Here is a 275,978-nt window from a genome sequence, read left to right as displayed (position 1 = left end):
CAGGGCTATTACATAAAGCTCTGCAATCTATCATTCCCATTAAAATACATTTCATTAAGATTCCTGAAATTGATGTGAAGATACAGTTTGAAAGACCAATTCAAGATTTCCCAATTACTGAATGAGATGTGAAAATACCAGCCAGATCTTGAAATAACAGTACAGTGTGCCAATAAATAACTCTAAAAGCACATGACATTTGTCATAATTATGATCAAACTCTCTCCAAAACTTCAAGAGAAAACTTTTCTGTCCCTCCCGATCGCTGAATGGTTACTGTGACTTGTCCATGAGGTGTAGGTCCACACTCTCCATTAGTTACACACACTCACACTCATGGAACCCAGGTGAAACCTCAACTGCCCAAAAGTAATTGCTTCGACTAATGAAGTGCTGCCGCTCGAAGGTGCCAGCACGGTGGAGTACACCTGCTGTTCCCAGGTCAGTAAACCCTGTATTAGTCTAGCCATACTAATGAAAAACAAGGCGCACATTTGCAACAGCACTACGTCGTAATTTGTTTCTTGCATACCTTAAGGAACAAATGATAATGGGAACACAAGCTGGACCTGGCGAGAAGAAATGAGCAGGGGCCACAAAACTGAGGAGCTGGATGAGCCTATGGTAAAGTAAAGCAAAAAGCAAATATTCAGTGAAGCAAATAGTTAATTTAATAGTTGCAATCTCTGACTAGCTCCACATCAGTACATTATTTACTGTCTTTGGGATGTCTGCGTAGAATGATGGGCAAATGATCTATTATTCTAAAGAGGAAAGCGAAAAACTGATATAATTCACAAGCTCCCGATACTGGATCAAGTGATCGTGCGGAATAGATGCACATTAAAATGATACAGGGCACCTGGATTAAACTCCTCATCCACTAAAAAAAAAAAAAGTGAGATTTGTAAAGTAAAGCATGGAGAAAAGCTGTCTCAACCAGCTTATTCTACATTGTACTATACTTACTTTAATCACACAGCTACAAGAGTAGCCACTGGTGCTCCACCTTTAACACCCTCCCCACCATCCCACCACTCAAATCATTATAGAGCTCTAATGTTTGCTGTGATCTGCAGAAGTAAAAATATTCCTGACCACACAAGCTAGTGGAAGTAGTAACAAGCTTATTTGCAATCCTTGCTGATTTTTATTGCCTGCTCAGGGGAACTCAAGTACAGAAAAGTTCACTGACTGACTTATTTATGTGCATCAGAGTTCAAGCTGGCACTATTACTTGGCTAGACCCTTGTATGCTTTCATTTCAATCAATTTCAAAACAAGAAAAATGATTCACGGATGAATACCCAAGCAAGGGTAGTCAATATCAAGGGCTGCTCACTGAGAACAAGCCATATCAAACGTCACAGAGATCTCTCAGAGAGTCTGAGCTAGATAGCTAGATGGTGTTCTTCTGCCCTCACTTTCTACAATTTCTCCATCCCCGTTGATGAGGTGAGAAGTAAACACACAGGTGCTTGTTAACCATGTTCATCTGGACAGCTGATGGACACTGGCCAGAGATAAACATTCAACAGCCCTATAGGGTCGCAGCTGGCATTTTTGGTTTGCCATTCTGTGTTATGTCTCTGCCTCTGAGCAGGTTGGAGTTGTCCTGGGGAAAAGAAAACCAGAAAAGTTGAGGAAAACAAATAACAGCCTTCCTCGACAGATGCTGTTGCCTCTTCCTGACTGCCGGCCATGGGTACAATTGTGTTTGTTTTGACTTCAGCCAGCACAGCCCACACAGACTGTGCAGAGGCAGAACACTTTTTTTCTTTTTAAAACTTATGTAGTCTATTTTGACATCACAATTGCATGGGCTGCAGTGAGAACACGGTGTGAAGAAAAACAACACCTTGAAATTTGGACTCGCAAGGCCATCCAGATTAAAGCAGAAGATCTGTTACATTACTTCAAAGCCAATTCTATAAAAAATAGTTTGGATATGAAAAATAAAAAGCCTGATATTCAACATTCAAGGTTGATCGAGATGGAAAAAAAAGGACTTGACCACCACCGGAGAAATCTAGTTTCAATCCATGGTAGTGCTGCATCCAGCTACATTTAACAACAAATGCCATATACACTCACATCACAACGACCGGTATAGCTGCTGTGAATAGGTAAAACTGCAATAATGAGAGGGAAATAAAGAAATCTCTTGAAAAAGTAAACGCAATTTGGATTGACAATAGTGGCTTGTGGACGTTGAAATCTTGCAAAGAATTGATGTTGTTTTGTTCTTCCACCACCTCATTTGACAGGTGAGATCTGATTTGTTGTGGTAACACTGCTGGAAGGAAGTTGCATTCTTTAAGTCTGCAAAGAGCCATACAATTTCCCATCTATAGTGACAAATCCAAAATGCTTCCACACATTGCTTTTTCAGACAGCTCAGTGTCATGATTATCCATTCATCACGGCTCGCTGGTTTACTTCATTTTGCATTAACGTAGCGAACAGCAATAGCCTAGTTTACTGAGGGTAGCAGGGCATGCAGTAGATTAAAGTAACAGTGCAATTTAAGAATGCTCCTCACTGAACCAATAGCCTGTTGCACTTACACACTGCCATTGGATTTTGAGCATGGAAGTTCATTATTGACTGTGAGAGATGCGGTTTAAAGTTCCAAAAAAGCTAGGAAGTGAGTGGGGATTATTTTGTCACACATACTGTGAATTTTGAATTTGACCAGATCATTACAGATATTCACTCGTTTCAAACGGTAGTTCAAATTGTCAAATGAAAAGTGACAGCCCTGCTTGGCATATCATTACAGGATCACATCCTTGTCACTGCACTAGTTGCTCTTGCCGGTTAAGTCTGGTCATCTACACAATGGGGTCATGACCGGCGGGGCTAGCGTCAACTTCAGCACATATTGCGCTGACAACTGAAAATAATCAGCTGAGGACTCCATGTGTATCGGAAGAAGCACGCGGTTGCCTGCACCCCCTCCGGGCCAACAGTGGGTGTTAGCAGCGACACGGAATGCAGTGTTTGGGAAATTGGCCCTACCAAATTAGAAAGGTAAAAATATGATTTTCCTCCTTTGTGCATGTGGACAGCCCGTGAAAAATGGGCTAATAGTCCTCCAGGCCACAGCCAGGTGTGACACCTGCTGCCACACTGGCATACAGCACCACGGAAACAACGGTGCCAGCACAGCTATTTGCCAGCATATTGATGGGGCCAAAGTCAGCAATGGAATCATCTGCAGTGGTTGGTGCTGCTCCATCAGCTTGGACGGCTGGAGCACTCACTTGTATTGGTGAAGATTTTCATCTGACTGAAAGGTTGTTAACAACTAATTTGGAGCCCTGGGTGCAATTTGGACTAAATCTGAGTGTGTTATCAGTGGCTGCGTTGGATGATATTGACATGTGTTACACAGATGGCCTTGATGCCAACCTTGACTTAAGCAAGAGGCGCTGCTGTATGTTTTAGCATTCATTTTACATTGATTAAGCACATTGCAGTTTCTCTTTATTGCCCTAAGTTTAAAACAAAATGCTCAGTAACCCTACATGTTACCCTTTTGGTGGAATATGAATCTGTTTTATGTTTTTCCAAGGATAACTGATTTACAAATCATCCGGGATGGTTTGTAACCATAGGGTAACTCACTCCCTTTTTGTGTTCTTCAATACAGGTCAGACAATGATAATGTTCCAAACTTTTAACTCTTAAGAAATATCTTTCCCAAATGTAACACATCATGCTGTTTTACAGTCTCCATTTTCAAAGCAGGGAAAAGACGGTTGAACATTTGCAACAAAGATAAAAGCAGCACTAATGAGAATTTCTGCTTTTTTTATCTGTATCCCTCATGGAAATATAAACTATGCTTCACTGTGGAAATGCATGTCTGTGTTATCTATAAATACCTATTTTTCAGTCTCAAAAGCTAAGTTTAAACAAAACAGGTAACTCAACAAGAAGAACCGCGATAAATACAACAAGGTTAAATACAAACGACAAACAGGTTTCATAGAGTTAGTGAGAACATTTGACAGGGCATATCAAGCTCTCATTTTCACCAGAATGAAAACTGCATGTGGTTGCTAATCTCTCACTCGTTCACCTAACAGTCAGTCGCCAGAAAGCAAACACGCATACTGTTTATTGATGTTATATGTGCTGATGTATTATCACTCTTTATTGTGCTTACAAGTTTTACACCATATACACATAAAGATAATATGATGACTCCGTGCATTAATACTAACACTGCAAACTTTTTAAAAGCCAATTTACTTTTGTACACTCATCCTTGAACTTTGAACCTAACCTTGAGGCTTATCTGAATTGTCCACACAGTGTCTCACTATGATGTAACCAATAGATGCAGGTGTTTATACATCTGTGCGTGTTTCTCTATCCCAGATTCTGTTTTCAAAACACTAATAATAAAGAGCTTCCCTTAACAAGCCTTGTATGCTCCCAGCAGGTGAGATCTCAGGCCTGTAAGACTTGCTCCACACAAAAAATTCTCTTTCCATTTATAGGCTCAGCTTGACCGTTCCACAAGTCATTATCTGGGAGAGTCACACAGATTCTGGCATCATCTTGACTGATGGATGGCCCTGGAAATCTTTTCCTGTGAATAAGTTTAAGCCTCAATCTGTTGGAGAGCAGCTGCAGAGTGGCCAATTTCTTTTCTTCAAATATGCGTGGCAAAAAAATAAGCAGATATGTAAAAAGTATCTGCCAACTGGGGCGAAATCAAGTGACCTGAGCCCTAAATTTGCCCTAGCATGATCGAGCATTCTGATTCCGCACTGGCAATGTGGGTGGTTTATTGGTTGTAAGCAGATTTTTTCTTGCTTGCACTGATGCAGTACATTGACTTTTGGTTCAGAAAAAGTTAGAAAAGAAATGGATCAATTTGTAACATATTTGCAAGAAATACTTTAAGAGATAAATAAATTTGTAAAAAGTTTTTTTGTTGTTTTTAGTTTGGCATTCATATTTCGAGTTGTTTGGTGGTTAAGAGACCGCAGTGGGAGTGCTTAGCCTCCCTTTGAATTCTGAAAAGACAGATGGGGTTTGTCTGCTGATCTGAGATCAAATGGATAAACAGAAGAACCCAATATATAAACTTGGGTAGCTGTTTGCTTTAGAGGTGATTAATAAAAGTTAAACTTTTCAAAAGCCTGGTTGCTGCATTCTGAACTAGCTGCAGGGAATGAACAGTTTAGAATACAAAGATCTTCAACACTCAATCCAACTTTTAATATAAGAAAAGTTACTTTTTCCCTGTCAAAACTGAGCAAATATAGTTATTTTTTATAAATATGTCACTATATTGAGACCCAAAAAGTTGGAGCACACCCTCCCGTCCCCCTCCACGCGACACTGAAGAGCCAAGACAGCCCAACAATGTCCAGAGCCTTCACTATCTCAGGGCAAACCTCATCCACCCCCGGCACCTTGCCGCTGACGCACTTTTTGATTACCTCAATGACCTCTGCAAAGGATATGAACAAGCCTTCCCCCGAGTCTTCAAACTCTGCCTCCTCTACGGAGGACGTGTTGGTCAGGTTCAGGAGTTCCTCAAAGTGCTCTTTCCACCACTGGACGATATCCCCAGTCCGGGTCTGCAGTTCTCCTCCCCTGCTGAACGCAGCCTGAGTCCAGCCCTGCTTTCTTTGTGAGTTGTCTAACGGCTTGCCAGAATTTCCTTGAGGCCAACCGAAAGTCCTTTTCCATGGTCTCCCCAATTCCTCCCACACCCGGGTTCTTGCTTTAGCGACTGCCACAGTTGCTGCCCTTCTGCCCAACTGGTACATGTCTACTGTTTCCAGGCACCCCCGGGCCAACCAAGCCCAAAAGCCCTCCTTCATCTTGACAGCCTCTTTTACCGCTGGCGTCCACCATCAAGTTCTTGGGTTGCTGCCACGACCGGCACCGATGACCTTCCGATCACAACTCCTAGCAGCCGCTTCCACAATGGAAGCTTTGAACACGGCCCACTCAGATTTCCTGTCCCCAGCCACAGCCAGACGTTCCCAGTTCATCCTCACTACATGTTTGGGTTTTCCAGGTCTGTCCGGCAGCCTCCCCCTCCATCTGATCCAACTCACCATCAGGTGGTGATCAGTTGACAGCTCTGCTCTTCACCAGAGTGTCCAAGACATACGGCCCCAGATCTGATGATACGACCATAAAGACAATCATCGATCGTTGGCCTAGGGTGTTCTGGTACCAAGTAAACCTATGAACCACACTATGCTCAAACATGGTGTTTGTTATGGCCAATCCATGACTAGCACAGGAGTTCAACAACAACAACGCACCACTCGGGTTCAGATCAGGCATGCCGTTCCTCTTAGTCACCCCCCTCCAGGTTTCCCGATTGTTGCCCACTTCAGCGTTGAAGTCCCTCAGCAGAACTACAGAGTACCCAGCCGGCGCCCTTTCCAGGATGCCAGCCAGAGAGAGGGATATAGTGACAGTTTTATAAAAATACATTTTCATCATATTTGCTCAAGGTTACCAGCTGAAGCTTTAAAGATTTAGTCTTGATGAAAACAAGACAAACATTCAAACCGGAATCAAAGACAACATCCAAGTTCTTGGCAGTTAGTTTGACATTTCTAGCAAAATGTTGAGAATTTGATGGATAATAGAGAACGCAGTTAGTGGGACAAAGAAAAAAAATACACTGTAAAAAGTTTTGAGACTTCAAAATTTCCAGCTTTCATTTGTAAATAGACTTGACTAGCAAGTGCAAAAGTATGTTACGGTGAACATATTGTTGCCGCGAACGTACACATCTTTAACAGATCAAATCAACAACTCTATTGCTGCAATCTGTTAAATCTATTACTCTAGTGTGTGGCCAGTTTGAGTTAGGGCCCAGACAATTCTGGCTCTGCTGTGGAAGACATAATCATTTTGACAGCAATGTCTAGCCTGTTGATATCCTGTTCATCAGCCTCTGGAATCATTCCTTCGGCTCCACAGAAGTTGTACATAACGGGAAATATATCTTGATTTACTTAAACCGCTAAACACACCGTGTCTGTATGCTATATATTGGTGGGAAGCTGCGTCTTCATTGCTGTCATGATTTTTATATAGCACATTTAGGTGATTATTATTGTTATGATCATCATCAAATATCAGTCAAGCCATATGTATTATTATTATTATATGTAACAAAGCATATAGTATAGAACAGACAGTACCACTGAAAGGTGGAGGCGCACAACACCTTTTTAATCTAGTGCTAATGATGTTCTAATATTGTGACTGTGTTAGAAAGGTGTTAATTTAAATCTATGTAATGTTGAGGCTGTTATTCAAGGTTTTCAAATCAGATCAAGGTAGAAGATCGTTCATCATCAACCCCTATACACAACATTAGGCCTCAAGAAAGCCACACACAGAGGTGATTCAACACCTTCCAGTGTTCTATACATTATAAGCTTCACAGGGGTAGCACTTATTGCATGGCTGTTATATTGGATTGCATTATTTTGTGCTGATGTTCCAGTAATGTCCGCCCCCCTGCACGTCTACCTCCAGTGACAACAATATGAAAGTGCTTGCAAATCATTTCTTTACAAGGCAAAATAAAAATAACAACTGATTGCGTATTAATTACTGCCAACTGAAACAATTAGAGGAAGGCATCTTGTCCCTGATCTCTCTGCAATGTGCTCGGATCTCTTTGTGACTTGTAGAGATAACTGAATCCTTTGAGCGTGTTTTCAAAAGGATCATATGAATTTGAAAAGGAGGATGAGGTCACTAGCCTTTTTGCAATCCAGACCCTTATTAAATGTATGAATGGTGTTAGGCATGCATTGAAGCATGCCTTAACAGAGGAAACTGACAAGTTTTCCACATCACATCAGCACATAAAGGCATGTCTTGGTCTTTGGAAGTAATTATTTGCAGTGAATGGCCACACGTCTGAAGGTTTGAAGAAGAATGGCCTGAGTGATGCTTATATCTGGTGTCTCAAAGAGATCAACCAGTGTTTTGTTCAAATAAATCTCACCTGGATAATGAAAAAAACTGTCTTTGACATATTGTCAGCTGTCACTGTTAGTCGATGAGGGAAGACATGTAGCTTATAAGATACAAAACCAAAAAGCGCTCAAATATTGCAAATATCAAAAGGTGCACACTGAGGAATAGAAGGTAATGGAATTTCAGTCTTCTATCGGTTAGGGACACATCACACATCGACTCGTTTGTAGCTACTATCTTTCTTCCAGTTTGTTCCCATCTATTGTGTGAGTGCCTTTGTTCAATATCTAATTATGTTATCAAAACTGATATAAATAGGAGTACTGGGCTTGGAATATGGGACACCATGTTGAGAGCAGAAAAAGGGATAGTCTGATTATTGACACAAAAATACATTTAGGTTTTCCCGTTATTCAGCATAAAAGTACTCACAAGTGGACGATTCACAAGACTCTATTCTGATGATATTGAATCGGGATGCATTTTAAGGGCAAAATCTATTAAGGGGCTTATTTATCTACACTGTACACAACTTTGAAATTGATATTATTTATCATACTGTAAAGCCTTCAAAGTGAATTAGTGTTTTAATTTGGTGAGTAGTGCGCTATGCCCACTGTTTATGGTTCCATGTCAAAGAAAATGGCAGAGTGCTAATGGTAGGCCATGTTCCCAGAGTAAGCACTCCACCAACTCAGACACAAATGGACATGTATTAATGTCAATTAGTACAACCGCCAAAATCTGCTGTCAACCTGCTTCTTATTGCTTTCAGAAGTGAGGTGGTGCTCTTCATTAAGCAAATTATTTAACATTTCAGTGGGCATGTTTTATTTTAATGCTGTCAAAGAAAAGAAAATTAGTTAAAAAAAAAAAAAGGTGTGGTGGTGGGAAGAGGAAAAATACAGTTAACATCTAGAGCGATTACAATGAAGGCTTATGAGCCAGGTTTATTATACTTTCATGCATTTTGTTGTATTAGCTGCTTACACTGAGAGAAAAATGTGAAAAAAATGTGAGGACACCTTTAAAGAAGCTTCAGTCATGTTTAAGACCTACACTTTCAATTAGCCACACAAAACAAGTACAGGACAGTTAACTATTTGTAAAAATCTCTACAACAAATACTGTAGCAATTTTACATGTTGGCGCCATGTGTGCTAATTTGTACAAACATTGTTCTACATATTGTTGGATAATGCACCTCAACTAACATGAATTTTAAAGCTGAAGTTGGCGAGATTGGAGCAAATATGATTAAAGAAAGTTATTTTTATATAACAGTCGCTATATCGTGACAGTAATACATGAAACAGGTAACCTGAAAAAAATCATGTGCCTTTGTGTCCTCCGGTGCGCCTAACAAAATCTGCAAGATTTCACAGACCGGAGGAAAACAAGCAGTAAGAGCTGATCTGATGTCTGCTGTCCAGCCTGCTGTCAATCACTCGCGAACTCTGACCAAACGGTCAAACTAGGCAGCGCTGTTCAAATATGAATCAATATTATGTTACGTTAATGCCTATTTCTTGCCTCAAACGTTTGCAGAATCATCTTGTAGTGTACTGTTTAGCTGTAAAATTAGAAAGTTTGTGACGCCGCCGCCATGGGAAATCTGGTGAAGGAACACATGACGGAGCACAGCCAATAGGAACGCTTTCTCTCTGAAATGACCTGCGATTGGTCAAAGTCTCCCGTTACGGGCTCGATTTTTTAAAGCCTGAAAACAGAGCCATGATGAGGTGCAGAAGTCTAGTTTTCTCTCAGAACACTTGAATTACAATATGCTGAAAGGTTATTATGGAATTTTTGCCAAATGATGCCAAAAATATACTGCCTACTGCCACTTTCTCTAAGCACATCCAGTGCATTATAGAAGGCATCTTGTGCCACATTCACATGACAGCAGTGTAATAATCTATGGCATTTAATTATATTTTCTTGTGCATAAGGAAATGAAATGTGTTCTTAAGTGTCATAAATACTGTGAGTGAACCAATTTCAAGTTGTAGCAAAGAAGCGATTCTAAAAGAAGATGATATCCAGAGTTTTCTTTCCTCACAGCAGCAGCTGAAGTTGTTGTAGTTTATTCTTTTGGAGGCTGCTTGGGCTATTAAGTTTAGCCTTGATAAGGGTCACATGATAAAGACTATCAAAAGGAGGAATTCAGTGATCTGGTGATTGGGATAAAATATGTTTTTTATTTGATTTCTTTTACATTCATTCCATTCCTTGCCGGGCATGAACTTCGCAATGTGTCAGAAAAGGAAACACAACAAAGGTGTTAAAAATTCAATTTCTGCTCAGAGCCAAGCGATTTAAAAATCATTTCATTTTCAAGCCTTTTTGGCCGTTGGACTGTTACAGCGTTATCAGCCTTATTTTTGTGAGGTTTACGAGAGATTCATTCCTTCATAAATCTCTGTGAGATAATAATCCCCACCATTCCCCTTGGAAGATCACACCCTACATGCTCACTACAAACAAACAAATCCCAGTCATTTTTATTAGTCACCCTAAAGTTTCAACTTTAAGTCAAGCCAAATGCTTACAGGATAAAAAATAAACCAAAACAGGTGTAGCATGTGAGTAAAATAGGAATTAAATGAGCAGTAAAAAACCTGATGTTTCCATTACTTGGCCATTTGTCTTTGGCACCCTCAGACTTTAAGCAGAATGTCATCTCAAGTCAGATTAATGTCATGTCATTTTGGGCGTTTCATGGGGTTAGTGAAGAAGTGTTGTCAACTTGCAGCATTTTTAGCAGTGCTGCTGTTATGGTGGGTAGAAAAAAGCCTTATTTATCCTGAACACGTTATTTTTAGTGCGTATAGACATGGCATGTTTCCATACAGGAAACTGCTGTCTTACTCCGATATGTGAACCAAGATTTGTTAAGGTTCACTGTGTAAAATGGGACTAGGGAAGCAGTGCAAGAGAGCTGGAATTCAAATAAGCTGTTAACTCATCACAAAATGCAACCATCCTATATGTGGCCCAACCTATTCTTTACACAACAGGGCAAGGGTAACTCAAACACAGATGTTATAAATTGATCTCAGTGTGATGTTACAGCCTTGAGCTCTAGCTGGGAATATAGGAAATTGACTTGTATCTCTTCATGCTGTATTTGAGAACAAGAGGTTGCTCCGATTCACCTCACTGCATGAGGGAAAAAAGAGTCGATAAAAGGTGGATAAACTGGCTGCAGGATATTTGCACTAGCTGCATCCGTCTCTTAATAAAGACCAACACTGGAACACACTGTTTGCAGTAGCAGCATCTGCATGCATGGCACTTTCCCTAAGTTTCACAGTACAGTACTTTCCTAGCCGTGTACTAGTGACTTCAAAAGGTAAAGATAAGTCATTCCCTGTCATGTAAATATATGGTATATCTGCAATGCACCACAGCTCTACACTGCACCAGACAAAGAAAAGATAAAGCTTTACACCATCTAGAAGAGGGGCTTTTCACTAATTTACTTTAAATAGTTGTTACAGAACAGCATCACTCTATTCATGTAGATGATTGTATTGTCTAATGCTAAGCTACAAAATATCTTTGACAGGTTGGTAAACTACCATAAAGTATAAAGCAAAAGGTCATCACAATCTATTGTTATCTTCCATTAGACACTCTTACAAAGCTTCTTTCTTGACATATTTTTATCTGGTCTTTCAAACTGTAAAGCTCTGGGTGACAATGGATTTCTAAAAAGGTTTGACCTTGGATTTACACCTTCGAGTGCAGACGGCTCTGGCAGATCCAAATTGCTCTCTGTTCAAAGTCTGATTGGCATTTCAAAAAACAGTCCATCGATTTGCCCAGGTTATTTCCTCCACTGTGACACTCTCCTCAGGCTGTTATCCCAGCAGGAAGTTGACTAGCGGCTCAGTGTAAGAGCAGGCAGCATGAGCTGGCTAAAACCACCGCGTTTACAAGCCATGGTTGAACTAAAACAGCAGTAGTGGACAGACGCTGAACAAGACATAAAGCTGTATACAAACACACAGGCTGAACAGCACATCTTTATCCGCAATGATCAAGGGGCTTTTCAAAAAAAAAAAAAGAAAATCAGGAAGTGCCAGAATGCCAAAGTCACATAATGTCAATAAATGCAATGTGTTGAAACTCTTTAGACACCAATGTTGCCCAGCCTGTGTATCTTCAGGAATCCCTGACTGATAATATATCTGTTGTGGCAGTATGGCCTTGGTATACACGAGGGTTTCCAACAATGAGTAATGATGCTGTCGCATCTCCCACAGGATATGGACAGCACTTTATCTATGAAGCCTGGAATCGGTCTTGTCTACCCTCGATTTTAGCAATATGGTCATCTTTGTCTACTGGCTGTCTTACAAAAAGGGTTATAACTTGGTATGAGTCATTATGCAACAATGTGCATGCTACACTATACAAAAACTTTTTTTTTTGTATCAGCGGTATGACTGTAAAGATCACAGACACCTAAAACATAGTAGTAAACATTAGTAGTGCTATCAGTGATGTCAACAGTTAACTGTTAATCGGTTAACTAGAGAATATTTTTGACTGGTTACGCATGTTAATTAACATGGGCGACAAAAGGAAGCTTCAGCGTCCATGTTAACCAACTGGGCTCTGAGGAGCCAGGCCAGGTGTGTCCAGCTATGTCGCTCTCAGAGCGATTCAAGAGCAGGCAAGAAAGCAGACAAATGAGTATAGAAAACATTTCAATCCAGAATCGATGCGTAATCTGATCAGCTCTTCTAATTCTGATTGGCTTTTATAGAAACCGGCAATCAAGGCTGCACCCAACGGTACCTTTTTTTGGTACTTTGTTCCTTCTGTTATAACAAAAATATAATTTCAGATGTAAAAATAAGTCATGACTTTTCAATTACAACATTGATATTTATTTAAAACATTTTGTTAGTTATTTAGAACATTTTAAACACCACACAAAATAAAATCCCTCCCTCTTCTCCCCTCCCAAACCTGTCAACTAACCTGTCAAAAATATTCTCTGTGGTTAACCGATTAACAGTTAACTGTTGACATCACTACTAGTGGTCAAAAACTCAACAGCGTAACTTCAACCTCACATTAAGACTGACCAGCTGTCAGTCTTAATGTGAATTGGTACTCAGCAGTACCGACGTAATTCTGTAGATACCCTTAAAAGTACAGACTTCGGTACCCAACCCTACTACCGATCAAACTATATAGGCCGATAACGATCGGTGGCTGATCCATCAGAGCAGCCTTAACGATAACCTGATCAAAATGAGGCAAAGAACTTCAGCAAAGCCAACAAAATAAAATAAATAGCAAAACATTTTTCAACACAAAACATTAAAATGTCAGCACGTCTAAATGGAATAGCGCTTCAAAATGCGGCGCCAAAGCTCAATGACTGAATGGAGCGCCGGACTTAAAGGAAAGTGCCTCTTGTGTTTCATGGAAATTTGCGTTTTGTCTTAAAAATATACTGGTTAGTTACCGGTCAATGGGTGTCAGGTTATTGAAAGCAAAATTAACCAAAACTGACATCCCTAAATGCTATGGAGCAATGTGTCATTTAACATTTAATTTAAGTGACACACTTTTTTGGAAGCCATAATGGATTTCTAATTGATAGTACATATAAATTTGTATATACCCATTCATAACTGTACCCTGTTATAACTGACTAATCTAAAGCAATAGCCATTGCTGTTGTGTTTTGGAAACTAAAGAGCCTCCACATTTGTCCTCCTGTTGCCGTGTTATTGCCTACAACAAGGGCAGACCAAAGAGAAGCATTTACCTGGAGTTTGAGTTTCCAGAATGCTGTGTTCAAATCCAGACCAAAATGAACCCTTCATCCACATCTCTTCACAGTAAAGCCGCTGGCCTGACAAAAATATTTAGCCCTGCCACTCTCTCGATATTGGATATGTCACCCTCCATTGCCTGCACCATGGACCAATGTCAAACTCATTTTGCCTGTGGTGATTTTCTGTACCATGAACAGCACAATAGCTTTCTAGGAGATGATGGTGTCATTGAGAAGAATTTAAAAAAAGGTAAATACATAGTTGGCTCAAAGGGTGCAATCTCTGAAACTGCAATGCCATAGAGATGTAAAGTGGCTTGTGACTATAATCCAAATATATGTATTGCTTTACAAACAACCAGACAACTTTTATTGTCATTGTTGGTTCTATATTGAGTTTGGCGACCTCACGTAATTCCCAGCACAGCTTCACTTAAATTCAACCTGTGCAGAGGTCTAATCAGCAAGAATAGTTGAAAGCACCCGTGTGTCAAAAGCAATTTAACATGCACTAAAACATATTTTCATCTTCATTACCAATTACCCATTTTCTGTTTGCATACACTGTTATCCTTTCAGCATTACCAGAGCAAAAAAAATAAAAAAATCAAGGACTCTGTAGCCAAGCTGGCAAGATTCAAGGACTGACAGGCAGAAGAAGGAGGGAATTATACCGCCAACACAGTGACAACCAATTTGGCAAAACAACCACTGCCTGGCTGCAGCAATATGATATTTTACCAGGGGAAGGGAACTTTACATGAAATGTCAGGGCAAACATTGAGTGTGACAGGCTGACCATTGAGGTAATCCATTACTGGGCTCTGATAATGGTGCCACTCATGGAGCCTCCAGAATCTATCTGCAAGCCTCCCTCAACACCCTTGGGGTTCGGGGGTGGTGGTATGACTGTGAATGATGCGAGTGATGACTGTGAAGATGAATGACTGTTAGCGGAGCCAAGCTTGAGCCGCGGGGAGCACGCTGAGACTTAATACACCACCTTCAAATATGTCTCCCAAGTCCAAGAGCCAAGATCAACCCATCTGCTTCGGTTATTGTGCCATCGGGTGCAGCATTGTTGTAAAGGCTTCTGCAGAGGGATGTGCAAATTGACTGTAATTTCATTGTGATAATACCTAGTTAAATAAAGATATATAAAGAGAAGCAGCCTGGCAACACTGTCATGAGGAATTCATCGAGCACTGTTTTGGAGCATTCATTAAACTTAAGCCAATTTATTTAAATGAAATTAAATAAACTGAGATAGTGGATTGAAATTAGGTCATCCATAGAGTATAGCACCAGAAGTATGATGTCGCTTCTCTCGCCATTATGCGTTCATACAGAGCGTCTCTGTCATTTCAAGAGATGAAACAAATCAAGAACAAATTAAGCATGAAGCTTTTTAAAGCCATCGGTTACATTACTGCAAGGACTGCAGCTTCAGAGGTGGCCAAGCAATCTATTACAACAGCTCTGCCCCACACCGACTTAATCAAATATACTGTATATGAAATCCAGCTCCCAACTGCACTCGGTTAAAAATTAAATGGGATGTCCATTATACCCAAAATTTATGAGGATGCAATGTCTTAAGTCCACACAAGTGTCAGCCTCCCTCTTTCTGTCATTCAAACATCCACTTCTATACCAGATTTAATCATACACAAAAAGGATCCTGTTGCTGTGTGATGAATAAAAGGTCAAACCACAGAGAATAATCTATTGCCATGTTGCAACTCAAAGTGAAATGACAATTATAGCCACAGGTAGCTCTGTGGGCAGTAAAGAGGAACATGGATATGTTTGATAACTGAATATTCAACTGAGGCTGAAATCTGTATTTGAGGTACTGTCAGATGACTAAGACTGAGCTTAAAAATGTTACATATATTTAAACTCTTTAAAGCTAACAGTTGCCTTTATCTGTTAGAAAAGCATATTCATTCTTTTAAACTAGGCAACAATTCAATACCTGTGTCAAAAAGCCCTGCACCTTGAACTCTAATATCTATCAATGTTATATATGCTATTATATAACTCATTGCTTTTCTCGTTTACAGAACAGGCTCATAGGCTGATGAGGCTAAGGAGCCCCGGTGGGCACCAACTATGCAGTTGCAACATTCGGGTCTGGTTGGGAACCTCTTTTGCATGTCATCATGCTTTCTACTATCACACTCTGAGAATGGTATAACATCTATCAATAATTGGACAGGTTACAGCGGTGGTGAATAGTAACTAAGTAAATTGAATTAGTTAAATCAAAGCAATTGAGGTAAAATTAGAGGTACATATACTTTAATTTCCATTTCATGCTACTTTACACTCCTGCTACACTACATTTCAAAGGGAATTATTGCACTTTTTACTCCACTACATTCATTTGACAGCTATAGTTACTAGTTACTCAGCAAAATGTTATGATTAGTTTATAAAATAAGAGGCATTTTTACATGTTAAACTACATCTTAACTACCTACAATATTAAATGCTGTTCAGACATTAATGCAACCTTTATAATGATCAACGAATAATGATATACGTATAATATCACTCAAGGGCCATTTTTGCTTTTAGTTTTGATCCTTTATGTACATTTAGTTGATAATATTAATGGTAATTAAGATTCGGAATGCACAACTTTTGCATGGACTATTTACAATAGACTATGGACTATTCTTACACTGTAGTACTCCTACTTTTACTTAAATTAAAGATCTGAATACTTTTGCCACCACAGTTTCAGTATTTTCAAAAATTGCCTCATCTCATATACAAGTATAGGGATCATTTATTAAGCAATCATTGCTGGGCAATTCAATACTAATACCATACAAATATCAATAAAATGAACATGGAACAAAGCATTGAGTTATGAAGGGATAACAACACACATCCATGTGCCACAATCAACTCAAAAAACTATTGCAATTCATTAGTTATAGATGACACTAGCCGTCTGGTTGGTTACTCTGTCCCTCAGTTAAACAAAAATACATTACACCCAATCATCTCTGATGCTACCTTGGGCTTACATATAACGACATATGCATTTCTTCTTTGTGGAGGTAATTGCTGAGGCAAAAATAGGCCTTAAAAATCCATACACAAGGCAGAGACAAGTGGCTGAACTTATCGGTGATCTACAAGCATTCACAACTCATCGTCCACAATTTATTGTTTCCCTAGAGCTCTTCTACGTAGTTAGAGCTGATTAGCAAGCTACATTAAGGATTAAGGATATATAGTATACTCATACTGACGTGAATAAATACACTTTAATTTGTCTTCACCACAGGTTTGCAGCTGGACGAGACCATTACACGGATACTATCAGAGCCTCTTCAGAGCTGCCCACAGGCAGCTAGACTGGTTGCAACTCATCAATCCATTCACTCCTAGTATATAAACAAGTCAATTTCCTTCTCCACAGAGCAAGTTGAGCTGTCACGATGCTCCCGAAACGATGATCTACATCCCTGCACTATGGGAGACCCCGCACACATGCAGGTGCTCCTCCCTTTCCTTTTAACAAGCTTCATTCGGTCTGTGGATAATATCTGTGAATATTTTAGCACATTCGAGTAAGCAGGCTGAAAGTGCCTTGACTGACAACAAAGAGGACCAAGGGAGAGAAGAGGGAACGTGTTTGAGTTGAAATGCAAAGTTGCCCACCACTGTGGTTCCTGTCATCAGTATTCTGGGTCACTCTGAGATACTCATTTATTTATTTTATTCTGTCTCTCACTTCCCATTCACAAGGTCTGGGGCTTTTCATATCACTCTGTGTGATGGAATGTACCCATTGTTCCCCCCTGGAGATTAAACTCCATGAAATGTCAATTTGAAATAAACTGTGAAAAAAGCCATTCAAAATCCAACCCAAGCGTTTGGGAGGGGAGGCAGAGTGGTGGTGGTGAGAGAGACAGAGGGGAGGGGACAGGGAGAAACTGGGGAGGGAGGACAGGATGAGGAAAGACAAGAGGAGTGTTCCAAGATGTCTTCTGATGCGTCTCCAATAAGGGAAGAAGTAGAGAGCGTTAAAGTGCCAAAACTTACAATGTATTTTTTTTTTTTACTTATTATTTTAGAACCTGTGTTGTCGGCTGCGGATGTTTTTCCTGTGTCTTTTAATTGCACTGATCAGGAGTGGCGCTCCTAATTTTGTTGCATTCTGTACAATGATAATAATTTCCATCTATAAAAGTGTCTAAAAATGTTGGACCGAGCCGCCAAGCAAATCATTTTTATTCCTCGAGCAAAACAGCCATCTTTGAAAAAAAAAAAAAATGTTTCATTCCTGCCCATTTTCTGCTACGGGAGATTGGACGAACCAGCAACCAATACATCGTAAAAGTGCCACAGGAAGCTTGGGTGAGGAAGGTTAATGAACCCACCTTTTCCATCATCCCAGTGGGCGTTTTTATGAGAGAAAAATTAATTACTTGTGACAAATACATCGGCGCTTGGACTGCCATTTCTGCCAGGCGGCCTGTGAACAAAAACATTTTTCCAATGCGGGTTATTATATTAGCCATGGACTTGCCTAATCAGTGCCCTATGCAGAAACGCGTGTCAACACACACAAAAGACACATACCCAAAGCTACATCCCTAGACTCGCTGACAAAACATGACAGCCCATAAAAAATGCAAAGTTCACAAGCTCTGACACCGGTGGCACGCTGTTTCCGGAATAAAACACTGTACACTCACTGCCATTATGCCTGTACTCTCTGGAGGAACAGCCATGTGAAATGACAGACATTTGTCCTTTTGAGCTCACGGCTCAACCGTCTTCCGTCTCTGGCATCCTTACATAGAGGGAACTGCAGGGCTTCATTTTTTTTTTACGCAGTGCAGCAAGATGCTCGAAAACGGTAATGGAATAATTTGCTCCCGTCTCCCCCACAAGCATTGCCATGATTAAAATGACATGTTTTAGTATCCCCCGTTAGCAGCATATTGACCCCATTAATCACGCTGCTAAACGCCGTTTCCTTTTCCGGATTGGTCAGTTTGATGAACTGTTCGTTGGTTTCATGTGTTGAAGTGCCAGTGTCTGAACCAGAATTATTAAGCTAATAAAGAATATGGAGTTTTAATAATTAAGATCATGCTGGCTTATGATTGCATTCATTGTTCCTCGCACCACGGAGACATGATATTGCATATAAATGAAGCATTAGCTGTATGACTAAACACATATAAAACAAAACGTTTAAAGATCACCTGACACCCAAGGAAACAGCTATAAACTATGTGGAGTGCTGCCTACAAAATAAGGTGTCTTTATTGTCTTTGATGATCAGCCCACTGACTGTCAATACACTTGTGTTTTAGTATATGCACATAGCCCAGCTCCCCCTAAATCCTTTGAGCTGGCCAAAGAGAAGTGTCCCTGAAGGAGTGCATTAATCCTCACATGTGATTCATACCTTTGTATAATCCTAGGAGACAAAAACAGGAAGAGGAGAGATATGAGCCAAGAAAGAGAGGTACGAAAAGGTGAAGAATTTAATGTAGATGTCAAATCAAAATAAAGCAGAGGAGGTAATTCAGCAAGGCTTTAGACACTACTGTCATTGAAAGCGCTGAAGTATAGCCACAGCAAGACAATTAAATAGCCATCAATTTCCTCTAATGGTCGCATTTGGTGGAGGAATGACAAATTAGAATCCAATGAAGTTGTACTTATTATAGCTGTATGCTTGCCTTTTAATGTCTGCGCGCTGCCACCCTGAACTCACAGACAAATTACCCAGAACACCACAGCGATGAATTATTTATAATGTGATACTGGATGACGCACAACTTTAGTTGAAACTTCCCCAAGAAAAAAAAGGTAAAACTTTGAAAATGAAAAGTGACTCAAAGCCTCAATTCTTCTGTTTTGTTTGGTTAAGTAAAAACAAAACGCCCATTCTGACATTAATACCCAACATATACAGAAATGAACACATAAATCATGTGTCAATTGTTTTACCATTGCTTAGTTAGAGCTGTAGACCTGCTGACTACACAACTATCAGTGGAGGAGAACTTTCACCAGTGAAAACATTCAAATTTTCCAAAGACGGCAACTGAGCGCAGATTTCTCCGTGTTATTTCATTTTCAGCATCACTGCAGCTTCCACGCTTGACCATAAAGCACAAAGATATTGTTGTTGGAATCATCATGCCATATGGTGCGGCATCATCACAATATACTGTAAAGGCATTTTGCATTAGTGTTCATGGGTGTATAGAAAGGAACTAGCATATCTGATCTCCTCCAAATATCAAGGTGCCGACACTATAAGAAGACAGTTGCATTTGTCTTCCCAAACTCTAGAAGAGATGTCAAAATTAGCCAACTAAATTAGCCCATAATTTCATTGCCAGTGCATAAAACAAAGAATCAAAAAATGCATTTGAATGTACAATTTAATCAATCCACTTACTGTCTAGGTGGCCTGTTGGGAGCCGCACTTAATTGACACTATTTGTGCAGGAATACTCCATAAGCAGTGGCATAGATTGCCTTTAAAGCTCTCTTAGTGGGACATGCATAATTATGGAAACACAGACACAGATGCTCTGGGTGATATGATGGCATCAGAAGGCTCACTTAATTTAATGCAGGCACATCATTTGTCCTATGGGAGCTTTATCCTAATACAGGAGCTTATTGCAGATTTAGTTAAATACTAATTTCAGTCATCACTCACATAAAGGACGCTGCCAGAATTGCTACTGCATAAAATGGATGGGACATTTACGAAGGTTCTGAGCTGTATATTCAATTTGTTCCAAAAATGATGGCCTGACAGGAAGATAAAGACTGACATGTTTTTATTTAGTTTTTTTATATATATATAAAATTCCCTTTCCTATATTCATTTTTGATTAAATATGTTTAGGAACTTTGTCAGTAAAGAAGAATCTGAACACTCAGAGGTTTAGCTGGTTACTTCTGATGACTCACAGCCCGCTCGTCAGTCTGCAGAGTAGAGCTGGGTTACGATCCACGGGCGCTGTCTGCTGCTTTCACAGGGCGGCTGTAGCTCAGTTGGTAGAGCGGGTCGTCCTTTAACCGGCGTTGCGATCCCCGATTCCTACAGTCTGCGTGTCGTCCTTGGGCGAGACACTGAACCCCAAGTTGCTCCCCAGGCGCTATACAGCAGCCCGCTGCTCCTAAGGTTGGGTTAAATGCAGAGGTCAAATTTCATGTATGTACCTGTATGTATGTTACGAATATAATAAAGTTTAAGTTTTAACATGCAATTAGTATATACTGTAGTTTAACCCCTCTGAAAAAAAAAGTCTAAAAATCAGTCAATGGCAACTATATTTTTATAAAGTATATTTATTTCGCCCTAAAACTGTGTATATTTTATAGTGGGTACTTTTAAAATGAGGTACCAGACATACAGCTGTATTTTCCTCTAAGGTATGATAATACCTGGAAAGGCTGAAGTCGACTTTCTATCCAGTAGGCCATTTGTTGCCTTAAATTGCTCCCAAGACAAGCCATTTGGTTCACTCATGTATGATCTACTTGAAATGGTGTATTGTCAAAGGCTCAGGAGACTTGTCTTGGTTAGCCTCTCCAGGGGAAGAGAATACCACAACTGTCTGTGATATCAGATATAAATGAATAGCTGCAGTTCGGAATTGAAATAGGTCTTGGTAAGCTTTGGGGTCATTACTTTAAGTTAGATGGAAAGAAAGGGGATTTTGACTGAAACTCATATCTCAATGTAAGGTCATGGCAGTAACATTGTAAGATCATGGATCATGTGTTGAAGGAGCACCATCTGTAACGTTGACTGATTTACACAACTGTATTATATGTTTTGATGACAGAGTCGAACAGCAGGTTGCCTGAGAAAAAGAAGGTCATGCTTCCAACTGGACAAAATTTAATACAAACAGGATGTCCGGCAGTGAAAAATAAAACAAACAATAGACTAGAATTGGAGTCTGACACATTTTGTATCTTTGTTATTCGTTTGTGATTGATACCATACCTAGGGACGACAGTATTACATCTTCTCTAAATCAAGGAAACAAACTAAGAAATCTGTCAACACAGGACAGACAAGGATGGATCCCATCTTGCCAAATACGAAAATATTGAGGATGCATAAAAAGGAGGGATGAAAAGGAAAAGGAAGCCCCAAGATACACTATGAGAAAGACATCATATCCAAACTGTCTGGTAAGCAGCCAGCATTATTATCAATGTACTTCAGCAAAGATGGGGAGACTTGTGTGGCAACGTGCTGTTTATTTGAATCAGCCGTTCCGAAACTTGACAAGTGGCTTGGCTTTTGATTTCAATGCGTGAAAATACAAACATGGCGTGAAGAGTGTCACTGGCAGTTTACATGCTCGGTTTTGAACATACTTTATTGGCACTGTCAAACGGGATTGGTGTGACCTGACAAGCTTACAAACCACGAAAACAGGAAAGCTGTGAGTGTGAATCAGGGAGCTGACGGAAAAGGGTATGCTTGTTCAATGCAATGGCCTGAATAAATACGGATAGGCTGAGGAAAGAATGTAGTGCAGTGGGTAGCAAAATTACCCCTTAAGCAGCAAAAACCTGAGTTTCTACAAGCTCCAATTCTGTATCTGGGCCTATACCGGAGGATCATTGCATTATATTGAAATTTTTTTGCAATTATTTCTATCACTTTAAATAGCAACTTAAAGGTGCTCTATTCGATATCCAGAGCAACTATTTGCTATGTAAAGATATAGTGATTGTCTACCAGAGCAGAGAATGAAGTCGCTCTCCCTCTGTGTGCTAGCTTCAAGCCGACACACAGTTCTGTATTTACCACCTTTAATGTTATGTTACTTATGTTTTAGCTTGAGCACGGCCCCTTCACATATTGCAAAATCTATTCAAACGTAAACAGGACAATAACTACAGTTTTAATTGTTATTAACTTACCCACAATAATAAGATACTTTTAAAAAATTCCATTACTGTTGTAATATGTCTGTGATGTAATTCGCCAACTAAAGAGTTACACAATGTGCCAACACAGCCGGCATAGCGAAATCTGCATGTTAGCAGAGGAGCAGGAGCAGCAGCATCTTCAGTGCTTTAAATGCGTCTACAAAGGATAAGTTAGGGCACAGTAATGAGTGTGGGTCAGCCGCGTTTTGGCAGCACTGAGAGCCGAGCACAGAATCACTGTCGTTATGCACGGAATACAGAAGGAAATAGAGTTGAGAGGCGTAAAAATACGTTTCTGGTCACAGTTGCATGCATATAGCAAAAGTGAACCGAAAGCAGAAACCTGGGACAAGCCCTTAGCCTTTAAGCAAAACAATCATTATTGTTTTTACCTAGAATCTTAATGTATTCATTATGGATTGATACTTGACTATCTCAATACTTTATTTAATAGTTGCAAGCTTAGGATAAAAAAGAATATTAAGGAAAGCTGAAAGCTGAAGGGTCTTTCTCTACAGCAGTAGAATGCAGAACATGAAGGAATACAGTACAACATTTCAGTAGACTAAATAAACATCAACCATAATTGCAAAAATCATGCTGACATCACTTCTAAATGAACAGTAAATGCATCCGTCATGCCACCATTAAATTTCCTCTTGCTCCCTCATATGTATACTTTTCCATTGTCTCTGCACTGCAGATCATGTATTATTCAAATCAGCATTGAAGTCAGTGTACTCTGACATATCTTATCTTCTACAGTATAAACAGTATACAACTGCAGCTCCCAACAATGAATCACCTTGCTAATGGCTTGCCAGTTACACAAAAATGTATTAGCCTCTCTTCCAAATACAGTATTTCATTAAGAATAGCTGCCATTAAGTCTGACATTTGCACAAGCAGACCCTCAGTATAAGAATCAACTATATTACAAACTGGCTTTTTCTCCCTCTCCATCTGTGTGACAGTTCAATTTCCTGTGCAAAGCTTTAATTTGGAGCATCCTCTCTATACAGTATCTGGAATTTCGATCTTACAAGGTCATCCAGGCATATAGAAGAAAGGGCCATTGTGCAGATATTCATCTGCAATGTGATTTCTTATTTTACCCCTGTGCCACTGCAAACGCAAAGGAGAACAAAGCTTATTTGCAGGGGGTCACTTTTATCTGTATTCTCTTAAAACAGCCAATGGGCATTTAGTTTTGACAGCTGCTGGTCAGAGCTGACAGAATGATTACATAAAACACTTACACAAAAAATATCAAACAACTACGGGCCAGAAACCTCATTCTAAAAAGCTGGCAGTCCCATTGGACCACTTCTTATCCACTACAGTGACTGCAGAGGTAGGCACTGACAACTAAAGAACAACCTGTTTTGCAGTGCTTATCAAACTGAATACTTCAACATTATTGAGATGCAAGAACGTGAAGGTCAATTATTGCAAAAAAGCAACATATATATATATCACAATAGAATCTGTAGCGTTAAATCAACCAAAGCTGGAAAACACATCGCTGTGCACCACACACACACACAGAAACAGAACTAGTGTTTTATTGATTGAGGAACGCGCTTAAAGTAATTGCCTAAGGTCAATCTAGCCAGATAAACTGTTTTCTTGCTTCATTAAATGAAACCACAACTTCTCCCTCAGTCATTAAATGTGAGTTATTGACTCCCAGTCCCATGACATTTTGATACAAAAGAAAAGTCCCACAGATTTTAGATAAACTGATTGTGTTTGCTGCCCTTTGTCTTGTAAAAAAAATGTCTTTATCGGACTTACTCCCATTTGGTTTTGCCACTGGGCGTCTATAAATGCGTTTATTTTCAAAGAGGATGGATGGATATGACTCCAGTTTGATTGTATATCCTTTAGACGAGTAATGAGTAGCAGCTGCACAGGTATTTATTTTTTGTGTCCCAAAATCCCCCAAAAATATATGATATATGTATACATACTATATACAGTAAATAGTGTATGTATATTTACATACATACAGTATATATATATATACATACTATATACAGTATATAGTGTATATATATACACACACACACACATACATACATATATATATACACACATGTATACATATATACATATATAGTATGTATTATATATATATATACACTATATATATATATACATATATTCATATATATATATCTATATATATAGATATATATATATAGTATATATACTATATCTATATATATATATAGATATAGTATATAGTATATATACACATATCTATATATATATATCGATAGATAGATAGATAGATAGATAGATAGATAGATAAAGTATCAACGGCATTACTGGCAACAAGTGATTTCCATTCATTGAATGAAAATCAATTTGGAGACCTGACACGCTTGAGTTTGTTCGATCACAGTGAACATCATGTCTGCCTTTGATTTCATCAAAGTTTCAGTACTGTTACAGAGTATTGCAGTTCTGTGCTCTGCTGTTCATTTGAGGAAAAAAGCACTACTGCATTACTGATAAACCATTATATTATTTTAAGAACAATAAAGACAGGCATGGTGTTCATCGCTGTAATGAATTACCAAACTCAAGCACGTTTCAAGTCTCAAGTTGATTTTGACAGGTTACAGAAATGAATGGAAATCAATGGCTGCCCTGAAGGCAAGAGAAACACATAAAATAATTTAAACCACTAACATATGCCGTGGGAAATGGTCAGAAATAATATAAAGGATGTCATTTGTAGTAAAACTGGTGAATACATACCAGGATGGTCAATCATGCGGACTGGGTGGTGCAGGCCTGTGAAAACAATGATAAGAGAGGCAAGGGTTAAGAATAAACTAATACATTTGCACATTGTCTACATAATTAAAACATTCAGCATTACATACAGTATATGCTACACACTACAGTATATATATATATGACAACTTGATCTCAATCAAAGTTGTATTCCTATATTCTCCAAGGGCTGAAACATTTTTCTTCAATGATACACCACAGCAGTCTCCCACTCCCTTTAAAGTGCATGAAATTATAATAACGCAATATCAGTGAATAGCACCACTAGCATCAGCAGCTCATCTGTGTGCTCTCTGGACTTGGATTCACTGCATTATAAATCTGTTTTCTTCACATGTGCACAGACTAGTTTTGTTACTAAACAGATACCAGTTGTAACTTCAAAGCCTCTCTTCGACGCATCAGCTCCAGACACTGTGACGTGATTACAAATAAGGCTGAAGAAGTGTGTCCCTTTGTATCACAATATGGGGCCTTGTGCCAACTACTGCCTGAGAGAATGTTTAATGAAATTAGAGGATATGTTCTTTTGTTGACCGTCCTATAGTTTATAGTTAAATACTAAGTCATACTAAATCTTTGGAATAAAACTAAATTGTGTTTTAATTACATCCTTGTGATTATTCAGAAAGTTTGTTTAAAACTTGCATTCGCTGTGGTGATACGTAGGAGGCTAATATAACCACAATATGCAACTCGAACAGTCTAGGTTAAACTTCAAACCACTAATTGGTCTCAAAAAAATAACAAGCCAGGAATAAAAGTTTTGCTAAAATAGGAGGCAAACATTTTATCTCTGCAAATAATTGAATGAAGCCATTAAATAAATGTACATTAGTGCTAATTCAGTTAAGTTGTTTCGTCACAGAGCCACCAAAAGTTACAGCAACTAAAAGCATCCAAACATTATAACTTACTGTATAATAATTAGAGTAGGTATGTAATTAGAAATATTAGGCATGTAATTATACTAAACTTTAAGAAGATGTTACTAGTGCTACTGTGAACAGTATATTATATTCTCATGATATTCCCCTTTGTGTCCATTATATCTCTTAATCCTCTGTGCAACTTGTATCCACAGTTGTTGACATTCTGCAAATGCTCACTCAGCATGCAAACCGATGTTAGCTGGCCAACATACAGTATATTGGGCACACACTTTGCAATGCTGAACACATCGAGAACCTTAAGCATGCATACGGATCTCTGTTATCAAAACTCACAACCCAGCTTATGCTAGTTTCCTGTAACGTAAACATTGGATTCAGCTGCTACACTGGCAAAGTAGGTCTAAATCTTTCCGGCTAAAAGTACCGTGGCAGTGGCGAGGCTAAAAGCATACAACAGCAGCTCTGAAAATACACAGGAAGCAGGAAATAATGGAAAATGTGACACAAAGGCTTAAGATTACTAAAAAAGCCTCTCTCTGCACTGGAATAGTTGTACCTAAAAGAGATCCAGAGATCAGCTCGGCTCTGTTGGCTTACGTTAGAAGCTGCATGGCTTGTCAGCACCTCAGTCAAATACAGCTATATATTCATTACTGACCCTTACATCAGTATAAAAATAACTAGAAAATGCCAGTGGAAGTCAGAAAATAATATTCATTTTTGCAATTTAAATAGGCTCTTACACACATTCACCATGTATTTTTCTAAGATAAACAACATACTATAAATGGTGTCCATTTTCTGACTTTACATAATTCATCTTCATATTTGTACACTAACAGAAATTCACACTAAACAAACCTGCCTGGAATTTACAATATTTGACTCACCGTGTTGTTTCAGGGAGTCATTGATTGAAATTAAGCCAATTAGGAATGTACAAGGAGAGCCAGGCAATTAGTGATTTGAATGCTTTGTTCAAAGCCTGAAATCAAACAACTTAATCATTGCACAAATCCTCAGACTCTCAGAAACAGTCCTCTAGTGTGTAGCATGCCATTGCAGTGTTAGACCAAAATGCCTACTCCTGTGATAGCAGTGAAAACTGAGCCCATTTCCACTTTGTAATAAAAATGTAATTTATGTTTAATACAATTATGCCCTGAATATGAGAATGTAATTCCACAAAAATAATATTCTGCCATGGTTACAAATGTCAACTAGTTTGACGGCAGGTTATTCGAGGTTTCTGTTTCAGTTGATTTTAACGCAACTTGCGCCTCTAGTTTCCAGAGAGCATCTCTGCCTCTCCGACAAATCCAGACTGAACCCAGCTGCTCAGCGACCCAATTAGAAAACATGGCACTTTACAACTTCATCATTTACATCTAACTGTGTGTGTACCGCTACGTGCTAGCTTCCATGATATAACCCGTGTTGGTATTAGCATCCAGCCATATCCGGCCCCTGTGATGAAAGCAGATGTGTACACATTAGTGAGCGCATCCCTTTAGGAGCTCTCATTAAATTGCTGGATCACAGCAGTGTCCAATCAACAGTATCCACAGAGAATCCAGAGGAATATATATTTTTATTATCTTAGCGGGGGCTGCATATAGAGCTTAGTTTGGGGTTTCACGCTCTAAATGTTTCCATGCCTGTTGAAACACAGGCCTATCACAATAGAAAAGCCTTATCTTGGGTCTCAATAGCATATTTTGAAGGAACACTGATTATAATCAAGCAAGGTTAAGAGATTAATGGATCAGTGAGCTCATTAGAACCACACACAGTGATCTTGTGATCAAGACACTGTACACTTTCTTCTTAGTAATCAAAAAGGAAAATAGCTGCAGTTTGGACATGTGAAGAAAAACAGACATAGCCTGTATGTTTGAAGGTTTTACGATGCGGGTGGTGGTGCATCTGGGACCAGCGCACCTACCATGCCGTGACACTATCGTCAGAGTCAATCTACAATATGCTGATTCTATCATAATAAAGAAAATTGGCTCGATCCCCGAGGAGAGGGGCCCTAATAGAAAATAATTCTGCCCTTGAAACACTCTGGGCCTGGCTTTGATTAGATGATGCTATCTTTGTTTAGACTTGAGCATCTGGGGCAAGACCGTGTGTTCATATATTTAATTAAAATACCATTGCCTGCACTGACAAAGGGTACTTATCTCATCAAAGTGTTCACCCTGGATTTTTTCTCTTAATTCAAAAGATTATCTTTGTTGATTGGCCATAGAGGTGGGATGGATGGGGGCGATGGTATGGAATCTATTTGCTTGTCAGAATACTGGCTCGTCCGCTGTCCACCTTGACTGCAAGCCAGACATCGTCACTGCACGCCATCTGGCTCCGAGACAGAACTATTTTACCTTTATCGCCGCATCTTTATCATTCATCTAGAGGTGTGTGAGAGCATAATTACAGTGTCATTAGGGTTGTCACAACCTCGCAACAACAACATTTGTATCGTTGACCCTCCAAAAATGACCTTTGCATGCTTCTATAACAAGCCTCAGTTACTACTGATACAAATACAAACTGTGGGCCAAAAATAAAGTACTCTCATATTAATTTCTAAGTGGGGCTGCAACTATTGATTCTTTTATTTTGAGATTTGCCTATTGTTATTTTCTAAATTTATTGACTGATCAATTAGTCTATAAAATGTCAGAGAATAGTAGATAATGCCTGTTATAATTTCCCACAGCCCAAGGAGATGTATTCAAAAGTCATGCTTTATTCAACCAACAGTCCAAAGTCAAAGAAAAGCATCAAATCCTCACATGTGAGAGGCTGGATGCAGGCATTTTTGCTTTAAGAATTACTAAAACAAATTATCGATTATCAAAATAGTTGACATTAGTCTTGTCACGATACTGGAATTTCTAATTACGATACAACACCTTAAAAAAAATATTGATGGTCGATACCACGGAGAAAATTTGACTCAACATTGAGGGGATACAATTTGTTATTGTGATTGTTATTAAAATATAAATAGCAGTGTGTGTGTGTGTGTGTGTGTGTGTGTGTGTGTGTGTGTCGGAAATGAAGAAAGAACAGAAAGCACAGCTGGTACCTGTGTATCCATACTGCAAAAAATTAACTGTTAACATAAACTGTTTCAAATATTTAGTATCAATATTTTAATATTTTTGACAACACTAGTTGCCACTTCTTTTTTTATCAACAGACAAATCGATTAATCAACTAATAATTAATTAATTAATTAATCATTGCAGCTCTATCTTAAAAGCACGATGGGTTTTTACATGAACTGGTTTAAGAAAAATGTGAGCTTCGTTCAAGATTGCACACTATGCAGGACATACCCAATATGTGTACTATCGTTCGACATACTTGTGTGTGAATAAACAGTAATGTGTATCTTTTCGGATGCACTGAGCAGTAATTTACATTGTCACTTCCTGAGAGCCTCCTTGCCAGTTGGAGACGCATAACCATGGTAACCCATGCTAACCTCATGTGACCAAACGATGATTTTTAAGAATTATAAAGTCTGAACTAATTAAAAAAATATATACTACGCCTAGCAAAATGAAATATACCATCACTTATTGATGTTGCAGAGCTGTCCGTCAACATCTGTTATCAACGTTACTACCGCAGTGCATTGTGGGATATTTATGCCGCCGTAGTGTCCAGTGTTACTTAAATTCCCATGCAATACAATTCATTCAATATTTACATATACTGAACCTATGTAGGTTCAAGGTTAAGATGCTGTAACATCTCAATTCATGTCCTGACTGACTGTAAACAAGACGTGACATAAGAGCTTTCAGGCCGCTGAGACCATACAGAGAATTAAGTAACAGGTGAACTACATCATGCTGCAGTAGTCTCTCTGCTTATGTATACAGTAGCACACTCCGTCCTGTGACCTGCAGTAACACACACACACAAATTCCCTGGACAGCCATTACCGCTTTCCCAGGTAGCATGCCCCTTTCTCCTCCTGTGGCCTGTGCACTGAAAATTATCCTCTAAATTAACTCACAGAGGATCCTTGTGAATGTCACGTAACCTGTTTGCCCGTGGCATGAGGGGCCTGTTTGCTTCTCCCAGGTGACTAAGTGTTGTGATACTGTCAGACATTAAAGGGGTACGAGAGCCTTTGCTGCTTGTCCCTTCTGTCATAAAACAAGGTTGTGATAAGACGTGATGAAGTGTAGCCTATTTATGAGGGAGCGAAAGTGACAAGGGAAACTGGGAGTGAGTTTAAGATACAGAGCGGTGCATGAGGGGCATGCAAAAAGAAATTGTACGGATGACATTCATGTGATTTACAATACACAACTACACGGGATAGACAAAATAACAACCACTTCATGAAACAAACTTTGAAGTGACTAAACCACCATTGAAAACTCTGCTAAAAGCTTATATTAGGTGGCACGATAACAGGCAGTCATTGTCGATTTATCAATTAGTCGATCGCCAAAAAACTAAGCAACAAAAAGTGTTTACAATCAATTAATCATTTTTCGTTGTTCAAAGCAAAAATGCCAAAAAAAAAAACACTTCATTGCAGCTTCTCAAATGTGAATATTTTCTGCTTTCTTTCAGTCTTCTATGACAGTGAACTGAATATATTTTGGTTTTGGACTGCTGGTTGAACAAAGCAAGACATTTAAGGATGTCAGCTTGGTTTCTTGGAAATTGTGTTAGACAAATTTCACTATTTTCTGACATGTTACAGACCAAAATTATCAATGAAAAAACATTATAATTGAAAACAATTGTGGTTTGAAGCCCCCACAATTTCAAAAGAGCATAATAGTGCTGCTAGGTGGATTCAAATTGTAAACCGCTGTGTCTGCTTTTCACAGCAGTTTGTTTTGATTTTGTCCCATTTGTTTTTGGATTGTGTCCTGTAATGGCAAAAAAAAATCATTTAACAGTTGTTTTGATAGAGGCACCTGCCAATGCTTTAATGTTTTTCAACCTAACCAAGGTGTGGTATTCATAATTGTAATGAACTTCAGAATTCTAACACAACCCCTGCACCACATATATCATCCATCCATCATCTGCAACTGCTTATCCCGTTAGGGGTCGTGGAGGGGCTGGAGCCGATAACAGCTGACATTGGGCGAAGTCGAGGTACATCCTGGACAGGTCACCAGCCTATAGCAGGGCTGACACCCAATGTTTTTAGCCCCCTTGTTGTACAGCTGACTTCCAGAAAAGTTCCTTTTTGTCCCCCCATTTGTCTTTAGATAGTTCTCTTTTAATGCAAATTTTAGTGCTTTTTAGTGTTTGTGAATTGTATTTTATCTCTATTTGTGTCTATGTCTGCAACTTTGTGTTCTTGCTGTTGACCGTCTTGGCCAGGTCTCCCTTGGAAAAGAGGTTCTTAATCTCAATGGGACTAACCTGGTTAAATAAAGGTTAAATAAGAAAAATAAAAAACACATAGAGACAGACAACCATTCACACTCACGGGCATTTTAGTGTCAATAATTAACCTAACTTGCATGTCTTTGGACTGTGGGAGGAAGCACAGGGAGAACATGCAAACTCCACACAGAAGAGCCCCAAGCTGGATTCGAACCTACGACCCTCTTGCTGTGGGGCTCCAGTGCTAACCACTGCGACTTGCACATTTAACAGTATTTTAATAATATAACTAATGTAAATAAACCATATTTGACATATTGTGTTGTGATATCTGAATAAACTGACATTAATTCAGTAAAGCAAAAATAACCAACAAAAACAAGAAATCTATTTATGAATTTAGTCAATTACAAGCAAATAAAAACACTGTAAACCTGACAAACTAGAGGCTACTATAGGTACTGCTTCTAATAAGACATCAGATGAATAACCAGTCTGGTAAATAGATAACGTTAGACTCGCCCTTTCTAGTACTGATGCTTAGCTAACAGACTCATTTGGGATATATGGCAGATAAAGCCGTTTCTCCTGCTCTTCATTGCAGGTGAGGATGTGTACTTACTTCTCATTTTGACCAAACTCAGCAGTCTCCTCAACCTTGAAGACGTTTTCCACTTCAGATATTTCCTCCGCAGCAAAAACACGTTAACTAACATCACTTTTGTTGGTGAAACGTGCAACTTTTGGAGCTGACTAACTAAAGTTTGACAGGTTAAAAGCAAAACGTCAAAACTCGTTAGCAACACACGTGGGAGTAGTTTGTCTAATTAGGCTAAAAACAACCCATAATGCAACACTTTCGATGCTATACAGGCTCGTAGTTTCTCGGAAACATTCGGATTCCCGAAATAATTGCAAAATAAAGAAGCAATAAAGACCAGATTGTATATCTTATTAATATTTCATTACATTTTCTTATTTATTTATTTTTTAATTTATAAGAATATTGATTTAATTACTTGCATTTTACCTTTTCATTTTTCCTCTCAAATTGTTTTTAGCACTATTATCCCTCTGACATTATATAGCCTAATATAGCCTGCTATAGCCTACATGTATAAACTATATTATACTGTACTTTGTGTTTGACTTTTCCATTAAGATGATAACCCTGTCATGTATTGATATGCTATACAGTCTCGTAGTCCTTTCGGAAACTTTCGTATTCCCAAAATAATTGCAAAATAAGGAAGCAATAAAGACCAAATTGTATATCTTATTAATATCATTACATTTTCTTATTTATTTTTTAATTTATAAGAATAGTGACTTAATTACTTGCATTTTTATCTTTTTTTTAATTTTTCCTCTCAAATTGTTTTCAGCATTATTATTTTTCTCTGACATTAGGCTATAATTATAATTATTAATTATAGCTTATTTTGTAAATTGTAAATTGTACATTTTTATTCTTATTTTATTCTAACGTTTTATCTATTTCTTTATTATTATACTGTCTGACTTGCACCAACAAAAAACAAAGAAAATTCCTAGTGTATACCTCTTACACCTGGCAATAAACACCATTCTGATTCTGATTCTGATTCTGATTCTGATAATATAGCCTAATATAGCCTACATGTGTAACGGTGCAAATAAGAGTGTTTTGTTAATATAGTTAAATTCATGTTTAATTTGGGACAACCAACCATTGTTCCTGAAGAGCTTTTATTTTATAAACAGTGCATCTAGCATTGCGGACAGCCAGGGCTTTTATTTTGAATTGCATGCTGGTGCACTGTGGGTAACCTAAAGCAGAAAGAGACTGTCATGCTGTGGTTGGAGCGAGCTGTGCCGACCACCTTAACAATATTCCTGTCTGGTTGTGTGTGTCCCATTAACACAGAGGAATAAATACCGAAGTGCTCCATCCACCTCCACTCCCGTGCCATAAATGGGTGAACATGCAGAACAGAAACAGAGTGGTCACACATGTATAGACTACTGTACTTTGTGTTTGACTTTTCCATTAGGATGATAACCCTGTCATGTATTGATGTGCTTAATAATAATGTAAGTTTCACAAAGTTCTGTGACCTTCCTGTTTTATGAGGATCATTAAGTTGCAGTACTGACCAATCTTTAATATCTCAAGTACGACCGCAACCGAAAGTCTCGAACACTTTAGGCCCCAAAGTGGCAAACATTGACAAAATCCTCCCCTCTATCTTAAATCAATGTTATCTTGGCTAAAAAAGCCAGAGAGGTATTTTCTTTTATGTGCTAAGGCTGTCAAGTTGTCCCAATACACAAAGCTGGAGATGACATTGATTCACCTTTCATTTGGAATTCTGCCAGGCATTCGGCCATTGATTTTTCACTAGGGGGCGAGATATGAAAAATGTGCCATTTTTTAGTATCACATCCGAGCCAGTCGTACGCTGTTGTTCACATGGCATGCAGGTGTTTCTCTGGCCACTCATTCACTCATGTATGTGTACATGCATTCATACTCACGTCCTCACACACGGCATACGTGGACACACATATTCACAGCTGCTCACAGCCACGTGTGCAGACACGAATGGCAGACATCACTTTTCCAATACCATCTCCTCAACCAGACAGCTCACAAATGGACAATCGTCCTTATCAGCACATCCAGTGTCTCTACTCCATTTTCCCTCCTGTGCTAAACTGTTCAACAGACCTTTCTCGTGTAATTGGATGTGAGTCACATCAACGACGGCATATTGAAGGTCCCAAAAATGTAAAAAATTGTGTGATTTTGAATGCTATGTGCCATTGTAAACATATCCAATTACCTTGATTTTACAAAGAAAAGTACATCAGATGACTTTAATATTCAGTTACATTAAAGATAAAGTCCAATAAATCAGTCGTGGATTAGGAGATGGTAGGATTTGAGATTGGTTAAGAGCTGGAGGTAGATAGGATGAAGGGACATCGTCCTTAACTGTCAGCAACAAGGATATCTCCAGTCATTGTGGAATGAAACAGCTTGCCAGCTTCCTCAGGGACTTTATAAGCATGTGCTCTGTTAAAAGGTGCAAATAAGGGTATGCTTTTATTTTATTATTTTGATAAACTGTGAAATAAGACTGTTGTGAGTTCATATAATACTATTTGAATCAACTTAAGACCAAAAAAATAGCACAAATACCGCATATTGATTATTTCTTTGGGATCTCCAAAGTGCTCCACTTTAAGAGCATTGAGAACATGTCAACACTTACTTTGTGGTTAGGGAGGTAAGCAGAAAACCTCTAGCAATTGAGGCTTTCAGTCTAAAGCCTGATGGCCTAGCCAGTAAAAATCAATACAGCCTACACTTGTGCTAGTCAGAAAATATTCTCACTCGAGTAAACAGTGTGAATTAAGGATAAAATATCATATACTGACTGCAAAGTGTCTTTTTTTTTATGTACCAGTAAACATATGGTATTATAAGTCTGCAAAAGCCAGTGGGAAGTGAGCCGCAGCACTGCTTTACTGTGGCATTTTGTGCCGCGCAAGCATGTTCTTGGGCAGCGTCGGGGGCCGGGGTGGCTTATGAGCTTGCGTAACAACTCATTAATAAAGTGGATACGGGGCCAGAGTCACATCTTCAGCACATTTCATGAACTCGCCCCAGTTTGCAAATGCCATTCAAAATGATGCAGCGCTGACGGCCAGAGCTCTTTCTGTCCACCCAAGTCATATCTCTAAGTGGAGATCCATGCTTAAGCATATGGGCCAGAGAAAGAACCCCCCCCCCCTGCAAGATCCAGGCTGTAATAAGAGGAGCCAAACATCTCTGGCAATTTTTCACAATGACTCAGCCATCAATCACAGCAACCAGCTCTGTGAAAATGGGCTGAATTCTTGCTTTCTCCCTGCAATATGTTACAGCAGGATATTGTGAAATCCAATAGGCAAACATGGTGAGAGATAAGTATTACAATTAATTTATTAGTCCACTGGGAAAGTCTAGAAGTATATGATGAATTTGGTAAACTAGGTTTATAGCTGTCATGTAGTGATATACTTTTTTTAGGTGTAATATTCACTTATTATATTGTGCAAATCATCCAGGCCTTGAATTAAGTTTATGTATGTATTCATTTGCATTTCAATTCAGTCCCTTATCTGTGTGTGGTTGAACTATTCTACTTAGAAAATTTACCTGTTCATCCTTTAATTTGTTCATTTAATTTTCACAATGTACTGTCAAATGCCAGACCCTGTCTGTAAATAGTTCCCTCCAATAAAACAGCTGACCAGCACAAAACAACAGTGAACATTTAGAAAGCTAAAGACCCTGACAGTTCTCTCAGGAGTTGGCTGACTAGGCAAGTAAATATTGAGCTTACCTTCATCAGGCAGGTATAGGATGCTCAAGTTGCTCCGTGTCTGCTGGAAGCTTAAGTCGGCAGGTTTGCTAACGCTGGCTATAAAAAATTGATAAGCAAATAGTTTCTGTGGGATTTGTCCTTCTGTCCCCGTCTCAAGCTCTCAAACCAAAATCATTTGGGCAACAACAGCTTGAATAAGCATCGATGCAGAGCATTGATAGAGTTTGCTATATATAAATGTGCACTGAGTTTTGCTAAGATACCTAAAAATTAGAATTAAGATGACTATATACATGTACAAACTGCATTTTCAATTGATCATAGTTATGTGTTTTTAATATTTAAAGCTTTTGTTGACCACTTGGGGGCAGCAGAACAAGCTCTAAACACCATATTGATCTATCATCACCTTAAAAAGTTGTTGTGGTGAACATGTTGCCTATTTACACATCCAGCAGACACGGTGCAACATAAGCATTTATTTGGTCATTTGATGCGATATTAAAGGTGCAGTGCGTAGGATTTGGCGGATTTCGCAACCAAAAGAAACTTTTCCCGTGTGTCAAGCGAGAACTACGGTGGCTGACGCGAAAAGTGAATGGCCAGCGTTTGTTTTGTCTGTTCTGGGCTACTGTAGAAACATGGCGACCAGCTCCGTATGAAGATATAAACGGCTCATTCTAAGCTAAGGAAAACACAACTCTTATTTTCAGGTGATTATACACTAAAAAAACAAAACATAGTTATTAATATTATAATCCATTTTTGCCAATAGATCCCTCTAAATTCTACACACTGTTCCTTTAAAATAAAAAAATATTTATTAGTAAAGTCAAATATTGAATATAATAATATCCCCAATTACATTTGTTCTCTATTGCTGAATAATGTGCAGATTACCAGTTGCTACGGCGTGAAACACTACAATATTTTGACTTAATAGTGACTTTATATGACAGGGCATACTTACCTCTCTTCATGTCCTCTGCCAGGATGAATGGTCCGGGTGACTTTCACTCGTCTCCTGCTTAGCTTATCAAACTCATGTGAAACATACAGTATCTGTAAAGAATTCATTGGTTACACCAGCAATGATATTGAAATATTTATTACAGCTTATGAAATCACTGCTTCTATTGTAAAGCAGACCAGAGCATACAGAGCACATCCACTGTTGCTGGGCCAAAATTTATTTGGCACTAAAATGGACAGAGGGCTAATGAGGGGTATTAACTGATAATTAAAAAAAAATGAATTGATCGTTCCATCATTTGGAGGTCCTTTCGCTGATATCCATATAAAAGAGTTCCACGACCGGGACAAAACTTTTGTCGTAGCTAAGTGATAAATCTTAGTCAGTAATTTATTTGTTGGCAAACAAGTTTCACTGTTACAACAAATATTAGTTATGAGGTCATTCAACTTGGAAACCATTACAAAAAGGAATAAATAAGAAGCCATAATCATAGCCAATAATAAAAACTTATCTGTGCCACTAAACTTACTTCCATCCTCCATGTTATTACTGTTTATTTAAACAAATAAATAAATATATTTCTCCTCGAGGAAGAAAAACAAAAAACACTTCCAGTTTTTCTCACTCCAAAAGCTCTTTCTTTAATAAGTAAAACAACCATCTTTCTTTTTTTTTGTACAAGTGCCTAGTGCTCATCAATGTTCAATTTGTTCTCTTTCCGAGAAGCACAAGCGTTTTCTGAATGCCAATAGAGATGCAGAATGCACTATGAACCTTTCCGAGGGACACCTCATGATTAACTTGGACTTATTCTGTCTCCTTCACGATCTGTGAATCAGAGCTCTGCTATCTACACAGTAAAAAAAAAGAAAAAAAAAAGGGAAAAGAAATCAAACTGAAACAGAAAATGGACCTGAAAACAAAGATGAATATGTAGCACGGAAATGCCTGCACGATAAGTGTTTTGTTGTGATATTTTTTGTGTTATTTTGCTTCTATTTAGATGGTCATTTCTTGGAAAGTGATAAAAGAGGAAAACATAATAAACAGACTGGTACCAGAAACCCAGAGAGGCCAGCACAACAGAACAAAATTGCTCCTAACCACTACATTTACAGAGACAAAGGGTTTGCTCGGAACAAAAAAAGCTTACTATTGTGTGCAATGCTAGTTATCTGTACAATTACATAGAAATATCTCATAATTATCTTATTAGTTTTTTTTCTCCCTCTTTTAACAACTGTTATTACAGTAAAATGAAAGAAAAAAAGAACAGCTATGCTTGAAAGCATATGATCAATAATTCCTTCATGGCAATTGTTCAAAATGTGTGTGTTTGTGTTGTTGTTGTTTTTTGTCTTTTTTTCATTGAAGGGACACTTCAGCAAACAAAATGTGCTGCAACTCACCAAAGAGGAAGAAAATCTTTCAAAAAGTCAATATAGATACAGAAGTATAATAAAATAGTCCTTTTTTTAAATTTCCCATTTATTCTGGTGAAGTCTATAGTTTAGACTTGTATAGTTTGGGGGCTATGCAGTTCATTTCGACTGTCAGACTATAGCTCTGAGACCTAAAAATCCTGTGTGAGTAATTGTCTCTTTTCACACAGACAAAACACGCCAAACCACACAGGGTTGGAGGAGGGGGGGAACACAACATCAACAGATTCCCGCAATGTTTAACCAAATATAGTCACATATTAGCCCCCATACCAAGCAATTATTATCCTGTCCGTGGCCAGTAACAGCGAGAGTACAGTCATTTGCTCTCTCTCTCTCAGTCTTCGGGACACGGAATAAAAAGAAAGGCTACCACTGCCAACGACTGATGGTACAAGGGGACACGGGGAAGAGGACTACGGTAATAGGAGGGACACTGGAGGAGTGGGGAGGGGGAACGTTGGGCCTATAGGCTGGTGACCAGGTGCGAGGGCTCCGGCTGGGCCTCTTCTGGAGATAGATCCTCTTTGTTTGGGGGCACGATGAAGCCATCGCTGCTGCCCCGCCCCAGGTGGTAGTAGGAGTGCAGCTGATGGAGGTGGTTACGCGAGCCCAAGTTGGGCATGCTCTTGTAGTAAACGTCGTCCGAGCTGGCCTCTGGGCTCTTGGCGTCCCCGCCGTCCTTGGAGCCGTCGGCAGATTCTGCGGACACGTCGGGCAGGCCGGGCAGCATGGGCATGCTGGTATAGAGGGAGTCTCTCTGGTGGTTGTGGCCGGGTGACGAGCCCTCGTCCTCGGTGTGCTCGTTAGTGAGTAAGGGAAAGAAGCTTTCGCTGTTCTCCTGGGGGATCCGCCTCCGAGACGAGGAGGAAGCGGTGGCGGACGAGAAGGGGTGGTGGGGCAGCGGGAGGGGTGGCGGCGCTGACTGGTGGAGGTGATTGTTAAGGTTGTCCACCGCCTGCAGTGCCGGGAGCGGTCTTTGAGGCAACAGCGGGGCATTGGACTCCTCGCGGATTAACTCCAGGCCCAGGCCTTCGTCGTGATGCGGACCAAAGGTGGAATGGTCGTCCAGGCTCAGCGCCACGTTCATGCCCATCCCCACTCCCAAGCCCATCCCGTAGCCGCTGTCTTTGCCACCATTGCTAACGTTATTGACCAGCTTATTCATAAGGTTCCGGTTGTGCTCGGTCGAGCGCTCGTGGGAATTGTTGAGGTAGGAGGGGATATAATTGGAGGTGAGCTCTTTCAGGATCTTCTTTTCCAGGGTGGTCTCCTTGTGGTTGTAACCCCGATCAATGATCTGGACGCAGTCACTCATGTACTCGGCGCTGGCGATGCTGTAGCTGTTGCCATGGTTACCATTCAGTGGTAGAGTATCCATGACACTTGTATCCCGGGCATTGTTCAGGATTCCCTCTGGAATGACAAACATGGGTTGGGTTGGGGGGTAGAGTGGGCGAATGAGAAGGGTGAAGTCTGATGGGATGTAATTGCCACAGCTAAATGTCAGCCATTTTTAACAAACACAAATTACAGCCATCAAATACTGTAGCCCTTTTATTCTGAAATACGTCCTGACCTCTCGGCACGTAATGTCAGCCACAATTCTACAAAGTGCACTTTGTGGAAACAAAGACCCTACAGTATTTGGATTAGGTAAGATAAGGATAAAATATACTGCAAATATGATCATCATACACACTTACCTTGTTACAAAAATAACATTTTATAAGACCCAATTTCACTCTTCATTAAATTTTACAGATTATTCCATGGCAGTGGTGAAAACACTGATATATGTACGACACGCATTAACACAAAGCACAAGCACAACACAGAAACACAAAGCTTAGATGCAAGCAAGCAGAGACAGAAATAGCCATGCATTTAACACTTAACACAAAGCAGAGCAACAGCTGTAAATTTGGACCCCAGCCATATTGTCCCATGTGAGCAATGTTAACATTGTAATACTGGAAAAAATATAATTTATTAATGTCTGCTTTGTCCGTGTGAACATCACTTGCCCTCTCTCTAGACATGAATTAGTTAAAACAGTTCAGTATCAACCCACACTGGAAGGAATAAGACTTTCTGTTCTCTCTGTTGCGTGAACATGTAGAGTTCATATTTTATCAGTTTGACCAAGTCCATCCCATCAGCATCAAAGCCAGACTTTTTGACGATAATTCAAAACTACATCAGACAAGGCCATCCGGCTTGTTAAAAGTGTCAAGCCCACAAGTTTTGTCCTCTTGAAAATTTGACACGACTCATTTCTGAGACCTTCAAAAAGTGTATTGGCTTGATCAAAGTGAATAGTTAAAAAAAAAAGTGTATGAACAAAGGCACAGATGTTCAATATCCACTGAAAAGAGTACAGATCAATTTATATCGATGTGCCTTATGAAATGTTGAGGTGAGTCTGAATGTTGACTGTAATTGGATTAGCTTATTCAGAGGGTGATACCAAACAGGCCGATGAATATTCGCCTGTAAGAAGCAGCAAATGCCTGAAGTCTTTTTTATTTTTTTTTACATCACGTAGTGCACACTACAATAAGCAGCGGAATCCAGGATGTGATTTAAACTGATTTTTACAGGTCTATTTGAAATGGTGAGGGCCTTTGTCATAAAAGAATGCTATTACTTCCAAAGGGAATGACATTTTGTTTTCATTACGCCTTTGTCAGCATCGAGTGAAAAGAAAGTAAAGCCAAAGTCAATTACATTTGATAAGCAATGTTTAGTTTGACTCCCATACTTGTCTCTCTGTAGGGCTCTTTTTTAGGGACAGCATGAGGGGAAGGAAAGAAGAAAAAGAAAACACAATAAGCATAACAGTGACAGGTAGAAGAGAAATGTGCACATACAGTATGCCGATGACGCATCAAGAAAATGTTTCTGGAATGCAATCGCTTCATGTCACCATGCAAATTTTTTGCGTACCGACAGAAAGAACAACAACATGTTTATTAACAAATGTAGAAGAAAAGACGTTTTGCAGAATCCTTGGGGTAAAACATGGCAACGGTACTTGAGCGTCAAATGCACCAGTAAATCTTTTGAGGCATTAGCATTTTCATCCTTACGGATATTTCTTTTACATCTACGGCAATGTAAGTGAATTATAGCCCTCTGTCACGAGCTGCGATGCAGCACTTGTATTGCATACATAAATTATCCCCTGATCAAAGCTCCCTGTGAGTTTTATCTCAGTTTTACACGAGTTTCTCAGTTTTACAGACTCACAAAGTTACAGCGATCTCGTATTGAGTGCCGAGCGTTGGAATAAAATAATAACAGCTCTGCACAGAGCAAAAATAGCATTTCAATAGTCAGACTGATCCCAGATTAAAGTGGATTTCTTGTCTCTTGCTGATCAGAGATGGTTTCTGTAACTCAGATCTAATATTTGTATTAGTGTTATAGTCAAAGATCAATATATTGAAAAACCATCTTCCCAAAAAAGCAAAATATTTTTTTAGATCAACTCGACTTAATAATACGTATTTTAAATATACGAAGTGGCAATTATTACAATTAAAAGTGTCAAATAAGATGGCAATTTATTCTTTGAAGGAGGCGGAAAACTATTTATGCTGAAAATATTAAACACTAGGAGAATCAAATTAATGGCAATCGTCATGTTTGCTCTTCAGACTATTCTTTTCGGTGCAATACAAATTAATTGCATTTAAATTTAAATATCAGATCCAATTGCAAACAATGTTTGACAATCCAACAGCAGCATAAAGAGAAAGAAATGCTCAAACTAAAAACGGAGAGACAGAAGACATGGCACACAAGCTTCACTGACGACATTAGAGCACATTTAAAATAAATGACTGGGGATGTATCTGGCTCACTAAGGGCACCCGTTCTTCATCATTTTTTTACAATGTCTATGTCGGCTAAACAGCCATGTCTGGGTGTGACTTGCATGTCCTCACCAGAAGCCGAGATACACCCCCAATGAAAAACCCCACAGCAGAACAAACCTGTAGGGTTTTTGTGACAAAGTTTGTTCAATGCTAACACACAACATCTAGAGCAGTGTTTTCTTAATCAAAGCCCTGTAAAAACCCTCAAGGGTGAACACTGGCATTTTCAGCTTAGTGCAAGTCCGTTACTTTTAACTCCCCAATCATAAAGTTGCTTCCTGGAACAAAGATGTGCAACCTCACAGTTTCTCCAGGACTAGACATGAAGAAAACACTGCCCTAGCCACAATGTTAAAGAATGAAAAGAAGCTAGCACACCTTGTGTGTTGTACATGCCCAGAGGGTTGTTATAGACTGCCGATTCCCCAAGCAATGTATTATAGGGATTGTTAGTGCCATGAGGACGTAGGAGTGCATTAGGTATAAGATGGTTAGCCATAGCCCCTGGAGCAGCCAGAAAGAGACAGAGTGAGACAGAAAAAAAAAAACAGAAGAGCGTAGAGACAGAAAAAAAGGTAGGTGGGTAGATAAATTGAGATATAGACAGAGAGAAAGAGAGAGAACATACATATCAGTTGGGCAGATGCAGCTGAGCAATGACAGCCATTAACATCCAAATGATCACATGATCATTAATGTGAGGGGATTTGCTACATGAAAGTGGCAGAGCTGAACTGACATGGCTAATGGGGCCGATGGAAAGTGTGTTAATTGTATTGTTAATGCCGGCCATTAGTGTTAAGCCTGTTTTTTTGTGCTCCACATTCAGGCGGCATATTCGTGTTAAGAGACATAAATTACAAAGAAGCACCGACATGGCCAACACAACACATGTACTGTTACATTTCTACACTCAAACGGGACAGAATACAATAATCACTCGGGGACACGGTTTTGGTCTTTGAGGCTGAAGTAATAACATGAAAAAGAAAGTGCTCTAAATTCTTTTAATTGACTGTTTGCTAAACACCTTCCCGGAACAGAGATTGCAGTGATTAGCAATGGCAGACCTGTCAAGCTTTGGATTTCTCCACATGATGAAGCGGTGCGTGGGGCTACTCAGCCTTTATCCTGATACAATACATTTTGGGGTTTTGGTGTCTTTTTTTTTCAACCTTTCAAAGACCAAGAACACAAGAGCAAAAAATGGTTGCAAAAGAAGGGTGTTGGTCTGCTTTGTAGGATGCAGTTGTTAGCATGTACTAACTAGCTTACTACCTACAGTAGTGTTATTTACAAAGCCAAGGAGAACATTTTTGATCTATATTAGTATAGGGGGTTACCGGTTACGTAAAAAAAAAAACACAGTTCTCGACATATATATCCACTGTGTAGTATTTCCCCATAGACTGTATATAAAGATGAACGACATGAAGCTCCTCAAAAGTGAAGCCAAAACATTGTGATTGTTCCCTGGTGGCTGGTTGCAGTATAGGTACTAAATCCTGCCCCCTCCATGTTAGCGGATGGGGCACGGGCCAAACTAAAAAGTGGGGGTGAGACGTCATTGATTGACAGCTGCTCTGAGTGAAGTAGTCGTGCAGCCGGAGGCTCGGGAACTGTACGAGAGGAGATAGAACTTTACCGTTCCATAAACCGTCAGCAGTCTGTGTAATAGAACATGTGTCAATTTGATCATAAATGTAGTTATAGAGGTATTATGGTTAGTTGTTGTGTCTTTCTAACCGTGGTGCTAATGTAGCAGCGAGGTGGCTCACGCTAACAAGTTGCAGCCCTGCTCGGCTTCTGATTGGCTCAGGCTTGTGTGTGTGGGCGGGATCTCGATACCGCGGCTCCAGCCCCTTCGATCACGATGATAAAATGTCAACTCCCGAAACCAGGATATTTTGACTTCACTTTTGTACAGTTGGAGGAAGTGGAGACGCGTTGTCCATCTATATATACAGTCTATGTATTTCCCCAATATGTGGACGCAGGTCCTGGATGCTATTAGAGTTTAGGCTAACATTAGCGGTTCCTTATTGAATAACTCCACGAGATGGCTTTACATCTGAAGATGACGTTCAAGTGCAAACATTATGTTTGAAATATGAAAAGGTATGTAAGCTAAGAAGTAAAACTGGGGTTATGTTAGAAGAAAAATAACTGTCAGCCAACAGGCTATTTTCCCTATACTTACTATACTATACTATACTATACTATACTATTATACTATACTCCTACAACTGATAAAACATGCCAGTGAAAGCAGTCCTTTCAACCTGCAAAACTGTCTAGAAGTGAGAAGCCTGCTTTCATATACCTCTTTGTGAAATCAAGGTTGAAATTAAAAATGAACTTAGAATTCTGAGTGGTAAATCTGCCACCATTGTGTCTTCTCTATTATAACTGCTTGTGGTATTTTCTTATGAACTAAAGTAGTATAATAGTTTCTCCAAAGAGCAAAGTTCAGATTTTTTCTGATTTTCCTAAGTGCCATGGCTGAAATAACCTCCCAAGTAACATGTCCTCTCTTTTGGTGAAGATCGTCATTACTTTGCTTCGACCTCGCCTCCTCCGCACAAACAGAACAGAAGCTCATTTTCTATTTATGCGATACTTGTCCTCAGATACTTGCTGCCAGGATCTTGCCCGAGTGACTCATCAGTTTCCCAACCACATAGCAGCACACCAAAGCAACCTTCACAGCCTGAGCCCTGTGATTAGCTGCAGATTTTGAGGGCTGCAATCTTAAACATGAATGGTGCAGATTCCCTGATGTTTGTTTTTCTTTGCTGCTGATAAAAATAATTTATTTTCAAGTGTTTGAATACATTATGCGGAATATCAAGTATGCTGGAAACGCTCACATTCATTTCCTGTTTACATGATTTCCCCCCAGTCGACATGATATGATGCTATTATTTTTAAATCTCAAGACTTATGAGGGGCGATACATGCGTGTGCTTCCAGTATGCGCTATGCCACAGCGGGGAAACATCTTTTATCTGAGGTACGAGTACACAGCAATTAGATCCTCTGGCAGAGTGCACTGTTCTTTTCTAATGCTCTGAATCTGTCAAACCAATGGAGAAAGATTCTTATATTACCTTGTGAATCTCCCCATCTTTTCAAAAGTTGGTTCAATACTTTTTGAGGGTGGTCTTATTGCAGAAATGTTTTCTATATTGGGACTCTTTAATGTAATTTCACTGCTGATTTAGGCTCATCGTTCAGCATTAATCAAATGTTTTGTCTGATTTTAGTATTAATTAGGCGTATTATACTTTTGCTTAGAAATCTGAATTTTCTTTTGATTTTTAAAAAACAGTAATTTGCTGTTGCATGCCCTAATTACAGTGCCTTCCATAAACACCAGCCCCTTTTGAATTCCCCCAATGACAGATCCCCCACTTATTGTGTCTGTGTTTGATAAATTGGACAATTTCCCAAAAACGCTCTGATTGTGTGGTGCAATAACCCAGAATGCCGGGGAGAAATTGAACATGCAATGCTATCAAGATGATTGCATGACTCCGCTCTCGAGAGGAGCGCAGCAAGAGTGTCAGCTGCGAGCTCGCTCTCAGGTGTCGAAGGGAGGAGGGAGAATCAAAAGGACAAATCAGCGAGAAATATTCGCTCCTCAACTCATAATTCCTTAATAACAACACGGGGAGCTGGCTAGGATAAGTGCAATTGTATTTGCATCTGTTCCTCGTGACACTTGTGATGGCGGAACTCACTTCCCAGCACACTCTTGAGCTCTTGTGAGTGTTGTTTCTATCAAACCCAGCACAGTGAGAAGCCAGGGGACTAAAATTAATAATTTCTAGCTCCGCTTTTTGCCTTTATGGAAGTTCCTTGTATGCTTTTCTTCAACTCCCGACCTACAGCCCCACTTCCCGCCCCAATTTAGCCGCTCCACAATGGATAAAGGCTGTGTCTGTTGATGGTGCTAAGCTGAGTGCCTAATTATTGAGATCTTGACACTTCCTCCCTGTGTCGAACATTAATCCATCATTGTAACTATGCATTAGTGTCGACGCAAGCAGGCGCCCAGAGCGAATTTAGAGAGCAAGCAGTGTGGAACTGGAGCCCTCCATCACGAGATGCGATGAGTGGGGAAAGTGTTAGGGATGGATGCCAGCCAGGGCGGTATTTGCCACTTGATGTCAGATGTAGTCTGGTATCTATTTTCTGTATAACCTGAGAGACTCCGAAGTTAACTCTATTCACTGCGCCGCTGTCAAATGCATTATGGTAAAATACTTTTTATTAACGCGTTCCTGAGAGGGGAATTCTGCTGAATTGATTTTCAGGTTGTTTTTCTGCACTTTTCCTGAGAGTAAGCCCAGTTTCCCTTTCAAGGTTTTTGCAGTCGAAGTTGTATTGCTTGACAGGGGGAAAAAAATAAAGAGGTAATTTTATCAACTTTATCAAATGGCCAAAAAATTTAATTTTCATAAACAATTTGATTTGATTACATTCACTCAATTGTATTTTTTTTAAGATTAAATGAAATTAAATCCTTTCCGTAGACTTTTCTTCTTTAAATTACTAGACGGTAGAAATGATTTGTTGATGCTTCAAAATAAAAGACGTGATAAACAATTTTCTGAAGCAGCATGACACCAAAGAAGGATTCTATCCTTTCAATATCTGCCTCGTATTCACAATCACGTTCTCTTTCATCCAGGCAAAACTGTTGACAAACGCGCCGAGCAATTTGAGTAGTTGCTTCGCTATTGACGGCAGTTCCGGTACGTTTAATTTCTCATATTTAAGAACTCGCTTTAATATTTTGGTGATAAGTAACAGTTGCGTAGGAAATGTGTCTCTTACTTGGACTTTTAATCATTTGGAGTATCTGAAGGCAAACTATTGTGTAATGACTGATTTACCTTGACTCGAGGTTTGTGGTTGAAAGCTTTGATGGGTTTTGATTCTCTAAAGTCTTATTAAATGAAAAGGGACTGTACATACAATTTGTGAAATTAGAGAAGCTTTTGTGAAAAATTGTATTTTGCAGTGGTTATAAAGTCTAAGGCGAAGGCCGGTGTATTGTGGAGAGATTCAAGTAAATATTTTCAGCGTGACCAAGTACCTCTGTTGAGTGATGCGGAGCTGTTGATGTCGCCGGTCATAAAAGAGGACTCTGACTGTTTTCTGACTGTGTCGTTCCACATTCGACGGATGCGGCTCTGCAGAGACAAACAACATGTCATAACACATCAGAAAATATTCACTCTGGACACTGTCAGTAATACAGCTGAAAAGTAAAAGCATGCACATGGAGGATAAATGAATTTAAATGGAAGTCATATACAGCATTATTGAATATTTCTGAGGTTCTATTACAAACATACACTCTGAGATATGAAGCAAAAAGAGACTTTTTAATCTTTTTGAAGCCATGAAACATGTCAGCTGTGGGGATAAGTAGCATCCAATTAAAGATGAGCACTAGTACTGGGATAGGTGGAGTCAATAATAAAGTCATCAGTCAAGCTCTTCCGAAAAGGCTCAATCCAAGAGGGTTCATCCTGGTTAATTATGATATGAGTCCCACGGGCTGTTGCACAAGCTAAGGGTCTGGGTATCCAACCACGGAGCGGACTACTTTCTGTCCTGTGCCAGAGGGGCTTGGCAGAGGATTTCAGATTGATACATAACAGATTTGGTGATGTCGAAAAGAAAATAATGTGTGAAATGTTTCGTGATGAATTGCTGTACTGAAAGGATAATTCCAGTTGATTACAACCAAGGTTTTGTGGTTTTGGTTATCATTCCTATCATTAATACCACTGCACTGAAGTATCATCTTTACACTGCAGCAATTTATTGTGAACCACATGCAAAAAAAAAAAAAAAAAAAATCACATTATAGCAGGATCCAAGCTAAACATTATTGGACAGGTTTAAAGCAGCAGTAGGCAGAATGGTTTTGGCATCATTTGGCAAAAATTCCATAATAACCTTTCATCATATTGTAATTCAAGAGAGAGATAACTAAACTTCTGCACCTCCTCATGGCTCTGTTTTCAGGCTTTAAAGAATCTAGCCCGTGAGGGGAGACTTTGGCCAATCACAGGTCATTTCAGAGAGTTTTCCTATTGAGCGTTCCTATTGGCTGTGCTCCTGCTGGTGGCCGGTGCTTGGTATTTCCTCAACTGATCTCAACATGGCGGCCGGCTCTCATTTTACAGCTAAACAGTTTACTAAGAGATGTTTCTGAAAACATTTGAGGTGAGAAATAGGCATTACAGTAACAGAATATTAATTCATATTTGATCAGCGCTGCCTAGTTTGACTGTTTGATCGGAGTTTGTGATTGACATCTGCTCAGAGCCGTTAAGGCTCCAGCTCGGCTCTCATTGGTTGTTTTCCTCCGGTCTGCGAAATCTTGCAGATGCCATTAGAAGCACCGGAGGACACCAGAGGACACAGAGGCACATTTTTTTTCTCAGATTACCTGTCTCATGCACTACCGTCAGGATATAGTGACCGTTTTATAAAAATAACTATTATTAATCATTTTTGCTCCAATTCTACCTACTGTTGCTTTAAGAGCAAAGTGACGCAATGAAGCATTTAAGTTTTTCTGTAATTGCCGTCAACACCACAGACAGGTTCCAGCTTAACTAAGTCATTGCCACTGCCATCATCATTAACTAAATTGGGAGCAACTGTCACAGCACCTCACCTCCAAATCCTCCATTAAGGGGTGACATTCAGACCGCGAGCATGTTTTTTATTCATAAAAGCTTAATCATCGTATCATAAATGATGTGGGAAAAAAAATAAAAAATGCCCACGCAGAGGTGCTATGATCACTCAGACGAATATGTCGTTTTTAGGCACTTCTGTGTCAACCCCAGGTGACACGCTGCTCATATATCCTAACGGGAACATACAGTGACACAGACGATCCCATTAACATATTGTACGTCATGTTGTCCCCGGCGCTGGAGACACAGATGGGTTGGAAATGACACCGCTGACTTCTTCTTCTTGTTTTTTTGGACAGATAAAAACTTGAACCGTTCACAGCCAGCGGGTTGGAGTGTACTTTGCTGATTACACATTCATTTAGAAGCCTCGAAGTAAGCAATAAACAAGCACGTCTTTCTGAGTGTTGCCATTCCTGTCTTGCTCACATAAAGCGACTGAGCGTGAGGTTAAAGCCATCTTGTCAAAGCCCTGTGTATAATTAAACGCTTTGATCTGTGTGCAGAATCCAGCTTGTATCGTGGGCTGCCACTGCATGTTTGACTCCGAGGACTATTTATATAACGGAACACTGGGAGGAAATCACAATCTTTAGAATATGGATATGATGTTCAATTACAGCGTAACATGGTAATTCATCCTATACTTCGTGTCAATGTGGGAGGAATCCATTAACAATTTACAAGGAGACAGAATTCACATATTTTGGCAGAGAAAGTCCAATCTGCATCTGTCAGAATGAACAAATTCCTCGCAAGGCTCGAGCCAATACTTTAGTCAGCGTCGCCGTACCGATGTTCAGCCTGCTGCAGTGAAAATGAATTGCAGACTGACATTATGTACTTAGAAAATGTTTAGCTCAACAGGCACTATGTTTCCCTGCTATCACTTCCAAAGTAGGACATATGCTATACTTCTTTGCTATCCATCATGCATAGTTACAAGGTTACCTTTCAAATATTTTCTCATTGATTCTAACTAACTTAAGTTGTGTTAGGGCGACGTGCAACATGGGGTCGGGAGGATGTTATGTCAACTCAGACTGGGGGGGCGTGCAATACATAAGGAGGTGAAAAATAAGTCTTATTTATTGATAGATCATGATCATTTGTTGTTGTCTCTGTTGTTCTGTGTTTAAAGGGATAGTTCAGGTGTTTCTGAAGTGGGGTTGTATGAGGAACATATCCATAGTCAGTGTATTACCTACAGTAGATGATGGTCGCCACGCTCCCAGTTTGGAGAAGCAGACAGCAGTACCGGCACGGAAGCAAAGCAATGTACGGCTGTGGACGGGGGCGGCAGCAAAACATATTTTAAAGAAAGGCTCATTTAAAAAAAATCAATAACCGTTTAAGTGTACACTATATTTAGAATATTTTTTGTCAGTTTACCTTGCCCTGAGACAGATACACAGTCTGTTTCTGATGGGGAACTGAAACAGTTATGTCTCGCCAAAGCAACCAGACTCCATTGGAAAAAGCAGTAATTTCATCTCGCGGAACACTGGGGTTGCTGGTATTGCTCGGATTCACCACAGCACAGCACAAACAAATTAACCTATCGAGGCAGCAGAAGACCAGCAATCCCTGTGTTCTGCAAAGTAAAGGTTTTTTCAATGGAGTCTGGTGTCTTTGGCGAGAGCATAGATTGATACAATGGCTTTAGTTTTTTTTTAAGGGGCTGTCTGACAGCAAGGTAAAGTGGTGAAAATATTCTTAATATAGCGTACACTTAAAACTGATAACTGATGATTATCAGATGATTTTAGGTGAGCCTTTTTTTAGGTAGCTAAAATTAGTTTTTTTGTTCACTTCCCCGTCCACAGCACTATATTGCTTTGCTCCTGTGCCGTAACTCCCATCTGCTTCTCCAAGCTGAGGGCGTGCTGACCGTCACTTCTACTACTGTAGGTTATACACCAACTATGGATAGGTACCTCATACAACACCACTTCAAAACACCCTAACTATCCCTTTAAATTGTGTCTACATATTGTTTATTATTTACTGTGCTGTACCACAAACTGCCCCTTTTGGGGACATTAAAGTTTTTTTAGTCTAAAGTCTGTAAGAAGGTGCATATCTGTGTAATGTCACAGATAACTATTTAGGAATAAGTCGCCCTCGGTTCCAGCTACGCAGACCAACTGCTTAAAGATAAAATTCAGTGGAACTCCAAAAAAACAAATGAGAGTTCATTTGTCCTACTAAAAACAAATACTGTCAAGTTCAGTAAATCAAGAATGAAAAGGGGATCATGGAAAGTGGTTCTACCTGTGACCCAGTAGAGTAACGTCCCGGAGCACGAGAGGCGGTGCCTTTTCCAGAGCCGATGGAGCTGTCCACACTTTTGCCACTGCAGCAGTGAGTACGCAGGCATTTCCCATACTCCTTACGCACCTGCGGGATATAAAAGCACGGACACAGCACATGCACGCTGACCGTTAGACCACATCCAAGGGTAACAATTTCATACTTTTGGAGATGCTTTTCTGGCATATTTGCTGAAGCATGAAATTAACTTAATGATGTCATATTATGCAATTTCACACAGCACAACTTAAGAATGAAGCCGTACCTTTTTCTGCAGCACACAGTGGAAGATGAAGATGAACATTCCCTGCAGGGAGTTGAAGATGGTGAACAGGTAGGCCATGACCACCGTGCTCTCGTTGACGTACATCAGGCCAAAGGCCCAGGTCAGGCCCAGCAGACACAGCAAGGCAATGGCCCCAATTACCCAGGATCTGGAATATAACAAACAAACAGCCATCTCACAAACCATTTCACAAAGTTAGTATGTTCAAAATGCTTTAAAACTGGTTTTGAACTTACGAAAAGCAGTGTACCAATACAATATTTTGTGATAATAAATGGAGGTTAAAAGCCACAACTTTAACTGAGGTGTGTGCTACCACTGAATTAAAAAGAAATATACACAGAATAATCAGTTCAAGGCATCATTTATTCCACAGTTATCAAGGTTTTTCCTGTGAGAGGGAGAAAAGGCACACCGATGAAGAGGGGAAAGAAATGGATGAGAAATGACAATGGATTTAATCTTCATTTTCTGATTCTGTCCTTGTATTTGCTACCTTTTCCTTTCCTTATTTGCGTAATTTCACACGATGTCATTGACTATTTGAAAAGCCATAGATGACCATAAAACTACAGATTCATAGGTACGATTATAGAAGTCTGTATAAATGGGAGCGTAACAAATATGGCATTTTCATTAGAAGACTATTTACATGAGCGCATTACATATTGGATTTTATTACCTAAGGGTCGGGATGAGTGTCTAGTAAACTCTTACTCAAACTGAAAGGCTGAACTCAGATAAATGAGAACACAGAGTCGATTAAGAACGAAAGGCTCTATCTTCATGTGGCGCACACTGCGCAGAGGAAGTGGCACTTTTTCTTCACCTGCACCCTTTTGGTATTTTGGCGACTCCCTGTAGACGAGGCGGAGTTAAGATTGATATCTGGTTCTCGCCAGCATCTGTCATGAGCAGCAGCCTGCATGTATGAAGATCTTTCTCTTTGAATTGATTAAGTCATTTCACAGCCGTCTGAAGGAGGCGGTTGTGTTTTCCCTCTGCAGCCTCTAATTTGAGTGGCACGCGTTGTCAAAGCACAATTACGCACATAATCAGGTAACCTTGATGGAGTATTGCACACACATCACCTGACTGTCTATAAAAGTGGTCTCTGCTGTTGTGTACATCAGTGGATGGTAAATCTCATTATGCTAGCTTCCATGTTTATGCGATCCTAATCAGCAGAGATGTTGAGAGGTGGAGGCATTCTTAGGATGTCAACCCTACAGCTGTTAATGCACAACACAATGTGGTAGATCAGAATCATGGCTGGTCATATAACTGTTAATTACACAGTATTCTGATCGTGCATGCTGTAAGTGTGAAAACTCTTGCATACCACTCGTTAATTTCATGCAAGGTTTCAGTCTAAAGCTGATGTCGTCCTTTTTAAAGGAACGGTGTGTAGTATTTCAGGTTTTCATTAGTGTATATAATCACCTGAAACTAAGAATCGTTGTGTTTTCGTTAGTTTAGAATGAGCCCTTCATATCTACATAGGGAGCGGGTTCTCTTTACGGAGTCCGCCATGTTTCTACAGTAGCCCAGAATGGACAAACCAAACACTGGCTCGAGAGAGAGCCTTTCATGTTTTTACTTTTCCTGAAGGCCACTCCCACACACTTGTGAAACTGTGGTAACGTGAGCTGCAGAGTGCAAAACCGCGATACCGCCAGCTGCCGTCTGACTTCCGACTTCCGTTGCTCCTAAAAGTAGTGTTATTATGGTAAGGATGGCTTCTGAGTGAGTGGAGGGGTACTCAGTTGGTTGCAATCTGCAACCACACCACTAGATGCCGCTAAATCCTACACACTGTACCTTTAAGGTACTTAAGGTACTGCACCTTATTTGTTCTTTGTGGGTGTTATTTAGAAATGCAAGTGTGGTTATTCTAAGGCTAATTGTAATACCTAAAAATTGTGCATCATTAAAAAAGTACAGAAATATTAATTTATCTAGAAATTTAACATATTATTTACGTAAAACCGGATATTATGATAATTTCAAATGTTTATTCATTACTTTTAGCTGACTGCTTCAAGCATTTATCTATTAATTTCAACTATTTAAAAAATGTATCCATTACTTGCTAACTATGTCAACCATTTTTTCCAGATTGGATGCAGATAGGGGAAAAAAAAAAAGACTGACAACTGAGAAATGTGAACACTGTATCTACATTACAGTGCTAATATATATCTATAGACTGCACCGCAAAGATACAGGTGCCATTTAAAACTAATCTGGCTTGTCACATCTGTAGGCTATGTATATCTAAGGCGGGAGGGCTGTGTGCACACTAATGTGGCCTTCAACATGACTGAGTACACCACAATAAATCATGTTAATGACTCAGAGAGGCACCTAGATGGATTCGGGTGCGGATTTGTTCATATATGGAGGAGTAAATGAAAGATGGCAATATGGGAAAATGGCGCTTCCAATTTTGTCTTACTTGATCTCAGGTTCGTAATCCTGATAGCTGAGCGATATGACGAGAGCAAAACAACACGAGAAAAACAAGGCAGAAATAAATCAAATCACAAGACAAAGAGATGGAAAGTAATCCGAAATGTGTGCCCATAAATACAATGTACAAATTTAGACATTGAGAGGGAAACAATACAACAAAAAAGGAAGATTTGGGCAGTGGAGATTAGAGCTACGTTCACAGCATCCAAACATCAAGGCCAGACATTCATACATTTTGAGAAGGGATTTGTTAGCGATTAACAGCTGATAACCACAATTATCCTGGTTCACTGAAGTATCCAACTTCCCTCATAAATGCTGGCAGACCTTCACATTTAAGCTTTTATAAATGGGCCAGGTGTGCGGCAAAATAAATGATTTATGAATTCACCGGGGCAACCATTAAACATAATTTTCCCAGGGCTGTCTTAATGACCTGGTGGGAGAGGTACTTCATCAAGGCGACTGCCCCCGGAATGGACACAGAAACACAAGCGGTGGGCACAAAGAGAACAAAAATATTGTCCTCTAACTAGTGGCGGCTTGGTCGGATGAATGGTTTATGATAGAGACACGAGAGGTCATAGGAAATACATCCGAGAGGACAGGATATGAAGAGGCTACAACTCATATCGCACATGGCTTATCTTCGTCTGGAGTTATCAGATAAAAATATGGGGGATGAATTTGAGAGCTGCATGGAAGGAGCCTTGAGGCAGAACTTCAGAGACCGCATAGCAGTCACTGAAAACCATAACAGCTCACTTAGAATTGGAGAGGGTGCATTTCAGTTGAGTTTTATCCTGTCAGGACTGTTACAACAGGTACAGAACCTCTCAGTTCATATTTTTGGCATCATTAAAGCAGCAGTATAGACAAGATTGGAGCAAATATGATTAAAAAAAAGTTATTTTTATAAATCGGTCACTATATCCTGACAGGTTATCTGAACAAAAAATCATCTGCATCTTTGTCCTCCCAGTTTACTGCCCATTGCTCGCATAAATTGTTTTCAGAAACATCTTATAGTGTACTGTTTAGCATTGCCCACCAGCCGGAGAACACTTTCTCATTTTACAGCTAAAGAGTACACTACAAGATGTTTCTGAAAACATTTGAGGCGAGAAATAGGTAATACAGTAACAAAATATGAATGCATATTTGATCAGCGCTCCCTAATTTGACCATTTGATTGGAGTTAGCGAGTGATTTACAACTGCCTCCACTGAATGAACAGCCAATAGGAATGCTTTTTCTCTTAAATGACCTGTGATTGGCCAAAGTCTCCTACATTTTTTTACGCCTAAAAACAGAGCCATGAGGACGTGCAAAAGTCTAGTTATCTCTCAGAGCACTTGAATTACAATATGTTGAAAGGTTATTGTGGAATCTTTGTCCAATGATGCCAAAAACATTCTGCCTACCCCCGCTTTAGGTGTAGCATTTAGCAAGGCAAATCAAGTTATTGATTTCATTAATTGTGTATTTTAGTCTAATTTTAGAATGCTGAATATAGCGTACTTTAGCTCAGCTTTGTGTCAGTGAACCATAGAGTCATTTGAATGATTGTACAATATATAGATATGCTATCCACCGCTGAGGGCTGCAGCAGAGCACTTCTAGGCTTTCCAAGCACAAAAAAGAGAGAGAAGCTTTATTGTGCTAATCGTCGAGAAGAAACACCAAAAATGAGCAATTTTAAGCAGAGAACCTCTTCAGACCGTGACATCAAATTACCACCAATTTCCTTCGAAATGACTTAATTTGCAGAGGTGCCATTCACTGCAATGTCACAGATCATTTATGTATGAGATTGCAATTGGTCAATTCAACCTGTTTCAGTCATTTTATAGGCTGTTTCTGGGAGGAAAAGAGGAAGTGCTGTGATCAACCCGACAGGGTGTTAATTATTTAACCAAAGGTATACTTAAAATGCTAATCACCTCAAAGTGTTTAAGACATCAATAGCGCAAAAAGTTTTTGATGTCGGCGTAGACGTTTTGTGTCTTTGAAATCATCCTCGTTAGCATATTTCATTTGAAGTTTCTTATCTGCACGGAGAGGAAGCTACGCGAGTCAAAAGTCGCAACTTTCTCGATAAAAATGTTCAGTCCGTCATGTCCTTAATATGCTGCATTCAGAGCAAGTGGTGCAAAAGTCATGTTGTAATCCATGAATCACAGGGCAGCGGCAGCTGCTGTCTCCATTATGGGGCGAGGAGGGAAAAAACACATCAAACACAATATCAATTCTACATCCTCTACTGAGAAATGTTGCATCTTACCAGTGCCATTCTACAATAACACATCCATCATAATAACGGTAGCTAAAATGAAGAGGAAAAAGAAAAATGGAAGATGAGAAACAGAAAAGATGTTAAAGATAAACACAGGCAGAGATAAAAAAAAAAAAGGCAGGATGCTAATCAAAAGAAGAAAAGAAAGGGAGGGAGGAAGAGATACACAGCGAAGGAGATGAAACATTCATGTTAAAACAAGGCAGCATGATGAAATCTGAACAAAAAACGTGACATCAAACCATAAAGAGGAGTCAAATGGCAAAAAAAAGATAACACAAAAGAAGACACACCTCATTAAACGGAGCTAAATTGACTTAATTAACCCGTGGCATCATCATCAAACCAGTTCACCTTGATAACTCAACGAAAACCTATAAGGAAATTAAGGCAATAACTGACTATGACACCAAATTGGACACTAAATGCTATTTCAATCCATGTTAAAAAACTGAAATACTTAATTGTTTCATCATACCCACCTATTACTACATGTTTATGATGAAACAGAAGCAACAGCTAAAGGCTATGATGTGTTTGGCTGAGCAGTACTGTTACTAAAAGCCAGCCTGAATGTGCAGTCGTGTGTTGAGAAATGGGTCTCGACTTAAAAAACGGTGTCAGATGAATGAGGGCTGACAAAAGCAGCGCTGCTTCATACCATTTTCCAATGGTCATCTGAAACATTGCCGACTGTTTGGAAGTCTCAGGGGTCAGGAGGTCAGTTGTGTGGTACATTATGGGAGGCAAGTGTAATAAATCATATGACACTGAGAACTCCAGCGGTCAATAATTTTCTGCAGAACAAACTACGCAATGTATCTTGCGGTACCAAAGGAGGGTTAACATACAGAAAATGGACTTGGAAAATGTTCTCTACAACAGTATTTTGGATCAGTGCTTTGCTCAGTGTACCTGCTGTTTTGGTCCAGTCGTGGTCTGGAGCTGTATCAAAGCTAAGCAATCTATTTCCACACCATGCCTCAGTATAGAAGCTAGAGAGCCAATCAAGGGGTTGCAGGTGGTCCGCCTGTATGTCTGCCAGTGTTTGAACCACGGTACATGTGTAGCTCACAGTGGATGTATCAGACCGGGGCTGTGTGTAACAGTTTGTGCGTATATGTCTGTGTGTAAACGTGCACATATATCTGAGACTCAGTTGTGTTGGTTTCTAATGCCAGATCTGCTGCTGATGATCAGAATTCACACTGTGAGCAGAGTACAAACAGTGTTTTCATAGGATAGGAATGGCATGGGAAAAAGATGTGCTTCAATATTTAAAGAGGACCTATTATGCTTTTGAGCTTTTTCCCTTAGCTTCAGTGTGTTATATAGTTTGTTTGTTTTTTGTAAAAAGGTCTGCAAAGTTACAAAGCCCAAAGTCCACGCCAAAGGGAGTAATGGAACGTGTCCACGTGAGGGATCACCTCACTTCAGAGCATTGGACCGTTGGTGGGCTGCCACTAGGCACCTGATTGGACCAACGCTTTCACTCGTGGGCTCGTTTGGAAACTTTTTTCTCTTATTTTATGAAAATAGTTCACCGAAATATGTAAAATTTTAGGCAAGAAGAAAGCCATGCAGTTGCTCAATCCGTCTTTTGTTTTAGATCAACAACGGTTAGTTTAAAAGTTTTTCGGGAGTTTCCAGAGGCAGCGATTCGCACCGGAAACCCCTGATTTGCATAAAGTAGCTTTGACCTCAACTTTATGCAAATGAGGAGCGGCCAACGTGACGATGTTCTAGTAGAAACCCCAAAAAGTATGCACCTGAAATGAGCATAACAGGTCCTCTTTAAAAGTTGTCTGTCGAAAAAAGAAAACAAAAAAAAAAGCACAGAGAACACCCAAACATATATTCTGATCATTTCCAAGTCTTGATGGCTAACATTGATGGCTGTGTCAACACTCCCAGCATCTGCTTCCCAATTCCCTAGCCATACCTAATTGCTGTTCTTTCATTGCTGCAAAGTGCATACAAATGATCTACATTTTCTGTGCTACACACTAGAATCAAATAGGAGCAAAACACACAGCCTGTTATTTCACAGAATCTGATAAAAATGTGGACAAAAGAAGCGACACTGAGTGGCTTTCACCATTCAGCCACTTCACAAGGTGTCAAGTTTGGATTAACCTATTATTAACATTACAGGAAAGTATAGGAGCTGATTATAGCTTTGACAAAGCATGGTGGAAAGAGCGGAAGAGGAAATGGCTAGACTTCTATCAGATAGATGAACAGTAGAACAAAGATTGGGTTGCACCAGCTATTAGTAAATCCTAAAGTTCTAGCTAGTTTCAAACCAGTGATTTACTTCATTTGGTTGCACCATTTGAATTTAAGAATGCCTTAGCTGGTCAAGACGTACAGTATGTATAGAAGATGTATAAACTGGTCGGGAGGAAACATTTGTAGCAAGAATTTGTGGGAAGTCACTGTAGTATCCAGAGCTGTACCCTACTGTAACAACGACATATTACACTTTGTTACTTTAGGTATTGCCTTGTTTTATTTAAACTAATGCATAGATGGAAAATTGAGAGTTAGAAGTATTCATAATGTTTAGAATGAGTGGGATATACACAATTGTGCTGAGCTAGCTGATTTTATTTGGTCATTTAGTTTAATGCATTAGGCTACCTCCGATTCTGAGAAGTGAAGCCGATGCGGAAGTGCCTTAAACTTGCATTCTTTCTAATAGCCAGCAGGGGGCGACTCCTCTGGTTGCAAAAAAGAAGTCTGATTGTATAGAAGTCTATGAAAAATGAGCCTACTTCTCACTTGATTTATTACCTCAGTAAACATTGTAAACATGAGTTTATGGTCTCAATCGGTAGTTTCAAGTCATCTTCAATACAGCATGATGTTCATTTAGTAAATTATGGTCCCATTTAGAGTCCAATAGACCATAAAGCAGGGGATGCTTTAGGGCGTGGCTACCATGTGATTGACAGGTCGCTACCACGGCGCTGTCCGGTCTGGGAGTTGTCTGTGTGTTCATCTTATAACTTTAACCCTTTCACAGTGTTTTTTCAGTTCATGACAGTTAATTATATATTTTTTTGTTATATTTCAATATATATATAACTTAGCTACCCCCTAAATGCTGAACTCGAGGCTTCAAAAGGCAGTCCACAAACCAGTGGGTGACTCCATGGTGCCTTCGTCCACTTCTTACTGTATATACAGTCTATGGTTGTTCTAAGGTTGTTATTTTGACGAAATGTAATTCAAAACTTTTTCAGTTTACATCACCATTAAACAGCCTTCAGGTCAGATGTTTTACCTTATTACATCCACCAAAGGCCAAAGGCCTCGGAAGGAGGTTATGTTTTCACCGGCGTTTGTTGGTTTGTCTATTTGGAGGATAACTCCGAAAGTCCGTGATGGATTTGAATGAAATTTTTTGGAGGGGTGGGGTGTGGCACAATGAACAATCCATTAGATTTTACGACATACATGAAACCTGCCTTGGCGGAGGTCTGCGCCCCCCCGAGTGCACTTCTAAGCTATATTTATTCTGCTCTTCCATGGGTCATATATCAGCAAGATAACATTAGCTTTATCAGTTAGCTACACAACAGTTACACCTGGCAGTTACTGGGTGTAAACCTTTAGTAAAAACTCATCTCTATGTAGAAATAGTCTGTGTGGTGCAACCATTTTTAATTCAGTAATGCATAAATCTCCACTTCACAGTAAACACTTACATTCTAGCTGAGTATATTCAAACTTACGGGGAGCTGATGCAGTCGGCCACCCGGTTGCCTCAGTTCACAGGAGGAAAACAAAACTTCACAATATGGCAACTTCTGTGTTTCTCGGAACATCGTTAAACGTTGACCTTCTGCTACATGTCATCGTGAGGTGACTGGAATGTCAGTACGGGTCATACTTTGGCCCCGCTCAAAAGCGGCACTTAAAAACCAAGAGCATCCTGCAGTGAATCTGTGATGGAAAAACACAGTGCAGTCTGACACGGTGCAGCTTAAGCACGCTATATCACGCTCGCAGGAGATTGTTTTTTTATGTGTGTATCACTGTGCTGAGAGGAGCAGGGCAGACAGGGCCACTGTGCTGCTGAGACACAACCAGTGATGTGATGCCGCAAAAAAAAACAGCCAGAGCGCCCGGCCATAAAGTAGACTAATGTGTCCAGAGTGGCTTAAAAAAAAGCGAGGAAGACAGCAAAAACAGAGCAGAGACCCTTATCCATCATAGCAAACGGGCGGCAAAACAACTTTACACCATCTGTGGAAGGAGTGTGCCCTGACACCAGGTAGCTGGAGCTTACGTCAAAAACAATGACCGAAAACGCTGTGTCATTCTACAAGGTAAGGGGACCTTAAAAACAACTTTTAAAACTCCTTATTCACATCTAGCCAAACTTCTGGATGAAACTTTTAAAAGTGTAAAAGAACCAGGGAGGCCTTTACGGCAGCTTTTTTTTCGTGCGTCAACATATTTTTCGGAACTTATTTTTGTCATGCATACCACCTTACACAAAACGCGAATATTACGCTGCGAAAAAGCGACACTTTTTATCGGAATGAAGTTGATTTTTCTGAGCTTTTGCACTGCGAAAAAAGGCATCAACCAATCATGTTGTGCAGAATGGGTTGAGTTGCGCCTATATTTACGAAAGAACAATACGGAAGCTCCCGTAGTCCAAACCAGGACGGCAAACTTTATGACTCCTTTCAACCTTGACAAAGGCAGCAGGCAGCGCAGACCAGATCCACTTTCCATCCTTTATTCCCTTTCACAATAAAAGCCCATGACATATAATATTGGCAGGCGAGTATTTTGCATTTTCATGTTGTTTATTCGCCACGCCCTCAGTGTGTAAAGGCCTTAAGTCCGCACTTATTATCTCACAACACTAATCTTACTTTGTAACTATGATGGATCAGACAACTAAAGCTAATTGGCTTTTGTATCATATGGATATGAATGAACTTCTTGAGCAGTATACAACATACATATAAATTACAAAAAAACAAAAACAAGCAGCATCGTTTGTAATATATCAGCTAAAAAAATGCAAAACCACAAACAGACCAATTTTGTCTCTCATTATTAGACAAGGGTATATACATTTTTACTACATATTGCACTTCCAGATGTCTTGCCTCAAGTAAAGCTATTTTATCTGAAACTTTAATAGGAACGTTTTACTAGCTGAAACTTACTTTAGCAAAACTGAAATACATTTCACCCATGCGGTAAATGTATAGCAAAGTATTGGAACTTTTACTAGCAAGCCTGTAAACACCAAAAGAAAGTTTGTATCTGAGTTTTATAATCATCATTGTCCCTCAAGCTTTCATACTATCTGAAAGCAGGCAGATAAACAGACTCGGAACACACATACGACATGAATATTCATTGGCAGCATGTTGACACCAAGATAACACCAGGTCAGGTCTGTCAGATTGTCTCCTGGCCTTTTGCCATGCAGACAACAGTGTCCGTCAGATAATGATGGAGACGCACCTGTTTGATTTTAACCCTGCCTGACACAACCTTTCGGCATAACAGGAGGTGCTCACCTGGCAGGCTCAGACTCACGGACCCTTAGGTTGGGTGTTCACAACCTTAAGTGCTTTTAATGAGGTTTCAAAATATCAAACGGGGAGGCGAGAAAACGTGAATTTCTCGGGAACACCGGCTTGAATATAGAGTAAAATAAAAACATTGCTCTTTAAACCAGAGGTTCATTAAACTGAAGGAAAAAGGAGGAAAAGTCGGCTCAAACGGAGTCGTGCTTGATACAATTCAGCTGTCGGAGTGCGTTTGGTGGAAGCGAGCTTGTCACACTCGTATTGAAACATTCTTTCCATCTGTAACAAAATGCCACAAGGAGTGCTATTTCTGGACGACTTTAATGGATGGATGGGAGTGCTCTTACTTGATGTTGTCCAGGCAACCGGAGTCTGGTTTCAAGATGGCTGTGTGATGGAACATCTTGTAGAGAGCGATGCCCAGGAAGATCACATTGAGCTGAGAGACAGACACAGAGAGAAAGAGAGAAAAAAGAGAGGTTGTATGTTTCCTGTTTCAGTTCCATTCATTTTAAATCAGAGCACTTTGTAGCGCAGATCTGGACCGCTGCAGCCAGACTCGGTTTCCCACTCTGCCAAACAGAGCACAAAATCCTGTGAAACCTCTACAGTGGTACAACAGGCTAAACAAGGAACGGTGAGACAAGACAGCTGCATACTTGTATGAGGGAGCCTTTCCATCTGACTTATTTACACTTGTCTCATCATATTCACACTTAGAGACAACCACAGGGAATAACTGCCACCGCTGCTGCGTTCGTTTGCTTTTACAGTTTCTACATCTGGAAAAAAAAAACGGTAACACTTTATTTGACGCCCATGTTTATAATTCATTATGAACATACTTATGAGTTATAATCGGCTTAAAGCACTGTATAATTATAGCAATTTATAACAATAATCATAACACATTTTATAATGACATATACGGTCAAGACATTTTCTTTTTTTTGCAAGGATCATAGTGTATTATAATTCCCATAGTTGTAATACATTATCATCTTTTTTTTAATAATGCATTATACTGTGATTATAAGTAAGGGATAATGTACAGCGAGCTGGTCATTGTTGTGAAATAAACCCCGACAGCGCGATGTGGTGGATCACAACGCGAAGCGAAGGAGTCTTGCGTCGCCCTGAAGGGGTTTATTTCACAACAATGACCCGCTAGCTGTACATTATCCCGCTTATTACATGGCTGCTTACTTAAAAAATCCATAATTTGAAACAAAAAACAGTCCGCCAGAGTCCGACATTAGAACTACACCCATAGTAGCGGTCTGTTATACATAGCAAGACCGTAGAACGCTGTGATTGACTAATGAGAATCGCGTATTCAACAAAGTTGTGCAAAAAGTCACTATAAGTGGTCATTGTTTGCTTTAAGTAAAGTAAAAATTAATTTTACAGTGTGTTTGTGGGTTGTTTTTGCAGAGATTTAATGATATATTCTTCACTTTACTTAAAGCAAACAATGACCACTTAAGAATAATTTAAAATCACATTATAATGCTAATTATAACTAAGTGATTATAATGCACTTTTTAATGTAGCTTTAAGTGGAGTACTGTGTTTTCTTTATGTACCAGATTTCTTATTAAAAAAAAAAAACTTAAAAAAGGAACACAGAAGTGAGTTGGACTTCTGCAGCTACGTTTGCCAAACACACTGTAATTAGTCAGAAAAAATATTTTTTAACAACTCTTATGTTTGACTGCTGGATATCAAAAAGACCCACTCTGGTGTATCTCATTATTTTCTCTTTTTATTTCTGAGTCAGTAATCACAAAAATAGATAATGAGTCAAATCTGGTCGCGGCATGGGGGTCTTTTCAGAATGACTGAGCAATTAGTAAGCTTTCACTTTACTGCTGTTTACAGTTGACATTAAGCTAATATGAGTTGAGTATTAAAAAAATGGCCTTTTTAACTGCTTCAAACGCATCTTTTCCCAAACCCTCACCAAATTCCCAGGGTTAAAATTGGATCTGAGCTCTAGCCTTCTTTCCAACAGAGATATTGTTTGTTTGTAAATGTAAGAGAGAAAGGAGTGAGTCATGAGGCACACAGAGATGCATTGTGAATGACTTAACCAAACTGGAGCGTGAAAGTGCATTATGCATGTTTGGATTTAGCGTCCAGCGAGGCAGCAACAGTTCACAGTTCACATTTTTGGGTCCTGTGGTACAAGAAAGCTGTCCCATTTATAAGTTGTTGGGGGATATTTATTAGTTGATTTACTGATTCGGAGTATTTATTATGATGGCTGACTGGTGTCTCGGAAAATTAGGAGCACATCTCTTGTGGCGCGGCAATATTTACAGCCTGGCATTGGCTTAAATACTTAGATGAACATCACTCTGACATCAGATTTAAAGCAGCTGGATCAATAAATGAGATATTTCATTAGAAAATTGGGGCTGTCCTAGTTGGGAAAGACACGGAACGTGTGTGTGTGTGTGTGTGTGTGTGTGTCGTCCTTTGCATAATGCTTGTGTATCTGCACCCAGAGCTGTCTGCGTGCCTGCGAGGAGGAAAAAAAAGAAGGTAGCGGAGTTGGAACGGGAACAAAATCAATCATAATCGCAGTGCGGATTACTCCAACACTGCATACTGAGCAGAGTTCACTCTCTTTCTCTCCGTCTTTCTCACTCCCCCACCTCTACCCCACCTCCCCTCCCCCAAAAAAATTGTCTCAGCCGGTGACTGCAGAGGGGTGACAAACTGCAATATATTCTCTACACCCCTCATTCGTTTTTCTGGACGGCACCGTGCCCGGCGGTGGCATATATGCTCAACAGGGCAGAGAAAAGAGGAGCTAGAAAAAGGGATCTCGGTGGACCATTTAAGCGACGACCCGCAGGCTAAGTAGGGTTAATGAGCAGAAGGGTGGTGGTGGTGGTAGTGGTGGTGGAGGGGGGGGGAAGGCGCTTACCATAATTATCAAGGTTGCTGGTCCTATGAAACTCCAAATGAAGTAGGTGTCCAGGCGAAGCCAGCAACTGCAATGAAAGAGATAGAGTGAGAGGAGAGGGGGTTATGAAGAGAGAGAGAGAGAGGATGAGGGAGTGAGAAGGGGGGGAAGAGAGACAAAGATTTGAGGTTATAGCTTTATACTCCTGCTCAGAGGATATACATCAAGTAGGAGGCTGGACTGACACAGAGGAATAGGCACTTCAAAACACAGATTGCCGCAAGGGGGCTCGAAGAATTATGGCCATCAGTAAGAATTTGGAGGAGAGGGGGCTTTCAGTGTCAATGACAGCAATAATGATGGGCTTTCATAGCCAAACAGGTGTACTATCAAAGTAAAAGAGAAAAAGTTAAAAGGGTGGGATGTAGCTAAAACTGTAAAGGATGTGCCCTAAAGGCTGGGAGCGACCAGACTTTAGTTTGATTCTGTCTCAATTTGTCGGGTCATAGTAGGAAATTACCAGTACAGATGATAATTTATGGATGATTCAATTAGCTCGCAATTGAATCCTAGCTGTATCACTCCAAAAGGAATTGGATTGGCCTTGACCCTGACAGACGTGGCCACACACAGTCCCTTTAGCACTCAACAAAGTGTCTTACGTGTTCATGTTAACAGCGATGACTCTCTAGGACTGCTGTAATTATGTCAAGAATTAAATAACATGCTCTCTTGACCTCACACTTCATATCAAAACTGCACAGATCGTCTTCTTTGCTGAGGAAAACTAGATACAGACCAGAAAGGCCGGTGGAAGGTGGCAGTGCTCCTTTGAAATGGCAAAAAAAAAAAAAAAAAACTTGATTCATGACCTGTGGTTGAATTATTAATCTTTTAATCTCCGCTGCTGCGGCAGATAGACGCCTCCATTTTTGGCCACTGGAAAATTACAGTTCGCACAGGCGTGTTGTCATTCAGGCTGACAGAGGGGGAAAATGGGAAGTGGCAGAGTATTAGCTGTAATTCAATAGCATTTTAAGGCAAGTTGAAGCGCATGGGGCACTGAAGGAAAAAACAGTATTTACAACAATACAGCCTACAAATTGAAAAATTCAGACTAAAACCCTCAACTGCAATAGGCATGTTTGTACATGTTTCACTTTTTTTGCCACCAAAGAAGTGGCAGACAAACGAGAGAGAATACAGTATAAGAAGTGACAGGATAGAAATTGACTGGTCCTTTGTTGTTCCTGGGACTTGATATGTCTCCCCCTCGCTGATATCAATGGATGAGAGGAGGCAACACAGAAAAACACATATGGATGCATACAGAAGTGAACAAGCGCAAACAAAAATATGCACAACATGCACAGAACTCTGGCAGCTCATCAAAGCACATGCTCCGAACGTCGCGGCTCTAAATTATGCTGAAGGTCCCATTGTTCATTTTTGCCTTCTTCTTCTTCAGATCATAGACAGATTTAAAGACGTGGTGGGCGGTGGGAGCTGCGGGCTGTTATTTCTTTTCTGCCTCCTCTACCTCCCCTTCTCCACTTGTGTCATGGATTGGCTTTTGGAGCACATCTAGTTTCATCTCCCCTCCTGGTATGCTACTTTGTGCACTTTTTCCATTAGCAACCGAGCAATAAAAACCATAAACGTGTGCCAGTCAAAACACAAGCCGCACTCGTGCCAACAGTATTCTGGCGTTCTGCAGCGATCTGAGACAGGCTGTCCTTTGAGCCGTGGCAGCTTAATCTGCAAAGGCGTCTTTGCAACAGAGATAGTCATTTCATTGGCGTGATAGTGAGCTGATGACCAAGTGAGTGAGTGAAGTAATGTGAAATAATTGAGCCAAAGAGACCACTCGCAGCCTTTTGATTCAGTCTGAAGTCCTGAAGCACATTTTTCCTTAAACTGTGCCTTTTAAAGGGGACCTATCGTGCTCATTTTCAGGTTCACACTTGGATTTTTGGTTTCTACAAGAACATATTTCCACACTTTAATGTTCAAAAAACATTATTATTTTTCTCATACTGTCTGTCTAAGTATACCTGTATTCACCCTCTGTCTGAAACACTCCGTTTTAGTGCCTGTTTCTTTAAGTCTCCCTCCCAAAAAAGCCCAGTCTGCTCTGATTGGCCTGCGAGAAAAATATGGTGCACTTAGGTGGCACTTTAAGACTTGGACACGGTGTTTGGTAACATTTATTAAAGGTACCCTATGAAGGTTATTTTTTTTTTTTTAGATATGGTTGAGAGAAATCTACTGTAAATAAAGACATGCTCATCACCTTCCAAAATATGACATTTTTGTTGAATATTTTCTTGAATTTTTGCATTACAGTTGTATTCTCAAATTCTTTAATGCATTGGTCTGTTGACAAGCAAAATTCATAAATAAAAACTACAAAGTCAAACCCACAACTAGTGTTGTCTTAAGATAACAATACCTAACACAGCCAATAGTGGCTAGCAGATTAGCTTGCTAGCTTAGCTTCCTCGGCCCATCAAATGCCTCCTGCCTTGCAGTTCCCTTGATTGTGTTCTGACTGCCAGCTATTGTCAAAATACAAGTGAACGGAACAGTTTTCAATATATTCCCAAAAAATAAATCAATAAAACTGGCCTTGCAAATGTTTTATAAGAAAGGAAATGCATTCAGCGTGTTTGTTAGGCCTCGAGGATGCAATGGTTTTGTTGAGAGTCCCTAAATGTAAACATAAGTGGATTTATTTACAAGATAACTCCACAGGGGATCTTCGAAAAATACCCAACACTATTCTGCATGCTCAATGGAACAGTCTGTTACACCGACTAGATTACTGAAACAAAAAGGTAATGCTATCTCCTGAGTTTACAGGTGGTTTGATGTATTGCTTTCATTAAAGTGGAGAGATTACACAGGACCGCATCCTTGTTTTGCTGACCAGTAGGCACCTTCGCTGTACTCAAGAAGAGCAAAGTGCCTTGCTCGAGGGCACATTTAGAGTTATCACTTAAACGTAATTGAATAGAAGTCCTACTTTACTTTCCTGGGTTGAGAGATTTCTATTTGATCTCGGACTTTGAACAGGTGACTTCACAAGCTTGCCGACCTTCAGGCTGCTGCGGCCTTTTTTTTAATGTGCTCAGTTATTATGATCATCTACTAAACCTGGGTCACTTTTGACAGCAACTTGTTGGATATTTCTGCTCAAAGTGAGACCGCCCATGATAGCGCCGCTATGGTCCCAAAATCAATTTGCGGCGGGACTACGTGCCCTCCCCCACCTTTTGCTATTCACCACGTATCACGCCTTGTCCCTTCCCTCATCCTTCACTGGCTGCGTATAATTGTTCCACCGGTGGCAGGCTTTAATTATTCACATGATGCCAAGGCTCAGGCGGTGGCAGCTATCACCTCATCCATCACAAAGAACTATGGCTCCGCCAATCTACAAATGCACTGTCTATCAGTTGCGTTGTGTGTGGCAGTGTGTGAGCGCGTGCCATATATGATAAACATCTTGGAAGCAAACTGCTGATGCTGGTCTTCATTATTTTCAGATGGGTTTGAGATTAACGGAGAGGAATGAAAGGCGATCCTCAGCTTGGCATTACACTGCTTTATAGACCACTTTGTATTTCAGAGGAAAGAGCTTATGTAGCTTCTGTAGGAAATACAAAAAGGCAGTCTCTGTCGCTGCCCGTCTTTTTGTTAATCTCCTGTCTCTTTCTCTCTCTTTCACTCTCCATCTCCCTGTTCATGCTCACTCTCCCTCCTCCCGTCCTCTAAATCTCTCCAATGCCCGTGCTGTAATTTGCGCATCCTAAAATGCTGAAGACATTAACCGCAACAGCCCGCCATTCATCCAGCAATACAATCTCCTGAAGTTAGCATTTTTCACTGTCAAAGCCATGTCAGATCAGCAGTGGGGAAACGTGAGCAGCTTGAGTAACCGTTCGGCTTCATTAGAAGTTGATGATGAGCTATAGCTATATTGGAGCGTCGTGTGCGAGATTGTTAAAGCCCTTCAAACCAACACAAACAGTTGACAAGTTGTTAGCAGGGTTTTCTGCGGCTGTAGATACGGTAAACACAGAATGGTGGGGTTAAGCAAGGAAAGCCTGTTGTTTTTTTTGGCCTCCTGGTTTCAGCACTAAACCCACCAGATCAGGGTGTAGACTCATTCTACATTGTCTTCCAAAACTGTGGAAGTATCATTTTCTTGTCATGAAGCGAAAAATCAACACTAAGTTGCTTTCTTTGGTATCCATGTCAACTTAACATATTTGACAAATTTCATTGCAGTAACACTAACAGGAAGAAATGGTAGAGGCGACTGTATCTCAGTCGGTAGATCGGGTTGGTTACGGTAGGGTTCGGGGGTTTGATTCCCGGGTCCTCCTGTACACATGTTGCAAGTGTCCTCTGGTGAAAATGACAAATCAGTCACAGTTCCTTCAGTCTGGTGTTCATACCTAAATATCTGATGCAACATGATTCCCCCAGCACATTTAAAGGTGCCCAATTACGGGATTGGAAGCATTATTTATTGCCTCTCAACGGCTCTCAACATGGCGACAGCGAGCCGGGGGCTCACAGCTAACGGCGCTAACAGTGAAAACAACGGCAAAAGTGCAGACAGAGATAACAGTGTTTACTTGAGGGGGAAACCAGAGGATGGGTGTTACGCTTCTGCGACGACGCCGTCAGTCGGGACGGCGTTATCAGCTGTAACCGCCGTATGAGAGCAGTGCAGAGCGGCAGCCGTGAGCTAGCCAGTGGGGCACACTCACATGCACTAACATGCACTGAAAAAAACGCATGGCCGGACCAGAGATGTCAACAAAGCAAGGAGGGAGAGTGACTTCATTCTCTGCTCAGGTAGACATTACTCCACTATATCTTTACATAGCAAATAGTAGTTCGCTGCTATATTAATGCTCAGGATATCAAATTTAACACCTTTAAAGAGAACTCAATCATTTTGTATTTCACTTTCAAAAAGTTGGGGGACTCACAAAGGACAGATTTAAAAAGGAACTGTCAAAATCAATGCAGCAGACATCAAGATATCCCAACTTTGGTCCCTGGTATGGTTCGAGCTCCAAAAACTGTGGATCCTACACTTCCCATAATGTATTTTCAAAGCATCTTTTGATATACCCTCCCTGCCTGGGAAATCTCACAGCTTTCAAACTCCATTCCCGCGGTTTACAAAGCAGGCTTTCTGTTTAAAAAACCCTATCGAGATCAAGGGTCATATTCTTATTTTCCCAGATTTGACAAAGCTGATCCAGAGCAACAGAAGGCCGACAAATGCACTATTCTAGGAAGCCGTCCTCTACAGTAATGGACAGCTTTAAATTCTACTCATGCAAAAACCAATGTCAAGGGAATTATTTTGTATAACGCATTGACTCAAAAAGGTATGACCTTTTTTGTATTACATGCAGAAAGGATTGCCGATTCTCCTACAGCATTCAGACAGATTGTGAAACCTAAAGTGCTCACAAGCTAGCTGCACATGTACTCACACTCGGTCGGTGCCGTAACTGCGGTAGTCCACCGCGGCAGAGACGGCCACGATTAGCGCGGGAACCCCGTAGCCCACCAGGTAGAAGTAGCGTCGGCGCGAGTGCTCGCTCTCAAACACCTCCACCAGCATGATGTAGAGCTGCACGCCTTCCAGGAACATCCATGTGAACGCTGCCAGGAAGAAGAAGTGGAGCAGGGCGGCGAAGACGGCACAAGCAATCTGGGAAGGGTTTAGAGTGGCAGACACAAACACAATTGAGGGAGATAAAGAGGAAGGAAAAAAAAGAAGGGAGATGTGAGTATTCACAGTTGTAAACATATTCTAATCAAATCAGTTTGGGATTAATTGCGTTGCTAGAGGGCATAATATGACTTGCAAAGTGTGTCCTCCAAGTGACTATAACCGAGCAGCATTTTCTGACCTCTGCGTGTTTGTGTCTTCCCAACAATTAGCATTGCTAAGCTTTGTTTGGCTGAAGTGATTGGATGTTTGCCTGTAGTGACTGGCAGCAGAACACTGCAGCTACTGAGCCCATGTGGTCTTGTTTGCTGTAGCTGGCATGGATGAAAGAGAGATATGAAGAAGCGAAGTCAAGAGTCCAAGAGCCATTTGGAGCTCAATGCACTTTACGCCGCGGCCAGGTGCGAGCACATGACGTAGTTACACACTCCCTGAGCTGATAGAGACATGCATAGGCGAAGACTGGAATACGGCAGACTGTCAATCGCATGTATGCACGTGCCCACACACTTTCTTACAATAATAAGATGCAGTACTTACATGGATTGATCTAATTATTGGCACAGTTGAACATAACTAGCGTATTTTGTCACTGAAATGGATTCAATTAAATAACTAAAAGGTTGAGTGGACATTAATTGCAGTCCGGGAGAGTGATCTTAGAGCCGGGCTGTGAATCACACCCATAAAATGTTATGGAAGGGAAAAAGTGTAGGGGCCCGAGCATTATCTTTAACTTCACAGTGAAATAGCTTCGCGGCTAAACTATGACCTGGGAGTTTTGGTTCTGATAGCCACGGTGATATTTGAAGAGCAAAATATAGATGTGTTTTGATAGCATGAGGCTGAAAAAGTCAGGGAATTATTAAAAAGACTACTAGCAATAAGATATATTCCAGTGTCTGACCCCATTATAAATTCACAGCCACAGAGATCATTTCATACTGTGCTCAGACGATCACTCCAGCAAAGCTAACTCTGCCTCATTAGCAAGCAAAAATGGCATGATTGCGAGAAGCTGTAGGTGGAATAAAGCCCTCCGCCGTCCTGTATACATGTAATGACTCCACGTTTGTCTACAGTGTGAGCGCTGAGCACACACACTTGAAGATGACTGTGCAGCGACAGCATGCCTCCACCTGCTACCACAGCTGAGCTCTTACAGGAAAGTAATGCCATCCAAACTACAGTTATTATACTAGAAGACGGTTTAGTGCATTGAACAGCTTAATCCAGATTAATCTGAAGTGTTTACAAATTGGAAAACTGCACCAGGAGGAGGTTGGGGAGTGAACGGATGAATCCGTGGCAGTAAGAGTGATCTAGATATGAAGATGTGACAGTGAGTTGGCATGTGTGTGTTGTGGCTGAGTATGTGAGAGTAATTTCAAGTGTGTGTTTGCGTCTGTGCAACCAGGGGACCATGAGGGAGTGTTTGTTGAATAAAGAGCATCCAATTCTTTCCCTTTCAGTATTTCGTCTCAGTGAGCCAGGCAGAATCAAAAGAGTTCAGGGCCACTGGCACTCTCTGGGAAGTACCACTCACAGCACAGCGGGACACCAAAGGTTACGTTTTCTCAAAAAAATTCTTGGCTCTTAAATCTAGAGAAGAGAAGATGGCGAACACTCCTCAGTGAAGGTTAATACAAATCTTTCCGGGAGCCCTTCTAGCAGCCCCTAGGGACTATGTATTTTAAAAAAAAAAAAAAAATTCAACAAATTTTGTGATTCAAGACTATTTCTGTGCAAAGGTGCAAAGAGAGGGGCATGTATTTATTTATTTATCCAGACACTATTAATAGACCCCCTTACAGATTGTTCAAGTACTGTTACCTGAGTGTCTGCATGGACTAAAAGAAATAAAGATATCATATCCATATTGAGCCAAATGGTTCAATTTGTTTAGTATTTTTAATGTCACTACATTGTTAGCACCTTCAAACTTTGGGGGGAATTTGTATTCATTTTCTTGGCAAGAGTTAGATGAGAAGCTTGATAGCACTCTCACATTTGAACAGTAAATACTAGGGGTGGGGGAAAAAAAATCGATACAGTATAGTATCGCAATATTTTGCATGGCAATATCGTATCGAGACACAGACGTCAAGTATCGATCTTTTATCATATAAACTATTAACCTCTGAACAATCCGACTGCCCGCCGGCGGAAAAACTGGCACGGCCATTTTCAAAGGGATCCCTTGACCTCTGACCTCAAGATATGTGAATGAAAACTCTGAGATGGACAGAGTGAAAACTGTATCTTAGATAAAACAGATGTTGACAAACTTGAAAAAAGGTAATAAATAACAATATATCGTACTATATCTTATCGCAATACTCAGCATACCACAAAATTATTAAAATCGCAATAAGATTGTGTTGTGATTTACTGTAAGTATCGTGATAATATTGTTTCGTGTAGCCTCTGGTGATTCCCACCCGTAGTAAATACTGTGTCTAGCTGGAGCTAGCACACACAGTACACATCGTAGAACTTTTTTTCTCTTTTACTTCTATTCCAGCATATGCATTGTCAATTGGTGATTCTATTAGTTTATTTTATTAGTATCTCTTTAAATGATTTTCACTGTTTTTCGCAGTACTTAGTGCAGCATGCTAAATGAACGGTACTGAATAAATCGATACTTAAGCAAGTATCCATCAGCGGCAGTCTTACCGGCTGGTCACCCCGATTGATCCCAACAAGGAATAGGGACTCGGCGATGAACAGGCTGATGCAGAGGTTCTTATGGATGGTGTTACGATCACTCTGGAGGCCGCGGAAGAAGCAGAAGGTGAAGAGGCTGATGAGCAGGCAGACCAGCGACAGGAGGATGCCAACCCAAGTAATGACATCGAGGAGCATGTCATGAACTGGGTCTGTGTTCTGTAAGAGAGGTGATGAGAGAAAGGGGTCAACAACGTCCATTCTTGGTTGACATCATCATCAGAGAAAACAAGTCTTTGAAAATATTTCTTCTGATTATTGTACCCAGAACCATATTTTGGTATTTGACAAGACTGTGTGTCATGTACAGGGATTCATTTGTAAAGCAAAAACAAATTAAAACATAACCGTACAATTAAATCACCATTCTGTCCCAGCAACAACCCGACAGCTTTTATTTTCATTATTCTTTTTTTTTTTTTAGGGTATAAAGTGCATTCATTCAACCGTCCAATAAAACCCACTACAGAGCGAGCCACAGGTGGCAGATATGAATCATGAATTAGTCAACATGAATCAATCTAAAATGCCCCCCTAGTGTTTCATTTTGGTCAGGCAACAATGTGGAACAAAGTGAGCGGTCCAAAGGGCGGCAGGTGTCTTAGACCAACACAACAGGAAAACAATCAAACCTCAACATGGTCAATAATTTTCACTGTTGCTTTTAGATAATTTCCTCTTTCCGAAATTGTGATTTGCCACCACAGCCAGTTTTGGGCACTAAAAAGCCTTTTGCTGACAATAAATCGGTGGCTTTACGGGACAGATAAGGATCAACAGTGATTCCACAGCAGCCATGAAAGAGAATTTACATCAGTCCATAAAAGCCAAGTGCACATAGGGATACTTGGACAGAAGTGGGGAAAAGGCAATACACCCTAAAACAGCAGAATCTGCAGAAAGCTCGACTTCTGTGGCCTTAAGCACACAAAAACAAAGACATTAGAAGCAACATTCTGCCAAGAACCTGACAAGGGTAGGAATTAAGGCCCTGTTAGAATTGGAGCTTAATTAGGAATGCGTAATAGGTGGCATCTTGTCACCTATTACAGGCCCTGTGCCTTTCTTGCTTGATCAGCAAACTTCACAGAAATCTCCCAAAACAGTGGCTCCCAACCAAGGGTTGTTGTACCCCACGGGGTACAGGGAAGGATTGAGGAGTAGCTCAACTAAGGTGATGACACATTTGAATCCACATATTAAGTCAGCTCTAACACTTGTGAGCAGAGAAGCTAAAAGTAATGAATAAATGGTTGAAATAGCTAACAGTAGTGGGTAAGACGTTAAAAATAGTGGCTAAAAGTAATAGATAAACAGTTGAAAAAAGTAAAGGATACATGTTTGAAATAATTAGCTAAAATGAATGGGTAAAAATCTAAAACAGATAGCTAAAAGAAATGGATAAATGGTTGAAATAGTTAGCTAAAAGAAAAAAAGATGAAATGGTTGAAATACAAGAGTCATTGGTAAATGGTTGAAATGTCCAGGTACTGCTGTTCCAAGTGGTAGTAGTATAAATACAAACATTGACAGTTCAATTGTATAAAAAATATTGCAATATCCACTTTAAATCGTTAATAGTTCAATAATTTCCAGTTTAAAATCAATTGAAAAGAACACATTTGGAACATGGCAGGTGGTGTGGATGAATACTGGATTCATCACGACATGGCTGGGAGGGGGGGTTTAACATGGCACAAGCAGATGCGCAGATTCCCCGTACAACACTGTCATCTGACAATTTTGTATCATGCTATCAGTAGGTAAGAAACGACGTGCCAAGACAGGTGCCAAAACATGACATTAAATAAGTGTCTTCTATGTAAACGTGGGGAGAGGCATCAGAGAGATAATTACTGCACGCAAGAACTTTGGTCAGCTTTTAAGTCTTCCTAATTTCCCAAAGGGATTGTTCCTCTTTTTCAGCCTGCTGGGCATTGTTTTAAAAAAAGGGAGGAAAAAAAATGAAAGTGGGCGCAGGGGGAGGTGGGGGGTAATTTTAAAGAAATCTGCCAACCTCCGCACAACTGACTGTCATCCCTGCTGGGACTCGAGTACTATCTGGGTGGACATGACGACTACGTGTGAATGCTAATGAAGATCAAACAGCCATTATTTTAACACGGAAGAACGTTACATATACTTAAAGGCAGACGGTTGATTCGCATTGACAGGCAGTTAAAAAAAAAAAAACAGCACAGGTGAAAGCAAACTCATTTTTAACTGTGTATACATCAAGGACTGACACTGTATATTAACTACCAGACTTAAGAGCACAGTTTGGCCTGTTGATATCAAAGGTGTGTGTACGCAGTCTTGGCCTCCAACAAATAATGTATGACTCGGAGCAAAAAAAGCGTAGGACGATCCCGAGAAAATATTTGCTTACGTTGAGAAATAGCGGCCGCAAAAGCATACTATATGTCTAATATGTCTCTCAAACAAGCACCTCTTTAAATCATATTTCGACCAGAGTCAGCAGTATTTTCCACGGGGGCAGTGAGAGAGAGAGAGACGATCAACATCCAGGGGTGGTTTTTTCTTTCTTCATTTTTTTTTTTCTTCCTCCTCCCAGTCAAGTTAAGAGTGAGGAAACTTGGGTGGATGAAGTATCGCACAAAAGCCTTGTTTAGTGGCAGCTCAGCTAACGCTAGCAGAGAGGGGAACAGATGCTGATCATTAAGGGGCTCTGGTACAATAACAGCCGCAGTGCTCCTTGAGTCTGGGGAGAGCGCTCTTTTGATTTTCCTGCCTGATGAGCCGTTGTGTATACGTTGGAGGGGTGGGGGGGCTGCCAAGATGTTATATGGAGCAGACCGCGCGTGTGTGTGTGTGTGTGTGTGTGTGTGTGTGTGTGTGTGTGTGTGTGTGTGTCAGCCTGTATGAAAGTAAGGCTGATTTCATCCCCCTTGCTTAAAGAGGGGTGCATACGCAGTGGGTGGCAACAGATGTCGATGTTTGTGCTTGCATGCTCTGTAGGTGTGTGGTACATGTGACATCGAAGTCTGTTTCCAAGGGTCCGCTGCATTACAAAGGTATTGATGCGGTGGGTGGTACTTGGCTGCGGCGTATTGTGAGGGGACCCTAAAGGTCTCACCGGGCTAGCGAGCTGTGCAGTTGCTGCAGGCTCTATCCATCACAATCTCACCTTCAATTGGAGAGGGGCCAGGTCAGAGAGGAAGAGAAGGCAACCGAGCAAGGGAGAGAAAAAAGAGACAAAGCTATAGAAACAGATAGAGAGAGAGGGGCGCGGAGCGTATCTACACCTGGGTGATGGATTTACTGAGGAATGATTTCTTTGTTCTGGGGAGGTGGATGATGGCTGAGACGTCGCCGGCCACAATGTCTCTGCTGAAAAGTTTCCCTTTTTACTGGCGGCTCTGTCCAGGCAGGATGGCAAATGATGTGTTCTGCAGAGCCTCTGCACCTAACCTCACACCGACAAGCCTCAATGATGGGAATCAGTCCAGGGGTCTCTAAAGTGGGCAGACGTAATTTGCTCTGAAATGCACTCGCTGTGTCGCGAGGGCGGTCGAGCCGTACGGCATCCATGTTACTTAGCGGCGGCGAGGCACATTTGTGCACATTCGATTTGTCTTCCAATCTTTCCCCTCCTACATTTTTTTCTCTTATTTCTTAAACACACATATTTTTCATTCCAGACGGACGCCTGAGGAGATTGGCTTTGCCCCTGATCTGCTCGCACGTAGCACGAAATAAGGTTTCCTGGGCACTCGAGCAGTTTGACAAGGAGGAGGAGCAGACGTGGCAACGAGCCTTTTTGCATCGCGCGCCGGTCGATCCGGCCAAGCCATCTTGAACCTCACATCACATCATACGCACCTAATTACCATAACAGTCTGTGTCGAAAAGCCAGAATCTCCTGAACCGGCTCTCTGAAAATGCGTGAGAGGGTGAAGTGGTGAAGAGAACATAGCGTCAATCCTTTATACCCCAAAGAACCGCTCGCAGCGTGGGGCCATGAAGCCAATCCAATTAAAATGCATAAATCTCGCTATGTGCCTCCAGAGCCGGGCTTTGACTCATGAAATACGGTCAGGCGGGGCAGACAGTTGCGCTAAGGGGTAGTGGCCCACTGCAGGGAGTCATGTGACAAGTTCACCTACGGTGTGACCGAGGATTTATGATCTGCACCGGGATGAGGAACAGTTGCAGGGAGGGCGTATGAATCAGGGGTCCTGGCAAATTCGTCACGTTTAAAAGGGCTGGGGGAGAGATTCCAGCTTGCGTGGCGGGAGCTGACATTCAGCACATGGAGCTAATGTCACACTGTGTTCTAAGCTACAATAACTATGATATAGCGCCTGGGCACGGCTTCCGGTTGCTATGGCAGTTAGCGCGGTCTCCATCTCCTCCGTCTGTGCCTAAAACATATGAACAGATTTATATTTGAACCATGTCTCTAGCTGTGTGTACAGTGCCGTGGTTATATTACATCATGAGATATACAAGTAACCTTGACTGTCCTTTCTCATCATAGTTACTGTCTGATGGTGCCAGGGTGGAGACGTTCCATAAAGACAGTGATGAATGTTACCCAAATATCACCCTCTCCATCATCCAGTGGGATGTGCCATTGATTTAATACTCACTGGTCTGTCGGGAATAGTGCCACTTACCAGTATCTCAATGCCTCCCTGGGGCTTATCTTAGCACACACATCTACTACGTAAAAAATGGCCTGTAGGTGGAACACAGCAGGTCTATATTTCTTGAGCTGGGGCGTGTGCTTTTAGCCAATATTTAAAACATTTGTTTTAATCTCAATGCCCACTAGCTGTCTTCCCAAATGGTTGGACCTAAATCCAAAAGAAGGGGTTCAATAAAGAGCCTCAGGAGCTTGAACGGGCATGAACCATTAGGGAATCTTGGGAAATATTATGTTTGAAGCAGACCCTGATGAAATGGTGGCTCATCCGTGGTGTGACATTCATTGAGCTCCCGCATCTGCTGGAGCAAGACCAAGTGACCCAGAAAGGTTTATGCAACATAGCAGAGGCTAATCCAGCAAACCAAGCAGACATCGCCACTTCTACACGAGAAGTCAAATGATTTAATTTGAAACGCTCACGTGTAGTCCGAGTTCAACGTCACCGTCGAATCCTGCCTTTCGATATCCAGTCAAGTGGATTGAATTAATTAAAAAAAAACAAAAAACGTTTTAAGCATCTTTAATCGCGGTATAAATGCGTCACGGCTCTGAAACGGGACATCTCGATGTTAGAGTCATCAGCGTTCTTAGCAAAGTCACATTCAAGTACACCCACTCTCGCGCCGCTTGCTCCAAAAACACCCTGTTTTGCAATCGTTCTGCAAAGATACAAAAGAGACATATAATCTCTCACACGCAGCTGCCGTCTGCGAGTACAGCTTTAATTTGTTTATGCGGCCAACGGCGCTGCTCGGCTCGGGTTTCAGCATCAGTCAAAGGCATCAGCTCTCCAGCTAGATAGCTCAAAATTAGAAAACAAAGGGGTCTCGAGTGGCGACGCAGGCAGCAGTGGCGGCACTCGATGCCCTCGCGATCGCCTAAGTGGAGCTTACCTGATCCCCCCCCCCCGTATCCGACAGATATCGTTTGAGTGGGTGTACTTCTGAAAAGTAGCAGGCTCGGTTTTAGATATTTGACTTTAATGAGTTCTTGTGAGCCTGCGACTTGAAAAAGATGTCACATTTTGGTAATTTGATTAAGGACATTGCATTAGAAACCACAGAGGCTCTAAACATCTTTGGCTACGCAACTTTTCAAACGTCTACAATATGTGAATTAGAAATTATTCTGAGGAACTAATTGACTTCAAACATAATTAATCCCGATGAGACCCAGTCTGGAGTTCCTCCACTCCTGAGTGTGTCTAATAATCTCATACACAGTGCATTCTAGTTCAAGGGTTTCTTATGAATATGAAAGTGTGGGCAATATTTTCACCTTGCCCACTCTCACAATCAATGTCGGGTTGAGCATGATTACAAGGCAATTATTGTTAAAATGTATTTGTGAACATATTAGTTTTATAACAAGTGTTTGGTCTCAAAGGAGTGAAAAATGAGCCAGTAAAACCTTGTAAATCTCAAAGTTTACGTTAGGTAACTGAGCTACAGAACATGTTATGTAAGGTTATACCTGTATATAATGGACGTATAATGATTGTTATTTTCAGACAATCCCATCTCACCTGGAGGAAATCAACTCCTACAAATCATTTTATCAAACAGGATTGGGGTCTTTTTTTCTACTGGAGGTGAGCTGGAATATGAAAAAACAAGTTCTGCTCGTCAAAAATATTACAAGTCAAGCGTCAAGGACAAAATGACAGCGGTCATAATGTCACATGGCACAAGCAGGGACATTTTTGCCACTTCTAATTTGCGAGAAGTATGTGGCACTTTGAATTGCAATCATAACTTGGTGCTAAAAATGTACCACCAAGAGTGTGATGCAGGCGACAGCTTATTAAGCCGAACATAAAGATCCCTGGATATAACACTATCATTATTCCCAACTAGCGAGCGCGCGCGAATCCGTCGGCCAAAACAACAAGATGAAAGATGATGGTGATATTGTAGTGAGCATCTGTCCTCCAAAGGAAAATTGTAATTACAGCTTGCCTATCTTTTTTTTTTTTCTTTCCGAGATGCCACTGAGAAATAAACAAGGTTAGAATATAATCTGTTGCTCTGAGGGTAATGAGTAATAACAATGCAGAGATCAGCAGTGGTATGTTCTGTTGCCATGGATACAAAAACAGATCTTCAATTTATGAAATTTCTTTCTCTGCCTCTCTCTCTCGTATACACACACACTCCCCCCTTTTGCCTCCATTCACTGTGTTCTCAGATACAACACTGTGACAGTTTGGCAAATAAAAAGCCTCCGTATCTCCCATTCAGTGGCACCTTCTTCCAACAAGCAACCTTTTATAACATCCAAGTGGAAAAGATAAAGAATAAGGGAGGGGGGAGGGAAACCGCTGTCACTCAGAAACCGGGGTGTAACTACTGTCCACTTTCCTCCGGTGAATGCAGTTGCCACGAGCAAGCCAGGCTTTCCAAAATGTCAGGGATTGGCTTGACTGAAAGCGCTCCTTTTACCGCTTCCTTTTTTTCCTCTTCTCTTGCTGCTTTGCTTTCACCGCGTGAAGGATCCCATTCTTCGCGGCTCCCTCTCTATTCCAGACTCGGCTTCAGCCCTGCAGAGAGCTTAGTGGGACCAAAAGTCACGCTGCTGAGTGACAAACAGTGGCTCTCTCTCTCTCTCTAGCTGGAGGTAAAGCACACCATCCACCATCCCTAGACCTCCCTGAATCATGTGTGTAGGACAAAAAACACACACTGAATTTTAGACTGTGTGTATGATTTGCAATTGGGTTTGGAGATTGTGACTTGGATGGAGTCGGACTGGGGAATAGAGGAATGTCTAGTGGTTTCATGGACAAAGGCCAACTGGGACGGCCATCAGAGTGTTTTTCCCCCACTGATTCAGAAGAGAGGCTCTGGAGAGGCAGATGCCATACCAGATACCAAGAACTACTCTGCTCTGTCAGCAGCGAGCTCCTCAGACTTTGCTGTGACAGAAATAATTAAGCCGTCTGTCAGCATCAGAACTACGGCACAACTTCTTCCCTGACCGGCAATTCTCCTTCTACAACTCGGTCCATTTTTTTTCCACTTCCAACAATCCTCTTTACCCATCTCCTCTCCCTTTGTATTTTTTTTTCCCTCCTCATAAGTGCTGCCCACAATAATCGCTCCACACAAATCTCACAGCCAATTACAATTTCTTTACTTTTTTTTTTTTACTTCCATTAGCACCTCGCAATGAATTGCTCTCCAGCACTCCAGATCACACTTACTGTACTCGTTTCACTTTGTTTCTGCAGATACCCTGAAGGCAAAAAAAACAAATGGTGCACTGAGAGAATCCTGCAATATGGGGATGCAATGTAAATGATTTCTTCTTTCCCTCTTCTCTGTCTTTACATAAATAAATAAATAAATAAATAAACACATTCATGCATAAATAAAAGAAGCAGATAGAAATGGCTCAGACTCAAAATAAATCTTGATGTTAGGTTTCAATCCCTTAATAAACACAGTTAGGTTTGGCTCTAAACTATTTTATGTAAGATAAGCTTTTATTTTGTTTTATTATTTAGCTTTTTATTTAACCAGGTTTGTCCCATTGAGATCAAAGATTCCAAGGCCGATCTGAACAAGAATAGCAGCGACACAGAATTAAGATAAAAGCACGTAGAATTGAGCGACAATAAAAATGATCAGATAAAACGTTTGCACACAGACAGCCTGGATTCAATAGATTTCCCCATTGTTTTAAACTCATTCAGGGTTACTATGTTTTGAAGCTTAAGATCAGTCTGTAGATTGTTCAACGTAGCAGGTACAGAATATCTAAAAGCTTTCTTTCACAATTCAGTTCTGACTTTGGGAACAACAAAAAGGCAAAAAGTCTTTCGAACGGAGATTGAAAAGTACATATATATTAAAGGTGGGGAAAAAAAATCAATACAACATAGTATCACAATATTTTCTGTGGCAATATAGTATTGATATACAAGGATGTCTAGTATCAATCTTTCATTTTAACAGTCTGCCGGCCCACCGGCTGCTATTCTATCTTTTAGAGGTTGTAGCGGGCTCAGTCTAAAAGCTAGAGTGAAGATACTGATATCATATGAAACTAGAAAAACCTAAGGGATCGATTGGTACCAACCATATCACGTTAGCTTGTCGGGAAGAACACTAAATAACGCTCCAAAGTTGCGCTAAATTTTGGCGAGGAAAAACTGGCATGGCTATTTTCCAAGCGGTCCCTTTACTGCTGAACTCAAGATAAGTGAACGAAAACTCTGAGATGAACAGAGCTACAACTGTATCTTATTAGATAAAACAGATGTTGATAAACTTTTAATTTGCAGTTGACAAAAAGTAATAAATCGCAAAATATTGCAATATATCTTATTGCAATACTCAGCATATCGTATCACATCGTATCGTAATTTAAGTATTGTGATACTGGTGATTCCCACCCCTAATATACTGTACGTAAAAAAATATTTAAATATTATTTAATATTATTTAAAGGAAAGCTAATTCACTTTATTGCTGAGAATTTATGGAAAAGATTAAGTCAACTTGAAAAATTGACAAACTATTCCTTCAAGATCTACATTCACGGAACTCAAAGTAAATTGTCAGGGATTAGATATTTACAACTTAGCTAAATGGCTGCTACAGTATATGTTGTGTACATTGCAAAGCATAATGCGAGACGAGGTAAGATATCAATAAGACGTGTTAGATTAGGACAAATCTGGTTATTTTTCTAACTTAGAATCAGATCCTAAATGGAACCCCCCAAACTATCCTTTCCACAAAGAGAGGTAGCAGAAGTAAATGGTAAATGGACTTACATTTATATAGCTCCTTTCTAGTCTTTTCACCACTCAAAGCGCTTTACACTACATGTCAGCATTCATCCATTCACACACTGATGGCAGAAGTTGCCATGCAAGGAGCCAACCTGCCCATCAGGATTTAATCTAAATGCTCATTCACACACCGATGGCACAGCCTTCGGGAGCAATTTGCGGTTCAGTATCTTGCCCAAGGACACTTCAACCAGTGGCGGCTGGTGGATTTTTTTTTGGGTAGGGCCAATCAATTTCAACAAACGCCGGTCTGTTGTTTTATGCTGAGTCCAGGAGGTTGATCTGGGCCCAGTTGTTTCACCAGGAGTTTCTCCGCCAAAGTCCTTCTCTCAAACGGGTCTTGGAGGAGAGATTTGATCGAGTTAGGGATGAGTCTTGCAAGAGTAACGCTACTAGTGCTTGGCTGTTCCATTGTCATGCCGTTAAAATGGGCTGTGAGAGAAGAGAAGTGGAGAGAAGCGAGAGACGAGAAGACAAGATCACGCGAGAACTGACATGAGCCCTGACGAGAACAGAGAGAGACACACGTGAACGTGCGCGCGCACACCATGGGCCAAATCAGTTTGGCCCTCCCGGAAGTCTTTTTTACGGCGCTGATTGGATGAATTGTATGTCATTCATGCTTGTAATCATATATCTTTAATCAGTGATTGGCTGTACTGCTTATTAGACCCGCCTTCCTTGGGCCAAATTCATTTGGCCCCAGAAAGTGCACGTGCAGCAGAGCAGCTGAGAGGTGCACTAGCAGAGAGTTCAAGGAGGAAAGCAGATATTTGGCGCAGTTATCCTATTTTACAAATATTACGGGTATATTCCATAGGTCAAAAACACACATATTGACAATTTTTATAATTTTTATAATTTTTATAATTTATAATTTTTTTTTTTTTTTTTTTTGGTGGCTCAAGGTGGGTGGGGCCAGGCCCCGTGGCCCTCTATTGGCCGGCCGCCACTGACTTCAACATGTGGTTCTTCCGTCGACCTTCCAATTGGTGGGAATATTACTATAGTACCTAGCAACATATTTGTCTTCTGATGTCATATATGGATATGCAAAAAGTTTTGAAGGCCAAAACAAATCGTTATTTATAAAAAAGAAATGTGTAAAATGTGTTTCATTGTATGCTGCAGCTCTTAAACAGCCGTGTGCACAACACCCACCGCACACTCTCATATATCTGGGCTGCTTCGCACATTGGAGTTTTTAAGATGGTTGCAATCAATACACACTTTACACTGACAGGGTCACTGTTTAACACTGTATGAATAGGGTGTGTGTGTATATTGGCACTTTAAATGTTAGTCTACAAAGTGCTGTGAAGGTCAGAAAACACTTAGTCTATTTTACCCTCTGAACTAAAAAAGCAAGGGAGATATAAAACGTATATTGACAAACAGCTACTGCTTTACACCGACTGAATCCTAATTTTCTTGTCAACCAATCATCTTGGAATGTACTGGCTAGGTAAACCATGATGGATCAATGAGTTCATTCAATTCTCTAAAATGCATTTGGTAGATTGCACATTTTTCAGGATGAATAAGCAAGAAAAGGAGAAGAGCTGGCCTACCTTGACATCCACATGGGCCATGAGGACAGCGAAGTTGGTTAGATGGGTACAGGAGCATGTGGTGTGTGTCCTGTTGGTGCCGAGCAAGCGGCAGTCCTGCGTCGACCAGAAACCGGTCATGGTCCTCTTGGAGTAACTCCAGAAGGAACAGTTGGGGTTGAAGTTCTCCTCAGATTGCTGTTAGAGGGCAAAAACATAAATATTAGAGTAGAATCAGACACAGTGGAATTAATGTGCCCTCACTAGGTGAAACACGGGTGTCTGGAGTCGGGGTCTGTATGTACGATTTTACACGTATAAAAGTTTTTTAATGTTTATTTATTGCTAACGTGTGAACAGGGTGTAACCTAACCTAAAAAAATTAGACCTTCCGCGACTTTCTGGGTTTCCTCTATCAGCCTTTAGACTGCTATTAATGTGAAGAATGCGGGACATTTTTTTCAGGGAAAATCCAACGGATGTGACGTAATGTGCGCTCACAAGTGCCTTTACTCTTTCTGTGCAGAGAGTGTGCAACGAATAGCTAACGTTGGGTTAGAAATGGAGTCCGCCAACGCCAACAAACGACCAGCCCCCACCACAACACAGACTCCAACACAAACTCCACAGAAGCACCAATTAAAAAAGCCAAAGTTATATCTAGTGAAGCCCGTCCTGCAAAACAGGATTGTGACCGACATCGGTCGAAAACTAGAATCAACATCGGCCGGGTCTTCGATTCATGGAGGGACCTTCGTTTGGTTTTGGATATTAAAACAGACCCCAGCTGGCAAAATTCCTATTGGACAGGTAAGCTAACATTTCTGCCAAGCATGTGAAATAAATAGTGATATTGTGGTGTTGCTAACGTTAATCAACATGATGCCTGTCAATCACGTTCAGTCTTGTGTGTTTCGCCTCACTGTTTTAACCGATGCTCGTGCGAGCAACAGGGCACTGACTGTCGTTGACTTAACAGCAGCTGTCACTGTTAACAAGTCATTTCTGATTCTCACATATAGCCTCTTTAATCACACATTATCTCCCTTGTCCATTTCTACTTCCCTTTGTTTGCAGAATAAACGCTGTCAAAAAACAGGCTCATTTATCCCCACTGCAATCTGTATCCCTCTAAAGTGAATAGCAGGTGGTTTTACTGTCATACAGCATCAAGCGGCCCCATGCCTGTTTTTCATTGTGTTTTCTGACCTTTCTCTTTAACTTTCACTGCGTGAAAATGGACTGCCCCACTGTTTAATGGGTACCACCGCTGTCTGCGGCGGGCTACGGCCCTAACGACGAGCACGCCTCCCCTGCTACCTCGCTTGCCATTTTATAAAAGTCACCCACGATCACTGAGGTTGGGTAAAACACAAGCACAACAAAACATAACTGCTGATAAATAGATACATCAACCGCCTCTCTCCCTCTCTCGAGCCTAATTTCTTTTGTAGCTCGAGAAACAAAGGAGAGCACACTCGTGCTCCTCTCCGTTGTGACTCACAGCTTCCAAGGTTAAACACGTCTGCTGTCTTACTATTAACACAGCGAGGAGCTGTAGTTTTTCATAGTTTCACACTCGCTGTAGGGGTAATTAGTCTAATAAGGTTTATCCTCTGTGAATGTAAATTTCCCGCTGACTGAGTTTACCCTTCACACATCCAAACCCTGTGTAAAATATTCCACAGCATGGAGATAGGATGACCCTCTGTCCCATTAATGGATTTAATTGGTCCCATTAAGTGGCGAGGCAAGGAAGCAAAACAATAACTAGAGGACACATCATCATCCCAGAAGACCAGTGATCCAAAACCTCACGGTTGATAGGGGGGCTTAAGTGTGGGAAGCCAAAAAAAATTGGAACCCCTGAATTTAGATAATAAGGTTTATTTTCAAGGGCAAAGTTGAATTTGACTCGACTAGGATGAACACTGATACCTTTTATTATGTCTGGAAGCATAATATATAGAATAATTTATGCATACAATTTTGTCTATGCAGGGGCTGCATTCAGGTTACCTAAGGCTAAAACATACTATTATCACAATTATTTATTTGTCTTTGATTCTTAGAGAAATATATAAATGAAGCTGAGATAAACACAGTAATAGTACCACAGAGGTGCAGTGTACACCAAATAAACTGTATTATTTATCCCCACAGCCTGCAGCAACGACCAGTTAATCAGAGCGTTTCTCTTAACAACACCTCTGCCTGGTTTACCAGTTTACCAGAGAAAAGGGAGCTCTTCATTCGATGCACCAAAAGTGAACGCTGTGTATGCAAAAACGTCAATATTGCATCCAATCAAGTTTAATTAATTGCGCAATCATTATTATTATATGATTAATTGTACAGCCCTCGGTGTACACAAAATGCACTCTATATGTAAATGTCTGTATGTCACTTTAACGTGAGGGAATGACAATTCGTGCTGCAGCTTTCTTGGTGAGCTCCTGTGCTGAAAACACACTTTTTTCCCGAAAGGGCACTATTTTATTGAAACGACTTGATCTGAGCAAGAAAAGGGTATGAAAGCGCCAGCGCCCCAACATTAGACCAACAGTAAAAATACTGAATCTACGCTCCAAATTACAAATTACACTTAAGGCAGGTGAGTCGCAGCAATAACTGCGCTGACATTGCCCCCTGACATTTTCCCACCATTTAATTCTGACAGCCATAAGCTATCGTCCTTTTTACTCTCTCTATCCCCCTCTGCGCTGCTGTGGCTTTTTTTCTGCCGTTGTTGCTTCCTTCCAGGTCCCTCCTACACATGAGACCCGCTGCAATTCTCTTATGGTTGTTCGACATCCCTGATAATCGCCGAGGGCGCTGTTCGTAGACAAAACAGGGATATTTCGAGGGTAGCAGAGTGTGGAGAAGATAATGGAGTCGAGAGGGAGAAGTCCCGACTCCCCACAATGACTAAGCAGCCTCCAGTGAGGCTCGATATGCCTGATATTTGTTCAAGAGATCAAGCTGGTATTTGTTCAAACTAATAAACAACAACATGCATCCCCAGCATCACCTTGTGAGCAATTTTTCACACTTTCCGTGACTAAAACTTCATATTGACTTGATTTTCTTGGTTTGAGATGGGATTTGTACATTTTTGTTGCCCTTCAGGGGATAGAGAACATTGTGATGAATGGGTTCTATTAAGGAGGCGCATGTGCAAGTGGGTTTTTTGTGTGAAAATAACCAAGAAAGAGACAAAAAGCATATTAAATGCAGAAGCAGTCACATCAAAGGAAAAAAACAAAGCACATCTCAGAGACAGCAAATTACCTGTAGATGTCTGATGGTGAAAATGACGGGGTCAGAGAGGTAGACTTTGTTAGAGTCCTTGTTGATGGCGGCCGTAATCACCGGCGAGTTGACGATGACGGAGTAATTGGTCGCCATGGCTTCGCTGCCCAGCTTCATGCTGGCGTTCTCCGTTGAAAGGTAGATCCCGATGTGTTTGTACAGGACGAATGCTATCCGAATCTCACCTGCAAGAGGACGATTGGGGAGAGCGGTCAGTCTTCCATGTGTGATACCTGAGCAAAGAATACACTTCACTGGACAAACGTATGTTGACACCCCAGCGTTTATTAGTTAGAAAAATGTGCTATAATAATTGACTCACGTTGCTTACCATTTTCTCTAGCCTATTATACGCTAGGGCTGGGAAATATGACCAAAATCTTTTTTCTGGTAATTTAATAAATAAATAGTCTATATGAATTAACACACATGGTAAAACCTATTTTTGTATACTCCTGTGTGAGTATTTTCTTATTTTAAGAACTTGACTGCAAAATTAACATAACTGTTTTAAGTGAAAATATAGAGAAAAAAGTTAATAAGAAATATCGGCCTAGCCTATGTCGCGATAGAAACTATACAGAAAAAGATATACAATTTATATCGTTTTGACGATATATATTGTCATATTGCCCAGCCCTAGATACCACTTTATTAGCGCCCTGCCGCCGTCCATTCAAAATACAGAACCTCTATGGTGCCACAAAGCTAAAAGCACACTACGTACACAATACTTCACTATCTGTGGGAATAAAAGTTCTATTCCCTTTCAATGTGAACAAAATGTGCTAGCTATATGGCTTATGAATACTATCAAATGCTACTGACCTTTAACAACACTAGAGAAATACTGGAAATAAAATGAATACTGGAAATAATCACTCAATAGAATAATTGTAAACACAAGAATCAGGAACTAATAAAACTATCAAATTGTCAAGGTCTACAAAACATTTCCACAAGGGGAAAAAAAAGAGAAATCTTTCCTACATCAACACAACAGTTATTTTAATTCAGCCTTCGAAAGATGTGGTTACGACTCTTCTATTGGCAATTGACAAAGGCAAGCGTTTTTCTTGTTAATAATGTCTTCCTCTCTTTCTCCCGCGCACACATCTCTCTCCCCTCCCGCTGCCTCGCTATTCAGCATTGATATGAGGGAAAGTTCCCTCCCGCCGCGACTGAGATCACTCATTCAGATGAAAAGAAAATAATTTGGGTGCTATAGCACTGGATGGCGGGGAAATATCCGCCACCCTGCTATAATGATCCGCCTGGGCACTGCTGGACATGGGCTCGGTTATCCAGCCGAGAGGCACCCGGGCGCAGCTTGAGTCGTTTCTGATTTGCATGGGCTGATAATAAAGTCTAAAAATGGGGCCGTATTGCTCCTGAAAATAGCTATGTATTGTGTCTAACTGCCTCGTTTACAGTTTAGAGGCAGTGCTTGAATGTAACTAATTCCGCAGCCAGGGTCCCGTTTGAAGTCGGAGAACGATCCCTGTGCTTTATATGCAGCACAAGAAAGGATTCGGGGAGGCAAATTGAAAGTTATTCACATGCATCTGTAATGAAATTCCTACAAAACCATTGCAGCCCCATACAATGTCACATCCAGATATGAAAGAAAAGATTAATTACAGTGGATCTTGTATGCCAGAAAGTTTTTCAAGTAGTACAACAGTACTTCTGTTATAACCGTTTCACATTTTGTCTGTTAAATTTCTGCTATATCACAAACCTGAATAATACATAATGCACCAACTGATTTCACTTCAAACCAACGACAGGGGACCAATAAAAGCAGACTGCTCACCGTTTCTCCCGTGCTGCTTCAGTGTGTTGGCTGAGAGGTGGATAGAGTTGCCCTGTCCTCCGGTTTGTGGGAACTTCAGATCAGGCAAGTTCCCATCTGTGCTCATCCTTGCCACCTCCAGCTCTGCACACATACAGAAGAAATCCGAGCAAGAGAGCAGTTAGTAATCAATACGTTTGATTTTTATGACACACAACGGACATAATAGACGTAAAATGTGCGGCAGGCTATACATCGCAGAGGCACAACAGTACACAATATTACAGCTGAGGCCTTAAAGGAATTACTCCACATTCACTGACCGTAAACAATTCTTTCTAGCTTTCTGTTGATGTTCTGACAGCATATTTTCCTTTCCCATACTTGAACTTGTGGTATCGGCTGATACCGAGTACAGATCTGATACCAGTGTGATAAAAAAATTATATAGTTTAGTATTATTATTATTATTATTATTATTATTATAAGACAGCTGTTTACTGCTGACCATGTATGGATGTGATGTTATTACTATCTTTGTTGCCTGGCTCAGGTTAAACCCTTTGTAAAACATGAACAAATACATACAGAGAATGAATGCAATAGAACTTGGCAACACTAGTGCCACCCCTCGAAACGGAAGCCTTACGTACTGCACATATCGCCGTTTCACTTGTTGGATTTTCCACTGTGAAATATTGCCAAATGGCTGACATTTTCCTCACTCTGACTATCGTTACCGTTACACTCTCCACTAGCACCGCACTGTTGTTGTTTGCTATCATCACGTGACAAACTACCTGCAATCAGTTCTTCTTCGCTGCTCTAAAACAGTAGTTACCAGTGGCAGCCATGATACATCCAGGGCGACAATACAGTGAAGGCTACTGTTTTGGAGCGGCAAAAGAAGAATTGATTTCTGGTTAAATAAGTTGATTTTTTTCTGGGTTAATAAATTATACAGTAGTATTGGATTGGTGCATAGACTGGCGTACCTGATCCCGAATTGTGGGCAGTATCGGACGCATTTCCGATGCTGGTATTGGTACAACTCTACTTGCAAGTCATAAACAATGGAATTTTCCCCTATTTCTACCTTTGGTCCCACATCACATGAACAAGACTTTAGACCTTAACAATCACCGCAATGTACTGTCAAAATATGTAGGCTTTGACACTTGAAAAACATGCTTTCAACATGCAGTAATGTCATAACAGAAGTGTAAAACTAAACCGATCATAGATGCTTTGCGCCTGACCTCAATGCGACTTCTTTGCTATTATTAGGTAAAGACCTAACAACTACAGCACACAGCAGCCATGAGTAAACACATCTCCCATCACGCCGCTCTCCTGTTGTAGCTGATTTTATAAATCCAAGCATCTCCGACGAGCACTAAATGCAACACCTCCTGTCTTGATTCAGGCAGCTTTGAAGGACTGCCTCCCTCTCAACTCTCTCTGTGAGCAGGGGATGTTTGTGTTTTGCTATAGGCCTCTTAATCAAGTGACTATCAAGTGTTCAGGTGACATTGTTTCCTCTTAGGGTTGTCTTTGGCGTTTGAAAAAAAAAAAAGACGTCTTCATTTCAAGGAATCTTTTTCTCTTGAGAGCGAGAGATACAAGGAGATAAAGACCAGCTAGGGGAGACGAGCTCGCTTTTGCGGCAGCTCAGCAGCTGTTGTGTCTGAAGCAAGCTCCTAATTTATGGTTCAAAGACTCCGGCGTCATACAGCAGAGGAAAATGAGCTGCTGATAGGAGCCCAGCTGAAAAAAAAAAAAAGCTCATTCCATCAGAGGTGTTATGGTATGATACAATTCAGTTTAATAAAGCAGTCGAGTGTGCTTTACTCTGGAGTACCGGTGACCTGTGTGCAGTCTAGGCATTCCTAAATGTCACATTAAGTCCCAGAGCACTGAGATGAATCCACGGATTCATTGTGAGGCAGAACTACAGAAAGAAGTTGCACAAATGTCAAATTCCAAAAAGATGAGGTAAGCAGTATGGACATTAATGCCATTAATGCTGTGTCATCTCACTTGTAAATTCCCAAAGTAGTGATGTATGTCAAAGATGGCACGCTTTTACCATTATCTTTTGCAAATAAACATGTCTAAGACATTGTGCAAAATTGCCTTATGTTGAAATGGTATTGCAATAAAGGTTATGTAATCTAGATGTCTAAAAAACTTAAAGGAAGAGTTCAACATTTTGGGAGATGTGCTTATTTCTATCTACAAGAGTTGATGTAAAGATTGATACCACTCTCTATATACTATCTATACAGTAAATATGCTGCTACCACCAGCGCCCAGTTAGTTTATCTTAGCACAAAGACCGGACACAGGGGGAAATTCAGAAACAGTCTGAATTGGTCCAAAAATAACTACTAGCACCTATAAAGCTCACTCATTAACTTTATTTCTTCTTTGTTTAATACGTTAAAAAAACAAAGTGTAAAAATGAAATGTTGTGATTTTAAGGGGGCCTATTTCTTGGCTGAGCGCAGTGACTTCCTGAAGTCTTGTCATCAGCTTGAGGTTGTCAGATAACCAGCGGAGACTGCAGGAAGCAGGGCTGCAACTAACAATTATTTTCATTGTCGATTATTTTCTCGATTGATTGATTAGTTGTTGGGTCTATAAAATGTCAGAAAATGGTGAAAAATATTGATCAGTGTTTCCCAAAGTCCAAGATGACATCCTCAAATGTCAAAGATATTCAGTTTACTGTCATAGAGGAGTAAAGAAACTAGAAAAATATTCATATTTAACATAATTTTGACTGTTTTTCTTTTTTTTTAAAGATTATTTCTTGCTTTTCGCATTTATTTGATAGTCATAGTATAGTCATGCTAGGGGGAGAGAGAGAGGGGATGACATGCAGCAAAGGGCCACGGGTCGGATTCAAACCCAGCTCACTGCGGTAAGGACTCAGCATCTGTATGTGGTTGACTTTTCTTTTCTTAAAAAAAATAATAAAACCGATTAATCAATCATCAAAATAGTTGGCAATTCATTTAATAGTTGACAACTGATCGATTAATCCTTGTAGCTGTAGAAGTTAACTGCGCCCATCCAAGGTGTTCTCCAAGATTTATCTTCATTTGTGCTTGGATTGTTAGCGAGCTCCCTCCTTTTCCCACCAAATCTATCTGTATAAGCTACTCCTTAATGCGAGTGTCTCTGACTGAAATGTATTTGACTTTATTCCCCCCCTCCAAAGATGGTGTCATGCCCGAATTCCAGACGAATGTTTCGAGACGGAATAACCTCGTATCCTGTCGGAGAGGGTCATTTCCGACCGGTCCGAGCATTTCACGGTCAATGACACCGCATTCTCTTCTGCTATGCCAATGCTACACTAATGGCAGTCATCTCAACACAAAGACTGGCTGGCAGATTAGTCTGCGGTGGAGAATCTCAAACACAATTCCATCAAGTGTAAGAGATAGAAACTTCATTAGGCAGCCTGATAAGGCATTCAGGTGATGATCTGATGTCAGTGGACTATGACACCTCTGTCTTTGATAAAGGTTATTGCCCACGAAAAGCTACAAAGAGGCCATATTTAATCCTCCCTTTGTATCTGTTCTCATACCAAGGCTTCCCATACTTTCTCTTAAAAAAAAAAACCTTTGTATTAACATTCTCTTGTGCTTTTGCAAAGGCCAGGGGGTTTTGGTGATACATTCCTATTCGACTTAGCTAAGACAATACTCCAGATAGCCCACCATTCCCTGGATTCCAAGCCTTCCTCTGGAATAAAGAAAGCATTTTTCTTCTCCCTCTCTAACTCTCTTTTTCCCTGTGTGGTTGTGTAAAAGAGCTTACGACGGGGCTTTAGGGAATTCCTTTGATGCCATAGTCGTTGTTGGACCCAAAGGCTATACCTTCAAAGCCCGTCTAAATAACACGCTAATCGGCGGAAATCTGCTCATAAGATTATCATGCAGAGAGCAGGAGCGCACTCTTGCGCAGACAAAGCCCTCGACGAGCACACGCACTGTGACGTGTAAACACAAACACAGCCACAATGGGCGAGGAAATATGCTTCTTCTTTGAAAGCGAAGAAAATAGATCTCATTATAGGCTTGAACCTAAAATTGGAGCGGGTCTTTCTTACTGTTCGAGATTCACTTTAAAGCACAAAAAATGAATGAGAAGGTGTCACCAGGTGGAATGCGTGTGAGCTACAGTACACCTGCACACACACAAAACCCTTCACGTTGCATGTGATTCAGTGTGAGAGATCAATGATTAGCTGCTGCAGTGATTACTGATGTTTAAATGGGCCCCGTTGTCCTCATTTAACTACCCTGCATGGCATGAGGGATTGCTGGGAGCCAACTGGCTGGAAAAAAAATAAGCCGAGCAAACAGAGAGATAAGGCCTAGTAAACATGTCACCAGCACATAATTAACCAGACTAGCACTATGCGCTATAAAATCTCACTCCAGTTGAGCAGGCATCGTCTCATCCCCCCTCTCTCCAAACGAGCCCAGAATCCCCCTTAATACCCAGATGAATAGTGTGCCAGATACAATAAAATCATTTTTATTAATTCTCCTTACGCTTGCTTCCTTTTAAGTCAGCAGACCTATATTTTTAGGTTGCCATGGCAGCAGGAACTTGGAAAAAAAAATCCCCACTTGTTCAGAGAAGAGGGCGATACATCATAACATTATTTTTTCTTAATTCCCTTTGCCCCACTAGCCGCCGTCTGCAAAAAAAAAAAGGTTATTTAATTCAATTTTATTTTGTGCTTTGTGCTCTCAATGTAAAACTGCAGATTTAATAAAATTCTACGCTTCAACATCTGATGTATCCACCACCAGGGAAAAAATATTGATGACAGTAGTTCCCATTATCTGTGCTCATTTGATATTTATACACTGTATAATGAGCACTGATCCCTGATCTGCGCGACTAGTGGTTAATTCCGGCTAATAATTAACATGAATACGAGTACAATCATTTGAGATAATTGTCAATTTACAGCCGACTGCCATCAGACGTAAGCAGCCCTGCCAAATTTAACCTCCTGCGAGAGAGGAAAGAATTAATACAGTGACCTTCACACTTGTTCCACAGCCTCAAGAGCACCGCTGTCAATATGAGAGCGCCCTGGATCAATAGCAGTATGGTGAACTCTGTAACTGCTCTACAAGTGGCAAGACCAGGATGAAACACTTGAGACACTTGTGAGAAACACCACTGGAAAAAACATGATAGAGACCGAACCAAACATATACAGCTGTTTAAATCTAGCTTCCAATTTTTCTGAATATCATAACTGACAATGCTGTCTTCCAGCTGAGCCAATAATCTGTGTTCCCAGCAGCTTGAGGAGAAATTAACTTAATTCGGTCCAAGATGGTTTACTCATGCAGACAAAGTCAACCAAATTAAAGTGTAATTTGCTTGCTGGCATGGAATTTTCATTGCTTTCATCGCTTAAAAAAAATGAAAGAAATCCAGATATCTAAAGTCCCCCTCCACAAAATGATGCTTTAACAGAATTCAATCCATTCCCTCCAATAAAAAAACTACAGAAGAGCTGTATCAGTAGATTATTTTATGTCATATTGTGAGGAGCCAACGGGAAGTCTCTAACACACATGTTTTCAACTGGCTGGACTGGAGAAAGACTCTGGGAAAACCCATTCCTTGCATCGTATTCTTATAAGTCTTAAAACATGTCCGGAGAGGATGTTTCAAATTCTTCCCCCCGTGCAAAAAACAAGCAACTCTTTATTTACATATATTTATATTTGCGTGTAAAGACAGACAGCTAATAAATGTTTTATACTCACGGATGTTGTCGGTGTTCTCTTGCACGATGTCCGTCTTCAGCAGGTTGTCAGCCAGGACGAATGCCCCTTGCTCCACCGTGTCCAGCAGCATGGTGGCGGCCCTCAGCTGCTCGCCCGTGCTCAGCTCCCTCCACGCCGCCTGGGCCTGCGGCTGCAGCAAATTGTTGACCGTCTCCACCATGGCCTGGGGAGTCCAAAGCATTGATTTAGTGAGGAGAAGCTAAGCTGGCCTGGGACTGCGGTTGTTTGACATGGTGATTTGGTAAACGGTATGAGTGAAGGGAGATAAACGAGGTTTGAGGACTGAAAAACAAATCATTCAATCATGTGGGATTGTGCAAAGGAAGAAGCGTTTTCTACTAAGAAATTCCATGACCCTTATTCATTTACAAGTGATGCTTTAGGACAAGGCTAATTAGTAGCAGCAACACCTGAAACTGTGATGACATTGGATATGTTGTAAGACTGCTTTTTGTTACCGTTTCCTTTTATCTAGACTACATGAAGAATTAATCATGTAAATGAATCAGAACCACTGCTTACAAGACTAGAGGCCACTTCTTACATGACTGGAGGCTAGAGTCTTTAATTGGTGTGATTAATGTTCTTCCATGCAGACAATCCCAATACACAAAAGCACTACAAAGAAATTGCGACATTCCAGTGGATGTACAAGGTACTGTATTAGCTGGTTGCAGCAATCCGCAACTACTCACATCCTTGATGCATACTAATAGCGCAGAACAACTATTATGCCTTCTTTAATCTCCTCACAACAATGCCACAGTGAGTAAGCAAGGAAGAAACAAGAACATTCTCGAGACAAGATGAAAAATTAAGAGCCATTAAAGATTTAAAAATGCCAATGGCAAGATTTATGAACGGAATACTAATTGGTCAAGCAAACTAATTCATTCCCAGTACAGCTGCACTGAAGAGCAAAATGAGCCCGACTGCCAGTGGAAGAAACGTTTTTTCTAAGCCATTACGGCACAGTGGGTGGTCAAACAGGAATTAATAGACATTTTACAACACTTTCTATGATGCCCATGTCTATAATGCATTATACTTATAATGTGTTATAATATAATATAATATAATATTTTTTATAATGCATTATAATGTCATTTTAAGTCACTATAAGTGGTCATTGTTTGCTTTAAGTAACATGAACATTTATTATACAACGCTTTGTGCGTTTGATTTAATGATATTATATATATATATAACTTCTCTTAAAGCAAACAATGACCACTAAGAGTAACTTATAATTACATTATAATGCATTATCATACTGATTATAATGCATTATAAAAAGCATATAATGTATTATTATCACCGTTATAATACATTATAATGTGATTATCAATAATGCAATAAAAATGTTATCATGTATTACAACTATGGAAATTGTAATAATGATTCTTGCAACAAAAAAAACCCAGCAATGATTGACCTTATAAGTCATTATAAAATGCTGTATAATGTGTAATGATTACTGTTATAGACCATTATGAACATTGCAAACTAACAAACTATTATTGAATAGTGCTTATAACTAAAAATGTACCGTGCTATAAGCAGATTTTAACACATTATCAGTAATAATAATAATAAAAACTGTATTTATATAGTACTTATCAAAACAAAGTTACAAAGTGCATCACATACAAACAAAAAAAGTAAGTTTATAATGCATTACAGACATGGGCGTCATAGAAAGTGTTGCTGAAACTTCCTGCACTGATAATAATAGTACGATTTCCACGCTCCAAAGAGGAAATCTTCTATCTGATAAAAAAATTGGTTTGACTTTTGATTCTCCATTTGCACTTCTTCAAAAGCCAGCTCAGTTGTGACATCCTGAAGATAGAAGCTATGATGCGTGTTAAAAACAGGGGGTGTCACGCCACAGAACTTCCCTCTGAACTTCGCTTAGATCCCCTTTTTGATCAATGGATTATGAGAGGGAATAAGAGTTTTAGTATGACTCAAAAACAGCACGGGGATAAAGCCAAAGGCGATAAGAGAAATCATGTGCTCGAAGTGTATCAAATGAATTCCTGATCACAAGACGGAAAAAGAAAACTGGCTTTACCTACCAACCAACCAACCAACCAACCAACCAACCAACCAACCTGTCACCAAGCCTAAGTGTAATGGCCCCACAATTACCTTATAATGTTAAGTTGTATGTTTGTTTCAAATCACTGCGATGGCAAGAGGAGACGGAGGGCTGATTGTATTCAACTCACTGGCACTGGATGAGAATTTCAAACAGCACCAGCTGGCTTTTCCTCATTCAAAACATACCCGGCACACATTAAGCCGCCCACACCCAGACACAACCACACACACATACACTTTGAGGGACTGACGCAAGAGCTAACACACACCTCTGCACCTGCTAGTATACCAAAACATAACTCGCAGGCGCATGCGTGTGCACGTGCACGCACACACATACACGTGCACAGGCAGTCTACCAACTTTGATGTAATTATTCATTATCTGCAGCCAATCTACAATCACACCTTTTGACATTCAGCTAGAGGCAGAGGTTGATTCACTCTCAATTAAGGAGCTCTTTTTTTTCAGGCACTGACATTTTTTTTCCCTTTGTTCACCACTGCAAGATTCTTTTTTTTTTTCAGCACTTCTTCTTAAAACACTGAAATAATGGTTCTTCAGGGAAAGGATTGATGGACTTGCAAAGGAGGCTGTCTTGTTTTTTTGTTTTTTTCCGCATGCAGAAGAGACGTACAAAAAAGGTGGAAGAATAGCCCGCCCCAAAGACAGAGGGATGGGTCAAAAGCTTGACGAGGAGGGAGTACACGATAGATAATTGATAAACAAGAGTGAATAAAACAACCGAGGCTATACAGTATGTATCAAAAATTTATATTGTAAAGGTCAATTTTCCTTGCAGGCCCTTCACGCATTTTATAACAGCATCCAAAGAAAAGCAACAAAGCTGACATTCACTCATGGTGCATCATTTGGACATGCAATAGATTACCAAATCACTGAGATGCAAATTATTCATTACTGTTATTAATATGCGTATAGCATGCCAATTTCCCCTCATTCAATTCAGAGACTGACATTATGATATCAAGACTGTAGAGTATCCATGAAGGAAGGTAGGCAAAGTGACTCACAGTATGTTTTACAGATGAGACAATTACCTGAACGAGAGCATAAAGGCACTTTTAGTGTTTATTATCGCTAAACGGAAACTATCTTTTGCTGCAGTCTGAAGAAGCTACAGTCCGATTGTGTGAGAGGAAACTCGGGACAATTACAGCGTACATCTAACTGAACCATTTCTATGTCTTTGTCCTCTAAAATGGTCTGCTGGCTGTTATCAACACGCAAAATAACTTCACATTGAATGAAAAATGCCTTTTCCGTGTTATTACCTCATGTCCCTGAGGGTTTTGTTAAGCTATCTGTGTGTGCCAAACAGCGTTGGAGCTATCATTGAGGACACTGTCTGGGACATTGGGGTCTTTGCATTTTACAAAGACGACGAAATGCTCTTATCCGCTTTCTTGCAGATAGTAAGATGGGAAAATCTATACCACTCTCATGTCTGTATGGAAGATATGAGGCTAAGACCAGCAGCCAGTTAGCTCAGCATGAATATTTTATCATGAATGAAACGCAAACAATGCATAATCATATTTACCGTACAGACATGAGAGTGGTATCAATGTTCTGACCTAACTCTCAGCAAGAAAACAAATAAGTGCATTTTCCAAAATGCCATACTATTTCTTTAAGGACACTTTCTAAAAGGGACAGCGTGGATTTAGCGGCATCTAGAGGTGTGGTTGCAGATTGCAACCAACTGAGTACCTCTCACTCTCTCGCACTCTGCGGCTCACGTTACCGCAGTTTCACAAGTGTGGCTGAGAACTACAGTGGCCTTCAGGTAATGTGAAAAACGTAAAACGTGAAAGGCTCTCTCTAGAGCCAGTGTTTGGTTTGTCCGTTCTGGGCTACTGTAGAAACATGGTGGAGCAACATGGCGGAGCAACATGCGGTCTCTGTGGAGAGGACCCGCTCCCTATGTAGATATGAAAAGCTCATTCTCAGATTACAAAAACACAATGATTCTTAGTTTCAGGTGATTACACAACAATGAAAACATAGTTATGAATATTATATTCCATTTCTGCTAATAGATCCCTCGAAATGCTACATACTGGCCCTATAAAGAGACATAAAATGTGTTTTTTTTGTTTCAAAAACAATTTAGCTTTGATACCGATTTGTGAGCCAATCCATTGGCAAATTCTCCCAAACCAACAGTGAGCATAATCTGTTATCTTAACTAAAAATCATGGAAATTGTTTAAATTTTTAATGCACAGTGACTACACAGGGCCGATACCAATATGTATTTTTTTAAACCTGTTTTTTTTTTTATCCTAGCAAATGGCTCCAATTGCAAATACATGCCAAATTTGCTTATTTACATGTTACCCTCCTACCGAATAATAGCCGTAGGTATTTTTTTGTCTCTAAAGGTATAAGCAGTATGAATAAGATTTATATTTGTTAACATTGCCGTAAAGTAATTGTTTGACATTTTGGGAAATATGTTTATTAATTTTCTTGCTGAGAGTTAGATGAAAAAGATTGCTACCACTCCTCATGTCTGTATGGTAAATATGAAGCTACAGCCAGCAGCCGGTTAGCTTGAGACGTGCAGCCGAGCATCACACCACCACTACCATTCTCATAGTCTGTGCAGGTGAGTCGTGTAGACGTGATGGTGGCTTCGCTGCTATTTTACTGCCATTAGCACACTGCCACTCCATCTGTCAAATGTAGCAGCTCAGTCTGCTGCAGCATCCTCCCAACCAGTTTTTTTTCTTAGCTACATTACATCCTTGTGCTGAAAGAACGTGAGCCAGCAGTAAAAAAACAAAAACAACGACATTCTGGTTCCTGGTACATGAGGAAATGCTAATTGTTAACTGGACTCACTGCTGGAATGTTCCACTTGGAACAAGGATGATGACTGGGCGTGAAAAGCTGCAGTGCACGGGCCATTTATACCAATGCAGAAGGAAGGAAGGGAGAGGTGGACATTAGCGTGTGCTTGGCAGGAGTCCAAGCCAAGCCGTGGTGTGTGTGCTTCTATCTGTGTGCTGATTGATGAAATGAACTCTGGGTCTGGGAAATTGATTCTGGCTGAGGCTGATCTCCCTCTCTTCCCTTCCTGGCTTGCTCGCTAGTTGGCTTTCTGTGTGCACTCCCCCCCTCCTCCCTTCCTGTTCACCAGTTGGTTCCTCTCACTTGTTTTCTCTCACTGACGTTGAAGGCTGATCTCAAAACGAGGGGAAAAAAACAACACAAACAATCTTGTTCTCTCTGTCCTCTTCTGACTAGACGTCTCTTGGCACAGGTGAAGCTGTTGCATCATTTCTGTATTTTCTTTTTTGCCTGTTTCATTTGACCTGCGAGCCAAATCCTCTGTCTTCTTTAAAAATCTCGGCAACCTTCTTGTTTAATATTTTATGAAACCTTCTCTCTCTTGTAAGCGGGTGGTTGCATCTGTATATGTGAATCACTGAGGGATTACCTTTGTGCTTTTTTTGTCTTATGTCTTAGCTTTAATCTTACTATTGTACAATTCCCAAATAGCAGCCCTTTATTTATTTATCAACAGCAGAGTGAGGCAGACTTTAAGAAACTTTAAAAAGTGTTAATTCCACAGCACTAACTCCGTCAGTACAACAACAGAGTCATGTTATTCTTAGCTTTCTTTTTTTTCAACAGAAATACATTTCTTATTATTAATTATTTACAATTATTATTATTTTGTTCAGTAAAAAGCAAACTTAACATTTTCTGTACAGATATTTCACATTAAAAACCTTCCAGCACCAAAGGGCATAATTCCTCTAGTTTCTGGTAGGCTTCGAATTAACTTCTCATACAGCGGTTCCTATTATATCTACCAAAAATGATTCCTCATGTTTTCCTACGAATGTCCAGCAGCACATGTCAATCTCTGCTCGTGACACGCATACAGTCTTTTCAAAATAAACTTCCGTCTTCACATTAAACAACTTTGTGAGGTTCAAGCAACTATAGTTAGGTTTAAGAAAAGATTGTGGTTTGGGTTAAAATAACTATGGAAGTGGTGTAACTTTAGTACGGAAGTTACGTTATAAATAACTCAATGTTGACTTCTGGTTTCTCACAGGGTATGAACGCCGGTCTCCTGGGCAAAAGTCTGGTGTTTTTTGACCCACCCGTCTACCCCAACCTCCTCCCCACGCAGCGTTTGTCGCTCTTTATACTCTCTAATTCACAATTACATGGATTACATGCAAATTGATTTTGTGTGATATATACAAATTGCAGTGCGTTACTTTTTGTAGGTATAGCTGTGAATGGTGTAGGAGAACAGCTTGCTTTATGGCGTGTTTTAATTTTGTTAAAGCTCACACTGGTCTCCACTTTGCTGTGTGTGCGCCTTTAATTTGAAACTTGTGCTGAACGACCGAAGATTGCTCTAAATTAATGAACATAAACATAAATTCTTGAGTGTTTGAGAAATCCTTCCACTCTCTCCACTTGGAGCAAAAAATGGGCTCACAAAGATTACCCAGGCAGAACTCTGCACTGCAGGGCCAGACGAGGAGGTTTCTGTTTACGAGGATGTGGTTATCTTCATCTTTCAACAAATTGACTACCAGGGAAATTTTATCATCTCGTTACATTCCCAGAACGAGGAGCCTCCCTCCGTTCCGCCTGCTCTAAGGTCATACAGCGCTGTGACACTCCCCATAGTCATCTTTGCATGCAAAGGTGTCATTTTAATGAGGGGTCGGAGCTCAATATCCTCCCTGTATCCTGAAAATTCACACTCACTTGGCTCCGACTAAATCACAGAATATAACTTTAATCTTTTATGTGTTAAAATAACGGTAATTTACTGTAAATCCCAAATCTTCTGCTTTAAAACAAAATAAATGCCGGAGGAAGAAGCCATTCGATGCTAGCGTGTTTGACTTAAGCTACAACATGGACGGACATAATCACAGTAATTGGACCATAATGTCACTGCCTATGAACAGGCTGCCATTACTATAACCAAAAGGCACGGGAGTCCGCAGACCGCTATTTTCATCATGTTGGTTGAAATCAAAGGGCACAACAGAGAAACATCCCTGCAGGGGAATCGCAGAACATAGGGTTTTGATCACGATACGCTTTGTAGCTTCATCAAGGCCAAATCCTGTTGGGGTGGAATTCAATTAACTATGACATGTGGCAGATATCACCGTTTATGAACAATCAAGAAAGAGTCATAATCAATGATTGTTTCATCTGCACGAGATCAACAGAAGCAGGGAGATTGCTACAGGTTGAACTGTTCGTGGATATGTAACAAACAGCAAATGAAGCTGTTTGTATTGAAATTACCTGACAATCCTAACGAGATGAAGACGTCGGCACCAGGAGAATTCAAGTGCCATCTACTTGTTTACCACTTAACTTAGCCCTCAATCAAGATGAGATCTCATTTGGACATCAACCTCAAGCCCCGGCACTTTATTTTGGACGATGTCGTCCTTCACCACAACCACACCTGCACCGGCACGATCCGCCTGTTCCCAAAGTACTGTCAAAGTCTGTTTTCGGCACCGTCGCCGAGCAGAGGGACAGCAGAGGCAGGTGCGCCTCTCATTTGCTTTGTATTCCTCTGCTAATCCCATTTATGTCAACCACCAGGGCCCCGTTGGAGAAAACATTGCCCAATTTCCCTAATCAATGAAAGTCCCTCAAAGGCTGGCAGCGTGTGCAGTCAATGCCTGTGTTTACCTAAGGCCACAGATGTTGCTCCATTATTCTGGTTCGTCAAGTGAAAGCTCTTCACCGTTGTTTGAATTTGTCAAACCCAGCGAGGGGACGGAACAGAGGAGGAGGTGCACAGCTGAGCAGAGTGTACAGTCATGTGTGGTAAAGTACAATACAACCTCAGTATATACTACGTTGTGAAAACATGACCTCAGATACAGGTGCAAAAGCATATAGACGCATGCAAATCAGAAGAGTGTGTAGATTTGTATGCCATTTTTTGGTTTTTACCTTCTCGAAATGGAAATATCGGTCTGTCAGTCCATCACTTTTATCCAGAAACATCTCAACAACTATTGGATCATAGCTATTGTCAGCATGCTGACATGTGAAACTAAAATGGCAAGCAAGGTTAACATTATACCTGCTAAACATCAGCATAGTGTTATTATGAGCATGTAAACATTCAACTCAAAGCACTAAGTACTGCCTCACAGAGCTGCTAGTGTGTCTGTGGACTCTTGGTCTTATTTAAATGGATTTTTATATACATTTTTTGGAATAAACTAGCTTGTGATTTGCACCCTGTGAGTAGTTAAAGCTGCAGTTGGTAACTTTGAGCAAATATGATAAAAAGTTATTTTTAAAAAAACCTGTCACTATGTGGCAGTAGTGCATGAGACAGATAATCTGTGAAAATGATGTTCCTCTGCTTCCCCCTTGTGCTCCTAATGATTTCATCGTGCCCGAAGGTAAGCAGCGCCCACCAGTCCGAGAAAACTATCTAATTTTATAGCCAGAAAGTACACTAAAATATGTTTCTGAACACATTTGAGGTGAGAAATAGGCATTACAGTAACAGAATATTGATTCATATTTGATCAGCGCTGCCTAGTTTGACCGTTTGATCAGAATTTGCGAGTTGTGTGAGCAGTGATCGACAGCTGCTCAGAGACTCCTCGACTCTGATTGGGTGTTTTGGCTCGAGCGCGATGAAATCTTGCAAATGCCATTAGGAGCACTAGGAGGAGGCAGAGGAAGAAGATTTTTTTACAGATGATCTGTCTAATGCACTATTGTCAGGATATAATGACAGTTTTATAAAAAATCCCTTTTTATCATATTTGCTCCGAGTTACTGACTGCAGCTTTAAAGGCGTTTTTCTATATTTTTCCTGTCAATGTATTCCATAAAATGACCGAAACCAACAATGTGTTAGTATGTCTCTCAATACTTTCCAAATTCCCCAAGCACATTTGTTCCTACTCAAGGCTTACATCTTTAAAAATTGGTCACAAATGTATAGTTTCAGTTTTTAAAAGGGTCCAGTAATTTCCTAAAACAGCTGTGTAGTTTTCAGGAAACTTACCCAAAAAAGGAGTAAGTAGCGCAACTGTTGGGGACTATTTTGACCCGCGTATTAATACAGACGGCATGTTCAGTGTGGTTCAATGATATGTTTTTCATTCTTTTGGTTGACAATGGAGGTCTATGGCTCAGAAGAAGGTCATATTTCAGTGTTTGGCTAATGGTTTGGTTGATTGTTAATCTTTCTAAGGCATTTGTTGACAACAAAAATGTATATACATACATCGGATACCACCAGCCTTATCCTATAAGCATCTCACACTCACAAACCCATCTGCACATGTGAGCACCCTCAACCATATTCAAGCATACATTCCAGTTAGATATCATTTGCACCATCACATGACTATACAAAGCAAAGTGCCTTCTGACACGCCTCAGAGGAATCGAGGCAAATACGTGTCGCTTAACATGAGCGCTGCATGAGCATACATACAAAACAACATCTGCCTCTAATGTGCAGCTTTATTGTAGCCATCTGTATGGGAGACAGGGATGTCAACTTCTCCCACAGTTCCCTCGTCGAGGTAGAAATGATTCCGATGACAGTTTAAATGTCACCCCAGGGACAACAAAATCACTCAGTAGCCCGCGAAATAGCTGAGGGAAGCGATAGAGAACCCCCTAAATTAGGACACACATGTATTATGCATCAGGGGGAATCATAACATGCCATGACTTTGGCTGACTTAGTAGTTAGAAGTTGAGTTGCTGGTGTAATGAGGTCACTTCTTTTGGCTCTTAAGCATTTACTGAGAAATGTAGAGTGCGTTACATGCCTGAGAGCCTTATTTTTGACTGATGCTATCCACTTATGCGGGTTATTTCACTGGAAAGCGGTGCTGATATGATGGTTTAAGGGCATTTTTAAAATGATTGAGACATCTGACAAATCGACAATGGATATATGGCTTTTGAAAATGTAGAAATTCTCAGCCTCATGCTCAGGCCAAACGTATTAGAGGAGGAGGGAAGACATACAGTATGCATGCAGGGAACAACGATGACATATGACTCATATATGGAGGTTTGAGGCACTTGGATGTAACGTAAATAATGTGACACTAATGAAATTTGAACATTTGAATTCAGCATTACCACCAGCACCAGAAATTCAGCAAATGTTATACACAAAAACATATACAGTATGTACGTATATATATACTCTAAAGAATTGTGTTTTGCCAGTTTTTTCCACTTCAAAAGGTCAAAGTTCATTTGATATGGCAAAAAAAAAAAAAAATGAGAGCACAGTTGCCACAATGAGGGAATGGAGAGTAGGTTAGGGGGGGGAAAATTGATCCAAATACCTGAACATAAAATCGGCAAGAGCGCTCTCTTTTCTGCAGCTGCAACCCAAAGGAAATGCAAGAGTTAGCAAAAGGTCAACAACTCAAACAATTCCACTTGAATACATTTCCTCTGCTCAAGCAGATTTGAGAGTAGTGAGAGAAAAAACAACAATATTACTCTTGCAACAATCTTTTTCACGAATTGTGTGCCAAGTAGCATTTACAGTACATTAATTAAACCTTAAAAAAAAACAGCAGACTCGTGTTAATTAGCACTAAAATGAGACATACAAGACATGTGGGAATACGCCTATGACACTCTTAAATGTGATTTTCAAGGTTATTATTTGATTTAATTGTTATTTTTCACTTAAGAAATTCATGTGAGAGCTATTTATCTTTTTGAACCTCTGCCACGGTTGAAGGGGAGTTAGTGCTGACAACAATTTAGCATACCTGAAAAATGACAGGAAGCTCAACGCTGTTAGCACTGCATGGGGAGTGAATCATTTTAATTGAGTTCTGATACAAGCAAGGTAGCCAACAGAGCTACTCTGAGGCTTAACAGCTAGGTTTCTAGTACCGTGCTAAATCCCATGCAGATTAGCTCCAAAGAGTACCGTTCCCCCCCATAAAGGAGCCTCTTGCTCTACATCACAGCCCCGCTCTTCTGGAAATGCTCCCGTCCGTACCGTTAGCCAGCTCCCCTTTGATCATGAAAACGACACTGATCTCACCGTTTGCCAACTCAATCCTTTCATTGTCTGCTGGCAGAGAGCATTGTGCTTCGCTATCAAAAAAAAATCTTTAATTCGCTTAGCTCTTTGCAGATTGTGTCAAAATGATTGAACTCGGGAAGGTAAACATCAGCCACTGCCAGAGCAGGGTAGGAAGAGTTCTGTGAGCTCTCGCTAGCAAAAGCAAGTCGAAACACGAGGGAGAGATGTGGGGCGATTTCTCTCCATAGATGCACCATACTGCGACAATGGAGTCTATATCGGAGGACTGAGAATTATAAATCACAAGTAAAGCCTGTGACCTTCTAAATTATTGTGGATTTAAAAGCTTTTTTCCCCTCAACCTCGCCATTTCCTCATCTTTACAAGAGAAGCTAAAGACTTCGACGGCAATCTGGACCACAGCAGTAGCCTCTATCTTGAGTGGTGCATTTTATGAGAAACCTTTTTTTCAAGGAGGTATTATAAACTCTAGTTGCTCCTCAATGTGAATTTACTCATCGCGTTCCCTACTGAGGCCTTTTGGCCATCTTTACTGCCTCCCCCTCTCCATTGGAGAAAACTGGCACTAAAAACTCAATGGGGACATCTGTGTCTGTTGCGGCAATGAAATAAAAACCCGTCCCGGAAAAAAAAAATGCTATCTGAGAACAGGTGTTCGTGTTCCTCTACAAGTGAAGCCGCTCCAGCAAATTAACGACTGACATTTTGAACCGCTCCGACGTTTGCTTTTCTGTTGGCTGCTCGGCAGACAGAAAGTATTATTTTAGCTCGCTTTGCCTGAGTGCCCCCTTACTGTGCTCTGCTGTGAGTTGGGGAGTAAATGCATTAGATTCCAGGTTCAGCTAAAAAATGGAAAAACCCTGCACTCCTACGGCTTTAGATCCAGCACAACTTACCCTGTCCCATTAATATAAATCAAGTGGTACAAGTGTAGCACTTTTGACGAGCATGATATATATGGATAACATCTTTTAAAGTACATCAAAGTTAAATCGATAGCATAATACTGGAGTAAGAGATATGCCTGAGCTTCTTACGCTGAAATTGAAGGTGTGTTTTAGTATGCACCGGACCACAGGAAAACGCTGGATATCATTTTACCTGACAGCACTCGGCCAAATAGCAGATCATTAAAAGAATACCTACTGTTCAGGTTTGACTGGATTGGAGTTTTGTGGTAGATAGACCTCCATTTTGGAAAGGTTTAGCTCACTTACAAATTGGCACTTTTGAGTAAAATCGTTCACCTGAAATTCCTACATTTTGAATCTGCTCCTTGGCAACGGTGTGGACAAGCAGGGTAATAGATCACCCTTCCTGCAGGCCATGTTTATCCAGCCTGTTAGACAGTCAGGATATTCTTTTAAAGCAAAAGGAGAAGATATTTATTCTTTAACTACCTTGTTGAGGCTCCGTGCCGCGCTGTCTTTGCCGCCTGGCGTGAGGTTCCTCAGCTGCACGTCGAGGAGATCCACCAGCTGAACCATGGCCTTCACTGTAAAGGTGATGTCTCCTGCCTGAAGATTACGCTTCGTCTGTTCCGCCAACTCCCTGGCAATGACTGCAGCCGTCTCTCCAGCTTTTAGCTGTAAAGAAACAAACAGAAAATAGGAGCGGATTCACTTCACACTTACCTCTTTCAAATTGTGACAGAAACATTTGAATATCTGAACTGGATAAGATGTATTCCTCTACAGCTGAACAAATATCCAAACAAGCCTCATATCCTTGTTTTTTTTTGCTGTGGCATGAACTTATTATCTGCAACCTATGCAGTGGAAAACATACAAATGTGTAGCCCCTTAAAATGAATGTCGTTTAGCCTATACATTTTCCGGAACTGCTGCTATAATGCACACAATTAATGTGGCGAGACGGTGCTCAGCTGTGTGTACACTGGGGCCAATATTGTATCCGGAAGCAATTATGAAATCAGCTATTGAGAATTTCCCCAGATAGCCTTACACCTTTATGAAACTAATGGGGAGCACAGCAGCTTGGGGCAAGCAGTGTGTATGTTTTACACAGAGGACACAGCCTCTTGGATATTAATTTTTTTGTTCCAAAGCTTGTGTGATTTTTGTATCTTGGGATTTATTGAAAACAGATATGTAGTATTTTATTTTTGTTTTTGTAAGACATAAAATAAAGTTTGCTTTATAATGTTTTGGAGACCTTTCACATGTTTTTTAACTATTCTGCTCCATCATATTTTCTTTCTGACACACACAGAGTCTTTTCTCTAACATTACTATTTCACTGACTGAACAATTCACCAGCATGAATAATGACAGTCCTCAAAACTAAAGTGTTCAATATAACCTCTCCACCGAACAGCCATCGTCCAATCATAGGTTAACAACAATAACTAAGACATGGCAGGTCTGTCAAGCTATGAATTTCTCCACATGATGAAGCGTCGTGCATGGGGCTCTAATAAAGAAAATATTTGCCATTTAACGAAGACTGTGGTCTTCCAAGAAGCATACATAGACTGTATATAAGAAGTAGACGTAGTCACCGCGACGTCACACATTGGTTTGTGGACTACAGTTCGAAGCCTCGTGTCTTTAATTTTGGCCGTCGCCATCTTGTTTTTTTGCAACCAGAAGGGTGGAGCTCAGTAGAACCGAACACTGACATGTTTAGGTGACCAAAAAGGTCATAATTTACTTTCATGAATTGGAAACACACTGTGAAAGTGTTAAAGTTCTAATACGCAAACACGACAACTCCCACCAGACAACGCCGGGGTAGCAGCCTGTCAATCAATTTGACTCTAAATGGGACCATAATTTACTAAATGAACATCATGCTGTATTGAAGAAGACTTGAGACGAGCGATTGAGACCATAAACTCATATTTACAATGTTTACTGAGGTAATAAATCAAGTGAGAAGTAGGCTCATTTTCTCATAGACTTCTATACAATCAGACTTCTTTTTGCAACCAGAGGAGTCGCCCCCTGCTGGCTGTTAGAAAGAATGCAAGTTTAAGGCACTTCCGCATTGGCTTCACTTTTCAGAACCAGAGGTTGCTTACTGTAAGCACACAATTAGCCTACCACATTGTGGTGCTACAGGTTACGTAAAAATCAAATGAAAATACATTTTGTGTAGTATTTTCCCACACAAGCAGCTCTGTCCTGCTCTTTTTTTTGGATTTTGGAAAGTTTACCCTCCAGCAACCCCATCCAACGTTACCCGAGATAACTTTTAATTTGCCAAAATATATCCATTAGCTGCATATATCATGTAGTTTTGCTTACAATAGTAGAGAAAGTGCCTCATGCTTTTTCTTTCACAGGAGAAACTTCCTAATATCTTAACTTGTGAGCTATGGAGGTGTCTGTTTATTGGCTAATGAGGCTCACCACAAACCCTGAAAGGTTTGCTCGCAAACTTTGTACTTTGCAGTTATTTATCCTGGTTTTCAAATTAGAGTGTACATCTCAACCTAGCTCTCTCTACCTTAATAATGTGAAGAGGTGCCCCTTGATGTCAACCACATTTCCCACATTTTAGAGTCTGTACTTGCCAGACATGTAAATAAATGGGCCTTATCCAACAACTTAGAAACATAACAGCTCATTATTTTCAGTGCAATGCTATATTTTTTTTCATATAATCCGACATGCTTATTGGGAAATAGAATACTTTTATGAGTGCAGGAGAGAAGTTATTTGAAAGTCACCAAATGAGGCTGATAAGACTCGCTGGACCAAAATATTTGTACATGTTGGATCCATATCTATGCCTATAACTATACCACAAACGTTACGGAATAGTTAGTCTTGTTTTTTAACGGTAAATAACTTAAAAGTGCAGTCAACTAGACTAAATGGTCTGATGTTGTCTTTCAAAGGTCAGTTACCTTCAAGGTATCACTAATAGACTCGATGCAGTAAGATGAGCCTGGAAACCGCAGTGACACCAACTATAACAGGCCCATACTGATTTACTCTGGCATCACCTGCTGTCATCGCCTGTGAATTTATTAGTCAAGCCAATTATGCTGCTTAAATTGGTCTTCACAGAGAGGTGTATGCAGGGGAACGTGTCTTTGGAAGATGTTTTCCTCATTTCCCTCCTTGCTCTTGTCTCTTAATGAGGGGAGCTGTGGGATGCAGGGTAAATATCTCTGTTTCCCTCTCTCTCTTTCTGTTTATGTGATGTCATTTCTTTCTCTTTTTTATTCCCTACATCTTCCTTTCTCATTTTGTCTTACCGAACCATCTGGTAATGAGCAGTGACACATGCAGGACAATGGCTCTAGATATAAAATAACAAAGTGCCAGATGGGCATTCCAGATCCCTGACACGTTGATCTTCATTAAAATCTTCACACTGCTGAAGTGTGACTTTGCTTTAAAAAAAAGAAGAGTAAAAACAGTTTTGTTAAAAAACACATGCATTACTTGATTGTCACTTCTTCCAGGCAATATTTCTACATTAGAATCAAACTGTTACTGTTGAATCCGTACAAAAACATAGCCTTTATCGCATTGCTCTAGTTAATTTCTCCAAACAGCAGCCTGTAGTGGAGCTTTATTGCACCGCTCAAACGGTGCCGCGCCGCACGGAAATGCACCTGATAATTTCTCTCCCTTCTATTTTGTTCCCCAACAGCCATTCTCCATCCATATCCGCAAACTGCCGTTTGTTTAATGGGCCGAGCTTTGTGCCGTTGAGTAGATCATAAGTGTTATAACATGCACGCCTCAGGGCCCTACGAGTTTAAGGGAGAACATTGCCTGCAATTCATAACCTGGAACCCCGATCCTCACTTGCAGTAACCTCCTCCTCTGTTGATTTTATTTTATTAGAGATTTAAACATAGGAAGCTTTATATGAGGCTTTGCATAATAACTTGCCCGTGGAGGAGAGGAGATACAAATCGTTTGTGCTTGAGAAGTATGAAATGCAAATAAGTGCTGTATCGTGTCAGGAGATAGAAAGTGGTCTGGATTAGCCGTTACCTACAGCAGTCCATTAGACCAGTGATTCAATCCCCCCCTACTTGTATCTATAAAAAGCTGAGCCCCCCCCAACATCATCACTTTAAAAAAAATTACAAATCCTCGAACAAAATCCTCACTTTGAATAAAGTGATTCAGTATATTAAATGATTCAGTCTTTTTTATGAAAATTACTTTCTTTAATGAATATCAGTTTCGTCAACATAAATAAAGTGATGACGTCTTGACAGATTCACCAAGCAAATGCAGATACACAATATGATATTTGTTTGTAACGACTTAATAAATTTACTATAATAGCATTAAAGCCAAAATAGATTTTTTTGGTATTGTGGTTTAATAAATGTAATTTATGGTGTTGTTAAATTGCTACTAGACTGCCCCTCCTTTGTCTGCATCAAGCGGGAGCGCATAGGTTTTTGAATGCAGTGAAAATGTTGTTTTCAAAAAGGCTAAACGCCAACAAATATGAATTGAAGCAGAATATCTCATTAGAAAAAATATATTTTTGAATTGTTTTATATACCGACTGTTGTATAAATTAGTTATTAGTGTTATTATGATTTTAGTTATACATGAACAAATCTAATTTTGACAACCTCAGAGCAGACAAATCCTGGCGCACCCCCTGTGATCTTTGCTGCCCCCCTAAGAGGGGCCCAGACCCCAGATTAGGAATTATTGCATTAGATCATGGTGCTGTGGTACTGGTACTGGCCAAGAACACGCATACAGCAAAGCCATGACCCTTCTATTAAGTGAGCCTTCCAGCTAATCCGCAACATTAATTGCCTAGTTAGAAAGAGACAAAGAACAAAAGAGTAAAACACAAAAAAGCCCTCTGAGTACAAGCAATATATATATACCCTTGATTTGCATTGTGAGCTGTGATTACTTAGAACAGGCTTAAAGGGCACAGTTCTGTTAAAAAAAAACTCTCTTGAACAAATGTACACATCAAATCAACATTTAAACTCAGTGCCAAATCCATGTTTATGCATTTTTCTATTGGTTGTATTCATTCTTAAGAGAAATATGTTCCTGATCAGAAAAAGAACCCTACAAAAAAAGCACCGCCCAAAACAAACCAACTGTGATGTTACTTTAAGTAGCACATGTTCTGCTTATTATATCGTGCTGCTTTGTACCTTCTGGCTGATGAGGTTGACCCAAGGGGAGGTGCAGTTGCTAAAATCGGGTCCCTGGGGGTCCCAGTATCCCTCTGGACCCACGCACATGTATGAAGCCACACCTAGAGAGAGAAGAAAGACAGCGGCTTAGTGAGAACAATGACATCACATTTATTTGAACAAGAGACACAACCATGTCAGTAAAGAGAGAGCAGCTACAGTGACACATGTTTTGTAACGTGTGTGTTTCTAAAAGATCTCTTGGGAGACAATCAAGCTTATCCACATTTTTCTTTCCCATTATAGAGTGATGGACCACACAATGCGTTCAGTCTTGTCAACGACTGCCCAATTCTTCCGTGTGTCAAGTACTTTTCTTATTTGCAAAAACTTGCCCGAAATAAAACTGCGACGTCCCAAAGAAACACAATTCTTGAGTGATTAAATTAATGGATGTAGCAAAATGTAATTGGATGGTTTTATCTTATAGTGACTGAAATGAAGTTGCTTCACTCGAGGCCAGCCGAGCTCGCCCAGACAGCGTCTGCATTTAATCATTAAAAGTCAGACAGCGTCTGCGTGTGACAGTTCAACTCCTGCATGAGAAAAATACACCAAATTAGGTGCCAATTAAGTCTGCCATAGCTGAATTCATCACGAAAGGTCAATTAAGTTGGTTTGAGGAAACTGTCTCTGCTGACAGATATGTAGTTTAGGAGTGTCAGTCTTACAATGTTCCATCTGGACTTTAGCAAAAAATACACCTCCAAAGTAAAATTAAACAGTGTGACCATCATCTGTTAGGGCTCTCTGACCCTGCTATACCTACCTTCAACTTAATTAATCATAATTGATTAATTTAACCAAGAGATATACAGTAAAAAAACAACCATTTTTGTGGGCATCTGTCATTTTGTAATAAAGTGCATTTTTAACTTGTTCTTCTACGTACCTCAAATAACTTGCATCTATATTTTCAGAGCTGACATCAGCAGGGCTACATGCTGACATTAAATTGCCCTTGCTTGTACTTAGAGGGAGGGTGTGTTGGCAGGTGAGACGACCAGCATTAGCAGATATAAATTTTGATTGACATATAATTTCCTTCCCCAGTCCACCTTGGACAGCCTTATGTTTGATGGGTTTATAAGATAAGGGACTCTGCATTTCCTCCTATACTGCGAGGCGGGAGAAGGCGCATGAAAGAGGGAGGGAGTGAGAGAGGGAGTCGGACGCGTGTGGGGGGGAGACAGAATGACAGCGAGCGGAGTGAGGGAGATGGAAGGGGAGCTCGAGGAACTTTCAAAGAGTGGCAGAGGAAGCTCACACAGTCGTGTTCTGCTTGGCAGTGTCGTCTGAAGAGCAGTGGCTTTGAAGAATGTGCCGAGAGGAGGTGGGGTATGTGTTCCTCTTATCTTGCCATATGACGGCTGTTAGTGAGGTCTCGACGGGTGCTGGTGTTGCCCATTAATGAAGCCTGTATGTGTGTGTGTGTGTGTGTGTGTCTGAGTCGATGTGCTGATTGATGAAATGAACAGATTTTCTTAGGCTTTGAGCCAGATTTGAGGCTATGATGTCACTCCCCAATCTAGGGTGACTTACTCTATAAAAAAATCATGATTGAGAAGTTTCAGAACATTCCTTAACAAAGGCACATTTTGCAATTTTTTACATATCTGATTTGCATTACCTATTCTTTTGGTTCTAATAAATAGTACGGTGCCCGTTCAAAATGGGCCTGTTCAGATGGGCCGACTGCTTGGCCTGTGGTTCTCGAGAAACGTTCATCCAAACAACTTCACACAGCCCTTCCTTGGGTCCTGAGCAATACACCTGCCATGACATAGTTGCATCCCCTAGCAATGCTATAGTATACGCGTCATTTGGGTGCAAAAGCTCACACGAACAACGACACAAACAACGACACGACGACACAAACGACGACACAAACATCGACGTAGAGCGAGCTGGACCCAGCATGCCGTTCGGCGGTGTAAAGGCCCTTTCCCACAGAAAGCGGTTTGCGCTGCGCTCAACGCTAGGTTCAGCGCACATCATACGCCCCAGGTTCAACCAGGTTGAACACATGCACTTTGCTCGGCACAGGGAAAAGCCGTCATTGCAAGCCACTGGAAATAATGGGTTTCAGAGCGCAGTGGGGCAGTGGCTGTGTTCTGAGTGAAAGGCCGTTAACAGTTAATATTGTAGCGAACGACGGAGAGTAAGCAGTACCCAGAATGCTGTTCAGCGTTGTAACAGTGCATATTTTAGCAGTTTTGGAAATTATCTTTTTCTCCCACCTGCCAAAGTGGCGAGGTTTGGCTGTGACGCAGCCGCTGGAGCTGATCGCCGCCACTCTAGACAATGCTTTGATTCCACCAGACGTGAAGACGCAACGTGTTTAAGAAGCAGCTCTCTGCTCTGCTTTGCTAGGGCGCCTGATGATTGAGTTGACTTTTATTCAATCGTTTGTTAAATGCCCCCTTTGTTTACCTGCCAACGGCCAAATCCACCCACATTTGGCCGGTGGCTGGTGCTAATTTGCTGCACCCAGCATGCGGTTCAGCGGTGTAACAGTTAATAGGGGTCCCTTCTTAATACACTACACAACGTGTAGACAATGCACTACTAATACATATGTACCGTAGATCTCAAGAGTGTGCACTCAACAATGCTTGGGTCCTCAGCAATACACCCGCCAAGTGGAAAGTTGATCGGATGAACGGTTGTCAAGAAAGTTAAAGACAGACAGACAGACGGATGGACGGACGGACGGACGGACGGACGGACGGACAGACAGACAGAGACTCCTTCCATTTCAGTTAGACGTATCACCACCACTGAGGTGCTTTATTTATGCAACAATCCTGTCTGACAACAGAAACCCACAATATCACGGTTTCTAGTTTACCTTTCAGTTAAGTTTAAACTTTAATTCTTCCCTCATGATTCATCTCCTACTTTAAGAACACAGCGAGATCTTCAAGTTTATAACGTCAGAGCCTTTACTTTAATGCGCTCAGTGGCGAGGTCTCATTAAAATATGAACAGCTGCTTGATCAGCACTTACGTAGATAGTCATACTTTCAGAGGTAAAGCTTTTATATTTAAAGCAGCCGACATTGATTTTATCTTAATGCACACTCGAGTTCATTCTCTTAGTATCGATACAAAGACAGAGCTGGAACAACACAGAGAAAACAAATGGTCTGATGCCTGATAAACAAAGCTCAACAGCCCTTTCAACGTGCCTAACACAAACATGTTTAGTCACTAATTAATTACACCAATTGTATCCTGAGAGACGGGAAATAAATATGGGTGTGTGGTGTACTAGTTACTAGCTTCAATACAGATGCAATGCTAAGCTATCTTTAGTCTTTGCATCAGTGAGTCAGGAAGAAAAGAGTGAGGAGGGAGGACAGGAAGCGAGACGACGAGAGCTGCAGGGGGAGTGTAAACATAAACAAAACACACACCGGCGACCGACATCAAGGCGAAGAGTCTGACAGTAGACTGTCTCCTAACGAGACTATTGACATCCTCATAGAGTGAGAGAATAAAGAAACAACATATATATTTCATTAGCAGAGTTTTCAATTTTTAAACAGAGGAATGTTTGAGGGTTTTGGAAGATTAATCAGGATGCGCCTATTTGGAGTGCCGTGTACATTATGTGTCATACTATGTTGACGCCCCTAATACTGTAAAGTGGTAGACCTACCAACAATGAAACAGAAACAGAAAACAGTAGAGAAGTCCAGTGGCAAAGTTAAAGCTAGGGTGGGTAATGTATTTTACAAACATTGTTGTTATATTTTTTTTGAAATTCTCTTTACATCCCGACAGCAATCAATAAATCAAATGCTTTGACAAAAAAAAAGAAAATCTGTTATCTGTGGCTCTCGCAGGATTGTAATAAAGCCGTCCAATCATTTCATTTGACCCGAATGTAATGATTGGACGCCCTAACTGTCTACCTACATGCCTGTCTACCTGTGTGCACTCTGCCCGTGCACTCATTGCGAGTCACAGGAGTCTTCCACAAGCTGCTAGCTTGACAAACAATAGCTATGTTCGCCGTTCATGGTCACTATGATATGTATATGTTCTTAATAATAATAATTTTGAGGCAGAGGCATTGGAGGGAGGTCTGAAGGGACGGGCTGTCAGTGTTTCTCTTTCTCAACTTTCAACTTTTGTAAAAGAGTTGGCAACACTGGGCTTGGTTTTTTGGTGGGTTCCTTTTTAAAATCTAGTGTACTCTTGCTGGTTTCTCCAATGTTACCAATCTTTAAAGGAAATCTGCTTTATTAAACATAGCTACCACTAACTTATTTTCGTAGTTTTGGCCAAAGTAATTGTCTGGGAAAACGGTGAGAACTTCAATGACAATGAACAAATGGGGAAGGGAACATTAGAAGATGATCAGACAGGTTTCAAACAACACAACAGTTAAGTCTTTATAATAAGATTATTTAAACCATTTTTTTGCATCCACTGACGTACAGATGGGTGCAGTTTTGGCAGGGATGTGGCCGATATATTGTTGTGGTGAATAAGGAACTGATTGGCGAAAACTCAATTTACCAGTGCATCTACATTCCAACCCAAATCCAAATTGTCATGAGATTTGGGGAGTGACTGAAAGAATGAGATCCTAGATACAGTAAAAGTGGCTAAAATTAGGCTAAATGTGGCTAAAACATTCCCTTTTGTAGGGAAACAAAGTATATTCCAAGGGATATATTCAAAGCACACTGGAGAGCTATATATTCCATCTGGCATGAAAATGCCTCAAGATCCCCAAAGTAGAATGTCAGGGCTGCCTTATTTAGCCTGCTGCCATCATGACTTGCACCCACATTAGTTGCTAAAAATGGATCAATGAATGAATGGAGAGCCCTCATTTTATATGACCAAATAACCGGGGGCCAAACTACAAAAATAAGCCTTTCTTTGAATATTTGATATTACAAAAATCTACGTTACCTATGGTTCCAGGTGGACAGGGCATCTTGGCCACCACGCCCTGCTTGGTCTTGGGCCAGGAGATGTCCATCATCACCATGGGATTGCAGTACTCCACTCTGATGTTGGGAAGCTTGGAGGAAGGTGGCGCCCTGTCGTCGTTGTCGTGGTCAGGTAGCAAACCCTCCACCAGCGTCTGGGCGGGGACCACCATTGTGGATGTGGTCCGTGGCCACTGGGCCATTGCCGTCGTTGTGGATGGCATCTTGGCGGTGGTAGTCCTGGCTGTCGTGGTTGTCAAGGAAGCGGTGGTTTGTCGAGTGGTGGTCCTCGTTGTCATGGTCGTCGTGTCCATGTACACCATTACAGAGGAGGACGTTTCTGGTAAAGGAGAAAGAAGGAACAAAGTGAACTGACAGACTCATGGGAAAAAAAGAAGATTGAGAGTAAATGTCTTTCTCTTTTCAGTCACACTTCATTAATGTCAGAGCGAAATTTATTTTGGTGCTGGTGAAAAAAAAGACAGAGCGTACGCAGGGAGGGGGTTCTATTCTTCCCGCCTTTCCATTTGTCAGTTTAAGAGGAGATAGTTCAAAGAGGATCAATTGGAACTGGCAGGTGTGACTTGCATGGGTATGGTGTCTAGTTTTGGACCCCCGCTGGCTAGGCGCACACACACACACACACACACGCACACACACGCCACACACATACACAGCTGTGCCGTCTAAAAGTTGCCGTTGACGAGGGCATATCTCTGCGAGTCAATAGCTGGGTGTTGTAGCTACATGCTATTTCTGGGTCAGCCGGGACAAACTGAAATACCTATTTCCTGGATGTGAGTCCTCCCTGTGGTTACACTCCAGGAGGTGCTTGCTAATGACGCTGTTTACCTGAGCTGTTGGGGACGAGGGCTATCATAACACCAGCACGCACACACCAACCGAGATGCACCCACACACACATCAAGATTCACCCACACACTGGCTATAGGCAATCCTTCTCTTCCCACTCAAATTCATATACACCTCGGCTCCCCGTCATCAATCATCCCATCTACTCATCCATTCTGTCCCCTTTATATTCCATCCCCTGTGTCACTGATTGGAAAATGGGGGGCCCAAATTCATTTAGCTACAGGCTTTTTATGAATGCATGGACTTGGTTAAGCCACAGAGGGTCAGAGAACACACCGAGAGGTCATACTTCATAATATATCTTCGGAAAGTGGGAAGTTTTTTTCTATGGGATATCTTCATTTAGGAGCATCGCTCTATATTACTCATTATATATTTGCATTATTTGTGCCCAAAGATTCTTCAATATGCCATGCTGACATTTTTATATGTCATGATCTTATTACTGTGTGTGGTTTGGATGGAGGGGAGCTTCCTGTAGACCCTTTAAATAAGCTCCCATGAGAGAGCACTTTCTCACAGACACACAATCTGGGCCTTCGCAAAAATGCAATTTGGGATAGGCCTTTTTTTTCTCCCCCCGCTTAATGCAGAGATACAATCAAAATGACAGAAGTGACAAATGGTCCCAATCTTTGTATGAAAGTGGAGCAAAACAAAATTTAATGAGGGTCGATTTTAGGTTGGCAGGTGTAATGGACGTCACACATCCAGAGAGCTTAGATAACGGACATCACTGCTGAGATCCAGTTCAAGCAGCGAGATTCAATTTGCAAATCGGACGATTTCTCTGTATGGTGAATTTGAAAGCGGTGGAATAAGACAGCATAAATTAGTGCCACTGTTTAGGAATCGTAGAGACGCCCGGAGGCTGTAATGACACAAACCAGGGCTCTATCAGCAGTCAATGCATTCAACGCTTAACAGCATTCAACGATAGCCAAGGTTGATTAAATAGGTTGCCACCGCAGCAAGAGTTCCAGGCTGATTGAGTATTTGTTTTCTCTCCCTAACAAAAGAGTTTGTTGTGTTTTTTAAGATCCGCAGGTATCTTGTGCACTCCTGTGGAGGCACTCCATCAGCAAAGTGGAACTATAACAAGAATCTCATTGAATTGCAATGTGAACTCAAGGCACACAGAGACCTTATAATGCAGGTTATATAACTTCAAAATATCTCTCACAGACAGATAAATAACAAATCAGCAGAGTATACAGCTGTAAATGTTAAGTGGAAAACACACAAAAAACTTGGAAAAGATACTATTACATGGAGGCAAATGCTTGAATGAGCTAGCACAAAAGCATAGTCACATGCTCACACACCGGCAGCCACACATCACCGAACATAAACTGACACTACCACCCATCAACGGGGCTTTAAAAAAAATCACACGATTGCTCAAATGGGTATTTAACATGTCCACCAGCCACAGAGACATCACCATTTACATTCTATAACCACTATTAGACATCATCATCAATCTGCGCCACGGCAGCACAGTGGATCCTAGGGCTGCAATGATCATGAAGATAGGAGGGTGAAATATCTTCAAGGACACCAGTCTATTTATTTGATTATTCATGAACCGACTCATTTATGCATCTGTATTTGAGAAGTGATGATAACCTAACATGTTACCTAACATCAACACTTGGTAAAAGGGAAGTGGCATCAATTTAAGTATAATTGAAATCAGCCGGTGGTGCTTAAACTGCATATAGTAAAAGAGCCCATTAGAGCACCTCATGGAAATCTGATCATGGAAATTCCCTGCTCATATTGGGGTCAGTAAAGGTCACCTTGCATAGGCTCAGATAAGCTAGTGGCTAGAAAGGTGTGCAGACAGCCCTGTTAGGATAAGGGAATTATTGTACTGGTCAGGATGGCTGATACGGGAGCCATTCTGACTGTGACAGATTTCTGCTGAGGGAGTTTGTTGCTTTAGCTGCCCGAAATGCAGACTGATGTAAGTCAGTAAACTTGTGATGCATTAAAAGTGCTGAATTCGAAATTCAGAGCATTAATATAGCAGCACATTACAATTTGCTATGTAAAGATATAGAGGAGTAATGTCTACCTGAGCAGAGAATGAAGTCGCTATCCTTCAGTGTGTGTTGTAATCAGAGCTTCTCTGTGCTTTGTTTACATAGCCGGGCTGTCACCTGCACGTGTTTTTAGTGCATGTGAGCCCCAGTCTGTTCATATACACGGCTGATAACGTTGTCCTGAACCCACTGCGTCATCACGGAAGCATAGCACACACCCTCCGGTTCCCCCCTAGCACTGTTAGCTCTGTTGCTGTTGTTTATACTGTTCGTGCTGTTAGCACCGTTAGCTGCTAGCCGCTGGCTCAGCCATCGCCACGTTGAGAGCCTGCAAATGCTCCCTCAAACATAGATGTGCTCTGAATTTGGAATTTAGCACGTTTAACCATAGTTTTGTAGGAAGAGAGACGTAATAACAAATAAGACACCATATTATATATATTAAAATATCGGTATCATCCAGTTGCTGAATACATTTAAAGTGAGATTATGTAACATTTTAAAGATGAAATGGCACATTCTTCCTCATACAAAAGAAAAGTTGTAGTCATACGGAATAAAGTGCACTATTGCTCAGTTCAGTGAACTCAGGGGTTTTGTGCTATTATACAGCTTTACTTGGTCTGGTATGACCAATGGTGGCTAATGTCAGGTAATGTTAGAAAACATATCAAATAGATATCGCTGTGTAACTGATGTTTCTGAGTTAGATCGTTGACTTTGTGATTCTTCTTGTACACTGTATCTAAGCATGTCACAGATACACAAATTGAAAAGTAAACAGACATATTTTTTCTTCGGGGTCAATTCCACAACGCAAAAGTTGCAAAGTCTCACTTTAGTGGCCACAAGTGGTAACGGCCGAATAATGGCTCACTGTACTTCCCTTTATTTTCGAAGCTTATTATAAATATGCCGCGCTGACATCACATCAATCAGACCATAATTTCGAGCATGCAGAGTGGGAAAAAACGTCAGCCCTGTGTTATATGCATCAGGAATTTTTGACAGCAGTGTCAACACAATGGCTGCAAAGCCACCAATGCTGGCAGTTACTTCTACATAAAATCCAATATGAACAATAATACAATCGATTCAGCTAATTTGAAAAGAACTTTGCACAGTTTGTTTTCATCTGGTTAACGAACCGCTTCAAATACACAACCCCGCAAAACTATCTAGATTATTCAAATGATGTGACTACAAGGCTAGTAGTGGGGGTAACCCTCTTGGAATAACACTCCTTCAATAGAGGTGGTTTTGCAGTTCTTCCTGTTCTATGTTCACTTCTTGTTAAAACCTGAATAAACCTTTTAAATGTGTATCTGTAAAATGCTAAAATATGGTATAACAATAACACAAGTAAAGAAGAGACAAATAGTCAGCAAACTGACTCAGTAATGCCAGTTACACAGCAATATCTATCTTTCTAGGTTTGCTAATATGAGCTAATATTAACCCATAAGCTACTGGTCATACCAGACCAAGTAACTTTAGTGCTAAGCCCTTGAGTGTACTGTGATGAGAAACAGTGTGTTTCAGTGATTATCAACTTTTCATGCTGTTTCTTCTTTCAAATGTTACAGTCTTGGTTTGAAGTTTAGGATTAAACCAAGACAAATATCCAGCTATCATTGTCTCTCAATTTCAAAGACAATGAGATCAATTTATTTTACCGATCCTCATAATAAAAGTTATCACATCACTATCTTTAATGCTGGGTAATATGACAGTACGGAGAAAGATGGCTCAAGGAAATCGCCATCACTGCATGAGGTTAATTCAAAGTCGCTAGGAACCATGTCTAGAATGTAATTCCATACTTCCAGAGGATCCCGTTGAGCCCACTGCAGAATTATTTTTCAACACGTAGCATGTTAAATACGCCCCGCAAAGACACACACAAGAGACGGCGAAGCAGCAGTGGAAAAAGAAGAAAGTGTCCTTGAACAAACTTGTATATCTTTTCCATGAGATGAGCACAGACAAAAAAAAAAGGAAAGCCAGCAGCAGCAGACAGCAGCCACAGTCTGCAGGCACTATCGCCTTGGAGACAACACAAGGACATTTTGTTTTGCTTTGCCAGCTTTCCCATTCTCTCCAAAGGGATGAAGAGAGAGAGAGAAAAGCTCAAGAGCACCAACGAGGTGAACAACACTTTGGTATGCTCCGAGGGACTTGTGAGTGACCTTAGGGGCAGATTTGAATGTGCGGAGCATTTTTTGGTTGAGAGTTTTGCAAAACAACAACGAAACTGCAACAAGACCACAAAGAAGACATGGAAATAGAACTATTGAGGTGTGAATTCTTCTCTTGCTCCCATGAATTTCTCATTTCAATGTCTACTTAACAAGTACTTCTAGTGTTTTTTTAATTAGAATCGGGTCCTAGGATGTGTTTAGGTATTGCACAATGATACGAGTTTAAGAATATAATTCAAGAAAATGACCTCAGACCTCAAAGTAATTTATCTTCTGTATATTTAAGATTGAATGCACTCTCAAATGCATTACAAAGTTGATTAAAAATGAATAATACCAACAGCCAGCTATCAGATATTCATGACTCTTAAGCTCAGAGGGCTTAAGGATGTTCCTACACCTAAACAGGCGACCTTTACATTCATAACAGACAGGAGCAAACTTCTGTGGGCACTCCAGCTTCCTCTCATTGAAGCACCAACTCCACTTCATCATTTACGCACCGCTTTTTATTGCACAAAATCCCCGCCCCCCCACCCCACCACCACCAAACGCATGAAGTCTGTTTCCACCACACACCGAGCTTTGTGCTTCATTTCAAAGCATTAATTTCTAACTAATTAGCCTCTCTCTCTGTATCCCAGGGCTCGTGGCTTTCACAATTAGATAAGCCTGCTCTACTTCGCTCCGGGGTAAAAAAAAAAATTTTTTTAAAAACCTGCTACGCTACTATGAAATGAATCCGGTTTATATGACTTGCCATTTCCGCACCGAGAGCGGGCTCGTCGGCTCGGAGAAACTTCTGCAGACTCGAGATCAAAAGAGGTGCAAAGGGCTTTCGGGGGGTAAAAATGAAACTAGCATCAGACGGTGAAGTGACTCTTCCCAAACCTCGAGCTGAACCCAATTACCTCTTAATTTCAGTATTTGAACCTTTATGCATGGTTACATCTTCAGTAGGCACTTTCACAGGCTGGAGAAAATACCGGACAGTCTTAGTGTGATGTCACCCATTAACTTTTCTACGAGCCTGTTTTAAAGCCCGCAAAATGGGATTTCTGGGTGCTGGGACATGTATTTTTAGAGTGAAGCGCACTTGAAGCCCAAATCCATGATTGTGGCTATTAGCGCAGCACTCAGAAATAAAGTACAACCATATACTTGTTTCATGTGGCAGGTTGATGCAAGGGTGCTGCTTCCACTTTGTAACTCAGTCGACTTCCCTTAAAGTTAGTTCTGATGTCTTTTTAGGTACAGGTATCTATACAAAAAAAGTTGGTTATCTTATAATTATAGTTGACCAATACAGTTAGCAACAAATATGAGACAAACATTATAAGATGTGTCCCGATATGACCCTAAATTTACAGGATAAAAGCAGAGAACTGGAGGAAAAAAAATAATTGAGGCTTTAACTGAAGTGGTTTGTTAATTCCCAGCCATCAGCTAATTGAGCGTTAATTTGTAGAAAATTGTATCTTTGATGTGAAATATTTACATCCATACACAAAGACAACATCATCTATTTTAAGCCATCTCACAAAATCAGTACCCGCCTCATAATGGCGTAATTCTCTAAGCTCCAAAGCTTATCAATTCCCTGATGTTTATGTTATACGATCCCACCGAAACGCTACACGTGTCCTCGTGCGCTGAGGAGAATGGTCGGCAAATGAAATGATAAAAGTCCTGTCGTTTAATGGAGCCTTTTGTGGCAGGCCCCACAAATCCATCAGAGAGTGCAACTGGGATGTGGGGGGTGCGGTAAATTATGCAGCCAGACATCCGGTAATGCTTCGATATCATCTGACATGATGAGAACCGTAATGGATGGGAGCCATGCATTGTTTGGCAATTAATTTCTCATTCCGAAGCTCTCTTCCCGGGACTCGAGAGGGCATCTATGGAGGTCACACGGCGCTGGGAGAAGCGTATGCCCTGGGCTGATATGTATGCACACATGGACGCAGGCCCGGAGAGACACTCACAGTGTTTGAGTTAAATGACAGAGGAGACGTGAGGCGAGTCTGCTCGCAATATGCACTACAGTGGGATTCTGCAGGGTGAATTCACTACACAGATGTGCAGTAAATATATGCCTAATATGCAGACATATTAGCTCATCTGGGAAATTAGATAATTAGATTTTTATTTATTTATTCTATATATTCTCAAATAGTCTCAAAACCTTAAATCAAAAATGCATTATGCAATTCTGTCATATTAATACAGTACATACAGCACTGTAATGGTTTGTATTCAAATCTCCACAGAGATCCATATTTATTAGCAACATATTTTCTAAGCTAAACGGAAGAATGTTGGATTCCACTTTTATTCTTGGAGCCAAAACTTGAGTCTCTTAGGCTACTGACAAGGCCAAACATCGTCAACCGTACCGGGGAAAGCTAAAAAGGAGGAGAGAGTAGTGTGAGCACATGAGCAGAGGGGATTTCAGACTCACTAAGAGGAAAGGCACAGTGCTCCAAGGTCTCACCCATTTGCCAAAAAAACCCTCAAGTAAGGCTTTTCAAAAGACTGTCAACCGACAGTAGCGTGGGCCAAATGGAAAGGGCAAAGCTGCGTCACTGGTGATAAAGAGAGTTAAAGATGCTACGGAGGCCTCCAATCAGATTTACTTGGCTGATTGGCCAAAATAGATCACTTTGAGCTTGTGTGTCCCCAAAGCCTGTTAAATCTAATGTGGCAAATTTTTGGCTATCATGAGAAACAGGTTGCCGTCGTACACACACACACACACATCCGGAGTAGAGTGGAGAAAGATCCCACACACTATACAGTACAACTCTAGCTACACATTTTATTCTTCTGAGTTTGATATTCATTGGGTGAAACTTTTGAAATCGCTGCCGACTACCTGCTTAGAGGATAACTGAGGTCAGGGCCTGAAATTCACTTTTTTCACTAAGTATTTTTTGTCTGCCACTCAGAAATTTGATCTGCCACTTTTGAAATCTCTGCACTAAATGAAGGAATAACATTTAAGATCTGATGTCTATCAATGTTTGTTATATATTTTACATAAAAAACATTATATCCATGGTAAATTACAGTGTTTGAATTACACCGTAGCTTCTGGGTGAACCCTATTTTCCAGGGTCGGGAGGGTACTGTACACAGTATTGCACTTTGTTATTGTCATCTGTAGTGGTTATTTGCATACAAAACACAATTAAAATGATTAGGAAATAAATGATTGCATTTTTAGTTAAATATTTGCTTTGATTAAAAAAATGTCTTGGCATCAGTAGTTTTAATTATCTATTATACGCTGCTTAGAGCTAGCATTAGGAAGTTAAACAGGTCATAATTCCCTCTCTATTATCTCCAGCAAACAACTGTATTTATTCAAGTTTCTCGCCAAAGATTTTATTTTACGAGATTACATTTGAACACATCGTGACAAAGTTAGAATTTGCCTTCTCCCAAGAGTCATTATTACTGAACAGAGCTTGAACGCATCACAATGTCACCTCCGTCAACGTTAGTAGCTCTGTTATTTAGCCAAGCAGGACTGTGCTGCTCACCGGCTTCCAACAGGTGACGTTACTAACTCTCCTCCTAAAGATTTCAACACAAATATATTGGTCACAGTGTCACGTTATCAGGGAAAAAAGTAGTAGTAACGCCATGCTTTTGAGCACTTTTGTTTCTCTCCACCACGGCTCCGGTCTGGTGTGTGTATGCCGTTGCGTCATTGTGTATGCGTAACTGTCGGAAAGCATCAATGCAGAGGAATCAGTAGTCACGGAGGCATGAGATGCCAAGGAATCGGACAACTAGGAACCGGTTCTCTATTGCCATCCATAGCGTTTTCCCTGCCTGCCAATGTGGCGGATAGCCTGATGATTTTACCTGCCACTGCCAACAATTTACCCGCATTTGGCGGATGGGTGCTAATTTCAGATCCTGGCTGAAAAAAAAGAGACCTGGCCGACAGAAAGAGATGAAAAAATACATTTACACATGTACAGAAGTACAAATGCAGCGGTGCCTAATAATCCATATTCACCTACAATTTACACACTAGACATAAGCCTTTGATTTTTTTTAACTATAAGTATGTTTTCCCATTTCTGTACATGTCAGGAGAGATGGATAGAGTGTTGGCCTTAATTGAGGGATTGCCTGCCACCCCTCTCACTACACAGGTGATCTGTGTATGATTTCTGGATCAAGGTAGAGCTGCCACGGCCCATGATGGATGGCCAGTCAGGGGGGAGGGACACCAGAAAAAAAATCATGTGATATATATAATGGCGTATCACACAGTAAGGAACAGACCTGCTACATCCTGAAACACTTGAAGCATGAGCCCGCCTGCTCACATCTAAAAGGTTTCATTCAAAATCCATATCAGAAATAAAAGAGAAGTATACTGAGATAATATGGTAACAAAGATTATACATTAGAATTCATTCTTACATGAGGGAATATGTTTTTGAGACATCCAAAGAGGCTCTGAAGCACCAACAAAGTGCTTCCTGTTTTTCCATGCAAAAAAAAAAAATCTAAAGCTGCGTTATTAACAGAGCCCCATTGTGTTGCAGCATTAAAAGGGTTTGCAAGTAGATCGTGCATTTGTGCATGTGTTTGTGTGCGTGCGCACACACGTGTACATGTGTTAGAAAAATCATTCTGTACTATAATCCTAAACCTTGCACTTTCCCTCGAAGAAAAATTGCCCTCTGCAGGAGGTGCACCAGGCATGGGATAAATGCGTAGCCTGCAAATAAGCATGTAGCCTACATTTCAAAGCCTCGACATCAAAAAGGGCTTCATGCAGCATGCAAAAAGACAGCTTTGTGGAATAGTAGCATTTAGTTTAAACTGCTAAGCAAGATATTTCTTAAAGCTTTGTAATCAAGAAAGAAAAAGGTTCTTTGATGACACATGACAACTGCAGGGTGTCGCTTGAATCTATATAGCAACATGTCAAAATGTTTCAATCAAGAAGCAGCATGACAGGTACTGGAAGGCTAGTGCATAAGCAACGTAACCCAAAGGACAACAGCACACTGAGTCACACTCAGATTATCTCCACCCGACTCTGCCAGCCTGCATTTACCGCTTAGACAGTCTTAATCAATTTAGCATGTGTCAGGCACTTCCAAACAGAGCCAAGACGGGTCTGAGCGTCCAAAACATCGGCTGTTTCGCCATGAAGGTCGGGGCACCACGTCTGCGGGCTCCCTCCAGGCTAGCGGCGCTGGCACCGCGCCCTGGCCAGATGGCAACATGTGGCAAAATTACAGGACTGCCAGACGGGCGAATGTATCTATGACACCAACTGAAGAATCACTCCGACGTTGTCTCATTGGAATGTGAGCTGAAGGGAACATCTCATAGATACTAAAGTATCAACAGACTAATAGACAATGATCGCTGTGTTCTGTCAACGCTCCTCAACACACTAGGATCTGAATATGTGAATTTGAATGATAGAAATTTGGAATTATCAATAGCGTACAATAATTTGGAATTAGAGCTAAAAAAAAACTGCATCCAAGTTAACACATATATGATGTACTATAAGTAACATTGATTTTTTAAGTGCTGCAGCAGCAGGTGTGTGAGAGTGAGGGTAATTTTCTCATGTTGCTGCCCTCGTCTTTGCCGTCCTGCGGAGTCAGTGCAGCCAGTGCCTCGTGCTCCCTGTGGCAGCTCAGAGGTTATTCTGGTAAAGGTGAGGCGAGGACTGATGTCTTCAGAAAAGATAAAGGAAAGAAATACTGCATGTAGCTAGTCTAATTCACTGAGAGCAAAATAATCTCATCTGGTTTCAATTGAGGTAATAATACTATCATTTAGTGGTGGGGGAAAAAAAGCGATACAGCGTAGTATCGCAATGTTTTCCGTGGCGATATTGTATCGATACACGGACGTCAAGTATCGATCTTTATAAACTATTGACCTCTTAGTAAGCCTTAATCCGACGACGTCTTTCAGAGGTTGTAGTGGGCTCAGTCTTAAAAGCTAGAGTGAAGATACTGGTATCATATGAAACTAGAAAACCTAAGGAAGGAAGGTCGGGAAGAACGCTAAATAACGCGCCAAAGTTATGCTTAATTTTAGCAAGGAAAAACTGTCACTTAACCTCTCACCTCAAGATACTGTATGTGAACGAATGAAAACAGAGTGAAAACTGTATCTTAATAGATAAAACAGATGTTGACAAACTGCATAATTTGCAGTTGAAAAAAGGTAATATCATGGGGCCTCTGGTGATTCCCACTCCTACTATCATTTTGGAGTAAACTGGCGATCAGCACTGAGAAATACAACAATCTCAATCTGATAGGACAAAAACAAAGACTAGAAAACAGAGCATATAAGGTAGCATCATAATAAAGATATGCTTTGGAGTCTGAGTGGTTACAGACGAGTTTTGACGCGTGACACTGAGCAGAGATAAGCGGTTAAGAGAACGGATGGATGGTTTTGTTGAGCGCTAGTGACATGCTCTCGGTAAGAAGTAGTTCAGATGATGTGATGTACTGGTTTTGACGGAACAGTAGCATTGTTTTCAAGGGTGATTGCCTGGTCAGTAGCAATTATGCTGCTTGCTATCTTGACACTGACTTCAAGCAGCTTTTCCAATCGGAGGTGTTTGCAAGCCTCTGCGTCTCGCTAACAATCCACTACAATTTGCCCTCAGCGGCGGGGATGATTGAGCAGAACCACACAGTGATGGAGGAGGACAGAACAAACAAAATGGTGGCTCAGAACTGGGTCGTCGGGAGACAATGGATTTCCACAACTGAAAAAAGATTGTAACCTCGAGAGAGGCCATCGTGACCTTCGCAAATAAGTAAAATCTCCATTTAGTGATAGGACAATGTATTTTTCGTCAACTGGCTATTCAGGTATTGCATGTGCTGTGTCTTTCTTTTATGTTTTTAAAAAAGATCATAGAGCAATTTCCCAGTTGTCCTTGCATATTCCGCATTGAATGTGATCATGTAAAGTGGATTAATGGTAAGAGAGCTTTTATATCTGCCTGCTAATAGCAGTCTGTGCAGCACAGTTTGTTTTTTTATCACCAATTCAGTGAATTTAATTATCAATGGAGTTGTCATGGAAGCGCTCTTGGGCATAGATCATTTGTCCTTGAAAACAGCCTGTTTGGGCAAAAAATATTGCTCTGTCTGTTGAAGAGGCTTCAGCAACTGCAGAGATTAGCACAGGATTATTTTGGGGAGTATTCTAAATACAGGAAAATAGGTTTCTTTTCATGAATATCATAAAATGTTTTTCATATTGGATTTTTTTTAAAGGTAAAGAGACAACTCCCATCTATTTTATACCAAAAAAACCTAGGGAGATTGAAAGATCAAAGATCAAAAAGCATTAAAATCATTACCAATTAGACACTATGGTATATTCGGAAGTCCAGATGCCACTTTTTGTGCAATTCCAGATATCCTGACCCTGTCCCTTCCTTCTGCCCTGTAGCAGGTGCTGTGCCCTGGCCCATGTTGTTGGGCATACGGTAGCGGGCTCAAGCTGTGGCCTGGCCATTTCTCTCCTGCTCTGTTGCCCATATCCTATGCTCCACTGGTATGGCAGGTCGTGCATGCTCGTGGAGGTGGAAATGAGCTTGTGTTAGAGCGATCACACAATGACACCTTTCTGGGAGTGTTAAAAGGCACGGTGATCACTGACACTGGATCAACTTTCAAAAGCTCGTATTTGCAGCAAAAGTAAAGCACTACACAGACTCAACGTGGCATGGTACTGGCTCTAACCATTCATTTTTCTTTTTTAAAATTTGATAACTTTCCTTAAGGTCAAACCATAGAGAGTATATATGAAGTGGACGTAGTCACTGTGACGTCAACCATTGGTTTGTGGACTATGGTTTTGAAGCCTCGACTTCTGCATTTTGGTCATCACCATCTTGTTTTTTTGCTATCAGAAGTGACGCGAGAGGGTGGAGCTAAGTACAACCGAACACTAAATAAGACATTTTTAGGCGACCAAAAAGGTTATAATTAACTTTCATGAACTGTAAACACACTGTGAAAGGGTTAAAGTTTGAAGACGAAAACACGGACAACACCCAGACCTGACATGACAACGCCGTGGTAGGGACCTGTCAATCACAAGGTAGCCACGCCCTAAAGCATAACCTGCGTTATGGTCTATTTGACTCTAAATGGGACCATAATTTACTAAATGAACATCATGCTGTATTGAAGAAGACTTGAAACTAGCAATTGAGACCATAACCTCATGTTTACAATGTTTACTGAGGTAATAAATCAAGTGAGAAGTAGGATCATTTTCTCATAGACTTCTATACAATCAGACTTCTTTTTGCATCCAGAGGAGTCGCCCCCTGCTGGCTGTTAGAAAGAATGCAAGATTAAGGCACTAGGCTTCACTTTACAGAACCGGAGGTAGCCCACTGGGCCAAACTAGTAAAAGCATTTTGATTTGTGGCTCTTTCATAGCAGCCTTTGTTGCTGTAAGTTATTTCCAGTTTTCCTCAATCACATTTAGCTTTCTGATCTATGCACAATCTCACTGGAGTAGCATGTAAATGGTTCAAACACTGTGATTCAGCAGCAACTACAGACTCATTTGTGTGTGGTGAAGTGGTCTACACTGACGCTGATTTAACCAATTTTGTGGTAACTATCCTACAATCTCACAATTAGGCTCCTCGTGAGACAATTGTGTGGAAAATGAGCACAGCTATAAAAAAAACAAGCACTTGCTTTAAACAGAATCAGTCAGCGTCCTCCGCTTCTGTATTCGGTCCGGGAGTTGATCAAATGAAATGGTTTACGGCCCATTCAATCACTCTTTCATTTCTTATCAGTCTGTTTATCTGACATTTATGTTTGTTCTTTGACTCCATTCATCCACTTAATGCAACATTTTACTATCTATATTCATGCAGCAGCCTCTTTGGTGGCCAGCCTATTCTGCACAACAGCAGCCAAACACTCAACATCTCAATGGGAAGTCTAGCACTGAGAATTTGCATTTGCATGTGAAAGAGCATGTTTGTGTGTGTGTGTGTGTGTGTGTGTGTGTGTGTGTGTGTGTGTGTGTGTGCGCACATGCCAGTGCGTGTGATCATTGTGTATCACTGTTAAAAAGTGATGGATAATCATTTAATACAGTAAGCACATAACAACACCATTTCACTCTCCTTAACTACAACAAATTATATCACGGCTAGCTGTGTATCATCAACACCAAACACTGTAAGCATGGTCACTGAATGAATGAATATATTACGGGGTGTGTTGAAGCAGGACTCAGTATATAAAAAAAGATTTGGGGTAGAGTAGCAGCCAGCGAAAGGAAAATAAATTAAACTGGCAAGCGGCAGGTAGAGAAAGCTCCAGAGGAGAAAGCAGAGGTAGGGACTTCACAGTCAAATAACTTGTGACATTTTTGACTAGAGCTGTTGATGAGATAGCGCAAAGAATTACCATGGTGTGTCAAAACAGGTTCTTTTTTTCCGTTTCATGCTTCCCAACAAGCGCCAATTTATAAAAAGAACAATGGAGTGGAGAAATTAGACTTTTCAAAAGAGTTTTTGGAAGTCTAATGTGAGCAGTCGCTTGTTCCTTTGCAAAGGCTATACAGCCAGAGTGAGTAAAAGATTTGGCTTGTGGCTGGAACACAAAATGTGAAATACTTACAGTGTTAAACATGGACTTCAAGGTAATTTAGTTGGCGTTAATTTTTGTGACTGACACATATTTTCTCATACTATAAATGAGAATTGATAAAGCTCATCATATCAATGATAATTGTGGTTTTATGCTAATCATTTTTATGTATCTACAGCATCTATTTGGGGGTATCATTTTATTTCACTTTCATTTTTAACTAAAAATACAGAGGTAACACGTTGAGCAGCGCTCCATACAGGCAATTATCACCAGCCCACACTGTCTGGAGGTGCTACATATTATTTATATGTCTTTCTACTTGACCACAATATGAAAAGAACAAAAAAGTTTAAGTGTAAATGCTTGCCACGCCGAGCTGTTCTTTGCATTACACACTATACAAAAGTGTGGGGCGCAACAAACAACGTTTTGCTATTCTTAGAGCCTTTCAATTAACAAGGCTAAACATGTAGTCTGTTCTAGGGGTTTGAGTAGATGAAATGGGTCATTGTATGCAAAGGTATTTATTCTTTTGGGAGCATGAATGTGTCAGGCAAACTTTTATAGATTATCTTCATAATCTTATGGGTATAATGGGATTTACAAGGAATTTTGGCCAGTTGGTGGTGCCAGCTAAAAGCTTATGTAGTGTTTAGGTTCATTACCTGGGGAAGACATGGCTACTGGGTCACAACCTTTCTCATTTTACAGCTAAACAGTACACTACAAGATGTTTCTGGAAACATTTTAGGTGAGAAATAGGCATTACAGTAACAGAATACTGATTCATATTTGATCAGCTGCCTAGTTTGACCGTTCATAACAACAATTACATTTTGGTAGTATTTGTTGTGGCCAAGTGGATAAATGGTTGATGTTGAGGAAAGGTCAATGTGTCACCAAATTTATTAAGAATTAATTCATTCAAATGCATTCAAAATTTCATGACAACATAGCCAGTATTTCATTTTTAGAATATTTTCCTCTGAATCAAATTTTGGGATGGCTGAACGTCATTATCCTGCTGCAGAAATGATAGTAATTTGAATGTCAGCTCTGTTCCGAAATTAGATAAATGTCATCCAGATTGTCTTACACCTCGAAGTTTGACATGTGATGCCATTGCCCTTGGCTCTGAAACACTGAATTGCACTGACACGAGTACTGAAAATGACATTAAAACAAGTAACATGTATGAGAACGGAATGAAGAAATGAGTTGGTCTTACCAAGTCTGTTGTCCAACGCTCCAAAGTCCAGCGAGTACTTGACGACATGGTAATTGTTCCAGACGTACAGCAGGTTGTCCCTGGGATTGTAATCCACTGCAGCGATGTACTGGTAGGAGTTGGGGAAAGGGATGTCCAGAAAGCCGTCTTTACTCAGCTCTGTGTTGTAGATGTAGTCGATCTTGTTTCCTGTTGCCTCATTGTCATCGTCCTCGTACACTGACTTCACTACATAGAGGATTCCACAGATCATGAAGGCGTTGGATGCCGAGCGCTTGTCATAAGCTGTGTCCCAGGTCCCCTCGACACGTAACGTGTAAGGGTTGAGCTGGCTGATGACAATCCGCCCGTTGTTCTGCTCGGTGGCATAAATCACCCAAAGGCCGTTCTCGTCAACGGCCAAGTCAATGTCCGACTTCCCTCCCCAGCGGTACGGAGATGTGTCATGGTAGTTGGCGTTAGCGATGATGGCCTCGCCGCTCTTGATACGAGTCCGCAGGTCAAACTTGACAATGTTGCGCGTGCGCTCCTTGTTGAAGAAGAGCGCCCCGTCATAGACCACGAAGCCCGTTCCGTCAACGCGATGCGGGAGTTTGTAGGTCGTCGTTGGCCTTCCGGCGATGAAGTCTTCTTTGGAGGAATATTCAGTCAGTGTGTCGGTGCGGTAGGGTGTCCAAGGCATGTAGTAAATCTTATCGGAGGCTTGGAGAGGGTCTTTGCACCAGGCTCCTGACTGGTGGTCCGATTCGAAGAGGTGCTCGCTCTGGTACACCCTGCGTAGAAGCCCTGGGCACAGGAATACTGAGGAGCCAAAATAGGGGAAAGACAAGTACGGAGTTACATTGGCAGGTATTATATTCCTCGATGAGGTCAAACAGCAACTGGATGCAACTACACACTCGAGTTGAAATCTGCAGCTCAATCTTCTCCACCGTGAAGACATTGAGTCACACCCTCTTCATCAGTGTTGGGATGATCAGATTAAATGCAGAAAAGATTACAGACTATGAATGACATTAAAACAGGAAATACACAAACCCAACCACCGCTTTCATTATTTCAAACTGTGTCTCAAATTCAATAAGTGCTCTTTTGATTTCAATTACTTATTGCAGTTTGTAATTTTTGTATAAGATACTTCAAATTCAGTTAGTCTCTGAGCCCGAAGGCAATTAGTTTACAATATCACTGAAAGCACAGACATGTAGGGAGGGGTGAATAGAGTAAGAGACAGAGCGAGAGCAGAAACAAGTCAGAAGATGTTGTTAAAACTTACCACAGACTGACTCACCCACATGTTACCATTTTTGTTTGTTTCCCTTTACAAAGTGGCTTCTCGATTTATATCCACTAAATTATATATAATTGCACCAGAAAAAAAGTCGCATTCTTTCCTTTCATTAAAACACTCTGGTGGCAGCTCTTAATAAATACTATTAAACAGACAAACCCAAAGTTAAAAGATTTTGATAAATAGCTACGCTGTAATTATTGGCTGAGGCAGCCCCTTTAGGAGAAAGCAAACAAAAGACACAAATACAGTAATTACATCATCTATATAATGATTGCCTGTCCGTTATTTTCACCCACATGACATTTTTAGTCGACCGCATGATTTACAACACCACGCAGTAAACTAATTATATGTGAACCGGTTTGTACTCAAATCTGATAAAGCCAGGCCGAGGCAATACAGCTGGAGCAGGTCAATAGTGGGACACAGTGTGCGAAAGCTCATTTCAGTTCATTATGGATTATCTCGGACTGAGGCAATCATCATTTTCTGTCTTTCTAAGAAGACGGCATCTGAATTCAGAATTACAGTGAATATAAATTCTGAGTATTAAGATTAAAATTCTAATCTTGAAGCTACAACAGAAGAACAAAAAAAAAAATACATATGTCATTACTATATTCACCAAAAAAAATAGATAACAGTTATTCATTAAAATAGCAGATCGTTTTTGAAGAAGAAAAAGAAATGCTGGCCAAAGTGTAAGTCTGATAGAAAGAAACAATAAAGAATTTAGACAGCACAGTTTTCCCTTTGTCCACAGGTTTTGGGCCCACAGTACATCACATATAAAAACAAAGTGTGTGTCAAGGCTCCTTTCACTGTAATGGGCCAGGAGCCTGACACGGTGCTGACAGGTTCTCGCCGCAGATCCGTCGAGAGGTAAAAGCTGCACGCTCCGAGGAGGAAGGGAGGAGAAAGAGACAGCAAAAAAACAGAGGCTTCTTTCCCTTGTAATCTCTCAAGATTAAACATGTTGTCTACCTGCAGGTGAAAAATGTGGCGAGATGCGTCCCGTTGACATAGCGCCTTGGCACACATCTCAGCGGGTTGCTCCACTAAAATGCTAAGAGGGCTGTTTCTACGGTGGAAAAAGACGAGATGTGCCGGGGTACAAGGTCAGAGTAGCTAAGCTTTTGTACTGACAGCGCACTGCTGGGCTCTGTAAAATATGCTTTTTAAGGATGTAAGCACAAACATGGAGGAGCGAATGAAATATATTAGAGAAGTGATACAAAAGCAATCATGGCTTTCATGGGGAATTTCACAAAAAAAACTGTTACCTCAGCAGCGCAGACGTCTCTATAAAAATGTTTTGAACCCCCTCTTTCAGCTTCATTGCTCATTCTCTTTGCCACAGATTTCGGTGATATGTCATTAATTCATGAAACTTCAAATTCATTGCATAGCTATTAAAGCAGAACTCTTGACTCTTGCTTAATGATTCCATTTCCATCTTTGACTTAAATCCAGCTTTTTGTAGTTAGCGTCTGACAAAGGACATGCATTTTCCCAGCTCGTGTAGGAAGGTAACACTACAAACACGATGCTCCTGGGGCGCAAGTAAAGATTTAGCATATGTTTCTGCAGCATCATGCAGTGCTGATAAAGTCAGAATATGACTGCTATGATCTGTCTCCGGTATTGACTAGTGAGTCCCTGAAGGTTATAGCCATCATCATGTTAGAGCTATAATCAAAAATGCTGACAGCTTATTGGACAAACTATTGATCACCTCTCCTTTAATATTATGCAGCTGATAAAGCAGAGCTGGAATAATCTTCAGTTATTACTGGGTATAAAAAACCCCAGGGTTATGGGATTTCACTGGAGAGCAGGGCTGTAATATACTAAAGCATAATCATATATGTGGCAACGTCAAAAGAGCTGTCAATCTGATGATGCTGTCCATGAACAAGGAATGAAGGGCAAGTGCAATATTCACTGTTTTGGATGCTGCAGCATGCACTGGACTGAATGAAAGAAATGTTTTAGCTAGTTAGGTATATTTCTGTTTCCCCATGAATGACATGTTCAACTTCGCCAATGAACCACACAATGAGCACACAACCTACGGAATGTCAGAGACCTGCTTTAGCACCCCGTCACCAAAAGAAATGTAAAAAATGCAAGCCTATGCCCAAATGAAAATGCAGGTGAAAAAAGAAAAGTTGTTGGCATTTAGTTACCTTTTTGTTCCACTTCTATTTTTAGGCATGACGGGAAGAGAGAGAGAAAGAAAAAAGAAAGAACAGGTTAATGATGTGATCTTTATTTTGTAAGAGTCACACAACAGTACAAGAAAGATTGGGTTAGTGGAATAGACACACAGAACATTCGATCATAAGCTTTTTAGGAAGAAGAGAGAAAAAAATACTGCGTCACACATGAGCTTGTAGGAAAAAAGACAGATTAATCAGGTCTTAAATTGTACAAGATGTTGTTGTTTTTTTTGCAGTGATGGCTGCGTGATGGGAATGTGTAACAGATGGACAGTAAATTGCTTTTTTCTACAGTCATAAAATAGTTCAACCATATGACCATTTACAAGCAAGGTTATAAGTTAAAGGTACAACTGCACGAAAAAAGTGTGGATGTCACACTACACACAGCTGTAGCAGTCTCACACTGATAATTTGTCATTTATGACTAACATGTTAGCAAACCGTTGCATGTTTACACATCCAGCAAACGTAGCCAATCACCGCACACGTTCTTCAACTTAACGCAACTTGTGATTGGCCCACTACCGCAGCAGGTACAACCCATAGTGGTGAAGTCGAGCGTGATGTGTTTCACGGAGTTGGCGGTTCAGCGTGCCGAGATGCCATCAAAACATTTGAAAGTATCAAATTAAAGTAATGGATTGGTATCACTTTAAGGGTATTGGTGCTGATATCGTCATTATTGAAATAATATCCAGCCCTAATCGCTGCAGGTGGAATCTAAAAGGTGTTTTGATTCTACAGCTCAACAAGTACACTGAAATCCTGTTGAGAAACTGCTGTGGCTATTACATCTCCACTCTCTACACACTATTGCTTCCTCTCGAGGACAAGCTTTTTATGCCAGTCATAGCATTTCGCTGGTCCTGTCCCTTCCCTTCCAGTAATCCTGGTTCTAATAAGAGAGGATTAACCTCTGTTACCAGGGCTTACAAGAGTCCTCTCCTCCAAATGGAGAGTGCAACAGAGTGAGGTATGGAGGTCAGTAGGTAGGGGCGGTGCGGGGGTAAAGTTTGAAAGATGGTAAAGTTATTAGAGGAGAACAATATTAATGCAAGGCGGTGAGCCAATGAAAAGCGGCGAGCGAGGTGGAGCCGTGTCAGGCGAGGCAAAAAAAGAGCAAAAAGAGAGAAAAATAATGGGGAGGGGGAGAGGCTTTCAACAAGTCGTCTGTGTTTGTCAGATCATAAAATTGCACACTGGTACAGCACGGCACCTCATCAACAGCAAACACTCCAGCTGTCATTGAAACACGATAAGTCCATACAGAGCCGGGGCAACAATAGCTCGGGGCTACATCTGAATCGCCATTACTGGCAACTCAAATTTGCCAATAACTCGGAACTACACGTGGACCCCATCGATCAAATCAAAGTAAATAGCCGAACGTCCCCGATCGAAAGCCTCTTCACCTCCCATGAGCAACGGCCACACAACGGGGGCCACGGGGAGGCCGGCGTTTCTGATTGAGCGATCGCTTACAGTGGCGAGGGGAGAGGAGGGTAATGATCTATAGAAAAAGGCATTAGCGGCGGGGATGTGAGAAGTGGTATACGACGCAATCGCCGGGGGAGATGGTGTGAGAAGGGAGTAAAGGATTTGGATGAAATCCCCGACAAGGAAATACGCCACTCCCGGGGGCTGTACTGTACAGTTTGTGGCCCTGTCGCTTGACCAGAAAATGCCGCCGGATGCAGCAAGGTCACCCCTCGGATCACTCAAACCAATTTGTTCATGTCACGTCCACTCATGTTTCACTACAAATGCAGTATAGGCTGAGATGTGGCGGTGATACGAGCCTCGGACATCCACGTTTACGGCGTCACAGATACAAGCGGATAAAAAAGCCAGAGTGAGACGGAGAATTGATTCATTTGAGGGAGCTTCTTTACTCCACCCCGCCACCCCCATTGTGACCTTAATGCGATTTTGGTCACGGCTGTCATTGAGTCACTGAAAAAGGACTTAGCTCTCTCTCATCCTCTCATCTCATCCCTTTCTCTCCCTTCTCCTTGTCCTTCTCTCTGATGTCTGAGAAACTATTAATAACATGCACACAAATACAAATCAAAAAATCGGAGCTACCCTCACCTCTGTGAAAGGGTTACGTCCTCTTCCATCACACAAAACAGGCCGTTGAGTACCTCATTCGTAGGCGCTACATGATAAATGATCCTATATCTGCACTTGTGTTCAAAAACACTTGATAAAGCCTCGTCCTGATATTTAAGGACACAGCATTTACTAGGTTATATACAGCACACGGTCTGGCATGTCCTTCGGTGTTCCTTCTGCTATACATAATTTGTTTTCATAATGGCTAAGGGCAAAAACAACAGCATTTGTCTGCTCATTTAGAGATCATTTGAAGGTAAACAGTAATACAATTAATAGAGATACTCAACTGAATTGTGTGATGATGATATTAATGTTAATCACGCCACTCTGCGACACACTCTGCTTCAATGAAATCAACTTTAAAACACCAAATGAGGTAATTATTTGAAACAGAGATGATGAGTATTGAGTGGCCATCAAATTATTTAAAAGCAGATATGAAAAAATGCACCAGTTTCATGATGGGATCTGGGGGCTGCACCCAGTTTGGAGTTTAAGGGTGGAAACGCCCCGTGAGCTCTTAACATTTCAGCACTTAAGCGTGGCTTCCACTGCCACTTGAACTTCTAATTTTACAAGTAATTGCACCAATCTGATGGATAAAGTGGCAGAAGAAAATAGCTCATCATTCTGCTTTTGCAATGGGCAGGACGGTTGGATGTCTCGTCGAGAATCACAAGGGTTTGGCAGATTTTACTGGAGGGAAAAAAAAAAATGACCAGCTGTAATCGCCCCTTCTTGGATGCCAAAGCAAACCAGAAGGCAGAAATGTCATCATTGGAAATGAGAAAAGAAAATCCCCTAAAAATGTACAGATCTTGCCAACTGACGTTTCTGCTATTGGATATTAATTATCTGTGATAGATTCACCCAGCTTCACCTCAGTTGCACATACAGTACTGTAGGCTCACCTGGAAGTGGCCCAGTGCAAGCAATCTTATCTTTTGGCCACTTGGAAGCGGTTTGGGGTTAAGTGCAAGACTCTAGGACACCTCAATGCTACTCATTGACTTTATTCACACAAGATTAGTCCAGGGAGAGAAAACTGCTGCCCACACAGATCTAGAAACAGCCTATGCCTATAAATGTATAGGTCATTTTTAGGGCTGTCAAATGCAAATTCACATTAAGACAATTTTTAATTTGTTAAAAATCTGACGGGCCGCCGATCTTTTGGAGGATTTAGCAGGCTCAGTTTTAATGCTAGTGAAGATACTGGCATCATATGAAACTATAAAAACCAAAGGAATCCATTGGTACCAACCATGCCATACTAGCTTGTCATGAAGGAGGCTAAATAACGCTCCAAACTTGCGATTAATTTTGACGAGGAAAAAAATGGCGTGGCCATTTTCACAGGGGTCCCTTGACCTCTGACCTCAAGATATGTGAATGAAAATGGGTTCGTATGGGTACCCACGAGTCTCCCCTTTACAGACATGCCCACTTTATGATAATTACATGCAGTGTGGGGAGAGTCAGTCAAGTCAGCACACTGACAGCTGTTGTTGCCTGTTGGGCTGCAGTTTTGCCATGTTATGATTTGAGCATATTTTGATGCTAAATGCAGTACATATGAGGGTCTCTGGACAATATTTGTCATTGTTTTGAGTTGAAAATTGCTTTCAAATCATACATATATACATACATTTCCATAAAGCAAGCATATTTTTCCACTCCCATGTTGATAAGAGAATGAAAAACTTGAAAAATCTCCCTTTAAGCTACATTTTGATCAAATAAAAAATGTGTGATTAATTTGCGATTAATCGCGAATAAATATTTTTATAGATTGACAGCCCTAGAAATTTTATATTTAAATTATCTGCTAAAATGTTATTTTACTTTTTTCTCAATGTTTTTTTTTTTGGGTCATTTATGAAAATTATGGAAACAGCCAATCAGATAAGTGTTCGACCAGGTCATAGTTTAAGTGAATGCATTACTTGGCCAGGTTGGGGACAATTCTGGCAAGTTTGGGCAAAAACAATAACTCTAAATAACTAAACCGTGTGCAAGCAGCTTGTAACAGTCTGGCTGCTGTGTGGTTCGCCCTGCCAAACACATAAAGCTGGAAAAGGCAACATGGCTGATGCTGCAGCTTACCTAATTGGTCAAGCTGTCGTGACCAAATTTAATAAGCCGAACAAGAAGACTATATTATGGCTTCCCTTTAAAATAATATATTTTTTTCAGGGTTATAAAAATCAAAAACTACAACGTAATTCAGCTTTGACAGTGTGGGAAATATAGGCAGACAATGCTGAAGCACCCAGCGATACCATACCTGATAAAATTCAATTATATCGCCACTGCATAATGCAGTCCATATTGTATTTGTTCAGATAATGCATAATTTCAAATATCATTTTCACCTGAGAAGTCGTTCTGCATACTTATTGTAGTCTTCTTTCTGTTCAAGACGCACGGCGAGCAGCTAACAATGGCGACCCGGAGCGACTGAGAGCCCCGACCCCATCATGTGAGCGGCAGCTGTATGGATTTTCATTTGAATAATTAACGCTTCCCAATTTCACACTAATGGTTGAGAGGTATCAGAATGGTATCATTAGCCGCTAATAGAGATTCATGGTGGAATGGCTGCAATATTTTTTGCAATATTTCCCCCCCCTCTTCTTTTTTCTCCCATTCCCGCTCTCTCAACTAAGGAGTTGCAGAGTGCAAACCCCTTAACTCCATCCCATCAGCTTTTTAATTAATGACACAAATTACGGGGCCTTGAATAGCATGTGCCTAAGGATGGGGGAGGACACGCGGGGTACCATCTCTCTTTCTCCGTATTCTCTCTTCATCTCCCTCATTTTTTTCCCTATCATTTCCCTCGGTTGGTGCTCATGAGTCTCCCACACCATCATTACAGGTTCTATTTCTCAACACCCCTCGTTTTCCTTCAACCACTTGTCTGCTCTCTTTGTGCTCCTTCGTCGTACCTATTCAATTCTCCTCCCTCCTTTTCTGTCTCCATCGCTTTCTGTCTCCATCGCTTTCTCTCTCCCTCCTACTGGGAAGCTGCAATGCTATCTTATAACCTTGACAATGCAGGATGCTGCGTGTGTGTGTGTGTGCGCTTGTTCTTCTTTGGTCTGTGTGCATGCGTGTGTGTTTGTCTCTCTTTGAGGGACAGGTGCAAGGACTTGGCGCTCGTCCAAACCTGCTACCCACGTGGGACCCGACCAACAGAGGGAGGAAAGACAAGTGCAGCCGAGGCAAAACAAAATTAAATACATTTTTTTTGTGGAACATAGCGGCAACTGGAGCAGAAATAACCTAATTGCACCTCCTGAAATATGTCTTGATTTTCAAGGACCTTGAAATTATGGAACAGAACATTGAGATGGGGGGGTGGAGAAAAAAGAAAGAGGGTGTTTAGGCTGGTTAGTGGCTGGACATGGTGGAGCACCAGCAAACAAAGGAAGGGGGAAAAACACAAGGAGATGGGAAAGGAGCTTTGATTAGTATGGTGATCATTAAAAGGAGAGACCCCCCGAAGACACCGATCTCTAATTAGTGCTATATCCTCGACACTTGGCAACCCAACAACTCTCTCAGACATGTGTGCCTGAGTGTGTGTGTGTGTGTATGTAGGGAAAGGGGGGGGGGGGGGGGGGGTAGCTGTTAGAGGAAACACTGAGATAAAAGCTCTGCTTGTGCTATACAAATGGAAGTGTTTATGAACATTTCCTGATGCTTGTTCGGCGTGCGAGAGCATTCATTCCAATATGTCGGTGTGTGTGTACGTTTTCGTCTATCCATGAAAAACAGCAGAGATGATCCTGTATGTACGTTACATTGAGCAAAAAGAACAGCCGGTACAAAACAAGAGCCTGATAGATTACACCAGCTTATTCGGCTATTAGTGGGGGAAAACAGTTTCCGCGTGTCCAGATTCACCCCGTTCACACCGCCATTTATCCACATTGGTAATCACAGTCTCGCCGTGCAATTATCTCGTCTCTCAACTGGGAAAAGAATATCTTTTTCTTTTTCTTTCAGTCAGACCATTGTTAATCCAGCCCCCGAAACTGCAATTTTATATTTTAAAATATCGCACTTTTATTATAAAAATGTAAACATCATGTAGTAGTTTGTTTTTTATTACTCTATGCTAATAATCAGGGAGTTTAACCTTGTATTTCCCATGTAATAATACTAAACAAGTAGGGCTGGACGATATTATTTTTATTTGAATAGTATAATGACAATAAGATAATAGTTATCTTTAAACAAAGTTCTGTTGTATAAAACAATAATTTCCAATAAACTGTAGTTAAAACATATTTGGTAACACATTAAATATATTTGACGTATCGTGATGCTTAAAATTGAATTGCATGATGTTTTTCTGCTCCAGCATACCTATCTGCTCTGTAAACCATATGTCCTGGTTCTCCTTGGAGAAAAACATCTGAAATCTATATTTCATAGTTTTATAATTGTGCCCCTGTCAGTGTATTTGTCTTATGCTGTAGCCAATCAAATCATTTTATCTTAAACTGTGCTTGCATTAAGCAGTAACATCGCCATTCAATCACAGGCGGATGGTCAGCAGCAACAACCCACATTAGCTCTGTAGCTAATGCCTCCTCTTATCTCGAAACAAACACACGTCTTGTCCTGCACCACTGCGGAAAATTGCACCGCTAATGTCAGTTTGCAGGCTAGATATTAACTTAGTTAGTATAATATAAGCACATTAAATTGCTTCAGAACTTGCAAAACTAAGCCAGTTTAGATGCTGGTGTGGTCCTTATTCTTCAGTATCACTGCTGTAAAATGCTGTCTGTTATTGGCTTGTAAGCTAGGGTTGTGTACTTTGTCTCTCTGTACCTCTGCAGCAAATGAGCCTGCTAGCTAAACTGTCAATCAAGCAGAGACACTGACACGCCCCTCAGAGGCTTGAGGGGAAAAACAGCATTTCTGATATATCTCCCAAGACCTTTTTTGACCTTTTTTCTCCACATTTTAAAAGTAAAAATTACTGAAAATACATTTTAAAATCCTGTTTACATTATTTCTGACCCGCAAAAAACGTATAACTGTGATTTCAGTTGGACTCGTGAACATGTGGAGGGTAAGTCCTGATAAAAACAGGCCCTTTTCTGCAAAGCATACTTTAAAACCAATGTGTTGTGACAAGATCAATCACTGCAAATTCAGGTCCGCGACACCAGCGTGGATCTGGTGCGTGAAATATATGACAGAAAGTCACAGTCGTCAGAGCTTGCTGTGTGGGTTGGGGAGTGGTCAGCTGTCACTGAGTGATGTGATGGCATTACGAGGCCCCCTTCACACATGGGAAGAAGTGGAGCTGGTTCGCTCAGGTGGGGAGAAAGAAGAAAAAAGCTGTCTGAACAAGAAGGCTAATGCTCACTGGCATTTCGGCAGCGAGCGCGGAGGGTGTGGCTGTGTGATGTATCTGCTGTCACGGTGTTGACTCCCACAGTAGACCTGATGAACGTGGATTGGAGAGCTCAAGGGCAAAAAGCCACTGAACTTCCATACAATCTGCTTAGTAGATTTACTGATAGCATCAAATAGAGTGATCTACTCTTGAAGAAGCTTAAAATTGCTGCAAGATTATCCGAGGCAAAGAGAAGTGCCCGGGTGCTTGGGAGGTATAGACTGCTGATGATGCTTGAATACTGAGCGTGGACGACTATCACACCCGATTTCTCTAGATTAATAATCCAAAACGTGTAGAGACTAAAACAATGAGTGACCCTGACGAGACGCGTAACCGATCGCGGTGTCCACGCTACAGCCATGACGTCCCATCCTGGTCACACAGGTGGTGTTTACCTTAGGTGTGACCACTGGCATAATGGGCCCAGTAATCACACCACAATCTGCCCAAGCTGCATTGTACGTGATAGCCGTGTGTAGAGCATCAATTTCATGGTTTCACCTGCCAACACAGAAGGACAGAGATTGGTAGCAGGTGCTGAGTAGAACATGCCAAAACAATCTACTCCATTATTCAGCAAGTCCTCCCCCCCTCCCCCCTCTGAACTTGTTAGGTGTGTTATTATTAGCAAAATGAATTAAAAAACAATTAGGCGAGTTGGAAGTAAAAGAACTCGACATATTACATGGCAAGTTTCCACGAGTTGTGGAGCTCAGGATTATGCCGCTCCATACAAATCGGTGAATTGATTGCGTGATTATATGTCCTGGCTTAGCTTCCGAAGTGTGAGCAATATCTGACAGGGCTGAGCTGGATCCCACTGTGCCAGACAGGATTTTTACATTGTCCTTATTAGCTACAAACAGTGGGGGGAACTAGTGGCTTATGTATAGCAACAGACTGCCAGCAGGTTTTCTTCCTTTGTTCTCCCACTCTCTTCTCGTCCGTGCCTTTCTGTCTTTCACTTTCCCTCCACCTCATCTGAAGTGTCAATTCTGAAAAGTGAACCGAACAAAAGAGTTTCCCTGAAAGGACGTGTCATTATCCCCTACCTAATTTTTTTGGGAGACGACGGGGGGATTGACCGCTCTCCTGGACTAAATAAATCAGTCAATTTGCCATGGAAACCACACAGAAAGGTACATCTAATTACTACAGGGAGATGGCTGATGCTCGGGAGGAGGACAAGAAAGGTAACAGCAAGCTGTCAACAACAGAACGAGTCTTTCAACGACAAAAGCGCGGCGACGCAAGGTTTGAATGCGCTTTCTTGTGTGACAAGTCTGAAGGGCCACCGATGGGGATGTAAGAGCTTCATTACTGCTGAGGAAGAACAGCGGGTAGGTAGGAGTTGTGTTGACCTCTAGTGAGCTCGACCTTTGGGGAGGAGCTGTTAAAGTGAAAGTTACACGGAGAGAAAGGTTTTAATAAGGCACTAAGAGAATAGACGCGCATCTCGCCGCCGCTGAACCGCGGGAAGTCAAGGTGAAGGGGCGTGGCAGAGACAGATGTTCGCCATTGGAGTAGAGTCATGTTTATGAGTCATCATAAAGGGTCAGCGCATCACTTGTGCCTGAGGGTAGCCTTGCTAATCTGTAAAGTGCATGGGGGAGCACGCACAAACTGCACTAGTACAACAAAGACAGAGACCTCTGGCAGATGGAGAATGAGTGAACCCGGATGTACTCCATTACGATTTACGGGGTTAAATACAAGCCAATTCTACTCAGTTTTATGTATTTAGGATTTTGTATTTAATCTAGTAGCATGTATCAATGCATTTTATAATCGTTTCACCTTTCTATCAGTGCTATTTACCCAGTGTGATGTTATTTCCTCACACAAGACACACACAGCTCATATCAAATAATCATTCAGCTCATATGAAAATATGATGGACTGCCTTGTGCTCTGCCACACAGCACAGGCAAACACCAGGCACTCTTTGTAGTAATTGTTGTAACATTTCTTTTTTCCATTTACAACTGATGGAGCGGATCAAATCGCAAAATTAATAAAATCAATATTGTATCTGCGGCATGTGTCCATCGATTTAGCACACTCCTCCGCCATTATCAACGGTGGATCTGATTGTGCGATCTCGCCGGCTTATGAAGATATGGAGAAGGGAGCGGGTGATTTATCCTAAATAGAAAAGAAGCTTCATAAGCAGAATGCAGATAAAAGCTGTCAAGGAGGGGTGGTAAAGAGGAAGAGAGGAGGGGCAGTTGAGGGAACAAATAAAGGGATATAGGGGGAGAAGAAAGCAGAGCACTTAAAGGGCAAAATGTAAGTGAGAGTGAGGGAGACTTGGAAGAAAAAGAGTATTAAGACTGAAAGGGAGAGCTTGTCAGTGGAATACAGAGTCAAGACTCCACCACTGAAGGAGAGTTGGAGTCATGGGTGGCTGCGTCTCTTATTAGACACTCAAATCTGTCAGTCTGTGTCAGGAACTTGGTAAAGAGACTTGTGTTAAAAGCCCATCCACAATTGAGCTGCCATGCCTCCTTTACCAATGTAAATACCTAATTATTTGACAAATTAACAAGCAAACTAGTTTAGCTTTTTGGAGAATTCAACGTGAGATATCTTTGTTCATGATTGATTAGGCAAGACAGGTAGTACAAATTTAAACAAGGCACAAAAACAGAAAGAAACGGTCTCTAAGTGTGGCTCATTCCAGCCGAAAGGATTGCTTCATTTGGGAGGTAAGAAGAGAGTGAGTCCGCTGGGCTGTCACAGATGAATTGCATTCACGAGCTGCAATAAAATGTGTCTCAAAATCCGTCTCCAGTGACTGCTTGTGATTACACTTTGCTTCCCTGCTCAATATACAAATAAACGCCTACATGACTTCTGCATTGCCAGCAGAATTTTTTATCCTGCAATGGTTCTCGGCACAATCCATAGTTACGCCAGACAAGGTGCCACCGTTTCCCTCCCTGGTGTGCCCCTAATAGGCGGCCCCGATGTTACAGGAACAAAGCTGCCAGAAGCAGTTTCCCAACAGTTCGGGTAGACTGTTCCATGTTTTCGACTTGGCTTGTTGAGTAAATTATTCAAAAGGAGGGTGGAAGGTGCGTAGTTGAGGCAGACAACTGAATGGGAATGCCGAGGGTCCCATGTGAAGAGGACAGCTATTACAATGGGTCACAGGGATCAGGAAAGAGTGGCATTACTAAGCCTCTGCATTGGATGGAAGCCTTTTTACATGGCATCATATGGGTGACTATGTCCTTACTAGAAATTACACATGGGAGTGGATAGAAATGATTTAGGATTGGGCAAAGGAGAATACAAATGAATCCCTCCTGTGCAGGCTGTTCTCATACACTGTTCTCAAAACTACGCCGTCTACCCTGTTCCTTCTAACCACGGTCGGGAGGCTAAGGCAGGAAAAGCACTAGGATCAGCATTGATTCGTGGAGAGACCTTCGTCTGGTTAGCTAACATTACTGCCAAGCAGGTGGAATATAGAGTGATATTGTGGTTTTAGCTGACGTGTGTCACCTCACTGTGTTGATCAATGCTCGTTCATGTCTATGTAGAGGGAGCACAAGCGCGCGCGAGCAACAGGACGCTGTCTTTCATTGACTTAACGGCCACAGGTGTCGCTGTTAACAAGCAATTTCTGATTCTTACAAACAGTCCCTTTAAGTTAAACTTTTGGAGTCATTTTAACCCAAACCATGATCTTTTCCTAAACCTAACTAAGGGAAAAGACTAGAGCGGAAATTGACACGTGTGTCACGCATTTTTTGGGAAAACATCAAAAATGAGGAATAACTTTTAGTAAGATATCATACGAAAAGTTGTATGAGGATATAAAGAAATTCTGAATTCAGAAAAGTGACATCAATAACCTAAAGTGAAAGTGATGGGATCACGATGGAATCGGACCGGCAATGTTCAAAGCCATGCAAACAGGAGCCATGTGTGTTATCAGGGAAAAAGTAAAGCAGGATCGGGCGGAAAAATATGGAAGGAATCCTTCCTGTGTGACCCTCTAGTGGGCAATGATCACCATCTGACTATGACCAAAGAGAGAGAGAGAAAAATACTCGAACACTGCCAGTTCCCAACACTGGGACAACGTCCATCTTGGCTTCTACAGGTAAACCTTTTAGGATAAAACGTTAAAACAATGGCATACTAGGTTACCAATCAGAGTAGATGGAAATGTAAGTCGCTAAGAGCTTAATGGAACAATTTTGGAACAAAAGTCCACATTGGGCACTCAAAGCAAAGCACGCTGAGTGTTTGAATACTGACAGGAACTCAGAATTGCACTAAAACCGAGACAGTTGATTCAATTTGTGTTACTGTCCATTGCGGTAGCTTTAGTTGGGTCAGTTTTCTACATGGACGCCTCAGAAAGACATTGACACTGGGTGGCTGACTGCTGGGATACAGAAAATGTGCATATTGAAAAGAGTCAGGTATAAAAGAGCCATCTGCCAGCTCTGGATCACAGGTTGAAATGGGTTTTACCTCACAACATGAAAGCTCCTGTCAGACAGACTACTGAGGGAGCCATGTAAGGACACCAAATGTTGAAAAGATGGTTTTGATTTGAATTTGAATTATTAGAGTTCGCTTGAACCCAACAGCTAACTACAAAGATAAATGTCCATGACCAAATATTTCCAGTTTTATATCATCAGCAAACAATATGTCAGGATTTTGGCAGGCGTAATTACTGTGACTTTGGTGTTCCGCTTCAAAAGGTCATTATTACACAATACCGAAGGTCACATGGCAATGTCCATGCCACTTCCTGTAGCCTCACCTGGACTTCCTCTCTGTGTGTTCATCCTGTCACCCCATGCTGATCCTTTCCCTTCCCTTGCCCAAATGTTTCCACTCAACTTATGTACAGCTTGACAGTGTTTTTCACCTGCTGCACTAATTAAATCCTTTTTATTCGCTCCCTTCGGAGATGCTTCAGTAGTCTGAACATTAACTGGCGTCCACTGAGCTGAACTGAACCGAAAACAACAAGTATGTTTCGTTTCGATGAAAGTCAAAACGGCCTTTCTTGTTGCTATGCTAACAGAGACATGACATGATTCCTCAAAGATATTAAAGCGCTGTGAACTGGGGGAGCTGATGGGAAGGCACTGACAAGCACCATCTCAAAATGAAATGTAGCTAACGCTTCCCCTGACTGAATACATTAACAGATGTGCAGGTTTTTTTTTCTTTTTAGCATGTTGTTGACAACATAATTCCCACACAGCGGCATTACTCTGGCTAACAAATCTCCATCTGTGAGAAATGATTTGCCTGCTGTATCACTTTAATACTGTATCTGCAGTATATACCTAGGAGCCGCTTATTTTATCATCAATAAATTACACAACCAATATCCCACAGAGGATTTTACTTGTAAAAAAATGACTGTAAGCTGGCACACTGCTGACATAATTGATGCCATGCGGGATGAAGAAAATGAAGAAAAGCGTTAATCTCCTGTCAGTTACAACAAAGACTTTAACGTTTGATAATCAACAGTATCTGTATCAGTAACGCGTCGATGACTAAACATTCCTCCACACGGATATACTCTATCATTTTTCACATGTAAACAACACTGTCAATAACATTTCCTGCACTCATACAGGGTGTTATGCTTTTTGGATCACAGCAACCAACACTTGTCTTCACATCCACTGCTGCGTCTTAATCTGTTCCACTGAACTGGATGACACATTCGAGATATTTTTGAACATTTGGAACATGACTAGCGTGCATGTTGATTGGGTGGTTGATGAGTCACTGCTGTCAAAGAGGAAATGAGGATGGGTAAGCGCTTTAGGAGGTGCTTAAGAGTGTGAGAGAATGAAGGAATACATACTGTAGGGTACACATTCATATTGGACTTCCAGATATTTGTAGGTTCCTGGGCAAGGGTCAGGAAATACATCTGGTCCAGCCACAACAGCACACTGGGTCCGGTTATTACATCTGAAAACAGACAAAAGAGCAACAATAGCGACATCAGACAATCTTGTCTTTCTGAATGGCCACGATATACAGTAGCTGCAGCACATTAGTCGGATGTTTAGTGTGTGGTTAATGGAGTTGAAAGTATTTAATTCTGTAGCAGAGATTATGAAGATTATCAAGCTTCGCTGTTCATGGAAATGATTCACCCAGTTTCTTCCCTTAAATACATAGTAACTGAGTAGCATTATTATACTGTATTCTAGCCCTTGGAAAAAAACACCTAAAATAACTACTCAAAATGAATCAGGAATAGCTCCTCAACCATAAGGCTTATATGCATACATCTGGTCTCTTTTGAAAGGTAAAAAGCTAAGGAATATGAATCAATTGTAAGTAAACTAAACTATATTACCATGGAGATTACAATGCAGATGTTATAAATGGAAAAAATAAGATTTGTATCCTTAATTAGTCTAAAATCTTAATTTCAAAGGCAATATCACCATTATAACAAAGATCCCATGGATAATGATGCAACTGAATGTTTTCTAGTACTCTTTACTAACTAACTGGGACTGTACATTTGATGAAAATACACTAAAATACAACATTTATGACAATGTATAAAGATAAACACAGGCGCTCTCCATGTTTTGGCTGTGTTTACTGTTGACTGTTTACTGGGAGATTTACTTCAAAACACTATTTATTTCCATATAGCCATGTTACAATAACAGAAATATCCTAAAAACATTGAAATAGTAATAAACACAATTAATACTGATCAATATTCATATATGACTGAAGAGCCCCATGCTATACAGCACATACAATGAGAATGGAAGGGCAGTCAGTGGTCTATAGGGTATCAACAGATTCGTTACAATGAGACGAAAAGAAGAAGAGAAGGTTAAACGAACTGGAATTGAGGCAATTTTGATAACTTAAAATTGTACTTAATTAGTTGTGGAGTGACTTAAAGAATAGTTATCAAAAAGGGCTACGAGATGGCTTTGATTTGAGCGACATGTGAAAAAGAATATATATATTTTTTGCCATTTGGAATTGAGAAATTGGGATTCTATCTGAGGGGTTGAGATGTAAGTTGGCTGCAGTGTTTTATGGTACATATTGTATCTATGAACATCTGTATTTTATTTGTAAACACATTTTTTCTTTAAAAAATATCCTTTATATAACAGTAAATGTTGTCTTTTGTATGAATCGTTTTGAAAGGTTGACTGTAATACTGCTTTAGATATATTGTATTTATGGGGATACATGATTAACTGATGGACTACAGATCTCAGGTACCACTCTGATTGAGGCAAGATAATTGAATACATTAAGGGAATAAAACATGGTATACGGGAGCACGCTTGTGTGACATGTTTCATGTTGAGAGAGTTCACCCCTTTTTGTAGGTTCAGGAGACAATCCCATGGCTAAATTCATCTTTCTGTTGAAGGGGTAGAGCTGGAAGTCACGGACCTGAGACCAGGCTTTAAACCGTGCACAGGTCACATTGTTATTACTGTGTGATGGATGGTCGTGGTCGTGGCGGAGAGGAGGGGGCTAAACACAATCAACTGAGTGCGAAATCGGCTCCAACATGAAATGTAGGTCTTCATTAAAAAAACACAATTATGGTGCCGGTGGTGTTCTCATGTGCCATTTTGTTTTTGGCAGTCATCAATCAGACCCCCACTTCATATGCACAGAGAGCCTCTTGCCACACATAATAGCAACACTTATCTCACAACATTAACTCTTAAACGTTCTGACAAGTATTGATTATTTCACTGCTCTGCATCTTTTTTCAAAATGAAAAAAAAACAAAAAAAAACAGGATATGAAGGTTGGTCCAGACCTTATTTGAGCACCAGTTGTGTGAGTGATCTTCATGAGGCCAGCTGCTGCAAGCTACAGTATATACAGGATCGCCGTCCATCAAATCTATACTCATTTACAGGCCACCATTATCTTGCAATATATAAAAGGTATTTATTCCCCAGCAAGGCCGTTCACAGTGTAAGCCTTGTTGAAGGTCAAGGCGGGGTCTGACACAATGATTCATACGCCACAATTAAAGGATTCTCTACACCTTAATTAACATTGATTGGCTGCCGACTAATCAATCGAACCAGTGAGGGACAAGCAAAAAGGGGCCCATCTCATTTCAAGCCGGCCCCGGTAATGAGATATGGTCTGCCGAGTCTCTCCCACGCGAGCTTTATGGGTTCATGAACTCCCATCGCCCTCTGCCACTCACTCCAGTCAGCTGTCTGCGGCGTGTCCCTGCCTGTGAAGAGTTAATTCCCAGGCAGTAAATGCCAGTCAAATAAATAAGGGGTCAAGCCTATGAAACTGAGAAACAATTATAGAGGCAGGCCTTCTCATCTCCACAACCCTTACTGGTTTATTCTGTTTAGAACTGGGGGGGGGGGGTCTGTATCAGCAGGTGAGAGCACAAGTTAAGATTAAGTGTCACATAGAATTACAAGTGAGATGGATAGAAGAGATGTAACAAGCTAGAGGTTGGAGGCAGAGAAACAAACACACACACATGAATGGACATAGTTGTTGGCTTGTTCTGTGGATGGACAACATGATTTTTTTAGGGATTCAATAATGCTGCCCGAGAAGTTAAGCTATAGGACCAAATCTGTAATTTTAATCATAGTTTGTAATAACTTCCTCTTGAGGGATTAAACATCATAATGTGTATTTAACGTGGATTGCAAACTTAATCCCAGCCTTAACATCTATCTTGACCCACATTCAAAACCCCTGTAATCACTTCTGTGCATTTTTTACCTTCGCACACGCAGCCGCAAAAAACGGTCCGATCAGTTTTTTCCGTTAGTGTCATGAAGGCAACCCGCATCTTGCAGGGGGAATAAAATAAGGTGGAGAAATAATCACAATTAAATGTATCAAGTGCAAATCAATGGCAGAGCAGGAGGGGGGATCAATAGCAGGAGAAGCTGCCCACGCCACGTGCCACAACGACTTCACAATTACCAATTAGAGGGATAATCAGGATTTCATCAGACGCTTGGCTCTGATGGAGCCCTTTGAACTAGTGGGAGAGGGAAATTGATCCACTTTGACTGATTTATTCAAATATGGATGGGAAGATGTTGTGTACATATACACCATAGGAGCTACAGCAAGCTAAAGCCCTAGCTTAGCTCACACTGCAGGCAAAAGTGGCCCATTCTTGCACAAATCGCATGGAATTTGATCTTTTCCAATTCTGATTTGGGCCACTTTCATATGTAGTCCTAAATCAGGTACACGTCGGATGCAACGCGACCTCATTCTGAACAGTCATTCAGAATTCATGCAGCTTTTACGTCACTCTAGATCGACATTCGTCACAATTCTGCATCACGATCCCACTCTGCATCCAAACACACCTCCATACAGACGTTGCAGCCATTAATCCACAAAAAGCCATAATTCAAAATGTGGCTCTATTTTGCCTCATCCTCATCCTAAAAATGAAACTGAAACATAAACGTCAGTGTCCTACATGTTTACTTCCCCATGCTGCGTGTAATAGTGGTGTAAGAAAATATCAATACACTGCAGTATCGCAATATATGTATGTTTTGTGATACTGTATTGATTTTAAATTCTATTCTCTCTCTCTCTCTCTCTCTCTCTCTCTCTATGCTTCATTGTCTTTTACATTTTTTTATTTACTTAATTGTGCTTACCTGAAGAATCCTGCAAGCAATTGTATTTAAATTGTTTTTACTGGTATAGGCAAATGTTAATTCCTTTGTGCAGACTGCACACAAAGTAGTGCTATGATGTTGAATGTTACAGGGACTGTGATAAATACAAATGCAGATCCAACTGTTCCAACTTTTTACCCAGATGTTTTGCACATGGCAATGTGTTCTTTATACTATGACAGTTTTCCTAAAATTAGTGCATTGCCTTGTTTACAGTATCGCAATATATTGAATCGTTACACCTGTATCATGATATCGTATCGCCAGATAATTGCCAATACACAGCCCTTGCATGTGACGTCTTTGCTATTGTTCTTTTGCGCATGCATATCAGTTCAGGACTGTGACCAGTTCACACTGGAATCTGACATTGGACATATTTAAAAACAAAAAAATCTGAACAGCCCGAATCAGATCTGAGCAATAAATCCAAATTGGGCACTAAAGGCTTGCAGTGTGAACGTAGCCTAATTGACAGTCTTGCTAGAAGCTTGGGTTCCACTGGCAAACAGTAAACAAATAAAAAGGATGAAATGCATTCTTACAAACACATATTACTTTTATACACCAATTTTAAGTGTTATCAGCAAATGGTGAAAGACCACATCTGGATATAACCCTCTATCAGAGGTTATATTCTAAAAGAAAACACAAAACTGGATTTTGCAATTTGGCCACCAACTGTCACTTTTTTTTTATCCACATTCCCACTTTTTCCTCCCTTATAGCTTTTTCCTTCTGTTCCCTCGTCTGCTGTTTGTTATAACTGGCAGATTAGAGCTTAGACTGCCAGCTGACGAGGGGAGATGTGGCACAAAGCACAAGAGCCCTATGTAAGCACAAACTGTAATGACTATAATCGCTGGCTGATCCTGCTGCTGCCTCTGATGTAAGTGGGTTGAGTCCCCTCAGTCTATTGACCACTGACAGGACAAAAAAAATAAACAAATGAATAAATGAATGGGTGAATAATTGAAATCAATGAAAGAAAGAATAAGGACATACGAACAGCCAGTAGTGTAAGACAGCTGCTGTCAAAGCTGGACAGATTTGTCCACATTGGAGAGAAGAAAAAAAAAAAGAATTGGTGTGCACCACTGTTCCCTTTCAGAACTCAAGTGATTCACATCAGGAGGAAAATACCAACCAAGTGGAAGGACAGAAAGGTTCGCCAGCTTTTAAAAGTTCAGGAGGGGAAGGAAAAAAAAAATGCAATGCTGAATCTGCTTCCAATACGGCAAATTGCTTTGAGTGATTTTCCATAGAATTCACATCAAAGAGGTTTGCCTGGAGTAAGTCAAATAAGAACGGAGACGGTTCAGCTCTCGTACTGCATTGAGGGGACGCCTCTCTGTGGAGTTCTTCCACAGTTTGTATATGTTTGATGAAACAGTCCCTGTCAGGGAGCGCAAACTCTCCATTTGCTTTCAGTTAAAAAGAGCAAACACAGCCAAAGTGCCCCATCTCCGACAAATCCACACATTGGTATTAATTCCTGTGTTAAGAAGAGAAAAAAAATATGCACAAGGTGCTTTAGGGACTTGGAAGTGTGTGTGTGTGTGTGTGCAAAGACAAAGTGTATGTTGTTTGCTTCATGTGGACACTGCAGTGTGTGTCTCTGTGTACACACTTGTGAGAGTTTGTATTTGTCGGAAAGGGAGGGTGGGGAGTGGGGTAAAAGAAAAAAAGTGACGGACGGGTCAATATCTCCATCCCTCTGCTGGGACCCATTACGCTTTAGTGATGGTCTTCGCCACCCACGGTCGACTTCATTCATTATCTTTCCCAGCTGCACGCCGCAGCATCCATCTTTTCTCATTCAGCCTGTCTCCTGGCGCAGCACACACACACACACAAAAAACAACCTTTAAGACTCCCATGAAAACCTCAAGAAAATGTTACAAGGAGAAGAAAGGCCTTGAGCACTGTGCATTTAGCTCTCGAGTAAAACCAGGAAGTATTTAAAGTCTGACTGTTGAGTGTCGTTTGGTGTTGGTCTTTTCAGAGAGAGGAATTACCAGTCCCTGTGGAAGCCTATTGTTCACATGGAGAAGCTTGCTAAGGAGCATAATGTATCAAGTGTTCTATTGTGGAGCTGCTATAGAAAAAAATTATATTTTATATGTCCCAATTATTTGGAGTTACTTCAAAGAAACCCCAAGCTGTGGATTATCTAACAAACTAACAACCATACTAATGCTCTCTGTGTGCGGTTCCTGTTTCTGCTTGGGAGGGTTGGGTGTTTGTGATTGAATTCAGGGAAACTACACTGATTTTATTAAGTCATTTGCTTAAGTGCTGTGCCACCAAAGGGGGCGTTTCAAGTGAGAGAATTATTGCAAACATTAAGTTCATGTTTTGTTGTTAGTCATTACAGCTGGAATATAGCAAACAAGATGCAAGATAAAAGGGCGGTGAAGTCAGTGTGGCAAAAACATACACAATTTGAGTTGCAATGGAAGAGTGCCGCTGTTCCTGTAGGCTATCCGCTCAAATTGGTTGTAACGTTATCTAGCGTTAGCAGGCTACAACCAGCATCCAGCAGCGAAAGTGAACTGCATGAGCTGCAGACGACATGCTCGATTCATTATCGAACGTGTCACGTGTCCAAATTGCACCAAATTGGACAAAGCACTCCAAGGGGTCCCCAGCAATAGACCCGCCAAGTGTGAAGACGATCGGATGAGCGGTTCTTGAGATATGCGAAAGACGTACAGACAGAGATTCCTTGCTTTATAGTTAGATGAGCACCTATAATCATTGCCCCTATTCAATGAGAAGTCCATGAGTTATACCTGTTTAACCAACCAGCCCTTTAATACACAAGATGCCAGTCAGCTGGAATGATTTAGCCTCATTTTTAAAGATTATATGGTAATTTCTCAAAAAACAAACAACAATGCTCTAAAGCCAGCCGCTGAGACTGCTGATTGGAACCACTAACAGTCATTTATTTGTCTTGGTAGCATTTGATTGCATCATCACAACAACGGTCACATCGTTATATCAATCATCCCAGAATAAATCCTATATATTCAAATGGCATCTGTCTGTAGTAGAGTATGAGAGAAGTTGTGAAAAAAAAAGGTTAACGAGTGCATCTAGTTCTTTATACGTGCACATAGGACTGCTTTTTTCCAGTCTTTTCTTGACAGTCAATCTATAATACCTGCTTGTACTGGCAGCTCCATACATCACATAGTATACATACTGTATGCTGGCTTTCGACCGGCTCCTTCATAACAGAAAGGGGTTGCAGGGTTGAGGGTGAAGTGCACTATACGCTGAAGTTTTCATTCACTTATACTTCAGATTTTCCTTTCTGGAGTAAGGATTCAAAGCCCCTTTAATTAGAAATAACCTTTTAAACCTACAGGTTGTATGGGAGTCCGGAGGGTAATAGAGAAGTGATATATACATATTCAGACAACCTACACTTCTGCACTTGGACACAGAATCATACCGACAACTTATCTATAATGGCATAACACATTCTGTTATTATTCTAAAGCTGTAGAGTTTGTTTTTCAGAACGCCATGAGACCTGCTCAACGCAGATTAAAATGCATAAGAGGAAGATGGGGGAATGTAATGTATACAACATAAATACAATGGGCGAGTGCAGGTGTGGAGTACTTTAAGTGCAGCACTGAAGGGGCCCACTGTCCTCGAGTATTTACGTTCGCATATATAGCAGCGTGCAAACACGGATGAACATCTGCTCGCAAACACATGCATGCACCTACATGTTCAACAAGATGATTGATCAATGGGAACAGTCAAAAGTTTGCTTCTCTGCAGCATTAGCAACACAGCTACAAAGCCATAGGAAAACATCAAGCTCTGTCACCCTGTTTGTACAAACACTACGGGTGACAAAACATCAGCCATATTCCTTTTTTTTTTATAGGATTAACTATGTGGAACTAAGCAGAAATGAATAAAGTGCCAAGTGACGGTTCGGTATAGAGAAGATGGAGTGTTTATGCGCATGAGCTATATGAATGACCTTTATCAGGCTCTATTAGGTATGGAATAAGAGTTTCATTAGGGATGGTCAAACAAAGGTCAAGATTGATCATCTCTCACAAACTACTTCCAGCGCTTACATAAATCCAACGCCATTTCTCCCAAAAAAAATGAGCATCTTGAGCTAATTTTTTTTCCTCCTGACAAGCATAATCCCTCTTAGCCATTCATACAGATTAGTAGCTTTCATAAGATTTTTACATCACACAGTTTCCCCTCTCTCTAATATTGTGTTTGGAAGATAAGCCGCAGTTCATCCCAACGCAACAAGCTGAGACAAATACAGTGGCACTGGTGGAGAGATGATCAACTAAGACTTCTTCTCAGTATGTTGAAAATCGTGAGAATCTATGGATGTGGGCGATGCATGGATTCATCCATGAGGTCCTTTTCTTGGCTATAGTCCAAGAGCCTAAAGTGAAGCTTGATAAACACATGCTTTTCCTGTTCTGCCGCATGTTTGGACGAGTGGGCACTTTCACTGAGGTGATGACTAAAACAATATTCTGTAACTGAGAAGCGAGACCGGGCTTGTTTATGGCTCACGATGATGGATGAGACAAATATAAACGACGGTCAAAACATTTTTTCCATCTCTGATTTGTTCTATTTGTACATACCCCCCACTTACTGAAGCCCACACCAGGAAGTAATCCTGCCTCGTGATGCGTTTTTCCTTACAGTTTAGGTACTTTTTATTACCACTTAGTTTGGAGAAGAAATGTATCCAGCGTTTTTGTTTTCAGCACATCTGAGCTTGCGGTGACTATTTATTCATTAAGATTATGTATTCAACACCAATGTCAACTATGTGGAAACAGTCTGTAGGGCAAAAACTCGTGTCCGCAGCAGCGGTCACGACAAGTTCAAGTTGTACTCCAGCAATATAGCCTGAATGGAGCACAGCAGCAAAAATGTATATTTTATGTTAGTTAACCCTTTAACACACCAACAGCCCACCGGTGTAGCAGGCTCAGTTTTAGAGCTAGATTGAAGTTACTGGTATCATATGAAACTGGCATGGTCATTTTCAAAGGGGTCCCTTGACCTCTGACCTTAATATATCTGAATGAAAATGAGTTCTAAGGGTACCAACGAGTCTCCCCTTTACAGACGTGGCCACTTTATGACAATCACATGCAGTTTGGGGCAAACGCAGTACAAATGTGTTATTTTTGCCTATTCTAAAAATGATGTGTTTGAATATTCATATTGACATACTGGGGTCCCTAAACTGTCTTAGAATTGTATAAATTGGGTACGACTTGAAAACTGAGACTCTTACGGATCCCATGAGCTCAACTGTATTCATGTGTGATGATGTTAGTGAGGCCATTTTTTTTTTTATTTGACCTCACTGTATAGGATAATCACAGCCTCATGAAACTTTACAACCACAAACTAGAGACCTAGAGCATTCAGAGGATGGATGGCTTTCCTAGGTATATTGACAATAAGGGGGTCACTGAAAAATGCAATTCTTACAGAAATATTCAAATGTCTAAAGTTTTTGATGCCAAATCACAGCATGTCTTTTTCTATAGTGTTCCAAAAGGTCTTGGTATCTTAATGTGGTATATTGGAGGGATTTTTGATCTTTGTTATCAATTCTCGAGTGGCAAAAAATTGTTAAATTTAGCACCAAATCTGTGTAACAAATGGTATCAACCCAACAATTGCTGCAACAACAACTTATAAGACACGATAGAGCATGGGAATGGCCGTCACAAACTCATATCATCATGTTCTATGCCCTTATACAATGTTAAAAAATATTATTCATTTTTTACTTCTTATTCATGACTACAGTAGAACAACATGACACACTGAGCTGAATCTCAAATTAATCATCAGGTTCCCAGTTTTCAGATGATGTACACCAGTTCTATGTGACATATACTGTTGACTTTTTATCTTCTTCTGAACTAAAAAAAGAGGGTGGAATGGTAAGGGCTTCAAATATTGTACATACCCATTTACTTTAGTTTACTGTTATTTCATTTACTGATTTTATTAGCTGAGCTGAAATGATCATATTTTTAAAATAATGTTTAAATATAAATTTACTGTTTCTTTATTTAAATTGTTCACACAAAAAGTCTCAGTTGGAAGATAATGTTGTGTTTTGGACCAAAGAAGAGGAAAAACTAAGGCTAAGAGTTGTACAGACTTTTCTGGGCGGTTGTCAGGCAACACATGGATTTGAGTTCAGGCCAGACAAAGGTTATCGCCTCGGGGGACGCACCCCTCCCCTGATGAGCGTTGCAGATTGGCTGCTGTTCTCAGTGAGGTCCAAACCATAGGATGTTTCATGAGATCAGAGTCATGTTTACTGACACAAAGGCTGAAAAACAAAAGCTCTTATGAGACATGCACAGACTTAAATCAAAAGAAACTAAGTGCAAATTGAAATTACTCAACCCAAATTGGTTGTGCTTTGGATTTGAACCGATTAATAACAAGTATTCTGACCTGTTAGAGCGTCCCACACAGGATGTGACTGAACGAGAAAGGTCTTCAGAGATTTCATATTTCTATTTAGCACTACTTTGTGGCACCAATGGCTGCTGCTACTGAATCTTAAATAAGTCTCAGAAATTTGAACACTACTCCGAGTAAGTCTGAGTGCTTGAAAAGGAGGACAAACCTCTGAGCTCCTCAGTCGATGTTTACTTCACCTTTAGCCCTAACAGCTTGCTCCAAACACTCTGCTGGTGCAAGTGGAGAGCTAAAACAAAAGGGGAAGAAAATATTTTTGCAGCGAAGTGAATTGTGCATGAAAGTTACAAGCTAAAAGCAAATGTAGTTAACTTTGTTTTTAGGAATAAATGTTAAAAATACAGCGCTATATAAGCCCTGGGACACGTCAAACTCGAGAAACCACTGCAATTTCTGTGCAAGAATTTTAAATAAGACGACTCCTCTTATTATTTTGAAGGAGAAGTGATCCCGCTGCAGACGGATCAAACTTGCCCGGCTACCCTCTTTGAAATTAATCCATCTATTTTGGTGCCACAACAGGTATTAGGTGATGCAATTTCTCTCTCCACCTGAAAGGTCAAGTCGTGATTCTGCACATGCTGTCGACATCCATCTGGCTGTGCACGCCGAAATTCCATTAAAGTATGAATTTGGCACATGCTGGACCGTGCATGGGGGAGTTGGACGCTTCCAAACTCAACATTAGAAGAAAAGAGAATTACTGATCTAAGTAAATCCAGTAAAAATGATTTTATATAAGGGGGAGTGCAGCTAGAGTTTACAACGCAAGTGTATTGTTATACTTGTATGATAATTAATTTACATGAGTTTTTAGAGTTCATATTGCTGCAGTTCAATTGAATTATTTCACACACTTTGTAATACGCAACCGTTCTTTTGAGACAACAGCGCTTGTGTGATGAATTGTCTTTGACACCGAGGCTAGACCCCTTTTCATAAATGCATTCACATGTACAGCTTATCTCTGCTTTCAAGGCAGCAAGTTGTCTTATGGAGCACAGGCGTGAGTGTCTGAGTCCCTGGCTCTAAAGGGCAAAGATAAACTCAGCAGAATAATCCTCAGCCGGTTTCCTGGGATGTCAGGAGATACGCATCTTGAAAATTGCGCAGCACAAAAAAGAGAGCAAAGAACAATGTTTTATTTAAAACTTGATAGTGATTCCAAGTTCTGCAAACATTAGTTTAAATCTTTCTCTCGCTCTCTCTCACACACACTGAACTGCAGCCTTGTAGCCAAAGTGGAAACTCCAATAAATAATGTATTATTTCTTTGTTTTATCCAGTGAAATCAACTGAATCCACCACTAATGTTTATATTTTCCATACAGACGTTCACCATTAACGTCATCGCTACTTTTTTTATATTGCGGCCTTAATTAGAGAAATGGTTCGGGAAGCAGCGTTGTATGTAAATTCTGTCATCATACATGCAGAGATATATGATTTATATGATGCAGTAGCTATGACGGCGGTTAATTAAAGCACTCAAGTCAATATTTCCCCTGACTGCTCTCATTTAAAACAAGGCAACAGGGATTATCTGCCATGGAGGACTGACAACTCAACATGCAATATGTGACAGTTCATAAGATACAATACCGTGTCCCGTGGGGGGTGGCTGTTTCCCTCAGTTATGATCAGGGAGTGACATGTCAATTGTCTGAGAGGTAATGACGGCATTTCTTAGAGCATTAAAGATCTCTACGTGGAAACTAATACGGGACTGAATGTGATATGTGTGGATGAAGTCATCGGAAGCAGAGGGGATATTATTTTTTTAGACAGATTATTACCAAGTCACAATTCGGTGAAAAGAGAAAGGTATTTCCGCTTGCTTCGGGACAATAGTTAATTAAGACGTGTTTTGAAATGTGTTGCTAAGAGAAGAATGGGCATTGATTGGCTTTCACTCCTACTCCATTTACAGGCACCCACACCATGAAACTGACCTGCTCACACTGATATGCATTACACAAGCCTAAAAAAAAAACACGTTGTTTTTTTTAATACATCTCTTCCATTAAAAGTAAACAAATAAATAAAGCCCCGGCGCATGATTGAAATATCTGTCAAAAACAGGAAGCGTCTAATCTCCGGGTATGTGTATGTAAATCATCACGCCCACGGCGTCTCTCCAGATGCCTGTAAGGGACGGCAGAAGGGGAGGATTGAAATGTGCAATAACTTCACAAATCGATTTGTTTGGTGGGTGAGGCTTATTCACTGGGGCCTGCCCGTCTAATGATTTACGATTTCCAGGATGAATTTTTCTATTCTTGCCCGACAAATGATGCCGCTCCCTATCTTTCTTGGTGATGCTTGATTTATCTCCTGGCGACGGCCCCTTGGGACTTTCAGCCTGTAGGCCTGTTTTAGGCTAAGCCTCATTCCAGGGGGAATGTGTCAAAGTGAGGATCGGGTCATATTCTTTTTTTTACAAGCACAGCCATATGAATATTAATGTGTCACATCTTGAAGAAAAAAACAATAATTTGATGTGCAAGGTGTGATTTCTGATGGATTTACACATGTGTGCATCAGTGGCTAAATTGAAGTTGTGTATGTATGAGCACTAGCATCTCTACAGGCGGGCTAGTGAGCACACGAGCGTGCACATGCATTCACACCGTCAATATACTCTCTCTACAACATAAAGGAATCTATCCCGAAATATTCCAGTGACAGGACCCATTGAATTGCTGACCAGGGTTAGCCTTTTGAACCTTTCCCGCTGGGATTCTGAGCCCATCTCAAGAGCATCTCTGCGAGCGTCAGATTCTTGGGCCAGATACCCAGTGGTGCCACTGCTGTGCTGGCCTTCAGACTGACGGATGGGGAATAAAAAGAGGCAGAAATGCCACTGCTTTGACTTTTTTTTTTTTTTTTTTTTTTTAAGGCATCAAGTCCTGTTTGTTGCGCACAAAGAGCGGCATATGCTGCTGGTTCCAGTCAAAGAAGTTCTTTGGGGAGCTTATGTGGCTGCGTGCACAACAAAAAGATTTTAATCCTTTCCTTGGACCATTATTCAATCTCTATTTTGGGGAAAATGGAAGAAATTCTGTCTGAACAAAGAATACAAACCTACTCCCACCAACACTCAAATAGAATAGCACACCATCCTGTGTATTTATAATCTACACACAAATCAATACGCATACTGTATCACTGATCCCCACCGTCATCTCTCTCCCTCTCTCACTTTCCCAAGCACACACACACACACACACACACACCAAGGCCTGCCTTTAAGCACAGATTTTTCATTTCCAGTCGCTGTCACCATGGTAACTTCCAATGTCCGACTTGGGCCAGTATGTGCTTCCAGCACTTTCCTTCTTCAAAGCCCTTTTTCAAAGCCTAAAACCGCATTGCTTCACTGACGGTCACCCATAGTGCTTAGCTTCTAGGAGGGTGTTTAGCTGCTAATTACCTCATATGACAAAAGGACGAACAGGTGCCTCTAATAACAAACCACTCTATCTATACAAGACACAAGGTTTGGCAATAAATAAACCTCTCTTTAAAGCCGCTTGCTTCCCTCAAGTCCTTCAAGTGAAACAAACAGAAAGGAAGAGGCTGAGCATGACCTTGCAGTTTTTTTTAACAAACTGTATGTTTACATGCTCACTTCAACCTTTTTATACATTCAAAATGGCCACCTTTAATGCCACGAAGAAAAGAGTGTGTTGGCAGAGCCGGCCAAACGACAATCAAATATTCCTGTGTTGACCGATCGATGAAAGCCCCCCCCACCACCACCCCCCGACCTTCCTCATTCACATCTCAATAATGAAAGACAAGCAGGGGTTATGAGTAACCTTAGCGTTCGATACAGGAGGGGTCAGGCGTCGATCGCTCGGCAAGGGTCCAGGCTTGCATTGGCATGCAGGAAATCACCGCGGGGTTTAAGGAATTGTCCTGAAGGAAGCAGGGTTGGGATTAAAAGCTTGGGATTGACTGGAGTCTCCTGTCTCCTGTGTCAATATGCCCAAGGTACTGTCAGTCACGACTTTAGTCTGAGGGGAAAGTAATTTACTGGGCCGTAAAGGCACAAAGGCCCTGATTCAGTACAAGACGTATCAATTATGTTGATGGTAGGATGGCAGCGGTGGCAAAATACTCCTCGAGTATGGTGACATGTTTTACATTTACAAGATCTTCATTAAGATAGTCGAACATCAATCATAAACCTGCAGAGGACGATTAAAACATTATCTGTGAATGTCACAGTTTATTAGAGCGGCAACTAATGATTATTTTCATTATCAATTATTCTGTCAGTCTTGTTTTTTTGATAAATCAACTAATTGTTAAGTCTATAACAAAGCTTTTCAAATTCCTTGCAATGTACTTGCAAGGTGTACTGCAATTTCATTTGACAAATTGGCACCATTAAAGGTATGCCGAATTATATATTGGCAGTTCCATTTTGTGATGTACCAATGGATGTACAGATACCTATCACTGGATTGCTTTCATACTGAAGAAAACTTAAAGACGTGATGATTCTCAGGCAAGCTCTGGAGTTTTAACAAGGGTCTTTATTCTATGATTTCTACGCCGATTTTGCTTGAAAAAGAAGTAATCTTCTATTGATCGACTAACCACTGTATCTAGTCATTGCTTAAGAACGGAAGTCAATTTTCAGGCTCTTTATTTTAATAACATCTACCTCTGTGGCTTTAATTCAGAAGCCTTTCTTCATGAACACTGAGTGTAACCGCTTCAGATTTATGCAGAGCTTTCCTTTGGCAGACCAGGAGTGCAAGCAAGGTGAACAAGGAGGGAACACGAAGTACAAATACTGATATAGTTCTGGCCTCTTTCCTGTACTCGTGAGGTGACAAGGAGTTGCTTGTATTTCACCCCACGCAGCACCACTGTCTCATTGAATTTGTCAAGGGAAGTCAAGACACTTAACTGTCTTTTAACTTCTCTTACATACCAACAGGTCTCCTGAGATACAGCCCGAGGAGGACGGGAGTCGCATTCTGCTGGAAAACAAAGTCTCTGAGTGTGTCATCCTGTCTGTTTCTTTCTGCTCGGCTCGTTTCCCAACTCCGCTATGTATTTGGTGTCAACGTCTGTTTGTAGCAGAAGATTTATTGCAAAACACTTTGAAAAGTGACAGGTTTTTGGAGCGCACTTTGTTGTGCTGTTGTACACAACATAAAAATGTGTTATCCTCACCTAATTCCATCATTTCTGGTATCTCTGATGACCCGAGGCCTGTCTTCTCACAGAGCCGGATTAGTGGGTAGGAAAGCTAACTTTGGGCTTAACCCTCACTGTTTTCTCACAAAGACTTCTCAAGTTCAAACCGAGCTCTGTTGCCATGGTTTCTAAGCCCGCACGCCAAACCTCCAAGGAATTGTTTTTGTCCAGGCTTGTGGATAAATACGCACGGCCATTGCTACACGGCTCCAATAGAGAGACAGAAATACTGCATTCACATGGAAGCACAAAGGAGCCCAGTGACGTCTAGGTGGTTAGAAAACAGATGATGAATTTATTACATCAGTACCACATTTAATATTTATAGTCCGGTCAGTATTCACTCTGGTTATAAAACAGTCTCTCCTTCCAAGAAATAGTAACTAGTTCTTATTATCAGGAACACATTTAATTCACTAGTTCTTATTAATAGCTGTTAAACTATTCTACAGTATTCCTAACAGTGACTAGTTCAATGCATCTAAAATGTTATCGCTGCAGTTATGTCGTACATGTATATGACGTAGTGACTTGAATAGAACATATTTAATGGACAGCAATTATAATAACAATACTCTAGAATTCAGATTTGGAATATGTGAAGTATTCTTTAATTTCCTCTCTGCATTTTGAGTGCAGTCCAAATGTTCTGTATTTCTTGTATTCATAAATTATAAATGCTAAACTTGCTTGCTTCATAAGGAAAGAGCAGTGCTGTTATTAACTCATTCAAATATACCATTATTATTTAAATATTGTATTGTTTTCTAACTTTTTTGTATCACTTGTACTGTATTGTATATCTGTTATTTAGCTGGATTTTATTATTTCATGCTGCAGCAACAACATCATTTCCCAACTGGAATCAACACATCCATCCTATCTTTTATTAAATATACCGCTATGGTGCACAATCCTCACCTCTTTCATGTGAACTTGCATCATGAGAAAGGCCTCAGATGTAACAGTGAAGGAAACATTTCTCGAAACGGCTCAGAGACTGTGGGTTTTCGTCTGGGTTTAACAAAAATCGTTACATGTGTTTAAATACGTAGACCATGACGCAAACTGTAGCCCGTGGTACGGCATTATAAAATGTGATGTCAAACCAAGATCCTTTGAAAGGCAAATTCAAATTCTGCTCTTGTAACTAATCAAACGGCAACCAGTTGCAAGCGAACAGCATTGTAAACAACAGTATCAGGGACGAGTGGGCGTTAAGTAAATTCCATCAACTTTTCAAGGTGACATAAGAAAGCTGATTGTGTGTAGCGACAGTATCAGCAGGCAAAAAGGAACAAGGGTGCAGTGGTGTCTCAGATGAACCATCCTTTATCTCTGCTGCATCCCTCTCTGTCATTCTCCAAACTATGAATATACTGTAGTTTCTGTTTCACTCCATCCCTTCCAAACTTTCTCAGTGTATTCATCTACAGTACGTCTTTGCTCTCATGACACAAATACAGATAACAATTGTCAAATTCTTTCACAATTTTTTGTTGTTTTATTGTTGACTGGTTGGAGCCAAAAAGATGGATGAAGCATAGTCTACTAGTGAATGGTGGAGCAAAAATGCTTCCCCTTATCCATAATATAATACAGACAAGTTCAAGCCATTTTTATGACTCCTCAGAAGCTTGCCAGAATGCAAAAATAGAGTAACTTACTAGCTATTTTGGGGGCTCTAACACTTATTAAGTTGGGGTTGGTGAATGGCCTGTAAATGTTTTTTAGCCACAAAATCTGAAATACAATTTCAGCACTTTTCCCACCTCCCTGATGTTTGAGGAGTAGCCTCAAGCTGTCAACAAATAATTATAATTAGAATAATGATAGTAAACGTCATAACATTGTAATGTAGACGAATAATATATATATAAAAAATAATACTTTCACAGAGACTTTAAGAAAGGTGCCAAATAAAAACATGACTTTTCCTACAGAAAAAAAATATGATTGTGAATTAATCATTTAAAAAAAAAAACGACGGGTCCAAAATGAATGTTTTGTTTATCTCTGTATCCCACTTCTAGCAAGGCTTGTGAGCCAATAGTAAAACGACATTGGTATCTCTGTCATCAGCGATCAAGTTGCCTGAATATTTACGTTGGCAACAAATGACAGCTGACGTTAGCACATATTAGCTATCTTAACGTAATGGTCCGAACACACACGCACCTAATGTAGACCTATAGCTACATGTTGCAAAATGACTTTTACTCTACCACAAAACATTCACCACTTGACATGACTGTCTGTCTGAGTCACTCTACTTGACCATACAATATGCAGGTCGTGCAACAAACTGGCAACCACTTGCTGTGAAGTGAATGCAATGGAACAGGGGAGGGAGAGTGTGACACATAGTCGCTGAATGTTATCAATTAAATTAAAACTGCTCAGGTCTCAGTTGAAAATAAAATCTTAACATCAATAGGAATTACCTGATTAAATAAATAGAGGTCGCAAACACTCTTTGACCGATCAACCATTCTGCTCAACTACATTTAATCCATGTTGCTAAACCTAATTGTTTGCCGTGTTAATAAAGTAAGTAACGCAGCTTAGATTTTAGAATTGATGCAATTTATTTTTGTTTTGCCAACCCCGATTCTTCTAAAATCCAGAGCTATAGCATCATGTTCAATTCCACAGCAAGGTCCCTTACAAGAGCCTCACAACCTCCACTAGAGCCTTTCAGCTCTCACCCTCTGCAGCCCCCACTTCAATGAGCACGTGCATTTAGGTCCATGTCAGCGGCCACAAAAGCCCCTCTCCTAGCTTTACACACAGCACTTTTGAACATGCTCTCAGCAAATGGAGAGTGGGCGCGGCTACAAGCTACACTCCTTTATGGTGTAGCATTACTCTGTGGCAGCTACAAGCACTTTCCTTAAAATCACACCACAGTCAGGGAACAACCACGGTCCAGTGGCTGAGGAGGCCATTGATGGAATTAAGGCTCATGAATAAGAATGCAGCGCGGGCTGAGTGAGAGCTCTCCCACTGTGTAATATTGACATGCTCCGTGGTCAGAAAATAGCCCGGCATAATTAGCTTTCACAAGCAAGCATGGGGCCGGCGGGAGACGCCGTTCTAGACACAGACGACACCCTCGACAGGAACGTGTGCGCCACTGAATATGAGGGAGTGGTAGGGTGAAGTGGTGGAACGACTGATTAGGGTTGATGGAAGACAGATCTTCCATCTGAACCGTTTAATGCAGAATTTATCTATCTAGGCACTAGAAGCCAACTTGGGGTCACCTGAATTGCAGATGTGGAAGATTTTTTTTTAAAAAGATATTGATATATTTATGATATAAAAAGAAAAGAGGCTTGAAATAGTTTCAAAGTAATTGGTCATATCAAAAAAATCTAATCAAGATCATGTGATGTGATCAAAAGCTCAAGAAAACCTACTTAATAGATAGACAGATGGATAGTAACTTTATTGATCCCGAGGGAAATTCAAGAATGGACCTCGAGGTGAGGATGTTTTGTCAAAGGCTTGAAATATATTCTCAAATTCAGATAAGTAATTTAGAAAACTTTAGTTGCTGAAGAACTTTGGAACATAAAAACAAGCTCATGGGCCAGAAAAGGTTGAGAAACGCTGGCTCAGAGTAAAGATTCAGTTTGAGACTGGATATACAAGATTGCTGCCGAGCACTGCTTTTTCAAATATTTCTGCATTTTCAAAAATAAAAACAGGGAAAACAATTATTTTCGGCCTTTCCTTTTAGCGCAGTGGGCAGAGCTGCAGACTTGACACTTGGACTTGAGTCAATTCAATAAGCAATAAAAACTAAATAAGGCCATGCACAGACACATCCCTCAAATATTAAATTATTAGGCCACAGACGTGGTCTCAGCCATGTAAGAAAACACAATAGCACAATATTGAAAGCAAAAATGCCAAGGCTTGAGACCTGACTTGACCCAAAAGATTTAAAAACAACTCCTGTAGTAGGTCTTTTGAATATGGTGAGCACAGGCATAAGAGAAGCTCCAGTGCTTCTACAGTAACAAAGGTTAAATTTAGGAAGTGACAGGTAAAATATGCCTCTAAACGCCGTCAAATGAGGACGTCATTGGTGATAAATGGCCAATTAGCCTGATGGTGACGATCAGAACAACTTAAATCATGTCACTCACTTAGGGGACAAGGCTTGCCAAATTAAATTCATCAATTGTCATGAATTCATAATATACTGGAAGTCACGCACATCTAGCAGAATCCCTCAAGATAGGAGCCTACTGCTGAATATTTCCATATGGATTACTGGATATGTATAGAGTTCAAGTGGCAAACTCTATGAATATTCAGCCACTTGGGCTAGATCAAAGTGAATTATGTAACTGTGCTATGAAACATTGATTAGGAGAGTGTCATCAGTTTTTCATCTTAAAGATTGATACATTATGTTTTAGCTTTCCACTGTGTATTAAGCATGCAGGTGGGACCAGCAGCCCAAGATCAAACTGAGGGATAATTGCACCATTTTAATTGATTAGGATTTAAAGTTTGTCATGTTTCAACGAAGAAAAAAAAAAAAAAATTAGATAAAGAGGAAATAGGATTCCAAATGTTAAGTGCCCCTTTCCGAACACAATTCTCGATCTATCCTCTTGCCAGAATGGAATGGAGGAAGCCGATGAGAGCGGGGGGACTGTGGGTGAATGAGACCGTGCTAATAAAACAGGTCCTTTGTGAGGCGCTAACCGTGTGCAGCCATCAGAGAGTCACGAAGGAAACAAGGTGAAACCGCTCCTTGTCTCGCTCCCTTGATTTCGTCTTGCCAAGTTTGGAGGGCATGTGGCGTGAATGTAGATCCCGCTTTTTCGCTGCCCTCGCAACTACAGCGCCCGGAGACTTTGGATCGCGGCAACTCATTCGTGCCTGGCGTAAGCTCATTCGAAAAAAAGGGGGTGATGTGACAAAGCCGCAAAGAAAAAAAAAAGAGAAACATTAAAAGAAACGGAGACACTGGAAGAGGAGCGCTAAGGAGGGCGAAAGGGATTCATAGTCGAACAGTAATTGAGAGGACGGGGAGAGAGGCAGAGAGAGGGGGAAGATAGCAGGATTAAGAGAGGTAGAAAGTGCCTTGTAATGCTGGGCTGAGCAACGACTGGAGGCTTTCCCAGCCAAGCACTTTGAGCCATCCATCGTTTCAGTGGGACTAGAGAACCTCATCGCAGCCTAAACTCTCAAAGATGAGTCATTTTCAAGCAATGTACAACGCGAAACTAAGCCAGATGACAAACACCGCCCCTTCGCATAGACACAAAAAGAGTTGAAGTACAGCAGCGGAGGACTAGAAAGCTGTGTCGTCCTCTTACTGTGGGACCAAAGAGTTTGACTGAAGCTTAGAGCTTGGAAATGACTTAATGACCCAACATCTATAGCAAAATGATGAAGTGACAAAAAAACAAACGCAATCAAAGGAAGACTCATCAAAGTTATTTTAGATGTCATGTATTACTGGAGGTCACTGCATAAAAAAAAAAGATCTAATTGATAATTTCATACTGGAGATGCACAAATGACATGGGACTACTGAACCCATATTGGTCGGGGATTTTTAAAAGTCAATGACGGTTAGGTAAATTCGAATCCACAGGAGAAATATCTGCTCACCAAAGCCCAACTTTCGATCCACTGAAGGGTCTCGACGCCAAATTCAATGGCACACATTGACCCAATCACTTCAGCCACTAATGCAATGTTGAAAATTGGTCTGAGAGTTCTGACCTTTCTGGCAACAAAGACAGCTAGAAGAGGTGAGCGTAATCGCCAAGGCAATCATGGTCGACCAGTGCTAGATCATGTGCAGTGAGGGTTTATCTACAGGAAGTTGTCGTTTCCATTAATACACTGTAAGCACAGTGAGCTCTGCACCAAATGGTTGGATGTGGGGCGGCTGTGGCTCAGAGGGTAGAGCAGGTTGTCCACCAATCGGAAGGTCGGTGGTTCGATCCCCGGCTGCTCCGGGTCACATGTCGATGTGTCCTTGAGCAAGATACTTAACCCCAAATTGCTCCCGGAGGCATAGCCATCGGTGTGTGAATGAGTATTTAGATTAAATCCTGATGGGCAAAGTTGGCACCTTAGTAGCCTCTGCCATCAGTGTATGAATGTGTGTGTGAATGGGTGAATACTGACATGTAGTGTAAAGCGCTTTGAGTGGTCGGAAGACTAGAAAAGCGCTATATAAGTCCAAGTCCAAGTCCATCCATGTAGTGGAATATAACGATGACGATGGGGGGGATTAATCATGATCTTCCCGGCCAGTCACATTACTGGTCTTATACATTTTAAACAGCTCCGCCAAACACAGCGGTTGACAAAAATGGCTCCCCCAACAGAGAGCAAAGCACGGTGGAAAAATAATGTTGCTTTCTGGGAGGTTCAGAGTGGCAAAATACGATACATAACATAAAAGGCACGTAATGTACCTTTGTGTTTGTAGAGAAACTGAAAGTTTAATTTGGCAATGCAATGGTCCTCAATTGCACACCGACCCTGTAGTAAAATTAAATGAATTATTTGCCTTTGTTTCACTTAAATGATTAATAAGGTTGGATTCAATTAGATATGCACACTTTTATATGCAACGATAGCGCCGCCGCTGCCAAAACTAAGACTGGAGCCGTTTGTATAAGCTGTTTATGTGATTGCATAAACAGACAATTCCCCACAATAATCCTGTTTACATGACTATCCAGAGAGAGTTGTGGGTTTATTTTCTCAAAAGATAAATTGTCTGCTCACCCCTATCAAATTTAATCAAAACTATTACAATCATTATTCTGCTGTATAACATTATACTGCCATTCAAAATGCAATTATAAATGCAATGCTACTTCTGCCAGACAAGTTGAAAAGGGAGGTGATGACTCGCGCAGCTGTTGCCCCTGGCAACCCATGGTTTTTGGATGAAGATATAGAGGGAAGACTGGAGAATACAATCAGTCCCGATATCGCTCCATGTGGAGAAAAGACAGAACTTTTAAATTGATTTAAGAGTTTCTTATCTTTTATATTAAGGGTACTTTTATCTCCTAAACCTGATGGTTTGTAATGGTTCAACTGGGAGAATACCTAATCAGCATAGGTGCACAGAGTATGTAGGTAGTAGATAGTTTTAAGACTAAATTTCTTGTAAAATCCCATAAAATGTGTTTTTAATGTTCATGTTGGAGAATGTCTGATTAACATGATTCAACAATATTCTGTAATCGCAGTGCATTTCTATCACCCATTTCATAACTCCTGCTGGTAGAATCACCAAACTATCAACTAAGTAATCTAACTTGAATTGCATTGTACCGTTTCTACTTTTACTACTTTTTTTTGCCATGCTAGCTGACCAGGGCACCAAAATACCAGTGGATGAGCTAGAAAGTGGTGCACCCTGGGTATAAATCAACACAACAATTTCCTCAGGTTAGTTTACAAGTGCAGATGTTAATCTGAAGGAAAGTTGTTTTTTATGGCAAAGTGGTAGACTGAGGGGATGAAAGATCCACGTGAAGTTCTGGACCTCGCCATGAATCAGCATGAAAGGATGTTGTTTTTATCTTTGGGGAGAGATGATGAATAGCCAGGAAAGTTATTAAAGGTCTGTAAAAGTTGCATGCCCTCTCTATGTTGCAGGGAGAAAAATGGATCCACCGCTTCGGGGCAGAAGCAAGAGACATCAAATGCCTACTCCCACATGCCAATTAAAAAAAAAAAGAAGAAGCAGAAAACTAGAAGAACAAGGATGAAAGACTATGGAGCGCAGAGAAGGGCAAATATCAGATAGAGGGAAGGAAAAAGCCTAGTCGGCTCCCTGCACTCTGACTAACCACCTGCTCCTGTCTGAATTAGCCCTTTCTTTACTGTTTGCACTCATCCAAGTGAAACTCACTCCCCTAGCTGACAAATGGACTGAGGCCTCCTACTTCAATTTTTTAACATATTATAAAACCCTGTGTTTAGCGAGCCACCACTGGAACGGTTATTAATCTGACACCAAAAGACCCTATGACCAGGCTGAGGCTTCCTGAGGGTAATATGAAAGGTGCGCCTGAATACAGATAGAAAACTCCCAAACTTCTGAATTATTTTGCAAAGCGCTCAACTTGTACGTAGGGGCATAACAAAGTCTATGGGGCATTCTGCTCGGAGTCCAAAAATGGACACCGTTACGGTCGATTCAAACCACTGGCTTGGTTGGAGTCAATCCGCTCCTCTTTTATCTCTATCTCCTGAGAGATACCAATCCGCCCCGTATGGGGAGATGTCCTTAAACAATCCCTATTTGCCGACCCGGGCTTCCTTTCCCGTCTAATCACCAGAGTCTTGTACGGCCACGTCTGGAGACCCGGGCTGACTGGATGGGCTGCGGGCTTGAAATTTACAGCAACTAATTGGCTAAAATTGAATGCGGCAGCCTCTTATCAAAGAGGATTGGAGGCAGGAAGGGGCTGAAAAATGAGACAGGATAATGAATGTCAGGTGATGTCATCCAGTGCAGGAAAAAAGTATAGAATGAGGAAGAAATAAATCTCTTTGATTTAAAAAGTCTTCACAAAAAGGGGGTTACGCCAGAGCACGAGGCAAACATGCACAGATGGAAAGGCAGTTTAAACTCCTACGGTAATCTAAACAACTTCCCAAATCTGTTTATTGCTTATCATGTTTGCTTTATAGCGAAAGGGAGTTTTTATTGTCTCTCTCTGTGTGTCAGAGCCCTTATTAATATCCTTTTGCATATTAATGCTGGCTGCAAAACCACCCACCATTCTCTGTTTGTTCATACTATTATAACAGGCGGTTGTCCCCCGCTGCGCTCATCGGTCATGTTTTTGTTCTGTAATTGTCAGGTGCTCAACACATAATTGTATCATGGAGAAACAGCCTCCAATGAAGAATAAGCAAGACAAACCAATGACTCCTACATAAATAGAGAAAAGGCTGCTAGAAAAGGCTCCTCATAGAAACTCTGCTGAGTGATTGATGCTAAATATACACTCAATATAATCGAATATGCTGTATGCACGGTTAAAAACAAAGTGTACATAATTCTATGTATGCTTTTATGTTGTGTTTCTAGGTAGGGATGCCCAGTAGGAATCTAAGTAGAAGTGGTAGTGGATCATCCCGTATGATTAAGTACTACAGAGCACCTTTTATTACAGTCTGCTGAATAGAACCTTTAATTTAAAGCAGCACCTGCGTGATATTTGCACTTCCAACATTAAAGTCATGCATTAATTCATCTGACATCCCATTGTTTGGGGAGTTAAATGTTTATGCAAACCTCGACTTTAAACAAGGGAGGCCACTTCTGATAGAGCTTTGGGGGTCATGCATGAGCAATGATGGTATTAGGCTCACATCTGCTCAGCATGATAAGCTCTCTCTTAATGTCAATGGCAGCTGTCTATTTGCTTATATTAAAGACTATATTAAGTGTTTAAGGTCACTATATGAATATGAATGCATTTCAGCTTTCTTTAATGCAATAAGAAGAAAAGAAAAATGCAAAAAATTAGGACTATTAAAGGGGTAATCCGGCAATTTGACCTTGATATCCTGTCTTTTATGTGGGTCAAGCTCTCAAAAAAAATGTATCCTGCATTTCCCATAATGCAACTGCAAAGCATCTTCCAGTGATGTTGTGAGTCCCCAGGTCCCACAGGTGGTCATTTGCGTGGATCCCCAATAAAATGTGCGTCTTTTGCCAAATTGTAGTGTTAAAAATGTATCTGAAATTAAAGAAAATAAAATCCCCAAAAATTATTTACAAAATATTAGGCTATACAAATCAAATAAGAAAAATAATTGAGTCAGAAATTAGGTGCCATTTTTTATCACAAACACGAAACCTGACTTAGACACTAGTAAAAAGCCGTATTGTGGTATCTGGTGATAAATTAAATGACACAAATATGTTGTAGCAACTTTATGCTTCTGTCCCGCATTGCGATCGAGAGTAGATGAAAAAAACAACTTGTAAAATGCCACGCGCAAGCTTTGAGGCTCACAGTAGGCCTGTTACCGTGTTAAAAATGGCCATGGCTGTGGGTTTAATTGCAATCCACATGTTTACATATTACATAGTTGTTAAAAGAGTAGCGTAATGTGTGCGTAATGAGTGTGTGGGTGAGCGACAGAGAGAGGTGGCTGCGCTCAGAGCAGATCTGCTGTTCGACTCAAGTCTCGGAGCAGAGAAGAAAGTAGCGGTAAAGTTGTCTTGTGTAATTAAATGTACAGTGACGCACACACACACACCATATCTCCCCGCCCCCAACTTCTGAAATTAATCCGGTGCCTCTGAATCAGGGAAAAAATAGGGTGCGTCCCCTGGACCGTCGATAATGAGTTCACTGCATTTTTTCCTCTTTTTAATGCAGCAGCAACATCAATGATCTTTCATTAGCTCCCCCTGCCTCCTACAGTATATGCCCACTTATTTCAAACCCCAAATCACCAGTTTGTAATGCAGGCTTTATGTAATAAAAGAAAAATCAAAGCTGAGATAAAAAAAAATAACCATGATGATCATCAGGGATATATATATATTTTTTTTTTTAAATGTGGACAGCTAAATCCAGAGCTATAAAACTAGTTATTATTATTATTATTATTATTACAACTACTAGAGTTGTACTCCTTGTGACAAGCAAACTGGACTTATTGCGTAAAAATTAATACTGTGCGAAAAATGTTTTTCTATCATTAATAGCAGTCATTGTTTTATTTGAGTACATGCAAACAGACAGATTTGTTTTTTACGGTGACATACCATGAAGTAATTATTCCATATTTGGTAAAACACTGATATCCTGTCTGTACTCTACGAGCAAATGCTAAAAACCAAACCAGGACAAGAGATATGTGGGAGAATATGAAGCAGATGGTCACACTCTCATATGTGCCTAGCCACCCTCAGAGCAGAGGGCAAGTGAGGACAGGTGGGCATGTGCTTCTCTTTTAAGCTCTTTGGAATTACAATATGTTTGTGTTTTGTATGTTTCTATACATACCTCTTATTTTTGCATTGTTGCTTCAAGAATAATGTTTCAAATTCTTAGTTAGCAGGAATTGTATCTTGGATATTTTTAAAAAGCTTCAGTATATCTTAACTTTCCCTTAATTTCCATGCCTTAGTATTTTAACTACACCCATAACATCCTGCTTGAAATGAGAGGATTTAAATGAAGATTGGCAAAAACAAAGAAGAGGATTCTTCAGTTAATCCTACTCTCCTGCTCAAACAAATATCTCATCAAATCCTTCAACTCTGAAATAAGGTCAGAAGCCAAGGATAATGAGAACTGGAACGTATGGGAAGGATCACCGGCAAAGGAGAAAAGATCTTCCCATCTGCTTTCCCCTTCTTATCCCTCAATCATTCTTGTCCCTCTGTCAGCACGTGTTTTCATCCGACGGGGAGAGGAGCCATTTGTCTCGGGCGTTCCAGCCTGAGAGTGTGGTGAAGTAAATAATGGCCTGGAAGCGTTTACTTTCCACATAAACATCATTAACAGGAAGGTTGTCAAATGTCAACTGTCACAAGGCCAGCAGGTTCAAATCACAGGTTGCGCTCATTTAGTTTTATCGTCCTCAAGGGCCTCATCAAGCTGTGATATCTATTAACCTTCATCATTAGTGTCATAAACACAGAATGCTAGTAGACAAAAATATGTATTGTTCTTCTTTTGTTCCTTGAAATGACAGGCGTGATGACACAGCAGCAGAAAGAATCCCGGAGAGACTGAGAGGAAAAAAAAAAAAGCGAAAGTGATACAAAAGGCAAAAAGGAGAGTCTGGACAGATAGGGACATGTGTATGTGTGTGTTTGTGTGTATGTGTAGGTGTGGTTTTGTACCTTCCTGACCTGCTTTTCTCCTTCAGGGGTCGTGCACAAGCCTGCCACAATGCTATCAGCTGTCCCTTAAGGTGCCTGCTGAGGTCTACTGAGATATAAGGTGATATATAGCTTTGATATAGCCTGTAATTACTGGCCGTGAAGGCCGCGCCGCCTTGGGGAAAGGAAAAGGGGAACACAAAAAGCGTGAGGAGAGAGACACCGGGGCTCTGATGAGAAAGGGGTTGCTGTTGTTTGATAGCGCAAGTGCTCGGGCCTCTCCAGTGATTTCACTCAGTGGGAAATGGCACTAGATCTATACGTGCTTTTGGAGAGAGAGAGACGCCTCAGCTACCAAACAATAAGCTCCAAAAATAGCCCACAAGGGGATAGCAATGATTGCAAAAACCTCACAGGCTGCATTATGTGTGTACACACTATGCAAATAATGGCGTCAAATTGTGCTGAATGAATCCACGGTAGTAGTGTTTCAATTAGAACATGATTAGCCTCCATCTAGCTTTGCAACACGGCACCACCTATAGGTGACATGTTTATCCAGAGGGCTGTGGATTCTGCGCTGCCACGAGCACACAAAGGGAGGGACGGCTAATGAAAGAGAGCCATTCATTTCATCCTGTCACAGCATGGTGCGAGACAACCTTCATTTTGGGATGCATTACAGCACTCACACGCTCAGTGGTGTGCTATCACTCAGATGCAGGCTTGCTATTAGCTCTCGCTTAAAAAGACTGTAATGGAACCAAACACCTTGCCAGAGTGGCCCAGTATACACCTTTATGAGTGGGCTAAAAAAGGTAGCACTCGGGTTTGATAGCTGAATATCAATGGAGCGCTGTTAGAGAGGCTGGGGGATGCAGGAGGGACCAAGGCACCTAAATGTATATTGACAGCTCGCGAGAGCCGGCGACACGGCTGGGCATTTGCCGGTGATGGATGCGGGGCCTGGCAACACAGACTAAGACGGCAGCAGCGTGGCTCATCTTCAGACGGGATGTGAATGCTAACTAACGCGCTTGCCAGTCACCACGACTTAACTGGTGCCAGCAGGAGAGGCAGGTGGTACACGGGCTAGGGGGGTGGGGGGGAAGGGGGCAGAGTCCCACAAGAGGAAAATACTATCAGCACATTCACAAGCATGCTAATTAGATTTTAAAGGTAACGCTCAGATTATTACACTTTAACCTGTTTATTTGTTAAATTAAATATAATCAGATTAGATTAGTCGCCAATCTTTTTTACTGACTGCTGTGTCCTCCAGTTCCATATTACATACTAAATGTATACTGTTTTAGCAGGTACAATACAATAACTCAACATGCTTTAACATTTCATACCAACAGCAAATTAATAAATTATCCGTCAGACATCAATCAAACTGCAACTTTATAATTCCGATGCCAATTAAAATTAACAAAGAACAAGCAAAAGGGATTTCAAAGATCTTTCAGAAGCTGGTTTCACCATTATTAGCAATTTATTTATGGGTTTGCAGCTGTGAGTAGCACCTCCATTTCCTTTGTGTATTGTGTTGAGGGACAATATACATCAAGTGATATTTAGTATGCATACTGACTTTTTTATGTATACTTAATTTTATTGTATTGTATTACTTAAGTTTCCAAATAATGCAAAACCTGCTTTGAGTATTAAAAAGGGACACATCCTGTAATTCCCTTAGAGATGGAGATCATTTAAAGATTGGGTGGACTCAGCTTCAACAAAAGAAATTAAGTCAAATTATCAGAATATATTTCACATTGTCGCCACCTTGCTGTGAGAAGGTCGACCCCCACTGTTCCTGAGCACCGCAGTCCCATTCATATTAAACATGTTTTGTATTTGGAAGATGCCTTGCAGATTGCATCACTGTGGCAAACTGAACTTTCAACAGTGCATGTCTATTGAAAACTATTACAGAGGGCGTTAGCTGTTTTGGATTTTATCTGACTGATGAATCCTCTGGGCTGATTGCCCAATATATTATTATTTGTGTGTATTATATGTCAGCCGATAAGTTAAAAAGAAATAACAGTCCAGAAATGACAAGGATATGTTTGGCGTAATTTAGAACCAGTGTCGCCATTGCACCGGAGAGTATCGGCAAGTTTCTTTTTTGACTTTAAAGTGCCTCTCTATGTTCTATTAAGTTTCTTCTTTCTTTCTTTAGTGTGTTATATAGCTGTTTTTTCAAAGCCCAAAGTAAGTAACTTTGGCGTGGGCCAAAGGGAGTTACTCTCCCCCACAGAAACACAGCTCCTGAAATGCCTTGCTTGAAGTGCCGCCTTTGCTTCCGTAACGTGGTGATGTCACCCAGTAACTCATTTGCATAATACCTGCCTAGTGGCTAGTTTGGCACGCCCTCAAACAAAGCTAGTTAGAGTCGAGCTGGAGCGGAGTCCGAAGAATTTGGTTTGATTAACCACTCACAGCGGAGTGAGCCAGCTGACCAATCGCAGCAAACTGTTTTTTTTCCAGGGGGGCGGGGCAGGAGCTCAAACGGAGCGTTTCAGACAGAGGGTGAAAAGAGGTGCTGCAGCACAGCCGGTATGAGAAAAGTAAAGCTTTTTTTGAACATTAAAGAATGTAAACATGTTCTAGTAGAAACCCAAAATACAAGTATGCCCCTGAAAATGAGCATAATAGGTCCTCTTTAAGGGATCCTTATCAAAATTGCATGTTTATGTTGTGTTTACATGAAAACAAATGGATATTGGGCGATGTATCCTTTATTTATATCCCTATTTTTTAAAAACGTTCAAATATTGATTCTATTGATTTGAGCTATATTGTCTATAAATGCAAGCTCACCACCGTAAAGAACAACTAACATGAAAGAATCCATCCAATTCATGTCTCCCCTTTTGTTTTTCTGTAGTCTACAACACATCCTTCCAGACATTAGCCCAGTAATCACACAACTCGCAAAAAGCTCAATTATTGTGGAAATCAGGTTACTGCTTTAATCCCACTATTACATTGTTTGGGTTATAGCGTGCATGTAAACAGTCTGCATGATCAATAGAGGGGGAGGAAGGAGACAGGAAAGAACGAGACGGGGGAGGAAAATCCAACTAAAATATTAATGGAAGAGTGTGCTTGCATCATCGCTGCTATCGACTCATTGGAGATTATAAAGAAGACAAGCTGCTGAAGAAATAATACATGTGGATAATACATTTAAGAGTTACAAAATATTGTGCTTACAGACTACAAATCTGATCAAAGCAGGTTAATTGTAATTTAAAAAAGAGAAAGCAACGCTGTAAATTAACTGAAACATGTAAATCAACATGTGACATTCTTTCACGCATCACATTAGACATCCAGCGTGCATCGAGAGTCAAATCTTTGAAGACTTTCTCCGTTCAAATTGCTTGTTTCTGTTTCGCTCTCGTTTTCTTTTTAACCCTAATGAGCTTAGCCGCAGGTGCCTAGCAACGGCTCCGACAGCTCCACAATGAAATAGTCGGGGGTGGCGTTCGTTTGTTGTGCTAACCTCCGCATGCTAATGTGTAGCTGTGTGTCGCCGCAGCCACAAATATCATTGAATCCTCTTTCACCCAATACCACCCACACCTTTCATCCACTTAGCAACTTCCTCTCGCAAGACAAAACGCTCTGGCTCTGAATCGCGTTGTAGTTACCTTTTAGCATCGTTGAAAAACGCCCCCGGTAGCAACGAGACGCTAAAAAAGACTTGCTTTTTTCCCTTGTACTTTATGTTAGTTTTGTGTTCTTGACAGTAGCAGGACCCGTTGATTCATTCCTGCGGGGATTTTTAGTCGGAGTGGGCGGCTGGAGAACAAGGGAGCCACAGGGTGCATCAATTATCTGACAACATGTTTCAAACTCCCTCTTTTCACCATCAGCTGCTTTTCACACAGCTGATTATCTGAACTCTATGCTACCCAACTAAAAAAAAGCCAAGAGCAATTGTTTGATAAAGCCCAAAGGTCCATTAGTATTCTCAAAGGGGGCCCGTCCAATGTGAAACTAAAGCTTTGGAAATAAAAAAGAAGTAGACAAAAGTTAACATAGAGTAGCCATTTAGATAAAGTCCATCCCTTCTAAGTGCTGCAATAAGTCAACAAAAGAGCTTAGATAGACTATACATATGTTCACTCCACACCCGCCTTGAGCTCTACTTTTTCTTGAATCCAGACTACTTGGTTAAAACCCCGAAACTTGTGTATATATTACCTTAATGTTAGCAATCCATTATACTGCAAAAACCAAAGCGCGGTAAGACTACACTGTGTCTGCCCTGACAAATAGCTCTCCGGGTCCCGGTTCGTGCACAACGGGGTCATAACTCTGGAAACAAGACTCACATGTGGCAGCGGAGCTCATCCTGCACCTTTTTATTTTGACAAATAACTGATAATGTATTCATATAATTTCAAACAAACATTGATTTGTGTCAGAGCAAATGTATGACTTATATGGATTAGCATCCAGGTACTGGGATTCTTGAGCCAATTAATCCATAACAGGGACATGCTACTAAACCACACAACCTACCCAAAGGAGGGTTTTTGTATTAATGTCCCAAAGCCGCTAATGTGTAAACATGGCCCTGTGGCCGGTCCTCATATTTATCGCGCAAAACTATTCATTGAGATGTTATGTGTTGTACATTTTAAAATCTAAGCACCATTTCCCACAAAGCCATTACATTTCCATAGACCCTAAAGTGAGTAAGATCAATAAATACAGTTGCTTCATGAAGAAAAACAGCATTTAATTCTATTCCAGCAGACCTCAGGTGTGAATTATAGCTTGTCTCATTAACGGAAGATTTGCTGATTATATTTTCAAGATTTGTTTTTTAACAAACACAGCCACTCAAGTTAATTACTTCACAGCATAAAGCAAATTTGGCTTGTGAGTGTGGCTGTATGTCTACATATTCATACATGCAAATAGTCATATTCCATTACTCTGAATGGGGCTATCAACAACCTCTTTTTATTATTATTGTTGTCATCATCTATAGAGCTTTGAAATAACTTAATATGAAAGAGCTTTAATTGTAACCCTAACTGTGAAACACTAAATGTATAAAATACATTATATGTCATGTTTAAACCCTAGCTATATATCAAAGTCAAACTGAAATTCATATTATCCTCACTTGTGAGGAAATATAAACTATGATGTACCATCTAGATTCCAGCTAATAAGAAGCGGAGATAAAAAATAGACTTCTTCCCTAAAGACGTTCTGTAGTTTAGCATCATCTGTAAATCGTTTGTTTACTTCCTAAATCCTGGGACCTTCAGGGAAAAACACTAGAGAAGGTGGTAGTCTGGTAAACAAGGCCAAAGTACATTAAAAACAGAAAAAAACTGCACTCGGTTGAGACAGAAGAACAACTGGTTTTTATATTTATATACAAAACGTTAAATCCATGTGGGACGATCGTCTCAAAATTAAAAGACCTTTCATAATTAGGATTACGATTTTTTTAAGACATTTGATGGCCTCAAATTTTAAAAACTAAGATTTTAAAGGTACAGTATGTGGCATCTAGTGGTGAGGTTGCAGACAGCAACCAACTGAATACCTCACCCCTCCCTTTCAACGTGTGTCGGAGAACTATACGGTGGCCTTCAGGTAACGTAACAACGTGAAAGGCTCTCTCTAGAGCCAGTGTTCGGTTTGTCCATTCTGGGCTACTGTAGAAACATGCCGGTGTAACATGGCGGACTCCCTGAAGAGGACCCACTCCCTATGTAGATATGAAGGGCTCATTCTAAGCTAACGAAAACACAACGATTCTTAGTTTCAGGTGATTATGCACTTAAGAAAATATAGTATATTCCATTTCTGCCAATAAATCCCCCTAAATCCTACACACTGGTCCTATAAGGATTAGTGGATATCCTGATAAATCCATTTTTGGATGCATTTGTGGAAAAAAGATGATTTGACATCAACTTCCGTGGTGGGTTACTATCTGGAGCATACCTCCCTCTGTAGCCTATGAGCGTTCATACTAAATGTTTTTTTTACCTTTACTTCAACAAGCACACAGTGTTGGTTATGTAGGATTTAAGCCCTCTGTCCCTGAACAGCATCCAGCATGAAAACATGACATTTCCAGGTTAAGCCCATTTACCAAAATTCATGCAAATCTGTCAAAAATAATGAATGCAAATGTGTCCTTACCTTTGTGACATGATCTTGTACGCGTCTGGCAGGTAACACCGCGTGTTCTCCATCTGCGCCGGGTCCGCGTCGCAGATCTTGTCGTCGGTGCGGCCGTAGTTGGCGCTCTCGATCATGATGACGTCCGTGCCCGGGCAGCGCAGCTCGATGGGGTAGCTCTCGCATGACAGCTCCCTCCTCACCACCGCCATGGGGATGGGTGCTCGACTGAAGGCTGCAGAGGGGGAAGAAAGAAACAGAAAGATGTAAGTATGAGTTATTCGGATTCCTTTACTTCTCCACTTAAAGGATCTCTGCACTTAAGTGTGAAAACAACTTCATCCTGGAGTTAGGGTTGGCTGAGACCCTGAATAAAAGAAAATTTATATATTCCTACAGGAAAATACAAGAACAGATGGGAGGACCTCCAATCAAAAGGTCCGACACGGAGAAGAGGTTGTCCACCCTGGTCTAGAGAGTGTGGGCGGACAGGACGCTGGCTGTTTGGAGTGGGAGGATGAGCCATGCCACAGGGGCCCTCGAGAGGCCAGGAGTTGTGGAAAGAGAGAGTGCAAGATTGACACAGATCAAACATAAGGAAATAGACACGGTGTTTGCGTTTGGCTGTGAGGAAATAAACATTCATTACATGGGCATTCAACTGAGAAATTAGACACAGACAGAAACACAGAGACAAAGAAACCGGGAGCAGAGCGCGTCTCATGTAAATTGTTACAATTTCCCTCCAGACTAGAATCTAGAAATCAGAGGGGCTGCTTCATTCTTTGTCTTTTAAGGTGACACAATGCACTTCATTTAAGCACGCACGGGCAGGAGGCAGAGGGTCAAAAGGTGCTCGCAGCCTCAAGCCAAAAGCCGAGAGTGTGTTTGGCAAAAAAAAATCTGCTGTTTACCGCAGAGCCGAAAATGGCCAGGAGGGCCGGTGGGAGCGAGCGGCGGCGGCGGTTCGGAGGTTGTTGTTTTTCCCTCTCCTTGACACAGGCGCACGCACGCACGCCCACGCACGTCTGCGGAGGCTCACACTCGCGCATGAGCCGAGCATGTGCACAACAGACTGGAGGAGTTTCTGTGTTTATAGCAAGAATAAGAAATGAGCGAGAAACGTAAACATTGGCCTGAGTGACTGTAGGAGGACTGTGGCGGTTATAGATTGTTTTTTATAAACATCCTTTCAGACAAGCGTCTGAGCCGCGACAGCCAACGGTTAGGCGACGTGCAGCGCGGGCATTCATCAGGGAGGACGGACGGACAAAAGAGAAAGAGAAAGGCACAGTGTTTCTACATGTGAAAATAGGGCGATATCACCTGAAATCAATACGTGATGAATTGTCACATTTACCTCGGTAACAATAAATGAAACAGCCTCGAGTCGAAATCATTTTGTCGCACATATTACAAATAGATTTGAAGAGCATATTTATGGCAAATGCTAGTAATAAACCGCTCCGCCTGTGTCTTAGTTAAGTGAGAAATACTTCCTTTTTTTTCTCAGCTATGCAATCATTATATTGTGTGACATGGTTGTCATTCAGGTGAAGGTAAAAATTGCTCATGTTTCCTCTGGAAGCTGTGATAATGACTATTTTCCGACAGAAGTTCCATTTAACCTTGTTCGGCACGGTGTTGACTCATATGGCATTTAAATACTCGCAAAACAGCTAAGTATAAGTGCAGTGTTGACACGACTTACTCTATGTGGAATAAAAGCACACAAATAATGTATGAAAAATTCTCCTCCCCCTTTACAAAGCATTTTAGCATCTTTCAGCTCATTGTTTTGGTTTTACAGTTCTCAGCTTTACTGTTTTACCGGGGTTGTGTCCAGAAAGTAACCCACAACTTTTCTCGCAAGATGGTTGAGGTTAAGCATTGACCTTGAATAGTTAAGGTTAGGATAGGTCATCAGGCAGCAAGTCTCGCAAGAGTTTTTGTATTTTTGCTATACAGGTTTTTTTTGCTATTTGCAGGTTTCCTTCTAGACATGAATGTTCTACCTTATACAATCTGCCATTTTCACTTCTTCAAATGTCATCCAGGTACCACTTCTAATCCTATCACTAAAAATAAACCAGAAACGTAAGAGAAAAACACAAAGACTATGCGGTGAGGTGAAACAACAAAAGAAGCCCCTCATTATCGTGTCACTTCATTTTGTCTCCGAGATCATTCACACCCCAACACAGTAAAAGCGCACTTGCCATGGAAACATCACAAATTGGAATAATTGTATTCATTCTGGTGATGAAAGCCATCAATTATCCTCCTCTTAATGGGGAGATGTATTCCGCCCCCCTGAAAAGTACTGATCTGGATCACGCCAAACTTCTTTGAAAGTGACAACCGCAGAGAGAAAGGATAACATAGGTTCACTTAGGCAGGTGAATTTAGATGAGTGACAAAAGAGTCATTGACTCTGAATGAAAAAAAAGACCAATCTTGCTTTGTTTATTGATCTTCATTCTTTTTGTGTGTGTGGTTGCTTTGTTTTTGGAGAGCTGCCATCAAAAGTGTAGAAAAAAAAGACAAAAAGTCCTGTTAAATGGGTTTTATTATGCAATATCATATTATGAATCTTGACTAATTTGATCTCTATGATTTCTCTCTGTGAATAATTCTTCTAAGCCTTGTAACCCTGAAAAGGCGAGGAGCTCATTTCATGCCAGCTTCCCCAAAAGAAGCATTAAAAAAATATCAGAGAGTAGCGAGCATGACGCCGACAACATGGGCACCAGCAATCCCCTAATGTAAGCAAGTAAATGCATGCCAGTGGTGTCTCGGATTACCCGCCTAGTCAACAACTGTAGTGTAATTACATTTGTGCCCGGAGGCGGTGATTGATAGGGCTCATATTCCTCGGGTGCCAGAGCCAGCGTCCTGCCCCGCTCGCACGTATCGCTGTCTACCTGTACACACCGCTGACGGAGCTATCGAAAATCGAAATAGTCTTATTGAAAGTGCATTCTCTTATCTTAGGTCTATGTTCTATTCACTTTATCTCTCTCCCCCCCCGCCCTCTCTCCAACTTTAGAGGAGTATTCATATGCAGAGCGTATCTCTTTTTTCTCCACTGCAGATCCTCCCTGGATAATTCCTCTGACAAGAGCACTGCAGAAAATGTGGGGAAAAAAAGAAGTAGTAGTCTGGGGGAAAGCAAACTGTCAGGGTCACGCTGGATACTTCCATTACTTTCAGTGTTTCTTAATCATGACGCTCGCAAATGACATAACACACAAATGAATATTTCAAAAAACGCAATTACTCACCAAAAAGGGCAAGAGAAAGGTCGGAGAGAAAAATGGTCATTTGGAAAATGTCGCTCCCCCGCAGAGCTTTTAAAAATCACTCCGAAGGGGGAAACGCTTTGGAGTTTTGATTGTGGGTTCTGCTAATAGTGATGGTAAGTAAGAAGGGAGACATTTTTTTGCTGTTAAAAAGCAGAGCTTATTCTTGGGTCAGTGACACATTACCTTCTGTGAACCACCGGGCATTGAAGTGCAGACGGCGCCGAGTAAGAATGACATTTAAAAGTCATCATTAGTAACAAAACAGGGGCCTAAGGGGGCTTGTATTTTCATTTCATCTCCCAAGAAAACGTGTCGCGGAGAAGGAGTTAAGGTCAACCACCGCACATTATTACAATGAGCCAGTCTAAATGAGCCTCCATCACTCGGATAAACAGATGTCGGGGATGTGTGACAGCTCTCAACGACATGGTTTTAGATCGCTTTCAGGCTTCAGCTCAAGTGCGTGAGCTCAGACACAACGGATAATTTCCCAATAAATAATAATGCTCCCTGCAATTATGCAGCTGGAAAGTCTGGCAAAGTGCCGAATATGTTCCTAGTAAAGGAGAAAAACATTTTTTAGGCTTTTAATATGCGAGGGTGTAATATTTTATTCTTTAAAAAGAGGCTCTGTAGCAGATGATACAAACTGAAAACGTTATGTGTGTGTGTGTGAGAGAGGGGGAGTTGCATTCAAATGAACTCTGACTTCATTGCATTAATGTAAGATAGATGGGAGAGAGAGGAGGAGATGGCAAGGGAGCTGATTCAACAGATCAAATGTCTCTTTTTCTACAGAGAATGGCTGGATGGGTCCGGCCCCCAGAGCGGGTGATTAATTAGTGCATGAATCTGGATACCGTTATTTGATTAGACCAATAGCAGCCTGTCACACCCACTTCCTACTTTGCAACAAATGACATTTTCTAGGGGGGAAAAAAAGTCATTTGCAAGACTACTTTGAATTGCAACTCAGAAAAAAAAAAGTATAGCATTTTCAATAATGCATGAGGGATTATTTATCTTGAAGTGAGAAACAGTTCAGGCAAATTGTTCTCCCAAGTAAATTACGTTTACATATGGCCTAAGGCAAGCGAAATCTCAGAGGCTTTTGCGCGGAATGCAAAATTATCCAGGAACTGAACTGTCAAAGAACTCTGCAGATAGAGCATTTAAGAGAAAAAGCATCAATAACACAACGTTTGTGCTTCACAGGAAGAATTTGAGGCCTCGAAATTGGTGCAATCACTCTTCACTTGCATTGCCAAGGTAGTCAGACAACTTCTAAAATACTTTCACAGCTTAAAAAAATGAGACTAAATAAGCCATTTTATTGAAACGTGCAGCCGGATGACAGATAGATAGCACCTCTGTAATGATGAATTCATGAGCTGACCGCGGGAACGATCGTGACAAACTTCTCAAATCGACTTGATGGCTTTTGACACTTTGACCAATGATGCTGCAAAGCACAATTAGCATTACTCATTATGACAGGACCCAGATATCCATCCAACACGGCGAATGAACGAGCCATTTGTTTTGCTTCCACTCGCGTTCGCTGACACACATTTGAACACATTAATTGGCAACACACCACGCATTTGCAAATTCCAGCTGAGGGGAAAGACCGATGGTGGGTTTTTTTTTTTTTTTTTTGCCGGGCGGCAACGTGCAAATGCCAGTTTGAAACCGTCAGTCAAACTGCCCATGATGCCTGGAGGGAAATTAACTCCTCAGTGTTAACAAATTAGCTCGGAGGCAGGACCAGATACAGCGCAGTCATAATAAACTACTGCACCACACTGGATTAGCCGCCGCATGTTGATTTTTTAGGAGAAGCTGCATGGAACAATCTACCTGATGGAATCGAAAAGGCAGCAGTCATTACAGAGCAGCAGCGTATTGTTTTTTTCTTTCCTACCGTAACAACGTATTGACAGCATGAAAGTTAATAACTGCGAAAGTTAATAAATTGGTTGGTAGATTGAGGGGAATCTGCAGAGCACAGCAACTTTCCTTCCCCCCTTGTGATATACTCCCACTAGACAGTAACCTCATGTTTGCGTACACACAAGTAACAAATACAAGTACCTTGCCATCACTCCATAAAGGCTTGATTCACATACTCAGAACACAGGGGTGAAGTGTCTTTCCATCCAGCAAGCACTTTCATTTAATTAATCACTACTTCAATTCATTAAGTGCATAGCCGTGGCAAGTAAAAAAAAAAAAGTCTTCCATCAAGGTCTTATGTTCAAAACCACTTTGGTGTGCAAATTACAACATTAGTTTCTTAGGTCAAATCCACTCCAGCTTAGGAGAAACCAGTGATCGTCTCAGTGTTGTTCAAGTAGTTTGAATTTTATTTATTTATTTATTTTGGATTAGATGAATTGTTTTGAAATGTATCAGATGTAAATGGAACTTTTGTTTAAAAAATATTTGAAAATATATTTCACAGTATAAAAATATAATAACTTATATAACAAATCAAATGTCGGGAAAGGAAAATAAGAATAAAAATAAGAATAAATTAAATATAATAATAATAAAATAAGCAATCGGGGTCTGATAAACAATAAGTGTAAATTTAAAATGTATAAATAATATTTAAAACTTCCTGTTATTAGCTAATTCTGAACAAATGTTGGTAATTTCCCTATTTTCCTTCCCTTAATGTAAACAGATCAGAGATGTGTGTCCTGCTTCCTATATCAGCGAAGTGCCGTTTTATCAGGTGGTCCAAGCCGGAGGTGGGTCTGCGGAGCTGGCAGCTGCCGCAGCGGCGGCTCCTGACAGCGAGCTGGGCTTTGTTCAGCTCCCGTCATGTCTGACATCGTTCTGCTATTTCCTTTCCTTTCATTGCTTTCTCCCTCCTCCCGCTTCGTCTCCCTCCTTCCTGTAACCCACCCACATGTGCAGGCATCACTCAAGGGAACATCTCAGCCAAGACTAATGCACCTTGGCCCCCACCTACTGTACGGTGCCTCCTAGGCTAAAATGAACACAATCCCTGTCACACATACACATAGGAGACACACACACACACACACACACACACACACACACAGAACTTCCAGAGCAGGCATGACTCAACCTGCCCCTATAGTAACACGTGCCCTGATTGTAATTGGGGTCAAAGAAAAGAAACAACAGGCTGATTTTCGTCTTGTGCGAGGGGAAAGAGGTCTTTCCCCTCACTCTTCTTTTGCCACACATCATCAGATGGAATTGCCTAACAGCACACTGGAGGCGAGAGCTTTGGCTAAGTTTAGCATTGTGAACTGAGAGCTGCGGTGCAACCTCCCTAATCTGAACCTCCCAGGAAACGGAGGTTGCTCGGCGTTCAGACAAGGAAAACTCTGGAGTGCAGAGGCCAGGCAATCAATATGAAAAAAACATGCACAATTTCTAAAACATCCTGAGGGAGCTATTTGGATGTTAAATTGCAGGTACTTCTACAGCTACATATTTCCATGTAAGACTAGGTGAATTTTTTCCAAAGGTACTATTCTTAAACACCTCCTTATACCAGTCTCCAACTGAAGGATCACCTTGATCCAAAATGTAACATGGCTGATATTATTTTTTTTCTTATATTTAAGGGATAATACTTGACAAGGTGTTCTTTATCAGGAATTAATGGACGACGGGGAGGCAGGGACCGTCCGTGAAGTCCATTAATTCCTGATAATGGACACCTCGAAAGGTATTATTCCGTCCATACCATGGTCATTTGCCAAAGGAAAAACAAAATGAAAACCATTCATCTATATTTTCATGCGTTTTGCAACCAAATCTAAAGTTTTTCACGAGCCATACGTTTCCCTGGCAACGACCCAAGGGTTTGCTAATACCTGGAACAATCGTTACCATCCAATAAGGTTTTCTAAGCAAGGAAACGTTGTTCAATACTCCTTTAAACAGGACAAACCTTAGTTACGACTTGTAAACAGGAGATATGTCTAATCTGTTCAGCTCATAGAACCCTTTGGCTCAGCCAGAGAGCTAACGTTAAGATTTAAAGTCAATAACATTGTGTACAGTTGAAAATGCGGTTCCTTCCTCTGTGTCGCCCTTTAATTCCTCATAATGGACACCTCGTCAGGCGTTATCCCTTACTTAATGAACAACCTGGAGCCAATCATAATCATGTATTCACCCAGACCATGGTATAAAAAAAACTATATTCCAGTTAGCTTTGCATTATTGTTGTTTTTTTTGCACTGTCCACGTACAGTATATAACAACTAATATACTTTGAAGGGTGGTAACTCATTCAACTAAGGTGACCACTTTAGTTCAGCATTCACAATTTTGCCTATGTAGAAGTAAAAACATATTACCAGCAAAATGTACAGGTTATGCTATATTATTACTGATACATCAACATGTAAGCAGCATTTTAATTGTTGTAGCTTGTTGAAGTGAAGCAAATTTAACTCATAAATAATGTTGGGTATTTCAATCTATAACAAGGCATCACGTTTCGTTTATAACATTTTAGTTGATGATGTATGATGTATGTAAATTATTGATTTTACTGTAAATATCACTACTAACTACAGCTGTTTAATAAATGTCATGGATATTTTCCATCTAAAATGTAGTGGAGTAGAAGTAGAAAGTAGCAGAAAATGGAAATACCCAAGTGCAAGTATCTCAAAAAAGAACTTGTCTACTTGTCTTTATTCTGCATTTACTTTGGTACTTACTCTGATGAGCAATTTGTGAGTAATCTGTTTTTTTGTAAAACTGCTAAAAGTAATATTTGACTAGTTTGCTTGTAACCATGGCCAACAAAAACGGTATTAAAAGACTCGCTGCTCAAACTGAAGGCAGCGTGTATTTTAAACCACTGAGAATTCTAAGTGAGTTCTGCTTTCAATTCATTTTTTCAATCAATTTTAAAAATATGATCCATTCAGTTAGTTGCTGTCTAGCAGGTCAATCATACACATGCATTGTCTGATGTAAAGTATACCTCTATATCTCTTTCTTCACTTTAGGAAACACCACTTATGTGAACTCTTGACTGCACTTCATTTATTGCCATAGCAACCCACAGTGTTGTACAAGCCTCCTTTCACTCGGGATACAGCACAAACCGAGAACACCTAGAAAATGCTTTCTCTTGTAATGAATAGGAAACCAGGCAATATTGCTGTCTGAATGGATCCCAGGGGCTTTCCTCATTATGGTAGTATTAATAGTGCAATAGTGAGCACAAATAGAGCTGAACTCCAGCGCTAACATACTGGCCACCGGGTTACCGCCATCACAACCAAACTGTTCATAACGTTCTGCTTTGGCACAATGCGATGTGTGTTTCTGCTGATCATGGCGATAAAAAAAATCTGAGATGACCCCAATCAGTCGACAACACACCACTTCAATTGTACATGCACAAACAAATGTATTTTTCAACTTGATAAAAGCAGAGAGTATGGGAAAGATAGTAACATAATTTACATAAAACAGCATATTGGTTGTTGATGAAATCTTGAGATGAAATTTCCTTTTCCGTTTCCCGTGAAGGCTGTATGAAAAAGTTCACCTCGTTTGGAATTCAGCTTTGTGGGAACTAGTAAGGATGAACATTTTTCAAGTTCTCTCCATTTGAAGAGAAAAACAGGAAATTGAAGCTCTGTTTCGCAGCGTCCTTGTTTGCATTCCATTTTATCAAAAGTATCCTCGCACACGCACCGAACTCTATGAATTACATTGTAGTGATTTGTTTTCTGCAGCAGAGCACATGTGGAAATGAACCCAAGCCAATTCTCTTTCACCATACTCCTGCAAGTGGAATTTTTTTACTGCAGTGTAATATCCGAGGGGCAAAAAGCATGAATTAATACCAATTAAAGCTCAGTGCTGTAATGTTTACTTACATAATGAAGAACAAGAAATAATTTAAATTAAAAATGTGATTTCACGCATAAGAATCTGTTATGTTTTTTAGGGTTAACGAAGACATTACTTCGTATTTCTGAAATTATTTCTTTGGAGCATAATATCAAGCACTGGCTAAAAACAATTATCACACATACTGTATACACACAGAATGTACATTGACAACACATGGACTCATGAGTGTTGTTGCATCTGTTTCCACACACACACCCAGTGGATGATAAAACTAGTTTAAGCTGTACACTCACAGAAGAAAACCCTGAAAGGTATAATTCAAAGGTATGTGAATGAGTATAGATAACAGTGAGATGAAGTGGGAAAACGGCTGGGGGTTGGGTGCGGGGGCTTGCCCTATATACTGTAAGAAGCAAAAGGGTGGTGCAATCTGATGTGCCGGGTGGCATCAGCAGATTAAGGGTTGTCTGTTTCTGTACTTAACGGCAAGCTGCTGCTTTTTTCTTTCTGTTACCTCCCTTGTGGTTTGTCATTCTTACACATGTGTTTGTATGTGCATTTGCCCACTTTAATACATTATGCATTGGGTCGGGGGTGTGACTCCCTAGGGTATATTGCTTTCTGGCGTATACACCTACGCATAACACCGTTCAAGGATGACAAATTTTTAAATCAGGCCACCTGCTTGCTGTGCATCACCTCCTCTTCCCTGAGCTACAAAATCACTTGCAAGGTGTACCACTGATTCAATCGTACGTCAATCCTCTCCAAACCTGTCCTATGGGATAGTACAAGCCACTTCATAGGCCATTTCAGTGGCCCCATACTGAACATCTCAAGGAGGTCCCTATCAGTAGGGTCGCAGTGGCTAAGGAGTTAATTGTATGAGCTTGTAGAAAAGCTAAATGGTTAACTTTGGCATGCCGCCACTCAAGAAGTTGAAGCAAACAAAACAGTAAAGAGGGAATGGAGTGTGTTGGTGACATTGTTGTTAAGGTGGATTTGTGGAGAAAGGAAAATTAACAGGCAAAAGTGAGATAAAAAGGTTGCAACGAAAGAAAGCTGTTAAAAAAAGGTTGCTGGAGACAAAAACATAGTGTTGGATATGGAAGTAAATGTGAGAAATAAGAGATTCCTCTACCGCCCACAGAGTGAGAAATAATCGCATTCCACGTGTATGCAATCAAGGCAGTGCTGCTTAAATTAGCCTGGGTGGCTACGCTACATCTGAGACACCCAGCTATGACGATCTCCTTTGATCGTTCTTTTTTTTCTGTCTTTAACATGACAGGTATCCGATATGGGGTTAGCGTGTGGAGATAATGAGCGCCGCATATGTATGAAGCAACATGTACACGCATCGAATTGTATGGCCGCAACTCTCTTATTGGAATCCGACAACGAGCATGAGAAGCATGAAATAGGAAGGAATGCGAGATTTTAGGCAAAAACATGCCACACATGCAGGTGTAGAGAGCTGTAATGCGTGATACAATAACACATGGAGACAGGCTGGCACCTCCAAGAAACAGCTAATTTATTTGGCAAATCTGTTACTGAGAAACTTCAGTGGTTGTTTGCATTAGTTTAAGACTGCTGCAAAGCTTTGCCTGTTCTTCTCAAACATGTGTCTGAAACTTCAGTCAAATGGTCATCTAGTGAGTTGGATCATTTTGCTTTAACCCTTTGGATACTAGGCTTGGTTTGACCTCTCTTTACTCGTAGGGTTTTGACATAGCAAAAACATGCAATAGTTAGGCATGGCTGTCATTTTCAAGATAGGTTAGGCTACTAATAAATATTAGCATTTGGCATGTGAGTGGGACTATACATGTTCTGGGAAATGTTTTATGAATGTGAAATTGCTTCAGAGTGGCATGGACTTAAGAACTGAGACTGGGAAATAGTTCATTATTTGGCTTAGTCTGGTTTCACTTGTTTGCATTTGTGGATAATTTCAGCACTGCGTTTCCCATCATGCCTTATGTCAGTGGTGGCCAACCTAGGGGTAGAGAGCCCTTCAAGGGGTTGCAAGATACATTTGGAGGGTTGTGAGATTATTAACAGGATAAGAAAATAAAACACTTTAAAATACAAAAACAAAAAGTATCTGATTTTTTGTTTTTTGGGGTATTTTTATCTCCTCCGGCCACACAAAATGGAACAATCTGTTTTTCATAACTCACTGACATGTGCAAGGTGTCACAGAAAGTCGCACTGCTTCATTTTAAAGGGTCATGTGGTAAAAAGGTTGGGAACCATTACTTTTGGTTATGTTAACAGGAAATGCAATGCAGTTAGCTGCAGGCAAATATGGAAATAGAAAAAGTTGATAATTATGAGCAGGATCTGAAGCTATCAGGACCACTTTATAACTTTAACATGATTTTAAAGGGACAGTGTGTAGGATTTTGTGACATCTAGTGGTGTGGTTGCAGATTGCAACCAACTGAGTACCCCTCCAATCACTCCTCCCTTTCCAAGACTGCGGTAACGTGAGCCGCTGAGAGCAAAACCGTGGTAAGGCCAACCTGTCGTAACACTAATTTAGGAGCGCCGGAAATCAGACGGCAGTTTCAAAAGCATGTTGGAGAAGTATGGTGGCCTTCAGGCAACAAAAGGCTCTCACTAGAGCCAGTGTTTGTTTTTTCCGTTCGGCGCAACTGTAGAAACATGGCGGATCAACATGGCGGACTCTGTGAAGAGGACCCGCTCTCTGTGTCGATATGAAGGGCTCATTCTAAGCTAACAAAAACATAACAATTCTTAGTTTCAGGTGATTATACACATAGTTATGAATATTATATTCCATTTCTGCTAACAGATCCCCTGAAATGTTACACACTGTTCCTTTAAAAGTTGCACTGTGTGTATAATGTACATGGACTACATTTTAACTCATTTGTGACATGGAAAATTAAATGGGCGCTAGGGGTTAAATCCCGACCTCCCAGTTTAATGGTGGCCCCCATGATCTTCACCGTGACCCCAATACAAAATACCCACCATTGTATTATGCACAGTGCGGACATACAGCCGAGAAACATCTGCAGCGGGCCTATAAAAATGGCATGCCATTTTGTTTGATGCCGTTGCTTGCTGCGGAATGACATCGCTCACTCTGCCTCTCCAGTTTCAGCCCCTTTCCTCAGTCCATCTCGTGGCAGAGAAAGGAGAGCATTATCACAGTGAAAAAGGATCTCCTTCTAACCCCCCTCCTCCTCCTCCTCCACCCGCCACCAAATGAGGGGGCAGTGATCACGGAGGCAGTGTGTGTGTGTGTGTGTGTGTGTGTGTGTGTGTGTGTGTGTGTGTGTGTGCTTGCATGCCTTAATACTGTATGTGTGTGGGAGGCAAGAGGGAGTGCACCACTGGGGAATGTGCACCTGCAATTTTTCTCATTTGACACAGTTGGTCTTTTGTAGGGTCTCAGGCACAGGGGGATGTCTGTGAAAGTTATGGCTTCTGCCCTTCAACCCCCAACCTCCCAAAAAAAGACATCTTCACTATAGCATTCTCCATCTCAGATTGGAATAGCCTATGTCAAGAATGGGGAGGGGTGGGGGAGATATTCAACAGATGACCAAACAGAACAGAAGCAACACACACACATGTATATTATCTCTTATCTTATCTCAATGTGTGGTGACTAAGACAGAGTACCCTATATCTCTCACACAATAACACAAAAATACTGTTATGAAAATAGAATCTTTTGGAATATTTGAAATGTATGGATCTGTAGATTAGATTAGTCTGTGATCTAGTGATGCAGGACACTTAATCAATCATCTAACAGGTCGGTCTCTACACTTCCTTAAGCACTGCAGGAACTTGAAGGATAGTTTTGTTGTTGTTTTTATTTTTTTTTATCAGTAATAGTAACTTTCTAATCACTAAATTCAGTGCTGAAATCCAAGAAATATGGCAACATTGCAAAAAGAAGTCCAACGATGTAACAACCACGTGAGTTCAGAGGATCATACAGGTTTTAAACAAACTTGTCAGGTGAGTCAATCTTATTTGAAAGAGAAAACAAAGGAACAGTTAAAACCATGACCCAAACTGTCTGTTGTAACTATCCACCACTGTTTACAGACTTCTCGGTTCAACTTTGACCTTGCGTGCACGTTTTTTTTCTGAGTGCTTGTGTTTTCTTGGCCCCGTCTGACTTGTTGCCCTGATCTCAGCAATTGATGAGTGCAATGTCATCATAACCGATAGAGATGAAAAACTACACAAATAAACCCAAGTTGTTATAAAACAGAATCATCCTTTAAGCCGGGGGTGAAGGGAGTATACTTTAGGGAGTATGTTTGGTTGGGATATCAGTGATCCATGGCCTAAACTCACGACTCCTCCCAAGTCTGACAGCTGTGGTGCGAGGCTGAGGCCAAGCGGTGACCCCCAGAGTCTTGATACAGTACATCTGCAGGGGGACGTGGCGGGAGCCAGTAAGGAAGATTTGTGCTCTAATGTGTGGGAAGGCTTGAGAGACGGAAGATAAAGGGAGTGTGTGTGTGTGTGTGTGTGTGTGTGTGTGTGTGTGTGTGTGTGTGTGTGTGTGTGTATATCTGTGTGTGCAGTACATAAAATACATAAACTACAGAGTATTTTCCATTCCATGTAAAGCCCTAGAACTGTGAACTACTTGACCCTGGCATCTTTCCAAACAAGAAGGCCATGCTGAGGAGCTACCATTACTCCCGCGCTATCCATTCCCCTCTCTGCTTCCTTTTATTTTAATGAGAGCACAATTAATAAGGAAATGGAACAGCTTCCCAAAGGAGGCTAGTTCATCCACAATGGAAGCCTTCTTTTGTCAATGGCTGTATTGAATTCCCCAACAAGGCCACTGGGCCATCTCCAGTGTCGCCCCACCTCCCCCCACACCACTACCGGCTCTCTATTGCCTGCTCCCTCTCTCTCTCTCTTATCCTCAAGGTCTCATGGGCTAATCTGTGCCACGGTATCATTTGATCCCCCCAGCCCCCATCCCTTTGCTCGAAATGCAGACTTTACAATACTTTATATTGATTCGCTGAGACAAAATCGCCAGCTCCCGTGCATGCTTGGTTTATTCAATGAGGGAGCTGAGGGAAGAAAGAGCGGGGGTCACACACCATCTTGGCCATAATTGGTTTTTGCTGCATCGGTGTGGTGAACTTTAGTTTGAGGCGAATGCTATCAGGTCTTTAGTATTCTTTGTTTGTGTATGAATACATTAAAATTCACCCTGATTGCTTGAGTGCTGCATAAGAAAAAGTAAGAGAGATCAAAAGGAACAATAAGTAATTAATCCTTTACCCCTTTTACTTTTCAATTATTCCCTTTGTTGGTCAAATAAAGGAGGTATCACCTGTCCTCTGAGTCCCACTAAGGCACTTGATGTTCCTCTGCAGCTCTCCAATGCCCCCAATTGCCCCCGAAACATCCAAACAACAGCGACAACGCCTCGTGCATCGAACAGTACAAGACTACAATCAAGATTTACCAACAATGAGTAAATGAAACCAGTTGTTTAGGTCTCATTGTACCGTTTAAAAGAATATGGTCTTCCATTTATGAGCCTGCTTTATTGTTCTGGGGACAGGGTGCCATTATGTTGACTTTTTCCATCAACAGAAAGTGCCAGTGTATTTCATCTGGGGCAACTGGAAAAAGGGCTTCACTGTTTGCTGTTGTGTTAAGCAACATGTTACATAAGCTGAAGTAGGCAGCTTCCCTTGAAATGAGATCCGCATGTCTCAATGTCACCGAACAATGCCAAAAACCGCACGACTTGATCAATAGTCTCGCTTATATGAAAGACGAACAGACACAGATAGAGCTAGCTCACTAGCTAGATGGATAGCTAGATGGATAGCTAGATGGATAGATAGATGGATAGATAGTAGGGGGGTCTAAGATAAACCGATTCTGGAAACCGATGCAAGAGTCAGAGATTCAGCTACATCAATACACAACCACAGATCTGACCCAAAGTCTGTGTGACATTCAGCAAAGAAATCTTTCCAAGTAACTGTCTTCTCTCTTTCTGCACTCCTATATGCCTCTAGCATGTGTCATACATATCCACACTAGGAGAAATATCAGACCACCACGTACATGTTGACATTTTATTCACTTTTTGGAGGAGAGCTAGATCAGAAGATGAATACCACTCATATCTGTCTGTTAAATATGAAGCTACTGCCAGTAGGCTTGCCACGGTAGTCGGTGTTACCCGGTGTTAAGGCACACACTGATTGTGCAGTGTATCAGCGCCATGTCGTCAATACATAGTCGGACGACGGACGCTACAAACAGAGTGAAAGAGTCTGCTCCATACGGAGTCCCAAGACAGAGTAGCAATAGTCAGATTTCACACATGGAACGAGAGAGAGTTGACGGACAAGAAGATGGCGGAGGATTTTGTGTCAAAGCGAAAAGCAAAAGTGCCTATTTGGCAATATTTTGGATTTAAACACAATGCAACAAGGGAACCATAACGTTAATAAAGCAATCGCCTTACAGAGAACGGAGCTGTCACCGCCTGTGTGCACGGCGTGGAAACCTGTGGCCTCCGCAGCAAAAGCTCGACTGGAGAGGCCAGACACACAGCCACCCGACAATAAAGATCAAAGTAAGTGCGCTACATATATTGAGTATCATCTGTTCTTGTAAAATGTCCAGTGTGATAAGTAATACCGGTGTTGTCACAAGTTTATGAACTGGTGTGAAAATGTCCTCACCGTGACATCCCTAACTGCCAGTAGCCCGTTAGTTTAGCTTTGCACAAAGACTGGAAACAGGGGGAAACACCTACTTATAATTTTCTGGGGCATTTCTGATTCATTATTTGAGATAAAAAAAATTATTGATTTATTTTAGTCACATTTTTATAACAAAAAAAGTTAGAACAATAAATCCTAATAGCAGCAGAGTCAAATTGTATCAGTGGGCTTTGGATCGCGGTACAGTATATCACATTGTTACAAATTTATCTGTGACCTTATCTTCAGTAGATACATATTGAATCTTCTGAGAGGGTGAGATACACAGCCCTCACCCCCAAGCCAACACCCACCCACCCACACATAAGAAAAACATCTAGTTCTCAATGCATGTTATTAGCAACATGTGGTTTAAAAAAGGAAGAATCTAATCTGAATAATTAACAAATATGCATATAATATGGCCTTGAGGCATGTATTGTAATCATATGCTGCCGCTGCAGCAACAATTCATCATGCCAGACAACCTCACTGTGCTTCACTCACCCACTGTCATCCCCACACCCATGATTGTGAAAGCCTTATGGTGGAAACGGAGCTTAAGGGGCCAATCCTACAAAAGCTGATACATTTGCATATACAGCACCGTAGTGTCTAACACTGCAACATGTAATCATCTGCCCGGTCGATCGCAGCGCCGACTGCGTCATCGGAATGCAAACATGTACTGTATGTGGATGCAGATGAAAAGCATATGTTGCTCGTAAAAGATTTCGCAGTAGGAAGGAGAAAGTAATTAATTTCGTAAATTGAGTAAAGCATAGGTCGCTGCATTGTCTCTCTGCGTGGTCTCTGTTTGCCCTTCCTGCTCCTCACATTCCGCCCACACCCTAAATTACTGCCTGACCCCTGCTGCTATGCAGTGTGGGAAACCCTGTGGTATTGCACGCCCACCATTTTTGCACTGTGTGCTGGTCTGCGGGGTTACTTCGCAATTCTCTCTCCGCTCCGCCCGACACCACAAACACATACGTGCACTATACGCACACGCGCACATTATGTGGCCTAATGTAAACTAACATCCACTGCCACTTGACCTTGCTGTCAATATCTGTCCTCATTAAACACCATTCGGCCAGCTGCAAGTCCACTTTAAATGGCATCACTCAGCGCTTACCAAATTATGCCTGTGCAACCGAGCTGAATGAATGGGGAGTCTAATTCATTTATTTGGAAGATATACACAGGTCCCGGTACTGACATCTATAAAACATGCAGAGGTATTTAACCCCACCCTGCCATTCTTAATGTTGCTGTCATCCATTCCTCTTGGGTTGCAAGTTCTGACAGCAATTTGGCAATGTCTACTGGTGCCATGGGCAGGAAAGGCCATTCTTTTATTCCCCAGATCAAGCAGGTATTGATTTTTCACTCATTATAGAAGAGCATAAAAAGAGAAGGGGATTTCTGCGCGCCATGCCAAATGACACACACATTGTTACTAGGGATAACACGGAAGTGGAAACTGAAAGTGAAAACAAAAGAAAAGTGGATTTTAAATCCAGTATATTTACTTTAAATTCAAATCTAACAACTCTATTCAAATAAGGCCACGTCCTGACAAAACAAAACTCACTAAAACTGCTATACAAAAAGCATTCAGAAAGAAATAAACTGGCATCCAAATGACAGCTGTGGAGGCCACCCTTAGGGTAGGTATAAACCAAGTCATTTTTCACCATAACTGCAACACTATTATCTATTTTCAGGAAGCCTTGTGTGGCTTATGGGAGAAGCATAATCCATTTCCAGGAAAAGAGTTGTGAATAAAAAAAAACAAACATTAAACATTAAACCCAGGGCATTTTTAAGAATCTCATCAAAACCGTTTTCAAAGTGATCAAACTTTTATGTGAAAGTCAAGGAACAAGATTATTTAAACTATACATTTTGCCAACAATAAATTGCTCTATCATTAGATTAAAATGTCTGGATCTCAAATCAGAACTCTCCTGGTGCTCAAAACCAACTCATTTTTTAAAACATATCTGTCTAATCATGCCTATACTTTAGACTGCACTGAATTATTTCCATCATCATCCCGTATGGTGCTATATTTTCATGCCAGCACAGATCAAGTGCAGTGACCATGCACCAGGGACATACCTATGTCAACGGGAAGGAGCCAATGTTTTTCTGCCTGCGCCTGTTTAGTGCTTTCGTGGCCTTGCCTTGACATTTATTGCCCCAATATGTGCAGTGCATACCACATTCCAAGCTCCAGTTTGAGGGACGTTGTACACATTTTCAAACCCGCATTGAGGCATGCTATCTTGCACAACTAGCACAATGTCCTAACAAGATAAACACACAAACGAGGCTGGAAATAAGAGTTTTTAACCATGCTGGCAGTGTGGCTCTAGGGATGGTGATGTCAGTCCGTCCACCAGTTTGGTCCAGACTGAAATATCTCAACAACTATTGGATAGATTGCCATTCTATTTTATAGACATTCATGGGCTCCAGACTCCTGACTTTTCCTCTTGCTTCACCATGAGGTTGACATTTGTGTCTTTGAGAGAAATATCTTGACAACTATTGGATGGATTACCATCAATTTTGATCAATCAACTCAGGATGAATTGTGATCACGTTGATGATCCCTTGACTTTACCTCTAGTGGTATCATTAGGTCGAATTTTCAGCCAATTTAACCCATTCCAAGTACAACAAGATAGTGATCATGCTAAACATTACCTGCTAAGCATCAACATGTTGGCATTGTCATTAAGAACATGTTGCCATGCTGATGTTAGCATTTAGCTTAAAGTGCCCACGTCCAATTACAGCCTCACAGAGGCCGCGAGCATGGCTGTAGACTCTTAGCTTGAAGGCTTGTTAGACTAAAAATTAAAAAAATCTACTATTATATGTTTGGTATATGACCATTCTATGTTTTCTGGTTGTTGTTTTTGCATTTTTTTCTGACATGATTTATGGCCACTGTCACACAATATACTACAATATATGTTTTGTATACAATAATTCAGCAATTCATTACATGACATTTGCTATATGTATATGCAAAATGTACTGTACATATTGTATGAGGACAGTATGCATAACGGGACCTAAAGAACAGAAGTGACTTGACTTGACACTTGACTTGGGCCTGACCTGCAACACTTTATAATCTGCTGTGGTAATAACAAATTAGGTTTATTATGTGATTGTGCTTAAAATCTGAGCTCAGTCAAACACTAGAAACACTAATTTGGAATCGGATAGTGTATGTAGTTATTGGTTGGGAATCAGTTGGTAGTTGAGGTCGGTACACAATGCACAGCACTGCACAAAGTTTTCCCAATTTTCTTGGCTGACCTCTGTAACTTCTGTAGCCTACCACCACCCACTCATATGACACCTCAAAATACATAAGGCCTGTTTTCTTTGGCTGCACAAAACCCACAGTCATTAAACTCTTTTTCTGTTTATTTTCACCAGAGAGAAACAATGTAACCCTAATCCTGCCTTTATTTCACCTTTATAAAACCCAGACACTGTCAAAAGTTTGTTTTCTTAATCTAATGTCGTATTCAAATGCATATATAACTTACTACTCTAGCTGCCTGTACAATATGCCGCTGCAAACGAATGATTGACATCCACCCACTCCAAAGCCCACTTATTTTCAATGCTTCAAGAGGCATCTCACAGCCACAACAAAACAGTACATGCCTCAGTGGGCTCTACAAAGAAGTTTCTCCCGCTTTGAAATATGAGCACAAATAAATCATTTGTTTAATTAATTAAGCAAATTAGGCAAATCCGGGGACGCCTTGGCGGATGGAGTCGGTGCCCTGGCACAAGGAGATTAATTAAGTGGATCCGTACGGGAACAGCAAGACTGACGTCGCAGTTTAATGCCCTTGTTTTGGTTAGATACAGCGATCCTTCGCATATTGTTGCGGATATCTCAACGTGAGCGACAGAGGGTGTTTGGAAGGTGCCTGTATGTTGGCTTGTATTCAACTTCGTACTGGACTATATGAATGAAAGAAAGGGAAAGACAAAAGCAAGATGGATGTTTTATGTTCATTCTTTCTTAGCCCCTTTTGCACAATTGCCACTTACCTGCCATTTTTCTACAAAATTCTGCAAACACATACAGTATATGCTGAACAGGTGCGTCGGGCACACATCTGCCTCGTTGTCTCATCCATCCCTCATTACGTACCTATCCCACCCCCCCCGGCAGGACGATATCTGCTTCCAGGCTTGATGTATGCACTCATATCTGACCATGAAAAATATGTGTCAGACTTCACGCTTTCATCTCCACGATTGGTCCACGAGCCGTCATCCATTATAGGCGCTCTGTCTCCGATTCCGTGGGGGGGTATTAAGTGGAATGAATATAAAACCCTTCCTGGAGCATTTTACATGCACAGAAACGCATGATTAATGTGCTGCTCAGGCATGGCCAGAGTGTTTGGGACATTGCTTTTTCATTGTTATTCACTGTATCCAAAACAATGACAGGGGTGCGTTTTACTTATTTTTCAACCCAGCGACAGCATCTCTGATAGAACGTTTTTTATTAATCTTGCGAGACTTTGTAGCTATACTTACACACATACAAAGGGATCACATGCAAGCCCTTACACAAGCACACACACAAACAAAAGAGGCATAACTCAACCCACACACAGCGACAAATCCCCGCTGCTCCTTAAGCGGCATTTTATCTTTGACTTTATTTCATCACGCTTGTCCAGAAATATTCCTCATTTTTCCTCAGACAAGTGTAAAATGTCAGACAGCTGGGTACGTGTTGACATACAAATAAAGACAAGAAAGGGCAGGACGCTGTGCAGCTCCAATCTGCAGACTCTTAGCTAACACGGTGTGCATTTTCCTGCACGCATGTTGTGATTATTAGATGTGAAATTTGGCATGTGTGTCAGAAAAAGAAAAGTGCTATTCCCTGTGTTTGATTCCATTCATCCGTGCACATGTGTGTGCAAGCCTGTGCCTGACTGCATATAGACAAAAGGGACTGTAGATCCCAAAGTAGGCCAGCATCCCCCCCGAGTACACATTCTCAACACTCTCAGGGAGAAACATGCACAATGACATCGTGGTGAATATTCCCACTAAAGCTTCCCCAGCTGCAGAACAATTCACTGGCAACATCTGGACGTGTCTGCTTATAGCATCAGGGTTGGGGTGGGTGTTAAATGATTGCTTTTTCTAAGTAAAACTGCCAAATTATTTACTCGGGATGTCAACCACTTCATCTGGGGTTCAAACAGACCCAAAATGCTCAAATGTGGTTCCTTTAGGGCATTAGTTACAGCAACGAAAACAATAGCTTCTAGATGGTGTCAGTTGGATGTCACTTATTCCTATGGGATCAATGTGTGATTGATTGTTGTGGTATGAGTAACAAAGCAGAATGACTGATTTAAAGGGAGGACTGTGCAGGTGTTTTTGAATGCTTCAGCTCATTTATGACAAATCATGCATGCATTGCTGCTGACCATTTTTCCAAATGGTTCAAACTGCTTTTAAGATTGATGAATGCTTTTTCCAACCCTTTCATACCAGACTGACATAAACTAAAAGCAATGGTAGGCTGGAAGGTAGGAAAATACTGTCACCGATACAGAAAACGATGGTATGCTCAGAAAACGTAATACTGCAGAAATATGAGGTAAATTAGATTTTTGGTAAATAGGCTAAAACAAGCGAAAACACAACTTACTTCCTTTAAAAAGGTACAACGTGTAATACCTAGCCACTTCAAACAAATGAGGGTCAGCATTTCACCTCTACTACTAGGTCCATACAATCTAAATTTACAGTCAGCAGTTTAAAAAACAAGCCGACTACTAACTACCAGCAGGGCAAAAGGGGAGCAGGGAGGGGAGCGTGCGGCGACTCCGGGGGACGGAGCTTCAGTTGGCGGCTGTGGTGGCTTGGATTCAGCTGGCGAAAAACCCCGGCGCCGGGAGTCACAGCGGGCTGCTGGTGCGCTGGATCTAAGCTGTGTATCGGCAGCAACAGAAAGTTTGCTGATCGCAAGGTCCGTCTCCGTCTCCTGGAGCTGCCGCACGCTCTACTACCGGCCAAGTACTGTAGTCTCCTGGCAGCAGGGAGGACGAGGCAAGGTTCGAGTAATTTTTTCTCCTTTCTGCCACGTTGGATTTAATCCCATAAACTTCTCATGGTGGACTAAGGGCAGACAGGACGCTACAGTGACTCACTATCGCCTCTCGAGGCACCAGTGGTATAACAAGACAGGATGGGCCGGGGCTAGCTGCTTAGCATGTTCATTTCAGTTGACATCTCTGCAACATAATACATAGACGTCTTTGACATAACATCAACATTGCCACTTCTTCACGTTCTGTTGATAATGTTAGTTCATTTTGTGAATGTTTTGAAATAAAATTCAGGCCATATATTACACATTGCACCTTTAATTAAACTGGCTGTCACAGAGTGTCTACGGCGGACACGTTTCAGACGCATCTCTCAGACGTCCGTCTTCTTTAAACCACCGCACATCAATCCCCCATGACACGTTCTAATTGGTTGAGGCTGACTGTCCTACAGTTAGTATTTATCCAGCCAATGGACCATCAATATGGACCTCTTTAATCCCAAGACAAGCTTAAATGCTTTTTTGTTCCGATGGTGTTTGTGGACGATAGATTTCTACGAAGTTAGAACAGTGTACACTTATAATAATAATAATGTCTGAAAGTGCAGCCAAAACGCGGCAGACAGACAGAAGATTCACATGGATAGGTCGAGAGTGTGATTGACACATCTGTTGTAGAGAGCACTTTAGAGTGAATGCTCATCAAATACAAGGTCAAGAGGTCAAAACAATAATGACCAATAACACTGACCTAACACAGGCAATCTACTATATGGTTCTCCTGTGTATGGATATGCTTGCCTGCGTGTCACTCCAAACAGCATATGCTGTAGGTTTGTGTGCTTACATATGCTTTGAAATTGTTTTTGAGTGTTACAGCAAATACTGGGATATGTTATGATATTTCTCAGAATAAAATTGTACTAAGACGTGATATATGGTAAAATAGTATTAAAAGCAAGGTAAAATGGCTATTATAAGGAACTTGGGAGAAAATGGACGCAAGACCAATGGTTAATAATCGTTGAAGGAATCTTGAAAAACTGACACATCTTGAGACCACAAGAAGTGGAACTGAAAGAAAAATGGAAAAAATGGACATTATTTTAATAAATAACGACACACCTATGTCGTGGGTGCTATCACTGCAGGAAAGTAAATATTAGTTTTCTTTCTGGTAATTAAAAAGTGTGCAAATAAGTACACAAATTAAAAAAAAAAAAAAGTATATGTTGTTATATTTTGTCAAAAATTAATTTTAATTTCAGTTCCACTTTAAAACTGCAACCTATTGGTCCTCATGGTCTGTCTGCGTGACTCTTTTGGCTGACTCACACTAAATCAGCTGCCTCATAATGCCTCAACGTCTGGTCAATAGCTCTCTAAAGAGAAATGCATGACATATTGCTGTCCCTTGACCTCTTTCTATTGAGCATTAAGGCAAAACTAACGATGCCGGAGAGCTTGCTTTCATTAGCTCTCAATGGTGAACCCGGTTGCCTCCGCCGTGCGTACATATCGCAGCACAAAAACAATCCAATTAGCTTCAAATCTCTCATTAATGGTTTTAGCCATATCAAATTAACATTGCTATGGGCTATTGCCCAACTCCCAACACTCCCTACATCTAAACCCTACTTGATTGTGACCAACCGCCCCGTCCGCGCACACACACACACACACTTCCACACACCCACAAACCACCCGACCACCACCACTGATTTCTTTTAATCAGAATTTAAATGACTTCATTTAGTTTGCCTCTGAAACAATTCGCAGAAGGCCAAAGGGAAACGCTGGAAAAACAACGGCGGTTTCCGTTTACCGAGATGTGAGAAAAGAGAATCCTTGCAGCTTAATCTTGAGATCTTAATGCATGAAATGATAAAATAAGTCTCTTTTTTTTTTTCTCTCCTTCTGCAATTATCGCTATGCTAAACATGCACCACAAAGCCGATGCGGTGTTAATGGTTCTTTGAAATTAATTTCAGCTCGTGTCCTATCGCCAGGAGAGCAAGAGACTGAGACGGGAGGAAGAGGGACGGATCTAAAAATAGATAGAAATCAGAGAAAAGGAGCAGACAAAAGAGCGCAAATAAGAAAAGTGTAGAAAGTTTCAGGGAGTTTAAGGAGTAAAAAAAAAAACTAATTAGCGAGAGGAGCTATAGACGCCCAAAAAGGAGACGGACGTAATGTCAGAGGCTTCTATTGCAGTTGGCTGACAGATTCTGGCACTTAAATAGCAAGAGGATGATACGGCGTCAAACCACGCCAGTCACAAAATGCAAGAGGTAGCCTTTGTTTTGTGCCTACATCTGCTCCACATAGACACAAACACGGACAAACACAGCTCTAATGAGCCAAACTCACCCAGAGCGGCTGGTGCGAAGAGGCTGGCGAGGACTAGCAGGCGTGCGGTCCACATGGCCTCCTCCTCTTACCGCCCGCTGCTGAAGGTCCCAGTTGAGTTCAGTCTTTTTGCTGGCGAATGCCCGAATCGGGTGCTTCCTTTATGGCACGGCTCCCTCCACTGTGCCGCTCTTCCCACAAGACCACAAGTCCTGTTGCTCTGGTGCCAGATGCCGTCCAAAATCTGTCGTGAAAAACAAAAACAAAAAAAATATATATACATGTTAGCTGAACAGAAGACTTTAAAATGAATGACTTGTTTGTTCATTTACAGGCACAATGCGTCTTTTCCAGTAAGAAACACAACAGATGGATGCACTGTTTCTTTATCATCCTCGCACGCAGTCCTTATGGCAATCGTGGGTTTTCAAGTTGTCATCAAGTGACACGCCGCAAGTTGCTCAATCTCCTGTCGGCTGATCTCATACCGGGTGTGATCAACCAAACACACTAAAACAGTGTGAACCACAAAATGTATTTTCATATATTCTGTTGTTGTTTGCTCATCAACGTGTTAACTCCCCCACCTAACCAGCAAATCACTCCCACAGAGAGACAAGGAGTGAGCGTTGACGCGCATGCTGCTTTGGGGCTTTGGCGGTATGCATGGAGTATATGACTTTGCTTGTATGTGCTCCAGACCTTGTGTGTGTTCGTGCAAGGCCCTGATGGTAATTGACATAAGAAACGTGGCAGTGTTTTCCCTTTCCTGTGGGCATGAGCCATAACTTCACAGCTTGAGTTGTTGCACCTGTGAATGTTTTTTTGCACGGCCTAAGAAAAACGACTACTGTGCTCGCGGGCTTTGCTCCAAAAATTCCAGTCAACAAGATGGCGAACCAGATCCTCTCTGAAGAGGCTGAAAGATCCAGATCTAACCCTTGACCTCCTTTAAGCTCGTGGGAGCACCGCCACCGGTGAACTCCTGACACTGGATGAAGTCATCGCTGAGCTATTGCTAGTTAACGGAAATTGAATGAACATCAAATGTGATTTATATGGTGTCGGCTTGTGACTGCTGCCGTGAGATCGACACTTAGGATGTGTCAATGTTCACAAAATGGTGCGTGAAAACTTGCAACTCCACATCCCAAAAGTGAAGTATGAATATAGAAAAACACTGTTAGATGAGGGTACTTTTTTTTGTACTATATTCTGATGAGATTCTCAGGATTATCCCCATATCATGATATTAAGGTTAAGTCAGCTTTAATGATAAGCCAATCCAAACCCCTCTATTATCCACTATCAGCCATGATCTCCCGCTGAAATATAATCTCTGCAAAATGATACGAGCCAACGAGTGCACACAATGCCGCCTTACTCTATACACAAGCACATTCCATAGTGCATTTTAATATTGCAGGGGAGTTAATTCCATTGTGGGACGCCAGAAATTCTGATACGAAAAAGGTCAAAATGTGAGCACTGCATTAAAAGGACACGGCACTGGGGAAGATGACTGACATCAACATATCAAATTATACCAACACTACTTTAAAATATCCTTTCATCAGACTTTTCACGTCCATCCCTGCATGGAGTTATGCTGCCTATGTCACAGTGACATTTCCCCTTCTCAAAATCTAGCTCTTAATACCCATGCAAAAATCCGAGATTAGAGCAATCTGATTTTTTTGGAGCAGATATTAATGGGTTTAAGAGAAGGGCAGCAAGCCTATTTCTGCATAAACAGACCATTTGGGCAATATTAAGAGGTTAAAAGTCGGTGTGCTCATCAGCAAAGTCTTAGCAGAAGGCCACGAGTGCAACAAAACTACAGCTTGAAAGAACTCGCCTGAACCACATCTACTGAGTTGTTGACTTCATTCTTTGTGTATATATATATATATATATGATGGCAGGTATTTTAAGACATTAAAGCAGCTGTGTGAAAGAGTCTATTTGATCATCCTTGTGGGTAAACAGCGCTTTTAATAAAACGCTCTGACAGCTGCGGGAGAGCTAAATTAAATATGACATCAAATCAGATGCTGTGACTCCCTTGACAAAAAAACACATTATTGCAGGAATAATCACATTTAAATACACTGTCCAAGCGGCAAATTGGACCTGAAGTTTATGTTGTAGGACATTTTCTAAATTGGAGGTACAGACTAAAAAAAAAGGAGGCACAGGCACAACATGTTGGAAATATATTTCATGGCATATGGGCTTTTCTTTTTTTTTTTTGCAGGTTTGCACCCACAGTGTCAAAAGAAAAGAAATGTGGGGAGATAGGGGCTGTTTCTATGGCGGAAGACAATGAGAATTTGTATCACCGTGTGCATGTATCTGTGTGTGTATGTGTGAGTGCGATTCCATGCGCCATATCTCACAGCACAACCGATAAAGCAGCGACTACTTGCACAGGTGTTACTTAGAAATTATCACATAAAATGAAAAACACTTCACTATCACAGTCGTTAATTTGCTCTCCAAAAAAAATAAAAATGTGTGGGCTTAGGTAGAGGAACCGCCAAAAGAACACATCATAAAATACATATTTATGAGGAGGGCTTGGACCCAGTTCAATCCGAAAAAAAAGAGAGAAGAAGAGTAAAAAAAGAAAAAAAAAAGAAAGACAGAAGCGGTAGTCCGGTATTGCCAACTCGTCTTGTATTCCAGAAGGAGCCTTATGATACATTATGGTACTGACGTTTCAAGGGTACTTACTCTGAGGGGGATTTAGGATAACTCCCTTAGATAAGTTGGCCAACATTTAGCAGCGACCGCGGCTCCTGTTCTCAGCCACATCAAGGAGACTTCATTACTGCCTCGCTGTTTCCTGCACGACGACTTTTTCTAATCAACGATGTTGTTGTTTTTTGTGATTTTTAGTGATCGTACGTGTGCCAAAGGGGCCGAGATGAAACCTGACAGACTTAATTAAATGACTTTTCTATCTAGTTACAGCAAAACAGAGCCAGGTGATATGGTAACAGGAGTAGTTGATCGGGGGGGAAATATGTCTCGCATCAATCACTTGGAGAAAAAGATGAATGTGAGGGAAAGAGCGTTGAGGGTAATGGAACCGACAGTAGCTTGATTTAAGTTGGATCTTGAAATGAAAGCTGCATTCAAGGGGCTTGGGAGTAATTGAGAGTGAAAATACTAAAGAAAATAGAGTGGATTTTTTTTTCATATGTAAATGTAAATTCAAATTATACATTCACTATGAGTGGTAATATTGCAAATGATTAAAAACACCTATGTGTAAAGGTGTTCGCACAGGATTTCAGTGTTAAAAGCTATAAGAGGAGCTTTATTACTAAAGACTTCTCGCATTCTTGACATTGATAACGCTCCTGTGCTTCTCAAATAGACCTTTTTTTTCCACGGCAGACATGAAATAGCAGGCACACACAAGTTTAATTAATGAAATTAATTAAAGGTTCCGTCCCGTTTAGTGTGGCAGAGCCTTTCCAGTGAGCCGACATGCACGATAGCAGCAGCCTGACTCAGTTTTGACCTGAATGGAACGCAGCCCTAATTAGCATCATTGGTAACACCTGTGTTTACCCCACTATTGCATGTCAAAATGGATGCTGTGAAAAAGGGTGTGTTGGGTGAGAGTCAAACGTGTCGCGTTGTAATTAGGCATGATTTGTGACTGTGCTTTATCAATGACACAACACCAGAAATAAACATTTCTCAGGAAGGCAAGCTGGAAACCAAAATAAATTCTACACAAAAACAAATGAAGAAAGTCATAATATACTGTATGGACATTTTGTTAAGGGCCATTTCCTATATTTGATATAAGCACGGTCATCCTTCTTGCTGTATATTGTCTCTGGCTGCCTTTTTCTTACTTTCTCTAACTCCTGAGTGCAAGAGGAGTTTGCCAGAAGTAAAGTACAGTATGCCAATTGTTTTACATGCTTTTTACATATACTTTTCATATTTAAATAAAACAACTAGCAGTTTACATATGAGTCACCGTCGCTCCACTGTGATTGCTGAACAGCAGCACTGCTCTGGCTCGAAAAGAACAAGCCAAATTCGGAAAAGAACGAGAGGCCGTACACAATGTGGTGATTATTGGGAGTACTTTTTTTTTACTGTGTTCATTGAAATGTCAAGTGTGATTCATGAATCCAAATGCTTTTTCCATTTCCTCATGTAATGGACTGTCAGAGCATTATGTGACAGTGTATTGTAATTTACAATAAAAGTGGTAGAGACTGAGTATTGTTGCTATGTGCGGGCGATATGCATAAACTGTTTCACCATGCTGTATGTAATTTTATATTGACTATGAATATATATCAAAATATAATCCAATAAAAGTACATGTATGGTATTACAACACACTGAAGCAAAAATGCTGTGAACCCAATATTGCCATAAAGCAGTCCTGCTTATTGATTTGTATCATTGCTCACGATACAACCACGGATATTAATATAAACGAGGTATATAAACCAGAAGACTCAGTGTATATAGTCATATGGCCCGACCGTACCTAGTACCTGGCTATTTAACAAAATGCAATAGAAATGTGTTATTTCACAGTTTAACAAATTCACTCCAAAACAAACTAATTATGACTTTAACATAACACTGCACAAAAAGCCCTATCATGAAATACATTATTCTCTTACTCTATTACCTGATATGTAGGGCTGCAACTAATGATTATTTACATTTTTTTCAATTAATCTATTTATCATTTGGCCTATAAAATGTCAGAAAATATTGAAAAATACCCATTACAATTTCATAAAGCCCAATATGTTATCAAATTGCTAATTTTTTCTGACCAATTATCCAAAACCCACAATTTATGATCACATAAAATAAAGAAAACTGACAATTGACAAGCTGGAAAATTACTGAAACAAGCAATTGATTATCAAAAAAGTTGTTTAAAAAAGTTTTTAACTAAGTTTTTCAACATATTGTTTCAGCTTTACTGATGTGATGTCATAAAAAAGGTTTCATTTCAAGCTTCTATGCATTTTTAAGTGGTACCTGAACTATTCTTGACATATCTGAAAAATCTCCTCAGATGATTCCGAACTTTTTTATTTTAAGGTCAGCTGTGACTATACATTTTAAACCTTATAAATGATACGGATTTCAACATAAATGGTGAGATAGCAATCACGATGATGCACTTCACCACCTTAGGGCATTTCTCCATCTGTCACTTCCTGACCTGAGGAAACCAAAGATGATTCTCATTAATGCAGACGCATTCCATACAATGCCTCTGCAACAAAGTGAAACTGGATCGCCAGTGTTATCTGATTGGGGACATACTAAGTATGATGTTACTAGTCACGCCTGCTTGAAGCCCTCCCACGTAACACTATGTAATGAAGTGGGATCGTGTTGCTGGGTTAAATACCATATCTCAGATTTTCAACTGTTTCATGTCCAGATGCTTATCACACCGGCGGGGAGGGCTTGGTAATTTTTATGAGACAGACAGTGTGTTCATGCAAATGAAGTGTCTCATATAAAATGAATATTAATCAAGCACACTGTCTGCATACAGTTTGATTGATGAGCACTCACTCGGAAATCTGAGGAGATGAGCTGAGATGATTAAAAATCGAGATGGTCCTTTTTGCTTCTAGAGTTAAAGAGGATTTTTTCCACTTGGTTGGGCTTCCAAACCTCGCTGATGGTTTAAAATTGAGCGGTCAATGTTAGAACACTAAACACAGCAGAAAATGTCAAAATCATGCTTTCTAATGCGAGTTGAAAGGTGTGAAAAAACTGAAGGTAAATGGAGAGTGCTCTTTTTTAAGGCACCGTGCGCATCCCTGGAGCTTGACAACGTGAGCAGCAAGGCATTCACTCATACAATTGGTTTTCCACGAGGGACCCAAACACAGCTAGCCAGTGACAGGCAGATAATGGCGCTAACTTTAGCCTGCACAGTCTCTGAATGGTCCTATATGATAGGCTTGTTGAGTGTGACTGATGGCTTGGGTTAAGTAATGGGACCATTCCTCCTCCCTTCTATGTGCACAAAGGCATCGCAACCCCTCCTGACACACAAAACACTTCCCCAACTACAAGACAATGGAAACACGATCCATTAGAGGAAATTACTTACGACACACAATAAAAGAACCTAGCTGCAAAACAAATAAAACAAATTACCATTACAAATATTTAACAGTACACAAGCATACAAAAGGGGGTGGGTTACATTCCCACAAGGGAGGGATATAAAAGCACATAGGCCTGAGCGGACGTACAGTTTGGGTGAATAAATGCAGATAGATGCATCGTTTCAAAGCAGGACAAATCTGCCTTGAGACAGTTCTCCATTATAATGCAAAGCTCATCCATTCTCCACGTCTTCCTTCTTTATATCGTCCCTCTCTCTCAGCATATCTCGCCTAATGCAGCACAAATGGATCCCAAACAAAGAGGCTGGGGTAATAGGCAGGAAAGGAGAGAGAGAGGGATGGACTATCAAGAAGTGGGATGAAGGGAGGAATGTAAAGACTGAGGATGCAGGATAAGACGGTGGGAGGACAGAGAGAGAGAGAGAGAAAAGGAAACCATTGACATAAATGGGAAAGATGGATGAAACGGATTCATAGATGAATAAAAAAAAAAACAGAAAATAGAAAGAGATGAAGATGTGTATGAGCTGATATTTGAAGGTCATGAATTGCAGTGAGTGAATCCAACGTACAGCCTTCAATTCAGCTGCTGTTGCTATAGTGCAGGGGTATTCAATTAAAATTCAAAGACGTCCAGGTACTCAAATTTCTTCCCAGCAAAGGTCTGAATCAATAATGTCTAAAGTGCGTCCTATAGCCAACACCTACGCCTATCAAATAAAATCAACAATGTGCATTTCCATATCATTTTCACAGTGGTAAGATGTAACTAAGTATGTTTACTCAAGTATAATTTTGAGGTATTCGTACTTGAGTATTTCTATTTCCTTCTACTTTATACTTCCACTTCACTACATTTTGGAAGCCAATATTGTACTTTTTACCCAACTGCATTTATTACTTTGGAGATTCAGATTATTAATATAAAATATAAATCAACTAATTAATGATGATGTATTATTATGGAAGAAGCTACCCGTCAAGTACATAAAGAAATTAAAATTAACTCCAGCTTTACCAGCTGCAAAATTAAAGTGCAAAATTAAAGTGCTGCACAACTCGCAATATCATATTGCCACTTGTGCAATTGTGTTCATAGTCTGTTTATTGTCAATACTGTGTATATTGTTCCTATTTTATGATTTTTTTAATATTTCCCCTTGTTTATATTGTTCCTATTTTTATATTTCCTTATATTTAAATTGTTCATATTTTATGTCTGTCTACTTTTGTTTTTCTTTTTTTACTGTATTGTATCTTGCTTTTGGTTTTTACTGATGCTTCTTGTTTTCTGCACTATCCCCTTTGCTGCTGTACACTGCACATTTCCCCACTGTGGCACTAATAAAGGAAAATCTTATCTTATCTTAAACAAACTGTAAACAATCGATTTGATTGGCTCAGTTGAGTGAAGCTACTGCCGTATTGACTGGATCAGAGGCGCTAAAGCAACACATCGTGAAGATGCTTATTTATTCTCATTAATGGATCAGAAATTGTTCACGGGTCTGGATAGAGCCATCACTAAGTCCGGGTCCTGACTGCGGTCTGCCATTTGGAGATGCTCACTGTAGTGGCTCAGGTAGACAGGTTACCATGACAACCTAACCTGTTGGCCATCAATCACCTACCAGGAACAATTGGCACGCTGTGCCCACAAACACTGCAAGTCATTATGTGGCATTGGCCAGGCTTGATTTTGGATGTGAGCCCCAAGGCGGCACATTACATGACTGCAAAGGCCTAAACTGCATCGTATGTACCAACAAACAAACAAAGAGATATGGTGTATAGATTTGAAACACTGTGACCTCAAAGGAAATCCCATGCACTGTATGGATTTCTTCTTACACAGCGGCATCAATATATTGCAAATGAATTATGCTGACAAAAGCAATTTTCCAAGATACAAGTTGACTATATTGGCAGGGTTATGGGTATGATGGATATGTGGGGAAAAAACATGACCTCTCCTGCCACAGTATTATCATTTTTAGCCATGTTAGCGGCATAGCTCTAGGGATGGCAATGTCTGTCTGTCTGTCGATCCACCACTTTGGTCCAGACTGAAATTTTGTGGCCGGTTTGCCATGAAATTTACATTAAATTGTGCAGATATTCATGGTGTTCACAGGATGATTCCTAATAAAGTGTGATAATATGGTCCCATTACTTTTCAACTAGCTCCACCAGCAAAGTTTTCACTTATCCAGTGGAGTATCTCAACATCTACTGGGTAGATTGGCACAAAATTGTGTGCAGACCTTCATGGTTCCCAGACAATGTATCCTAAGGACTTTGTCAATCCATAATTTTTCCTCTAGCACTAACGTTAGGTTTATATTTGTGTTTTTAAGTGAAATGTCTCAATTATTGAATGGATTTCCATGACATTTAATACAAACACTGAATGAGCTGATAATTGGCTCTTTCTGATTGGCTAACAAAATGCCCGTGCGTCTAATACAACCCACTGTGCTGTTTACAAAATGGACAACATATGAGGACAGCTGCAAACCACACGAAGCACCGTCACCACAAGCTCTAAAGCGCGCACAGAAACACAATACAGGTCACACCCTTTCACACGAGAAACAAAGCCCAACCAGACCATTTTTCTAATTACAGCTATCATTTCTCAGCACGGCCTGAACTTGGCGGAGCCACGTTTGGAGGGCATCTGCTCAGAAACCGCCTCCATTTATTTTCTTTTTTTTTTATTTGTATTTGACTTTTTCAGGTCTCAATTTGTATTCCCTCTAACTGCATTTGCATAATTTTCCAATAGACACTTCATTCCCTGCCAGATTTGAAAAGAGAGAAAAAAAATCACTCACACACACACAAACAACAACAGCAATTTCAGCTCAGCCTCTGGATCGGGGTTACAGCAAATTCCAATGTCAATAACACTGATCCCAATGGCGCATGCATTTCAATATCTGATGCTGAGCCAAGTGCACGGAAATATAATAAAATCTTAAAACATGATATGCAGAGCAACCCTGGCCGGGCAAAATGTGATGCACATTTTCAACAAGTACATTATGTATCAAGCTGCGTGCACTCGATACAGACTTGATTACAATGTTAATTCTCCCTTCCATCTGGTCCTGCATGTCTGTGTTAGTGTTTTCTGACCACAAATCGCTACGCTGTGTCTAGGTGGCGTAATGATTGCAGCATGAATGTTACCAGTGGCAAGAATATGTTGTAAATGGTCTGGAAATGAGAGGTACGACTGTGTCACGAGCAACCACAGTGGTCACGACCACAGGGAATTCAAATGGGTTCCACCTGGACTCCACTCACAGCTCAATTAGAGGCAGAGCGGGAGAGGAAGAGGAGGGGGGGAGAGAAAGAAAGAAACTAAAAGATCCAGTGGTTTGAGCACAGGTGTGTGTAAATATACTTATGTATCCATCAATGTCCGCTAAATGTTCAATTCATATATATAAATGACAAACTGGAAATACGTTAACAAAGAAAGCAGGGAGGGAAGTCAGAAACTCAGAAAACCAATGTAGCAATTTAGATTGTTGGCTGTAGCAGCAAATCCCTTCAATATGTTGAGGAAAGGGTGTTTTTTATTGCTCATGAGTTCAACTTTGTATTAGTACCAAATTGAATGTAGTATTTCTTCTTTATAAAGTTACATAATCTCACTTAAAATTACAGAAAATTAGATTTTTTTTTAACCGAATCCAGCATTCCCTCTCACTCTAGATTAGTCTCATTGAGATCATTTTACCCTTACATGACATAACATTTCAAATATGTTTCCAAAAGCTATCTTAACATAATGAGTTGCTCCCTGTGAGTAACATGGTGACAGTATAATTTGTGAACAGAATAGATTCACTGCTACACAGCAAAAACTCGAAGGGCCCTTTTTTATTGAGGCTTAACTGTTGACATTTCAGCCAGAACATCTTTTGTTAGAACCTGCTCAGCCTGTTATTGTGTGAAATGCCCTGGCCCTAGCAAAAATACCTGAATGTGCAAATATCAATATGAAAGTGTGAACAAATAATCGATGCGGCGATATATTGTGGTTGTGTTTTGTTGCGAGACATTATTGATTCACTGGCGGTACTACTGGAATACATTCTTTTGTGATCATTTCTTTGTCCGGCTTTTTACCGCTGAAATTGAAAGTACTTCAACACAAAGTGAGGGAAAATACATTATATGAATAAATCTGGCTTTTTAGAAAATGTATATTTTGTTTTGCAATACATAGTGCAGTCCTATAGCTGTACCATCTTTATTTCTTGTACTGTGAGTTAACCTTTGCTCCCAACCCTTTAAAGTGTGAATGTTGGTCTACATTCAACAACTTATTCTCTGCACTGCTTTGACCTGAATGAGAATAAATCAGCCTGAATGGAAAAAACTGACTTACAATAGTCTTTAAATGTAGCACATCTATATAAAAGACTCAAACATGACATTAAGGATGAAAGATGTAGGGGGAAAAAAACAGCTCAAACACTCCAACCGCTAGTCAACAATAGCCCATTTCCTTGTTGAATGAGACTTTCTCATTCACCTGGTATTTAAAAGGTAAATAATCGTCCAAACATGGTTGACACAAGGGTCAGGGGTCATCGCGGTGAATTGCTTTTTAGGCTCCTTTTGTGTTGTCTAGCAGCTTTTAGAAAACGCAGGCTGAAATGTGAGAGAGCTTGTCTTGTCAAGACCTCAGTGACCCGGCTTTGGAGTGATCGATTAGCGGGCAAGAACAAACTTGTGAATGTCTGATGGAACGCTTTGGGGCTGACTTTTAAACTAAAAACTGAAAAGTTCAAAAGTAGAGGCAGATTGTGGATGATACTACGAGGGTATTCAGAGGAATATAAGTAAAATTGTCTTTATTTGGAACTGTTTTTTGTTGTTGATATTTACACGCTTCACAGTCAACCCACGCAGGCCGCTGTGAAAAGAAACAACCTGGAGTACGCTGACAAACAGCTGCCAGCCCGGCCGAGATCCTATGAACCATTTCCGAATCATTATGGTTCAGGTCACACCGAGAAGCCCTCATAGTTGCCAACACTTCTTCCTCCTGTCTATCCCCGAGTCCAACTTATCACACAATGCTCAGAGATAATCATCTATAATTGGGCATTTTGTTTTTTCCGAGCCACAGGGAAGGAGTGCCTGCAGAGGAACGTATGGAAGGAGTGTGGAGAGAGCCTGCGGGGCTGTGGGGTCCATCAGCCCCTCAGTCAGACTAGTATAGAATAGAGTTTGATGAAAGTCTGATTGGTCTGGGCAAACATCCTCATGGGGTATGTCTCCGGACAAAGAGAGCAATACTCTCCTCTCTTGTCGAGGCAAATGCTCTCAGGTCTGACAAATCACGGCTGGTCTCGAGGTGCCTGGTCTTACCATGAGTTCTAAAACCTGATGAGATAGCTGGGGCCCCCGGGGTTATATCAACCTCGATCTAAATGTCGACTGAATTTCAAGTAAGCCCCTTCTTCTTCATCTTGATATACTTTTCTCCTACAGCCCACCGAGTACATTATATTCACTATAAGTGAACACAAAAGAAAAAGTGAGACATGAGATTTGCAGCAGCATTGCATAAACGCCAACTAATGCAGTCCTCCTTGTGTAATAGACTCAGCAGCATGGATACTCATGCTGAGCTATTCAGAAAAAAAAGCCATTTAGGATGTACTGGTTTAATTTCACTAGATGCTGACTAATTCTAATTAAGTCATTATAGACTTACTTTGAAGTACAAATCTGCAAACACGAGGGATTTAATGAAGTGAATTGGGGACCACAAAGAGGGAATCGCATTGACACCATGTTGATGCTATCGACGGTTGTTCTATCCGCTTTGTGTGTGTGAGCGTGAGGGGGAGGGGAGGCGAATTAGTTCGATGTTTTACGTGTCAAATCGGAGCATGAGCGGAGGGTACCTGCAGTACACAGTGGGAGGAGAGGACATTCTGTGACCTGTGTGTGTGTGTGTGTGTGTGTTGCCTTTGTGTTTTCATGCACTCGGACACACTTTGGATAGTGGCATGAAAACACACACACAAATCCGCTGACCTTGCCCTGTGTCTCTTGGCTGAGCAGTAGAATGTGTTTGGGTTGGACTCAGCAGGCAACCTTTCTAAATCTAAAAGCGGAGGTCTCCCGGGGTGAGGCAGCCACACAATGGTCGGGGATAGTTAGCGAATGTCAAAGTACAGGAACAGACTGTAAACCACTGCTTTTACGCTGCTGTGATTGGGGCTTACACACATGTAACACACACATTAGACTGCTGTACAGACTGGTGCATTGGGCAGGCTTTTAGAGGACAATACCGATTCAAATAAAAGGGTTTGTGTATTTGGACCTGGAAGGCCAAACAATTGCGGTATGATTGGACTGGTAAGCATAATAATAGGGTTTGCACCAATATTCCTCTGTAGAAAATGTAATATTGTGTGTTAGTTGGCGGCTGGGATTCACCGTGGAAGACAAAGCAAGTGTATACACTTACTCTATGACAAATACTCCCTCAAAATCTCAACCTCCTGCACCTGCTTCCTCTTTCTTCATTGCTCTAAAACACACTTTAATTGACATAGCATAGAATCATCACAACTTGTGACCCAGGTCCAAGTCCTAATTGCACTCTGGTGTAATGTTATTCGTCCACTTATGCCTTGGCCACAAACACCATTTTGCCCTCTCCACACAGTGGATGAAAGCGAGGAAGTCGGTAATTGCTTTTGACTTTCTAGAGTACAGCAACCCAAAATATGTGGAGATTTCGCAGACCCACTCAGAGCACAGTCTTTTTAATGAGATTGCCTCCTATTTATGCCGACGGGATAACTAAAAGACTCTCGTTGATGGCATTGGCCTTTTCCCAATCAATATTGAGCGTATCAATGCTGGGAGGTCTCTGGAAGCAACCTGTATTTAATTTGGCCAAAAAGATTGGCCCATACGATTTTAAAGAGAAGTCCTCCAGCTAGTTTTTTTATGCCAAAGTCATGGATTTCTTAAACCAATTAACAATCTTTATAGTGTCTTTGCAGACAGATTAGATTAATGGATACATTTTTATATTGTGATCTAGCGATGTGGCTCAGGGGATGGAAATGTCGGTCTGTCGCTTTGTTAACCATTTTGGTCCAGGCTGAAATATCTCACCAACTGTAGGATGGTTCACATTGACATCTTCTACAACACATTCATGGTTCCCCGAGGGGGGATATCTGCTAAATGAATGACATTCCCATCAGCCTCAGCTGCACTTTGTGTTTGGTGCTAACTAGCAAATGTTAGCATTCTAACCCACTGAACAAAGAGGGTGAACGTGGTAACACAACATATCGTCATACAACATATCGTCATACAACATATCGTCATACAACGTATCGTCATACAACGTATCGTCATACAAAGTATCCTCATACAATGGTTCGTATGATATCTTACGAAAAGTTATTCCTAATTTTTCTTGAGTTTTCTAACGAAGGTCCAGCAACACGTGTCAATTTCTGCTTGTTGCACTTATACAGTATTTTCAAAATAACCTTCCTTCTTCACAGGAAACAACATGGTTAGGTTTAGGCAACAAAACTACTTAGTTAGATTTAGGAAAAGATTGTGGTTTGGATTAAAATAACTCAGTAAGTGGCGTAACTTTAGTTTAGTTACGTGACAAATAAATCAACATTGACTTCTGGTCTCACGAACACCGGTCTCCTGGGCGAAAGTTCTGTGTTTTTTGAGCCACCCATCTACCTCGACCTCCTCCCTATGCGTTTGTTGCTCTTTATACTTCCTGGTTCACGATTACGTAGATTACATATGTATTGATTTTGTGGGATGTATATGAATTACAGTGCTTCACTTTCCGTAGGTATCGGAGCATTTAGCTCTAAGCAACGCTATACCTGAGTACAGTTGGACAAAAATGCGATGCCATAATGCACATCTGCCTTCCCATTTCTTTTAAATTCAGTCAATTTTAGGATTGTGTACTGAGTCATGGCGTCGCCAATCTCATGGTGGCTCTTTTTGCATCACTGATTATCCTCTTTGATCCAAAACCTCTCAGACAGAACTACATTGACTCCCTTTCTGGGGAGTCCTGTCAGCCACCTCTATCCCATAATTACAGTGGGGTTCCCAAAGCTCTAGTGAAGGAGACTTTCCACCCCCTCCCCCCCTGCCCCCCCCCCCCCCCCCCATCCTTTCTGATTTCATTCTCCTCATTTCATTTTTGCATCAATCCGACGCTGGAATGTTTTTCAACCTGCACAACAGGCCATCAGGAGTATGTGGGGGACCACCTTTAAAGCAAACTTTGAAACTCTATCCTACCCGCTACCCATTTGCAATACACCCCCACCCTGATTCCCCAACAAAGTCAGCCAAAGAAAAGGAGATTTTTTTTCTTTACTTTTATATCACGAGTGCAGGGGAGTCTATTTCAATGCCAGAGTCTTTCTTTTGACTTGGATACGGAGCAAAGAGGGGTCTCTGGGACTCTCCATGAGTCTGGCATGTAATTCCTGGACCAGTTGGTTTCAGCACAGAAAAAGGGGGAGTCTGGGATGGGGGGAGCGGTGGTCTCTATTCTGACAGACGTCCAATATACACAGCTGATGCCTCGGGCTGGCAAAGTCTAATAGCATCATCTGTGCGAGACAGTACTGGTGAATCTTATATTTATTATCCAATATGTCCATAGGGAGCGGTGGAAATAATGCAACAGCAGCCAACACCACAATGCTCATGTCATTTCAGAATGGAAATAGTTAGGCAACTCTTGGCATACAAATTGACAAATGAGGAAAATGCCTCACAACTAGCATAATTATGGTGGTCTCTGATTAACAGATGACTTAGGACTCCCAGTACAGGGGCTGCCTTTCCTCTAAAAATCTGCTACCATCTTGAGGTTGAGAGGCTTCATCAAATTTGATGGATACTTGCAAAATGAGATTGAAAAATGAGTAATGTGATGCAGCCAATGGGGAGAGTTAAATCCATGTGAATGGTAGACCTGGCTCACATCAGTTTAAAAATTCAAATGGTATAGCCTTGTTTGGGACTATATATCAGTGGGCCTTTTTTTTCTTGGGAGGTTTCCTTCTGTGTGGTCGTGTGTAATTCACTGCAAACATTAAGAGTCATTAAAACATTAAGAGCCAGGAAAAAAACCTCAATGCCAAGCTGTAGTACCATATTTTTAAAATGCACATGTGCTTTATTAGTCAGCGCATTTAGATTAACCTAAGTCTGGTGATATTCAATATTTTTTTCTTACTGTCAAAGATCGCATGAGAACAATGGTGTGATCCTACTAACAAGTGTTGTCTATGCGGCAAAAGCCTGATATAGTTCATTCATCTGTGCCATAGAGCTCCATTGTTGCGCTATAGGTGACATGTTATTTGAGTCACCATCCTGCATGCCGTCAATACTCAGTATAGCACCAGATGTGTATTAATCCACACCATTTACTCCTGTTTGAGTAACATTTGCTAAAAAACTACCATGCCCAGCTGTTTTAGGAAATAACTTAATTTAATTATGTATTTGTGAATATCTTTCAAAGATATACATATTCAGTAAAAACAAATATGCCAGTTTTTTATTGTCTTTCTGCTGTAACCTCATATGTTAAACATCATGTAAATAGGGAACCTGCAGTTTCCTTAATCAGTTTAAGGGATTAGTTTAATTAAGGGATTAAACTTTGTTTGCACATCAAGATTTTGGTGGACAAATCAGATTTTTTTGGCCTTGTGTACGCTTGTAAAATACAGCTGTGACAGCTGCGCTGCGAGGTGAATCAAAAGATCATTACTTTCAGTCATGCGCCTGCCAAATAAATAAATGGAAGGTCTGACTAAAGTAAAAGTAACACTAGATCATTTGTATAAATCAGACACGTTCACAGAATAATGAAAAACTGTCACTGTGCTTTCAGTCCAAATGCTCAAATAGAAGCGTCCTCTGAGGCATCGCTACTAACAATAACAATTTGCTTGCTTCACATCAAATATATGGCACCGGGGTCTGAGAGAAATCGGATTTCTGGCCATGTACATGTGATCATTATGGTAAAAATGTTCTCCGATTTCCTGTCTGCATGCCTGATTTCCCTTAATAACCTGGACTCTTATGTGTATGTAAATGGGAGATGAGTTTCACCACTGGTTCAGCTCTGGCACCTCCTACCACAACACATCCTGATGCCATCTTACTCGGGAGGCTGAATTTTTAAACAGCCCTATCATTGAGAATCATGCCTTTCATCCTTTTTGACACATCACAGCGACTGAGTCTCTGAGGTGATTGATGATGGCAACATGTACTGCTGTGCTCCTGTTTTCTGTTGTCTAAAAATGTGTAAAGAAAAAAGCCCAAGAGCGTGAATTGCAATCGTTTCTGCTCCAGTCGCCGCAGCCTTATCTGCATATAGGCGCCCGTCTGCTTTGACCTCGCATACTGCCCAGAGCTGAATCAGACATCAGCCAAAACACATTCCCAGTATGTGTCTATTCCCCACAGCACGCTCGCACTGTGTGTCAGCCGTAATGCGAACATTACAAGGATTTCTCTTAATCATCATAATGGAAAATAAGGTTCACAAAAGGCTAATGCAATTCTAGGACAGGGTGAAGATAATTTAACTACTTTCAAATAATAAACAGCGCAATAAAGCAGATGTAATGTCAGAGGACAATGTCAATTGCTATGTACAGTTGACTGTGAGAGCCTGATTCAGACCACAGTAACAGTTGGTTTCATTGCCCTTTTCCCCACTGATGTGTTACAAAATTGAGCCAGTGACATTTCTTTTCTTATTACTTTTCTTACTTTGATACAGTATTTCTCAGCATTGCCTTTAAATACCACATGGCCTTAATTTAATTTTGGTGAGGACAACAGCACACGAGATATGCACCCAACTTCCCCAGCAGACATTCTGTCAAACGCAGAGACTCGTCACCAGGATGGAAAAGGGCACATGTTAAGTGGAGTGACACAGAGAAATGTCCTCTGTTCAGTCTGACTCTGCAAATCATTATTCAGATTGAAGCACACCTCAGCGATCCAGGCCTGTATCCATGCACTAATGCCCGCCGCAAATGGCCCCAATAACTCAGTGCATTTGAGCGATTTCCTCCGTACAAGCTGATGCTGACAGTTTCTTTGACGATCCCTTAAAAATTCAAATGACTTGCGTGAGACGAAGCGGTGTGTTTGAGCTCGGGGAAGACGGCGAGCTGAAGACAGTTCGTGCCACAAATGTGCACTGTAAGCATTCATTCAGATTTAGTGGACCAAAGTGATTATGATTTTATGACAGCTTTTATTAAAATTTCCTTAACTGTAATGTCGCAGGTTCAGGTATTTTGACATAGCAATTGATGCTGCATGTGATGTGTCTTGTTTTTAGTATTATGTAAATATTTCTTATCATGTCAGTGATATACACCTGATGCATATACACTGCATACACCTGTCCAATCAAAGCTTTAGCAACCGTAACTAAGCAAAAAAAAATGTGGAGGGTGGGTGGCTTTTTTTCCTAGCCCTTCCAAAACACAAAGAAAAAGCACAAGAACAGATTAAATGGCGTGTTTATCGAACATAAGCTATAGTGGAAAGTAGCAGCGAGCATGTCTCCAAATCTCGAGCAGTATCCAGGTGCCTGGTAGTGGCAAGAACAGGAAAAACAAAGCACGGGCCCTCTCAGATAAAGGGTCTTTCTTTGTTTATTGCTACGGTTTCAGCTACTGTATAAGCCATCATCAGCGTAATCGCTCTCGCAGTAATGCCAATTTCAAACACACAGGTGAGGCACAAACACCGATCGAGAAAGAGGATTACATAATACGATTCATCTGTGGGTGCACCGGCAGGAAATTACCTCTCTAATCTCTAATAGATATGCAGTAGCTACATCTGAGAGTGCCGGTGTTTTATTTGTTCTATCTACTGTAAGCTGCAATCATTAACACGCTCGGCTAACTAGCATTCTACCTACCTACCCAAGTGTTACTGCCAAGGAGCATGTTATTAATTAACCACGCTAGCTTGTGGGGTCACTGGCTAAGAACAGTCAAATGTTACATGTTCCTTATCGTACTATTACTACTCGGACCAACTAGCTATAAACCATAACAGAAGAACAATTCTGTTTTATCTCCACATCTACATGAATCATCAACTGACTCCTACAGAGGCATGTCAGCACTGTGCAGCTGTAATCAAAACACACAAGGCAATACATGCCTAAGTGAAAGTATGTCTTCATTCACATGCACCACACCACGTCAACAGCAAGACGTACACATTAAACACCAGGGCAACGGTCATTAGGGCCGAGGTCTGAAGGGTGGCTCACGTTTCATGCTAAATTGAGTGTGAGAAGCATGAATGCACATCTGTGTTCATATGGAGCTTGTGCACGACAGGAAACAAGAGTTAAACGCATACCTCAAGTCAGTGCAAAAAGCATTGACGGATAAACTCTGAGCAATGAGTCAGACTTGATAGTTCCCAATAAATAAACACGGAAATGCCCTGCGGGTCAAGGGAAAAAAAGAAAAAAGGAAAAAAAAACACTGGCTTTTAAATTTTAATAATGTGTCATATTTGAACGATTGAAAATGAAATTATTTAGCGCCTGCAGTCTTTCACGGCGCTCCTTTATTATACTTCTGCAAAGCAATTTATCCGTTATTGCTTTCTAATAGGGCAACATATCCTGGGTCACATCTTCAAACAGCTAGGGGGGAAAAAAATGAAGACGTTGTAGTGTATTAGCAGAGACAAGGCGTCGCAGTTTGTGGGTGTTAAATTGCCTAAATATGCATATAATGTTCCGTTTACGGTGTGAAGCTTTGCCCTTCCGCTAAATGAATTATAAATACAACGGACCTCGTGCAAGTGTGAAAAATGAAGCACTGAGCACTTAAATGATTGTAGTTTGAGGGTTCAGAGTGTTATACGGCATCATATCCACTTTCAGAAGCGTTGTCTGTAAACTGATGGATAAACTCAAGCTAGCTGAAATAAAGAGACATACTTGTCAGAAAAATATCCCTGGTATTTTAAAGTTTCTTCCTCCTAAAGAGAAAAAGTTACACATTGCCTCACCCCTGCTTGGTACACTCTGTGTGGATATATAACTGATAGAATTGTTTATCGTGAAGTGAAACTCACTAAGAAATACAGTTGAGTATTCAGCGTCCTCCATCACTGTCTCCACACAAGTTCTTATAAGCTGTAATAAATGGTCTAGCTCAAATCTGACAACACAATAGATGGCATAGAGTAAGTGGGATATCAGACAAGTCCGTCCACGACCAAATGTTATTCTTTGTTAATATGTATGTATTCAAATTCACACAGCTCTGGAGGTCATGTTTATGAAGTGAGACGTATCTGATGTATTTGTCTGGTAATCCTGAAATCTTGGCAAAAAATCCGGGCTAAAGTAAAGTAATATATCCCGTGAGTCCCCTAACCAAGTGAAGCACATCGATCTGTTTTCCTTCCGAAAAAAAAGAAGAGAGATTGGGAAAGAACACTACGAGCGAGCCATTTTCAAAATATTTCTGCATCGTTACCCTCAATTTGTCTGTGCGGAGTCAAGCGGTTATTAAGCACAGTCAAAGTCACTGAATTGGTCTTTTATTTATTCCCCCAGACACATCTTTTTGAAGGTCAAAGGGCAAACTTGCTGTCGAACAGCCTTTTTAAGAACGTGTTCCTCCCACAGCTGTACTTTTTTTGTCATCTCCGCGGCAGTTACCATGCAAATAACACACTCCGCTGGGTTATTGATTGGTTCCACAGACGTAAACAGCAGGTTTAAATGGAAATGTCTGCATGGAGAGAAAAGTAATGTGATCTGATGAGCTCGGTCCGCATGGAAGCAGAGCCCCATTTAATGTGTCTTTAAATCATTACTGAAATGACTGTGTAGCAACAACATAGAGTATATCGTCATTTTTTTTTAGCTTCCACAAATACAAATTATTAGTGTCGCGAGGGTTCAGCCGGCAAGATTGATTAAACGTCAAATATGATGAGGAATAATGATCCTTTCAATATGTGGTTTTATCCAAATACACATTATATAACCATACTTTTTATGTTCAAAAAGCGACCTCAAATATGTTCATATAAGGAAACTGTAATAACAATCACATTTTTGGAGATTAAAAATGTCTTTTAGTAAGTACCTTGGAATTCCATGTAGCAGATTTAGGAATAGAACAGAGAAACGTACCGCTGTATGTTCCCTTTTATACTCAATCAGAGACTGAAAGAACAAGCGGAGGAGCCAAAAGGATTATTATTCAATCTTGCCATTTACCTCCAGAATTCTGGATAATGGTCTCCAGTCCACTAAACATAGCCTACAGTATTTAGAAATGAAAGGACAAATGCCAATTTTCCGTCTTTATGGGACATCAAACAAAAGAGCCAGAAGAAATACATCCCTTCTATGGTCTGGCAGCACGGATGGATTACAATGTCCAAGCCATTGACTACTGAAATCCAAAACGGTGGACAATGCAGTGGAAACATTTACAACCAGGATTAGGGGAGAAAAGGATGGAAAGTGGGATGTATGGACACGAGGAGGAGAAGCGGCTCACAATAAGGGGAGTTTATTTACATCGCCCCCCTTCTTCATTAAAGTAAATATAGAACACTTTCTCTTGGGATGTGGAATAACAAAGTCCCTTTTTCTTTTTTCTCAGAGGACCTCCTTCCTGTGAGCACGACGCTGGAAATAACTCCAAGTCCTCAGGTGAGAGCCCTCAGGGACACATCCAGAGGAAGTGTGCTGCATGTTATCATACCCAGCTCATCTCCAAATACTTTATCTGAGAAGCTGACATCTTCGGGGGGCAGAGAAGATGCCTCGCAAAGTATCACTTTTACATTTTTCATACGCTGTAGTAGCGTTATCCCAGTGGGAGAGCCGAGCCGGCTCAGGAGAACAAGTAAAATAAATGTAGCTGAGCTGGACATAACAACCCTAATATACTCTCTGAAGTCTGCATTGGGCCAAAGTTTAGGTAAAGATATAAATAAAGTTTTCTCTGTTCCTTGCGGTCGTTTTATGTCCGGGGCTGAAGTACATCTATTTAGTTAAAAGCACAAGAAAAGGCCGGGGCCGTTTTTCAAAAATTGATGATGGCCTTGCATAAATTATGCAAACTTTTGTCCTTGTGCCAAACAGTGCATCTACTGAATAATAATTACTGGAGGGACTTTGGGGATATGAGTATGCAAAAATATGAAACGCATGCCAACGTCCCCTCTTATCTATGGCCAAATCAAGGAAAGGAGACAGGCCTGCAGAACATAATGAAAGACAAAAATGTGTCAACGCTGGACATAACTTTTGATTAATTTTTTCTTTATGTATTTGATGTTTCTCTAATGTAAACTGTCCTGCAGTTCAACAGCCTGTCTTTTTCAACACTTTCAAACCACAGCTGCTATATAGCTGTCATATTGTTAACATCATCTGCAGGATTTGCACCAGTTGAAATCCCCAGCCTGGCATGTAAATTAACAGTCCATTACTTTATTGTCATGTTTAGTGGCTTGGATCGCTGTTGGACATTTACAAGGACTCCATGTATTTTTTTTTTCCGCTGGAGATACTGCGGCTTGATAACTCAATGAATACGGCCGTTAAATGTTCACACTGGGGACGACGGAGTTCACATGGATTTTATAAGTGAGCAGTGAATGGAAATCTTGGAAATTGCATTTCTCAATAGCCATGAACTGACTGCTGAACGTTTGGCTTTAATGAAATAAACACCGAAAATATGTCAGTTTTTTTATGTACATAAAAGCCAAGGACAATTTGTATGCTAATGCCTTCATAACTAATTAATTATAGTAATAATATGAATGATATAAGACACTTTGATGTCTAAAAGGTTGTTCAATCAGACAGAGTATGAGGAGATACTAAAGCCGAATTAAACCCCTGGCATGGACAAAGCAGCAGAAGGATAGTTGTTGGTGATATGCAAATGCAATTACCTTATTTGCTAATCCGGTGCCCCCCCCCCTTTGGCTACGTAACGGTGTCCAATTTCAGGTGAATCCTATCACTACCTATAAGTAGAGAGCAGTGTACTGTAGCTTCCTTTGTTTGTTGTATACACTCTTGTGTCTGATTGTAGAGATATGTTGGCCTTGAAAGCAGTCTTTGTCCATATTACTTTTTTAGCAACATTGTGGAGATTTAATCCTGTGTTTTGTTTTCAATGTGTCACTAACACTGAATATCTCTGACTAAGTGAATGTTGTATTGTAAGTGATTGAATCACTTTCTTGTGCTTTGATATTTCAGTGCTACAAGCCATATTGTCCATTTGGGAATGGATGGGTATGGTTAGGTATTGGGGTTATTGCTTATTTTTGGGGTCAAATATCCTCTACAAAGAGAAAAAAACATTCTTAAAGGAATAGTTTGACATTGTGTGAACTGTATTATTCACTTTCTTGCTGAGAAGATAGAGTTATGAGTTATCGATCTTCTCATCTAACTGTGAGCAAGAAAGCGAATAAGCATATTTCCCAAAATATCAACGTGTTAATTTAAAATTCTAAATCTCAGTGGACTAATTGATTCAACGAATAAGGAAATTTGCTTGTGTGTTTTCAGTTAATACATGTGATGACTGCACTTTTGGTCAGAAGACGTTCCCCCGTCGGCCATCTCATTGAATACCAAATGAATTTACTGGATGAATTAGTATGCGTGTTTTGCGCAGAGCATTTTCTTAGTTTCCTTTGTTTAATTCCACTGGCGATCTCTTTCATTGTGGAAGTGAGGGGGAGAAATGGTTGATTGATTTATGGAAATTCATTCTGTGCCTATGACATTTGTCAGGCTGTTATATCAATAGCAATACTGACAGCAACAATGAACACTCAAACATCACTGATGGATCCAACAAAATAACAAAGTACACAAGAAAAGCGCCACACACATAAGGGGATTTAATTATGTAAAAAAAAAAAAAAAGATCTCTCACAATGTGCCTTTCCATTCGTCACTTCTCTGTAATTCAAGACGGGAATTGTTGTCTTAATACCCCAAAAAAAAAGATGTGATCACAAAGTAAAGAGAAACTGACGTGCTTAAATATACAGACACACACGCACGCACACACACAAAAAGCGAACGCACTCATGCACACATCTGCTCGTCAGTGAGCCTGTTGGAAACTGTCACATGCCTGGCATGTTCTGTAACTTGGGCAGATGGTACAGCACAATTAGGCCCACCGAATCTCTCAATCAATCTCCTGTTTGCCATATGAAGAACTTGGTTCTAAGCTGGCTGTTTCACTTAAACCAACGTGCTTGTCCACTTTAGATTCTAGTCCCTAGTTGGCAAATTGTCTTCACTCCCAAACTCTGCAAACTGTTTCTGCATTTCCTTGCTGTTCCTGAAAAGTACCTCTCCTTCTTTACTTTTGCAGTTTGTATTTTCTTTGTTTTACCTCGTTTTCTGCACTACTGAAATTCTTTGTCATTTTCTGCCCTCACTGTTCTTACTGTCGTCCCTTGATCCCTTTCACTTTGCACAACACTTCCTACGACACCCCTCCCTACCCAGTTTCTCTCTCTACCCTTTTCTGCCTTCTCTCTTGGCTTGTTTAACCACTGGCCTGAATGCAAGACTATACTTTAGACAATAGGCAAGCGCAAGTGTTTCATTCACACCCAATTACTGTGAAAGGGATTTTTTTTCTGGCCAGAAATTCGCAGAGGAGCACAATGAGAGTGTCACAAAGGAACAAGATATCCCTGGCGTTTCGCGTTCTGTCCCATGTTCCCGCAGACAAAAGAGAGAGAGAAAAGCGATCCGGTGTATTCGACACCGGCGGGGGCCATTAGCCGGAGCTGGTTAAATAAGGATAGCTCTAACTGAGACGCTAACAGAGACGGGAAACAGCTGCTGCTTGCGCCGGGCCCTTGTTGGCCCTGAGGATTCTGCCTTTGATCAGCGGCCCTCGTAACACCACCTTCCTACAACAGCTCGGATGAAACAACCTCTAAAACACACACGTAGACAAGCGCGCTGGAAGAAATGCAAGTGCAAACACACAAACGAAGAGGGCTAAGATTCACACCAACATATATGTAGACTGATGATACATGTATTATGAAATTAGAATATAATCTTAACATATGAATCTAAAAAACTTGCATGGTTACTTTCACTCTCCTGCAAGAAAAAATATGACGTATCCTCATTTCCAGCGGATGCAAGCCAAACACCTCACTCAACAGTGGGCCAGACGCCACCTTTGGTCTGCCAATCCCGCTGTTGTATTTCCCCCACCTGTGACGGGAAGATGATTCACTAGGCCTGCCAGACTGCATCTAGGGACTGTGTGTACTGGGGCGTGCTCACTGCCAGCACAGACAGAGGGAAAAAAAAAAAAAAAACGGCACCCTCTGCACTGCACTGTGACCTGCAAATGCAGTTGATAAAATAATGTGGCCTTTGAGCAGATGTATCACACTCTACCTAACTCGGGGTGTAACAATTCACCAATTGGAATCGAGGCGTCAGGCCAAATGATTATGATATGGCAGACGGGGAGCGAAACTGGGCCTTATAAACGGGGAGAATGTTCAAATCGGTTTGGCGCCCCACATGAACGCTACAGCTGCACCAGAAAAAGCAATACGAGGATTATAGGTTAAATTGGATTTTGTTTTTTTGAACAGCGGATGTTTATGTAATTTTTAGGGTCTGTATTTTTAGCCGTAGAAGCTACGCTCCACCTGGGCTGCATTTCCTCACTGAATACACAAACAGCACACTTTTTTGTTCTGACAATACAAATGGAATACTAGATATAACCAACACAGATTTCACTAGGAATTCACAGTTAGGCTCAAAAACTCCCCAAACAATAATAACAACCGAAAACAACAGGGTGTTTTTCTGCAAAATATAGTTTCTTTTCCTTTACTTGTATTATCTCCAGTCATACTTTTCTCGAATCTTATTTTTACCTCGACTTTATTTCTGTTTACACATAGAAATTTGGAATTACTGTGCGACGGCAAGAAATGTGGTAAATAGCAGCTTGTTCATGGTCTACGGTAAATAACATATAGCTGTGCATTTCTCTCAGTAGGCTACTCGATAAATTGTTTAATAAAATTAAAGAATGGTGCTAAACAAATCAGGCGAACCTGAAAGAATCATCAAATGATTATATTAGAGCAATCTAATTAATGTGAAGAAGTGATGAGAGGGAAATTGGTTTGCAAATGATTTCATTGGCACTGATTGTATTAATTCTAATCTGTCTAATGCCAGTGTATCTGTAACTGTATTATACCACAGATCACATGTCGAATAGGAATCCAATTTATCCAGCCAGACAACCTACCTCATGCCCTTAAATCGTTCAAAATTAATGAAAAAAAAATTAGACTTTCATGTTGAACGACTGGGAAGAAATGGAGGGGGAAAAAAAATGCTGGTGTGTAATTATAAAGGCCATAGAAGTTCAAAAGTCTTAATGGAATGACTTATGCACCAGCCAAATGATTTTTTTTTTCTCCCCCGCTCTTGCTCCTCGCCATTTCCAGGTGTTCATTATTCTAACCATGGAGAACATCCTGAGGGTCATGCCATGTTCTAATTCCTAATTAACTGCCCAGAACAGAGATCATGGTCGGCAGTGACCCTGACCGGCGAACAGGGACAGTTGGAGTCTCAGGGTATTACTCTTACTCAGGTTTGTAAGCGCTCATTCCCAATAAACCCTCCTCTAACATAGTCGCTGCACCGTGTGTCATGGAATTTGCAAGAACTGGGTCATGCTTTGAGAAAAGACAACCTAAAGCCTGCTGGAGGCTACGCGGTTTTCAACACACAACTGGAAACACCTGTGGACTTTTGAGGCTTATTGGTAACCGCTGTTAAAGATCTCGGTTGGATTATGTTTATTTTGTGTGTGCCACCTATCTGTCGACCAGGAATAAAAGAGGGGGCAAATACAACAAATGAATAATTCCCGACTTCCATGGCTAATCGCGGCTACAGCTGCGTACCTATCAGTGGCATGTTTTTACACTGTCTCTGAGATTAGTCGTGTGTACACACGCAGCGCACATACATATTGGGGCATTACCGGCATTCGTAGGGAATACAAAAGCAGCAGCGGTGACTAAATGTCTATGTTTGCTTAGGAGAGATCAGGCGTGCCCTCTGTGTTACAACACGGGCCACCTGCAGTCTGGGAAATAGGTTTCTGGGGGGAATTAGAGGATTCTGATGAATGAACAAGACAGACATGAGTAACCCGGCCCAATATACTGCTTATCTACAAGCTTATGTTGCACAAAGGAGGCAGATAAGCTAAGACATGCCAGCAGAATGAGGGAATGGAGAAATGAGTGGAAATGAGGGGGGTGGAAGACGGGGTGGTGGGGGGTGAGGAGAACATTCCCAGGTCAAGATCTACAGGAGTGCGGTCAGTTGCAACAGAGCCTGGATGCTTTGAATCGCCGCAGAACAATTAACCATTGACCAGGGGGACGAAACAAGCTACATAGCATGGGATCCATGTCGTTCATGGTTATTCTATTCCAGAGAGCATGAAAGCAAGGCATAAAGTCATTATTAAGGCCTCTATCTGCCCCGGGGCACTGAATGCAACACTAATCAATGAGAAAGAGAGGTATTGTGGTTGGTTTTAGAGGGCAGGTGATATTTCGTTGGTGTGTGTGTTAGCCTGTGTGTGTGTGCGCGTATGGATAAGATTATCCTGTCTATTAGTGATCTCCTTGAGGTAGGTGGTCTAGATGGTATAGCAGCAAGCATCACGTTGCAGGTATTCATTTGTGACAGCGAAGGAAGGACACAAATATTCTATGGCCTTAAAGTGATTCACCTTTTCTGTCTTTGTTTCTAGAGTTTCTAATTATTAACTTTATTAACTTTGAGCGTGTACAATATATTACCCTTACTATGTGGTAGGCGTTTTGTTTGAACTTGGTCATTCTTATTGCATTGATGTCTACCACAGTGCCTTGTTTTTGACACTACTACTAGGAGTCACAAGTCCAAAATTGGTCAAATACTTCACGTAGGGGCTTTAAAGGAGACATGTCATGCTCATTTTCAGGTTCATACTTGGATTTGGGGTTTCTACAAGAACATGTATACATGCTTTAATGTTCAAAAAAAATATTCATTTTTCTCATACTGTCCGTCTGAATATACCTGTATTCACCCTCAGTTTGAAATGCTCCGTTTCAGCGCCCCCCTCCCAAAAAAACCCAGTCTGGTCTGATTGGTCAATGCTTTCCAGTCTTCCGCATCCGCGCTGTCGCCCTCTGCACAGCGTCACTTTAGCCGGGGACTCACTGGGTGTGTCAACGACACAGAGTTTAGCGGCACTTCTACCGGCGACTGTATCGTTGTGACATCACAACCTTACAGAAATACTAAGAGCTTGTTTATATTCTATTATAAAGGCACAGTTTCTGAATACGGGAATGTGCATTTCTGAGCGTTTTGATACTTTAACATTATTTATATAGCACTGAGATTTGCTAAATAATCAAAAAAGACAGAAATCTTACTTTCTACAACATGGGACCTTTACAAGTTTTTTATCATCATGGCATAAATGTGTAAAATTAGAGCTGAAACATTTAGTTCATTAACCGATTAGCTGATCCAGAGAAAATATTTCAGCAACAATATTGATTATTTAATTTGAACGATTAGGCTAATCATTCAGACAGGTATTTAGCAAAAAAGCCATATTTCCTGGTTCAAGCTTCTAAAATGCTTACAATGAAATGTGAAGGTTAAATTTACTATTTCTTTTACATTTTATAGACTAAATTATCAATCAACAAATCAAAGAACAAAGCAATATGTGTGGTCCTACAACTCATTTCACGCGTAACAAAATCTGGCCGGCAACAGGCTTACTTTTCTTTAAGATCATCACAAACTTGACATCTGTGCTGAAATGAGTCTGTGTCAAAATGTCATTTTTCATGAAGTGACAGAAAATCAAAAAACACTGTTCCAATGTCCGATCACTGTTTGCTATTGTCTGGTAAATGAAAAGCAACACTGAGTCCCGCGTAGTCCTGTTTGAGCACTTCACAATAAGCCACACGTGACAAAATTGAACTTCAGTTGCCACTTCAAGTACCATAATTCCATCCCCGGTGTATATTACACAATCATCCACAGCGCCAGGAAGCAAATCCCATTGACTTGATTCCTATTTAATTATTCTACTTGAAAATCCTTTACGCTCACTCTCTTTTCTCCGAACCTGAGAAAAGAGAAATTGCTTTACCCATTAAAAACAATCTCTACCTATTGGAGAATTGCATTCCTCCCAGCTTGTCAGATTCCATTCACGAGAACCCACCTTCAGCCCTTATTTTATTTAAACCTGAGCAAATGTGGCACACAACACAATGGGGCTTCACTGAGGTAAAATAATTGCCTAAATGCAGTGTGACAGGGGAGGTTGATTCATTCTGCAGAAAAAACATTGCCTGTTGAGAAAAAAGCGTTGACAGAGTAGCAAGAGACAGTAAAATGGAAGGAGAAAGGATGAAGAGAGGCAGAGAAATGGGCAGCGGACAGTTTCCAACGCCAAAAACAAAACACTACATATTTCTTTGAAAGACAAAGTGTTAAGTTAGGCTACTCCGCACGCTGTCAATAGTGACGTTCATCATAGGGCCAGCCGCAGTCTATATATTGATTAAACCATCCATCACTTAAACTCTACAAGACATTATTTCTAATTAAAAAGTAAGTCATAAATTTGGAGCTTTATTGCCAGGCTGGGGTTGTAAATAAAATTCAAGGGAGGGCGGAAACAGATTGCAGCCCCTGTCCACAGTTTAAAGCCACCGTAAAAAGGACAGACGGGTGTGATGGCACCTTTGGGATGCTCGCACGCAGTCCTGCAGGGCTGACAGCAGGGAGGTGCTCTGCTTCATCCCAGATAAACAGATGCAAATCAATAATTTCTCCGGTTGTGTTTTTATAAGACAGGCACTTCCCCCTCAGAGGGGGCTAAGGAGCAGGCCGTGCATAAGGAGAACAAATATGCAAATTAAATTTTCATAAACCACTTGGGAATATGTAAAAGGGAACAGCGGCCGTGCACTTGAAAATGATGTATAATCATAAGAGGTCATGAAAGTGTATGAAAGCGCTCCATCACATGGCTGGGTTTGGCTGGTAGGCTGGCAGTGACAACAAGCACCTATTATCTATCTGTCTCCATTTTCCTCTGCTAAACAACAATTTTGCTGCCAAATATGCAGTCGCAGGGCATTATTTAATGATCCACGTTGATAAAGAGGCCATTAGTACACCTACACTGTAGCCAAAGCTGTGACGCTGGAGAGGCAAAACGCAGAGCGCGCACCTCTCAGTCGTAGCAGAGGACACTTCACGTTTGACAACTTCTGATTACCTCAGCGTGTACGCCGGTTGTCAGGCGGTGAACTCCCCTGACAGCCGGTTGCAGAGTGGCAGAGTGTTGGTTATTTTTTGACGGCCACAGAGGGATGTCTGATTTCACAGGTACTAGCCAAAAGGGAGGGAGGAAATGGAGGGAATTGGGGGGAAGAAAATGAAGGAAAAAGGCATGTCATGGGCTTCACAGCCTCCGCTGCCAACAAAGGAAAGCATGTGCAATCATTATTCATCTGTCTCCGTTTCCTCTCCGGGGCCCGATTTTTTTTTTCCATATACCTGCCAGAACGGGAAGTAGCTCTGACCACACAAAAGCGCCTTCTGACGACTGGGGAATCATATTTGGTTAACTGATAGCCAGACGGGTTCCACGCCAAAGTGATGGAAGTGGCCTTGGTCTTGGTGAGAGACAGAAAGAGAGAATCACCGTCCGGGGGGAAGTGAGAACTAATGAGTGAAGCTAAAAAGGACAAGATGGAGTGATCCTCTATAAAAAGACCGGCAGTAATCTCTTGCCTCTCCTCCCGCTCCTCTCCCCTTAATGTCCTAAGAGATCTTGGCTCCTCCGTAAAGCCTGCTGCCTCCGCACATCTAACAGAGCTGATTAGAGCCGCACACCTTGCTGGAGCTGAAGCTTTGGACAGGGTGCAGCCCAAGTTCAAGAGGGACTCAGTGTTACAAAAACCAAAGAGGAAAAAAAACGCTTCAAGTTAGTGGGCATCTCTCTGGACTGGACATGTTTGAACAGCTTCCACTAAACCAGCATGTGACTGCAAATACTGACTTCAGTATCCACTTACCATATCTCTAACCCGAATGCCTCGGAGCTCAAATAACATCGGTGTCTTTCAAATTAGGGCCATTGCTGCTTTGGATTCTTCTGTCATGTCAGATGATATCAGCGTATAGCCCCAGAGGTGCGAGCGGCGCTTGAATCTAATCGTCATCAACAGATCGTCCTGTTCGTTTACATTAGTATAAGTGGTCACGGTGAGGAGGAGGAGGAGGGAGATGGAGAGACACAGTGAGGAAGAGAAGGAGAGGAAGGGGTTGGCAGAAGATGATGGAGAGAGACCACTGAGCTGCTGTGTGAGCTCGCTGTCAAGGGTGTTGTTTTATTAAGACACCCAAACTGTCAGGGCAGGTATCAGGAGAGCGGCCGGGCAAATGACAAGACACTTGTGCTAACATCCAAGTAACCCCCTTCTCATACCGAAATAGCTCCATCCAAATTTACCGTTCTCTCTGTCACACTTAGGGGGCACACCGTTGTCGGAGGGGACTCGCCTCTACCAATCAAGACACCTGAAGCGTTCACCTGCGCAGCCCCTCTGGGACTGAGGAGGTGGATTGTGACAGGCAATAACAATGTGGCTTTGTGTGTGTGTAAGAGATAGATTGGGAGAGAGGAAACACTACAAGGTGTTTCAAAAGTGTGTTTTTTCCAGAGATCACTCCACTAGAGCAACTTTAAAGGAATAGTTCAACATTTTTAGATGAGAAGATCTATCACTCTCATACCTGTCCGTTAAATATATTAATTCAGTTTGTTTAGCATAGCATGGCGCTGTCCGAGGCTAACAAAATCCATCGACCAGCACCTCTAAAACTCACTAATAAATGTGTTAATAGTAGGGCTGTTAATTGATTCAAATATTTAATCCCGATTAATCACATGATTGTCCATAGTTAATCGCGCACATTTTTTTTATCTGTTCAAAATGTACCTTAAATAAAGATTTGTCAAGTATTTAATTCTCTTATCAACATGGGAGTGGGCACATATGCTTGCTTTATGCAAATGTATGTATATATTTATTATTGTAAAATCAATTAACAACACAATACAAAGACAAATATTGTCCAGAAACCCTCACAGGTACTGCATTTAGCATAAAAAAATATGCTCAAATCATAACATGGCAAACTGCAGCCCAACAGGCAACAACAGCTGTCAGTGTGTCAGTGTGCTGACTTGACTATGACTTGCCCCCAAACTGCATGTGATTATCATAAAATTGTGGGCATGTCTGTGACAGGGAAACTCATAGGTTCCCATAGAACACATTGTCAGTCACATATCTTGAGGTCAGAGTGCTAAAATGTAGCGTATGTCTGGAGCATTATTTAGCCTTCTACGCAACAAGCTTGTATGACATGGTTGGTACCAGTGGATTCATTAGGTTTCCTTAGTTTCATATGATGCCAGTATCTTCACTCTAGCTTTAAAACTGAGCCTGCTAGAAAAAGATTGATTGCGTTAATGTCATCACTTAATCATTTTATTCTATTAGACATTTGTATGAAATTGTCATAATTAGCATATGAAATCTTGAGTTATGGCTAAAAAACGTGTTTTGTGAGGTCACGGTGATCTTTGACCACCAAAATCAGTTCATTCTTGAGTCTAAGTGAACTTTTGCGCTAAATTTGAAGAAATTTCCTCCAGTCGTTCCTGAGAGACACGAGAATAGTACGGATATACTTACATACAGACAGATGGACAACACAAAAACAAATGCCTCCGGCCTCAAATCACCGACGCGGAGGCATGAAAAGGGCTAATTTCCCAGAATGTCGACCTTTAACCTCTTTCAGCTTTTAAATTAACTGTAGCTGAACGGTTGATTTGTACAGTTGTGTGAATGTGTGAGAACCCTCTTAGCACTGTTTATTAAGATCCCTTAGTGTGTTACACTACACTGTATTACAATTACATGGATGCATGCAGAAACCACAGTTGAAAAAAAAAACTCATTCCTTTTATCATGATAATGAGGTTCAAGAGAGCGATGAAGGGCCACTGAATATTGTATCGGAAGAGGTGGAGGGGGTGGACATGCAGCGCATCTCGGCAAACGCCGCATTAAGCACACGTACGTGCACATTTAGTCTATGTATGCACATGCCGGCTGACATACACACACGTGCTCATCAAGCTTGACCACCCCACACACACATAAATATATCTCTTACAGAACTCAACAACACTGTGATTAATTAAGGTCGGGTTTGTAATGGTAATGAATGTCCTATCGTGTAACATGCACTTGTGTGAATCTACCTTTAATTTTAAGAGGCAAATACACAAATGGCTTAAAAAATACTAGACCTTAATGATTCTAATTCACATAAATTAATGTAAGTGAATTAGTTTGAGGTTAAAATGAACTCTGATAATTTAGCAAATTTGGAACATAAACACAAACTATATTGTTGCATCTTCATTCTTTATCCCCAGTGAACAAGTATATGAGCGAGGAGATGACTAGGAGACATTTTCATGCAGCTGCAGCTGTTTTTCTCACATGAACTCTGCCTGTTGGGATGAAATGACCACAAACATGTCCGAGCAAAACAGCAGCTATATTATTTCCAGCAAGGCAACAGCAAATTTGCCCAGAGGGTCAACAAATTTATCAATATCAGCCCTGCACTACATCAAGCAAGGCGTGCCTTTTACCTAATTCGGTCATTTAGAGGGTTTTGATGCTCTGTCCGGTATCCTTGAGCCAGGCTGCTTCGGTGCTGACCGTAGTTGCCCGAGTAACAGGACAAAACAACAAAGACGTGCAAAGTCAACTACCTCTGGACGGGATTCAAATTCGAGGAACACTGCTGACATCGGCCAAAAGGATTTCACTCCCTTTCCATTCAAATGACCTGTTTTGCATTATTTCGAGAAGTCCGGGCAGGATCACACAAACTGCAGGGCTTTAAAATAACAGAACCAAAACCTGGTGGGGGATAATGTCCTCACAGGCCATTATGGTCAAACTAACTTGAATGGCTGATGCTATGGGCAACCGTGTTGGGTATGCAAAGCATTGTGGGAGGAGCAGAGGTTCATACTCTCCAACAAGACGTTTTGTAGTTGAGACTAAAGACCTAAATAATATCCTTCACATCTTAATTCTAGAAATCTCTTTCTGCCGAACCTTATGATCTGTACAATCATTACAACATATTGGGCTTGTAAATCCAGGATTTGGGCCTTCCTTAATTCCTTAGCTTCCAAAAACATCTCCCTGAAGTAGATTAGACTTAATCCAAAGTGACCGCAAATTAGGCAAAAGAGGGTGCATCAAATGAAGGTTGCAATTCCACGCTAGGGAGCATTAGGATATTTATCATCAAAGCGATCCCCAGCTTTTAATTCATTTGACATCTTTCAGCACTAATACTGTATCTGATTTCTGAGAAGCACCAGTACACAGTCACACAGCGTGACGTCTGGAGGAAAGCAGCAGGTTGCAGGACAAGTCGCTGATATGTGTTCCGACACAGAACAGAGACCAAGGCCATTGTGTCTGGACCAGATTTACGCATCATATATCGGAAGAAAAGCACGAGCCGGCGCTACGTGCGGCTTAACTATCACCCGCTGCTGTCAATGTTATTCAAATGACAAGCATAATTCTATTTTCACCTTGCAAACTAATGTGACCATTACTTCTATGTCAGCAACATTTTACTGTCCTCTGCTTTTGCGCCGGATATGCTGGCAAACTGGGAAACTCATTCTAAAAAATGGGATTATCCTGGAACGTTGTGTGTAGTTGCTGGGATTGAGCTCAAATGTAGCTCCCAATTATTCTCCTCTGAAAATCTGCCATCCTATCGGATGGAGAAGATGAGCCCCCGAGGCCTCATCAAAAAAGGGGGTGTGACACATTCTCCCACGGTGCGAGTTTTTTATGCCTTCATCTTGCCGAATACAATGTCGTAAAATAACATCAACAGGGATGTGTAAACATTGTATGCACAAAAATATCTGCACTGCCGCGAGGACGTTGTTAGGAAAAAGAGGCTGCATTGAGTTAGATGACGGGGGAATCTGGTTAGATGGATGTAGCGGGGTATGTTTGTGTGTGTGTGTGTGTGTGAGTGAGGGAGAGGAGGAGGAGGAGGAGGAGAAGGGAGGCGGAGGCAGGCAAACCTATCATCCACGGAGCCCACCAGTAAACTCTGGAGGGCAAACAATCTCCCTAATTGAATTCAATCCAGGCTCACCACAGGAGGCGCCGAGGCTAGTGGCTCCATTCAGTATATGGAGGGGTTGGCGGAGGTGGAGGGAAGTGTGTGTACGTGGGTATCGACGGGATGAAGGAGGGGAGGGCTTCAGCTGGTATGACAAGTGAGCGAGGAAAAGGGAAAGAAGCAAGAAGTACAAGAAGCAGGGAGCAAACACAGGGGTCTAAGAAGACAACAACGAGACAAGGGGAGAGGAGAAAATGCTCTGTGTGTGAACATTTTGTTGGTTATGAGGTGGAGGGGAGGGGCGTGCGAGAGACTCAAGGGGTAGAGAAATGGAAGCCAGCTGCGCTTTTGCATGATTACACTGAAAACATCATTTGCATCAGGGAATGAAATCCAAACACGCTCGCTCAGATACGTATGGTTACCGACCAAAAAAAAAAAACCTCCTTGTCGCTGGCGGCAGAAATTAAAGGCTTACCAGTGATGTCCCACAGATTTGCATATGAAGATGAGTACCTATCATGAATCATTTTCATAAACATCCTATTGCACACAAAGAACAAGCCCAATTGGCCCACATGAATGCTCTTCATTACCGCCGCGGTTGCTGTGCCGCTCGTGTGCTTAATCTGGGATCCGTTGCGTATTCATGACATGTAATGAGACATTTTTCGAGCTCGGTCTGGTGCTGTCAGAAATTGGTGATAAAAATTGCACAATACCTCGGTGTGAGACGGAGTGGGATTCTTTGAGTGTTTCTCCTCACAAATCCTGTGTATCACATTCCAGATAGTAAAACCATGTTCTGTCCTGGAAGGAAACAAGAGAGAGAGGAAACAGGTTAGGAGACGGAGCAGGATAGTCTTGCGTCAGTAAAAACGTGGCAACACTTATTCTTTCAAAATAGGTGACAGGGGAAATCATTAAAAGAGTCCAGCAGGAGGATCTTTTAATGTCTGCCAACATGATTTTTAAGTCACATTTAACAGGCCTGTGTGCAGCCATGACATGGATTTACTTTGAAAAGCTCAACAACAAGAAACTTTTCAATGCCAGAAGTGTTAGTTTGTCACACACGAACACTATATTTTGGACTCTCTTCTGGGTCGGCCATTATTAAGTGGCATCTTCATACATTTTTCAGCTGTCTGGTTTCCACAGCGGTGATGGAGCCGGATAGCCGCTGTATGAAGTGCTATTCAGGTCACATCAGCTTTTAATGGCTGATTTATTAGGGCCCAACAGGGGCTTGGTGATGGGCTGCAGGACAAAGAGCCTGTTTTAAACTGCATTAACACTCTGCAGTAAATATCCCATACAACATTAGCATTTTGATGACCGCCTCCCCCAGTCACCTTTTGCACTGCCTCGTTGTCCCCTCGCACACACATTTTGCTCTCCTGTTCTACCTCTTAGCCTTTGTATCAATCCATCTTTCGCACGTGCCACTTTCTCCCTTTCAGCCCTCGTCTTCGTCACTCTACTCCTACACATTTCTCATTCATCGTATTCAATTTAAGCCTCTGCTGCTCCGATACCAGTGTGCGCAGGTGAAGTGGTTAACTTTAATTACGGCTGAATTAATGAGCTACATGAGCGGTTTCACAGAGCTAAATCCAAATTGTATTCGGGTGAAATTGAAAAGCGTGTTTCGTCCTCACCTTCAGTGCTAAAACGAAAAAACAAAAAAAACATGTCACCCTTCTCTTTCATTATTGGGATTGTGATGCAAACTATCTTTATATGTTTTATAATTAAATCTCACCCGCAATCATACAAGTGATGAGCACCAAAGCTTTTGTAATTGAGGTGTCATGAATAATAAGCCAAAATTAAAAAAGAATTAATCAGTAGTACTGTGTTTACTATGCAAATTAAGTACATATTGGATTAGAGAGAATTTAAAAACTTTTTTTTTTTTAACTCCAACCTATTTGGGTTGTCTTTTAATAGCACTGGCTTTACAAATTACCTTCTATATTCATAATGAGTCATAAACAAAGAAAAAAAAACTTTCTGGAGCTGTCATCAGGTTTGATATTGTGCATGTCTGTCCCTGAAATGGTTCCAATTTTTCTAATTGTGCAGGGATGCTATAAAAGACAAAAAAAAAAGAAATCTCAATTATATTGCCAAGCTTCTAAATATCATCTGGGCCGACCGATCTTGGCTTCCGAACAAGTGCTGGGGCCGTGCTCCATCAAATCTGCTGTTCATTATGTTTGATCAAATTTGAGACTTTGGCGGAGAAAGCAGATGCCATAGGTCGATTCAGATGGACCGCCGGAGCTAGTTTGGTCAACAGAGCATCTGCCAGTCATTTAGCAGGCCTGGAAGTGTTTGGAAAGCAACACAATCACACCATATTGCAACAGTCCTGACCACAAACAGTTGCACAAAAGCAGAGACAGAGTTCACAGACAATAGAAAATACAAATTATATTGTGGACAGTATAATGGACTGTAGCCGGCTGTCATCAGCTTACACTGGATCCTCTTTTTATCCAGACCTAATTGACAGTAATTTCAGATATTGTACAAATCTTTATTTTTTACCTCTTCTAAAAACCCATATTCACTGCTCCTCTCCATAGTCCTTCCTCACTGAGCAGACACACTGTCAGAGCCAGATTCAGACCTGCTCTCTTATAATCATCTGTGTTTAAGTTCTGGCAGTAGATGAGAACTGAAGCTTCCAAAACATCTTCAAAGGCTTTTGGACCAGAGAAATGTACACCAGGCAGTTCCAGGCACTCAAGGCAATCTTGTACCATTACTCCTAGGATGCTCATTCCAAAGATATGCAGCTCTATTGAAGTATGACCCAATGTGACACCGCGTGAGATAGTTGCTTTTTAATGTCAGGTTGCTCATTAACTGTGAAGTTACTCAGGAATGTGTTGAGTTTACACTCTAACACCACATAGCTGGCATCAGGGCGAAACAATTGGGAACAATATCTAATATAAACTTTTCTGAGCAATATTGCCATTAAAATTGTGATTGTTTTCTATAAATTGAATTAGAGGCCTGTATTTATGGTATACATAGTATTAAAGGCAGGGTTGGTGATCTTTAGAAACTAGCAAGAATACATTTGATTTTTAAAAATGATCCAGCCGAAAAAAACGAGCCCAGTGTTGCCAACTCCTTTCCAATGAACGTAGCTAACAGCTCCAGCTGCTGACTAGCTCAAAAAGTCCCTAAATCTAGAGAGGAAGTCGCAAAGTCGGCAACAGTCTGTCTCCCTCCAAAGCCACCATTACTAACATGACATAATGAACGTAAACAACGAACATGGCTATTGTTAGTACTCACAGCTGTCCGTTGACACGCAATGACTGCACGGGCAGAGTGAGCGCAGGCAGGCAGGTAAGTAGTCAGACTCGTCCAATAATTACATGGAATGCGAATTACATGATTGGACAGGCTTATTACAGCCATGCCACAGCCACAGCCACCAGATTTTTTTTTCTCTGTTTTGTCAGAGCATTTGATTTATTGATTGCTGTTGGCATGTAATGATAATTTCAACTGATATAACAAAACAAAATTACTAAAATCTTTCTCAAGCATACCTTTAAATAAGATATGAGTGCACCTAGCATAATCACAAACTTATCGTGTTTGAACATGAATAAAATAATAATACAATAATGGATTTTGTATTGGGGAAACGTCAAATTAGAAATAAATGTGTTTTCTATAGATTAGAGGAGGTTGTTCAAGTGGAGTCCTTGGCATTACTGAAAAATATTCTAATTTAATCATGACTTTTTGTTGGCTTGTTATGATAACTTTAAAATGATAAAGCAAGGAATCTCTGTCTGTGTGCATGTGGGTATGTCCTTCGCATATAACAATAATAATAATACATTATTACGCCTCGTAAACCGTTCATCCAATCTACTTCACACTTGGTGGGTATATTGCTGGGGACCCAAGGATGTGCATTGTCGAAGCTGGTGCAGTTTGGACACGTGACCCATTCAATATTAATACATTTTGAATAAATAAAGTATACAGCGCTCTGTGAAGCAGCGGGGACGGGGTTTCAAGGCTCTGCGGACTGAGCCGAGCGTGCGGTCCACAGTAGGCATTTACAGGACGGCATTGACTGTAGTTCACTTTTGCTGCTGGATGCTGAATATATTAACGTTACAACCGAACTCTTCTTCACTTCCCTGGAGTCAATGAGCATTGAGCAGTTCTCGAGAACCCTGTAAGCAGAAACATGCTGAACGCTGAAACGGACATACAATCCAAAAAGGCAACGCTGCAGGCAGCAATACCGGGAGCAAAGCAATCGGCCCGCTCCGAACTGGAACGGACAGGCGTTCCTAATGGTCAAAGGTTCCAAACGGCCACGCCACAAATGGGCATTGCACTAGTAATGACAAACTGCTGGTGAGTCATGCTGACTGAATGTCTTTGACATTGGAGAGATAACACCAAATGTAACTGTTGACAGCTCTTAGCTGCTTAAGTTAACGTTAACGTAGGCTAACATTAAAGTTTTTCAATTCAGTGGTTTTATGTGGAAGCTAAAAAAGTTAAGTAAACAACTCTGTACACCAGCTTTCTGTCATTAAAATTACACTTGAAAACTACCGAGCAACCCGCTAGCTTCCTCACTGAAATGGGGTTGAGGTTTTCAGCACAAAATATTGTTTGTAGAAAAACATCCTTGCAAAGGTCATTTAAAATATTGCAAAATAAAGTTTTCATGTTGAAGACTGCTGGGAATCTCAGAGACAAAACTGATTTTGGTTTCACATCATGTTATTTACTTTTCACGGACTGCTAAAGATTTGCAACCAGTCAGTATAACACGGAGCATAAAGAGCTGTGAAAGAGTTTTGTTGGACTGCCAAGTAAGCCAGCCAGGATCACTCAATATCTGCAAGTGAATGATTCCCCAAAGCAGAATGGGAATGCATAAACCTAAGAAGAGGTACTGTATCTAGCAACTTTATGGCATTAACACACACAAAAACAACTAGAAGGGTGCCTCTGGCCCTCTTCTTCGATACGTCACGTGGTACTTGTTGTGTTTTGCAGTTCCCATGGTGAGAGGAGTGTTTTCTAAATTACAAAGTGATGAAACATACTGTAGGCTGACTATCTTGCTTTCACTGCCATGAACTTACTCCCAAATTTGATTTCACACTCAAAAGTGATTCATTGTGAGACAGTGTGCTGGATATCACTGTTCCGAGTGTGGTCACGAAGTGCAACGAACCATATTTCTGACCACGCCTGACAGTAATGTTGGGTGTAACAATGCTTTTCTGCCATGAAATATGCAGAGTTTCATCATTCTATAGAATGTCCATTCCAACAAAACTAAAGAAAAGATTGAAACAGGGTGAAAAAGTGAATCTATCATGTTTATAACAATCTGGATGTTGTATTTGTGTTTATGCAGCTGGCTAACATTCCCTTCAAAGCATACAAATCAATAAGTTCACCTCCCCAGTCTTACAAAGTCTCTGTTGATGATGACATTTTTTTGAAATGTTGCAGTTGGCCATTGCTGATTTAGTTTCATTTCATTTTCACATAAAAAGGAAGCAAAACAGTAAATAAAAAGTAAAGAGATTGTACCAAACATAACTGCATGGCTAAATATGATGTGTAGAATCATCATTCTTTGCAGCTGTTGGCTAAGTCACCCTCTGGCTCCATGCTGTTTCAAGGTAATCATGATGAAAAGTACAGGGGCATGAATTTGTGAAGACTAACAATACTCTTCCTGCCTCAAGGCGAAAAGTTGCTCGTTGTAGGGCATCCTTGGAATACATTAGCGCCTCTAGTACCAGCTTATCATTGTGTGTCAAAAAAAACAAACCTGCCATGAAGAGACAAAAGAACATATGAGAAAGCAGTGGATGCATGCGGCCGCTGTATGACTGATCCAAGTCGACAGCCTGTGGTGTGTCTCTATAAAAGCATTTACTGAGGCGCAGCGCCGTGGCCTGCCGAAAGCTCATCAAAGAGTGGCTTATTTTATCAGCCAAGTGGAAAATGTGCTGAGAAAGAGAGGGAGAGGCAATAGTGAGGAAGTCAGCGAGAGTAACTAAGCTATTGTGCCCGTCGCTGACCCAAACACCCGCGTTACAGTAGTCATGGCTGCTCGCAACAAAAGCTCTAATCGGCGGAGCGGGGCTCTAAATTAAATGACCCTGTGGTTGTGACACTGTAACTGACAAGCTGGCCTCTGTGCATGCTGAGGCCAAAGGCAAAGGAGATATGGCTAATGAACAGAAAAATGTATTGAAACGGTGGCATCTTTTTACAAGTAGAGTCAGCCTTGAGTAACCTACATACTCCTGTCTGAAGTACGCAATACGCACTGTTAGTGCTACAGCTATTTCATAGATTATACGGGCTTTCGAATGAGCTGCTCTCAGACAGAAATAACCGGGGCTTCATAAAGATTTTGTTTGCACCCTCAGGTAAACTGCACATGTACTCGTATAACAGACCATGACTTTCACCGAATGCGACTATTACAGGAGTCTGCATGTATTTTTAAGTGTCTAAATCCACTATGAAGAGGTAAAGGAGAACGATTCATCACTGCATCAAAGTGTGAAATACAAACAAGCCCTCTGTTCATGGAATTTTAACAAATTACATTGCACTGCTATTATCAGTTAAGTAATCATAGCCAGTCGAGGCCTGCTCATTCGGCTTACCAAGCGAAGTCAATGGGCAGCATTTACAATGCATGGGCAGCATCCCTACCCCCAAGGGTCACATTAAATTCAGGGAAGCAGATAACAATTGAGTGAGGTTGCTGGCAACTGCAGGAAGATAATGTATACTTACATGTCTGCTTCCTCATTCTTTAGCCCCACTCTAATTCTCTGCCTCTTCATTTTCTCAGTACCCACTTGTCTCGTATTGTGGATTCTTTCTCTCGCTACTTTTTCCTCATATTTCTTCCCCTCTATCATTATCTCTATGTTTTTCCCTAGTCCCCATTTCTCTCTCGCACACTGTGTGCTGGAATACCAATGAGAAGAGGTGATGAGGGACATACAACGCCAAACACGACGGCCCTCACCCCGAAGACTTCCTTATACACGGGCCCTAATTGGCCTTAATTGGAAAGGGATGTAGGTCGCTATGTGTTGTACGCATGTGTATTCTTGGTTGTGTCCATTTGTGGATACGTACAAAAGATAGAGGTGATGAGCGCACACAGATCCAGAATAATGCATTCAGCTAAAGTGGCACATAGCACCTCGGTTGTAAATTTGTATTCGTCGGTGTATGCGAGCTCATGTGTTTGAATATTTATGTAAATATCGTGTTTTTGTAGTCTTCGGGCCCAAGATTGCTTCTTAAGCCAAAACGAGATTTTCTGATATCACACGATCTCACCTGAAAATCCCAGCTCAGAGACGATTCTTAAAAGGCTTTATGTCTACGGCTCCCTATATGACATGCATGAAATGTATCGTCAAAAACGAGCTATCAAAAAGCCATACATTCACATGGAAATTTCCCCCCTCTGCTGAGGCCAGGAGAGCTGTTTACCTTAGCAGGGGAATATCATTATGATAATCACGCTTGTCTTTATTTGGAATACATACATATTCCCACCACGATGACCAACCTTGCAGCAGAACATAAAAGTCAATAGAGGGGAAAATTGTATGGGTGACACTAGTGGGACTTGACACCATAGGTCCTTCAACGAGGGTGCACGTTGTGTGCATTTGCAATGAGCCATTTAGCATTTTTCTGTGATGGTAACACCACGCGGAGAGGCACATTTGTTCTGTGGAGGGTTACCGGCCAAGGCCATGGAAACAACGCTCAGAGAGATGTAGAGGGTGTACTTGAGATGAGTGCTGCAAGACATAAAAAAAAGAGGATTGCCTTCAATGGATCATGAGTTATAGAGTGCTCTCCAAATGCACCATGCCACAAAACATTGGGTCTATTGGAAACTGATTTGATATAAAACAAGGGCTTCAACTAATTCATTTTCAGTAATTTATCCAATGTTTTTTCTGACAAATAGAGCAGTTGTTTAGCCTATAAAATATCAGAAAATAGGGACAAATGCCAAATGCAAGTTCTCAGACCCCAAAGTGGCATCTTCCACCTGCTTATTTTAGATGAAAAACAGTTAAAAACTGGTTTGTAACAATATACTGTAAGATATTCACATTCTCACATTGGAGAAGCTGCAACATAAAATTATTTTTTTTCATACAGTTTTCTTTGAAAACATTAGGCTAGTTGTCAAAAATGATTTAGGGCTTTTAATGTGCCTAATATTTTTTCAAATATAGGGTTAATCATTTGGTCCATGAAATGTAATAAAATAATATAAAATGTCCATAATAATTTCTTCAAATGTCTTGTTTTGTCCGGTCAATGGTTCAAAACCCAAAGATATTCATTTTTCAATCATAGAAGTTTAAGAAAACCAGCAAATATTCACATTTAATAGGCTTTAACCAGAGCATTTTTCTTCTTCAAAAATGAACAATTAATCAATGATAAAAAATTTTGCTATTCATTTTCCACTAATCAATTAATAAACTAATTGTTTCAACTCTATAATGATTTATCAATTACAAAAATTGTGGCAGATCATTTCACTCATTTCAGCGTGTAAACCACACATATTTGCTTTAATGGAAGCAAAGGAGCCTATGTCCCACAACGGTTCCCCTCAACTCAAAGACAGAAAAACCTGCAACTGATTGAAGCAGCAGATCGAGTTACAGGTAGTTTACTTCTCAATCCTGTTTCCATGTGCAAGCGTGTGCACCCCAACCAACCTTCTGTGCCCTTGCCCTCCCCACCCTGACAAATATGGAACTTGACCCTTTCTGAATTCTGAAGCCGACCTGCACGCTGAATATAACCTTGGCATAGGCGAGGGGGAGAGAGGTGTGTTTCTAATAAAGTCAAGTCTTTGAGTGTGTGTGTGAAAGAACATGTATGCATGCTCTGTGTTTATGTGAAATTCAATTGTGCATGTCTCTGTGTATACGTGTCTGCGTCTTAACGTAGGTCTGCGTAACCACATGTGTTTATTTGTTCTTAAATGACTGCTTTTAGGTGTGTGTATGTGTGTGTTTGTATGGGTGTGCAAGGGTTCAATAACCATGTGTGCAGCAGGGGGGCTCTGGAGTGTCTCAGCACCCAAGGCGCCAAGGACATGGCTTGACAGGTGTGTGTGGAGGACCTAGTGGTCTGCAGAGCAGCGGCAGGCAGTAGCACAATGTGTCCATTCAGGCCTGGAAGGAGACAACCGAGATATCGCAGGACCCCTGTGAGGAGGGGGGGGGGAGCGGTCAGCGGGAGGCATGTCAACCTTTCACTGTGACTACAAAGAGAGACATAACTATAACTGCATCAGCACAGTAATGGGCTGTGTGACCCCATGCTGGGGAGCTGTCTACTGGTATGTGACAGATTTAGGTTGTCTACTGGAGACAGATTCTGTAGAGATAACTTTGAGGCTAAAAACTGAGTTTAATGTGGAACTATAGGTCTTAATGGGTAAATAGCAGTGACGTTATATAGGAAAAAAGTGAAAACACTTGGAAGAGTTGTCAGAAGAAATGATTATGGAATTATATACTACACCCTTTGATATAGCACAGTTGTTTATAAATGTGCACATAAACACATTTGCCCTTTTCTAATAATCCCCAAAAACCACCATCAGTTATTCTGCAAAAATTAAAAAGTTCAACAACACATAGAACTGTTTTAATTAATTTCCAATTTGGTATTCATTCATCATTTACAAGGATGATCGAAGTGACCATTCAGGTGATAACATTTTTTATTATCTCTGAAAATAATAACTGGTGAGGAAAAAAAATGGGCAATCTTAGTAATTTAACTACGAAGACATGCATGCTCACAGTTACTGAATTATGGTTTCAAATCCAGTCCGATGCATACCAATATACACACACATACACACACACTTCAGCTAGACCGTAAGAACTCCCATGGCAAATCACTGCGATACAAAAGCTAATGGCAGGATGTGACAGAAATGGCCACTGTCTGGAAGAATTACATGGCTGTGTGGTCCATACGTCCTTAACGCACATCTGACAAGAGCTTTTAAAACACACACAATGCCACCGGCACTGCTATCCATGCAGAAAATTGGACAGCCATCCTTCAGCTCAGACATAAATCTGCGGGGTAGCAACACGCATCGGAGAGCAATATAGTATAGAACGAGTCTCTGCTGAAACCAAAAAGTAATTGAATCGAGGATGAATATAGAAAGGGCTGGGATGAGAGTTGAAGGAAAACATGTCACATGAATTTGATGCTCTGCGAGTGAATGCTTTCAGGGAATATGCAGCGATGGGAGGACGAGGAATAAGCAACAAATTATCACAAAAAGAAACTGCTGGAAATTGTGAAATAATCTGGAAAATTCTGAAAGTTTTTGTGGTCTGTGTTGTTGCCCTTGATAGTGAAGCAAGACGCCTTGGTTGTTGTTCACTAACCCCAACCTCATATGGCTTTTCTCTGAGAATTCCTCCGCTAAATCCACTTCCACAGCATCTGCAAGATAACCTACATACGTTGCTGCCTTATACTACACACCACAGGTCTCTGCAGCAGCAACCTCTGAGTCCCAAGGCTATCTGCCCACTAAATCACATTTGTAGAGTCATATTAAACACGTAGCCCTGAGGAGAGTAAAAGCCCTGCAAAGAATGATAGGCATCTTTCTATCACTGAAAGCCCTGCACTGCGTTATTCCATGCTAGCGGCCGATGTGATAGCATGTGACAATCGACTGCTTTAATGTTACAATATGGGTCGAGAGAACGCGTTCAATTCTTTCTGGGCGCAGCGAGAGATAAGGGCCGTGTTCTCATCAGGTCACGTGCAATGAGTAATGTTACTGTAGCTGAATGGATGGAAAGAGAAACAGTACATACCCTTGCTAATGCATGGCCACACAATGTGAGGAAAACAGGTTGTTTATGCTTAGAATTACAAGAGAGGGCTGCAAAGAAAAAGAGAGAAATGCAAAGTTTGATGTTCAATCGTATGTGCATTTCCTGGCAGTAATGAACAAGGTGTGGATAACCTTTACGCTACACTCTGAAAGCGCCTCGAAAGCCTCCCAAATCCCACCTCCAACATCAGACTGTCACCAGAAATGTCAAATTTAGTCATCTGTACAGGGAACTGCTATGCAAATGCAAGGGGGAAAAGGTGGGGTGAGGGTGGAAGAAGAAACCAGAAACAATGGTAATGGTGAGCAGCAGTGTGCTACCAGTGCTCAATGTCCAACTGAAAGGGAAGCTGCATACTAATGGAAACCTGGATCTTTGAAGCAGTTAGTACAACAAGAGCAGAGTCAATTGTCTAATTCATCCCGGTATCCTGGACGATTCCACACCTCCTGATTTACGTCAAATGCTAACGCTCAGTGTAACTACCGGAGTGTAACCTTTATGCGGCAGTTCAACGCCAGTCACAGACATGCACTTTACGATCGTCTTTTTAGCCATTTAAGTATTCTAATTGCCTCACCGTAACCATGCCCTAACCTTAGCAAAGTGTTTTAGCTGCCTTAAGGCCTTTGCACACCACGTCCGTCCAAAATTGCTGCACATTTAAAAATAAATACAACCTCACGTCGTGTCAATCACGTTTTCAGAACAGGTTTGAACTGGGTTTTTAGAATCCGTCAAGAGTGCAAAAGAGGGTTGTGTGACCACCCGGAACCACCGTCCGTGCATACGTCATCATCCGAAATGGCATGATAAAGATTCACTTTGTCTCCCAGCACAAAGCATTTTCCGATAAAGACACACAAGGATGCAGAATTTAAAGATAGATTGTGGCAAGTGATTTCAGAACAGCTTGGAATCAGGGATGGTTGCAAAACAAAGGCTGTGTGGAAGATTAGACAGTAGTGATTGTGCTCTAGGCAGCTAAAGATAGCTTCTTGCTAATGTCATTCATTCATTGGACTTGTTTTGGACTAGCGCTATCTATTGCACCCACGTAATTAATTCAGTTGTGTCTTGTATTGCAAATTTTTGCAACGAATAGACTAAAGAAACACAGCGGACTCAGTGTGCCAGGTTTCTGTGCGTAACATTTTTTATCGGATGACGGATTAAAAAAAACGCATACGAAAAATACAGACTGTGTACAAAGACCTTAACCCTGCAGCTGCCTGCCTAACTATATGTTAACAATGATTTATTTGCTATAGCCTAACCACAATCTTACCATAATCTTAACCATATTGTAGTTGTAGAAAGCAGGAATTTAAAATGAAAAATAGTTTCGAATATATTCCAGGGTTTTACAGAATAGTCCAATATTGATGTTCTTGGGTTGGTTTCACTCCTTGTTCCATTGTGTTTAAGTATTCTTATCAGTATGCACTGGTTTTCATATTGTCAGTTGACTTGGTGAAATGGCCCCGGAATTTGGTATCAGTCCTCAGAGCGGTTAGAGCAATCCCTCTGACCTACTTGCTTTTTACCAGTTATGGTTTGACATGTTGTTTTTGTTAGGTCATCTAGGAATCAGGTCGGGGGGAATCATATTTAATTTTTCTAACTGGGCATAATAATTCATTCATTCCAGCCATCCAGTGGAGGTAACAGTATATTGGGGCACCAAATGGCAAACCTTTCCACAGGTCTCAGAAACTATATATGGTGACAGTCAGTATATTTTCTGGTTTCTGTTACTTGGGTCACGTATAGGTCGGGAATGAGATTTTAGAATGAGGTTCGGAGGTCGCGAGATTGGTTCAGCATATTTTGCATGCCATTAAGATTGTATATGGGTAATGGGTACCAAAACAAACTGCCGGTGCATGGTAACAGACACAAGGAGACAGATGGCAGCCGGAGTGGGGTTTCTTATGCATGACGAATTGTCGCATCTGCTGGTGTGACTGTGCAAAGCACGCGGTCAGGGGAAGTTCTCAAGAAAACAGGAGGAAGCGTCATCTGAAAACAAGCAAACAAAAGCCAGGCTGTCGCCCGCTTCCAATGTAACTGATCTTTTTATAGTCATCTGCCGTAGCTGAGTCGGGCAGGAATCCTGCGGGGACCTGAGGGCAATCAAGGTGGCAGTCACTCTCCGGATACCCAGGTGAGGTGACATTCTGCCAAAATAAAGGCTTAAGATCTCTGGAAATGGCACCTGAAATGGGCATAAATCCTTAGGGGAAAGGTGTAGAAGAGCTCATAGGATACATCCACAAGCCTTGCAACACCTTGTCATCCAAGTTACAAAAATCCACACCAAAAGGTTGGCCAAAGTTTGTCAGATGTCAAAACAGATCAGAGAAACCATCAAAAGTGTATCAAGGTAAAGTGCTTGCGTGGCCTCTTTCCAGACTTGCCTTAGTTCCTTTTCAATTCAATGGAATTTCCTAATTAGATGAGATGGATGGTTTGATGTACATGCTCTCATTGTATTAAAAAGAAAGCAGGAAAAAAAAAAGAGCCATGCATAGAGCCCCCCCTTGTTTGCCTGCAGTGCAGCAATAGAGAAGGTTACAATTGTCTCTACCTCTCTTCTGTGCGTCTACAGATGCAGAGGAAAATCGATGCACAAAAAGCACTTCATTCCTGCTCAGTTTCATCCTTTACTGCCGGTATAATTAAAAGTGGCTTCGACGGACTTTCCAATCCAAATTTCCCCGTCAGCTGGGGGTGGCCTGCTCAAAGTCATGAGAGCTAAATCGAGGGGAAAATGTTTCTCTTGGGACTGTTATGACATCACGTATAATGCAGGACTCATTTTGATTGTATGGAAGGTCAGGTTATTGACAACTACTCGGTGGCAATTCACTGGAGGAGCATGTGCACTTTGTTTGCAGTGATAGATGCTGTATAGCAGGACACAACCAATCCACCAAAGGGACATGTGATGAAGACACTTAAGTGGATATTTCAGGGGGTCATGTTTAATGTTCTTTTAATCACAATTAAATATACAATCAAACACTTGGGGAAGTGTGACTGCAGCAATTGGCACAAAAACCAAACTACTTTTACACAAGCAGTTCGTCACATTTAATTTCCATTTACACCAAAGCAACACGAAGAGTATAAATAATTTTTACACACTCCTTCCAAAAAACCGCAGCTTCCTGCCTTGATAACACCAGCTGAGAGACAGAAATTAGTAAATTACCTGTGTGTCATGGCTGCATCCAAGCCGCTGGACCAATTATTTCTGCTCTGCTGCAATTGTAAAGGCCTCTCCAGCTGTGTTTGACACAAAGCTGGCTTAGGGAGGCTTACTACTGACCAAAAACATAAACAAGATTACGGGAGCCTAACCTTTCACAGCGCTCACGAGCGACAACAGAACCCCTGCTAAATAGACTTTTGGTCCGGAGCCGCCGAAAGTAGTGGGGTGTCTTTCTACTGCTTTCGACACCTCTTTGGGCGAGACAGAACTGATAAGAAATAGTGGAAACAAAGCAATCTTTGTTGTCTATACCGATCAATAACGGGCTGTTCATTAGTGGAGACTGTATAGCACACAGAATTAAAAGAAAAGGACAGGTCAATGCATTAAGAAAGAGAAACCGTAGGCGCAGGTGTAATGAAACTGGATTACAGATGACTGCTTAACTGCAGCATTCCACTGATGACTTCCACGGCAATAACTACACCTACCTTATTAATCATTATGGGCAGAAATTCCATAAAGGGTGGACCTGCGCTGACCTCAGTGAGCTCATTGTCTGGTGGCGTGCTGCATGTTCATATCTTCCCTGTTGAACTAGCATGCTACTGTGTTAAGCTATTTCTCTATGTCAGCCTGACTTTTAGCTACATTTATTATGTATGAGAGAGTAAAAGGGGTCCATGAGAAGATTATAAAAGCTTAACATTTTGATGAGATTAATCTAGCTATCAATCTTTGCATGCATACAGTAGTGAACCAATTATAATGTGGCAGTCGATGAACAAATAACATCCATATATCTCTGTGAAGGTGTGATCCGAGCTGCTTGAGAACCTTTAAAAAGACATTATTTGGAAGCAGAATTATTCCTGCACCATCCACCATAAGATAATTTATATCATGAGCATGTCAGGTGGACTAGCAAAGGTGCGGAAACGGGGAGCTATCAATGCAGAATCACTGTGGAGAACGGGAGGGGAGTGGATGTCAGTTGCCTGGAGAGGACGATCTGACATCTCAACTCCCACTGTCTGTCATTCTGTCTTCACCATGATGTATGGATGTTATATGGCACCGCTCACCCAGCAGAACCAGTCAATACTACCGTGCCGAGGAATGCTATAGCGAGACAATGGGAGACTGTGACCCCTTGTTATGGAATGACAAAACTCCACGAGGGTGGAGGGGAAAGGGATGGGGCTTAAAAGGGGGAGGGGGCGTTTTTTTTTATTCAATATCACATAGTCAGCAGTACTGTGGCGGTATTTTGCATGATTAAACACGGCAAGAATATATATTGCTGAAAACAAGCTAATATAGATCCATCTGTGACTAGAAATGTTGGTTTATTTACAACATTCTAATATATTTATAAAATACTCAAACATATAATCAGACTGTCAAAAATTTAACTATAAAGTACTGGACTTGTTTCCATTGTGGTCCTTGTCCTTTAAATTTAATCAAGACAGGGACAAGCTTACAATGTGTATAAATTTCAGGATGCACACAATAGAGTGCTACAGGGATGACGTATTTTTGTAGGTCAACCCGGAAGTTAGAGTCGCATAGGTTCCCTCGACAAAAAGCCAATGATATTTTTTCATTGGGTTTTGGATTAATGCAGAAAATAAGCTCTGTGACAAACACACGTTTATGATACTTACACGTTTGTTCAACGAGATAATCTTCACAAATGAACAGCACTTTTTATGATTTTTGAAGAGTAAATGCAAACGGCAGAAGTAAAAAGCTGACGTTAAGCTATAAACGAACTACACCGCGGTCGCATGAGCGCGAGTATACACAACGAGGCTGTACAGGAGGTGGAGTTGGCGTGATGACGTTTAGAGTATTTACTGATGCATTTTATGCCGTAGAACAAAATGTTAAATTGTCTTAAGCTTGTGTTAACCACAGACCTTATTTCAGGCATCTAACTAAAAAAAACTTCCAGGCGAGGGAACCGGAAATGATAAAATGCTAACTCATTTCCGGGTTTTAGGACTCATTCCATAGCACTCTATGTAAAGTATTATAGGCACCCAAAAAATAATTTTATTTACGAGTAAAACATGAAAAACACATTAAGATGTCTACATTCTATCAGAGAACTAACATCGAGCAGCCAGTTTAGCCTTTGCCATTGCAGTGCCACCTGATCTGAGTTTATATTTTGACACGGCTTTTAACTCTGAAGCATATTTCTGCCTGCAATCCTTAGACAAAAAAATACACACTCCCTGTCAGCACCTCAAGGTGTGTTTGCCATTAACCGGAGGGAGGTCTCCCAACAACAGACAAAATTTTTTCAGCCGGCCGTATGAAAAGCTCGCTCCAGCCCTTGAACCAAGGTGACGTTCCTGCGTAGGCAGACGAGAGGAAAAAGGCCCCCCGCTTTCGAGCTCCTCGCCCGGGGGGGGCTCTGTTCCTGCCTGCACGCCAGCGCCGTTATCTGCTGCTTATTATTTGGCTGAATGAGCTGGAGTGGGGCTCACGGGGCTCGCTTCTGACATAATGACTGATTACAGTCTTGTGGCTCCCCTCTAAGAAATCCCACAGTCGCCACCGTTGCGCCGCGGCGGCTCAGCATCACAGGCAAGACCAATGTGCGGGAGGATGGCGAGGAGTGGGGGTAGATGGTCTTTTCCAGTGACAGCGTAACTGCTACCCAGTCCTCCAGCTGTCATGAGTGACAGGAACGCTGGTGGACACCTGGGTCATCAACCCACTTGTCATCAGGTGCCTTGTTAACGACTGCTATTTTCTAACTAAAAGGCTGAAATGGGAACGTTAGTTATTTCCATTTCCAAAGCCAAATTGCAAAAAATGTGACTAAATAACAACCCGTGTATTTTAATTCGCCCTTGAATAGTAAGGAGCACATTTGCCACTGCTCCCTGCAGAAATGCGATACATAGTAATGCATACAGACATTAAGCCCATTAGGGGTAATACCTGTCACATGAACCATCCATAATGCACAGCTTTATGAAGACACCATTTCAGCCTTTACTTATGAACGCGGTAGACAGATGCATGCAGGTGTGACAGCGGTATGAAAACAACACAGAACAGGCTCTGTCAATAGCTACCGTTTCCAAACAGCAAGAGAAGTCATTCTGTCAGCACTTTTCAAACGCCAGCTTTCAGGCAGTCAATTAAGTTCAAGGTGAGACAAAAATGTGTTGTCATTTAAACGGTTTTGCTCCACTGGGGCGGCGCATCAATTCAGTCATCTCCATTCCAGAGGTGACAAAGGGCTGGCAGGGAAGTTTATATTTGCCAATGGATACACATTTCTTCTGTCATTATACAAACCTGAGATGAGGCAGGATAGCAGGTGTACAAAGCGCCCGGATTTAAAATGCACTGTTACCCGTGAGCAGAAGCTCATAAAGATGGGAACAAACAAGGGACTGCTCTTGAGGAGCCTGCTGGCTGAGGCAGTGGGCCCTGCCAGATCCCACCCCCCCACTCCCACACTCCTAAATCCAATCCTATGCTATCGATTAGGAAAATCAATTTGGTCTAAGTCACAAGCACAGAGGGAGATGCTGAAATGCCGCAATACATTTTGAAGTCACAAGTGGAATTAGACTCTGATCTGGTTTAGTGCATGGCGAATATGCCTTCTCTTAATTAAGAGAAAGAGTATATGACCTCACACGATAGAAGCATAAATCCTTCATTGTGGAGCCACCCACCTGTATGAAAATACTTTAATTATCCACCTGCAAAAATGCTTCTACCCTCTGTAAATTTGATCAAGTATGAATGGGGAAATGGTATTTTAATCTAAAAGGTTCAGCAGGATAATCAACATTTCTGCGAGGCATTCGTGCTTTGTGTTCCATTACAAGCTCTTGGGAAGTGGAAGGCTGAAAGAATGGCAGAATGAAAAAAATACTGTAATGGAATTTTTATCAAAACATAATAGTAGCACTATTAACTTGGTATTCTTCAGTGTGCCTGCATGTTTCAAAGATGTCAAACTACTGAGGAGCATGGATGGATACTGGGGGGTGGGGACACAAAATGACTGCAAGGTGCAAAACGACAACTGAGACACGCAAAACAACTACAAAATATACGCAAAACAACAACAAAGACATAAAAAACTACAAATATACACAAAACGTTAACAAAGACACGCAAAACAACTACAAACAGACGCAAAATGACAACAAAGTCACGCAAAACAACTACAAAGATATGTAGAATGACAACAAAGACCCGCAAAACTACAAAGATATGTAGAACGACAACAAAGACACGCAAACCAACTACAAATAGGTGCAAAACGACAACAAAGACACAAAAAACTACAAATATACACAAAACGTTAACAAAGACGCGCAATATAACTACAAATAGACACAAAACTATAACAAAGACACGCAAAACAACTACAAACAGAGGCAAAATGAAAACAAAGTCACGCAAAACAACTACAAAGATATGCAGAACGACAACATAGACCCGCAAAACAACTACAAATAGATGCAAAACGACAACAAAGACACGCAAAACAACTATAAAGGCACTCCGAACGACAACAAAGACACGCAAAACAACTACAAATAGATGTAAAACGACAACAGACACACAAAAGAAGTACAAATAGATGCGAAACAACAACAAATATACGCAGAACGACAACAAAGAGTCAAAAAACACAGACAAAGACACACATAGGCCACAAAAACACTACATGATTAGTTGCTTTTAGTCGTTTTGTCTCTTTCAGTCTGGGGGTCTTAGTTCCATGCGGGAGTGGTGGGGGGCCTATACAAGTCTGTGCCCAGGGGCCCATTGTCTTATAATCCGTCCATGCTGAGTAGCTACAGTTCTTTATATCATCCAAGTTATACAACAAATCCTTTTGACAGAACTCTTTTAAAAGGTATCCAGAAAGGTATATTCTGTATCAATACCTGGTCTAATTTGACTACTTTAACAGGACATAATATGAATTTAAGTGACCGTTTGGCATTACCCTGGTAGAATATTTCTCTTTTGTACTGCTTTACTATAAGTGGAAGGTGCACTTTCTGATAACTGGTGTATGATTTTGGGTGCAAAGCTGCTATGCGCAAATCTGCACCTGATATTTGCAGATACAGCACCCTGTGAACAAGGAAGCTATCTTCATTTTCTCTTCACCGGCCAATTAGTGGTCAGATCAGGAGGTCCCAATGGTTTAGGAAGGCGTAAATACTAACCGTCATTTCCATTCATTTGTATGCGGCTGCAGGTGCACTACCTTATTATGTATTCAAGCCCAAACATGCCTCCCAAACAGGCCATAAATTAACTTCTTTTAGAGCTTCGGTCTCAGAGAAGCATTGCATCTTTGTTTGAATCCTCGTCACTGGTCCAAAGTTCACGAAGGGAGAAAAAAAACACTCAGAACAAAAGGAAAGCAATCAATATTGTGGCAAAAAAAACTTGGCGCCATACTGTAAAATGCACATAGACAAATGTATCAGATTTTACAGCGTAGTAAAGAGGTTGATGTACTGCGGCTCCGTCAGGCTTTGTCAGTTTGATGGCTTTTGGGTACCTTTTAACACCACCAACAGGGTCGTAAGACTGGCCTGGATTGCTTTAAATGCTAACTTGACATTTTTGGGTCCATATCTGCACTCCAGCCGAGAAAGTATCCCTTTCACTCGTAGACATTCATTTTCCTTGGGCCAGTTCAGCCTTAGTGGGGCTATGGTTAACAGTGTCATACAGATATACTTGCTAAGTAGGGGCAACTGATTTGATCACTGCACTTATCACTTGGTCAGACATACTGCAGTGGCTCTTATCTGCAAGCAACATTATTATAAGAATCATTGCTGCAGTACAGAGATGGTATCTCCATTCATAGAATGAATGCATAGCTGCATCTGCACGAGCTAGTTAATGCTTTACGCTCACATCCCCTTGGCATGCAGTCTTTGTATCTCTGCCTGCAGAAGTTGTCGAGTGTTAAAATGCGCCTGCTAAGTGTTTTGACCCCCCTGGGGACAACTTAACTACGTGTCAAATTAAGGGTGGAGGGGTGGCTTGCAGATAATAAAAACCGCAGTCTAAAGCATAACAGTTTTTTCAAAGCACGCTGTCACTGGTCATGGTAGCGTCGACACTTGAGCTTGACAATGTACCAGCCTTGCAGGCCTTTATTAAAATTGAATGCATAGATTAAAATGACGTGCGAGGGGAATTCAAAACACAGTGGAGGCTGAGTGTGGTCTGTGAATGTAACAGTACAAAATGGCATTGTAGCCCCAATTAATTTCATGGTTTAAAAGATCTTGTCTACTACTTTTACACAGTGGGCCTCATGTAAGAAACAATATGAGAACAAATAGGAAACAAAACATCTTGTTTTTCACAGTCTACAAATTGTTTGTCCAATGCAAGAAAACATTTTAAATTTGAGGAGCATACAAAATGCATTAATATCTTATAATCAAATTTAGATTATTATATGTTTTAGAGTAATTACAAGGCTGAAGAAATACTATTGGCCCATTGATCCCAATTAAGAGTTCAGCTTCTGAATGACTTACTTACTGCTTTTCGATGCTTTTTGATTTTCCTGTAATGCCAGTACCGACGCTCTGGAAAAGTTTATTTAACAGTATCTCAATTTCACTACTGCTGAAGTTCGTCTTCTTCTTATAGCCTTTTTTGGTGGCATCTCTCCAATTCTTGGGCATGTGCCAGAGTATTTGCACAACACCTGCCCTTATATAGTGTTTAGGGGCCGTTACCTATGGTTAGGGCTGCATGATTATGACCAAAATGACAATCACGATTATTTTGATCAATATCGATATCACGATTAGTTATCATGATTATTCACTGATTTAAGCGACGACATATTTTATTGCACTTTCACATTAAAATAAACAGAGCACTGTTTTCACTTCCATGCTGTGCTACATCTCTGTCAATGAAAAAAAATAGGGCTGCACGATGTTGGAAAAAACTGATTTTGCAATATTTTTTTCTGCTATTTCTAAAAAAAATACAAGAATATTCACCCTGTCCCTTTGTTAACTACATTTTAAAGTGAAATGCTTCAAACTGGTGCACTTCGAGAGCAAAATTAGCAACATTAAGAGCTAGATAAACAATTTCATGCTCTTGATTTAATGACAAACACGTTGGTTGTATAGATAATATCTGTACCCAAAGCTGAAGCCAAAACATTTCGATCACCTGGTGGCTAGCTGTTAGTTTAGGAAGCGCCTGATTTGATATGCAGCAGAGTTTTCTATGAGCAGAACGCGCATTTTAAACATCAATATCGCGGCGATCATGTTCATCTAATGAATGAATTAGGAAGCCAAAATTGTTATCGCGATTAATATTTGATTAATTGTGCAGCCCTACAATTGGTCGCACGCCTCCAATTTATGATCAAGTGGGATTCATCATGCAGCACACCTGGATGAGAGCCTATTTGGATGGTTAAGAATGTTTGGTGCATCTGGAGGTGACTCATCTTATTTTTTCTCTTAACAGGAAATTAAGATAAAATATACAATAAATTTAAGAGAATGCTGCTGCATGAGGTCCAATGTAACATCCTTGCATATATCTACACTTGTTTCCCTATTCATCATCGGGATTCCAAGTCAAAGAAACGTTTCCATGACCTAGCCCTATCCACAACACACCACAGACTCACTGGAGTGGTATAAAATCCCCTGCAAATCTTTGATTTAAAGTGGCTCATCAATACATCACACACATCCTCTCTCTCTCTCTCTCTCATCCTAAACACTTTTTTTAAAGCAGCCACAGAGAAAGGGCCTGGAATTAATATGATAATTCCCATCATCATGTCAGTGAATAGGTGTACTGGTGGAAACAAATAAGGGAGACGAACAGACGGTGTCGATTTTTCTCTATTCCTCGACAAAGATGTAGCTGCCTCACACCATGTTATTCAAACTTTTTATCTGTCATCAGTGCAGGAGTGGATTACTCTTTATCACATATATCAGCATGCATTTGTACTTTCCATTTCATAGATCTTCAAAGACCCTCTTATTTTCCAGTGTTATTTGCAATGGTGTGATAAACAGATAAAAAAACATTGATGCCAAACACTCAAACCCTTCCACTAAAACGCTGTGCTCAAACCTGTTGGCCTTGCAATATATTCAATAGTATGTTACAGTATGTGCTGTATCTATAGCAGTTTTCTTTGACTTTTTACGCTTAAAATGCTCCCAAACATCGGGGTCACTCTTCACAGAGCTATACAAGAATCAAGAAACTAATTGTCTGTTCTTCCATCAAGCACCAGCTGAAGTCTCCATCTAAACTGTAACCTCCATTTCCTGCAGGGGGTTGTGAAAGCTTGTGTCAAAACCTTTGTGTCCGAGCTCTTTATGAGACAGGACAGCTAAAGTGTTGGAGGCGTAGACCTCGAGGACCTTTCCTCGGCCATGCGCTTTCTTTTTTATTTTCAGCTTTTGCTTTTCTTCTTTAGTGACATTCCTGCCAGAGAAAGGGCCCCATCAGAACCAACCTGTCTCCCTCCTAACAGCAGGATAACTCTGCTCTTTGGGACCTTAGAAAAGCCAAGGGCCTCACTGTAGCAGTGGGTGAGATTTGTCTCACAGGAATGTTAATACAGTACAGTAGGTTGTGAGCCTTATATTTTTTTTTGCCACAGGATTAAGTATTATGTTTAGAAAGACATTACAATTTATATATAAATGGAATTCTGTAAAGAGCATAAACTGGTATGTTTTTAATCGCCAAGGCTACCCTGTTTATGGGGTTACAATGGAGATGGAGTCACCCATTATTTAAAAATCACAGGGGAAAATATCTGCCAGAAAAATATGGGGCATCATCTCCCTTCTCTGAAGATGTTTCTGTGATGCTTAACATGTCAGCATCCAGCCTCGGGGATAAACAATCATTCAACTGCAAAATAAGTTTTAAAATCCTTCATTTAGACCGCCCGTGTGAGAATTCACAATTCGCTTCTTATGTAGTCCTTATTTTCTAACTCGGCAAGGATCTCATACAGTGCTGCCTGAGATAAAGAAAAAAAAATCTAATCTTTCGAGAATGGTCGTGTCACATGCAGGGAGGTTTAACAAATAAACTGGGGAAAAAAAGTTCGGAAACTTGTGTTTGGTGGATTATTTCTCTGTTGTTACAATGCTAATTGGTATTGTATTTTACATTGTTGGAAAGCCTGTTTATTTACCTTCACAATGATGTCCAACTTGTAAGGATCATGCATTTGTGGGATGAGCAGCACAGCTGATTATGTGGGTAGCGCCCAAGAAAAATTTACCAAAATGCGCTGGAGAAATAATCGACCAAACACAAGTTTCCAAACTTCTTTTTTCCATTTTATTTACATGTAAAGGATCTATGAATGCTGGAAACCAGGCTTTAACTTGGGTTAACTAAAATGTTCCACACTCTGCCCCAAAACAAGTTCCAATGTGGGTAATAAATAACTATTAAAAGGTATTATATGTGACTTACAGAAAATCCTTGTTATTAATTATACCGGTGGTCGTCAAGGGAACTGCAGACAGCATCCTGTCGCTCACACTCGCGAGCATCGGCCAAAACAGCTGTTACTGTATATCATATTTAGAATAATGTTACTATCTGTAATGTTCCTATATTTTATGTGGACCATTGGCTCCATGATACTTACTACCTTGCCTTTTGCTAGTTACTTTATCAGCTAACGTTATGAAGCAACCGACGCCAGATCCATGCCGCATAGCTAAGTTACAGGTAGCTGGCTAATCTTAGTTTAGGTTACAATGACCTGGTTGGCTCCTCTCAGCTGTCCGGACTGGACCCATGGCGGGACTACAGTGGCGTGTGACGGCATGACGGACTGCTGCACTCCGCTCACCCCTCATTGGACTGACAGGCTTCTAGTCTCTTAGCTGTCCATCGTGTCCGGTGATGACGGTTGCTCCAGACACATTACGCACACACACATGGTTCATTCCCTGCAGTGATTGTTTATAAGAAATCTTGTAAACCATTGTTTTACTGCTTAATTTTTCGTTGAATATAAGAAATTAGAGATAAGTAGCAAACTAGTGTAAAATAACATGACACTGTGGGTAGGTTTTCCTCCTGAAAACAAATATCCAAATCTCAAAATTAAAAACTGAACGCCCACCCAACGAGCGAATCAACGAATATTCAGGTCCAGCCCGAGTAAATTGATACATACAGTATAGTACCTTAGAGTATATTGTGAACAGTGTATGAGAGTGATACTACAGTGTGTAGACTGGTAGTGTAATATTTTACTAAATAAGGTGATGGCACATTGTAGGAATGACCCGACATTATGATAAGAAATTTGCACTTCGGTCACCGTGAGGCAGGCTGCAGAGCCTTGCATAGGCAAAGCACAGCACAGGTATAATATGTCATCAAAAAGTGTTCAAGGAATGCGATTCACTGCGGTTATGTCATTGGTTGGGCTTTGAATGGTCAGAAAGGCCAGAACAGAGCGATTGTACCACCAACAAAGACCATCAACTTTGCTGGAATTGTGATCAATTTGCTACAACCTAATTGTAATTCCTAACTGCCAAAAAAAAGGTTTGAGTTTAATGCTTTTGTAATTCGTAGGCTACCTCTACTGACTCTTTTCTGACTTTGATAAATAAAAAACACCCATAAATAATTTCCCTCATTAGTGCTAACGTCCATGGGAATATGGGAAAAGTAAATCACAATCAATCCACTGCCTTCAATCCCGAGAGAGATTCTATAGTACATTTGGTGCGAGAAAATATGAATACCTGAGAACATATGCGCAGTATGACCTTGAGCATTTTATTCGATGTAAAGTATGCCAGATCACTACAGACCAAGCAGTTAGATAAAGACATAAAAAGGTATTCATTCACCCAGTGATTCTGCTACACTGCTTTTCAGACCAGGGTCGATTAGTGTTCGGACAGCGAAGGTCTCACTAAAAGGAAATTCTCACTGTCTTTACAGTTTAGGGGATGAGTTTAAAGCAACAATAAATAAATGAAAAATCAAATTCATCCCATCTACCTTAAATTAGTAGCACAAAAGATGTTGACAATAAATAGGGAACATGTGTGTGTGTGTAACTGACTTTTCAAATGCTACTCTTTGAAGAATGGTTATCCAAATTGATACACCAGTAAAAGCCCTCACTGTACATAATATGAGCCATGAATCTGTACCCCACATCAAGCTAACCTAATGAAGAAATTGAAGAGCCCATGTCTCCATTCATACCGCAATGGCAAATTGGATTCTTCCTGGCTTGCAATCGTGTCCAAAAAGGCAAAAATCAAATCAAATAAATGGAACTGCCGATGGAAAGAAATTCACTGGGCTGAAAAAAAAACTACACTACATCAACGGGCTGATCACAGACAGTGGGACCACTTCAGAGGAACAATACAAATGACCAAATGAACCAAATGAAGGAAAAGCATGCATCCAAATGAGGGCAACAAATGAACCCATATCGGTGTGATACAATACAAAAGGAGGAAATATGTGCCAGCACAAAGGTGTTGGATTTAGACTGTAAAAACGACAGAATGAGTCACTATATAGACAAAAGAAGGGCTGAATAACTCTCTTACAAGGCCTCTAATGATTCATCCAGTGAAGGGTTTTTTCCGGTCAAGGGTTCTAACCCTTTCTGTGAATGAAAAAAATATATATTTGCAGTTTCAAGTGCCGAGAGACACATTTAACAGCATTGACTGGCATAAGAAGGCACCGTGAAAACACTCAAATACAGTGGATCAGTGTGTTACTATTTTTATGTCTAGCACCTATCACTATCTCAATGTGCTTCTTTACCTGAGATGACCAATTCAATCAATACGTAGCACAGTATCTCATATTCAGCACACTATCTCCTTACAATGGGACTGCAACGTAACAACAGCTTCAAGTAAGGAAAGGGAACAATTATTCTATTTTCATACAGTGCCGTCCCATCAGGTATCACACCAGATGCTAAGTTCAAGTGCTGTTATATTACATATAACCTAGATTATATTCCACGAGGAGCAGCATTTAGCTGAATCAAAATGGATGAGACACACTGAAAACAAAGTGCAGGTTGACATAACCGTTTAGTCAGAAAGCATCAAATGTCCCCCTGAGTTTTCCCCTGGTGGAGGAAGTCAAGGTTTTTACTGTCGGTAGAGGAAACTGTGTGGTTGTGTGTGTGTGTGTGTGTGTGTGTGTGTGTGTGTGTGTGTGTGTGTGTGTGTGTGTGCGTGTCATCTGCTTGAGGGCACTTCTACCAATGCAGATTATATGACAGATGGTGCTGCAGTCCGGGACATAATGAATGTAATTGTCAAATACGGATAAAACCAGCAATAATGTTAATGATATTCTGAAATAGTGGGGGGGGAATACATTATGGAAGTTAGTCACACATCTGAATCACAAGAAGCCCAACCCTGCTCCAAAAACTACTCATGACAGATCCCCTTCCAAATTCACAGCTGTTGTACTATTCAGGATGAAATTGGACAAAGATTGAACCATATCCCAAACACTGATTTGGAAATGAAGGGCATCATTTTGCAGCGATGAGAAAACTTCCGATCTGATTCAAAGTGATGTGCTTGGTTACCTTTTTCCGCTTTGATTTTGATGTTGAAAGACAGTGTGCTGTCCTCACATCAAAGCATGCGGGTGCAGTGGCCCCTACAACCTCTGCACTTCTCTCAGACACAGGGCAGCACGTCTTCCTCAGCAGGGTTCATCCATTCACTATTCCCCTCTTTTTCACAGTGGGCATTAAATCAGATTTGTTGTGTGGTATTCAAAAAAAAGCCAATAGTCACACTTTTGAGGAAGTGAAAAATTCTACATAGCCTATACCAATAATTTAGCAGATTTTATTCTTAACAACATAGTCAACCTATCATGAAAAATGCAGATGCTCACACTGCTGCATCTGTCCTCACACTCCAGTACATTTTCCAACAACAAACTGCAACAGAAAACACAGGCCTGCACTGGCTGGATCTTTTTTTTGAAAGACACGCAATTGATGCTTTTACAGTCAGCTACTGTCTTAGCCTCAGCCCATAGACATACACAATCAATTTAAATTAAAAAAATATGATATGTTGTCCACAATTAAAACTGCATGACTTTATAATGCAAGAACTTCATCCATAGGTATGCATCCAATATGGAACTTCTTTTGCAAAGCCAATTTTAGACCCCAGCACATTGATCAAGCATGGTTAAAAAAAAAAAAAAAAAGAGAAAAGACTGTTCACTACTCAACAAATCCCCGGATACATTAGATAATAATCCAACCCCTCTCTAAGTCTAACAGAACGGATTAATTAGTCAGAACAGGAAATTCAAAATGTTCATATTGGCTATCAATATGTGCGCGTTGATCGGCTCTGATTGCACCTGAACGCATCGATAGCCCAGTTAAAGTAATTAAAGAGTGGAGTGCCAAGACTGACATTAACAGAGCAACATACATCAACACTGCTGCAGGGATTCATTCATTCATGGATGCATTATTATTATTATCGCCCTGAGCTGCAATCTGCACATGAATTGTTGGATGTGCGCACAAACAAGAGATGCATTTAAGTCACACTTACCGCGGATTTTAGAAACGAGTGGTGAAACGGAGGGATAGCTCATCGTCCATCCATCCATTCAGAGATAATTTCTCTCTCTCAGCTGGTGTTTCTAGACGCTGCGTGTGAGGAATGGACTTGATGGAAAGGGGGTCGAGGAGAGAGAGCGAGAGAGAGAATAAACGGATCCAAATAGTTGTCCTCCAGTCGCTCCCGTTTCAATATCCGATCTCGATTCAATCTGCTGTGCGTAAAGAATCCAGAGATGTCGTGGTGGAGAACCGGCAGGTTTTGTATCCACGGTATACTGTCTCCTTACATCCCTTTATGGCACAAGGCGTCCTTTCTGTGCGGGGGCTACATCACGTCCCCATAATAAAAGCTGAAAACGCAAGCAGCTCTCAACACACACACACACACACACAAAAAGAGTATCCAAAAGAATTTGTGGAGGGTGGTCTTTTTGAGAGAAAAAGCTCCACAGGGGGAAAAATAATCTAAGTTGTTTGGGTTCCAAAAAAAACCCTGAGCTCTCTGCGACTATGACAAACCAATTGTGCGCACTGTGCTGGGAGTAATTCTGTATGGAGACCGAGAGAGGAGGTTTTTGGAGAGAGCCAGTGAAAAGGTGAGAGGAGAAACTCGGATTGCGCTCTCGCCGTATACTCGGGCTCCACCTAGCAGCAAACACGAGATAACATGCTATACACACCAGAAAGCATCTTTTTACCTACAGTATATATCTCTTTGCCTGAGGCTGGTGCAAGGAGACCTATGTTATATTACATTCTGTCTGTGCGCCATGTGGCTGCAATATTTATGCGAAATTCCACTGCCTCTCTCTCACACATAAGATTCAAGGCTTCTTGAAAATGCAACTAGTATAAAAGCTGCAGCAGTTCAGTAAAAGGAAATGTGGACTGGCTGACATGCCAAACAGGTGTGGCAGTTATAGGCTACAATGCCATACATGCTTCATCAGAAATGTTGGCAGGTGTAAAAAAAGGTTGCTTGCATTATAAGTGCAAGTATTGTTGAATTGAATTGATTTCAAAAATACTCCTGCTGGTTTACAAAACACTAAATGGTTTAGGGACAAAATACATTTCTGATCTTCTGCTATGTTGTGAAGCATCCAGACCTCTCAGGTCATCTGGATGAGGTCTGCTTAGTGTCCCCCAGAGTCAGAACTAAACATGCAGAATCAGTTTTTATGCATCAAATATCTGGAACAAGCTCACAGAAACCTGCAGGACCAACTCCAACTCTGAGTTCTTTTAAATCAAAGCTTAGAACGTTCCTGTTTGCTGTGGCCTTTTATTAAACCAGATAATGATCTTGTACTGCACTAGAGTTTTTACTCTTGTGTGTTATATTCTATTTTAGCTTCTATCCTAGCTTTTATTTTTAGCTTGTTTTTATTTTCTAATCTTTAATGTAACTGTTTTAATTGTGTCTTAATGTTCTTTTGCACTTTGTCGCAATGTTCTTGAATGTTTATGTAAAGCACTTTGAATTGCCCTGTTGCTGAAATGTGCTTTACAAATAAAGCTGCCTTGCCTTGCCTATTGTTTTCAACAGTATGTGTCCTCAAAGAAGAGTTCATGGTCCCCTTTTCTTGCTGGAAGCCTGTTATTCATACCGATCAATTTTCCTGGAGGCTGTTGGGAGCTCCATCCTCTTCTATAATTCCAGCTGTTCCTTTCATTGTATATGTAAAACACAAGTTAAAAATAGGCTAAAAGAAATGTTTCTGATGACCTCTCTGAATGCCACACCAGCTGCACATCTCCAGCTGGAGGCAGCCAGCAGTCAACCTCTCAATCATCCTATAGCCAATTAATCACCTTAACAATCCTAATTACAATCAAACAATAACAAGTAATCATCCAATCACTCACCCAGTGCTCCACTAATGAGCCCGTGCTAGCACAGACCTGGTGAAGCACATTTTTTTTTGCACTTGTTTCCTGTCTGAGAAACACCTTGAACTGCTGAACGCCCCGATGAAAAATAACTGTCTGCCTGCGTTTGAAAAGATGCAGCGTTATCTCTCCCTGGCACTGCTTTTCGTGCACCCCCCCTCCGATGCAAATGGATTTCTCCAGGTAGAGCGCTGACCAAAGCTGCCTGCCATTACACTTGCATAAACCAGGTAGCTTCAAAGCAACACCTTAATATACTGCTGCCATCTTCACTACAGAAACTATACAAGAACTACAAAATCTCCACATTAGCAGTAACACAAATACTACACCAATATCGGAGATGCAGATTCCAGATCAATAGGGTACTAGTCAGTTTCAGATCAGTTCCTTTTTATCTCCTGAATAGCACACTCCTCGTGATAACACTACAAAAAGCTTTGCACGTCCTCCATTAAAATGGAAAAGCATTTCAAAAACATGGAAATGAGGTTTTACTGCAGAAAAAGGGACTGAAAAATCATGAAAGTGATAGGAAACATCCCCGAACTGCATGGATGTAGCAGTTTCCTTTTTTGGAATGTGAGCTAAAACTCCTAAATCAAAAATCATGAATGAAGAATAAATGGTATTTCTATTCAATGCTTGTCAGTATTTGGAACTCTTATTCAACGTTTTAAAAAAGAAGAAAAAGCTCTGATCCGACAACAGTTTAATGACAATGAAAAGCTTACTGTGATAAATCAAGGATGGCAGATTTAATGCTTATAAATATCCTTATTAGCAGCATTAAAAAAATACCTTTTATTCTATTATTGCCAGTCTACCATTTACAGTAAGTGGATCCGCACAAGGATTTGTTCTTTACTTCATGCTGGAAGAGATTTTCTTCATGCTAATTCTATTCTAACTGTCCTCAAGACAGAGATAACATTACTGCTGTCAGAAGAAAAATAGCTTTCAATTCAAATAAAGTATCCTGCCAGGAATTAAAAAAATTACATTAATTTTCATATGCCTCGTCTAAACTGGAAAATTAGAATGGGTTCAATTTTGGAGGTGAAGTGTTTTAACTAAATCAAATTCAACACCCACACAACACGTTCATCATGATACAAACAATGATTAAAATTCATATTATGAACAGAAAAGCACAGAGTTTGAAACCTATTCCATTACTATAACCCTTATTCAAGGAACAGAGCAATAACAAGTTGGACCCTGGGCTGATTTACATTTTAAAGCTGCTATAATCAATATTTTTATATTAAGAGTTGATCATGTGAAAGGGGTTGCTCATAGGGATGAACCCACAGATCATTTTCAGCCGACTCTGCTGTTACCCTCAGCTCTACCAAGCTTAAAGCGGCTTTCAGTTCATTGTTTTTTTTAGTTTTTTGGTTCCACAACTTTACTGTTTTGATTCACTCTCACAGCATCTTTTTCGGCGGCAGCAGGCAGCTGTTTTTAGTGAAAATGTACTGTACTCTACCTGCCCATCACCAATGGGCTGAAGGACAAAGTTAACAACTAGCTGGTGAACTAGTGGAGCGTTTGCATCTCAGTAAAAGCAGTTTATATAGCAGCATGATGCATCAGTTGTTAGAGCAGTTCTGATTCTCAGGCACATATTCAGAATCAAAGATGCACTAATAACAGAATGGGGGAACTGGTGATTGCGTGTGTCTTAATGGGTGCTGTGGAAGACACGATATGCATCAGTCAACCCCAAAAGATGCATACTGGGACATTCAATACTGGTCAATACTTGGTTTCACAAACTTGGGCAATGTTCCAAATCGCATACTTTTTCTTTTTTACTTTCAGTGCATACTGCAGCTGCCCATACAAAGTATGTACTGTTGCATGCAGTATGCATACAATAGGGACATACTACTCAATTATAACATTGCGCCTTGAACTTTGACCCTCTTGCTCATATATCTGCTGTGCATGAGGATTGTGGGTCAGAATAGCCAGACAAGCATGCTGGCTTGCATACTGCATAATGCGACTGGATGTAGTAGGACATCCTGGTATTTTTGGACTACTGAATTTTACATACTATGTATTAAGATATATTAAATCTTTTTTTCCGGTATGCTGTGTGGTAGAATGGGTATTGGAGCACACAGTTATTGTTTCCTTCGAGCAAATACAAAAAAAAAAGAATTGAAAAATCTTCATACTGAAAACAGTCTGTTCTATTTTGTTTATTTTTCTAATTCTATTGAAGTATGCCACAAGCTAAACACTATAAAATGTTAATGAATAGAAAAAGTGCAGAAGGAAAAGGGGGTAGAATGTAACAAACATAGTTTCTGAGCCAAGTCATTTGTATAACGGCAAACTCATTTCAATGTCTATTTCCTTGTAAACACCAACATTTCAGTTCATGGCAATATGTATAATTGTGTGCTTGACATGCTAATGCTAAATTTCCAGCTGCCAACAACGGATTTACTAAATACAGAGAGTTAAGCACCTGAGACACAGTCATAATTGAACACCGTAAAGTGATGCACGGCACCATAAAACCTCTGTACAGCTACTCACCATGCTGTTGTGAGAAACTCCTGCCAAATATAAAGCTGTTCAGGAAAATTAAGGCTTATGGGGACAGTTGTTGTGCAAAGTGAATCCAATAATGTAGGAGCCATTTTCCCTGTTTATCCATGCTAGCAAGCCTAGGAATTATCATCTCCACAGTGCTGACACTTACATATGCAGCAGTGCTTAAAGTGCTTAGACAACTA

The 275,978-nt window shown here is 40.9% G+C and overlaps 1 protein-coding gene and 1 long non-coding RNA gene across 15 annotated transcripts; both read right to left on the bottom strand.

The window, feature by feature from the left end:
• Positions 1 to 20,734: 20,734 nt before the first annotated feature.
• LOC141761077 (uncharacterized) lies at positions 20,735 to 32,641 on the bottom strand. The gene is made up of 3 exons (XR_012592521.1): positions 32,453 to 32,641; positions 25,517 to 25,552; positions 20,735 to 20,970 (listed from the first exon to the last, which is right to left on the bottom strand). It is a non-coding gene; the product is annotated as an uncharacterized LOC141761077 (long non-coding RNA).
• Positions 32,642 to 37,277: 4,636 nt separating this feature from the next.
• On the bottom strand, positions 37,278 to 271,885 carry LOC141761153 (adhesion G protein-coupled receptor L3). 14 transcript variants are annotated; one of them, XM_074624445.1, is made up of 24 exons: positions 271,319 to 271,885; positions 244,190 to 244,277; positions 208,827 to 209,049; positions 184,417 to 184,630; positions 150,776 to 150,885; positions 133,857 to 134,657; positions 117,828 to 118,187; positions 112,854 to 112,957; positions 108,127 to 108,312; positions 106,005 to 106,043; positions 95,504 to 95,687; positions 89,709 to 89,831; positions 87,872 to 88,125; positions 84,602 to 84,778; positions 73,510 to 73,719; positions 70,589 to 70,809; positions 65,088 to 65,154; positions 62,500 to 62,591; positions 51,794 to 51,962; positions 51,490 to 51,615; positions 47,592 to 47,688; positions 42,866 to 42,991; positions 41,334 to 41,385; positions 37,278 to 40,019 (listed from the first exon to the last, which is right to left on the bottom strand). In XM_074624445.1, exons 3-24 carry the CDS (start codon positions 208,879 to 208,881, stop codon positions 39,959 to 39,961), a joined length of 3,828 nt encoding a protein of 1,275 aa, XP_074480546.1. In that variant the 5' UTR covers positions 208,882 to 209,049; positions 244,190 to 244,277; positions 271,319 to 271,885; the 3' UTR covers positions 37,278 to 39,958. The 14 variants fall into 14 exon arrangements, with proteins under 14 accessions (XP_074480546.1, XP_074480535.1, XP_074480547.1 ...); XM_074624434.1 differs by having other exon boundaries at positions 41,368 to 41,385; positions 271,319 to 271,884; XM_074624446.1 differs by having other exon boundaries at positions 87,872 to 88,077; positions 271,319 to 271,884.
• Between the last annotated feature and the right edge of the window lie 4,093 nt (positions 271,886 to 275,978).

Source organism: Sebastes fasciatus, chromosome 22 (assembly GCF_043250625.1).
Source record: "Sebastes fasciatus isolate fSebFas1 chromosome 22, fSebFas1.pri, whole genome shotgun sequence".
Classification (NCBI taxonomy): domain Eukaryota; kingdom Metazoa; phylum Chordata; class Actinopteri; order Perciformes; family Sebastidae; genus Sebastes; species Sebastes fasciatus.
The sequence above is the reverse complement of the archived record's forward strand: the minus strand, read 5'-3'. Positions and strand labels throughout refer to the sequence as shown.

Bases quoted from the DNA above. Each gene is read 5' to 3' on its own strand.
- LOC141761153 (XM_074624434.1), bottom strand. From the start codon at position 208,881: ATGTGGACCGCACGCCTGCTAGTCCTCGCCAGCCTCTTCGCACCAGCC. The intron at 88,126-89,708 runs GTGAGCAGTCTG...TTCTTTGCTCAG, and splicing joins GAAGCAGCACGGGAGAAACG to GTATCACACATGGAAGACTG. The intron at 51,963-62,499 runs GTAAGAGCACTC...GTTATATTCCAG, and splicing joins GGTTGCCTGGACAACATCAA to ATCCTGGGTAATTGGGGCCA.